Source organism: Halichoeres trimaculatus, unplaced genomic scaffold, assembly GCF_033239565.1.
Source record: "Halichoeres trimaculatus isolate MK-OKI-2021-1 unplaced genomic scaffold, fHalTri1.1 fHalTri1_scaffold_18, whole genome shotgun sequence".
Taxonomy (NCBI): Eukaryota; Metazoa; Chordata; class Actinopteri; order Labriformes; family Labridae; genus Halichoeres; species Halichoeres trimaculatus.
In genome coordinates, this window is record NW_027437196.1 from 28,534,529 (window position 1) to 28,822,886 (window position 288,358).

The 288,358-nt window shown below is 41.1% G+C and overlaps 2 protein-coding genes and 1 long non-coding RNA gene across 3 annotated transcripts; 2 read left to right on the plus strand and 1 right to left on the minus strand.

The window, feature by feature from the left end:
- Nucleotides 1-15,991: 15,991 nt before the first annotated feature.
- On the minus strand, nucleotides 15,992-25,451 carry hccsb (holocytochrome c synthase b). Its single transcript, XM_074693999.1, has 8 exons — nucleotides 25,319-25,451; nucleotides 21,405-21,519; nucleotides 21,242-21,289; nucleotides 20,973-21,106; nucleotides 20,460-20,608; nucleotides 19,994-20,113; nucleotides 19,767-19,853; nucleotides 15,992-17,725 (listed from the first exon to the last, which is right to left on the minus strand). Exons 2-8 carry the CDS (start codon nucleotides 21,511-21,513, stop codon nucleotides 17,527-17,529), a joined length of 846 nt encoding a protein of 281 aa, XP_074550100.1. The 5' UTR covers nucleotides 21,514-21,519; nucleotides 25,319-25,451; the 3' UTR covers nucleotides 15,992-17,526.
- A 28,078-nt stretch (nucleotides 25,452-53,529) lies between these two features.
- Nucleotides 53,530-56,696, plus strand: LOC141807143 (uncharacterized). The gene is made up of 3 exons (XR_012599824.1): nucleotides 53,530-53,657; nucleotides 55,939-55,985; nucleotides 56,469-56,696. It is a non-coding gene; the product is annotated as an uncharacterized LOC141807143 (long non-coding RNA).
- Nucleotides 56,697-105,295: 48,599 nt separating this feature from the next.
- On the plus strand, nucleotides 105,296-230,065 carry reck (reversion-inducing-cysteine-rich protein with kazal motifs). Its single transcript, XM_074693548.1, has 21 exons — nucleotides 105,296-105,440; nucleotides 141,405-141,463; nucleotides 148,012-148,086; nucleotides 155,089-155,125; nucleotides 158,718-158,803; nucleotides 158,920-158,967; nucleotides 161,452-161,485; nucleotides 162,151-162,348; nucleotides 164,726-164,990; nucleotides 165,237-165,410; nucleotides 175,629-175,841; nucleotides 178,379-178,515; nucleotides 180,907-181,050; nucleotides 181,144-181,332; nucleotides 196,481-196,603; nucleotides 197,605-197,776; nucleotides 198,499-198,688; nucleotides 198,834-199,044; nucleotides 199,197-199,270; nucleotides 209,032-209,187; nucleotides 228,680-230,065. Exons 1-21 carry the CDS (start codon nucleotides 105,368-105,370, stop codon nucleotides 228,902-228,904), a joined length of 2,883 nt encoding a protein of 960 aa, XP_074549649.1. The 5' UTR covers nucleotides 105,296-105,367; the 3' UTR covers nucleotides 228,905-230,065.
- Nucleotides 230,066-288,358: the final 58,293 nt, after the last annotated feature.

Genomic DNA, 288,358 nt, shown 5'->3' on the forward strand with positions numbered 1-288,358 from the left:
TGTTAGCACTCAGTCAAGTTAGCCAGAGCTAGTAGGGAGCTTTATTTATACTCAGCTCTTGGTGGGTGTACCCCTCGGTGGCGGTTGTGTGACTAACTGACATCACAGAGGAGGAGCTGCTTTATCAGATTACTCCAATAAAAAGAAAGGATCCTCGTGTCGTCCCGAAGGTCGAAATCTCGAAGCCAAATGTCAATGACCTATTTTCAGAGGCATCAAATCTCGTTGTAGGATATCAGAAAAAATACAATATCTCATTTTTTGAAAATACAGGGGGTGAAAGGTCTTGTTTTCAAATTTATTATATTATATGTAAGTATTAAATCAGGGATCAGCATAATATGTCCCCTTTAAGTTGAATTTTAACTTCCTTTATGACTATGAAAAACCCTCCTCCCAGGAAATGATGTAGAGCAGTGTCACCCAACCCTGGTCCTGGAGGACCCCCTGCCCTGCATGTTTTAGATGTTGCCCCACTCCAACACACCTGATTCAAATGAATGGCTCCTTATGAGGCTCCAGCAGAGCTTGATGACGAGCTGATCATTTGAATCAGGTGTGTTGGAGTGGGGAACATAAAAAACATGCAGGGCAGGGGGTCCTCCAGGACCAGGGTTGAGAAACACTGATGTAGAAGAGCGTGGAACAGGTGTGTGTGTGTGTGTGTGTGTGTGTGTGGGGGGGTATTAAGACAGGGGAGAGCACACTGTATCTGGACTGCTTTCTTTCTCTTGTTGTTACTTTTTGTTGACATAAACTGAAGTTTAAGTTACTGTTATCATGTATGAGTAAATTAATAAAACTGCGACAAATGGCGAGAAGCAAGTCTTTCATGAAGGAGTGCGTACAGACCACAGGTCTCCCCTGCATGATGGAAGGCAGCTGCCCATGTATACCCCGCCACACTTGTGATAAATCCTCAGCTTCATCTGATGATCAGGATAAAAGTTACTCCACAGTTAATTCAATCACTTCATATTTCATTTAACTTGCAATAGTGATTACTGACCGTTTGGTCTTATAAAGAACCATGCCCTAATATCAAAACATACAGTGAGCTGTAATGAAGTCTATTGTGAAAGGCCATGTCCTCCCACACAGGTGATTCCACTCAGCCCTCAGGTGAGACCTGTGATCAGGTGGAGATGGTAGGAGATAGTCAGCGCGACACATTAAAAGGAGAAAGGTGTAAAAGTCTAATTGGATGTTCAGAGAGGAACCAGTCAGAGTTTACACACAGCATCCTTCAGAGGATTTTAATTAGGTGTGAAGTGGAAACACCTGTAGGAGGGCTTTATGCTGACAACAGGACGGCTTGAGTTGATTCTCACCTCACCTGAAGAGTGGATGACAGGAGCTGGTTGCAGCATCAGGAAAAGCACAAAAGCAGCAAACAAACGGTTCATCCTGTGTGAGATGTGAGGAGTATGTTACAGGGAGGACAGGACAGCCTGAGAGCAAAGGTCAGGTAAATAAACGTACGCTGTGGCTGGCTGAGAAAAACTCTTTCAGTGACCAAACACACCAGGATCTGTCAGTCATCAGTGGGAAACAGCAGCAGCATTGTTCAGTGATCCTGTGAGGTCACTGTTACCACAGTGACATGATAAGTCCCAGAGCACTGATCCAGCTCAGACCAGGGTCTCCTCAGGGTTGGTTTTACTACTACAGTATGTAAGTGTAAGGATTAGTCAAACTGGCAGAAAAAGCAGCAAACACAACTTGGACATAGGCCCAATAATGTCCTCCTTACCAAGAAGACATGGAGTGACTTTGCTAAAAGTGGCTGGTTCCTGTTTCTGAATATCTGTGTCTAAAGCAGCCTCTTGGTCTGTTGTCTTTAACCCTTTAACTCTGGATCAGTCGATGCTGACTCATTTGTACATGTGCTTTTTGACAAACTGTCATTCCTGAACGGTTTGCACAATCTGTAAATTCCAACGGGTTTTAAAGGTTGAGATGTTGCTCTTTCGGTCAATATGTGGTTATTGCAGTAGACATTTACACCATGTGTGAGCAGCTGAATATTTCACCCCTCTATTTTCAGTTTGTCTCAGGATGAGGAGCAGCCATCCTCAAGTGCCTTTTGTGCTAGGAGTAGGAGAGGGGATGGGTCTTAAGTTCAGTTGCAGTGTTTTTCCTTCACTGAACCTCTGAAATCAAACTCCACTTTTGTTTCTTTCTTCATTTTGAGCTCTTATACAAAATGTAGTCAACTGGAAATAACTGCCAGATATAAAAGTTCCAATATTCCAGAAAAATGGGCCAAAACACTGACTCACATGAAATTTTCTGACCCTTTTATCATCAAAAAAGCAAAAATAAAGTTCAGGCAGGTAATTTGAGGCTTGGGTGTCAAAGGGTTAAAGACTCATTTTATCAGCTACATTCTTTATGTTTTTCACTTACTAGTTTCTATCTGAGGTGGCAGAGGGTGGGTTAGCCCAGAGGTCTTCATTTTGATAACGTTCTTTTTGCTCAGATTCACACCAACCAGCCTCTAACATTGACCACTGGCAGGTGGAGCAAGTATTGTTGGGTGCCTTTTGACAGCAGAAACTATCCCCAGGAACTAGGGACCTTTCCAAGTGCCCTGCTCATCTGGACAGCAGTTCTGAGATAGTAGATCTGCCCCCTCCATAGCCCCTGCTCAGAGGGTAGTACTTTCCAGGAAGGTCTGGGAACTTTTGGAGGTATGACCTAAAAGCTGGATGTTTCTGATTGGTAGAGTGGTCTTTGCTGGATCTTTGTTGTTGTGGACTTACTGCACTGTAGCAGTGTGGTGGTTTAGTGCAGTTACTTTTTTTCTACTTGTCTCTTTTCATGTTTGCATAACCTTCCTGGTTCTTTGGCCCACGGTGGAAACAGTCTAACTGTTTGAGAGCTATGTACTTTTTGTCCTGAATGATAAAATATCTTAAAGACTGAGCATCAGTGGAAACACAGGCAGCAACAGATCACAGGAACCATTTAGTTCTCTGTAGAGTAGTTCCTGGTACCTCTGATTGAGAAGCACCTCTTGATAACCTCTTTGCAAAATGACTCTTGAAGTCCCCTCACAGTTGGATGGTTCTCTCAGTTAGCACCTCTCTGATGAGGACACTCATTCTGACAGCCTGTACTCTGGTTCAGCTCCCTCTTTGTTTGATGACCACACTGCTGAAGACACCTCTAACCATTGAATGCCAACCCAACAATGAGTCTGAACCCTCACGTGTGAACAAGTCCCTGAAGCAGAGACCAGTCCATGAAGAAGTGTTCTCATGTTTTCTGGCAGAGACCCATGGCCTCATATTTGGAGGTGTTCATTTGTTCTCAGAGCTTCATGCCTACTTGCTAGGAGGAATCCTAAACAGACTCAATCCTTCAGTCAGATGTGTCATAAAGATCAACCCTGGGACAAAGGGGAACCTTGTAGAGGCAAACAACCACACACATAGGGATGATACGACCTGATATATTCTTGGATAGCTTTTCACCTGTTGATCTGCCAGAGCTGAATTCAACAGTCACTTCAGCCAAATCATTGACTTGTCTTTTGTAATACACTGCCTGGCCAAAAAGAAAGTTGCCACCAAAAAAAAAAGGTCACACACACTCTAATATTTGGTGATACCGCTTTTAGCTTTGACTACAGCACGCATTTGTCGTGGCATTGTTTCAATAAGCTTCTGCAATGTCACAAGATGTATTTCCATCCAGAGTTGCATTAATTTTTCTTCTTCATTGTTATGGTAGAGTCTGACCGCTGTCAGTCAGCAATCAGTGAGGCAAACTGGAAAAAAGGACTTCAATTTGCTGGGGAGCACGAGGATTCTGGACTCTGGAGCAATGGAAGAAGGTCATGTGGTCTGATGAGTCCAGATTGACCCTGTTCCAGAGTGATGGGCCATCAGGGTAAGAAGAGAGGCAGATGAAGTGATCACCCATCATGCCTAGTGCCTACTGTCCAAGCCTGTGGGGGCAGTGCTATGATCTGGGGTAGCTGCAGTTGGTCAGGTCTAGGTTCAGCAACAGCTTGTGCTCAAAGAATGAGGTCAGCTGACTACCTGGGTATACTGAATGACCAGGTTATTCCATCAATGGAGTTTTTCTTCCCTGATGGCCCAGCCATAATCCAAGATGACTATGCCAGGATTCATCGGGCTCAAACTGTGAAAGAGTTGTTCAGGGAGCATGAGACATCATTTTCACACATGGATTGGCCCCCACAGAGTCCAGACCTTAACCCCATTGAGAATCTTTGGGATGTGCTGGAGAAGGCTTTGCTCAGTGTTCAGACTCTACCATCATCAATGAAGACCTTGGTGAAAAATTAATGCAACACCAGATGGAAATAAATCTTCTGACATTGCAGAAGCTTATTGAAACAATGCCACAGTGAATGTGTGTTGTAAACAAAGCTAAAGGCGGTCCAACCAAATATTAGAGTGTGTGACCGTTTTTTCTTTTTTGGTGGTGACTTTTTTTTTGGCAGGGCATATGTATATATCGATAGATCGATAGATAGATAGATAGATAGATAGATAGATAGATAGATAGATAGATAGATAGATAGATAGATAGATAGATGGATAGATGGATAGATAGACACTTATCGGCCACTTCATTAGGTCCACCTTGCTAGTCTCGGGTTGGACCCCATTTTTCCTTCAGAATGAATTAATCCTTGGTGGCATAGATTCAACAAGGAACTGGAAACATTCCCCAGAGAGTTTGGTCCATATTGACATGATAGCATCACACAGCTGCTGTAGATTTGTCGGCTGAACATCCATGATGAGAATCTCCCGTTCCACTACATCATAAAGTAGCTCTATTGGATTGAGACCTGGGGACTGTGGAGGACATTTGAGTACAGGGAACTCATTGTCATGTTGAAGAAAGCAGTCTGAGATGATTCCAGCTTTATGACATGGAGCGTTATCCTGCTGGAAGTAGCCATCAGAAGATGGTACACTGTGCTCATAAAGGGATGGACATGGTCAGCAACAATACTCAGGTAGGCTGTGGACCCCCCCCCCAAAAAAAGTGTGTGTGTATATATATATATATATATATATATATATATATATATATATATATATATATATATATATATATATATATATATATTTAAATATATATAAAGACTCAACAAAAATATAAACGCAACACTTTTGTTTTTGCTAAACAATATTACAATTTTTCTCGAACATTGTTCACAAATCTGTCTAAATGTGTGATAGTGAGCACTTCTGCTTTGCTGAGATAATCCATCCCACCTCATAGGTGTGCCTTTTTCTACAGAACTGGCGCTCACTGGATATTTTCTCTTTTTGGGACCATTCCCTGTAAACCCTAGAGATGGTTGTGGGTTATAATCCTAGTAGATCAGCAGTTTCTGAAATACTCAGACCAGTCTGTCTGGAACCAACAACAATGCCACGTTCAAAGTCCCTTAAATCACCTTTCTTGCCCATTCTGATGCTCGCTTTGAACTGCCATGACCATGTCTTGACCATGTCTACTTGCCTAAATGCATTGAGTTGCTGGGTGTGTATGGGCCTTAAAAGTTTGAAATCGAGCTCTGCCTCTAACCCACCTTTCAACCTTCTCCTCTGTTTGTAATTAAGGTACGATTCTTTCTGCAGAGACCTTCCTGACTTCTGGTGGTTCCAGCTCAGCTCGCTCAATCAAGTCATGATTCGCTCTGTGGCATAATTTAAAGCAGCATGTCCACATCATAATATCAGAGATTAACCTGAAAGCAAATGTCGGCCTCTCCTCTTTAAGCTGTTTCAAATCAATACAGAGCTGCATCACACTTCAAGCAAGAAACATTAACATGGAATTAATATCGACGGTATCTTCCCCCGAACACAAAGACAGCTGAATGATTGCACATTCACACTGATTAGCAGATAAACACCATGCCGATCACGGCGCAGCCTCTCTGAGAAGATGGCTCCTGAAGCTGATGGAGAGATTTGTGGATGGAGCTGGGTGGTGGTGGGTAGTGGATGGCTGGTGGCAGACATGGAGCTTGAAAGGCTCTTCTTTGGTGTAGAAATGTTGGCTGCAGAGAGCAGATATGTTAAAATATCAGACTTCCACATGGAAAGCCGGAGGCTGTTTGGACATCTGCTGTGTGCTGTGCAGCTAGCCGGCCTTCCTTAAACACTTGGGAAATCAACATGCACACATTATGTCTGGCAACATAAGCATGGCTCTGGGTTGACCCACACACACACTCACACACACATAGCTGAGTATTTAAAGGAAAAATCCACCAAAAAGAGAACCCGGCCCTGTATGAGTCCTGATTGATTCTGTTTTTGTTCCCACACACGCGCTGGACAATTACTGCTGATGAGATGTCAGGTGGAGACATCATGTTGTCTCCAGCATCCACTGTAAATATCAGGTGTCCACCCCTTCTACGTTTAAAGACAGATGTCCTCCTGTGCTGACATTCAACAATCATACAGGCAGGAATCCATCAGTCAGGAGGCGCAGAGTCCTGCTTCAGCACTGACAGGAGACTTAATGGACCAGAATCCAATGCAGCCGCCAGGAGACGTGGTGTTTGACGCCTTCTCTATCCTTACAGCTCTCACTCCATCCACCTACAGGAATAACCCACAGCTAGTCAGAAATTCAGTGCAGACGGGTGTTACTGCAGGGCAACTGAGGACACTGAGAAGAATAACAGCATGAACCAGAGATCCTTGTTTTAACCTGAGGTGAGCTATGATGCTGAAAGTAGGTCTAAAAAATATTAACAGGTGGAAAATGGAGAATTAGAAGCCAGCATCTAAAACACTTGTTATCATCAGTGTTGGGCGTATTACTTTAAAAGAGTTATTAGTTATAGTTACTAGTAATTGAACTAGTAACTAAATAACTCCTTCATAAATGTAATTAGTAACTCAGAAAATAAATAATTAATTGCATTACTTTCTTTGAAAAACCTTTAATTTTTCAAAAAGAATTCAGATTGAATTAAAATATTGAATTTGAAAAGCATGAAGTGTAACTGAAAATTAATGTTTTGAAAATGAGTTCATTTTTTAATTGAACTATTTTTTTAATTGAATTTGAAAAAACACAGAATTCAATTTCAATTCACAAAAAGCAGATTCAGTTTTAAAATTCAATTTTAATTCACAAAAAGCAGATTCAGTTTCAAAATTTAATTTCAATTCACAAAAAGCAGTTTCAGTTTAAAAATTCAATTTCAATTCAGAGTGGCACGACCATTGCGTCATCTTGTGCCTGTTGGGGTGACTAATCAAGCAGATTTACGGACCCTTCTACATGTCCGCTATCTGTGCTGACATACCAGGGCTGTTGTGTTAGCTGTTGTTAGCACGCCCTGCGTTTAGTTCACAAAAACCCACTAGGGATGTAAATAACACTGAGATAGCATTTCTACAAATATAAGTTGAACAAACTATGTTTACGGCTGATTTAGAGTTACAAACATTTGTCAGAAGTGCTTATAAACTGATTATTTCAGGAGCTTGATAACTGTTTAGAACGGGGGGCAGTCATCTTCGATTGTAAACTCGGGGGTTGTGAGGGGCGTGCATGTGATTTCATTAATTTCTATACCGGCTATCCCTTTCGGGGTTGCAGGGCGGGTGCAGCTGTCACTGGGCGAGAGGCGGTAGCGGAGAGGTAGTAGAGAGCGGTACCGGTCGCCAGTCGATCGCAGGGTAACATAGTTGACAGACAACCATGTGTATCGTGTGATTTCTAACTTGCACAAGCACAAGATGACGTAACGGTCGTTTCACTCTGAATTGAAATTGAATTTTTTTAATGAATCTGCTTTTTGTGAGTTGTAATTGAATTTTTTAAATGAATCTGCTTTTTGTGAATTGTAATTGAATTTTAAAACTGAATCTGCTTTTTGTGAATTAAAATTGAATTTTTAAACGGAATCTGCTTTTTGTGAATTGAAATTTAATTCTGTGTTTTTTCAAATTCAATAAAAAAAAATAATTCAATTTAAAAAATCAATTCATTTTCAAAACATTAATTTTCAGTTACACTTCATGCTTTTCAAATTTAATATTTTAATTCAATTTCAGTTTCTGATGGCACAAATATAACCTCATACATAATGTCCACGTTTGTTCTTGCCTTTTACATCTATGATGTTAAAGTAGTGTCTGTTTACGCTCATCTTGAAAATGCCAGTTTTAACCCACAAACCGCTCCGGACTCACTCATATTAAATCTGCAGCTCCTGTCCTGTGTCTGGCTGAGTGGTCCAGGTCAGATAGACCTGCCAACTCTCCTGATTTAGGAGGGATTCTAATGCTTTTCAATCCTGTTTCTCGCTCCACTCCCAAATTACAATTTCTCCAGATTAACCCCTTGTCTTCGATAGTGTTGTTTTTGGCGACCTGTTTTAATTTTAGCTTTAGTCTAGTCTTTGTGTCAAACTATTGTTTCAGTTTTTATTAGTTTTAGTCACATTTATACTTTTAGTCAAGTCAAGTTTCAGTTGATTAAAAGTCTGAGCATTTTAATCTTATTGTGGCCAGAATTATCCATGATTATTTTAGTCTAGTTTTAGTCAATGATGAAGATTGTACTTTAATCTCATCTCTTTTGAGCAATGCAATTCTACTTAAAGGATAAGTTCACTTTATACAGCTTTTACATTGTTTGTAGAATGAAGTAGAATACAATACTCACCCAGAAGGCTTTCCTGATCCAAGCAGTGCTTCAGGAGATATTTAGATCCAAAATCGTGCAGCGGACGTCCGTATAATGGGATCCATCGGGGCATAGACAGCGCCGCTCCTGAAACTGCATTAATCGTCTAAAAACTCATGTTTTTCACCAATATTCCATCATGGTCCACTCCAGGTTAGTCCTCTGCTGCAGTCTGTGTCACTCCAGACAGCGCTGTGTGGCTGTACTGACCTCTGAACTGACGAAGACTTTGTTTACGATTGCCCATCTCGTTTTGGTTAACGAAAATGAAGACGTATATTATCAGAGTTTTCGTCTTGTAAACCACATTTAGTCCCGTTTTTATTCGTCAACAATATTACATTATATATTTAATTATAGTTTTAGTCACATTACCACCATTCACGTCCCGTCTCCTCCCGTTCCGTCACATGATAAAGGTTTGTTGACGTTGATATTTAGTCATAATTTTCATTGACTAAAGCAACACAAGTCTCCAAGTCTGGTTCTGTCATCTCTAATATTTTTTCCAAGTCAAAACAAGTCGTCTACTTGTTCCTTACATTCAAACCTCTTAAAGCATCCACCCCTCTCCCTGGAGTTGGTTTGATCCAAAGACGCTGCAGGAGATCCTCTCTGACTGCAGGTTACACAGACACACACAGGTAGCTGTGAAATATTTGTTGATGAAAAGTTGACTTAAACATCAGCTCTTTGTTAAAGACATGTCAACATGATTGTTCTCATCATTACTGTGTGTCTGACACTTTCCCCACATTTTATCTGCAGCTGCTCCCTAATTAACACATCATGCTTCACACCATGCTTCACTGTCTGAGCCTGGAGCAGTTTCCAGGTGATCAGGAGAGTGCAGGAGGTCACATGGCTGTTAGTTCCTCACAGAGAGTTATTTCAAGAAAAATAAATAAATAAATAAATGTGGAATTAAAAGCTTTTTCTAATGTGACATACTAAAGATCTTCTCACTTTCAGGACAACAAGATAAATCTTTGAGGTAAAATGCTCATTACTCTAAAGAAATAGAGCACTCATTATAGTCAATACTAAACTGAAGGCACAAAACATTTTCATCATGTGGGATGTTTCATTGTGCTGTTCCATGCCACATCATCTGTGCATAGTCTGGTAAAACACCGCCCTCCTGTGTTTGTTGCTTGTATTGCACTTTGGTCTAAGAAAAGCTTTTTCTCTGGATCTGGGGGGGTCAGTTTGGCCTCTTGCTTAAGTTGCATGCCTGATGTGTTAAGGCTCTCAAGTGGACATCCTGGGTCCCAGCCTGGAGTCTCTTTCCCACATATCACTCCACTCTTTCTCTCAGTTTCCTGCTCCATTTACTTCCCTGTCCTCTCAGAGTAAAGAAATAAAGTTTATGCACAGACGTACTGAATTTTGTTCTCAAACTTTACAGCTGAGTCAATGTTCTTTCAGTCATACTCCAGCAGGAAGGTCTGGAGCTTATTGTCAACATAGCAAACTGTCCTTGAGCGAGACACTGAAACCCAAACTGTCCCCTGTAGAAGTGCAGCCTGTGCTGTGTGTGGATGTGGTGTTAATGGACTAATGTGACACGCTGTGCCTGAAATATGTGATTACAGTTTGTGTTGATGTTGATAATTTTCTGGACATGTGACAGCTACAGCAAAACATTTGACTGTTTCCTCTTAGTTCAATGCTTCATAAGTGTGAACAATGCTCTTATTTTTTACATGTGTTCATTCAAAGTTACCCTTTATCAAGTCTATTGCTCTAAGGTTTGGTCTTGGATTTGAAAATCAAAGTTTTCTTCTAACAAAAGTAAACAATGACCGAGTCTGAAAGCATTAAAGAGAAGACAAAACCCTGAGAGGTTGTGGCTGTCTGTAATGCCACGTTATGTCCAGCAGATGATGCTAAGAGCATGGTCTCTCACAGCTTCCTGCTTTGTGTGCACATAGAGCAGTTTCAAACTTTTTTCAGCAATGTTCCCCTGTGAAATGTTTCCTTTCTTTCTTTTTCTTTTTTTCTTTCTTTCTCCAACAAGCACAAAGCAGTTTGGTTGGAAGACAGATTTAGAACACAGAGCTGTACTAATGCTGTCTGATATATGAAACATTCTTTATTAACATTATTAACATTATTGTTAACCCTGAAAATCGTGATCTGACAGGCACAAAACATTATAACTACATGAACTATAAGACTTAAAAAACAAAACAAAACCTAAAGACAGATTGAAAAGGAAAGGTGTGATGCACCTAGAAACTTAACTTTGAATAAAAAAATTGCTAAAAAAAAAAAAAAAAAAAAAGAATGAAAGAAACAAATGAAACTGCTGCTGCTCATGATGTGCTAGCTCCATGCTACTGTTGGCAAATTTCTGCCCCCAGAAAAATCCCAGCGCCCTGAGTAAATGAAACTTGTGGACAAGAATCCCATTGACCTTTTTTTTTCCCAAATACTGACTGAATTTTGTGGATTCTAGTTTTGTTTCATTTAGCACCTGTCCTCCTGTGTTTTCAGCAGCATTGCTGCTTTGCTTCAACTTTGATGCTGTAATTTATGTAGTTATCCTGGTTGAAGGAGACCCTTATCTTTTTTATATAAACTAATATTTTTCTAAGATATGTATTTTTTAATGTCTGTTTTTTCATTTAATTTCATTTTTTCATTATTATATTTAAAATGTAATTTTTTATTCATTTACCTATTTTATATTTTGGAGGGGTGTAATGGAAATGAATAACTTACTTTATATAGTATTCAGTTTATGAACTTACACTTTTATTTGATTCAAACTCTGATGGAGTAAAATGTGTTCAGGGATTTTTGCCTCGTTTCCATTTCTGAATATATATTTTTGAATGTTGGGTACCCCCTTGGAGTGCCCTTATGTACCCTTAGGGATAAGTGTACCCCCATTTGAGAACCACTAGCAGGAGAGTGTGTCACATTCAGTGTCCCTGAATATGGACTGAATCAACACAGACACACTAATAAAGATGTAAGGTACAATCATAGAAATGGCAACATTAAATATCTAACATCTGAAATATAGCTCGTCATCAAGCTCTGCTCCAGCCTGATAATGAGCTATTCATTTGAATCAGGTGTGCTGGAGTGGGGTAACATGTAAAACATGCAGGGCAGGGGTCCTCCAGGACCAGGGTTGGGAAACGCTGCCTCAGACACTTACAAAAAGGCATTTTTAATATCATCATCATCATCGGCGGTCACTCGGGGCGAGTATGACTGTCCTTTCCTTGGGGTCAAACTACTTATGGGTCCTCATGTGGGCGTACCAGCCGATTCTGGATCCACATATTTTTGTGCAGTGTGGGCAGGGGAAAGTAGTGCTGGGTTGTGGTTGTGCTGTTTTTAATATAAGATGTATATGAGCACATAACACTGATATAACAAATATGTCAAAATGCCCCTGGGGAGGCAGCAGTCCCACAATCAGCTGCCCCCTTCTGCTACATGTATCAATCAATCAATCAATCAATCAATCAATCAATCAATCAATCAATCAATCAATCAATCAATCAATCTTTATTTGTATAGCGCCAAATCATAACAAACGTTAACTCAAGACACTTTACAAAAACAATTACAGGTCAAGACCCGTAAATATTAATAACATTTTATTAGCAGAAACCCAACATCAAGACAAGATAAGGAGTCTTATCTTATCTTAATCCACCATGAGTACAGGACTTTGCAGCATTTAGCAAGTTACAATGGAGATGAACAACTTCCCTCTAACGGGCAGAAACCTCGGACAGAACCAGACTCATGTTAGACAGACATCTGAGGAGACTGTGTTGGGGTTAGAGAGACAGATAGAGAAGAGAGAGTGGGAGAGAGAAGTATGGAGAGAAAAAAGGAGGGGGGTGACAGAAAGAGAGGGATACACAAGCATACGCACACACACACACACACACACACACACACACACACACACACACACACACACACACACACACACACACACACACACACACACGTAGCAAGGAGCTTTAAAGGCTGAACCAGGTGAGCCTGGTGCCAATCAGTAAACCTCACTGTGAAAATAAGCAGGGGACAGACAGGGAAAACACAGAGACAACAGCTTGCTTAAGCATTTTAACCTTGTAATATTTGTGTTACCATAAGAACAAAGTTCCTGATTTCGTGGACTGAGAGGAGTTTGTCCCAGAGCCTGCAGCTGCTCTGATCACTGATTTTTCAAATAGAGCTGAAAGTGAGAGTGAGGAGGGAGAGTTTCGAGAAGCACAAAGTCACATTTTGTCCCTTCCATTGTTCACATCAAGGTACAGTTGCTAATGTTAAACCCTTCTGAGGTTATTTCTCAGGTTAGCTGTCAAAGACCCTTTGATTGAACCTTTGCTCAGTGCAGAAACAATGGATGGGGCAGAAAGGCTGCCTCTCCTGTCTGACTCATACGTCAGGACGCTGGGGCTTAAAACCTCCATGTGCAACTGGCTGCTCTACTTCCTGACAGGGAGACCACAGGCAGTACAGGTCGGCAGCAGCACAACCAGCACCATCACCCTGAACACGGGGAGCCTCGAGGATGTGTGCTGAGCCCCCTCTTCACCCTACTTAGTCAAGACTGCACAGTGACGCACAGCTCCAACCTCTTCATCGAGCTTTCGACTTTGGTGGGTCTCATCAGCAACGGATAAGAGACAGATTACAGAAGTGGGGTAAGGTGCCTGGACATGTGGTGCACAGACATCAATCTTTTCCTGAGTGTGGACAAAACCAAGGAGGACGTTGTGGACTTCAGGAAAACGCACACCAAGCATGCTCCTGTGCTGCAGAGGAGAGTGAGCAGCACTAAGTTCCAGGGAGTACACATCACCAAGGACCTCTCCTGGATCAGGAAAGCTCACCAGTGTCTCTACTTCCTCTTCAAGCTGAGAAGAGCCAGAGCCCCGACCCCATCATGTGCTTGGTCTACAGAGGGGCCACAGAGGGCGTCCTGAGCAGCTGCATCAACGTGTGGTTCGGAGCCTGCACCGCATCCTGTCATAGAGAGGGCAGCTGAGAAGATCACAGAAAGCCCCCTCTCCTCCCTGCAGGACATTTGCAGCACCACCTCACCCACACAGCCCTCTGATGCCACCCACCCATCACACAGCCTCTTCAGTCTGCTTCCATCAGGGAGGAGACTGTGGTGTCTGGGTGCCAGGACCAGCTGACCTAGAACAGATTCATCCACCAGGCTGTCAGGAAGCTGAACCCTCTGCCTGCTCTGCGCCCTCTACCCCTTCTGCCTTCTGCACACTCAAAGGCCCTGTTTCTGCCAAGCGGTTCAAATTAGTTTGTCTTGGTGCGGCGCGCATACTTTGGCGTTTCTCCTGGTGGCACACAGTCTTCTCTGAAACAAAACTTGATTTTTCCTTGTAACAAAGAGCCACTTGCTGATCACAAAGAAGATGAATTGCTGGATGACTTCATCGTTGCTCTTTGTTTACTGTGTCAAGTTTTTTAGTTTTTCTGGATTCATTAGTGAGGTACACTGTGTTGACGCGGCTATCATCTTGCACCCTGCTTACCAAGAGGGGGCACGGTTGGCTGAGGAAACACAAACAGGATCAGGCTTTACTAATCCAACCCATACCAAACTGAACTGATCCAGAATGGACCACTTAGTGGAAACGGAGCTAACCTCTGTGGAGTCTGACTCCTCCTCATAGGGTTGCATTAGTCACTTTAACCACCGAGCCACTTAATGCAGTGTTGTGGTTTTTATTGGCCCACTATTCCACACTGCCATCTACATAATACACTAAGTGTAAATCTTTCCTCTAGGGATGTGTGCCTTTCACATTTAAAACAAAATTGATACTGATGCCCAGGACCTGTCAACCAGCATCGATAATTTGATCGACAATTTTTGGTACTTTTGTGTTGTTGTGGTAAGAAATATAGATTTGAAAGTTTATAAAATGTCCTAGGATTTCAATTTAACATATAAACCTGCAATGCTGTGTTCGTGTCCAGTGTGGAAAATCGCCTACTCTTCCTCTCTCTCACAGTCACAATAATGCGTTGAGGTACCTAAAAATGGTACCGTTTGATTTTACGTGAATCTGTACTTGGCACTACAGACAAAAGTCTGTCATTACATAAAGATACCCATCTCTACTTACCTTTCATGTGCCTCAGTATTTTAACTTTTTTTGTGTTGCACATCATTTATTTGCACCAATGCCTCTTTTTTCCTTTGATATTTTTACATTTTTTAAATTAGGTGCTATGCATGCTAGGCGCTGCCCAAGTAGCTGCCTGTTGCAGCAGCTCTCTCTTCTTTGTCCGTTTCTTGTATTTTTTTTCGTCTCTTTTTTGTCATCTTTGTATTTGGAGTGGATCATTACTTTGTATGGTTCATTGTTGGTCATGGACACCAAACTTTTTGTGGCTTCAGTGATATTTTTACTACTTTTCTCCTGTGTTTGTCTGGAGATCCTACATGTAACCATGGCTGCATTGTTTACATGTGAAATTAGCTGTTAGCAGCCTGTAGCATGTCAATGCTAACTAGTGTAGGGCTTGATGATTTCCCTCGAGCTGAGGAGGAGGAGGTGAGGACGACGTGCTGGTTCTCAGGTGTGAGCTGGGAGGTGATGACGTGGACCTGTCCTTCCATCCATCGTTGTTGGGAACGTGGGATCTATCTCTGGTGGGATGGACCAGCTAGCTGTGCTAGCCCAGCGGCAGAGGGGCTGCTGGAGGGCAGAGTGGCATCGTGCTGTTCACGGACGTGGCTGACGGAGCGAACATCAGACGCCAGCGCCACATTGGAGGAGCTTCGCCTGCTGTGAGCAGACAGGATCCAGGAGACAGAGACTGAACAGACTGCTGGGGAGGCTCAGTCCTGGACCCTGTGGAGGTGGAGACTGGCTGGGCTGGAGAGTGGTGGACGGGCTGTCATCATCTATTTTCTTGTGGACCTTTTTGCACTTTCTATACACTTTCTTACTTTTGTTTTCTTAAATGCTGCTGTGACTCCTGAATTTCCCCTCGGGGATAAATAAAGTATTTTCTATTCTATTCTATTCTAAACCCTTAATTTTATATTGGTTACTTTTTTATACTTAATGTTTACTGTTTCACCGAGCTCCCTTTAGCATCAAAGTTTCAATCCTCTGTGTAGGACTTGATAACAACCTGTGAGCTAAACTAAACTCAAGGCATCATTCTTAAATCACACAACAAAAAACATAAACCTCAGAGACAAAGGCAAATATTCAGAAGCAGAAGAAAACCAGCTTTATTGACAGTTGACCATCAGAGCCAGTTCTATCATTTCAGATACCAGAACATTTGATCTGGGAAAAAAAGCATCAAGTTTCTGCACACAGAGATCTACACTCATTCTTTAAACAATAAATAAAAAACTGGGTACGAGTCAAAAATGGAGAGCAGAGCAGAGAGCCAGATCTGAGACGGAAGAAGCTGAAGATGAATATCAATGAAGATATAAACCACAGCACACCTGATACAAACCGTTTTCCCTTTAAACCACACACCAGACAGACACAACAGTATCAGAGGTACCCAGTGAGAGCGTCCTACAGAATGAAACTGACAGTCACCCTTCAATTACACCTGCACACAAACTCCTCACATCCCCAAACGGAGAGACGGCTCCCTAACTACAGGGAGAAACAAGTGTGACAAGTTTAACATCACGACTCATATCTGTCCCTGTCCTATAAAAAAATAGAACTATTTCCTCTGGAGGTTGGTTCAAGTCTACACAAGACCAGCACTCCTGCAGCCTCCTTAACAACCATCATCACACTACTGCAAACTTCACTGAGCTCAGGAACAGATGATAGGATGGATCTGAGGAGAATCTCTGAGGTCAGACTGAAAAAGAAGCTGGACAAGTGAAGGTCACTCAGTCAGTCAGCGAACTCAACTCAAACTGCCACTGGAGCAATCCCCAGCTCTCTGAACTCGCCTCAGTCTAAAACCGCAGCTCAGCCACTGAGAACATTTTTGGACCATCAACAAAAACACTGAAGTTATCTGTAAGGGTGCATTTTCTATCCTCATGCTGTTTACAAAGAGAGAGCATTAGCTGCACGTGGTTTTCTGACATTAACAGTTTCACTTGTTTGTGCATGTGATGGAATTTAAAACTCTGCTCTTGATGAATTACAGGTGGATTTACAGCTGCTACAGGTCATTTATGTTTTCAGAAGCAACAATATTTAACAGTATGGTAGCTTAACATTTGGGGAAACATTTTTAAATATCTACTTTCAGCAATTTCCCTGAACATACAGTTTTGTAATTACATGAACTCAACATGAGGATGCTAAACAAAGGGGATGCTGTCTTTCAGTACCAATTAGAAAAAGACCCTAACACTGCTCAAGCTTTCATTACACGTCAATCACATTTTGTCTCCTGGGAAAAAAAAAAACGAGGTTAGCCAAGGGATGTTTCAGTGAGGTCATCTTTGACTGGCTCCATCATGGCCCCACTGATCTTGTTTTCATAACTTTTATGGTTATTTTTGTTTGACAGAATGTTCCTTTAATTCATATTCCTTGTGAAGTGTGAGCAGAGTGGGGACAAACGTCTCAGAGGCAGTCAGAGTCAAATGTGACCTGTTTCTCAAACACGTTCCAATGATATAATGTGATTAGAGGATGACTCCTCTTATAGCCTGACATACAGAGGTTCTGTTAAAGGTAACAAAGTCTTTTTCTTCATGGGTCTTCTCTGAAGTTTCTCTTCACACCTCAGCACAGAGAGAGCTGAAAGTAGGAGTGAGTTTCACCGTCCTTTGTGTAACCTTAAGTATTAAGTTCTCTAGGAGGTCCAGCGCCACCAGGCCACCTTCATACGGTCCCAGACGGCCTCTATAGAGTCAAAAGCAGGGCGTACATCCAGGATGGAGAACTGGTACGTGTCTTTGTTGATTTCACCGTCGTAGTAATCGATGACATAGCGCACCTCCTTCCCACAGCGGTCGACAATCCAGTCGTGGCGGTCGAAAGGCAGCTCATAGCTAAGACCAGAAGAAGTGAGATTTTAGAGAATTTAAAGTGGAAATAGACCAGAGAAAGAAGCAGCACACAAATAACAAACTTGACAAATCTAAGACACAAGAGCCATCCATCAGGGCAGCAGAACACCAAGACATGAGCTGTGCACCTCCATCTTTAAACTCTACTCCTCACTGTGCCTAACCACTGAAAAACACTTCTCAGTGCAGCTTCAGATCCACTGTGACATTAAGATTAGAGGTGACAGCACGTTTTATTGTAGAAGGAGGAAAAAAAAAGTGGACTTTTAGAGGATACCAGCTTTGCTTCATCAAGTCGCGTCCAGATGAAATGGTTTTTTTTTTAAAAAAAAGACTATTCTTCAGATATTTCTACTGCTTCGCTGCAAAAAACTGAAATATTTTCAAGTGTTTTTGTTTGATTTAAAAAAAAAATTGTCTTGTTAAACTCAAATTGTAAATGGTAAATGGACCAGTACTTATATAGCGCTTTTCTAGTCTCTCAGACCACTCAAAGCACTTTACACTGCTGGTCTAATTCACCCATCCACACCACATTCACACAGTGATTGTGGAGGTTTTCTATTGGAAACCATCAGTTTTATCTACCACATTCACACCCATCCACACACCACTGGCCAACAGTGGGAGCAATTCTCTTCCACTAAGCCATAGCCGCCGCAACTGGTCAGTCCAGAAAAAACGTCTTGTTTCAATTTATTTGATGACAAAAATTAGGTCTGAATTGCTTGAAACAAGTGAAAAAAAATCTGCCAAGGAACAAGAAAAATTTGCTCAAAACTTCAATAATGTCTTATACAAGTTACTTTTTTCTTGTCTCATTGGCAGATTCTTTTTCCTACTTGTTACACGCAATTCAGACCTCATTTTGTCTCTAAATATCTTGAAAAAAGACACTTTTCTGGTCTGGTCAGGTGACTGTGGCTCAGGTTAACTCTAAAAAACATTTTACTGAAATAAGTCCAAAACACTTAATAAGGTTTCACCTTTTCCCGTTTTCAGACTTCTTATGTCTTAAGGCAGGTACACAGCTCAGTGCAATGGGGCTGATTTCTGTCCCAATCTTCTCTTTACAATCAAAGCCAGCAAAGGCCCGATTGTTGGATGTTTCCAAATGTCATCATGTGTGATTTTTCTGTGGTGTGTGGTGTGTTAAGAGTGATTTTGTTTGGTCAGAGACGTTTTAAAGGCATCCAATTGAGAGATCATAGATAATGAACATGATTTATATTTGCAACTAAAAGTCCTGTAGTGTGTGGAGCGCTCTGAGAGGAGCAGAGCAGGTAAAGCACAACACGTGTAGTAGAGCTAAGCCAATCAAGACGTGAGCTGACTCAGCTGACTGACCAAAGAGGAAGTAAGAAATCCATCTGTAATACTTGTGATGACTTTATTCACCTCCAACTCGCACCGTTACGCATACAGCCCATGTCCCCATTTCTCTCAACTTTTTCCAATAATCGTTTTTCTTCACTTTATGTTTCTTTTTACATTTAAGAGGCCTTAAACAACCATCATTGCTCCCGTTCATCTATCAATGTTTGTTTACACTGAAGTCACATTTTACTAGACCAAATTTGAAATACTGAGCGTGAAGAAGCTGATACTCGGTTAGATGAATCGGTAGGTGTGTGGTTTGCTCAGGAGTGCACATCACACACTATAATATCAGAGGACAGAGATCTGTGTGATCTGTCTTTTGTTATCATCAAGTGTGTGCTCCCTAAATCTGTGAAGGTTTGAAGAATCCTGTGATGAGTGTCAGCCTTTAGTAAAGCATGCTTTAAACTTTAGGTTGAGAACTTTCAGATGGAAGCTTGAACTCGTTTTAGAGAAGGTCTGTTGTAGTCCCTCATCTCCATATCTTTGGTTCATGCCACTAAATAATGAAAAGGTTGCTGATTGTTTGCATTATATTTACTGTTCTTGGTAAGAAAACAACTAAATAACACTTCATTTTTGAGTTGGGGCCCTTTTTATATTGTGTGGCAATTCAGAGTGTACACATGAAAAAGAAGCTCACCCCATCCAGTGGCGGAAGCGAGCCCTGGGTGAGAACTCTTTGGCTTTCCCACCAAACCTCTTCAAAGTGGGTCCACATGGACATTCCCTGAAAGAAAACAAGAAAACAAACTATTGTAAGTCCATCAACGCCTCGGAATAATCAGGCACAGGTTTGTTCCTGAGAATCTATGAGTGAGACTAAGAGCTGCAGCCTCTGTTTGCAGAGCAGATGCTGAGTCCACTCACTGGGCGTGCATGGCCTCCCACTTCAGGATCTCCTGCCACGCCTGCTCGTTGTTCTTGTTGTGGATGTGAATGATGTTGGTCATATCCTGAGCACCAAGATCATCCTCTCGCCAGCGCCACCTGCAGCACAAAGAAGAGCATTACACAACAGTTCCAGCTCTCCTGAAAACATGTGGGTACCATGATCTTGGACGCCTAGTCTCAGGCTCAGATTAAAGCTCTCAGTCATGGCCAACAACAACAACCAAGGTGTGAGGTTAAGGCACTGTGAAAACATTGTGAACCAATGGAGGATTGTAAACAGACCTCCAAAAGCAATATTGTGGTGACTTTACCCTGGAGGGAGGGGTCACCTTTTGTGGCTCTGGTTATGAACCACAAGAAGATAAATCGAACTCTTCTGCTTTCAGGATGTGTGTCTAGTGTTTGAGTTCATTGAGGGATGCTGCCCACTTGCTGTACTGACCCTTTCCGTAGCATGGCGTTCCAGAACATCTGCTCAGACGGGTAAACCCAGTTCTTCTCCGTGTTGTGGCGAGGTATGGTCGACTCCTCTCTGTTGAGGGACAGGCTGAAAGGCTGGTCAGGGGCTGGAGTTTGGTTAGGAGGAGGCATCTGCACGAGGAAAGAATAGGTAAAAAAAGAAAACAGTGAATGGTGAATGGTGGATGTGTGAAATTTAAAACAAAACTAAAAACCAGATTTAGAGACCGGACGACGCATCATTCATCTTATTCAGAATAGAGCATATGCAACCTACAACAGGAAAATAACGAAAACACGGATGGTCCTGGCATAATTAATACTTTCGATCTGGGAAAAGGTTTTGAACAGTAGAAATGTCACATCTGTGACTGCCTTATTGTGAATCACCAATCAGTCAAAGTGACGCTTTAGTGAAATGACTTCAGGCTTTACTGAGTGTATTTCCACCCCGTAGCTGAAGGCCCCATCCCTCTTTGCTAAAGTGATGTGTTACCATGTTTGCAGGGTCGATGTCAGAGTTCTGGCCAGCTGCAGCCTTCATTGGACACTCAACAAACTCATAGGCCCGGTCCTGGTGAGCTGGACCTGGCTCTGCCTGGTGCATTGGACACTCTGATGGAGGAGACACTGAAGGAAAGAAGAGCACCTGGGTGAGGCGTAGAGTGTAAAACACCTGGAACAAAACTGGACTAAACATTTCATTATTAAACCCAGACAGGAAACGCTCTCAGGGTGTCATTAGCATGGTTCAGTCTTTGTTACCTTTTACAGGCTGAGCCTGATGCATTGGGCACTCTGAAGGTGGAGCCACTGAGAGATGGAGATGCAGATAACAGAACGTTAACACACGTTGAAGAACTCTCTAAAGAAGGACAGGAAATCATCTGATACAGCAAAAAGATAGAAGAGCAGGTAACAGTCTCACCTTTAACAGGTTTGGCTTCTTGGTGCATGGGGCAGCCCTGAGGGGGGGCAGCCATCATGGCCTCTGCTCTGACTGTAGGAGCAGTAGGTGTGGACATGGAGGCTCCCATCTTGTCCTGTTTTGTAACAAACACACACATAAATCATGAAGTCTTCACATACACTGTTGTCCTCCATAAAAGTCAGATGTGACATTGCTTCATGTCGTGTTTGTGGATAAGAGGACGAACCACGAAGACTACAACTGTGAAATCCAATAGAGCTGAGGCTTTAACATCTGCAGGAAGATGCTGAGGATTATCTATGAGCCAGTAAGGCCAATGCTATTCTGTTTGCTGTTGTGTGCTGAGTCAGCACACTAAGACTAATGGACACACTGATCTGTGAGGCAGGTGATGTAATGAGAATGTAGATGTAGTCAGTTTCAGTTTTTCATACATACTTAACTTGCAACATAAAGGCTCAATCCCAACCACCCCCTACACACTACCCCTTCACTACCAAGTGTCATTCCAAATGAAGTCACACTCCTGGCTGTGAAGGGCACTTTAATTGAAGGGGGAGGGTATAAACATGACCAGCAGGTATGGGAGGCCTTCTTCACTTCACCGGAAAAACAGAAAACCTCATCGCCAAGCAACCAAGAACCTCCCAGTGTATGGCTGTTACGCTGAGGCACAGATTGCCAGTCGCTATATCGCTGTCCAGGGTTGATCAGAGCTGTATGTTTCCGAAATGATGCTTAGATTGACACAGAGATAACAGTGACACACGTGGATTTTTATTGGGATGGGGCAGATACCTGCTGCCATGCCTACTGTGTGTGTGAAATGAGACTCATTCTCAGTTTGGAGCCGCACCAGCTATCTAGTTTTTTTCTTCTTTACAATCATAAAATCAGAAGCCGTAACAATGACAGGAGCTATATTATACTTTTAATAATTTGAAGTAATCCCACATGTCTATCAATGCTATTACCATCTGACATTTCCAATCAAACAAAAGAATTAATACTGCAAACTATGCTCACATTTTAAGTGCCAGGGCTTTATGATCAAATCAAACGTCAGCATAGAGTAAGGATGCTTGTTTGTTTAATCTTTTTAAACCATGCTTCTTGTGAGTTTCTGTTAGTGTGATAGAGGTGTGGGGAACATATTTGACACATGTGGCCAGGGCTTGACATTAACACCTGCCAACCCGCCAAATACGGGTGAATTTCAGCAGTGGCGGGTAAAACTGCTACTCCTACTAGCTACTTTGGCGGGTTGAATTATTTAATTGTAGTTTACTGAAACGGCATCTGAAATACTAAACCCACTGCAATATGAGACTACTACACTACAACTCCAATGAGCACTACCTACACACAGTGTTTGCTTATTGGTCCATTCACAAAGTCTTTAGCTGACATAACTGCTGACATAACTGCTGACAGGCGCTCTGACTTTCATCTACAGCCCCCGGCTGACATACAGTGACAGCTCCCGGTGTTCAACGCACCTGACATGATTTAGAAATGCACTCGCTTCTTTTTTCCTCTCTTTTATAAACAGATTCCGGGATCTAAGTCACAAACTAGCGCCAAAACTCCTGTAACTTTTTAAAAGTGAGGACATTCATTGGATGGAGCTCATTTAAGCTCACACTGCACCGATCTCACCAGCAACACTCACCTAGAGCAGGGGAGGGGGAGAGGAGAGGATCGCACAGGAGAAGAGAAACTGGTCACAGATATGAGGAGCTGAAGGAACAATGTTTAAACCTCCTAATATACAAACATTTATCAAAGTTATATTTTAAATTACATGTAAAAGTTCACTCTGGAAATACTGTTAACAAACCAAATTATTCTAAATAAATACGACTTATGGTCCAGTGTGCATTAAATATGTTGTTTTCTTCTTCATGACGCATTTTTTGACTGATACAACTTCAAAAAAAATGCTTGATTATACTACAGAGTGACTTATAGTCCAGAAAGTATGATACTTACTTTATTACTGGAAAAATGACTGTTGTAAATCAATAATTAAGCAGACAGTGTTTCTAGCTAGATTTTCTGTTTAGATTTTATCTTTTCAATTAACCTTTAACCTTTACAACTTCTTTAAATGCAATAATAAACTCCTCCATTTAATACTTTGTCTCAATGGACATCATATTTTCATATTAAAGGAGCACAACCTTCCACACAACAGTTTCAAAACTAAATACCAGATGATGACCTGCAGTGTCAAACATTGATGTAGTCTTGATTTGAGTGTGTACAGAGGTCATTCACATTTAAAAAGGTTGTAAATCTAGTTCGAGTAAACTTTAGCATGTCATTGTCAGCTTTAATCATATTAAACATAATTATCCAACAACAAAATGGTGGCTAGTGAAAATACTGAGTGGCTAGTAACTCTGGATAACCACTAGCCACAGTGGCTGGTGAGCAAAAAAGGTTATGTCGAGCCCTGCATGTGGCAGTTATATTTATATGTTTTCTCCTCCATTTCGCCGTTGCACTTCCTGTCAAAGTCGTCAAAAGTGTGCATCGATGCAGGCTCGCTGTTTAAGGGCTGAGTGGTCCCCCTCCGCACGGCCCTCTGTGTGGCGAACCTCCGCAAGAACAGGCAAACGGAGGGTTAGTGTGTAGAGAGAGTGAGTAGGGGGCAGTTTGGGAATGAGCCAAAGTGTGTCAAGTTTGTCACTTAAACTACTTTGACATTAATCTAGTGTTGCGAAGAAATTATTGGGGGAAAAGACGTGGTCAGCTGGTCACAGGTCAAAGTATTGCGACACATTGCCATGTTGATATTTTTTCACACCTCTAATCTAATCACTCTCGCAGTATATTCCTATATCCATTACAGCTGTGAGGGTTTGTATGCCTGGTTCTGTTTATTGAAGCACCCTGTTTTTCTGTGAGGTGGGGAGGGGTTCACTCTGATGTTACCCAGGGCAGGTCCTTGATATGTGCAATGCTGCTATATTCATCAATGGGCGTTTTTATCTCCTGATACATCACATTCACTGAACGCAATACTGACCTTTTAGGAAATGATGTTGTGAATGAGAAAGCTCAGTACTCTACTTGATGTAACTGTACTATGTACCCATTACTACTAACAATTATTAGACCTACAGACATCCACTGCGACAGATGGGTTACTGATTTAAAACATGGATTCAATATTCACCTGTCAATAGAGAGACAATTTAAACTGATAAAGCTCTAGCTTATCAAGAATTTGGGCAAAAAAAAATCTGCTTAAAGGGGAAAAAGAATGTTCGTCAAGCAAACGTGACACCTCCCAATGACAACTTTGAGCTAAAACACTTTGGTTTAGACAAACAGATGCTGGAACACATTAAACACAATGTCTGAGTAACATAAGGAGCATAACTTTATCAAGTGTTTGATTAAGCAGTAATTAAACGTGCATCTTCAGTCAAATGGGCTTCTATGTTTAAAATGAACACCACGATGTAGTCCCACTGACTGTAGGGCTGTACGCTACGATTCTATCCTTACTTAACCTCAGGATCGATGCTAGCCTGAGAGCTGCGACACGGCTCAGCTACACCTGGCTAACTGAAACTCACCGGCTAACGGTCTGGTAACAGTACAGATCTGAAAACTCCAAACACTCTCAACATTTCTATGTAGCACTGAAAAAACGGACAGACTAAATACCCATCAGTCTGCAAACCACACTGCTAACATTCGAGCACTTTCTACTTTCATAACAAGTTAGCCGTACTACGTAGCGGCTAGGCTAACGTTAGCTGATATGTTAACTACCTCTGTTGAACTAAAGATGTCAGTCATTTAAAAGTGAAATGTGATCATTTCACAGAGTTTTCCTTGTTTTCATCTAACAGTCCTACAGTGAGATGGAGTATGTAAAGAATAAGAGCACTAACCTTTAAGAGAACTCAGCAGGGTAGTGTTTTCTATCCGGTTTCTGTTCCAATGTCAACGTGCAGGACAGACGCTTTTACCCACAAGGAGTTGCACAACTCACACGTACGTGCTCCGTGACGTCATCACGCTGTTACGTAGCGTTAGCGTTGTGCAACTCCTCCCACTTGTATAAGGACGAATGACCCCTAAACTTCGTCTGGAATGGATCACGGACCCCAGTCTTATTGAATAATGTCTCACGAGTATTTATCTCTGAGTTCTTTGAGGGTTCTTCTACTCACTATTCACACTTTGTTTTAAATATTTTGTGTATCCCTTCCCTTTTGCTGTACGGGATTGCAGCTAAAAGGTTTTGTTGTGTATTTCATACAATGACAATCAAGCTTCTATCTATAACAGTAGCACTCTTTGACTAGTATGGTGGCTGAATGTATGTCCAAATTATAGAGACTGGGTAAAATAAATAGAGAGATAAAGGCAAATAATTCAAGTTGTTTTGCAGTGTATGAATATTTACAATTATTGTGAATGAATGAGTGAATAAATTCAATGAATATTATAGCTAGAGGAAATAAGCTGTATTTAGCCTGTTTGTCCCTGTGCGTATCGTCCTGAGTGCCCCTGACCGAAGGGTGCCGAACTTAGAGTCCCATATGGGATGTGTCATTTCAATTCAGATTTATGCTCCTTTAAATAGGTATAGTATTAGAATAGATGGTTCAGGACCACAAAAACCAACCATGGAACCAGAGTTATGGTCCCAGGACTCTCTCAGGGTTGATCTGGCAAACAGGTTACAGCCCTAACACAATGTGAAACCAACCCACACCAATAAAAAAACCTGAAGTCCAAATCTCAACCTCTCTGGAAACTCATGTTGAAAACCGTAAAACTATCAGAGACAAACCAAAAAAAAGGTCATAAACACACAACTGCACTGAATTAACAAGGTTTCACAAACTGCTCCAAACAAAGACTTAAATCAGACAACCAAATACCCACAGATTGCCTTCCTGGTAATGGCGTCATGGCAACCACAAAACTAGTTTATCCAATACCAGCCTGAAATATGGGAGAACACACATGTATCCAACATATAAATCAAGCTAACTAATGATGCGAGTGCATGGACACACCACTTTATTGAAATGTGTACATTTTTATTTTTTCCACATAATAGCATCTAATTGTCATTATTGTCGACAGAATATTTTCAAATTGTGTTCAAATTCTATCAACCTGCCCCGTACTAGATTTTTCAAGCCCAAAGTGTTCAGAGATGGAAACTCTAATCTCCAAACTGGCTACACTGACTTTTGTTTGAAACCCACAGGTATAGCAAATAAAATAAAGTGTGAAAATAAGCTATGTTCTTGTTTTGGAAGTAAAAGCACTTTTTTTTATTTTTATCTGCACTCAATGCTCTGTTAGAATATTTTTCTCCATTGTGTATTAATTTATTTATGCACTTATTTATTTATGTATTTATTTTTACTTCTTTGTCATAAATTTGGGTATAAAATCATGAAAGACCCTTTTGTCACACCAACCACATCAGCTTTAAAAGTGTTGGTTTTGCAGTATCTTCATTGGACTTAATCAGCCTGCTGTTTCTTAATGGCACAAATGATATGCTAACAGCACTTTACATAATAAGCGTAAATTTGGTTTTTTAAATCAAAAATTATTTGACACCTTTGAGAAGTATGAGTAAAACATTCACTTCAACTGTCTCATTTGAATTACTCACTAAAGGCATCCTGTACTATAGTTTCTGACCACTAGATGTCACTAAGAGCACCTCATTGGTTGAACTTTTCCACAGTAGTGTGTTCACTGTGGCCCAGTGTTAGATTATACAAAGTGTTCACCATCTAATGCTTGCTTTGCACAGCTTTCACTAAGGTTATATGTGATATAAACAGACATATGCTTCAGTAATTATTTAATTTATTATTTTACTCAACTATCACTGTGTGGTAGCTTCTTTAAATGCCTGTGGCCATACCACCTTTGTCATAGAGATGCCTGCTGTCTTCATTGGACCTATAGAGCAGAGTTAGGCGCCTTTCTTTGTTCCAGTATTTAAATGTTTTTAATCCTTCAGTTATCTTTCAACAACCAATAATCTTTTACCTTGATTGACATGTTTAAGGTCAACCTCACATAATTGGAGTGAACCACATTCTGCCCATATCATATCAGGTCTAATTTAGTGACGTCACCATGTGGGTATCAATCCTTCTCTTAGCTCCAAGCTTCTGAACTCAGGCTGTAATCATACAGGGAAGTCTCATTGTCCCGGGTTTGGTTCTGTGAGGTACCTGTTGCACACAAAACCACACCAGAAAATCTTTGAGTGAAGGAATAATTTTTGTTGTTTATCATCACTAGCTGAGAAAGAACAGTAAAGTTTTAAGATGTCTTTTCAGAACTCAGGCTTACCAGCACACAGTAAACTTATCATCAGACTCCATAAGTTTACTCAGAGCTATAAAACAGCACAGTCATCCTTTACTGTTGTTTAATTTGTTTATTTTTTTTCCAGAATATCACAGATGTCAGCAGAGGCCTCTCTATGCTTAAAGCTTTCTGGTTGTAAACACCATGATTGGAAAAAGACCTAACAGCGGGACTTCACTTGGACACCAGTGGATATTGCTTTGGGTTTGGCTCTATTATTTGTTTGTGTGTGTAATTAATCTGAGTTCTCGCTGCGCCTGGAATGAGAACACAAACTCTACGAAGAGTAAAAGTCTTCCTGAAGTGTTCTGGGAGAAGTCTCGATGCTGTTTGTTCTAATCGAATTGAGTGGTCCCGCATCAAGTTGCAGGTTTTATTTTCAGGACTAATGTGTATCAGCTGTCTCAGGACTACAATGCCTTTTACCAAGCAGCAACTGAAGATCTGATAACGCATGAGATCTTTCCCTCTCCTTTAAAAGACTGAACATTCAAATCACAGTCCCCATCTCTGAAACCCCTCCAGATTGAAATTTACAAAGCTATGTGAAACTTTACACCAGTCACACTGATTAATACACCACTTTTCACACAGGGTGCTTCATGCATGTTGAGCAGTCTGGGGCGGAAGAGTTTCCTAATTTGTTCCAGAAATCCAACACATGTACGGGCCACATTCAGCGAGTCGGCGCCAAAAATGGAACTCTTATCCAATGGTGGCACTCTGACTCATGGAGGCTGTGTGTGTGTGTGTGTGTGTGTGTGTGTGTGTGTGTGTGTGTGTGTGTGTGTGTGTGTGTGTGTGTGTGTGTGTGTGTGTGTGTGTGTGTGTGTTGGTGCGACCGGATTATCGGGTCATTTTATCGGTTTACGTACCGACATTACCAGGACACCACCGGATTATGGGGACACCTCAAGTGTCCCGATAAGTCGAGCAGCGTAGACGCATTGTAGACAATGCCAGCAAGCGCCTCGTGCTTTTTCTCGACATGTCCTGACAAGTACGGAAATCTGACTTTTTTGTGTCTCACACACAAAGTCATACACACGGAAAAATTTTGGCGCCATTTGGTTTTCATACACAAAAACCGGATATTCACACACAAATTTAGCACAGTTCATTGGTTTAGCGCTTTCGTGATGTTCTGCTCAGTGATTTGCTGCTCTCGACGTCAATCTGGGAGGCTCCTGCACCGTGATTGGCTTCGCAGTCTGCTGCTGCAGAGACTCACGGAGAGCAAAGATGGCCGCGATTTAAATGGACTAAGGTAAGGGAAATGTTTGGTTTGTCTTCTACAAGTTTGAATTTAGTAAATTTACTGCTGTTTTCATGTTTTGGACATTTACTGTGCTTATTCAGTCTGTTGTATGGAGTTGACCTGCTGTGCTAACGTAGTAGCTAACGGTCTGTTCGTGCTCTCCTGCAGCCATGTGTGGAGATGTGTTCCCAAGTTAAACTTTTCAAAGCTATCAGTGAGTGAAAAAGGCTTTAAACTTAGTCTTTGAGACAGGACACATAACAGAGGTAGGCTATGGATAAAAATGAGTAAGTCTCTCTAGCTTCATTCAGTACTACCTTGCTCAAACAACAACAAAAAAACCTTCTGAACTAGCGCCCCTTTTTTGATTCATAAATCATTAAATATTCATCCCACCTACGCATAGAGGCCATGGTTAAGGTCTCAATAAGCTAAGCTTTCCGAGGATATGTGTTGTTTGTTTGTGGACCAAGGCTTCTTGAAGATAGAAGTGTTTAAAGTTGTGTCGGGTTTTGCTCCTGGTCAGATCAGCTATTAGTGCGCCGCTCACTCTCCCCATTTATTCTGTACCTCGCTCGACCAAAAAAACCGACTCTTAACCAGCGCCCCGTTTTTGATTCATAATTCATTAAATATTCATCCCACCAACGTGAGGAGGCCATGGTTAAGGTCTCAATAAGTTAAGCTTTCCGAGGATATGTGTTGTTTGTTTGTGGACCAAGGCCTCTTGAAGATAGAAGTGTTTAAAGTTGTGTCGGGTTTTGCTCCTCATCAGATCAGCTGTTAGTGCGCCGCTCTCTCTCCACATGCATTCTGCACCTCGCTCGACCTGAAAAATCCCCTCTGTACCAGCACCCAGTTTTTGGTTCATATTTCATTAATTATTAATCCCAGCAATGTGTGGAGGCCATGGTTAAGGTGTCAATAAATTAATCTTTCTGGATATAAACATTTTTAGTTGGTGAGCCAAAGCCTCATGAAGATAGAAGTGTTTAAAGTATGTTGGTTTGCTTCACGTCAGCTGAGATGGAGCAGGTGAGACATGTTCATCACTGATGATGATGATTTGGAAATAGAAATGTGTTAATGATAGGTTTTAGACTAAGGCTAAGGGAAATAATGGTTTTTGTTTTATTTCTTGATCTTTGCCTCTGTAATCGCTGTGTTTTCTTCTCTTAACTTCTAGTTTTCAGCGTTGTAATTGTTTCTTAGTGTTTCTGGTTCCCTCTGTGTCTGCACACTTCTCAGTGTCAAGTTTTTATTGTTCCCTGTTTTATTTTGTAGTCTTTGCCCCTGTGTGCCTCTGGGTTTTGCTTCCTGAGTTTGTCCTTGTGATGACCCTGATCATCCTCACCTGTGTGTCCTTTCACAGGTGTGTCTGATTGCCCCTGTGACTTCAGTCTCTGTGTTTCTCTCCCTCTTGTTGTCTGTGCACTGTAAAACCTTTGCCTCCTGTGTCACCAGCCTCCCAGTGATTTTTCATTTTCAGTTGGATTTTGTTTAAGTTTTATTTTTGCCCATTTTGGTAAATGAAATACTTTTTGTTTAATCTGCAACGTGGTCCTTTTTCCTTTTGAGTTTTCTTTTGTGCGACAGAGGTAGCTGACCCTTAAGTCACTTAACTAAATAAGTTTGTTTGAGGCAAAGCTTAACTAAGAAAAGTGTCTCCATGAAACATCAGGTCCCCTAAAGGTCACATCAGATCAGTCTACTGAGATGAGGGAGGGGGCTGAATGAAAAAACATGTAGTTTTGTGGTGGTCAAAAACTCAGGGAATAACTGACGTGTAAATGTCAATGAGGGAAGACAGGTTTTGTTTGCCTTTAAATGTTATTAGCTTTAAATACCAATAAAGTTGTAGAGAAAGGTTTATACAAGTTTTGGCCTTTGCCTATTTCTCTGTTATGCATATAAAGTAAAAATCACAGGATAGAGAGCTGCTTTTCTTGGGATGAAAGGTGTCAGGTTAGTCCACCATATTTAGTCCTGACAATGCAATTTTAGAACACTGCCTACCCTCCTGGTTTTGTGAGACTGATCTAACTTTGCTTCCATAATATTCAGTAGCTTTTATGAGTAGGGTGCGTATTACCGATGGTGCTTATATCTACCAAACTACCACTATATATTTATATGTTTTAAATATTACTGAAGGATTTATACATTCTAAACGTTTACAACCCATCATCCATTTACTAAAGTATGTCTGAAATTGAATGCTATTGTCTTGGCATAACAGCAAAGATGACTGAGAGGAGGAGCAGCAGCAGGGGATACTCCTGAACAAGATGCACCGGAACATATCATTGAGGGAAGGGATTAAGCTCTTCAAGAAGGAACATTTGTCGACAACTTTAAAGGTAAGTTTTTCACTCATTATATTGAAGTTTGTCTTTCTTTGTGTCATAGAATTGCTATTGTAGCCTGGTGTAAAAGTTAGGAATTAATAAAAGTTAGTTCTTAATAGAGTAAGATCAACTTTGGCCCTAAGATATGACATCAGTCAAAATGCGACTCTTTTCACCAAAATGTATTCTGATTCATCAGAGCAAAATATTAGAATCCATCAAAACTGATGAATTCTGTGATGATTTCATGAAGAATCCACAGGCTCTGAGGCTCAGTGGAATTTGAGGTCACTCTTAAAATTCTTAAATACATATGAGAGGGTTAGTTTCAAAGCTCCAAAGTTTCCTTCTTTCCTCCACTTGCGTGGTTTACTTGTGTCTTAGGACGCGGCCACACTGGCCCTCCAAAACGTGCTGTGCTTAAGCACGATTGCCCCCCTGCAGCGCTGATCCCCAGCTGGAGAGTACGGCTGGCAGTCACACTACCCCAATATGAACCAGACTTTAGCGGGTATCAACACGCACACAGCCCGCCTACGTCATCGTGAAGCATCTGTTTACATGAAGCGCGATCTCATCAGAGTCAGCACAATGAGACACAGAGAGCACTGCTACAACTTAAGAGACTTTTGGACTTATATTAAGTCGTTTTCTCCGGCACAACCCGCGCTCGCGGTGATTATACGTAATGGATCGCACGTGCTGTCCGCGTGCTTGTGCTCGTGCATGAAGTAAACCGTGCCGAAGCCCACCTCTTTGAAGCATGCCGAAGCACGGAAGGGAATCGTGCTTGAGCATGGCACAGTTGCAGTCACACTTGCTGTTCCAAACGTGCTTTACGGCTGAAGCGTGCTTAGGCACGGCACGATTGGCCAGTGTGACCGCGTCCTTAGTCCCTCCCACCAGAGATGCAGGAGAGAGACCCAAGGAAATGAAGAGAGGGGAGAGGAATCGTGGCGATTTGTTTTAAGAGCATTGAGACATCCTTTCCTCTGGATGTATTTCATTGATGACAGCAGCAGCTGATCACCTCTATATCATCTGTCAGTCAGCTCTAACAGCTGTTTGTGTGTCTGCACATGTGCACTGTAATAACTAATAAGACAAACAGTAACAGAGCTTTGTTTGTCCCTGTGATCTGTTTAACACGTTCCCATGGAGAAAACCTGCTCTCTGTTTATTCTGTGTGCTGTTTAGAAGCACACAGATCACTTTACCTGTAAAATGCATCATTTTTAGAGTAATTATTCAGTCTTTATCTAGATCATCATTGTTAACTCTGATCCTTATTAATATAAGCTAGTTTATTGTGTCAGTGTTTGGTATTAAACTCTTGTTACATTGATTTCATGATGGATGTGTACAGTATTTTGTGCTTTAAACTCACAAGAAACACTTTTTTTAATCCCAGCTCTATGACCTGTTACCGATCAATCCTCAGTGCCTGTTTTCAGCTCGTCTTTTCTCTCATTAAACTCTGTTGTGTTTGTGAAGTTTCATGTAGAGAAGTCTGAGCCGCTGCAGCGTCCGATCAGATAGTGATATTCCAAATGGGGGCGTGTCTGTCAGTGAAGAGACTTCAGCAAAGCCAGCTCTCCTGTTTCCTCGATCATAGCTCCTCCGGTCAGTCTTCTTCTGCCTCCCTCCTCTCTCCTCCGAGCACAATTATCACTTTGGGACAGCATTAATATGGCGACTTGGAAAGTACTCTTTGTGGCACAGAGGAGAGAGGAGACTGTAGTTTATTGCTTTGAGACACACTCACAGTGACATTTTTGGGCTGTGCTGCAAAGGTGGCTGGTTTTATTTGGCCTACTTTCTCATTGTTTTCTCTGCTGCAGCCACTGCCTCCTGTCCTTTTGCACTAGCACTTGCAATGTCTCAAAGCGATAAACTACAGTCTCTTCTCTCCTCTGTGCCACAAAGAGTACTTTCCAAGTCGCCATATTAATGCTGTCCCAAAGTGATAATTGTGCTCAGAGGAGAGAGGAGGGAGGCAGAAGGAGACTGACTGGAGGAGCTATGATCGAGGAAACAGGAGAGCTGGCTTTGCTGAAGTCTCTTCACTGAGAGACACGCCCCCATTTGGAATATCACTCTCTGATCGGACGCTGCAGCGGCTCAGACTTCTCTACATGAAACTTCACAAACACAACAGAGTTTAATGAGAGAAAAGACGAGCTGAAAACAGGCACTGAGGATTGATCGGTAACAGGTCATAGAGCTGGGATTAAAAAAAGTGTTTCTTGTGAGTTTAAAGCACAAAATACTGAACACAACCATCATGAAATCAATGTAACAAGAGTTTAATACCAAACACTGACACAATAAACTAGCCTATATTAATAAGGATCAGAGTTAACAATGATGATCTAGATAAAGACTGAATAATTACTCTAAAAATGATGCATTTTACAGGTAAAGTGATCTGTGTGCTTCTAAATAGCACACAGAATAAACAGAGAGCAGGTTTTCTCCATGGGAACGTGTTAAACAGATCACAGGAACAAACAAAGCTCTGTTACTGTTTGTCTTATTAGTTATTACAGTGCACATGTGCAGACACACAAACAGCTGTTAGAGCTGACTGACAGATGATCCAGAGGTGATCAGCTGCTGCTGTCATCAATGAAACACATCCAGAGGAAAGGATGTCTCAATGCTCTTAAAACAAATCACCACGATTCCTCTCCCCTCTCTTCATTTCCTTGCGTCTCTCTCGTGCATTTCTGGTGGGAGGGACTAAGACACAAGTAAACCACGCAAGTGGAGGAAAGAAGGAAACTTTGGAGCTTTGAAACTAACCCTCTCATATGTATTTAAGAATTTTAAGAGTGACCTCAAATTCTACTGAGCCTCAGAGCCTGTGGATTCTTCATGAAATCATCAGTATAAAAAGAATTGCACATCGCCTAATGAGATTGGGCGGCTGTGGCTCAGTTGGTATTAAGGCATGTTGTAACTGTAAGACTGCAAGTTCAATTTTAACTTCAACAGTCAAGAGTCTGTCCTGGTTAAGCAAGATACCTTACCTCAAACTGCTCTTGGCAGCTGTTCTGCCAGGTATAAATGTGAGTGAATGGAATAATCTTTGTGATGTGTAGAAATTTGTCAGCCTGTAAATTATTTTCTACCTCACTGAATCCTACTTTTTTTCCTCAATCTCAACTTAGTGATAGCATTTTGAGAGACAGTGCATTTTCCCTTTGCTATTTCAGGCACCTTGTGAAGAGCAAAGTGACCTGAAGGTCAATGAAAGTGAGCCAGCACCAAAATAGGCAAGTACTAACTCGGCTTAATATGTCAAAAATGTTATTGGCCCTTTGGGTATGTATTCTGGGCTCACTACTCCTGTCTTTCTTCTTCCCTGCTGAAATATTAGCTAAAATTTCTGCTATCAACATGGCCAGTGTCATGATATATTGTTTGTTGAATCAACGAGAATTGTTTTTGCTTCAAAAAATTTCAAATTTGGTTTTGTCATTGGCTCACACAGGAAGCCTTGGTGGGAGTGATGCTGAGATGACAGGGGTCAGTCCTGGTCCTGGGCCATTGAAGGTGGTCTATACATGGTAAGTTGCCTGTATTTTTTGAATGTCATGCTTTTACATCCAATCATAATTCAGTTCTGTTTGGTCATGACAGTATTCAGGAGTCTTCACAGTGTTGAATGTTTTTAACTACCTGATACAGCTCAGGACTGTCAGAAAGCAGAGGACAAGAACAAACTTATAGACTGTTTCCATATTTGCATACTATACCAACTGTGCATACTGATTTGGCCCAAATGCAGTGGGTAGTATGTAGGGATGGGTACCGAATTAGGTACTTTTATAGGTACCGACCAGATTTCTGTCAAAAGTACAGGGTACCGATTCATGTAAAATCAAAAGGTGCCATGTTTGGGTACCTAAATGCATCCTTGTGACTGTGAATGAGTAGAATAATAATAATAATAATAATAATACACTTTATTTACATAGAACAAGTGTTACTTAGTGCTTAGTGTTACTTAGTGCTTTACATAATAAAAATGGGCATTAAAAGAATTAAAAGAGGAAATGACAGAGAGAATAAAGAGAGAAATGTGAGGCGCAACAGAAAAGACAATAAAAAAGAATAAATAATACATTAAAGAAGGAAATAGCATCTTTAAAATAAAAGCAATAAAAGAGTAAAACAATTAAGACAACAAGAGTTAAAGGATATAAGAAGCTGCCAGTAACACTGTCGTATTGAAGCAGCAGTTCAACAATTAAAACGCGCTCAGCTAAAATCTCCAGTAAAAGCACATCTGTAAAAATGAGTTTTTAAAAGAGACTTAAACGAGGACAAAGAGTCTGCCATTCTAACCTCCTCGGGCAGGCTATTCCATAGGATGGGCGCTTTGACAGAGATGGCCCGGTCACCTCTAGTCCTCAGCCTCGACCTCGGCACGGCGAGCAGGGTCTTGGCTGAGGATCTCAAGGTACGACCGAGCACATATGGCCTGAGGAGATCAGAAATATAGTTAGGAGCAAGACCGGAGCGTGCTCTAAAAGTCAGCAATAAAATCTTGAAATCAATTCTAAAATGAATGGGGAGCCAATGGAGAGAAGCTAAAACAGGAGTTATGTGCTCTCTCTTTTTTGTTCCTGTGAGGAGTCATGCTGCTGCATTTTGGACAAGCTGCAACCTCTGCACTCTGTGCTGGTTTAAGCATGTGTACAGAGAGTTGCAGTAGTCCAAACGAGAGGAAATAAAAGCATGAATGACAACCTCAAGATTTTTTCGAGAGAAAAATGGCCTTAGTTTTGAAAGCTGCATAAAACAAGACTGTACAACTAGGTTGACATGCTGGTTCAGACTGAGGTTCTCATCAAAGATGACACCCAGGTTTCTACAGCTGGTAGTAACATTATTGGAAAGTGACCCTAGATGTTTCTTAATTCCTTCAGAACCAGGGCCAACAATCAGAACCTCCGTCTTATTGAGATTTCATTGAAGGAAATGCTGTGACATCCAGCATGTTATGTCAGAAGAGTTGGCAATTTTCCATGCTGGACGTGAACAGAGCATTGCAAGGATATATAGTGAAGAAGAAATATTTTGAATTAAAAAGAAAAAAAGTTTTATTAAACAAATTGATATTTCTTACCACACAAACACAGAAAGTACAAAAAATTGGTACTTTGAGTACCAGTACCGATTGCCAGGTACCATATCGTTTCAAATGTGAAAGAATTGAAAAGAATAGGACTTTATTTGTCATTGCAGTGCAAAGCAGAGTCCTGCACGGGTCCAATTTTCAAGATCCGCCCCACCCCGACCCGGGGACGTACAAACCCGCACCCGAACCGCAAACCTGCTCATTAGCCTGATTAGTACCGCAACCTGATCCGACCCGTTGAAACCCGACCCGCAGCCCGACTCGCAGCCCGACCCGCAGCCCGACCTGCAACTGTATTTGAAGTAATCATTTTGGGTCATATTGTCTGAAAATTGAACGGTATATCGCCATAGTTCAGATGCCAGTGAGTAAACAACGCTCCTGAATGAAGCAACTCTTCTAATAAAAGCCTGACTGTAGCTCCATCATCAAACCTCTGTGATCTTCTCACATACATCTGTAAAATCACTCGGTTTTTACGCTAAATGCTTTTAAACTTTTAATCTCTTAAAAGGACCTTTACATGTGCAATAGTAGACTTACTTTTTGTCCAGACTTAAGCAACACTCAGCAGGTACGAGCCGTGATCATGTCACAACTAGGGTTGTAATGATCCATCGATATACATCGATACATCGATTGGTTAAGCAATGATCCAATCACATCGATGGAAAGTCTAAACATCCATCATCATTGTGGTCTTTAATGTACGCCTTTATTTTGAAATCCCAACTAGACACCCGTATCCGTCTCCGTCCAACGGCGAGTTGTTCTGAAGTTTCCTCTCAAGCCTCACGCACTCAGCGTATGAGACACACATTTGAACCTTTCCACTCTCTGACACGCCAAGCCTGATATTTCTCCTGCTGTAAAATGCACTGTTTAGCGCCCACCAAGTCACACCGCTGTAGGCGAACGTGTAGCAAGACGCTGTTAGCATCACAGAGCTAAAAGAGAGCCAGACATATCAGCCAATCATAAAATAGCTTTCCTGTATCCGGGTAAGATACGGTCGACCTGACTGCAGAGGATGCAGGCTGCACACAAGACAGGAGGTCATCATCACACGACTGCAGTGAGTTATCTCATAATTTCATTTTGTAGTGCACTGAATTATGAAATTTCATAAAGTTAAAAAGTAAAACGGCGAGAGCTTAGTGTCATTCCTCCTCCACATCGACTATTACACAGTGAAACAAAGTCTGATCACACTGACATACAAACTGTGCTTATCAGGCATCACAGTAAAAAAAAAAAAAAAAGTTAAGTTAGTTAAGTTGATAGTTCTAATTTTGACCAATAGAAATATTTGGGTTTAATTAAAATCAAAGCTTCACATTTTTAGTTTGATAGAAAATGGTCAAATGTTGGAGGTCAATATTAAAGTTTATGTAATCAGTAATTTTTAATTATAGTGTTGCATCATTACTTGATATAATAAACAAACATTACAGTATAGCAGTAAGACCCATAAGGTAATTGTGGGGGCAAAAAGCACCTTACCTGAATTTAACCAGTTTTAGTTTTAAAGCATAATTAGATCATACAGATGGCTGTAATCCTCTACAAACTATCATACCCAAAGGTCAGCACATCGTTCCACATTTCAGTAATAAAACTATCAAAATTGTTTTGTATTTCTTTCTTGCCTCAGGTGAAATGTTGCTGATTGTGTTCAGTGAGGACATAATATCGTCTTAAATCGATCGAAAGCCCCTGAATAGTGTCGTATCGTATCGTGACAGACTTTGTGATATCAGCAAATATCATATCGTTGTCCTAAGAATTGATATTGTATCGTATCGTCATGAAACTGGTGATTTACACCCCTAGTCACAACCATGGATGTATTACAAGAACTGGATAGCGTGGCTATATGGTCACAGCCTTACAACAAGCTTACAACTTACGTTTTTATTTAATTGTATTTATTATTATTTTATATTGATTTTGATGTGTCAAACTAAAACCCGCGACTCGACCTGCATGTTGTATTTTCCACCCAGATCCAAACCCGGGACAAAAAAACCACTCATCGCAGGACTCTGATGCAAAGTACAACGAAACTGTAAAGGTACCTTTCCCTAGTAGTATGGAGTATACAGACAACTAAGATTTACAGGACACCAAAAATACCCAGATGGTATCCGGAGTTACCCAAAAATCCACAGTATGCACCAGACCAGTCTACTCCTGTACGGTTTGTCACAATGCAAAGCGCTGACTGGACACAGCGTTGTTGACATTTCCATCAAGGAATCTGCAAGCAGTCTACTGTAACAACTCAAATCACTCTGCTGATAAAGTTTACGTAATTACACTGATTGGTATTCAAGCAAAACACAAAATGGTTTTAAATTAAAAGGACATTCTTCTTAAGTATTTAAGGTTGAAGACTTAAATTTAAATTATAAGATACTAAAAAACTAAATCTTATAAACAATAATTTCAACACTTTAAAATCAGTGAAAACTCTAAGACTCCAAACATTTTTTTTTTAAATCTGGAAGAAATTTGTTATAAACTTTTGTCACTGGTGTTTAAAATAATAAAAAAAAACAACCAGCATCTGGGAAACGTACTACTCGTGTCTGCGATATGCAGCTCTGTGTCAGCGTTTATCTGACTAACCTGCATTAAAAGGACACCTCTTTTTAGGCTCCCCTCCCCCACACATCTTCACAAAGTAAGTTTTATGTGGATCCAGCAGCAAGCTGAGTTGTGTATCAGTTGTTCACCTGACTAACCTGCATTATAAGGACTCCACTAATAGGCTCCCCTCCCCCACACACCTTCACAAAGTAAGTTTTATGTAGTTCCAGCAGCAAGCTGAGTTGTGTATCAGTTGTTCACCTGACTAACCTGCATTATAAGGACACCTCGTTTTTAGGCTCCCCTCCCCCACATATTTTGACAAAGTAAGTTTTATGTGGATCCAGGTTGCAAGCTGAGTTGTGTGTCAGTTGTTCACCTGACTAACCTGCATTATAAGGACACCTCGTTTTTAGGCTCCCCTCCCCCACATATTTTGACAAAGTAAGTTTTATGTGGATCCAGGTTGCAAGCTGAGTTGTGTGTCAGGTGTTTATCTGACTAACTTGCATTATAAGGACACCTCTTATAGGCTTCCCTCCCCCACACACCTTCACAAAGTAAGTTTTATGTAGATTTGGCAGCAAGCCTAGTTGTGTGTCTCAGTTGTTCACCTGACTTAAGTGCATAAAAAGGACACCTCATTTTTTAGGCCCCCTTTTACACAACCCAACATCTTCACATATACCTTTTTTCTACCTAACTGGTGCTGGTGCTAGTTCTAGGCCAGTGCTTACTCAGCACTAACTCTTTGTGATTTTACAGACAAAGAACTGTCCACAGGTGCTCAAAAATTGGTGCTTAGGAAACACCAACTTTATTCTGGGCCAGAGCTAATCACTGACTATGATGGGGTCTGGGAGCTGTGGAACAATGACCAAAGATCAGTGTGAAAAACAGTCATTGTAAAAAAAGTCTGAAAGGAAGGCTGCCGGTTGAGTTTTTTTGTTTACTCATCCATTATTTGAGATGAAGGCAAAGTTAAAGCACTGATTTGTCTCCTCTTTTACAGATCAGGTCTATATCTTATTATTTTATTCAGCAAACGAAAAGGCCAAATGCTATTTATCATCCTTAAAAAGGCATGCTGCTCAATGAGTTGTCTGTTGGATCTTGGTGTTTACTTGCGTAAAGCTTGAACTGGAGGAGAAATTGAAATAATTGCATTGTCTCTTATAGATCAGGTCTATACCTCATCATTTTATTTAACAGACTTAACAGTCTGATGTTATTTATCTAATTTACATGATGGGGGTCACTTTTGCCACATGTATGTGTGTTTACATTATTCCCCATTCTCTGAATTGCACAGGTTAGAGATACGCTCTGTTTACTGACACTAACACATGTGTGTAGCACACTGTCAGAAACAAGTAATGTAAAACAAATCTCTGCCTAGTTGCAAGCTCCAAGCTCCAACTCTGTTGCCGTCTCTCGCCCTATACACCGGCAGCCAACACCAACTACCTCGCCCCAGAGCAGTTAAGTAGGCAGTGACTAACTGAAGTTTTTAAATGACATAATGGCATGGCCCTGACTTGGCTCTTTGCCCTTTGGAAAACCGTACCTATTCTTAGGAGGAACGTGATTTGAATCAACTAAGCAGAAGCACTAGCACCAGCAACCAACGTGCACTGGTGAAAAAAGGGTAAAAGTAAGTTTCGTGTTGACCAGGTAGCAAGCTGTGTTGTGTGTCAGGTGTTTATCTGACTAACCTGTATTAAAAGGACACCTCTTTTTAGGCTCCCCTCCCCCACACATCTTCACAAAGTAAGTTTTATGTGGATCCAGCAGCAAGCTGAGTTGTGTATCAGTTGTTCACCTGACTAACCTGCATTATAAGGACACCACTAATAGGCTCCCCTCCCCCACACACCTTCACAAAGTAAGTTTTATATGGATTCAGGATGCAAGCTGAGTTGTGTATCAGTTGTTCACCTGACTAACCTGCATTATAAGGACACCTCGTTTTTAGGCTCCCCTCCCCCACACACCTTCACAAAGTAAGTTTTATGTGGATCCAGGTTGCAAGCTGAGTTGTGTGTCAGGTGTTTATCTGACTAGATTGCATTATAAGGACACCTCTTATAGGCTCCCCATCCCCACACACCTTCACAAAGTAAGTTTTATGTAGATTTGGCAGCAAGCCTAGTTGTGTGTCTCAGTTGTTCACCTGACTTAAGTGCATAAAAAGGACACCTCATTTGTAGGCCCCCTTTTACACACCCAAACATCTTCACATATACCTTTTTTCTACCTAACTGGTGCTGGTGCTAGTTCTAGGCCAGTGCTTACTCAGCACTAACTCTTTGTGATTTTACAGACAAAGAACTGTCCACAGGTGCTCAAAAATTGGTGCTTAGGAAACACCAACTTTATTCTGGGCCAGAGCTAATCACTGACTATGATGGGGTCTGGGAGCTGTGGAACAATGACCAAAGATCAGTGTGAAAAACAGTCATTGTAAAAAAAGTCTGAAAGGAAGGCTGCCGGTTGAGTTTTTTTGTTTACTCATCCATTATTTGAGATGAAGGCAAAGTTAAAGCACTGATTTGTCTCCTCTTTTACAGATCAGGTCTATATCTTATTATTTTATTCAGCAAATGATAAGGCCAAATGCTATTTATCATCCTTAAAAAGGCATGCTGCTCAATGAGTTGTCTGTTGGATCTTGGTGTTTACTTGCGTAAAGCTTGAACTGGAGGAGAAATTGAAATAATTGCATTGTCTCTTATAGATCAGGTCTATACCTCATCATTTTATTTAACAGACTTAACAGTCTGATGTTATTTATCTAATTTACATGATGGGGGTCACTTTTGCCACATGTATGTGTGTTTACATTATTCCCCATTCTCTGAATTGCACAGGTTAGAGATACGCTCTGTTTACTGACACTAACACATGTGTGTAGCACACTGTCAGAAACAAGTAATGTAAAACAAATCTCTGCCTAGTTGCAAGCTCCGAGCTCCAACTCTGTTGCCGTCTCTCGCCCTATACACCGGCAGCCAACACCAACTACCTCGCCCCAGTACAGTTAAGTAGGCAGTGACAAACTGAAGTTTTTAAATGACATAATGGCATGGCCCTGACTTGGCTCTTTGCCCTTTGGAAAACCGTACCTATTCTTAGGAGGAACGTGATTTGAATCAACTAAGCAGAAGCACTAGCACCAGCAACCAACGTGCACTGGTGAAAAAAGGGTAAAAGTAAGTTTCGTGTTGACCAGGTAGCAAGCTGTGTTGTGTGTCAGGTGTTTATCTGACTAACCTGTATTAAAAGGACACCTCTTTTTAGGCTCCCCTCCCCCACACATCTTCACAAAGTAAGTTTTATGTGGATCCAGCAGCAAGCTGAGTTGTGTATCAGTTGTTCACCTGACTAACCTGCATTATAAGGACACCACTAATAGGCTCCCCTCCCCCACACACCTTCACAAAGTAAGTTTTATATGGATTCAGGATGCAAGCTGAGTTGTGTATCAGTTGTTCACCTGACTAACCTGCATTATAAGGACACCTCGTTTTTAGGCTCCCCTCCCCCACATATTTTGACAAAGTAAGTTTTATGTGGATCCAGGTTGCAAGCTGAGTTGTGTGTCAGGTGTTTATCTGACTAACTTGCATTATAAGGACACCTCTTATAGGCTCCCCATCCCCACACACCTTCACAAAGTAAGTTTTATGTAGATTTGGCAGCAAGCCTAGTTGTGTGTCTCAGTTGTTCACCTGACTTAAGTGCATAAAAAGGACACCTCATTTGTAGGCCCCCTTTTACACACCCAAACATCTTCACATATACCTTTTTTCTACCTAACTGGTGCTGGTGCTAGTTCTAGGCCAGTGCTTACTCAGCACTAACTCTTTGTGATTTTACAGACAAAGAACTGTCCACAGGTGCTCAAAAATTGGTGCTTAGGAAACACCAACTTTATTCTGGGCCAGAGCTAATCACTGACTATGATGGGGTCTGGGAGCTGTGGAACAATGACCAAAGATCAGTGTGAAAAACAGTCATTGTAAAAAAAAGTCTGAAAGGAAGGCTGCCGGTTGAGTTTTTTTGTTTACTCATCCATTATTTGAGATGAAGGCAAAGTTAAAGCACTGATTTGTCTCCTCTTTTACAGATCAGGTCTATATCTTATTATTTTATTCAGCAAACGAAAAGGCCAAATGCTATTTATCATTGTTAAAACTGGAGGAGAAATTGAATTAAATGCATTGTCTCTTATAGATCAGGTCTATACCTCATCATTTTATTTAACAGACTTAACAGTCTGATGTTATTTATCTAATTTACATGATGGGGGTCACTTTTGCCACATGTATGTGTGTTTACATTATTCCCCATTCTCTGAATTGCACAGGTTAGAGATACGCTCTGTTTACTGACACTAACACATGTGTGTAGCACACTGTCAGAAACAAGTAATGTAAAACAAATCTCTGCCTAGTTTCAAGCTCCGAGCTCCAACTCTGTTGCCGTCTCTCGCCCTATACACCGGCAGCCAACACCAACTACCTCGCCCCAGAGCAGTTAAGTAGGCAGTGACTAACTGAAGTTTTTAAATGACATAATGGCATGGCCCTGACTTGGCTCTTTGCCCTTTGGAAAACCGTACCTATTCTTAGGAGGAACGTGATTTGAATCAACTAAGCAGAAGCACTAGCACCAGCAACCAACGTGCACTGGTGAAAAAAGGGTAAAAGTAAGTTTCGTGTTGACCAGGTAGCAAGCTGTGTTGTGTGTCAGGTGTTTATCTGACTAACCTGTATTAAAAGGACACCTCTTTTTAGGCTCCCCTCCCCCACACATCTTCACAAAGTAAGTTTTATGTGGATCCAGCAGCAAGCTGAGTTGTGTATCAGTTGTTCACCTGACTAACCTGCATTATAAGGACACCACTAATAGGCTCCCCTCCCCCACACACCTTCACAAAGTAAGTTTTATATGGATTCAGGATGCAAGCTGAGTTGTGTATCAGTTGTTCACCTGACTAACCTGCATTATAAGGACACCTCGTTTTTAGGCTCCCCTCCCCCACATATTTTGACAAAGTAAGTTTTATGTGGATCCAGGTTGCAAGCTGAGTTGTGTGTCAGGTGTTTATCTGACTAACTTGCATTATAAGGACACCTCTTATAGGCTCCCCATCCCCACACACCTTCACAAAGTAAGTTTTATGTAGATTTGGCAGCAAGCCTAGTTGTGTGTCTCAGTTGTTCACCTGACTTAAGTGCATAAAAAGGACACCTCATTTGTAGGCCCCCTTTTACACACCCAAACATCTTCACATATACCTTTTTTCTACCTAACTGGTGCTGGTGCTAGTTCTAGGCCAGTGCTTACTCAGCTCTAACTCTTTGTGATTTTACAGACAAAGAACTGTCCACAGGTGCTCAAAAATTGGTGCTTAGGAAACACCAACTTTATTCTGGGCCAGAGCTAATCACTGACTATGATGGGGTCTGGGAGCTGTGGAACAATGACCAAAGATCAGTGTGAAAAACAGTCATTGTAAAAAAAAGTCTGAAAGGAAGGCTGCCGGTTGAGTTTTTTTGTTTACTCATCCATTATTTGAGATGAAGGCAAAGTTAAAGCACTGATTTGTCTCCTCTTTTACAGATCAGGTCTATATCTTATTATTTTATTCAGCAAACGAAAAGGCCAAATGCTATTTATCATTGTTAAAACTGGAGGAGAAATTGAATTAAATGCATTGTCTCTTATAGATCAGGTCTATACCTCATCATTTTATTTAACAGACTTAACAGTCTGATGTTATTTATCTAATTTACATGATGGGGGTCACTTTTGCCACATGTATGTGTGTTTACATTATTCCCCATTCTCTGAATTGCACAGGTTAGAGATACGCTCTGTTTACTGACATTAACACATGTGTGTAGCACACTGTCAGAAACAAGTAATGTAAAACAAATCTCTGCCTAGTTGCAAGCTCCGAGCTCCAACTCTGTTGCCGTCTCTCGCCCTATACACCGGCAGCCAACACCAACTACCTCGCCCCAGAGCAGTTAAGTAGGCAGTGACTAACTGAAGTTTTTAAATGACATAATGGCATGGCCCTGACTTGGCTCTTTGCCCTTTGGAAAACCGTACCTATTCTTAGGAGGAACGTGATTTGAATCAACTAAGCAGAAGCACTAGCACCAGCAACCAACGTGCACTGGTGAAAAAAGGGTAAAAGTAAGTTTCATGTTGACCAGGCAGCAAGCTGAGTTGTGTGTCAGTTGTTTATCTGACTAACCTGTATTAAAAGGACACCTCTTTTTAGGCTCCCCTCCCCCACACATCTTCACAAAGTAAGTTTTATGTGGATCCAGCAGCAAGCTGAGTTGTGTATCAGTTGTTCACCTGACTAACCTGCATTATAAGGACACCACTAATAGGCTCCCCTCCCCCACACACCTTCACAAAGTAAGTTTTATATGGATTCAGGATGCAAGCTGAGTTGTGTATCAGTTGTTCACCTGACTAACCTGCATTATAAGGACACCTCGTTTTTAGGCTCCCCTCCCCCACATATTTTGACAAAGTAAGTTTTATGTGGATCCAGGTTGCAAGCTGAGTTGTGTGTCAGGTGTTTATCTGACTAACTTGCATTATAAGGACACCTCTTATAGGCTCCCCATCCCCACACACCTTCACAAAGTAAGTTTTATGTAGATTTGGCAGCAAGCCTAGTTGTGTGTCTCAGTTGTTCACCTGACTTAAGTGCATAAAAAGGACACCTCATTTGTAGGCCCCCTTTTACACACCCAAACATCTTCACATATACCTTTTTTCTACCTAACTGGTGCTGGTGCTAGTTCTAGGCCAGTGCTTACTCAGCTCTAACTCTTTGTGATTTTACAGACAAAGAACTGTCCACAGGTGCTCAAAAATTGGTGCTTAGGAAACACCAACTTTATTCTGGGCCAGAGCTAATCACTGACTATGATGGGGTCTGGGAGCTGTGGAACAATGACCAAAGATCAGTGTGAAAAACAGTCATTGTAAAAAAAAGTCTGAAAGGAAGGCTGCCGGTTGAGTTTTTTTGTTTACTCATCCATTATTTGAGATGAAGGCAAAGTTAAAGCACTGATTTGTCTCCTCTTTTACAGATCAGGTCTATATCTTATTATTTTATTCAGCAAACGAAAAGGCCAAATGCTATTTATCATTGTTAAAACTGGAGGAGAAATTGAATTAAATGCATTGTCTCTTATAGATCAGGTCTATACCTCATCATTTTATTTAACAGACTTAACAGTCTGATGTTATTTATCTAATTTACATGATGGGGGTCACTTTTGCCACATGTATGTGTGTTTACATTATTCCCCATTCTCTGAATTGCACAGGTTAGAGATACGCTCTGTTTACTGACATTAACACATGTGTGTAGCACACTGTCAGAAACAAGTAATGTAAAACAAATCTCTGCCTAGTTGCAAGCTCCGAGCTCCAACTCTGTTGCCGTCTCTCGCCCTATACACCGGCAGCCAACACCAACTACCTCGCCCCAGAGCAGTTAAGTAGGCAGTGACTAACTGAAGTTTTTAAATGACATAATGGCATGGCCCTGACTTGGCTCTTTGCCCTTTGGAAAACCGTACCTATTCTTAGGAGGAACGTGATTTGAATCAACTAAGCAGAAGCACTAGCACCAGCAACCAACGTGCACTGGTGAAAAAAGGGTAAAAGTAAGTTTCATGTTGACCAGGCAGCAAGCTGAGTTGTGTGTCAGTTGTTTATCTGACTTACCTGCATTACAAGGACACCACTAATAGGCTCCCCTCCCCCACACATCTTCACAAAGTAAGTTTTATGTAGTTCCAGCAGCAAGCTGAGTTGTGTATCAGTTGTTCACCTGACTAACCTGCATTATAAGGACACCTTGTTTTTAGGCTCCCCTCCCCCACACATCTTCACAAAGTAAGTTTTATGTAGATCTAGCAGCAAGCTGAGTTGTGTATCAGTTGTTCACCTGACTAACCTGCATTATGAGGACACCTCTTATAGGCTCCCCTCCCCCACACATCTTCACAAAGTAAGTTTTATGTAGTTCCAGCAGCAAGCTGAGTTGTGTATCAGTTGTTCACCTGACTAACCTGCATTATAAGGACACCTCGTTTTTAGGCTCCCCTCCCCCACATATTTTGACAAAGTAAGTTTTATGTGGATCCAGGTTTGCATCTGAGTTGTGTGTCAGGTGTTTATCTGACTAACTTGCATTATAAGGACACCTCTTATAGGCTCCCCTCCCCCACAAATCTTCACAAAGTAAGTTTTATATAGATCTAGCAGCAAGCTGAGATGTGTATCAGTTGTTCTCTTGACTAACCTGCATTATGAGGACACCTCTAATAGGCTCCCCTCCCCCACACATCTTCACAAAGTAAGTTTTATGTAGTTCCAGCAGCAAGCTGAGTTGTGTGTCAGTTGTTCACCTGACTTACCTGCATTATAAGGACACCACTAATAGGCTCCCCTCCCCCACACATCCTCACAAAGTAAGTTTTATGTAGTTCCAGCAGCAAGCTGAGTTGTGTATCAGTTGTTCACCTGACTAACCTGCATTATAAGGACACCTCGTTTTTAGGCTCCCCTCCCCCACATATTTTGACAAAGTAAGTTTTATGTGGATCCAGGTTTGCATCTGAGTTGTGTGTCAGGTGTTTATCTGACTAACCTGCATTATAAGGACACCTCTTTTTAGGCTCCCCTCCCCCACACATCTTCACAAAGTAAGTTTTATATAGATCTAGCAGCAAGCTGAGTTGTGTATCAGTTGTTCTCTTGACTAACCTGCATTATGAGGACACCGCTAATAGGCTCCCCTCCCCGACACATCTTCACAAAGTAAGTTTTATGTAGTTCCAGCAGCAAGCTGAGTTGTGTATCAGTTGTTCACCTGACCAACCTGCATTATAAGGACACCTCTTATAGGCTCCCCTCCCCCACACATCTTGACAAAGTAAGTTTTATGTGGATCCAGGTTTGCATCTGAGTTGTGTGTCAGGTGTTTATCTGACTAACTTGCATTATAAGGACACCTCTTATAGGCTCCCCTCCCCCACAAATCTTCACAAAGTAAGTTTTATATAGATCTAGCAGCAAGCTGAGTTGTGTATCAGTTGTTCTCTTGACTAACCTGCATTATGAGGACACCTCTAATAGGCTCCCCTCCCCCACACATCTTCACAAAGTAAGTTTTATGTAGTTCCAGCAGCAAGCTGAGTTGTGTGTCAGTTGTTCACCTGACTTACCTGCATTATAAGGACACCACTAATAGGCTCCCCTCCCCCACACATCCTCACAAAGTAAGTTTTATGTAGTTCCAGCAGCAAGCTGAGTTGTGTATCAGTTGTTCACCTGACTAACCTGCATTATAAGGACACCTCGTTTTTAGGCTCCCCTCCCCCACATATTTTGACAAAGTAAGTTTTATGTGGATCCAGGTTTGCATCTGAGTTGTGTGTCAGGTGTTTATCTGACTAACCTGCATTATAAGGACACCTCTTTTTAGGCTCCCCTCCCCCACACATCTTCACAAAGTAAGTTTTATATAGATCTAGCAGCAAGCTGAGTTGTGTATCAGTTGTTCTCTTGACTAACCTGCATTATGAGGACACCGCTAATAGGCTCCCCTCCCCGACACATCTTCACAAAGTAAGTTTTATGTAGTTCCAGCAGCAAGCTGAGTTGTGTATCAGTTGTTCACCTGACCAACCTGCATTATAAGGACACCTCTTATAGGCTCCCCTCCCCCACACATCCTCACAAAGAAGGTTTTATGTAGTTCCAGCAGCAAGCTGTGTTGTGTGTCAGGTGTTTATCTGACTAACCTGCATTATAAGGACACCTCTTTTTAGGCTCCCCTCCCCCACACATCCTCACAAAGTAGGTTTTATGTGGATCCAGGTAGCAAGCTGAGTTGTGTGTCAGTTGTTCACCTGACTAACCTGCATTATAAGGACACCACTAATAGGCTCCCCTCCCCCAAACATCTTCACAAAGTAAGTTTTATGTAGTTCCAGCAGCAAGCTGAGTTGTGTATCAGTTGTTCACCTGACCAACCTGCATTATAGGGACACCTCTTATAGGCTCCCCTCCCCCACACATCCTCACAAAGTAAGTTTTATGTAGTTCCAGCAGCAAGCTGAGTTGTGTATCAGTTGTTCACCTGACTACCCTGCATTATAAGGACACCTCGTCCTTTGGCTCCCCTCCCCCACATATTTTGACAAAGTAAGTTTTATGTGGATCCAGGTTGCAAGCGGAGTTGTGTGTCAGGTGTTTATCTGACTAACTTGCATTATAAGGACACCTCTTATAGGCTTCCATCCCCCACACACCTTCACAAAGTAAGTTTTATGTAGATTTGGCAGCAAGCCTAGTTGTGTGTCTCAGTTGTTCACCTGACTAAAGTGCATAAAAAGGACACCTCATTTGTAGGCCCCCTTTTACACACCCAAACATCTTCACATATACCTTTTTTCTACCTAACTGGTGCTGGTGCTAGTTCTAGGCCAGTGTCTTACTCAGCACTAACTCTTTGTGATTTTACAGACAAAGAACTGTCCACAGGTGCTCAAAAATTGGTGCTTAGGAAACAGTTAAGTAGGCAGTGACTAACTGAAGTTTTTAAATGACATAATGGCATGGCCCTGACTTGGCTCTTTCCCCTTTGGAAAACCGTACCTATTCTTAGGAGGAACGTGATTTGAATCAACTAAGCAGAAGCACTAGCACCAGCAACCAACGTGCACTGGTGAAAAAAGGGTAAAAGTAAGTTTCGTGTTGACCAGGTAGCAAGCTGTGTTGTGTGTCAGGTGTTTATCTGACTAACCTGCATTATAGGGACACCTCTTTTTAGGCTCCCCTCCCCCACATATCTTCACAAAGTAGGCTTTATGTTGGCCAGGCAGCAAGCTGAGTTTTGTGTCAGGTTTTCATCTGGCTAACCTGCATTATAAGGACACCTTTAGTAAGCTCCCCTCCCCCACATATTTTCACAAAGTTAGTTTTATGTTGATTAGGCATCAAGCAGGTGTTTACCTGACTTAAAATCTCACGGTACTTGGCCCTATTTACTCTTCCCCTAACATGGATTACTCAGTCTGTCCCGTTTGCAGAAAAACAGCCCCAAAGCATGAGGTTTCCACCCCCATGCTTCACAGTAGGAATGGTGTTTTTGGGCCGTTCTTATCAATCTTCTTCTCCTTAACACCACTGGTTGAGTTTTTACCAAAAAGTTATATTTTGGTTTTATCTGACCACATGATAGTCTCCCAATCCTCTTCTGGATCATCCATGTGCTCTCTGGCAAACTTCAGATGGGCCTGGACATTTACTGGCTTACACAGGGGGCATGCCTGGCTTTGCAGGATTTGAGTCCCTCTGAGCATAGTGTGGAACTGATTATAGCCTTTGTTACTTTGGTCCCAGCTCCCTGCAGGTCATTCATGAGGTCCCTCTGTGTAGTTCTGGGACTTTTTCTCTTATGATCATTTTGACCCCACGGGATGAGATCTTGTGTGGGGCCTCAGATAGAGGGAGATTATTGATGGTCTTGTGTGTCTTCCATTATCTTCCAGTCGCTCCCACAGTTGATTTATCAACACCATTGCTTGCCAATTGTAGATTCACTCTACCCAGCCTGGTGCAGGTCTACAGTGTCCTTCCCGTTGTCCTTGGACAGCTCTTTGGTCTTGGCCATAGTTGAGTTTAGAGTCTGACTGTTTGAGGCTGTGGACAGGTGTCTTTTATACAGATAACCAGTTAAAACAGGTGCCATTAATACAGGTAACAAGTGGAGGACAGAAGAGCTTCTTAAAGAAGAAGTCAGGTCTGTGAGAGGCAGAAATCTTGCTTGTTTTTGTGGGAGACCAAATATTTTTTTTCCACCATAATTTGGGTCCTCGTCCACAGGAAGAGGGCACCTTGTAGCTTGTTTACAAATAAGTGTCAGTGTATCTCTGATGAAAATTACAGACCTCTCTCATCTTATCGAGTCATCCCAAGTAGGAGAACTTGGAAAATTAGTAGCTAACTGAATACTTTTTTGCCCCCCTGTAGAAACAAACACTCATTGCAACTACCAAAGTAAGGCACTGATTACGTATCTTCTTGCTGAAGATGCTAATGGCCTTCATGTATTTTCAGCAGAAAATCAATAAATTACGACTGATGAGCCCACCAATGCCTCTGGTAATGTGTAATAAAGCCATAGATTGCTATTGCAGGCAATAATGCTTGTGTCCTTATGGAGGAGGAAGCAGATATAGGCTTTTCCCTGGCACTGGATTCACTCCTACCTCATAAGGACCCCCTTGAAAATAAGACGGTCCATCTCAAGGGGCTATCCTTCTAAATAAATAAATTCAAATTCAAATTCAAATTCAAATTCAAATTCATAGGCCGCACTTGGTTCATCCAACTTGAATCCTTCTCTTCACAGTTTTCCCTGGTTACCTCAGGTGTGCCCCAGGGCTGTGTCCTGGGCCCCTACTCTCCATCATCTGCCTCCTTTCTCTTGATAATATCTTCTGCAAATTCGGTATCCACTTCCACTGTTTTCGCGGATAACACCAAGCTTATCCAAAGCTAGCAGTTTATCTATCACCATAGACAGCTCCACAGTCTCCCCCTCTCCTCAAGTGAAAAGTCTGGGTGTCATCCTCGACAGCTCACTTTCTTTTCACTCTCATATAAATAGCGTAACCTGGTCTGCACATTTTCATCTACATACCATTAATCGTCTCTGTCCCTCTCTGACTCTTCACTCTGCTGCTGTCCTGGTCCACAGCCTTGTCACCTCCCGTATTGACTATTGCAACTCACTTCTTTTTGGTGTCCCTAATAAATCCCTCCATGAGCTTCATCTGGTCCAAAATTCCAGTGCCCGGATCATCACCAGAACACCCTCCTTTCACCACATCACCCCTGTCCTCCAGTAGCTTCACTGGCTCCCGGTTAAATTCAGAATCACCTTTAAAATCCTTCTGAATACTTTTAAGGCTATCCACAACCTGACCCCACCATACCTGTCTGAACTTATCTGCATCGCCGCCCCTTCACTCTCCCTCAGTTCTTCCTCCTCTCTCCACCTCTCTGTGCCCTCCGCCCATCTCAGCTTTGGAACTTACTCCCACCACACATCAGATTATAGACTCCCTTTCTCTATTTCAATCTAAACTTAAAACCCATCTGTTTCAAACTGCGTTCTCCACTCCCACTGAGCCATTTTAACTCCATGTCACTCCTCCTTGTCTGTTGGTTTTATTTATCTTTATGTCATAGTCTTTTTAAGTATGTTTTTAATTAGATGTTCAGTGTCCTTGAGTGTTTTGAAAGGCACTTTGAAATAAAATTCATTATTCATCATTCATTATTATTTACTTGTGTTTTTCTTTAAGTCATGTATTGTTTATATGAATCCAGTGTTAAAGTGCACCCAGTGGCTGTGGGATTACTTGTTACTTTGGGGTTAGGATGGAATCAATCATAAACATAAATAATTGGCTGGTAATTAACCAATTAATTTTCATGATTTTTAAAAAGACATTTCAAAAGTCTGTTTCTTTGTTTTTTTCTTCAGTTAAGATTTAATTCAAGAACAATTTGAACAACAACCTTTCTATGTCTAAAGAGCAAGCAGCAAGACAGCCGAAAAGCAACCGGAAGGGACACTCCAAAATCTGTCTCTCAAGTGTGTCTGCTGCTTCAAGAGGTATGTGGATGTATGACTTACCACTTAACTTCATTAAGTGTATTTGTTTTTGTTTCTAGACCAGCTAATGAAAGTGAATAATACTTTTTAAAGACATTTTCCTCCTTTTAAATTCCAACAGGAATGCAATTGAGTGACTAAAAATGAAATAGAATTCCTTTCCCCCAGGTTCATACTTTTGATTATGACAAAAAGAAATAAAGAAAAATAAATAAGTCAATTAAATATAAAAAAAATAGCATTATTACTACAACAAAAAAAGGAAGCTTGTCTCAAAGGTAAACAGTGGCATACAATTTTGAATCTTCAATTTTACTTTCAAGGATAAGATAAGTAAGAAAAGGAAAGTAATTATGAGAACAAAAACAAAAAGTGTTTCATTTCAACTAACCTGACCTTAGAGACACCCGTCTGAGACTTGCATATCTATGGGGAAATCCAACGTGTATGATGACCATGTATTCAGTCTAAAAGTTAACAGTTTGGTCCCCTCTTAATCCGATTTATTATGCAGTTTTTATTCCATTCCATCACCAGGTGTAGTGGGGAGGTTTCTGATGAATTTTTTGTTAACTTGTAGGTTGTCGAATGTACGTCTGGAGCCGTCCACTGTTATCAGTCTTGCTAGATAGTACAGGCTGTATGGGACTCCAGAGGACCATAGCTTGACCTTTACCTGATTGAAGGATGCTCACAGCTGGCCGACCTCAGGACTCATGTCGGGGAAGATGTGAACAGGGGATCTTTGTATTGGAGACACCCTTTATTCTTGGACAGGTTTTTTTGCGTGAGTCTTCGACTGCTGTCCTTTTTCATGGTAGAATATGTTTTGTCTTGTCTTATTGCCCGGGGTCAAAAAACAATCCTATACATGTATAATGGCTGGTCTAGAAAGTTACGTGTTATTTGGTAGGACAGAGCTGCCTCTACCTGCTGCTCACTCTATTTGACTGGAAGTGAAAGTTGGTTTTATTTAGGGAAAAGAAAAAGAATGGTATTGAATGAGGATGAGGTGACGAGTTCCAAAGGTATGTTTGTAACAATTTGTTTAAATACCACTCAGTCCTCCTCTGCACTGACTCCGGACATGTTTGCCTCTTTTTTCAATGGAAAGGTGGCCAACATCAGCAACCAGTTCTCTGAGCCTGACCAGCTTTGTCAGATCCAACCTGCTATCTATGGCTCACTCTGCTCTTTTGCTCATCTGAGTGAGGAGGAGGTCTTCAGACTTCTCCTAAACTCCAAACCTACAACCTGTCCTCTAGATCCTTTACCTACCAGCATCCTGCAGACCATTTTACCCATAACCAAACCTGCAGCCACACACATTAATTCCTCCTTGGAATCTGGGGTCTTCCCTGCAGCTTTTAAACAAGCTCAGGTCACCCCGCTGCTCAAGAAACCAAATTTCAACCCAGCCCAGGCTAAAAATTACAAGCCAGTCTCACTTCAGCCTTTCCTGTCAAAAATACTCCAGCAAACAGTCTATAACCAAGTCTCTGAACATCTGCTGAAAAACAACCTGATTGACTCCTATAAATCTGGCTTCAGCTGTGACCACTCCACTGAGACTGCACTCCTGTCAGTCACAGAATCATTGTGACTGGCTCGAGCTGCTGGCCAGTCCTCTATCCTACTACTGCTTGACTTGTCTGCTGCTTTTGACACAGTTAACGATCAAATCCTCCTCTCCACACTCTCTGAACTTGGCATCCTAGGACCTGTGCTGTTTTGGTTCAAGTCCTACCTCACAGACAGATCCTTCAGAGTGTCATGGAGAGGAGAATTGTCTAACTCACATGGCTTACCAACAGGGGTATCCCAGAGGTCAGTGCTTGGTCCCCTACTCTTTTCCTTATACACCACCTCACTTAGTGCAATGATTCACTCTCATGGCTTCTCTTACCACTGTTATAGCCACTCAGCTTTTCCTGTCTATTCCACCAGATGACATAACTGTCTCCGCTCAAATATCAGTATGTCTAGCTGATATCTCCACATAGATGAAGGAGCACCACCCTTAGCTAAATCTGTCCAAAACTGAGCTCATTGTCCTTCCAGCATGTCCCTCGGTTCAACCACAGATCAGTGTCCTGCTTTATTCCAATCAACTTGTGTCCACAAACTCTGCCAGAAATCAGGGTGTCATGATTGATGACCAGCTGACCTTTAAGGTTCATGTCGCCTCGATTGCTCGATTGCCCTCTGTAATATCAGGAGGATCAGACCCTACCTGACACAACAGGCCACACAGCTTCTGGTACAGGCCCATGTGATTTCACACATGGACTCCTGCAGCTCCCTTCTAGCAGGCCTCCCTGCGTGTACATTTAAACCTCTGCACGTCTGGTCTTTAACCAGCCCAAAACAGCACGTCACCCTGCTGATAATCCTTCTTCACTGGCTTCCAGTAGCAGCTTCAATAAAATTCAAAGCTCTTCTTCTGGCTTACAAAACATTGACAAGAACGGCTCCTGCCTACCTGGAGTCCCTCATCCAGGTCTACACTCCTTCTCGCCCACTACAATCTGCTTGTGAAAGACACCTTGTGCTCTCTAGCCAGACTCCCTTTCTACTCTGAGATGTCTGAAGACTCATCTGTTTAGGGAACACTTAAGCACTTAAGGTGACCCTCCCATTCTTTGTCCTCAGGGGTAGAATAAGTCAGACGGTCTCGGACCCAGCTCTTAGTGAATTTACAGCACTGATCATTGAATGTTGTTGAAGGTTGTATGATATTGCTGCAGTGATTAATTGTGGTTCTTTCACTTAATTGCAGCACCAGCAGCTAAATAACGTTTAGCACTTAATCACACTAAGGTTTTCCCTTCTGTCCAAATTCTTTCTTATGTTGTACATTGCTTTGGGCAAAAGCGTCTGCTAAATGAAACTGTAGGAGTGTATCTAGTCTACCTAAATAAGAGGTGTCTCTTCACATCTACTTTCAGAGTCAAGTTCAAGTTGCAGCTTTATTTCAGTAAAGTGTTTAGTTTTTAGAATGAATGTCCCCAAAAGTGGTTTGAAGTTTGTACTGGCTATTCTAACAGTAGCATTTCTTGCTTCTCCAGGACAAAAGAAAAGTTTGCAACCAAGACTGATGCCATCAGCTCCAAAGGTTGGAATTCATCCATTCATTCCATTAATTCTCAGATGATTAAACTGAGAAGTTCAATGTAGTTCAGTTTAGTACATATCATGTCACAGACACATTTCTGCCCTAACAGTCCTTGGTAGCCAAATAAATATGATATTTGTTTTTTCATGTGGCTTTTTCAAGAATTGCTATGGTTACTATTGAAAGCACATTACTTTGATAAGCAGAAAACTTTTTTTGCGCATCTGAGGGAAAGCAATGTTGCAGTCAGTAATGCAGTCATGTGGTACACCAAGGCCAGGAATGCACAACTGTTAAGGTTATTCCAAGTGTCATCACAATAATCTATTTTCACTCTGATTTTAATTAAACAATCACAGTGCTTGACTTTTGTAGATAACATAATTAATCTATATTTTAGTAGCTGAAATGTTATTTTAAAAAAATACATTGAACGACTATTTTCTTCAATCTTAACATATTGCATGTTCTTCTGATTGACAGAGATGAAATCCAGAAAAATGTGTGAAAAGACCATAAAGCAAGAACAAAATCAGTGCTGTGATGAAACACTTCATGACACACATTGAAAAGAGAAAGCTAGCAAGATGGAGCGCCAACAATGTAAGATTACTGAACACCCAGTTTTAGAAAACAGAAGTCTTTAATATTTGGGATTTTGTAAATAACCGGGGCCTTCAGTTAGGAGCACAAGGTTTTAAGTTTGTATGTTTTAGCAGTTGTACTTTACTATATTGTTGTACAGTTGTACGATTCTTACTGTGGACATTCCCTGCTGTTGTATACAGTTTAATACTCAGTAAAACCAGCAATTGTCACGTCTCATTTAAGGTGTATTTATTGTCATTCCAGGACAAAGATTAAAAAAGGGAAGGAAATTAGTACTGAGGGTCACATAAAAGCAGCAGAAAAAGTAATAGCAATAAAAAAAGATGTATGTAAATCTTAAATTGCCGGCATAAAAATATGAAATTTAAAATAAATAAACCTTGTTGGATGTGTGTGATGTTTTGCAGGGTTGAGCATTCTGAAAACCTCTGTGAGTAGCTGTTAGAAGGCTGGCTGTTTTGGTCCTGATGCTGCACTGCCTTTTTCCTAAGGGGAGGGCAGTCAACTGTCTATAGGCAAGGTGAGAGGGGTTCTTCAGAATACTGGCAGCTCTTCTCCTGCAAATGATATAGGATGCGGTCACACTGGCCAATCGTGCCATGCCTAAGCACGCTTCAGCCATAAAGCACGTTTGAAAAGGCCAGTGTGACCGCAACTGTGCCGTGCTCAAGCACGATTCCCTTCTGTGTTTCGGCACGTTTCGAAGAGGTGGGCTTCGGCACGGTTCACTTCATGCACGAGCACAAGCACGCGGACAGCACGTGCGATCCATTACGTATAATCACCACTAGCGCATCTCTCCACAATCATTTTAAACAAAGCGGTGGTGTTAGAGGGCTGTGTCGGGCGAAAACGACTCACCATAAGTCCAAAAGTCTCTAAAGTTGTAGCAGTGCTCTCTTTGTCTCATTGTGCTGACTCTAATGAGATCGCACTTCATGTAAACAGATGCTTCACGATGACGAAGGCAGGCTGTGCGCGTCTGTGATACCCGCTAAAGTCTGGTTCATATTGGGGTAGTGTGACCGCTGGCCGTACTGGCTGGGGAACAGCGCTGCATGGGGGCAATCGTGCTTAGGCACGTTTTGGATGGCCAGGGTGACCGCGCTCATAGATGTTTGTGGCCAATGGGAGGCACCTACTGGGGATCTTATGCTGATTTTACTTTTACTTTTGGGGAGCATTTCTCTCTACACCAGAGCACTTTCTGTGCCTTACAGTGAAGTAAAATGATGAATGATGTTCTCTGGGCATTTGTTGAAAATTCAGATGACTGAGGTACCAATGCCAGCCTGCATTCTTCTTGTACCCATGTTGATCGGTCACTTAAAAATATTTTGTCTGCAGTGTCACTCAAACTACTGGCCTAACATGACTGCAGGCAATGTGCTAAATGGAGACAGATTTATCCAGATGAACTCCTGATTTACCCTTCAAAGATGTACTTGTGGCACTAATGGTGTGGTACTTTTTGAGTAAAAGATTTGCTACATAAGACTACCATCTGAATGTTCAGTTGAACAAGTAGGATCCTCACAAACAAGGGTTTTGTCCTGGTGTGTGCATGGTTAGTGGCCTGTTAAACCAGTATGGTCCTCACAAGCAAAGGATTGTCCTGATTGTGTGTGTGTATGGTAAGTGGCCTGTTATACCAGTGAAGTCCTCATAAACAAGGGTTTTGTCCTGATTGTGTGTGTATATTTGTGTGTATGGTTAGTGCCCTGTTATACCAGTGTAGTCCTCACAAACAAGGGTTTTGTCCTGATAGTGTGTGTATATTTGTGTGTATGGTTAGTGCCCTGTTATACCAGTGAAGTCCTCACAAACCATGCCTCTGTCCTTTTTGTGTGTGTACAAGTGCATGTGTGGGTAGTGTCCAGTCAAACCAGGGTAGTTCTTACAAACCAGGGTTTTGTCCAGATTGTGTATGTGTGTGTGGTATATGTCCCGATAAACCGGGGTGTCCCTATGAGTCACCACTGTGCTAGGAAACGCCTCCTCCCGCCCCGTCCTCGTAGTCCTGTGAAATGTCAGGTGATCATAGCTTGAGATTCTTTCGCAATATTTAACTCATAAATAGACAGGAATTTTTTTCAATTTTTTTGGATCAGTGTTTTCTTTGTTGCACCTCTCTAGGACAAAGGGAAAGGTGGGTCCCCGTAAACCACCACTGGGCCGGTTTGAGAAAAGTGCCCCGATAAACCACCCTAACCTGTATGTGTGTGTCAGAGGGTTTTAGAGGTATAGCCTGTTAAATCTATTTGTGGGTGCGTATCCCATGTGTTACTTCCTCACAGCTGTGATGCTGTAGTAGTTAAAGTTTTATACTCTAATCACACACACACACACAGACACAGACACACAGACACACACACACACACACACACACACACACACACACACACACACACACACACACACACACACACACACACACACACACACACACACACACAGTGTTCCCTCTCTAATCATTTTAATGTCGTCTTGTGTTTTGCTCCATTCTCTTCTCTTTATTTAAAACTGTTTGAAACATTTTCAGGCACACACCTTTGTCTGGACCAAGGTTATAATAGTTAACTAAAACGAAACTAAAAACTAAAATTTAAAATACATTGCAGTTAACTCAAAGTAATAAAAACTAGAAAAGAAAACAAATGATCTCTTTAAAAAGGTGCTTCAAATCACTCAGGCTTCTGTTACATAAAACTATATATCCCTGAGATTATGTGGATTTAAAGGGTCAGTTCATATAAAAAAAAAAAATAAAAAATAAAATAAAAAAAACAAAGAAACAACAAAAGAGGGATCTCATGTGGCTAAACTGTCTGGTTTAATCTGTGAAGATTTTGAGAAATGGAGAAATGGTTCCCACAGTAGGTAAACTAAAACTGTATCTTGTGTTCACAAAACTAACTGAAACTAACAAAAATTAAAGACAAAATGTCCTTAGTTATAGTTTTTGACAATATTAATAGCCTTTAGGAATTAAATTAATCCGACACATTTTCCAAACCAATTTTACAACAGTTTTCGGCAGTTGTCAGTGCCGTATGGCACCATCACAGCGACGTACTGGGACGTGCTTGTTTACTGCACTGACTGGCTGTGCGCTGTGCTGCAACAAAATGTATTGGAGCAATGAATTATAGCATCTGTAATAGTTTAATTTCATGTGATTCTGACTTTATTGTTACAAAGTCCAAGTTTCTAATTATTAAAGCTCATATTATATTGTTTTATATAATTTATGTTTTTATTATTTTTATTTAATTCATGTTAACATTATTTTATATAATTTATGTTTATATTTTTATATTAAGTTTATTTTCTTGTGTTTAAGGCAGCAGCCAACAGTTCAGTGTCAGCATTGACTGAGCAGTGAGCACTATGTTGAACTGGAAAATAAGTTGTATTACAAAATATTTACTGTGACCTTGAATCTTGCACCTGGTTAGTAAGGTATGAAAAAACTGAAACTAAACTAAAACTAAACTAAAACTAAGCCTTGTTTCAAAAATTAAAACTAAATAAAAAGTTGAATGCCCGCTTCAAAACTAATCAAAACTAAACTGTAATGACAAATACAAAACTATTTTAACCTTTGTCTGGACCTGCTCATACCAGATCAGTTCACCTGTTGCACAACACTAACTATAGTTTCTGTCACTCTCATGCTAGTGTGACGCTGGATTAGAAACTCCCAAGGGGACAAACCCAACTTACACTTAACGCACAAATCAGGTTGAATCAGTGAAAATGTGAAAACTTATGCCAATTAGAAACAATCCTGGAGCTTATTTGGACTTAAACCTTGGATTTCACTTTAATTACAAACTTTTGTTCCTAAATCACTTGACAACTAGATGTTATTTTCATTTCATAAAACACCCGACAGCAGTTACCCTTTCAACTCAAGCGGCCGATCGCAGAGTGTGAGTATCAGTACCAGCACATGTTGTTTTTGATCTGTTGAAGATTCAAAATACAAGGTATCAGGCTCCAGCCTGGCTTTGATTTACTGATCCTGGCTCAGATCTACCTGAAAGATGAAAAACAAAAGGAAAAACGTTGATTGCTTAAATTCCCCCAGCATGAAATACCGGGGATAGTTTCAGTCTGGGCGGCATGCTGCCTTGCTGTCATGATGAAGCACTTTACATTACACAACAAAGTAAAATAAGGTGACTATGATAAGATCATAGGAGAATTTAACAATAAGAATTGAATTTAAAATGTATTCACTTGTGAGTCAGTTGAACACACTTGAAGGATTACAGCTACCCCATCCTTTGTCCAGTCAAATCAATGCAGACCGTACTCCATCATCTCTGCAGTCATAAAATCTTGACTAGTCTCCTACCTGGTGAAACTTTGGAGAACCCTTTTCAAACACAGTCAGAGCTCTGATGGTCCTGCACCAAATGTAGGACCATCTTTTAATGTTCATCTCCTCAGTGGATTATTAGCCTGGAAATCCTCTTATCCCACTCTGTGCTGGCTTTCCGTTTGATTGATTTCACTCTTCTAGAAGAATCTAAAACTGGTTCCTCAGTCTAGGCTTGTACTGACCTCAAAGTGAGGACTGGACTTGATGCCTTGTTGTAGCAGTCATTGGCCTTAGCTTTAATGCTGCCTTTGACTAAGGAACTATGGTCTTGGTAAACTGTTTACTGGTCTTTGCTTAAGATGTGCCTCTACTGACTCAGAACTCTTTTTTTTATCTTTTACCTTTTCTTTTAATTTTACTTTCCTTTTTGATAAGATTAAGTACAAGTCATTGGTGCCTGCTTGAAATGGGTTGCCGTTGGCTCATCTCTTGTTTGTGTAGTTAAGCTGTGGCAGTGCTGATTCATTCCTTCTTACATTTAAAGACTCGGTCACACTGGCCATCTGAACTGCACCAAAGCATGTTTCAACCATGGCCTATAAAAAAAAAAAAAAAAGGAAAATTGGACGTAATCTTCTTCGGCTCAAAGTGAGGTTGCCAAAAAAAAAAAAAACGCTCCCCCTGGTGGCTGGCTGCAGTATAGGCCAAAAACTCTGTCTCCCCATTCATTCCAGATGAGCTGAGGTCAAATTTTAAAGAATAAATACACCTCATGGAAATGTGTCTCTTGTCTTTATGCTGTGATGATGTCAAAATATCATTTGGCTGCCTTGTATTCATGTCCTCTTTTAATTGAAAAGTTTCATTTTCATTAGTTATAAGAGGTTAAAAATGAGACTTTACATCAGGTTTAACGATGATTGACAGCTGGCGTTCTTGTTTATTTTTCTCGGAAATTGTAAAAAAAAAATATATCAGGAAAAAGAGCCAAGGAGGTATAAGACCCTTGAGAAAAAAAAAAAAAGTCTCATTATTATGTTAGTCACTGCTCCACTCAGATTCTCTCTGAATTCCTCATAGCATTTACTGCACAGACTCTGGCTACACAGCAGCTTCAAAACCATCGGTAAATGGTGAAGCCATGCTGTCCACTCTATTTACAGTCTATGGTTCCGATCCTAAAGTCCAGTTTGTTTGGTCAGTGTGACCATAAGAGTGCCAGGATGGTGTACTTCTCTTCTTCAGCACGCCTCAGAGAAGTGTACCTCAGCACCGTACACCGCACACATAGACATGATCTATGGCGTATGATTGCCCCGGAGGGCAGTGTAGCACCGAAATGACTAAATATAAGCCAATAAGTCTCTAAAGTTGAAGCAGTGGTGTCTCATTGTGCTGACTGATGAGATGGATACCATCTACCATATATTCACATCTGCTGATCGTGGTGTCCTAGTTTGTGATTCCACAATATGCTTCAGTCACACAGAGCAGGGTAATAGTGTCATTGATGTCTTCATACTGAAATATGAGACACTGACATTCACACCAGGCTGATATTCTGTCAAATCAGGTATTATTTTGTTCTCGGTCTAAATGATGGATCAGGGTTTTAATATGAAGACATTATTTGAACTCTAAGCCTTCAATCTAAACCGATGAAGATCACACACCAGCTCAGAGGATCAGGTGTATTTAGAGCCGTCCTGTTGTTTGAACCCAGTCTGTAAACACAGGAGGATTAAGTTGAGGTTTAACAGTCCTCCTCAGGCCTGCATCGCAGACTTTGTTTCTTCTCGACTTTGTACTTCTGATTAATCCCAGTGCATCCACAGCTGGGACTGGAAAGATGATGAATGTGTTATTTTCAGCCCGCTGTTTTTGAGATGTTTCCTTCACTCAGCCTCTTTATCTGCTTTCCTTTTCACTCTCTACGCCTTTGATCAGGCACATGGGGGGACAAGCACGTCTGTTTCTTCTGGACAAACTCAACTGTAGCTGTTATTTATACTGTGTGTGTATGCATGTGTGTGGCGGGGGGCCATTTGTAGCAGCACAGTCGTGAAGAAATGTTATGCTTATATGAACATATTCATTCATATTCAGGAAGAATGACTAACATCTGCAGGCAATGCTTCGGGAGAGGGTATTTATGCATATCAATTTACAGCTTTCTCTCTTTTCTATCTATCTTCATATCGGATTTTCATAATTATATTTTTTTCAAAACTAATTACTCTGCTTAATATTAAGAATGTTCATTTTCTTCTGCGATATGTTTTGAACTCAGGCCACATGTCCAAATAATGTGGCACTTTTTATGACTTTCTTGTCCCTAAGTCAGAGCCAAACAGACTTTGTGCTGCTCATTTTGGAATGACGGATCCTGATAGATAACTTCTGTGTGCTCCTCTAAAGACAGGGGGAATTTAGAATAGAATAGAATAGAATAGAATAGAATAGAATAGAATAGAATAGAATAGAAAATAGTTTATTTATAGAAATTCAGGAGGAGTCACAGCAGCAATCATCATCCTCACCTCCTTCTCCTCACCTTATGGAAAACATCAGGCCTTGCACCAGTTAGCACTGACATGCTACGGGCTGCTAACAGCTGATTCCACATGTAAACAATTCAGTCATGGTAAAATGTAGGATCTCCAGACAAACACAGGAGCATAATAGTAAAAATACCACTGAAGACAAAACCAGTTTGGTGACCACAACCAACAAATGAACCATACAAAGTAATGATCCACTCCAGATACAAAAAAGACAAAAAAGAGACGAAAAATTTACAAGAATAGGACAAGAAAGAGATAGAGCTGCAAAAATGAGCCACAACACAGTGGCGCCAAGCAAAATTTGTCAATTTTCAATTCAATTTTCTGAATCCCAGTACCAGTACAGTCTATAAATTTCATCAATTAAGACAGTGTTAATGTCTATGCACACGGAGTCCATTTTTTTAAATGCATTTTTGGATCTGTAATCCAGAGAAAATGTCACAGGCACCTTGCACACTAAATCTAAACCGATGTGTTCGTTTTGTTTTATTTGCGAAAATTTGCAGTACAAGAAAAATGGAAATGGTAATTGATCCTGAGCAGTGGCTGTCAGATTTTTAAGGAATGCGCGGCGTGCACACACACAGGCACAGGCACACAGACACACTGTCACACACAAGTTTTCATTCATCATCTAAACATCACCTGAAGTGTGTAGAGAAAATATAGCAGAAAATGTGAGAATGTGGTGTGGCAAGCAGCCTACAGCATTTGAATAGTTAAACTACCCAGGAAACAAGCTTGGCGGATAGGAATAATTCAAAAAAATCGAACCTGTTCCAAAAAAAGAAATGGAGGACGAAAGTTTTTGAGCAAGTGTGCAAACATGGGATGGAAATGATTTTTTACTGTGCGTAAGTTTCAGACTGAAAAAAGCAAAGTCAATGTGCAAAAAAGCCTTTATCCACAAATATATTGTCCACTATCACTGACATGCCGATGACACACAAATCTGCCCGGACAAAACAGAACCATGGATGTCGGCCAACTTTTGAAACTTAATGAAAGCAAAACTGAAGTACTTGTTTTTGCACCAACCCCCCACCCCAAGTACAGAGACCTCACCAGTAGCAAACTGGGCACTCTGTCCAAATATGTCAACCTCAGCCAAAAACCTAGGTGTGACCTGTGCTTTGAGCCACTTGTAGAAAAGGTCATCAAGTCACCACAAAATCTGGAAAAATCCATCTCCATGTGTCTTGATCCCCTCTATTCACGCCTCACCAAGAAATCAATCCAAGGTCCACAAACTGTTCAAAATGCAGCTGCTCCGCTTTCGACAAAAGCTCCGTTTCTCCTGTTTGTGTATTTGCAGCCAGCCAGCCCTTCTTGGTAGGCAGCACATTAGCCAGATGCCATAGCAGCGTGACACAATGTGCCCTACTAATAAATCCAACGAAGAAGAAAAATGTGGTACAGTAAACAAGGCGCAACAATGGAAGACATCCAGCTTTTCATCTTTTTTGTCATACCAAGCACAACCACAGCAGGGTTATGTGTTGTTCATGGTCATTGCTGACTGAGCCTGGGATCCTCTGGCAGCGCTGTACTGACTGTTCAAGGGTCTATATTAAAGACCAAGGGTGGGGGAGCTTTCTCTGGAACAGTCTTTGGAACAACCTGCCACATGAAACCATACAATCAGTCTCTAATCAGTTTATTTTATTACTAAAAACCTTTTTTTTTTTTTTTTTCCAGAAAAGCTTTTATATAAAAATTTTATCTGAATTCATTTCTTGTTTCCTTTATGTATACTTATGGATCTTTTTTTTTTTTTGCTTGACTGCTTCTTTTGTTTGTTTTTACTGTTTGCTGTGAATCATTTTGTCACCTGTTTTGGAAAGTGTTGTATAAATACACTGTATTATTAAAATTTTATTATTATTATTTATAAAAAAATATATAGTTATAGCACATTAATGAGGCATAGGATATCAACAATAACAGCACTGAAAGTTTACAGGTGATTATAAAATTTGACCGGAGCTCACTCTCAGTGAGACACCACGTCTGTTCAGTCTCTTCCTGTCGGCAGCGGAGACATCACTGCCCCAGCCAACTACTCCAGAGAAGATGTCTGGTGCCACCACAAAGTCAAAGGAGGACTTCAGAAGATCCCCCATCTTACCACAGGCTTTTGTCGAAGTCTTTTCTGTTTGTGTTCCACAGTTTACACCAAAAACCAGAGGATGTTTTCATGTTTTTCATGTTTTTCATGTTTTCAAACATTAATCTTCTCGCGTGCTGTCTCATTTTGTTGTTTGTTTTTAATGCCAGTGACAGCCTTGCTCCTCTCTGCTTGTTAGAGATTTTAACCGTCTGGGATCATGCAAGGCCCCTGAGTTCCTCTAGTCAGCTTCTGTTAGACGTCCAGGTCCATTCTGTTTTATCTTCCTGAAAGGCTGTTAACACCTTGAGGCTGTGTTGGACCTTAGTCTATATTTTTATGTACTGTTTTATGGTCTTCCAGTTTTTATACTGTCATTCCTGACACTGCTGTTGGGCACTTTGGGTACATTTTTGGTTATTGTAAAGGGATATAGAAATAAATATTGATTGATTGATCGATTGGCCAGGTAGGATTCTGCTTCTAGTAATAACTCCTAAGCAGGAAGAAGTCCAGCTCCTTTAATATGTTTGAATATTTAACTTACATGAAAACAAAATTTAGGGATGGAGTAGAATTCAAGTAACTCCAGACTCCAGAACTTAAACTGTTTCTCTTGAAAAAAAAAAACAGGGGTTCAGCAACCAAGTATTTTTTTTTTAAGTCACATGTTATAAATTGATGACTCAGAAACCTGATCATCCAGGATAATTAATTGAAGATTCACAGAAAAAAATTAACATACCCTGCTCACAGAACTCAATTTACAGTCCAATATCCTTTGACCTCAGAAGCAGATCTATCATACTTTGATTTTTCTGTTTGTTGTTGTGTAAAATATGAGGGAAGACCACCTTTTCATTTTGACATCAGAGGAATCTGCAGAAATTACTCAAAGAAAACCTCTTCTGCAATTTTCCCTTTCAAAAAAAAAAACCCAGAAAAAAATCAAATGAGAAGAAAATTCAAAATATGAGAACAAATCAACATGCCTGCGTCCTCTCTGGGTGAAAAAGGTATTCCTCAGTCAGAAAGGACATTCATCAAAATGCCTGAAATCCTTTGCTCACATATAAAGAAACAAAAATCTACCTCAGAGGAAAAGAGAAACATATTTCCCTCGGCTCCAAAATCAATCTGCGTGCCACAAACAAAAAAAAAAACTACACACATGAGTCTGCCCCCTCATTTTTCATTCACCCGCTGCGTCGTGTTTGTGTATGTTTCTTTGTTAATGAGTAATTCTGTGTTCTTGTGGGAGAAATCTAATTACACAATTAAACATGATTTAGCCCTGGCAATAATTTGACTGAACATTCAGGCCAAAGTGAGCTCATAAGAGTCAGAAATTCACGTGGCAGAAAAAAAAAAGTGCTTCATTAGTAAAAGTAAACATGCAGGATTCATTCTGGTGTGTTTCGAGTTTACATCCACAGACTGGCTCCATTAATAAAAGAAAAAACTACACGGTCATGATTTAAGGCCCTTTGCTTTCTGGTGTCAGTGTCCCGCAGGTGGAGGAAATAACAATAATAATAATAACAGCATTAAAAACAAAGGAAGTGCAAACAGGAGTCCCCTGATGTGAGGCTCTGCAGCCATCACTCCGCTCAGCCTCAGAGGAGAAGCTGCTTCAGACAGCGACGTCTGTCAGCGTGAGTGACGGCTGAGTGACGGATGAGTGAGAGGAGAATGGCGCTGGAAGGACACCTCCTGTCACATGGGAAAAAACACAGACTGTATCTGGAGGGAGCAAAATACCAACTGTCACTGGAACAGAAATATGGACCCACAGATGTTCCTCTTTGAACCACGACAGTCAATGTTTGACACGTAGATGAACACTCACAGACAGTGGAGCCTATCCCAGCTGTCTCTGGGTGAGGGATGGGGGAACCTCACCAAGGGAATCAAACCAGGAACCTTCTCTCTATTGTAACCACTGCACAGCCATGGAGCTCTCATCCCAACATGACAAGAACAAAAATGATACGCTTACATGACGGACTGATGAACCTGTCAGCTGCAGACTTTCTCTGATCAAACTTAGTTTTTTTTTTAACCTTGGTTTAAAAAAAGGTTTTGGAAGTTTTTTTCTTGAGAGGGTTTTTAGTTTTCATCTACTTGAGAAGTAGAAATCGAAACTCTATTAAAGTGCCAATACAGCTGTAAGTGTGTCTCTGTTTTTTTAAATCTTGCATTCCTCCAGCCGACCTCCACTGAGAACAAACAAAAGAAGACAGCAGAGTAGAAAAACAGTTTGTCTAAATCAAGTCCTCTGGTTATTTCTGGGTTAGAATGGCATGGCACGGTCTCACACCACAAACTGAGTGCTGCTTCAAAATGTGTTTTTTCTCCCTCTTGTGGTTTGTATCATTCCACTTATAGCTCAAAATTACAGTTTATGTGCTGTCAGTGGAGGGCAGCCCTGAGGAACAGGGTTTGGCTCAGGAGGAGACGTACACAGCATCAGAGACACTGTAAGGTTCACCTCCACCACTTCAGCACAGTGGACACAGATATTTACAAAAACTCAGCAAAAAGTTGGTACCCACAAACCAAGATCAGTGTAGCAGACTGCTGATGCTGGTTTGATGCTAGTTTGACAAAAACAGACTGGGAGACAAAGGTAAGCAGTAAACATTCAACATTAAGAGGCTAAAGAGGAACAAAATGTTCTCAGGGGCCGGGCATCAATGTGCAAAAGTTAGTCCATGAAAATACTGACAAGGTGCTCATCTGCTAAAGCTGCCCAGTTAAACAAACAAGTTATTGCACATTTAGAAGATAGAGGGTTTCACCATCAACAGGAGTAAGGGTTTCACTAGTAATTAGAGTCTGACCACGGCTGGAAGAAAAGACTTGTTATCTCCCAGAGAGACGATAGAGAATCCCCCCAGAGGAACCCCCTCCACATCAAAAAGAAAGATAAGATTTTACAATCTCAGTGTCTCTTCCTGGGATGTTCACTGGTGTGGGAGGAGCAAGCTGTTCTTTGGAAGTCCACCATCAGCTCCTTGGTCTTCTCTGCATGAAGGTGGAGGTGATTCTTTTGGCTCCAAACTGCAACGTCCAGGATCAGTTCTGTCGTCCCCTTAGGGCAGGGATGTCAAACTCGTGCCATGGAGGGCCAAGAGGCTGCAGGTTTTCTATCCAACCAAGAACTTCACCAGCTGGTTGCACTGATTAGTCCCTGCTCTCTGCTTGAAGGTGAGGTAATCAGTGGAATCAGCTGGTGGAGTGTTTGGTTGGAAGGAAAACCTGCAGCCTCTTGGCCCTCCATGGCACGAGTTTGACATCCCTGCCTTAGGGGATAAGGCCAACAGGAGCAGAGTCCTCAGAGAACTTCTGCAGGTGGCAGCTCTCTGTTGCCTCTTTTCAACTGAACTGGTGCTGGTGCTGGTTCCAGGCCAGTTCCTGACTTAGCACTGGTTCTTTGTGTTTCCACAGACAAAGTTCTGGCTCCAGGTGCTCAAAACTGATGCTTAGCAAGCACCAACTTTTTGCTGGGCCAGAGCTAAGCACAGATTACGTCACAGGCTGGGGGCGGGGCTACAGTGACCAAGGGTTTGTGGTGAAAAACAGTCATCGATAAAAAGGAAAGCTGCTGGGTAAGTCGTCTGCTGTTGTGTTTGAGTTTCCTCATTTATGATTTGAAATGGAGGCAAAATTAAAGCACTAATGTCTTAACTTTCTATAGATCAGGTCTATTTTATTAATCAGACTAAACAGCCTGATGTTATTCATCGTTCTTAAAAAGGAAAGCTGCTGAGTGAGTTGTCTGTTGTTTTGTTGGTGTTAACTTATTTATAACTTAAACTGGAGGAGAAATTGAAACAGCAGTGCATCGTCTATCATAGATCAGGTTTGAAACTTCTTATATAACGGACTAAACACCCCTTTTATAACATCAGCTCGTCATCAAGCTCTGCTGGAGCCTGATAACGAGCCATTCATTTGAATCAGGTGTGCTGGAGTGGGGTAACATCTAAAACATGCAGGGCAGGGGTCCTCCAGGACCAGGGTTGGGAAACACTGACTTAAAAGAACTCCTCACTGAAATATAACAACTATTCTCTATCCAAGCTTGATTTTATCTACATGTTTAGATTTTGTTTACCACCCTTTGAGTTAACCCCCCTTAAAGAAATAAATTGTTAAATAAGTTAAAATATTTAAAAAGAAAAAGAAAAAAGAAAAAGAAAATTCATCAGCCGACAGACCAAAAGAACAGTCATACAACATGCTAAAGCAACTGGCAGTATGCTGAGCCTACTACAGACTGTATTCCCAAAGGATGTAAAAGGTAGTAAGCGGTGGGAAACAAAAAGAGGAAAACAGCCTACATCAATGGTTTCCACCCAGAAAAAGCATCAGTTGAACCAAAGTGCAACACCTGCTGGATAATTTGTGCCGTGCACCTGCAAAGATCTGAACAGGAGCATACTGTTGACATCACACACTGCTTCGGATGTTCACATTTTTTATGTTTTAAGTTCATTTTTTTCCCTTAATCATCATGATTTATTTCTGGCTGGATCAATCACATTTGTTCCAAATGCAAAGTGAATAAAGCATTATCTTGATCAGGCTTTTCATTCCGTTCAAAGGACCTCTTTCACAATACATGTAATTTTGCCCACAGCCCAATTTTTTGTTTATTGTGTGATATTTGTAGTACACCCAGAGACTCCCAAGAATATAGCTTTAGAAAATCCAAAAGTCATCCAGGGCCTGTACTATGACCTATTTTATGATCATTGCCATAGGTGTGAGCCAGGGTGCACACTTTACCCCAAACTTACTCAAACACAAATAATAAATCATCAAATTGGGTCAAATCACCTTCACTGAAGTCTGGTGCATCTTTTGAAATCAAATGTAAAGATAAGTATTACAAATGAAAGAAGTTATTGAATTTTAACTGGAAAAAAAGTTTTTTTTCATGATTTTTTTCAACAAATCCAATTCTTTAGAGATGTGTCTGACCAACTTACAGTTGCTGTACACCTAAAATACTTACAAATTATTTGGCCACATTTATATTCTCAATGTGGGACAAAAAAATCATCAAATTCTGAGAGCGGTAAAGTTGTTCAATGAACAGGTTGGGTTACTGTGGTAGAATCAGGATACATATCTTGTATATCAGGGAACCTTTAAAGATTTGTTCAGAATTCATCCTTTAAGTATTCTTTCTTTCAGAATTTGAATGCTAGATTCAAAACAAATATTACACATGAAATGTTATTCATTTTAAGATTGAACAGCCACAAAGGGCCTGTATATTATGCCTTTGTGATGAGATAATAATGAGCCATTGATACAAGTAAAAACCGATGCATTTTAGGATTGTTGTAATCAGATTATATATATCTACAATGACAGCAATACATAAACATTATTTCTGTCAATTTCTGTTTCTAGTACTTATATATACATGTAATCTGTTTTATAGCCTTCGTTATGCCATGGTGATGAAAATTGGTATGCAAATGAAATATGAACATTCAACATTTTCTGACACTTATGGCATGTTACCATCGATGTTTTCTTGGGTTGTTGCTGTGGCAGGTCATCCACACCATGGGTCGTCTTCAAGGGTCTCCCTACCTCTCCTGAATTCAGCGGTCCACTTTTTCACAGTTGATAAAGGTGGAGCGTCTTCCCCTAATGTAGCAACCATGTCAGTGAATGTCCTCGAGGGTTAACCCCTTTTTCTGCTGATGTTTGATATCACCACAGTGGCAAATTTTATCCATATTCACTAAATATCTCTGGTTCTACTTGTCAAAGTCCTCAAACACAACATCAGCATCAGATAATCTAAAAATGAACCATGCTGTAAGTGTCAGAAAATGTTGAACTTAATGCATGCCAAGGTTTCTTACTATGGCTTAACTCCTTCAGTAAGACTACAAACTTTTCAGCTCTCCCCCGTACATTAGCTTGAGCGCTCTTGTTTTTGCCTTCAGTCAAAGGTTCCTGTGTTTTTGTCTACATTCAGCCGACAAAACACTGGTTTTAATTTCAGCAGCAGGGAGTATATACAGAGACATTAATCTTTACCATTCACAGCGCACACATGGCACAAAGTCAGAAATCTTTCCACAGACATGTCTCCAGCTGGATCCACCCTATTTATACAGTTAGCATGTTAAATATAGCCACAAACAGAGCAGGAACTGGTGATTGTGGCCTACAAAGTGTCTTTTTATGGATGTTTTCAAAAAGAGGGTGAAGTCTCTGTGGCCAGGAGAATTAGTTTAAAGACTAATGGTTACAGCAGACATGCTGCTGATGTCATCTGTTATGATGGAGCTGAACCAGTTTGTAGCTAGGTTAAAGGCTAATCCACTCAAGGCTTTGAAGCACCTGAGTGAATAATGGACACATCCACATTTTCAATAAGACACTAAAAAAACATGTGTTACGTGTTTTAAGAAGCATCTGACACACATCATCCTCTGTGTTATGGTACAGTGGGTGTTTCTGGTGATTTATGTTGGAAGTCTTATTATCTTTATGTATAGAATATCATAAATACAGTCAAACTACCATTATATAACTCCAGCTTTTATACCACTTCTTTTTTCTGTCACCAGGAGATAAGAGCACATTTCTTCATCCTTTACTCTGTTGTGTTTTTACGACTCAGTAATCTTAGCTTCTCTATATACAGGCACAGAATCTGAAGTAAAGCCCAATAAATGAAGTGTTACAGACAAACTGGTTACCATCAAAGTGAAAGTGAGATCATCAGGGTTTGGATGTCTGAGGTCAAACACTCAGCACAAAAGGGCGAACACATTTACAGTTTCAACAAGAAGTGTGTGAACCCTGATTGACCTGGATTTCTGCAAGAGTGTGTTCTTGTCCTTATCCACGTCAAAACAAGAAACACATAGTATGTCTTCACTAATACCATACAAACAGTGATAAGTTTTCATGGTTTTATTGAACAAAGTATGTAAACACTCACAGTGCAAGGGTTAGAGTCCACTACACACCCAATTAAAATTTTAAGACCAGCTGAAAATTAAGTGAGCTGATTTGAGTCCTTTGTCAGGCGCCCGTTGTGACCTGCAGCGTTGTCATTAACCCAGTCATTCCCACACAGACCAGGGCCCTCAGTCATTAAGGAGGCCCTCTGCAACATCTCCACAGAGCCAGCCGCCGTTTGACGCCCCTGACCAACCTGAAGCTCCATTGGTCCATTGAAGGAAAAAGCCCCAGATCATGATGGCGCCCCCTCCACTGTGCCACCGTGAAAACATCTCCAGTGGGATCTTCTGGTCATGTCAGGAACGTTGAAGCCATCAGGATGTCAAGGTTCAGTTTTTTCTCCTCAGAGAATCAAACTTTCTTCACCTTTCAGTTTCTCAGTAAAATGTTTTGGGTCTACCTCTGAACGTTTTTGTCCCATAACCCTCAGGATCTTTGAAGAAATATGAAATGACTGGAGGTCATGACAGTCTGAACCTTCTGTAGATTCAACAGTGCAAATGTAGATAAAAGTAATTTTTCAACTGGTCTTAAATTTTGACCAGGTGTGAAGATGAGATGACCAAAGGTCTTGGTTAAAGCAGCCCTGCCCTACAAAAACACACACCATAGAAAAAAGACAATACATAAAAAATCATGACACTTTGGGAGGAAACACAGAGCTAATGAGATTCAGCATGGGATGGCTGGGAATTGAACCCAGGTCAACTGCTTAGAAGACATTTATGCTCCCCACTATACCACTATCACCATGCTGTTTGAAGTTTTCTTTTCTGCCTTGAACCCGCTAACAGCCAGCTTTGTATCAGACTTTCTGACAGGAAAGGTGCTCTTATTAAAGAAGCAATCACAGAGAGGGACCTGCTTTGATTCTGCCACTAGACCCCCATGTATAAGGGACATGTTAACTCAGGACCTCTGGTTGGTGGACTGGAAGCCACAAACATGTGCATAAGGTAATGTTCCAGACATTAGTTATCCCTGAAAGCAAAGGTATCCACAGTCTAATCTTCCTCTTCTTCTTCTTTCCAGGCAGAATGCTTCACACCTGGTTGGAGAACTTGCATATGCATTGTTTGTTTGTTTGTTTGTTTGTTTGTTTGTTTGTTTGTTTGTTTGTTTGTTTGTTTGTTTGTTTGTTTGTTTGTTGGGCTGCACGGTGGCGCAACGGTTAGCACTGTAGCCTCAAGGCAAGAAGGTCACCAGTTCAATTCCTAGCTTGACACGTGGGCAGTTCTGTGTGGAGTTTCCATGTTCTCCCCGTGCATGTGTGGGATCTCTCCGGGTTCTCCCGCTTCCTCCTATAGTCCAAAAACATGCTCAACAGGTCAATTGGTCAATATCAATTGTCCGTAGGTGTGAGTGTGTGCGTGAATGGTTGTCTGTCTCTGTGTCAGCCCTATGATTGACTGGTGACCAGTCCAGGGTGTACCCTGCCTCTCGCCCAATGACAGCTGGGATAGGCTCCAGCCACCCGTGACCCAGGATAAGCGGTTCAGAAAATGAATGTTTATACGTTTTTTTTTGTTACATAGAAACAACATAACACCCAGAGAAAATACAACCAAAACAGTACAATACCAAGATATTACAGTAAGAATAGGCAATGACTTCATTGAGGATCTCAGAGAAGTCCAGCTCCTTGAGATACTTAAAGAAAAGGTACCAAATCCTATGACAATTCCTCAGGGAGCCTCCCTCTAAGTGTCTGACCCTCTCAAGCTTTACAAAGTGAAGAAGATCATTTACCCACAGCACATAGACAGGAGGTGTGGTGGATTTCCACTAAAGCAATATCGAATGTTTTGCTAGAAGAGTAGGAAAAGCCCCAAAGATTGTTTCTCCTGAAGAAAGATGTACTGATTGTGGAGTTACACCAAACAGTACCATCGTAGCATTCGATTTGATGAATTTTTCAGTTACTTTTGACAGTACACTGAAAATATCCTCCCTGTAAGATTGCAAAGCTGAGCGAAATCAGAGCATATGAGCATGGCTGGCCATACATCAGTCCAACAGTACCGTTGTTACGATCGTCATGGTCTACTGTGTTGAGTTTGTGCTGCTCGATCTGCTGAATCTGACTGTCTTTAACAAAATGAGCATCGGTTGCTCCACTTCTGCTCTTATCATTCACCAATACACCAGATGATCAACCCAACTCTACTTCAGTGGAGATCTACCAAAAGCTGCTTCTGGACAAGAAAGTTATATTAGCCCCAACTACAGGCCTGGCATGCTTACTACAGCATTTTCAATCCATCAGTGTTTCTGTGTAAGCCAGCCTAAGCGTAGTGTTTTTTTTGCAGTATCTCCCCCGTAGCATCATGGAGTACAGGGGAGTGTGCTGTGGTCATTTGATACTGGTCTGAGAGGTGCACTGTGTCCCTCTGTCTTTCTGAGACAGCCGTTTCTGGAGCACCATGTTCCACTCTCCCCATAGGTGAGCTCTCAGGTACAGGGACAAGCCTCTTTGAGAGTTTTGGTGACTCCTCAAGAGATGCCTCCGTGAACATGCCCTTGTCCTCTGCACAGATCAGAGGATGCTATTGGTCACCTCTGAATTCCTCCGTCACCCTTCCTCTTTAAATTGAACCCATGCAGGCTGCAGGCTGCATGTGAAAAGCAGATGTTTAATACAGATAAGAGACATTCTTTATGATAATGGCTAGAAACAGTCTGTGTTTGATGTTTGTACCTGTGACATTCTTACCCCTCTGAAATGAAAGCACACGTTTCATCACTCAGTGTGTCTTACCCAGCGCTCACATGTTCAATGAACCAACGAGCCTCTGAAACACTTTGTGAACATGAATCAATCAGCTAACTATAGCTCCTATAATCTTCTACTCCTGTGTTCAGTTCTGTTGTGTTACATAACAGTTGACCGTTACGTGCACATCATGGCTGTAAACAGAAGAACGAAGTGGACAGCCTCTCATCCTAAACGCCGCCTCAGTCTGAATGAGCGCCATGTGGACGTACATATGTGCTGCCCACATTGCTGTTTTGGAGAGCTGCACGCACATGAAAGGAGGTATTTATTAAGGGTGCATACCACACACACACACACACACACACACACACACACACACACGCACATGCACACACACTTTAGCAGATGTGGGCCTCAGAACACTGGATCCCTCTACATGATGTTCAGAGGTTTCCTGAGTGTGATGACGCTTCAGAGCTGCTGGAGAGAGTCAAACAGAGAGACTGAGGTTCCTTCTTCTTCTTCTGATGTTTTTGTTGTCGACCTCAAATCATCTCATTAAACTTTCATTGAAGTTACTTAGACATGCAGATGTTCACAAGATAAATCTCAGAATTTTGATATATAAACTGTGTAATTGAATCCAAAATTTTGACATTTCTTTCTTAAACTTCAGGATTTAATTCCAGATAAGATAAGATAAGATAAGATAATCCTTTATTGATCCCCAGAGGGGAAATTCAAGCATTGCAGCAGTACAGGGCAAGTAAAAAGGTAGCAGCATGCATTGGGAGAAAAATAAAGTAAAATAAAATTACACATAGTATGTTTTTGGACAAAGGAAGGATGACATGAAAAAGCAAAAACAAATTGAGAGCAATCGAAAAAGCAAAAAAAAAAAAAAAAAAAAAAAAAAGCAAAAACAAATGATGTCTGGTTTTAACTAAGGTTAAAAATCTGACTTTCTTTAATTCTGACTTGGAAAAATAATCTGATATTCTTTCACATCTAGTGAGAGGGTATCATGATTTGATGACAGATTGTGAGCAGCTTCTATTTAAACTCTCAGACATGGCACCAAGTATTTGTCTTTGTTGTTTTTTGCTGCTCTGGTCTGAATGATTGGTTTCAGGCCCAGCTCCAGTCTGGATCTGGGTTTTATTGATGGTTAGTCTTGTCATCCTGATGTCAGTGCTTCCTGTTTTATTTTGGTGATACTCACATTCTGTCTCATTCCAGGTCACTTCACTACTGTCTGCTCCTCCTTACTCCTGCATGGTGAACTGAAGCCTCTCCCCCATGTGTGGGGCTTGTCGCTAATCAATCTCCTAGGTCCTTAAAGAGTCTGTGATGAGGATCTGTCTTAATAAGACTGCAGCGCCACCTTTTGGCCTGGAGTCTCAGGCACTCTGTTGTAAAGATGTGTGTTTGTTTTGGAAATGAATAGAGATCAGATTTTTTTATGAGAAATTTTCCTTTGTTCAAGACAACTTTTTACCTGACACAACACCACAAGGTAAGGTATTTATTAACAATTAGGTAGAGCTATGGTGTGAAGTGACAACAAGTAAACACTGTCAGTTTGTCAGTAGTTTAGTAACCGTCTATATTTAGCTCAGCTGGCAGCCTGGTGCCCTAACCCATGTCTGTAATATGTAACGTTAGTGAATCCTGGTTATGTCCTGCCAGTCATCTACCAATCAGAGCTAAGGTAACCTCACTCTTCATTTTATTGATAGACTCTCAAGTTTGAACAGACCACTGCAGAATAACTGCTGACTGTGAGTTGGAAGGAACATTAGTACAAACAGCTTAACCCAAGTTTTAGCCTTTAGCTTGTTTTTTTTTATCCTTTAGCTTGTGTTTTATACTTTAGTCTATGTTTAAGCCTGAAGCCCATGTCCAAGACTTTAGCCTGTTTTTAAGCCTTTAGCCTGTGTTTTAGCCTTTATCTTTTTTTTTTAGTCTTTAGCTCATGTTAAGGCGTTTAGCTCATGTTTTAGCCTTGATCTTTTGTTTTAGGTTTAGCCTGTGAGTTAGCCTTTAGCTTGTGCTCTATCACTGTCCCTTTAATCTTTCTTCTGCACTTCTGTCCTTTTTCTGTCTGACAGTTAGGCTCCAGTGTCCACCATCACTACAAAATTAATCACAGAAACTGTTTTCAGCAGAGAAAAACACAGATCTCTCTTCTCTTTGCTAAACTTCATCAGTCGGTGATGTGTTGTCATAGAGACTTCATGGTCCTGTTTGACCTGATCGGGGAGCTAAGAAGTGGCATTTAGGAGTAACCTATCTTAAAGGGAGACTTTTTCAAGACCACCTCAACTCCTCCCAGCCCCTTTAAAACTCAGTCCCTCATGTGTTCAGTGTCAGTCTCATGTCTGCTTTTCTTGTGTACGTTTCTTGGATCTTTGAGCTTTGCTTGTTTCCCTCCTGCCTTGTGTTTTCAGATACCTTTGCTGTTTTTTGTCTTCTTGGTGTTGAAGTCTGTCTGCCTGACTTTGATTCCCACCTGCCTTATGTCTGTTTGTGTTGTACTGTCACTGTAGGTTCTGGTTTTGTTTCTGTGCTCAGTCTCTCACCTGGTCCCTGACAGCTACACTGCTCCACACTGCCCCCATGACTTCTGGTGAGACTGTAACATTTGGGGCTCTAATTTTGTGGCGCAGCACAGGGGGCGCAAGCCTGGCCCACCCCGCACAGTGTTAATTTCATGCGGCGCACCACCGTGCGCTGCAAATTTGACAATTTGTTAGACCGTCTGCGCAGAGATGGGTGTGACGGCGCGCCAAGGCGAGTTGACGGTGCACCAGGGGGAGGTGTCAGCAGATTCATGTTGGTGCAGTGACAATTTCATGCCAAAAACAGTGCAGAAAGTGCGCTGAAAGCTCGCCAGCTCTAACCTGGTCTATTCTCAGCACAAAGCGGAGCGCACCCTCCGCAGCTGTAATTTGGTGACAGGCGCACATGTACGCACACATCAACAAAGCCTCAGAGGCAGGTTTCCAGAGTGTCAGGCACATTTTAATGCAGTAAACAATCACAGCAATCTCTATTGTAATGTAATGTAACTGTCTGAACCAGCATATACATTTATATCTATATTAACTGTCCCGTCACATCTGATGTCAGATTAAAGCCGTTTGTCATAATGGAAAGTTAACCTGACGGCAGCTGGAAGTTTGATGCACATCTTACAATTAAACAATAAACGTGGACTTGCTCCTGCGCTCCTCTGCGCCTGTACTGCGCCTCTCTTGGCACTGCAGGAAACTTGCAAAGTGCGCCGGTCATGCCCTGTCCGCGTGGCGAAGGCCGGTGCAGGGCAGGTGCGCCTGCGCTTGCGCCTGGTCTACCAAATTAGAGCCTTTGGTCTTAACATGTATAGAAAGTCAGATGTAGTGACTGCAGAGTAAACGCTGCCTGCATGTTTGCATGAATATGACATGAAGCACTGTCCTGTACATGCAGGTTTGAAATGGAAAATATCCCTGAAAAGTGTTTTTCTTTCAATCCCACAGATAGTATGAACAGAGCTGTCTCTGGATGCCTGCATGCTGTGAACTGAGCTCAGTTTGTTTAGTTATTTGATGAGGATGCCCCCCTTAGAGGTGTTCTGGACTGGTCCCCCTGGGGTAAAGACCCAAAGCTTGCTAGAAGGATTATATTTTACATCTGCTGTAGGGTCACTCACAGAGGCTAACAAGGCTTTTTCTATGAGAAACAGCTTATAGGTGCAAGTTAGTATCAGAAAGGTGAGCAGAAGGCTTTAATAGGAGCAAGTTGAAGCGTTCCCTGTACACTGCACAGTTTCCTCGAATCTCTGCAGAAAAAAAAGAAAAACTTTTCTGGATGCATCTAATCTCTAATCTTTTGGGCAACACAGCCTTTTTGATAGATCTCAGCTTTTGGAAAAGATGTTAAATGACTGAATAAGATAATTGGATCACATAACACAGAAACAAAAACAAGTTGAGTGGAAAAACGCAGCTGGAGCCAGATCTTATTTGCGCTTGTGTTTTTGTGTTGGATCAGTTAAATGTCAACTGACAAGGCTCACAAAGAGGGCAGGCCACACTTGTGTTTCTGCTCTCAGTTAATTTCAAATGTGGTTTGAATTTTTTCATGCCTTTCATGAGGCCTCAGTCTCTCCAGCCTGGCGTGGTTCATCCAGAAATAAAGACCAAGAGGAGGTTTTTGACTGGGCTGATTTCACACTCTGATAGGAACACTATGTTTCCTCTCTTATTTGTAAAATGTCATTAATCACACAGTGACTGTACTCATGCATCGTGTCCCTTTAATTCACTCAGATTAAGCATGAGATCACCTGCAGTGATGTCACAGCAGGTGTTAGCGTATGGAGAACACCTGCGGTGACACAGTTGATTGACGTGTTGCCAGCAGTGATGCATGCTGGGTGGTTATCAGCCTATGGAGAGCAGCTGGAGCGCCGTGCTCTGGCTTCAGCTTTGATCAGCTGTGATCAAAGCGGAATATCCTCCTTTGGTTTCTGTAGAGGGGTCTTTAAGTTATGTAAGATGGACTGAGTGTTGGAGATCCATCTGTTGAATTCAAACAATCTTAAGCAAGAGATTTTTCCCTTTGTTGTTGTTATAATTCAGTCAAAATTAAAATTTAGTTTAGCTTAGGTATAAACTAGGGACATTTGATTTCTATTTCTGTTCTATGACATCGTCATAGAAAACAATATTATTTGGGTTTTAAAAGATTGTTCAAGATGCTCTGAGAATGGCTGGCAGCCAATGAGTTAATCACATTAATTTTTATAATGTATTAATTTGCAGTGCAATTATTTGATCTAATTAACACGTTAAGGTGACAGCCCTAGTGGAAATATAAAAACCTTTGTTGATAGTTAAAACAGATTGTGTCTCTGGGTTTAAAATGCTCTTTTTGGTTATTTAAAGCAGCAGCACCAACCAAAATAAATGTTTTATTAATCTTACTTGAAAAACTATAACCCAGCAGCACTCAGCCGTTAGCTTCTTGACACTGAGCAGGGGCTGGAGTGGGACACGAGTCCCTGATGGAAAGTGTTTCTGTGCAAAGCTGAGTGGAAAGGGCGAGTAGCTTAACTGAAAAGGTTTTTTTCTACCTTAAGTCTGTGCCTCTTTGTTTCTAAAAAAAAGATCAAATCAATCACTCAAACCTCAGCAGTTATTGTCAGAAAGAGTTTTGTATGAGTGGTAGACGATTCAACCTTCAAGTTGCACTTTAGCATGTGTCCACACACTTCTGTGAGTCAAACAGATTAATGTGGTAAACTATGACAGAAGATTCCCATACAAACATGGGTAAAACAGACCATTCAAACACATGACTGACAGATAGCCTTGACTGTGAGAGCAGCCTGACCGTCCCTTTAACCCAAGCAGCAGAAGTAGATTTAGAGAAACCCCAACTGTCACTCCTATCTGTTCTCCTTCGTTTTACCTTTTTGTCTAACCTTTCCCTTGGTCCACTGTTTAAGGACCAAGGGAAAGGGGTGAAAAAAGATATCTCTCAGAAACGAGACACCACTTGATCCCTGCTACATCATCACCCCTAGATGCTTGCTGGATGTCACAGCAGAGGAACTGTTTCTTCTTTTCCAAAGCAAACACATTTTTACAAAGTGATGCTGAACTGATGTCAGATTAGGGCAACACATTCACAGCAAACAAACACCACTATGGTGTACTGCATACCATGAGTGATAAGACAGATAAGCTATGAAAAGCTGATGTTGAGCTTATGTTACAGTAGTCATAAGCTATATTGTGTATGCATCTGATACAGCAATGTTTACTGTGTGTGTGTGTGTGTGTGTGTGTGTGTGTGTGTGTGTGTGTGTGTGTGTGTGTGTGTGTGTGTGTGTGTGTGTGTGTGTGTGTGTGTGTGTGTGTGTGTGTGTGTGTGTGTGTGTTGACAATGATATCGTGGGAAATTCATCAACCAAGGGCTAAGGGGTGGACTTGGGATTGAGGCAGCTCAAAACATTAGTGGTTACAACACAGCCCCAACAAATGCATCATTTTGAATTTAACAATTCTGAAAGTTGAATTTGGAAGAGAAGGTCAACTGAAACCTTCAAAGAAGGAGAGCTGAATGAGGACAGAAAACACAAATAGCCAGTCTCACAATTCACTACCGACTAGTAATTTCTCCAGATTCCCCCCTTATTTATAAATCTGGTCCTGTCATCTCCAATATTTTTTAAGTCAAAAAAGTCATCTACTTGTGCTGAACATTCTAACCTCAAAAAGTATACACCCTTCTCTTTGGAGTTAGTTTGATCCAAAGACGCTGCAGGAGATTCTCTCTGACTGCAGGTTACACAGACACACACAGGTAGCTGTGTGATATTTGTTGATGAAAAGTTGACTTTAGCATCAGCTCTTTGTTAAAGACATGTCAACATGATTGTTCTCATCATTACTGTGTGTCCAACGCTTTAATCCACATTTTATCTGCAGCTCCTCTCTGTTCCTGGCTGAGTGGGCCAGGTCTGATACATAGTAACACTCCACATTTCACTGGCGGTAACGGTAATGGCGTTATGATGTTTGAAATAGTAATTAATTTGATTACCCATTACTAGAAAAACTAACAGTGTTAGTAACACCATTAGTTTCAATGCCGTTGTTCCCAACACTGCTGCTGATCATGGGCCTCCTCCTGATGTGTCTCACCTGAGTCGAGTGGTGTGCACTTCCTGCTGTTATTTATACCAAGGTGTTCCCTTCACTCTCTGACACGTTATCACCTTCTTGTTCCCGCATCTTTAGACCTGATCCAGTTCTTCCTTATTGACACTTTCTCTCTTCCGGGTTTGTACAGTGTGCTCTGATCCAGAAATGATCTCATCTAACTACAAACATTTTGGTAGCAGGACGTAAACCTTTCAGCTGTAAAGTCTGCTTTATTTCTAATGGGTGTGTATGTGGTCACTGGGGCCAGCCTCAAGTGGATGCTTGAGGAAGTGCAGTTTTCAGGCAATGCAAAGCAAGGCAACTTTATTTATAGGGCACAATGCATACAAGGCAATTCAGTGTTCTTCACATAAAACAACGCAGTTGATTGAACAGGTGAAGTGTTAAAACATTTGATTAAAAAGCAAATCTAAAATAAGACACACAAAAAAGGTGAATAAATATATAAAACAAAGTACAGAAAAAAGAAAAACACAAAGAAAATGAGACCAAAACAGAGCTAAAAATACAGGTTGTGGCCCTTCTTTATCATCGTCATCAGAGGTTAGTCACAAGGTCGCCAATAAGGATCTGGGGAAGCGCTACTAGCTATGAAATCAGAGAAAATGTGTTTCGGTTGAATAAAAAGATCAAATTCAGATCAATAAAGTCATCTTGTTTGACTTTCTGGAGATTAATATATCAGCGCTCAATGAATACATTTAAAATACAACCTCTGATGGTCTGTAGGGGGAGGATATCCCAAACAGCATGTCACGATGTTACCAGATGTTAGAAGAATCATACAACACGGGAGTGACACTAAGGGAGGAAAAACAAAGTGTTTTTAGAAAAACTGGTGTTTCTGATTAAAACAACTTTAAACAGGATTTTTAATAATTACATTTTAACCCTGACAGCAGCATCTCATCGTTAAATGGATTTACTGAAGCTTCTTGAAACTCGATCATGGTGATATGTCATCTGGTGACCACAGAAGACGTAAAACCAGAGTCCCAAAACCAGACCAGGAACAGGAACAGGAAGCTGGGACACATGTGAACAGACCTCAGCTCTTTCTGGGATGAAATGAGACTCAATCACAGAGTTCTGCCTCATTTATTGGCATCCTGTAACCACGGAGTAAAGAGGCCTGCTTAGGGTCTGTGGGCGGTCTTTACCTATGTTTGTGTGTGTGTGTGTGTGTGTGTGTGTATATGTGCGTGGCGTTCTGAGCCCATTTGGTTCACATATGGCCTCAAGGTGTGCTCCACCCTGACCCCCCCTGCTCTGACAAACAAGCACACACACACATCTCTCTGTGATTACTGAGGAGCCTGAGTCAAAATAGATCTCCTCTGCTTTTAATCCTGTAATTAATCAAAATAAAACTATGCTAACCAATCTGAATAGGTACAACGTGGAACAAAACATGTTTTTTAGCCTCTAATTAACACATGTAAGATTAAACGTTTTCCCAAACTCATGGTAACCAAAAGATAAAGACACCCCTTCCTCAAACACACACACACGCACACACACACACACACACACACACACACACACACACACACACACACACACGCGCACACACACACACACACACACACACACACACACACACACACACACACACATATCACCTCCAGTTTCGACAGAGAAGACTTCACACCGTGTGTAAAAAGAACATGTACAAACATTCAACTGGTGCAAATTTCAAGGTCAAAGCTCCTGAAATTTCCTTGAATCTGAATTTACGGTGTCTGACGCTCTGAAAGCGCTAGAAAAATAAGCATTACCCAAGCACTGAGATCAGAAACTTTTTGTGGGAATTAATGAGTGACTAAAAACTGTAAACATGTGTTGCACAGTGTTTTCACAGTAAGTCCTGCTTTTCTCTTGGTCTTTTGATTAACACACCTTTGAGTTTTAGTTGTATTTTAGTCATCCCAAACCTTTAGTCTTAGTCTAGTTTTAGTCGATTGAATACCAGACAATTGTATGAGTCCCTCCAGTCCAAGTCCCGAGCAAGTACCAAGTCATTTGGTGCAAGTCTCAAGTTTTTCCGTTGTGGGCAAGTCAAGTCGAGTCGAGTCATGAGGCTGTCGAGTTGACTTAATGGATATATTTCAGGTTTATATCTTGAAGAGAGAAGCCTTATTTTCCTAAAGTAAATTTAAAAAACACCATCCAGATCAGTCTGCTACTCTGCATGGATTAAACCATGTATTTTAATATTATAATGGAGAGGTGTGTATATATCATTTATCATCAGGCACAAATTTAGCTGCCTATAGAACCTGGCCACATGCATTTGTTTTGCTGGCATAGGGTCCTTTATTCATGCTCCAAAAGAATAACAGAGTGGACTTAATGCAACTATAGCTAGAGGAAAAACTTAGTGAGAGGGAATAAAGGTTTATTGTGGGAGTTATTTCCTCTGCTGACAGGTCACGACTGGATGTATGTTATGAAGAGTGATAAAGTGTTGAAGACAGGGGCTTGCTACCATGGATGGATATTATTTATGCAGTCACAGAGGCTATAGTAGCTCATACAGTGGTGAGTGAAATTGTTTGTCTTATTATTAGCAACAATGTTCAAAACACAAGCGACTGGTTTTACCTCCTTGGCTTCATGTACAGTCTTTAAATGGTAGATAAAGTTGGACATTGTTTCCTCTTTTTCTTTTATTTTAGTGTCATATATCATATAGAATAGAATAGAATAGAAAATACTTCATTTATCCCTGAGGGGAAATTCAGGAGTCACCGCAGCATTTAAGAAAACAAAAGTAAGAAAGGGCATAGAAAGTGCAAAAAGGTCCATAAGAAGTTAGATGACGACATCCCGTCCACCACTCGTCCACCACTCTCCAGCCCAGCCAGTCTCCACCTCCACAGGGTCCAGGACTGAGCCTCCCCAGCAGTCTGTTCAGTCTCTGTCTCCTGGATCCTGTCTGCTTACAGCAGGCGAAGCTCCTCCGATGTGTCGCCGGCATCCGATGTCAGCTCCATCAGCCACGTCCGTGAACAGCATGATGCCACTGGATTAGCACAGCTAGCTCGTCCATCCCCCGGAGCGAGATCCCATGTTTCCAACAACGATGGATGGAAGGACAGGTCAACGTCATCACCTCCCAGCTCACATCCGAGAACCAGCACGTTGTCCTCACCTCCTCCTCCTCAGCTCGAGGGAAATCATCAAGCCCTACAGTAGTTAGCATTGACATGCTACAGGCTGCTAACAGCTAATTTCACATGTAAACAATGCAGCCATGGTTACATGTAGGATCTCCAGACAAACACAGGAGAAAAGTAGTAAAAAATACCGCCGAAGCCACAAAAAGTTTGGTGTCCGTGACCGACAATGAACCATACAAAGTAATGATCCACTCCAAATACAAAGATGACAAAAAAGAGACGAAAAAATTACAAGAAACGGACAAAGACGAGAGAGTTGCTGCAACAGGCAGCTACTTGGGTAGCGCCTAGCAACCGTTTTTTATATATTTATATTTATATATTTATATATATATATATATATATATATACAACTACTAGTTGAGTTGAGAGATACGCACGCTTTTTGACAATTTTCTACAATTTGGGATATTTCTTCACGACAAACTTCTAAAACAAGGATTTTCTTCCGGATTTGTCATTACAAAGACCAAATACCAGTGTATAAAAGACATATTGACGGTATTTTTTAGATACATTGCCCTTTTTGATCCATCCGCACAAGACATTCTAAAGATTCACCAACTAAGCTAGTTTTATCCATTGGCATATGTAGTTTTAAGCAATAATTCAGAATTTTAAGAGTTAATTTATCAGTCCAAGTGAAAGAATCTATGATTACAAATGTATCCTTTTCGTTGCTCGGCGCTGCCCAAGTAGCTGCCTGTTGCAGCAGCTCTCTTCTTTGTCTGTTTCTTGTAATTTTTCTCATCTCTTTTTTTGTCATCTTTGTATTTGGAGTGGATCATTACTTTGTATGGTTCATTGTTGGTCATGGACACCAAACTTTTTGTGGCTTCAGTGATATTTTTACTACTTTTCTCCTGTGTTTGTCTGGAGATCCTGCATGCAACCATGGCTGCATTGTTTACATGTAAATTAGCTGTTAGCAGCCTGTAGCATGTCAATGCCAACTAGTGAGCTGGGAGGTGATGACGTGGACCTGTCCTTCCATCCATCGTTGTTGGGAACGTAGGATCTATCTCTGGTGGGATGGATGAGCTAGCTGTGCTAGCCCAGCGGCAGAGGGGCTGCCGGAGGGCAGAGTGGCATGGCGGTGTTCACGGCCGTGGCAGATGGAGCTGACATCGGACATCGGCGCCACATTGGAGGAGCTTCACCTGCTGTGAGTAGACAGGATCCAGGAGACAGAGACTGAACAGACTGCTGGGGAGGCTCAGTCCTGGACCCTGAGGAGGTGGAGACTGGCTGGGCTGGAGAGTGGTGGACGAGTGGTGGACGGGATGTCGTCATCTATTTCCTTGTGGACCTTTTTGCACTTTCTATACACTTTCTTACTTTTGTTTTCTTGGTTGCTGCTGTGACTCCTGAATTTCCCCTCGGGGATGAATAAAGTATTTTCTATTGTATTCTATTCTATTCTATTGTATTCTATTCTATTCTATTCTATTCTATTCTATTCTATTCTATTCTATTCTATTCTATATATCTTGCATTGCGCTTTCCTCCTTTTTCCATTCCTGTGGAAGTTCTTAAACACAAACTGCTCTACTATTGGAGCAGCACAACTGGCTACAGGCTCTGCGCCATTAATAGCTTACAACTGCACTGTGTTGTGTGTGCCCACTGGCTGATTGAGTGCTTGTGATCTCACTACACACCTGTCTCCAATCAATTAATCAATCAACCAATAAAAGTGTGAAACTGTAGCATGGTGAACATGCTACAAGTCACCTGACTAAGCATGTCTCAAGTCAAGTTGAGTCTCAAGTTTTCTACCCTTAAGTCAAGTCGAGTTGCAAGTCGTCAAATTTGCGACCTGAGTCCGCCTCGATTCGAGTCTCTGTGACTCGAGCCCAATTGTCAGCTGAATACCATAAGAGTTTTAGTCTTAGTCTAGTTTTAGTGAAACATGACGTAAAAAAACAAACCTTTATAAGGAAGTTCTGCAAACTGGTCTTTGTTGTCCTCCTGTGTAACTGCAGCTGCTGCTGAGGGGCTATAGACAAATAGTAATATGGAATCCTGTTGTACTATTATCAAAGAATTTAGTGTAATGTTACATACACAATTCAGTACACAATTCATAAACTTGGCTTATTGATCATGGCTCGCAGGTAATATTGTGTTTTCTCTAACATTTTGCCTTACCTGTTTCATCCTCTCCATCTGGAGTTTTTTTTTTTTATCCTGCAGCTCTTCTTAATGAAAAAGTTACCAAGTTTGGGACGTGTGGTCGTGTCAGACTGTGTTGCTTTTTGTTATTTTTGCCCTTTTAGTGCCACCCTTGCTCTTCTTACAGTCCTTATTCTTCGGTTCGTACCTGTTCGTTATGCAATCATAAAGGTTTATGTTGTCATGATCCTCTGATAAGTACTGCTGCATGTGCACAGATGTGTTGTCAAGGTAACAGGCGAATGCATATGGAAAAAAAAGAGCTGCCAGTGCAAGCAGCCCAGGGACAGCGTTAACAGCTTCTGTGATATCTTTTAACCCAGAGCCACTCAGGGCACGGTTGGCTGTGGAAAGACAAAGGATAAGGCTTTACTGATCAATGTTGGTGCTTGATGCTAGATGCTTGATGGTTTATAATTCTGTAGAGAACAAAAAAAAAAAAAGATTGTTTTTAATACGGCAAAATGGCAGCAAAAAAGTGAACCGTGTGTTTGAAATGCCATTTAAATGGTTGATATGTAAAGTGTCTCCTTTTGTCTTGCTGCCATGTTGTTCAACCTTTTTTGAGTGTACCCCTTTCGATAGTTGCTCCAGTAAGGTGTTTAATGAGGTGCATTGGGAATTACTTTTGGCTGCTGGGCTTTCGTTGGACTATTCTGTTTTATTCTTCAACCAAAAAGTTCAGATAGCACCAAGCTCACAAGGATATTCACTCTCCTAGGTTCAGATATACAACACATGGCTCCCTGGTGGGCCACAGGTGGCTCATGTTATTTCCCCTCATTCTTACTCAATGGCAGTGTATGTCATGGTCTATCTGAGCCATGTCAAACTCAGCGCCTGGAAACTGAGCAAACAGCCCCTTAGTGAAGGGGGATTTAGTGACTAACAATGGGAAACCATATGTTCCTGTTTCCCATCCATCACTGCTGACACCAAAACACCAACAGAGCCTCTTCTTCTCTCTTTCTCTGCTCTTTCCCCCTCTCTGACAGGCGAGGCGGCTCGGGGATTGACGATATGTGTGTTTGTGTATTTGTATGCCACTCTGACCGCGGAGCACGCATGAACCCAAACTGTACACGAGCAGCCAGTGTGAGCCTGACAGATGTTGTTTTTGCTCTGGGAATTCGAGGATTTCCTTTCACACCTTGACTGTAACCAAGGCCTGAATCTGTGTGTGTGAGTGTGTGTGTGTGTGTGTGTGTGTGTGCATACTGACAGGTGGTGAAGAGTCACGCAATGCTGCCTGAGGGACATACACAAAAAATATATCACTTGGCTTTTCTGCACACACACACACACACACACACACACACACACACACACACACACTCCTCTAATTGCCCTGGTACTGTTGAGCTGTGAGTGGAACCCATCATGTGGAGCGTCCCTGTCAACAGAACAAGCCTCCACATGTCAGCAGAAGGATGTCACTGAGGCGTTTGAACAGCATCACAAAAAGGACTAATGGAGGGTTTAGCTGATGGACACACCTGCAGAGGTCATATCAGTGATCCATAGCTCAGCATCTACAGTATGCTCCAAGGACTGAGTCAAACCAAAAACCCTCTGCAGGGCGCTGTGAAACCAGGAAGTTTGTGAATACTTCATGAAAATGTGGCTGAGAAACCTGCTAATCAAAACAACTAAAACATCCCAACAAACAGCATCCATAGAGGCTTACATAGTACCAGGATGAATTTATGTGTCTGATGATCACATAACCCAATGAGGACTGAGTGTATTTCTTAACTAGCTTTCTTCTCATTTGGTCAACAGCTGTAGTTTCTCCCAAAAAAGAACAGTTTATAACAAGTAACTAGTTACTTTACTTAACTTTACTTAAAAAAAAGGCTCAGTAACAGAAAGGTCAACTTTGTCATTATAGCTACTATTTTTATGACATGTAGTGGAACAATAAAACACAACAAATAGATTAAAAATATTGACAGGAACATTTATTTTGTAAACCAGAATTGCTCTCATTTGGCAGTGTAACCGTGACTAGTTTCGTTGTCGTGTGTTTCGTGGTCAGGTGCTTTAAAAGATTGGCATTGATGGATCTCGACGTGGATAAACGTTTCTGCCTTGCAGGGCAGAGTTTGCATTTTACAGCAATGTTTTTGTCGTCTGCCTTTACCTCCAAGAATTCAAAATAATGGTTGTACTCCCATCCTGCAAAGCTGGCACCGCTGCCTTCCATTGTAGATGGTTGTGAGGTACTCGTCTGCTCGCTGCTGCTCATCTTGTCCTGTTTGTTCACTGTGCAGCATGGGCCCACCCAACTCTGTTTCTGATTGGCTTACCGCCAGCAGTTCCCCTGTGTTAACCAATCATCACTTTTACTCGCTTTCTCAGCAGCAAGATTCATGTTAGTGTGAGAGCTCACTGCTCCTCGTCCATGTGATTGTGAGAGGAGGAGGAGGAACGGTGAGTGCTTTATTATAACGCAACTAACGCAACTAACACACCTATTTAATTCAAAAGAACTATAACGGCACTTCAGAATGACAAAAGTAACGCGTTACATTAGAAGTTACAGAGAAAAGTATTTTGTTAGGTAACGTAACGAAAAATTATTGTTACTTCCAAACACTGGTTACTATTGCAAAAGAACATCAAGGCATCAGCCCCTGGTAGGGTCCTCCAATGTAAACTGGTATCAGGGAAGGTCCAAACCAAGAGTGAGTCATAAGCCCCATTTCCAACAAGCGGGCCAGTATGGATCAGTACAGTTTGGTACAGGTTGGACCATTAAAGCCTGATCCTGTTTGTGTTACCACAGCCAACCCTGCCCTTCTTGATAGATAGCGAGTAAGCCAGATGCTGATAGTCGCATCAGCCATGTAACAGAATGATGCCATACCAGCTTACACAGTGTACCCTGCTAATAAATCCAACAAAGAAGAAAAAAGTGCCACAGTAAACATAAAGCATTGATGGAAGACATCCAGCATTTCGTCTTCTTTGTGATTGGCTCTTTGTTAAAAAGAACAATCAAGCTTTGTTTCAGAGAAGACTGTGTGCTGTCAGGAGAAATACAGCCACTGTCGCACAGGAAGTGACAACTCTTTCCACCAATCAAAGGACTGCAGTGTTTCTAGCTCTACCCTCTGGGGGTCGAATCAGTACGTCTGGCACCCCAACAGAAGGGAACCAAAAAGTGAGTTGGTAATTTAGGGACCTGTCTCCAGTCAAAGGAAACGCAACAAAATGCAGGCCGTACCAAGATGAACCAAAACGAACCACTTGCTAGGAACTGGGCTACAAACATAAAAAGGGCGGATAGTTGATGGAACCTTGCCCTTGGGACAGTGGATCAGAAGTCTTGCAAGTAGATCCTTGCAAGACTTCTGGCCAAGGCCTACAACCACGTCCATATCTTGTCTTGATGTGGGGTTTCTGCTAATAAAATTTTTACAACATCCAGGAGCCTAGACCTGTTAATGTTTTTTTCAAAAGTTTCTTGAGATAGCATTTGTGATTTTGTGCTACATAAATAAAGATTGATTGATTGATTGGTTGATTAATTGATTGATGTCCTTGTGGAATTTTTCTTCCAATCTTCCAATCAGATCCCCGGCTCAGCTCACATGACTGACAAGCGCCCTAGAGCTGTTAGTGTGGAGACTCAAGCCTGCCTGCTCCAATATGGCCACTACAGCTGGTGTGATTTAAAAATCTGTTTCAAAAACAGACAGGTAGCATCAAGGAGACTGCTTCAATTAATTACACAGTCTATGGTTGAGTTTTTTTAATACAGACTCTCAATAGAAGCCTCTGGGTTCATGGCTATTAAGTTATTTATTTTTTAACACTATCTTCATCTTTCATCCTCATTGTTTTTATTCAAATAATCTCAATCTGCACTGGTTTTAAACACATTAAGACTCTAAACAGTAGATTTCAGTTCTCCCTCAGATTATACCTGCCAAAATTCCAACATTCTATGAGAGCCTCCTGAGTTTTTAACCTGTTCTCCTGCTGAACTCCAGATTAGTAATTTCTACTGGTTTTCTCTCAAATTTTCATGTTAAGACTGTAACAGACTGGATAATAGGAATATTACTGTTAAATTATTGCGTGTTTTAAATACAAGGTTAAGTGGATGCATCACCAGCTATTGGCCAATGTCATTGTGTTTTCTGAAAGAGTCGTGGGAAGTAGTTCCAACCATCCATTTTCTTAGCCGTTTAACCTGTTCAGGGTCGCATTAGAGCCTATCCCAGCTGTCATTGGGCGAGAGGCGGGGTACACCCTGTACTGGTCGCCAGTCAATCACAGGGCTGACACAGAGACAGACAACCATTCACTGACAATTTAGAGTGCTATTAACCTGGTGAGCATGTTATTGGACTATGGGAGGAAGCCGGAGTACCCGGGAGAACCCACACATGCACGGGGGGAACATGCAAACTCCACACTAAAAGACCCACTGGCCACGTTATTTTGAAGTGGTTATGGCCAATGGTAACTGGTATTGAGTGGTCAAATAAACCGTTAGCATCAAAACATGGATTCAGTCTTGGGGTCTCTTTTGCAGATGCTACATAACTAATTAAAGGCTTGTTCATAAATATTGTGTAGGTTTCGTGTCTTCAGACCTGGAAATATGGCATCTACAAGCATCTAGCAAACAGACATAATGAGTGGAACCAGACCCATCTGTTTCTGAAACAGAAAATGAAGCACATCGGCTATAGCGGCAATATTGGTAGTGGCAAGGGCTTCGCCTACAGCCATAGGGCGCCGGCCGTCACGTGACCCTCAGCTGTGCCTCTTATTGGGGGAGCTCGCGATCTTAATAACCCGTACAGTGGGGGCTGGTAGTAAAATTAGCGACTCAGACAGGAGACGTTTTTTGAACCAGGCTGTAAATAGGTTTCTATAATTTCTGCTCTGAAAATGGCTTTTTTTTTTGGCTTGGTGTGTTTGTGACTTCCGCTACTTCCCGAGCCAGCCTCAAGCCAACACTCCAGAAACAGCAGATTTTAGCACTTCCCCATTGTCTCATATTCTCAGACCGGAGGTTGCTGCTTGGTCGCACTGCAGCGGAGTCGCACTGCAGCGGAGTCGCACTGCAGACCTAGCATGTATATTTGAGGCATAAGACTTAAATGAAAACAATTACAGAAAAGTGTCTTAAAAGGAATATTTTCCTGAAATTTCAGAAGCGTGACACTTTTCTTTGTGGTCTCTGTGTAAAAAGAACAGAGACGAGATCCTGAAAGTGAGAGTGGAAGTCATTGTTTGTTTTTCATTAGTGCAGCAGAACTGATGCTCGTTTCCTCTCTGCTCTTTCGTCTTTTCTTTTTAACAGTTTCCAGTTCGCCCCGGCTGATGAGGTTAGCTATGAAACTGAAGTTACTCTTTTTCAGCCAGTGAGCAGAAAAAAACAACTTATATGAGTTGTTTATGAGTTTGATGACCCTCAAAAAGTTCTCACATCAGGAAACAACGTGTGTGTATCTGTTATCTGTTGCACTGTGTGTTTGAGCGACACTTTTAATAAATGATCTTTCCCTTTTTGGCTGATTTACATAGGAGATTAATCTGTTAAGCTGTTAAGACTTCCAGAGCAGATGGTGTTGGTGTAATTAAACATGTGGTGTCCAAAAAAAAAAATCCTAGACTCAATAAAACTCTTTCAACAAATACATCATATCAGTTTCAAAGGTTTCATCTTCATTAGATCAGAAAGCTGATATCCGCTTAGCAGGACAATCAGTCCACACACACACACACACACTCACACACACACACACACACACACACACACACACACACACACACACACACACACACACACACACACACACACACACACACACACACACACACACACTTACAGCGGGCATCTGTAAAGCTGTGTAACAACTGAAATTAAGCATCTGGTTAGCGGGTATAGAGACAGAACTAATAGAAAACAACAACACTGAGTTTATCATGATGTCGAGCTGCATCTGCCCTGACAATGGAGCTCTGTGCTGGAGCTGGGAGCCAGTTGGCCAGTGAGAAACGGATGGAGCCCCAGGCCTCAGCGTTTGTTCTGAAGGTCTGACTGCGAACAAGAGCCTCTCTCTTCTGCAGACGCTTTATTCTTTCCGACTGATGCGTCTGTGCGCTACTGCTGTGGGCACATGTGTGCTGTGCTCTCCAACTGTCCGACCCTGAGTGAGAAACACAAAGCTGCTATGTATAAATACAGCGCCACATCTTGCATCAAAACGCAACGACCCAAGACCCCTGCTGCAAATGGTGAAATACACAGAGCAAAACAAATAAGCAGAGCTATTTGGGACAGAGTGGTGGCAGTGCTGGTGAAGAATCAAAGAGCGGAATTTCTCTTCAAAATCATTTTAAACTTTCGCCAAACCTGAAAAATGTGGCGGTTTGTCGTACAATGACTTGAGTACTGCAGGCTTCACTGAGCCATGTCCTCCTCCACCCAGAGCTGCAGCCATGCTGGAGTGGCAGCTTTCCATCTGAAAGGGTTCATGGGACGGAGCTTCAGGGCGAGGTCATGGACTCTGGATGGTTACAATCATACGATGACTTCAGAACTGCTCAACAGTTTGTTAAAATAAGTCTCATTTGAAAATCCAGAGTTGATGATGCGAAGGTTATAAATCAAGCATGATGGAATATTTTAATTCTGAGCTTTTGTTTTTTCAACTGCTGAATGACCAAGGCTACGATTACATGCAGTCATTAACCCTTTCATATTCAAAATATTTGCACAGCCATGAAAACACCAATAACCCTTTCTGTTTTTTAAAAACCTGAAAATCCCCCCTGGGTTCCTTCTTTTTCTAACCTGAATATTTGGTCATGTATTTGCTTGTCAGGATATCACCATCCAAAGAGCATTAATTTGTGTCCTGTGCATGTTCTGTTCACAAGGAATCTTGGTCTTTTGAGTACAGGAAGTCTGTGGCACTGCTGCTGCTGCTCCTGTTGTTGTTGTTGTTGTTGTTGTTGTTGTTGTTGTTGTTGTTGTTGTTGGCAGTAGCTCAGTCCGTAGGGACTTGGCTCAGAAATCGGAGGGTGGCTGGTTTAAGCCCAGGCGCGGACCATTATTGGAATTGGGCTGATACCTAGAGAGCTGTTGGCTTACATTCCTGAGCACTGTCGGGTGCCCTTGAGCAAGGCACCAACCCCCAATTGCTCAGATGTGTGCCGAAGGTGCAGCACCATCACTGTGACCTCTATTCAGTGCATGTTTCTGTGCAGAAGTGCTGTTTGTGCATGTGTGTGTATGTATAGCATGTTCAGAGTGTAAAAAACAGAAACTTCCCCAAGGGGATTAGTAAGGTATATCTTATCTCTTAATCTTAAATGGTGCAAATTGTGTTGTGAAGTCCTCCGTTAAGATGTTGTCCATCCATCGCTTTTTGGATCGGGATGTAAACAAAATAACCCTGTTTGCTCAGGCAAGTAAACGGGCTATTATGGATGTTTCAGAAACAGAAATAGTGACCGTAACCGGAATTCTGACTGCATGTAAACATAGCCAGTGTGTGATCATTTGAGAAATCCTATGTCACTTATATCGATAACCAGACAATCAGAAATTAAAATCAGAAACTCAATACGATTTTGGGTTTAAATTTGAAAAAGTACAGACATGAAGCCTCTTGCTCAATACAAATGAAGTGAATCTGATATCACTGACGCTGTCAGCCTGGCATCAGTGTAATCTGATGGTTCTCAAAATAAGCAGCTCAGTACTACATTTTTAAATAGTTTCCAAATAAATGCTCTATTAAACTTTAGTCATAAGTCAGCCTGATCATGTTTGTGTTTCTACAGCCAACCGTGCCCTTCTTGGTGGATGACAAGTGGGATCCAATAGCATGACAGCTCTGTGACAGAGTGATGGCATAGCAGTGCGACACAGTGTTCCCTGTTAATAAATCCAATGAAGAAGAAAATAATGACCATGGAACAATGTTTTGTGATGCCACATTCCAAACAATGTTTAATCTGGTAGTTATGTCATTTCAGATAATACATCAGAAAAGTGTGGTGTGTTATTTCAATGAAGAATAACATATATTCGATATCATCAGGACTTGGTGAATGTAAAAACAAGGTTTTACAAAGCGCTTTGACAGAAACACACACAGGAAGTACAGAGCAGAAGAGCCTGAGCAATGATTTAAACCAACATTTAAAGCATGAACACAAAAAAAAGCTAAACAATGATTCAACTCATCATCACTGGAGCACAAGCCACAGATTACCCTGTCATTACAAAAAACAAAACCTCTGAGGAGCAACAACACAGCAATAAAAAGAAATTAAACATTAAAAAGGGAAAATGGTGGGGAATATTAAACAGTAATAGAAGAATAGAAGCAATAAAAAGAGACAGAATGATTGTATGTGATAAAACTTTAAAAAATCAAAGGGATGGAAGAAATCATAAAATAAGTCAAATTAAAGGAACTGAAGACAATGAGTATAAAAATAATATTTACAGACAGTAATAATCAAAAATAAATGAAGCAAGGGCAGAGAAGAAAAGAAATGAGATTAATAAAGGATAAGAGACCAAATAAAAAGTCAAATGGTGATGGTTGACTTTACAAAGAGGGAGGTCTGTCTGTGAGGGTGAAACCATATTTCGTGGCATGAAATTTCATGAGAAATATCTAAACAAACTTCCGAGATACACAAGATTTATCAAGTACCAATAAAAAAAGGTTCAAGAACATAAAGGAGTGCGATGAAATTTGACCCTCTCACTTTCTGTAGCACCTTACAGTGTCTGACATTCTGCACAGGGGGAAGGCAGAAGATAGGAAAATACTGTCTTGTTTAGAAAAAGACTGGAAAACAAAAAGAAGACCGAATTCAGGTGTTTTTCACTGAACCAGGCAAAAGGCCCATTGAGATCAAGACCTCTTCCACACGGGTGACCGAGCCAAGAGTCACCATTGTTTGTTTCTGAAGCCCTGTTTCCACCAAGCAGTCTAGCATGGATCAATACGGTTTGGTACAGGTTGGATCAGTAAAGCCTGATCCTGTTTGAGTTTCCACAGCCAACTGTGCACTTCTTGACAGGCAACGTGTAAGCAGGGGCGTATTTAGTCGTTAGGGGGCCTAAGGCAAACCCAGTCAATGGGGCCCTCCATGTCCTTGTAACTCATCTTCCTCAGAGCTAGACTGGTCTTCCCTAGGTCCACTGTCTCTTTCCCAGAATCAAGGCATGAGACAGTGCTAATCTTGTACATGGTAACGTAACACAACTAAATGCTGTAATTTAGTTTGATTTAGAAAAAAGTGAATACATAATTTAGTCCACTTTGTCCTGGATTTGAAATCTTTTATGGTCAATTTACAGCTTATTTGTCCCACAGTGGGGAATTTACAGAGTAACAGTTACAAACAAGAAAGTATGAAGTGAGAAACATTACAAAAAGTAGATGTTGAAAAAAAATGTATTAAAGAAAAAATATGTAAATATCAAGCACAACATAAAACTGGAAAAAATCTACTGAAAGAGGCGATATTTCGAGTTACCATACTTTTTGGTACTATTATTTTAAAGTTAATGTATTTTTATTTGACCCCCTGTCCAGTGAGTTATGTTTCCAAAAAAGAGATTTTGTACAGTAATGTTTATCACCAACTCAAAAAGTTTGATTTTGAGAAAATGATCCTGTTTCCTGGGCTAGATAAAGTCCTTAAAATCCTAAAAGTCTTATATGTTTATCTCAGATCTCAGAGTAACATTGTTTTTATTTCCAACTTGGTTGAAAATAAGAAAAAAATGGGGAAAAAAAGTGTCTTTTACCACTTTCTTCCTGAATCAAATGTTCAGATGTGTTGTAACATGGAATAGCCCATTGAATAAGAAGGGAGGGGGAGCACCCAAAACCATCATTAAAGATTAAGCCTTTTGATGTATTTTGAAGCATGTGAAGTAAGATTTAGAAAAAAGAAATGCTTTCAATTGAAGAGAACTTCATAAATCAGTTTTTAAGAGATGCTTTGGGGGCCCCTGGGAATCTTGGGGCCCCAGGCAACTGCTTGTGTTTGCCTAATTGTAGCTACGCCCCTGCGTGTAAGGTGGATGCTGATAGCTGCGTCAGCTACACAGAAGCATGATGGCATAGCAGTGCCACACAGTGTACCCCATTAATAAACCCAACAAAGAAAAACAAAAATCAACACTGGAAGACATTTACCAGATCATGGCTCTTTGTTACTAACATGGCAGGGGTATGTGTTGCTCTTTGTTACCACAGTCGAACAGGAAGTGATGGTTCTTGCAGCGTTTCTGACTTCATCTTCTGGGTCGTATCAGTATGTCTGGCATCTCAACAGAAGGGTACCAAGAAGTTACAATTGTTAAACGGTAAGAGCTTTGATTCTAGACTGTGCATTTTGAGCCGAATGAATAAAGGCCCTCAGACAAAAGCTTTCAAAACTTTTACGTTGAAGAAATTATAAAAAGAACGATTGTGATCGAAATATTTGTTTTCATTCTTTCTTTGTGAAGTAAAACACTCCCACACACTGTCTCCAACTTTTACAGTCAACATGTTTTTTAAAAAAATATCATTTTACAGATTTTCAGTGGGTTTTTTGTTTTTTCCAATTCATTTTTGTATCGCATTTTATTTTGAATTGTGGATTGACTTTTTGGTTGCACCCTATACCAACATTAGAATGATTAAAAAAATACTTTCATGCTCTTTTACTCTGGGCCACATTCTAAACCACATGTGAGAGCTCAAAGGAGAATCTCTGTACCCCTCTGTACGACCTCAGTACATCTGTATGAATAAATGATCCATTCTGCTCCCCTCTGCAGCCACCGGGCCCTCTCCTGTGGCCCCTCACTATTCATGCCTGTCGACAGCATGATGTAGCCACATGGGGCCAAAGTGCTGACTCCAGCCCCTGACATCCTCCTCACTCCTGACCTTTGACCCCGTTACAAAAGAGGATGTCTCCCTGGACACAGATTTCCCTGCTGTTTGGCGGCTGTGCGGCACAAAAAGCCGCCTGGCCCTGTTGACACGGGCATTAGGGGGGACAATATGGGACAGACTGGGAGGCCCCCTGGAAAACAACACTTCCTGTCACTGGAGGGGTGTGTTGGAAAATTACCGTATCTGTCTCATGTGAATGGTAATTTTCTGTCCTCGTGATACTTTGACCTTTGACCTAAAATTAGATCACCATAAATAAAATGTTTATCAGGAAATTAATGAAAAATATGATGGGAAAAGAAATGGGTTGAAAAGATAAATATTTTTTTCAGAAGGTATAATAAGGTATAAATATTCCTTCAGCTGGCACACAGGTTTAAGGATGGGAGTTTGCTTATTACTTCACAGGTCATGACATGCGACTGAACGAACCCTCATTAGTTTTTAAGACTGTGATTGAATGTTGGGTTGAATATCAGTCAAACAGAGAAATGATGTTCATCCTTAATTTTATGAGATACGAGAATAGTCTGTCACTGAAAGTTAAACTCACACTGCTGAGTGTGAATGTTGAGTGTATCATCGTCTCTGTTTGAAGCTTTGAAACACCTTCTATGAAAGTTGGCACCTTCCACAGCCATGTTTTTAGTGAAGCACTGAACTGACAAACCAGTGACATCTGAGTGTTTGTAATTTGTGAGCTGTTGACAAAATGTGCTGATAGAGAGAAGACAAAGAGTGAGGCTGTTGTGCTTGAAAGAGGTTGGATTGATAGTCGTAGAACCTGACAAATGGAGAAATACACTTGTCATGAATCACAGAAGCTTCTTGTTCTCAGAGGACTGTCTCACAGAGGGTGTGAGCAAGGGGGACACTTCTCAAATCTTGTATTTTAAATCAGAAAGCCAGACATGATTAATTATTCAACTTTTTATGTAAGATTTTTATCAAGCAATATTTTTAAGCCACCTCTAACTCTGTTTTTTTTTTTTGTTGTTGTTGTTGCTGTTGTTCAATTACAGCTGAGAACAATCAGTCCAGGTCAGGAACATCAAAGCTTTTTTATTTTTTTTTACAGAAAAGGACCACATTTGATTTTGTGAAAATGACCACAGACCAGCAGCTTTTACTGACATATTTATTAACCATTTAAGTAACATATGAATGCTTTACTTGTTATCTACTGACAGTGGCAGATAGGTGTTAGATGATTTGCAAAGGTCACAGTGAAAGTACAGCATGAACAAAGTCAAAAAAAAAAAAAAAACTCAGTAAACCCAACAGACAGAAAATTTGTGAAGGTAAGTAAAGCACTGGTTTCTTGTTTAACTTCAGCTATGATGAATAAAGCTTCATAAAGGCCTCAACTTGTGATAACTTTCAAAGCACTTATGTTGCTGTATTTAGCAGTAATGTATATTTAGCTTTATGAATCAGGCATGCCATCGCTTCAGCATTATAGCTATATTTATCATAGCTGAAGTAAAAAAATAATAATAATAATTATAAATGTTGGAATAGCTGCTGTAACAGCTGTAAGGACTTTGAAAGTGATCTTGAAAAAGTCTCCTTTCTAGATAAATGCCTGATCATAGTGAGATTATTAGCCCCAATGTAGGTTTTTTAGAATGCTAGTTAGCAGCTACTTCGTAGCTTTTTGGTTGTGTTGAGCAGGAACAAATTGATTTATGCCACACATAAGTCTCCATGACAATACCATGCCAGTTGACGGGAGAAGAGAGAACTGTGTTTTTCTCTGCTGAAAACGATTTCTGTGATTAATTTTGCAGTGATGGTGGACACTGGAGCCTAACTGTCAGACAGAAAAAGGACAGAAGAGCAGAAGAAAAATAAACAGGAGAGAGATAGAGCACGAGCTAAAGGCTAAAAAGGCTAAACTGTTTGTGCTAATGTCCATTCCAACCCACAGTCAGCAGTTATTCTGCAGTGGTCTGTTCAAACTTTGAGTCTATCAGTGAAATGAAGAGTGAGGCTACGTTAGCTCTGATTGGTAGATGACTGGCAGGACATAACCAGGATTTACTAATGTTACACATAACAGACACGTCTTAAAGCACCAGGCTGTCAGCGCTACATGTGGACAGCTACAAAATGAACTGATAGTTAGCTTGTTGTCACGCTAGCCTGTGGATAATTCTCACCACTGGGCTGCCAGTAGTGCTACAAATAGCCAGCTACTGACTTATGGTACAAACTTACGTTTCACGTTTTTTGTCACGCTTTAAACAACAGCGCTACGTAACTGTTCTGATAAATATTATGTTTTGTAAATGTTGTATCTGGTAAAAAAAAGTTGTCTCAGACAAAGAAAATTTGTTCCAAAACAAACACACCCCTGGTTAAAACTCACATCTTTACGCCAGTGTACGCCAGTGTACGCCAAAGGTGGCAGGGCAGTCCAATTAAAACAGATCCACCACATAGCATCTTTAAGTTTTTCATGAGGTGTGTATGAAATGAAACCTCACCTGTCCCTCAGGTGTCTCTTGGTACCAGATGATCAGTGGTCAGTCAGAGACAGGGTACAACTGAAAAGCTGGGCTTCAAGTTGATGTGACCTTGTGTTAAGGGGTTCCGTGCCCCAGGATATATATATGTCAGCCAAAACACTTTTTATGTTTCTGTGATAGTTAATACAAGGATCCTCAAGCTCTTCAATTAAAATTTAAAATGTAATGCTAAACTATAATTGTTGTTGTTATCCATGAATTTAAATATACTGTTTTACAAACCAAGAAAAAGAAGTAAAACACATTATTATGTTTTGATTGTTTGATTACAGTGGTTAACTTGTGTTTCTGAACAGAACAATGTGTTCCAGTTATTGTTTGTTATTCTCAGAGAATTCTTGTGTGTTGGGTCAAATTTGGGAAATTGAATCATTACAATAGTTCAAACGGATTCAAAATGGTGAAGGTAACTCACTGAGAAAGAAAGAGTTTAAGTCAAAGCTCTTCATGGTGCTGGGAGGCTTTCTCATTTGTACGACAGGTGGTCTAATAAATGTATCAAGCACTGGGTGTGTCACATCTGTTAAATTAATCATCTTTAAAGTTCAAGGATAAAGCTGAAGGTGAAGACAGAGTGAGCAAATGATTTTATATTGTAAATTTGTGTAGTTAGCTTTGCATACCACATGACAGAGAATTATTTAATGAATGTGATGAGATATTTATATTATATTATATATGATTTATGTTATATTATTAGAGATTGAGATATGTATTTATTCTTTTTTTTTGTTTTGTTTTTGCTAGGCGCTGCCCAAGTAGCTGCCTGTTGCAGCAGCTCTCTCTTCTTTGTCTGTTTCTTGTAATTTTTGTCGTCTCTTTTTGGTCATCTTTGTATTTGGAGTGGATCATTACTTTGTATGGTTCATTGTTGGTCATGGACACCAAACTTTTTGTGACTTCAGTGATATTTTTACTAGTTTTCTCCTGTGTTTGTCTGGAGATCCTACATGTATCCATGGCTGCATTGTTTACATGTGAAATTAGCTGTTAGCAGCCTGTAGCATGTCAATGCTAACTAGTGTAAGGCTTGATGATTTCCCTCGAGGTGAGGAGGAAAAGGTGAGGACGACGTGCTGGTTCTCGGGTGTGAGCTGGGAGGTGACGACGTGGACCTGTCCTTCCATCCATCGTTGTTGGGAACGTGGGATCTATCTCCGGTGGGATGGACGAGCTAGCCGTGCTAGCCCAGCGGCAGAAGGGCTGAGTGGCATTGTGCTGTTCACGGACGTGGCTGACGGAGCTGACATCGGACGCCGGCACTACATTGGAGGAGCTTCGCCTGCTGTGAGCAGACAGGATCCAGGAGACAGAGACTGAACAGACTGCTGGGGAGGCTCAGTCCTGGACCCTGAGGAGGTGGAGACTGGCTGGGCTGGAGAGTGGTGAACGGGCTGTCCTCATCTATTTTCTTGTGGACCTTTTTGCACTTTTTATACACTTTCTTACTTTTGTTTTCTTAAATGCTGCTGTGACTCCTGAATTTCCCCTCGGGGATGAATAAAGTATTTTCTATTCTATTCTATTCTATTCTATTCTATTCTATTCTATTCTATATGTAGAGATTGGTTTTGGTGTCTTCTTTCATGAACCCTGTAAGTAATATGAGATGAAATGTGGTATTTTAGTGACACAGAACCATAACACAGAGAATTGATATAGTACAACATACTGATCCTTGATGTCTGAAAGCATTAAACTGTTCATATGATGTCTCACAGCTTATTCAGTGTAGGTCTGTGCCTGTGTGCCATGACTCCAAACAGCCTTTGTAGTCCTGCACTGATTCATGGGAAATCTCCAACACTCTTCAAAGACGAGGAATGACTCTGTCTAATAACCAGTGCCACAGGAACAAACAGTATTTTGTATGTATTACAGTGACAGACAGCAGAAATATTTACACTGATTTCATGCTTTGTCTCTCTGTCGTCTCTCTGTAGTCTCTCTGTAGTCTCTCTGTAGTGTGTGTGGGTGTCCCCTGGGTGCTCCAGTTTTCAAACATGCAGTCTGTGTGAATGGGGGACTTGACATCGACTGGTGGTGCTCATGTCTGTGTGTTAGTGGAACAGAGAGACGTGCAAAGTGCTTCAAAGCATTTCTGCCAACACGAAGCTCTCTGGTGTCTCTGAGTGAGATGAAGTGGGTATGAAACATAACTCACTGAAACAGTCGTATGGAAATCTTTTCTGGTATTAGAAAGGTAAACATCCGTCTGACTAAACAAAGAAACCGCCTGGATTTTAACTTCAGGTCACAGCTACAATCTAAACTCATCTTTTTCAATCTGGATGTGCTCTCTGTTAATGCATATTATTGTTGATGTTTTTATGAGTAAAACAAGTGAATTTTCAACACATGAGTTGCTCGAGCTGGAGAATCAAACCAACGACCACCTGCCTTACTTTATGAAGACTCTTCATTTTGTCTTTGGTAGTGCGAGACCAGTTTCCCTTTCTGAACCAGAGTCAGCTCAGACAAACTGTGCCATACCTGCCCATTATCTCTGCACCCTCCAGTGTTCATCACATGGGGTAGGCCTGTAGTCCACCTACTCCACCAGGTCAGAACCTCTCTTCATCTTGGTTTAGTTTCTGCACTCCCCTGCATTTACAATGCTGTGGGTATTGTGTTGGAGAGAAATGATGCGGTAATCCTGCCGCATATCTTTAAATCCTCAGTCATGAAGGAGGCCCCCTGCAACATCTCCACAGAGCCAGCCGCCGTCTGACGCCCCTGACCAACCTGAGTGAATACCTGACAGGAAATCACACTGATCCATATTTCAGAGCAGACTTTGTCTTTTAGGACACAGTCACACTGTTATACCGCACCGTGCTTCAGGAGCTTCAACCCTAAAGCCCAGCTTGTTTGGCCAGTGTGATCGCAACCATGCCATGCTTGCGCATGATTCACTCCTCTGCTTTGGCTACATTGGAGGGGTGAGCTTCAGCACAGTTCACTTCATGCATGGGCACAAGCATGCAGACATGACGTTTGACCCATTATGTATTTTTGTTGTGACCGCTCCTCTGGACCGTCGTTTCAAACAAAGCGGGGAGTTAAAGGGTCGTGTCTGACCAAAACAACTCAATACCAGTCAAAAAGTCTCTAAAGTTGTAGCAGTGCTCACTGTGTCTCATTGTAATGACTCTGATGAGATCATGCTTCATGTAAACGGATGCTTCACAATGACCTGGGTGGGACATGTGTGTGCCAGGTCTGGTTCATACTGGAGTAGAGTGATTGGAGTAGACTGCCGATGTACTCTCCAGCAGAACAGTGGGGTGTGTGTTGGTGGTGCTTGAGTATAGCATGGCTTGACTAGCCTTACCTACACTAAGGAGGTTATGTTTTGGGGAGAGTTTGTCTGTGAAGAACATAACTCAAAAAGTAACAAACGGATCTTGATGAAATTTTTAGGAAATGCTCAAAATGGGATTAGGAAAAAGTGATTACATTTTGGAGGTGATCTGGATCACCGTCTGGATTCAGGACTCTTTTAAGGGATTCTTTATCATTGTGAGATAGGGCCGTTTTCACCATATGTGTATATAACTCCACAATAAATGGTTAGATTGTTTTGCAGAACAAGACAAGACAAGGTCACCATAATCTCTGACAGATGTAAAAGTATGATCCAGATCCTGACAATTTTCTGGAATATGAAATATGGACTGGATCATCATCATTTTCAACACTGTCAGGTAACAAATTATGGTACAAATCTGCAACTAACACCAAATTGTGGCAGACAGTCTGCTGAAAAGGAGTATAACATTAAAGCAGGACTTAAGTTTTGGTGACAATCACAATATGCTTGGTGAAGGTCTGCACTCTCTGGGTGCTTTTCTAGTGGTTGTCTGCAAAAAAAATTACACTCTCAAGAATTTTTTGTCTCACTCATTTATTTGCTTTGCATTTTAAAACCCCATTTAGAACCTTCTTAACATCTAACAGTGTGTGCGAAATGTAAATTTATTTATTTATTTATTTTAATTGACAGGTGTGTGGTTACTGTAATTATTATCTTTTTATTTTATTTTTATTTTTTTTTTTAGAAAAAAAGCCAGAATTCTAACTTTAATCTCAAAGTTCTGACTTTTTTCTCAGAAAAAAATAGTAATAAAAACAAACAAAAATAATTGGACATACCTTTCATTTTTTTCATTGGCCTAATCCTCTTCCATATTATTTTGGAGCTTTCATGCATTAGAAAAAATGTTTTTGATGACATGAAATAACGATACAAATTTTACCATCCTCCCACATGAGTCCATCAGTGAAATTAAGTAATTCCGTACAAAACCCACTCAACATGAGGAGCAGAATTTTGGTCGCCGCATCCTTCTGCGCATGTCCTCTGAGTCCGTACGGTTAAAGTCAGAGGGAGGGAGAGAGAGAGTGTGTGTTATCAGGGGATCCATGGAGCATGTCACAGTAGAAGTGTTTTCTGTGTCTTCTTGTCCACGATGCACTTTAGGATTGCAATAAGATGCGTGTGTGTTTCCAGATAATCAGTTTCTTCCTCTCAGTAAACTTTTACTGCCAGCCGCTCCGAGCTCAGGGTGAGTACGTCCGTCTCTGATTTTCCCTTCATAACTGTAACTCTGTGAAACCTCAGCGCTGTCTGTGTCCCCCTGCATGCTTTTCTCCCTAAAAGTTATAACAGGGTGTATAGATAAAGCTTAAAAGCCACTGTGTTTGAAGGCTGCAGGTCTGGACTAACTTAGTGATTTAGTGACAGCTGGCATCCTGTGGGCACGATAGATTTCGCTCGTATGCAGTGAGAGCATCAAACCAGAGTCCGCTCAAAACTCTCACAACTTAACATTCTGTGTCATATCAGTGGATGTAAACCTTTTTGATGCTGTTTCTTTGAATACTGTTGGAATTATTCATAACCTTTGATTAATTCGGCTTACAAAACACTCAGCGATCAGCTCTGTTTTCATTTTAAACCTTTAAACTAGTTTACATCGCTAGCTACCGCCCACCGCGGAGTCTCCACAGTAAGTTTGACATGACTATATGAGGCAGGGAGAATGGCAGTTCCAAAAGTTTAATTTCAACGTCAACACACTTTTTTTGCACGCCGAATTAACGGAAAAACCCTTTACATTTGTAATAGTTTTGGTGTGAGTATTCCCAGCGTCACTGTCTGGAGACCCGTTAGCATGACGCTCTGCCCTTTCAGCGACGTGCGGGGTTAGCATCCTGTGTAGGAGAAAAAAAAAGTCTCAATGAGCGTTTGAAGTTTTTTAGAAGACGTAGTGGATAGAAAGTCCAACATTTATACTTTTTGCTTTCTTATTTTTATTCCGGAAAACTTCTAATGAGTTGGAGTAAGATATTTTTGGTTTCAGTCTGAAAATTTGCCGAGTATAAACTGGAAAAAGAGCCCATATAAAGTAAAGGGGACCGTTACCTCCACAGCAAACCTCGAGTAAAATCCACTATTTTTGTGCGTTTGGGGTTATTGTTACATTGAAACGCTCACTAAAATAAATTCAAATTATTTTTTAAAGCCGACGCCGTCCAATGTGCAATTCGGCATCACTTGTATACACTCAAAATACATTTATAAGCATAAATTATTGGGTATGAGAGGGGCTTATGAGTGTAAACAGAAGAGTTGAGCCCTTTATTAAGTCTTCACCAGCTATTCTAGGAAGGAAACAAAGGAAAGGGAACTAAAGTGCCTGTTTGGAGTGCGTTTGTGTTGCTAAATGTCGAAGCAGCATGAACGCAGATTGTAGCCCGTGTGAATGAGTGTGTTCACTCTTCAGACTCCTAATTAATTCACAGAGAGCTGTGAAGCGACTTAAGCAAACACAGAGGTGTGTGTGTGTGTGTGTGTGTGTGTGTGTGTGTGTGTGTGTGTGTGTGCTGTAGGACAACTGGTCTCTGAGTTGCTCTCACTTGTTAATTGTCTGAGTCAACATGGAGTTGGCACCTTGTACCATGTTGTTACTTTCTCCAGCCATTTGCAAAAGGTGTCTCCTGAAGACAGACCTTGAGCTTTAAGCACACTCCAGTATCGTTCTGCTCCCTGAATCGTCCTCAAACATGTGTGTAAAGGGGCTCAATGGGCAGGGTTATAAATTGGTCTAACATGCTGGTGGGTAGGTCTTTGATGTTGGGTCCACATGGGTGCAGGATGTGGATTTGCTCTGGCTAAACATCACTTTGTACAGATTTTTTTCTCCTTTTCTGACACATCTGCCAGGAACATGAAAGAAACAAAGCTCTTAGATCCTCATTTGGGGTGCACATTGTCTCCCAGAGGCCTGTGACAGTTAAAGGTCTCTGAAAATACAAAAAGGTGTGATTAAATGGCACCATGTGGCAAAGCGATCACACAGTTCGACCCACAGAAACACCAACGCGGCTCCTTCTTTAACTTCCTCCCCAACTTATTTTGCGTACAAATTCCATACATTTTTGTCCTCGGCGGAGTTTTGCTAAGTTCTCCCCTTCGTTTCTTTCATGTTGCGATTTGGCTGTGGAGGCTAGCCGTGAGAGAATGCATCTGGAACCAATTTGACTCCTCAAAGCAGAAGGGGAAGAGGAGGGGAAGGAGGGACGTGAACGGCAGCCCTTTTCTCTCCATGTCCACTGTGAGCAGGCATGGGCCTGAGCCCCGCAAACCTAATTATAGTTTGGTGAACACAAGATTAAAGTGTAGTACACACAGTTGAATTTCTTGGCCACTTTTTGGTATAAGGATTGTTGAATGGACTGTGAAAATACAGTTTTCCAACCAGCACTCTTTTTTTTGTCAAGCTAAATACATACGAAAAGAAATACACCCACTGAAATTACAAAGAGTTAGGGTCGGTGCTTTGGTTGACAACTCCTCATTACAGGCAAACGAGCCCTGTGTGGAACTGGAGGGTTTCAGGATATTCTAGTAGAACAGGGAATTTGCTTTGACTGGGGCTGCTGACCCGCTGCGTTCCCTGGAGACACTGAGTTCAAAGCACGCTGCTATCCAAGGCAGCATCGGCAGTCTCCTCATAGTTGAGGTTTACATGCTGGTAAACAGCACATGGAGCTGCAGGAACCCTGTTCAGACTGCATCGTACCCACATGGAGTTATTAGGCTCTGCAACCATCTCAATACATCTGCTGTCAGCGGTAACCAGCTCACATTGAAGGAAGCTTACTGTTGCATAGGTCTGTCACGATAATCAATAAATCAATGAACCGAACGATAAATAAAAACGTCCTCGGTAAGTTTGCCAGCCTTGATAAACTGACACGTGCATGCATGTTTGTTTTCCTCCTCTCTTTCCACCAAAAAGGCTGAATGAGAAGATGGCTCACTACGTCTATCTTTCCTAACATCGGGGTGCATAGGTTCTACAGCGGATTTAGCAGATTTATAGCAGAGTGAGCATCTGTCAAAAATGCGATATTTGGGGTGAAGACGGGGCTACTCGCCCGTACACACAGAGAGAGCTGAAGCGAGCGTCCTGAGGGGTAAGGAGGAAACACACGCTAATATGAGTGATGGCACGAAAGATACGGTTCTTAAGCCGCCTGACACAGTCCCAGTGTGGGAATATTTTGTTTTTTATCAGAATGAACAAAGTGTGAGCTCTGTGTGAAACTATGAAATATTTAAATGTTTAGCAGCCAAGCAAAGCTTGAGAATGTACATAAATTCTATTGAATTTGAAACTTTCATACCCTGTAGACTGGAAAAGCAGTAAAATTCACAGAAAATGAATCAGAGCTAACATTTCAAATTAAGTAGTAAAGAGCACAGGTTAAAAAAAGGCATAGAGCTGATTTCCTGGATTGGAACCATGGATCGACCCCTTCCCACCATATGATCCACTTTAAGGGGCTGGATCAGATGAATACCCGACACCAGGATTGGTACCAGTTAGAGGTGTGCAAAAATATTGATACGGCAATATAACGCAATACTTTTACCTCTGATAAAATATTGATATTTTAACTCTTAATATCCATATTATATTAATTATTATTGTTAAAATAAAAATCCATATTTTAGGTGAGTTGGAAGAACAAAAGGTCTTTGGCATCTCCACTGTGGTAGATGGCGCCGAAGAGCCACTCAGCTGTTTGTTGCCCATAAACTGTATAATAAATATAAACTCAAAGTATATTAGAATATATTTTATTCCTAAACTTGATGATGTGGGTTTTGATGCTGTAAACATCAATGTTTCCTCTCTATTCCAGGGCCAGTTAGTTTAAAATCCTTTGAAGTTCAATATTAGATTTTTTTATCAGTAACATTGGTTACACCAAGTGACATTTATCGGTTTCATCAACTGACCACGTCTTTCAACCAATCATTTTTTCAACATTAGTTTAATGTCACAGTACTTAAGGTGACAAACTTGATGCACTTTATATTTTTAAGTTAAGTGTCTGAATGTTTATGTGAAATACTTCATCTGACTTTCATTATTTAAAACACATTGAAATAGAAAAGTTGTTTTATATTAAATTGTTTACTGGGTAGGATATTGCAATATATCACAATATTGTGATATCGTGATATTATTGTATTGTGAGGTTGTTGCCACAACTCACCCCTAACACTGGTGTATCCATAAGCGTACCATGCTTGAGCATGATTCTCTTCTCTGTTTTAGCACGCTTTTTTTTATTTTTTATTTTTATTTTTTTCTCGGGGGGGGGGGTAGCTTCAGCACAGTACACTTCAGGCATGAGCACAAGCACACAGACATAACGTATGATCCATGATGTATGATCCATGGCGTATGATTGTTGTGACTGCTCCTCTCCACAATCATTTTAAACAAAGAGGGCTGTTAGAGGGCTGTGTCAGACCAAAACGTCTTCTAAAAGTCTGTAAAGTTGTAGCAAAGTTATCTGTGTCTCATTGTGCTGACTCTGATGAGATCGAGCTTTGTGTAAATGTTCCCTACATGGTAAAGTCTGGTTCATATTGGAGCAGTTTGACCACTGGCCATACTCTCCAGCGGGGAACGGGGGTGGGGATAACTGTGCTTGAGTGTGGCACAGTTCGAATGGCTAGTGTGACCACGCCCTCAGAGTCCATGTTACATATTTGTTATGCTGTTCAAGCAGAGCGTGGAGCTGTTGTTGTAAAACTCAGTGTTTGTCAAAACGCACAGCAACAAAGTTCTGATGAGGTCAGTAATCGATCCAGATCAGTTTAAAGTTGTGTCACGCAGAGAACAGTATTCACACCAAAAGTGCTGTCACAGTTTAAACACTGACTGCATATCGTACATTTAAACAGACAAACAGGTTTTATTTAAAAAGCAAACATCAATGTGAACTGAGCCACCACACTATAGCACCCAGCACCTCCTCCATCCTGTAGACCTTGTGTGAATCCAGGAGACATATAAGCTTCTTGAGCTGCTAAATGCTCTGAAATCTTCAACAGCTGGTTCCTAACACCGCCTGTCTGTTTTTGGTGCTTGGCAGTTGATGCTTGGTGGGTTTATGGGAGCTTTTTCTACTTCTGTTTGCTTCTGCTAACCAGGTTGACAGGAGATGACTCCTGTGATCAAATATCACTGACCATTCAAGACTTTAAGGAGATCCTCATGGTTTATGTGCTTCACTGGAAGTGTCTGTATTTCAGAGAGTAAGCTGTATGTGACAGCTCTTTCAGTTCCAGGGTGGAGTGTCTGGGCTGTGACCAAGATTTTTCACACATGTTCTGGGGGTCAAGAGTACAAAATGAGAAATCTCACAGTAAAAACTGTTTTTGACATAAGCAGAAAAATAGGTAAAAAAAATAAAGCATTGTCATGAAAGTGTTTTTTAAATGTATATTTGAATAAATTCACACAAGGTTCAATTATCGTTGACATTTTTTAATGCTAATCGTAGAGGAGGACAAATTATAATAGAGAAAAAAAACTACCACATTTTGAGAATGAAGATGTAATCTTGGTCTACGGTCTGCTTACATGCTATTTTGAAGAAGAAGATCATGGTAGCAGCTATCAAAGTAAAGAAGATAAAGCATTGACACTGAAAGAGTTCAGATTAGAGATGCACCAATCCAACTTTTCATGTCCTGATACAGACACAGATACCCAGGCTCTGGGTATCGACCAATACTGATCTGATACCAGTGTTAAATAATAAGTCGCAAGCTCTACTGTGGGATGAGACTGGTAATATTTTGAGCAAAGGACATAAAATGAGTACATATGGAATTACTCAGGTTGATATTTATTTAAACTAGAAATGTTTAACAGCAGTTTGGTTAAAACAAAACTTTAGAACCTACAGAAATGACAATTCAATAGTAAATTTTACACCTTGTAGACTAAATCATAGTTTAGCCTCAGTGTCAAGTTTGGACCAATCCTTTTCTACCGATACCTGAACCAGCTTAAGGTGCTGGATCAGGGCTGATACCCAATACCAGTATCTAGTTGGTGCATCCCCAGTTCAGATTATCTGAAACTTTCTTTAGCAACAAATTGTTCAGACTCATGATTCTGGATTGATGCTCCAGGACACTGAGTCTATTCTGAATACTAGAGGAAACGCTAAAAGACAGTATGTGTGTGCTTCAGCAAGTAAATAGGTAAGTAAATTTTATTTAGTAAAGCACTGTTCATAGAGTAAAATCACAAACTTCTCGCAGGAAATACAGTTAGAATAAAGGGTCTTTTGTGTCTTCACATGTTTATTGAACTGCAGTTTTAACACTTCCCTGTAGGTTTTAACATTTTCAGACCGGGTATAGCTGTTTGGTGAAACTTCACATTTTCTGACACATTGACAATCCGATTGATTTGTATTGATGAATCTCATCTCACGTCTCAATTCTTGTACAATCATGACATTTCTCTCAGCCTTATTTTTGAAATCTCAATAATTTATGTCTGCATTGTGACCTTGATCCTCTGTTGTTGAATCAACCTGGGAGAAGACAAAAAACAATTCAATACAACAGATCAGACAGCATTGCATTGTGGAGAATCACTCAGAGAAGGTCAGTGTAGTCAGTGTTGCATAAAATAAAGTCTAAACAAATTAGTGTTAACTTTAGGGCTGCTGCTATCGAATATTTTAGTATTCGAGTATTCTACTGAAAATCCCACCGATTAATCGAGTAATTGGATAAAATTCATTTTTGTTTAGTGAAAGAGCAGTTATTTTTCGAATGAAATTTTTTCTCTTTAAGAAATAGAATTTTCTGATACAGCATGTCAATAAGAGCACTTGCTTTGGTAGCTCCAAAATTTGTAAACACACTTTGACACATTTTTTGTGCCTTGTACATCTCATCTAATGCTGCGGACCCAAATGGCATCGGTTTTGTAGAATGACCCATTAGTCTCCAAACTCCAGAAAAGAAGCTAGATTTGTTGCTAGTTGCTATTTTGTATAAGAGGTAGCTTGAGGGGTATGAAAACTCTCTTAATATGGTCTCAGCTCTATTTGAAATACCACTCTTTGATCTTTTTTAAAATTAAACGATTCATCAAGGCGGAGAAAATTCCTTGAGTATTTTTTGTAATCGAGTACCTCGAATCATTCGAGGAATCGTTTCAGCTCTAGTTAACTTACAAATAAAAGTAGACAAATGCAAGTTTCCATTAAAGTACAGAACTGACTGTGATAAAGTAGAGTAAATGAAAGTGACAACTGCAAGTGCACATGGGAACTAAAGAGAAAAGCCCCCTCTATTCTGGACTCTGAAGCCCTCATCTAAAGACCAACACCATCAAGAGGACTTGAGAGTGCTCAGTGACTCACATTTGCATACCAGGGATGGAATTTGACTGAATTCAACCCAAAAGTTTCACCTCTGGTACTGTCAGGGCATTTTCACAACAAATAAAGTTATTTAACATACGATCAGACAGGAGATGGAAGTTTAGAGCTGGGGTGTGACCACTGAACACATTATTAGTGTCACACCTTCATCCTCTCCTGTTCTCGTCATGGTCAGAGACCAGGATCTGTCCAGGTTAGAGGCTAGAACAGTGGAGGAGCCTCATATTGTCTGAAATGTTTGCCCTATAGCTGTTTATTATTTCAGATATACGTAAGACATTCCAGCATAATGACATCCTCTGCTCATTTCCTGTGACTTTCCTTTTTTTTATTGTATTATTTAAGCTGTGTCTGGTATCTCCATATTCTCTTTAATGAATTAGTTGTTTTGGAAAGTGCTCTCCCAGCTGCACATCTGGTGGGAATGTAATTAAGTCATAAGCTGTATCTGTTAGCCTGAATGTGACTGATAGAAGGAAGAGCCCAGGAAAACCCAAAGGGAGCACAGCCTGTCTGTCTGCAAGCTGACTGTTGGTTTTATAGGAGGCTTGAAATTAAAGATAACAGGATGTAAAAAAAAAAAGAAAAAAAAATGCCTTTTTTAAAAAAAATTTGAACATCCCAAATTAAAGTGGATATTGTTTGTGCTATACTTCATTTCCCATGACATCAAAATAAATGTTGGTCAGGTTAGTAGAGGTTATGTAAAGGTTTTAGTTTAGAGGCTGTGTGATGTGTTTTAGATTCTTCAGGTGTCAGTGTGAGGTGTGACTTTTTATAAAGTCGGAGCCTTTTGGTGCAGTAATACAGTAGCTCTCTGCTGTTAGTCACTCTTAAACTTCCCTGGATTGGTTCGGATCAGGCTCTTGTTTGGGAGAAAAGAACTAATGGGAAGAGACTCTCATATGGATACTTATTACATGAGAAATGCACAGAGTTTCAGGATTGTATGAATCTTTAATCCTGGTCTTCTTCTGCATTGACCCTCTGCTGTAGGGGGGACGCAGTGATGAGTGTTTATTGTCTATGTGTCTGCATCACTCTGCTGTCCTAATCCAGAATGCCTCAAGTTAGGCCTGTCACAATAACAAATTTTACGATAATTTTCCAAAATATTAGTGCCCATAAACAATATTATTGTCAATATTATTTTGATTTCTTTCCATTTTTTCATTGATGTAATTATGATAAATGGGATAATAAAGTGAGTACACCATATCAAAAGCAAGAAACTTTAATTTCTTAAGAGTATTTAACTGTAATTAAAAGGTCAGGATCTTTTAAATAAAATAAATTAAACTAAAAATATAATAAATTTAACAAACAAGAAAAATAAAAAAATATAATGAAAATGAAATGGACTCTCTTTAAGAAAAAAATACATGTCAATGAAAATAATTAATACTAATCAATAATAAAACATAGACCCTGTCTCTAAAGAAAAAACAAAACTCCAAAAAAACAACAACAATAAAAACTATAGGCTAAATAAAAGGGAGTTTATACAGTTCCTGAATTGTTTATAACATGTACTTTTACCCAGTCAATCCGTACTGTCTGTCAAACACTTTTAACATTTCTGGCTTTTAACCGTATTGAAGGGCTGCATTTCTTTTGCAATGTAGCTGTCTTTGAGCGCCCACCATTTGGCGCTTTTATTTCTATTTACTTTGCAGACCAAAAGCCTCAGTAAGAGCGGACTGTCAAAGAACAAGGCTCTGCTGCACCTCCCCTTCTTCTTCTTCGTCGCCACTATTTTCAAACAAATGCGACATATCAGCTCGTTGGTGTTCATGAGCTCACACTTTGTTCATTCTGATAAAAAACTAAATATTCCCACACTGGGGCTGTGGCAGGCGGCTTAAGAACCGTATCTTTGGTGCCATCACTCATATTAGCGTGTGTTTCCTCCTTACCCCTCAGGACGCTCGCTTCAGCTCTCTCCGTGTGTACACGCAAGCAGCCCCGTCTTCACCCCAAAGATCGCATTTTTTACATTTTTCTGCTATAAATCCGCTAAATCCACTATAGAACCCATGCACCCCGATGTTAAGAAAGATAGACGTAGTGAGCCATCTTCTCATTCATCCTCTTTGGTGGAAAGAGAGGAGGAAATCAAACATGCATGCAGTGTCAGTTTATCGAGGCTGGCAAACTTACTGAGGACGTTTTTATTTATCATTCGGTTTATTAATTTATTGATTATCATGACAGACCTACTTTAAGTGCATTATGTTGTACTGGAGCTGATACATGTCTCCCTTTATTACAGAGTGAAAAATACAAGGAAGAATAGACACTGCACTGCTGAATTTATTTGGAGAAAAATACCCATTCTTTGCCCCAACCAGAACACCTGCTGGTAGATGGTCGTACTATATTGGAGGACTTTGTCATACTCAAACTCTTCAGTTATCAACAAATAACACCTCTGATTTTCTGAACAATCAATAAATCTGTAACTTAATGGTATTATTGGTAGTAGGGATGGTTACCTTTCACATTTGATATGATACAGTACTGATGCCCAGTACCTGGCAATTGGTATCAGTACTCAAAGGCACCTATTTTCAGTACCTTTAGGTGTTTATGTGGTAATAAATATTAGTTATTTGATTATAAAATGTCAAAGTTTTTTATATTTAATATATTTATTTCTCAATACATAAACTTGCAATGCTGTATGTATGACATGGAAAATTACCTATGCTCCAAGAGCGTCAGCTGATGAGAAAGAGGATGATTGACAGGGTTTTCTGAAACTCTGATACAGACATCAGGTTGGAGCAGGGCTAACTTGCTTGATTATTTTCAGCATCTTAATTTTTTTTTTATGGCTGTTTTTTGATTTTGTGAAATTTTGTACCTCAAAATTTCATTTCATCCATGATACATCCCTGTTAGGATGAGAGTGTACAGCAGGACTCTGTGCAGCAGTCAGCTTAAGACTGCTCATCTCTGTTCCAGTAACACTCCACAGGGTGTTCAACGTTACTCTGCGTTATAAACCAGACTCTGAGACAGAGCAGGCAGTGGTTTTTCATCGTCAGCCTTTCTCTGCATCCTCTGCTCTTTAGCCACGCTCTCTGTGACCATGTGTGTCTTATTATGTCATTACCTATTACACACACACACACACACACACACACACACACACACACACACACACACACACACACACACACACACACACACACACACGACAGAGTGGGTCAGGTCTGCATCCTCCTTTGATTCTGCTAATCAGAAATGAAACGAGTGCGTGTATGTGTGTGTGTTTGACTTTTGCTGTCTTTGGCTTTAGGCTACCTGTGACAAACCTGGTCTTGTCTGGATTGGTTTCTTCAGTACCTGACAAAAACTCATGACCATAAATTATACACACAGCAAAGAGGCCAAGATAGAAGATTTTGTTTATTGCCTCTGAGTTTCAGCATGTTAACACTGTGATTAGAGGTGGATGTGCTTTCCTTGTGAAACTAGATCAGCAGGCATAATCGACATTCAACATTACATCAGTGGTAGAGTCCAGACTGAATGATCAAAAAAAGGAATCCAGAATTTTACAGAGGGGTAAATGATGCTTTACATGTTTTAAAGATGCTGTGAAGAGGATCTGTTTTAGTTGGACTGCCTCGCCAGTTTCACACACACTTTTGTAAATTAATTTTAGCATGGTGTGTGTTTATTTTGGAATTAAATGGAGATTGAATAAAAAAAAATTCTTTGTTCAAGTAAACTTTTTACTGGATACAACGCACCAAGGTAAGGTATTTATCAGTACAGTTATGTAGCCCTACGTTTTCAAATGCGACAACCAGCAAACGTTGTAGTAGCCGGCTATATGTAGCGCTATCGGCAGCCTGGTGCTGCTCTGTAGGCTAACATAACAAGAAGCAAACACTGTCAGTTTGTATAGTTTAGCAGCTGTCTATATTTAGTGCAGCTGGCAGCTAGGGGCTCTAACATGTCTGTAATGTGTAACGGTAGTGAATCCTGGTTATGTTCTGCCAGTCATCTACCAATCAGAGCTAACATAACCTCACTCTTCATTTTATTGATAGACTCTCAAGTTTGAACAGACCACTGCAGAATAACTGCTGACTGTGGGTTGGAATGAACATTATCACAAACAGTTTAGCTCCTGTGTTAGCCTTTAGCTCGTGCTCTGTCTCTCCCCTGTTTATCTTTCTTCTGCTCTTCTGTCCTTTTTCTGTCTGACAGTTAGGCTCCAGTGTCCACCATCACTACAAAATTAATCACAGAAATCATTTTCACTAAAGAAAAACAAAGATCTCTCTTCTCACTACTAAACTTAATCAGCCAGCGTGGTGTTGTCATAGAGACTTAGATGTGCTTTATATTAATCTGGTCTTGCTCGACCTGATCAGGAAGCTAGGAAGTAGCATTTTGGGATAACCTGTAATATGAGTGTTGATAATCTCTTTCTAAAGTGTGGATTACAATGAAGAGAGACTTTTTCAAGAGCACTCTCAGACTCCTCACAGCCCCATTAAAAATCTGGAACAACATCAATGACAATTCTGATTTGGTAGATTAATTGAGATTTCATCAGCCAAAATTTGAATTAATCCTAAAGGCAAGGAAAACAAATGCAGAATACCCCCCCCCCAACAAAAAAAAAAAAAAAAAAAAAAAAAAAAGAAAAGAAAAAAGAAAAAAAGAAGCAAAACAAAACAAAACAAAACAAAACAAAACAAAACAAAACAAAAAAAACCCATTTCAGTCTAAATCACTTTAGACTAAATCTACAATGGCTTCAACCCTGTTGACATTAGACTTCTCCTAGAAGGTCAAGTTGTTGTCAGATTTCCATCCAGTATATATCCCCGATTCAGCACTGTTCCTTATACACCATGTGATAACAGCACACACATTCACACTGATATTAAAAGATCCTCTGGAGCCGGTTAAAGTCTGATTTCCTTTAAGTCTCATCAGTATATAAATAGAGCAGGACATAAACTGCCTCTGCTCCTTTCCTCAGAATCAGATCTCTCAGGCAGATGTTAGCCCGTCAGGCAGGAAATATAAGTTATGCATCAAGAGCGAGGAAATGTTCCATTCATCAGCGTCTCCCACTGAGCACCACGAGGGAGGTATGAGACACTCTCACTCAGTGAAACACCAGAGAACCACAAATTTATCTCCAAGTATCAAAGCAGAATCAGCTGTCTTACATCAAATTTTAACACCCTGAGAGAAATCTCAGGCCCTGAAATCCTGAACAAAAGAGAGGAACTGGAGTGAGTCTGCTGTGTTAGAGAAATGAAAGAACCTTTCCAAAAGTGCTGTTCCCTGTTTTCTGTCAAACATGCCCAGATGATCTCTTAATGCGTGGCTCCTCATGGCAAATCCCAATTAATCAATTCACAGGAAGTGACCTTTGACCTCCATCCACTGAACTCTCCCCCCACAGAGCTGACAGCGACTCTGAGGAATGCAGGAAGGAGCTGGAGCTCAGTGTATGTTGGGCTCCCTACATACTGACACGCTCAGTTTGAAGCTCCAATCTGAAACCATCACACCACAATGGTTTTATGATCTGTGTGCGATGAGTCGTTTCTGTAGATAGACTCTGCTCCATGAGCTGTTCGGTCTTCTTTGCATTGGCTTACTGACTAAAATACAGTTATACTCTACACTAACAGCTATGTTTTACTAAATAAGAGAGACAACCATTCAGGATGTGCTTTGGATCATTGTTGTTCTTCCTTTCAGACAGTTGCTGTTTTTATTAATATTAACAGTTACAAACCCAGGATGAGAATAACCCTCTCTGGTCCCAGGAGAGACATGTTGTGCTTTAAGGCCCTTATTAACTTCCTTTTCTTTATGTTCTTAGTAAACTGAGTCCATATCCTGTTACATCCATTTAGTGTGCCCATGCTACACACATGTGTTCCAAGCCTTTTTGCACTTAGAGATGAAAAAGATAACAGGTTGAATCTGTTAGCAATTTGCTGCCAGCTACGTAGCTACATGCGTGAATCCTCTATACGACTTATTTCAAAGAGTTAATATTACGCTTTAGTGGTAAAAATAATGAAACCTGTGATAGTTTTAATCTCAGCTAATTTAAGACACAGTGAGAAATTTACAAGTGATCTTAAAATAGTCTCATTTTCACACATTTGCCTGTTCATAATCCACGATTTAAAATGAAATTATAAACTTTGAATAAGTTATTTACCAATGTTGTTTTTCAGTATCTGTGGTTGAGTTGTATCAGGGTATCATTCGTTCATTCCGTATCCGTTTTAGAATCCAAAATCGGAAAACTTATAACGACTTGTTATTTCATTTCTCGTTTTCAAATCAAATATCGGGAAACAAATAACAGCCTATTTTTCGCTGTTTTGATTTTGTTTTGAAATTAAAAATAGAGTTTGAGAGGATGGAATTATCTATATGTTTTTGTTTTTTTTTCGTTTTTGGTTTGTATCATTTTCCATGTGTTGTGACCCAGGAGTTGTTGACTTTTTTTTCTCAGGACGGTCAGTCAGACTTTACCAGGTGATTCCATTGATGGGTGACCAAGCAGCACGATAGCTAACGTTTTACAGTTTTTATTAGTTAACGTTTTGTCAAGGACGGCGGACATGGACGTGCTTTTTAAAGAGGGGAAGCATGTCACACTTAGGAGGCATCACTAACATGACTTTTCCGCCTGAGGTTGTGTTGGATGCAGAAACGTCTGACACTCATTGCAGAGCATCTCCAAACACCCATCTCCTGCAACGTCTCCACAATGTCTGTGTTGGTCTTACCAGCTTCGAACAACTGCTTGATAACATTTGCGTATTGTTCTAGTGCGGCCATAGTGGTCTATTTATATGTCACTCACTGTATATCGCCTTCTCTCTCTCTGTGAACAAGTTTCAAGATGCGTGCGGTTATGGACTGGCCTCCCTGAGAAAAAAAAAAGTCAACAACTTCCGGGTCACACACATGGAAAATGATACAAACCAAAAACAAAAAAAAACAAAAACCCTGTGATAATTCCATTTTCCCATACTCTATTTTTAATTTCAAAACTAAATCAAAACAGCGAAAAATAGGCTGCTCTTTGTTTTCCAATTTTTGATTTGAAAACGAGAAATGAAATAACAAGTCATTATCTGTTTTTCCGATTTTGGATTCTAAATCAGATATGGAATGAACGGATGATACACTGATAGAGAGATGGATTTTTCCAAAGACCAATCATGCCTCTTTGACAACACACACACCAGCTGGACAGAAGCTGTTGTTCCACATTACAGGCACATCTCAGAGCACCTGGCTGTGCACCTGGCTAAAAAGAGAGTCAGCTCAGCTACTGGACACTACACTACCAACTGAGTTTCAACAGTTCGATTGCTGTCACCTCTAAAACAATATCTTTATATAACTGTTGGTTAGTGGGTGATGGTGCTCTTGGGAATTGATATCTTTACCTGGGAAAAAATTACAGGTTTAAGCCAAAGATGTGGACTGGGATTAGCGTCAAACAGAAAGTCTTCACAGAGCCCTTAAGGTCAAACTTGAGGCAAATAGGAGTCTGGAAAAAATCGCAAAGGCCCCAAACCAAACCAGAGTTCTTTTTTGCGACACTCTTGTATCTTGGCACTTCAAATGTAAGTGATAAACACACTGTTACCTTGAGTCCCACTGAAAGGTGTACATGAAGCCATTTTTAGAGTGGATGCATTTAGAGCCTATTTCCACTTTCTCTAACCTGAGTGCTTTTTAAGGTATAAGTGCATATTTACTGCAACATCATTCGTCATTAGCCACGTATACATGGACCCAAATATTCCGCTTGCATTCGGTTTATTTGCTGAGACAGAAAGAATTTAACCTTTGTATACACCTCATTCCGAAAGAAAAGAGCCAATCCAAATGGACATTTAATCGGTTTCACAGGAGTGGAATATTCCTTTCCCCAAACAGATTGAGGTTTCATGTATCCACTCAAATGGAAAGTGGTCAGGGTGCGTTCTTTCAGCGCATGCTCAGATATGACGTAAGACGCAACTGGAGACGTTCCTCAACTTTGAAAATGACGGCGAGCCGTCAGCACTGGAGGAGAGTTTGTTTTTGATCCAAATTTTGAAAGAAATGAACATCATCAAGACTGGATGGACGACAAACTCGCAATACAGAGTATTGCAACACGGTGATAAACAAACTGTTGTCCTCCAGCTTTGATAAATCTTGTGATGTTTACGTTTTTCTGTGCATGCCCCATTGACTATTCTGTTTGATTACAGCGGCGCATGTAGACCAGAGATTGGAATATTCCTTTCCATGTATACTATTGTTTTTGTAAAAGTCATTCCGAAAGATTCCATTCAGAAAGATGAAAACTCTTCATGTAACCGTGGCTATTGTCTCATATTCTTGGACCGGAGGTAGCGGCTTGGTACACTCATGATTTTGAGTATATGAGTGTGTTCACACTGACAGAATGGAAAAACACAGTGTACTTTGATTTCTCATCTGGTGCACCCAAAATGGTCAAAAAGTTGAATCTGGAAGCTGGACAATCTCCATATTGGCTACATAGAGGTAGGGGCGGGAACAGATCAAACAATCGCTGACAAACGCTGTGAACGGTTGTCAAATACCATCGTAGTTTCCGGTGTGTGCGAAGCGGCAGTGTTTGATACTGGACAACACTACCCTGTACGATTTAGTGCACTGTTCTCATAAGAGTAGAAATACACAGAACACTTCATGTAAATATACTGATTAAAAATACGCGATTTGGGACACAGCATAAACCCATATTTTATTCAGTCTATGATGTCTGCTAAGAGGCACAAATCACTCTGTACTCATCACAACACTGCACCTCTCCTCCAGCTTTTCAGATCACCCACTTGTCACTTCATTAGCCAAAATTTTGTGGGGAGATACAAAACAGTTGCATCAGAACGATGCAACAACAAAAATTCTTGCATTCGTAGTCTGTTTACATATAATCAATTTTAAGAGTTTAATAAAAGAAATTGCAATTTTGAGCCCTGATGAAGAGACTCATTAAAGGTCTGAAACCACAGCAAATTGAAAATATGAAAACTGATTACGGTTGGGATTGGAAGGGTTTTAAGAAATATAAAAAAAAAAAAAAAAAAAAAAAACTGACAGTAAGAATTCAACCTCATGGAGTGGTTCAAGTTTTTAGTTTTCTTAGTTTTTTTGTTTTTTTGTTTTGCACCAAAATAAAAAAAAAAAAACCTGGCATGGATACTAGATACACTATGACAAAGGAAAAAGAAAAGTTATTACAGAAATGAGAAATAAGTGCAACTCATTCAATGTTCAGCTCTGTTAAATAGAGTAACACCATTTTTCAGACTCATTTTAACATAAAACTTTTTTTTAAACACATTATGACATTTCCTGTGGGTGGCCTTCCTTTAGTCTTTACTGTTTTTCCCTGACTCCTTTTTTTCCAAGTTGATTCCTGCTGGTCTGAAACATCCTGCTTCACCATTCAGTGCATTTAAATATCAACAACTCCTATTCCTTTATATTCAACTTAAAAAAAGACCTTTCTGTCTGTAAAAGCCTGGATTCAGAGCTTTTTGAATCATGCAGGTGCCCTTTAAAAAGAGTGCCAAGCTTTACCGTGACGTCCACTCCTTTCCTGCACGCCAACATAAACATACAGGAAACTGGCAGGCAGGAAACCCAGGCTAATGTTACGTTTAAATGGAAGGGGGTGCACTGAAATTCCTCTCCTTATCGTCCCAGCAGCTGGCCTCCAGTCAGAAGTGTGGCTGCTATTTCCAGATTGTTTGTCATAGCTGAAATAGTGCTTTTTATCCCAGCTATTTGAAGTGTGGCAGACCAGTGGTTCTTATGGGTGGCATTTCAGCGGAGAAGAAAACAGAGCTGGAGAGTCTGCACGCTACCTCGTGTTACACTGCAGAACACCCGGCATGTTTAAAGTTTCATTTTAAAACTGTGTTGTTGTTATTCTCATTCTGTGTTTACGTTTAGAGTCTCATCACTTGGATTTCTGTTATATTCATCATGGAGGGACTGCTCTGTAGTTTTTACCTGTCCAGTGATACACTTTTATTATCATGAGTCCAGCAGACACAAATCAACTGTGTCATTTCACTGGAAATATATTAGGGCTCATCTGACCAGTTCGTTACTTCAGTGGAAACATATTGAAAAATATGTGCAGCAGTCTTCAGTATTCTCTTTCTTTCTTATTCACAAGCAAACAAAATTTAAGGTCCCTGTGAGGTCTTTGAAGACCAATTTACAGTTGATGTCATCAAAACGATGTGTGCATACTTTGGCAATGGAAGCAGCTCCATTAATTCAGACGAGTTATTGTTCTTTTAACACTAAATTAAAGCTGTACACAGCGTAAGAATGCTGTCAGAAATTATATTATTTATGTTTGAGAGTTAATAGTGACCATGCTAACTGGTACCTCTGAGCTGAACATGTCAGTGATTAACGGCCGAGAGTTACCAGTTAACAGGGTCACACTTTACACTGAAACACCAGTGACATCTGCGGCTGTTATTAAATGTGTCTTTTTTTATCCAACCTCAATTAACCAGGTTTAAATCATATAGATAATTTTAACTGCTAGATTTTCAAAGTAAATCAACAAGTTTTATCAGAAATAATAAAGTACAAAACCATAAAAATGATGATATTTTTGGTGCAGTTCTTAATCTGGATGTAGTTTTCTGGCTTCTTTAAGGTGATGGGAATTCCAGCTCTTTTTAGAGAGCCGCCTCCTTTGGCTTGGCTCACTTAAAAGAGCCAGCTCTTTTGGCTCCCAAGCAGCTCTTCAGTTTTTTTATTGCTTAAAGTAATCTTTTACCAACAATAATGTCAAATTGTATGCAAAATTATCTAGTGATGTAAAAAAATGCATTTTGTTCTGTTTTTTAGATTTATATACTTTATTAACTTACTCTGCAGGATGTTAAAGAAGTTAATTATAAAATTCACAAACATTGGTAAAAAAAAAAAAAAATATATATATATATAAACACACACACACACACACACACACACACACACACACACTAACACACTCACATAGGTTCATGTCTTGTCCACAGATAATGCAGTCATGAGCATTGGGTGATTTGTGTGTTTTAGGGTGTATTCACACCTGTGGCTTATTTGCTTTGTTCCGATTCAGAGGCAAAAACGATACAAATGTAACGGTTGTCACTTGGTTTGTTTGTGTTCACGGGGCAAAAGTCTCTTGAGGTTCAAAGTTGTAAACAAAAGCCACGTACGATCGATTTTTTTCTCTCATTGTCAGAAATCATACCTGGAAGACTGGGAGTTTCCTTATCTTCATTCATTAATTCATTCATTCATTCATGTCCTTACCCGCCTTCCACAGGGAACAACAGCAGCCATGAGGCATCAACAACATGTGTGGCTAGTTAGCGTTATAGCATTAATCTGTACGCTATATGACTAACATACATAGTTTTTAAGAGTGCTGATACAGTCTATGGTCCCAATTGCATTAAGGCACTTTATTTCTTTACTGCTTCACGTGAGCCCACAACCAAGCAGCAACCTCTGGTCTAGGAATATGAGACAATGCGGAAGTGCTAAAATCTGCTGTTTCTGGAGTGTTCACTTGAGGCTGGCTCGGGAAGTAGCGGAAGTCACATACACACCAAGTAAAAAAGAAAACATTTTCAAATCAGAAATTAACCTATTTACAGCCTGGTTCAAAAAGCATCTCCTGTCTGAGTCGCTAATTTTACTAACGGCTCCCACTGTTCAGGGGGTGAATTTTTTTCTAACACGGCCGTTCAGAGGATATTAAGATCGTGAGCTCCCCCAATAAGAGGCACAGCTGAGGGTCACGTGCAACAGGCGCCCTATGGCTGTAGGCGAAGCCCTTGCCACTACCAATATGGCCGTTATAGCCGATGTGCTTCATTTTCTGTTTCAGAAACAGACGGGTGACATCAGCGAGACTACGTCCATGTTTTATACAGTCTATGCCCACGCCTGATTTTCCTCAGTTCTTCAGCCTTCTCATCTTCTACTGTTATGGATGATTCTTCTACTTCTTCTTCTATTGTTTTGACTGTACGGTTGTCAACCGAGCTCATTTCTGCCCCCATCACTACAGTGTGAGCCACATTTATGAGTCAGTTGTCCCGGTTGCTGGGTTGTTAGGGTTTCCACTGCACAGGAACTGCTACAGAGCTCGAATGGAAGCAAGCCAAGACCACCTTTTTTGGCGATCTCGACACACTTGTTTTGTCCTGCATCCAAGCGCGATTGTTGCGTTCACAAATGCTCAAACGAACCAGGGTTTCTAGGACTGCTCACTGTTTTGGAACCACTGCCCCAAATGATCCAGGTGTGAATACACCCTAGGGTTTTCCCTGGGGTACTGCTGGATGTCTGTCCACTTGTTAATGTTTTCCATCCATTTACTCATTCCTCATGAATCTGTGAGTCATTTACCACCCATCAAACTGGTTTTATTCTGTAAAAAATATGTTTTTGGGTGATGAACACCCTTGTGTCATTTGACAAACCATTGTACTCTGCAGCACTTCTGTTGACAAAATGTTTACAGACAGTAAATTGGTCTAAAAGTTGAAGTGTTCCTGATGTAGTCTCACTTTTATACGCTTGATTATAACCCGCAATTGACAATGAGATGATCGGCACATCACTGTTTATTTCTAAATGCTTTTTTTTAGTATCCGTAGTTGGGTCAGATTTTCCCTGGAGAACACAAATCCACTTACTGAACAGACCTAGGTTGTTTTTTTTTTTTAATGGAATGAACCAGCTGGCAACAATTCTCAGATTAATGATCAATAATTTATACTTGTTGAATATTTTGTTGTACAGATGACACTCGGGACATGCAGTTGACTTTGAATGCAGCGGGCGCCAAACAAAGCCGCAGATGTTAGTTGGAATGTGAACGAGGAGCCTCTCAGTAATCAGTTTACTAAATCAATTAGTCTGTGGCTGACTGCTGATGTGTGCTGTAAATTAAAGCTGTTTTCAAGAATCAGCATCAGCTTAACTGGGGTGAGTTCATAATATAATCAAAAATGTTCTCACGAGGAAAACAAGGATCACATCGTAGCAAGCCAAGAGGCGGCATTATCGTTCAGGGAGCCCTCCGTGACCCTGGCTGTTTCGTGGTCGATCTGCTAGCAGTTAGATCAAAGTGATGTCGAACGCTTGGCTCAGGATGCACAGTCACATTTTTGAGGTTGAAACTTGGACCATCAGGTCTCAGAGCTGTGGAGTCGCCCTGTGAGTCAGGAATTAGTCGAAGCAGCTGATATTTGTGAGTCAGGAAAAGGTTTGATCAGCGAGCTTGGTGCTGGTAAAATTTCTGCTCACATGTGGAATCTCACGTTGAAGTCCCAGCCTGTGATTTTTCCACTCTGCAGGAACCACAGTCATGTTTTCTATCAAGGATTGAATATTCCTTCCAGTGATTCTCCTGCTTTTGACCCATAAATAGCCACCAGCTGGCTTCTCTCACCATTTTACACCACAAATACGCCACATTAATATCACCATCCACTCCAGCGAGGGGTCACATTTGGAGTTCTCATGCATGCTTGTCAATCAGCATCTGCTGGTCTCTGTCATCTGCGTCTTGGATGGAGAGTGCTTTGGATGTTGGCTTCTCTGCACACATGGTAGTGATGCAGGGAAATGTCATGCTGTCGTTTGTGGTTTGCAAATTTCACCAAAAGGTGTTGGAAAACAAAAATACTGCTAATTAAGTTAAAACGCAGACACAAAAGACACAGTTTACCCCCCCACAGTGTAGCCACATGTTCCCCCTGAGAGATCTCACACGTCCTGCTGAGTCATCACTTCTCTGTGGGAGAAAAGAGTGTTTGTGTTGGAAAGTGGTTTTCTGTCAGAGGTAAATACTTCAGGACTCCAAATCCTTCATTAAACAGTAAAAACATTGTAACACTGGCCTCTCATTTGGATACTGTTTTTTATTCTGGCACACTTCAAAGAGAATTCACTACATGAGTCTTTATTAGATCCTTTTATTGGTTTCCATTTTCCCAGGGACAGTTTATCCCTGAGTACAGACTTATGTTCAAAATGTCAACTCTTCACATGAATGAAATACCATCAAAACATAAAAACACATCATTTCAGAGACTAATCCAAACGCTAAAGAGACCACTCGACACCACGGAACAGCTCACTGCAGTACCTCTAAGGCTGTTAAGTGTAGTCAGGCTGCTTTATTCAGTCACAAAGAGGTAATTATTTAGTGAGAAATTCATTGCACTGTTCATTAGGGTGAACAAAGCATTCATTTTCTCCCTCTGCTCTCACTAACCGTCCTCATCTATGTCCACACTAGCAACAGGACTGGGTGCATGGTGTTAGTTTGAGACCATTTGTTTGTACACTGAAAAAAGAAAACAGTCAGACCAACTTAAATTACTGCTTCAATTGGTAACACCTAAATGAATTAAGTTATTGGAAATGAAGTTAATACGTTCAATCAACACAATTGATTAAGTCAAATGAACTTAAAATTTGGTAGTTCTCAAATCAACATTTTGCATCAGTCCAACTTAAGGTTTTCAGTTATTTCAACTCAATAATTTGCAAAACTTCAAGGTAAAATCTGATGAGGTGTTTTTATACTTTATTGCACTGTAAAAATGTGACAAGTTGAGCTTACTTAAAAGACAACAATTGCACTAAAAGGTTAGTATGACTAATAGTCTTAAATTGAGTTTAATTTATATCTATTTGTAAATTAACTTAGTCTATTGAATTGACTCGTTTTAAACCATGAGTGAGGAGGGAATGCAGTGGACATTAGACCCCACTGTACATTAAGATGTTAACCTGCAAAAAGCACAGGCTTTCTGTGCTCCACATGGCATGGACCTGCTGTCTGTGCCCTGTGGCATGGACTGTGAACCTTTAAGCGTGATTAATGTTTTATAATGTTTTAATAAATGAGATGTGTTGATGGGCGAAAATTATGATCAGAAATGACAAACTGGGTTTTGTCTTCACTTATATATTTAAATTACCATTACTGAGAGAGTGTTTTAATTGGAACCCTCACTGCTGTAGAGCAAGGCAGGCAAGGCATTTAAGTTGGTCCAACTACTTCTTTTTATTAGTTGTAGCAATTCAGAATTTCAAGTTGATATGATCCACAAAAATACATTGGAAACTTTAACTTAAAATATTGAGTTGGATTAATTAAAAAAATTACATTACTTCAACTGATTGAAGATTCCCTTTTTACAGTGTAGAATGTAAAGTATTCAAAAGTACATCAACGAGAACTGTGCTCTCAACCATTTTTTAAGTAAAGTAGGAAAAAATAGACCACTTTGGGTGGTGGTCTCTAAAGGCAGCTACACAGTGCAAGACTTTTAGATCTTCACTGATTTCAAAACCTTAAAAGTTTGCACATAAAGACAATAAAGACAGTTTTTAACATGATAATAGAAACAAGAAAGAGGACAGGAATCTGAGTAAATAATGCCACAAGCCTGTCTCCTTTTATAATTCCCTTTGGCTCTGGGTACAGTTAAGTCAATGTTTTCTGTCATGCTCAATGGCTGTAACATTTAGTTTGTGAAACACCTCAGTCTGCTCCTCTCACAGTCTTTGCAGGTCTTTGGCTTGGCAGTCTGACCAGGAATGGTAAACCTTAACATGTTAAATATTTACAATTTCCAGGCTGGAGGGGCTCTGACATGGTTTGGTAGTAAAATAGTCACACTGACATCCCACACACTTGAGGTTTTTTGGACAAATTAGCATGTCATCCCCCCTTATTGCTGAGTAAGGCAAATCAGTTTCTAAACTTGGCTTAAAATCGTCTGGTGTTACACCAGCTTTACGTAAAATGTATGGATTTTTTCATCTTGAGTTTATGTATCGGTGACTATAGCTGGGTTTCCATTACACTTTTTCACAAAATAAAAGCAATATTTCTGAAGTTTCGATAAAGGACAATTTCGCATTGCTGGTGTTTCCATTACGACCAGAATTGCACACAACTTGAGTAAAGTAAAACATAATGGGCTCTAATTTCATGGCCCAGCACAGGGGCGCAAGCCTGGCGCACCCTGCACAGTGTTAATTTTGTGCGGCGCACCGCCGTGTGCTGCCAATTTGACAATTTGGTAGACCGTCTGCGCAGAGATGGGTGGGACTGCGACATTTAAAGGCGAGGAGAGGCGCTCATTTGATTGGTGAAAACAGCCCTTGGCTGTGTTAAACCCACTCAAGGCTTTTCTCCTCCCTCTCTGACATTTGCGCGGAGGGAGGCATGGACGCGCACGTCTGTGCTCCTCTGCACCTTGACTGCGCCTTGACTGCATCTTGACTGCGCCTCTCTTGGCACTGCAGGAAACTTGCAAAGTGCGCTGGTCACGCCCTGTCCGTGCGGCGAAGGCCGGCGCAGGGCAGGTGCGCCTGCGCTTGCGCCTGGTCTACAAAATTAGAGCCCCATAACCTCTGGGTTACTTAGACCACTTAGTGTAGGAGCGGGTACAAAAATAATAGTAACTGCTGCCAATTCTTCTGATGTATGACTGTGATCAGCTTCTTCCTCTTTGAGGTTTCTTCTAGCAAACAACATCAGGATATATAACCCTTGACTGACCCTTTAGTCCACTTCACTATAAAACAGAGGTTATCATGGTAGAAAATATGGATTATGCCTTGAATACACCAGGTATGTCTGCAGACTGGCTGGGCTCTGTTGTGTATTTATTGCCTTAATCAACTCACACTGACTGCGTGTTCAGTCCAACAAGCTGTATAACAGACAGACAGCTGGAGTCACAGACTGAGGAGTTCCCGAGCTTCCCACTCCAATGAAAATGTGTTGGTTTGTTGTTGTTGTCAAGGTAGAAATGATTCGGTTTTGACACAGTCAGTTTTATTTTGAAAGTCTCTGGGTGAGTTGCTGCGTCACAGCTTTAGCTTGAATGGAAACCTATCTGATCCATTGCTGTAACAGAGCAGAGCTAGACCAGAGACGCATCTAAAGCTGAAACGATTCCTCGAATAATTCAAGGTACTCGATTACAAAAATTACTCGAGTAATTTTCTCCGCCTTGATGAATCGTTTAATTTTAAAAAAAGATCAAAGAGTGGTATTTCAAATAGAGCTGAAGACATATTAAGAGAGTGTTCAGACCCCTCAAGCTACCTCTTATACAAAATAGCAACTAGCAACAAGTCTAGCTTCTTTTCTGGAGTTTGGAGACTAATGGGTCATTCTACAAAACCGGTGCCATTTGGGTCCACAACATTTGATGAGATGTACAAGGCACAAAAAAATGTGTCAAAGTGTGTTTACAGATTTTGGAGCTACCAAGTGCTCTTATTGACATGCTGTATCAGAAAATTCTATTTCTTAAAGAGAAAAATTTCATTTGAAAAATAACTGCTTTTCAACTAAACAAAAATGTATTTTATCAGATTACTCGATTAATCGATGAGATTTTCAGTAGAATACTCAAATACTAAAATATTCAATACCTGCAGCCCTAGACGCATGTATTTGGGACGTTAGAGCTGTCCAAGCCCAGTTCCCCCTTCTTAGAGAGAAGAGCACAACAAGCCAAATAAAAGCTGTTTTCACAGCACAAAAAACAGCTCCTGTCTAATTAACTGATTTTTGCTCATGCTGTAGAGGGGGTGAATTTCTTTCCTTTTTTTTCCTTTCTTTCTTTTTTTTTTTTTTTTTTTTTAGCTCTGCAGCTTAGAAGATATTAAAATGTTAGTTGGCCATTGACAGGGGATCACCCTGTAGCTGTTTGTTAGAGGCTCAAAGCCCCAATTCCAGTTTTCCTGTCATCGATTCGCTTCAAAACTCTGTTTCAGAAACAGATGGCTGAAGTTACAGAGACTCTGTCCATTTATTATACAGTCTGTGGTAAAGTAAAGTAAGGAATGATGGAGCACTGACAGAAGGATGCATGTTTTCAATGTGTTCTTCATTTACATCCACACACAGTGTGAACATAAAGCAGTTTAAGTATAGGAGCTGTAAAAAGGATGAGTAATCTGTTTGACTCACTGAGCGATTAAAGAATCTGTCTCATGACGACTCTTCATTATTGGGCTCTTGCAGTCCTCACCCTCTATTTCTGTATTCAAACAGCTTTTTGTTTCGTAGGACACAAGAACTAGCACCGTACAATTTAGATGGATGAATAAAGTTCAACAATGCAGCTGAGAGGTTGACTGGGCCGTGCTTCATTCCAGAGACTGAGTGTTACAATGTAGCTGAGGGGGAGTTCTTGTTCCTGTTGTGTGTACGCCGAGGCAGAATGGGGCCAGCGCTCATTAGCAGCCAGCCAGGGGCCTCATACTGTACATGACTGAAAGGCCTGCAGCCCCCACCCCCCTCCCTCAAATTATTATGTCACCTGCCATTGTTTGAATAAGCTTTCTGTGTGTGTGTTTGAGAGAGGGAGAGTCTGTTCTCAGTTCAGTCAGGCCAGAAAGTACGCTGACCGATGAACAAAATCAGCAAAATAAGGTCAACAAAATTTGAGCTTTAGCCATGTTAGCAGCCAGAGCCCTGAGAGAGCAGGGCTGGTCTGTGAGCCAGCTCTTTGGTGATCCTCTTTATAGAAATCCTTTACAACTGTTTGAAGAGCTGCCAAGAAATGTGTTGGAGGACCACTGAGGTTATTACTGTTCATTGTAAAGGCAACAAAAATGCCAACGTTATTTAATTCAGTGCCATCAACATCAAACAACACCTGCTGAACATAATTTAGCACTTAGCAGATAAAGAGCTTAACATTTTCTCAGGATTTAGCAGCGAGGGGTAAGAAAAATGGTTTTTCATTCAGCTGACTGACACAAACAGGGCTCAGGGGGATGGTTTGCAGGCACTGCTGATTGTCTCAATGAGAACAGCTCACTTAAAAACCACGACTAATCAGGTTGTTTATGGTTGATCTTTAAGTTGTGAAGTGTTGTTTAGGTGCTGGGCATCGTGGCTGAAGCTGTTAATGGGAGATAAAGTCACCACATTTGGGCCAAAGGATGGAGAGACAGGGCGAAACACTGAGTATCCAGACTTGACTGATAACACGCATGGCTGTGTGTTATCAACAGGGCAGGGAGTATATGCTATTGTTGCGGTTTGATTCTATTACGATTTTTGGGGTGCTGATTTGATTTAGATTGCAATTCTTTGTTATTTACTATTTTTGCAATTTTTAGTTTGTTTTTTTCTAACACCAGACCATGTGAAAAAATTAAATGATGATGATTAAGTCTACAGACAGGAGCCATGTTTTCCCATAAAAAGAACATCACTTGAGTGAGAGAGAAACATTTCACCCTCTGTTGGAGGAAAGTGGTAACTTTTTTCCAATCTAGTTTATCAACAAAGACTGAAATAGAGAATTTGAATCTGATATAAAAAAACAACAACAAAAAAAAAACAAAAACACTTTTTTTAACAAAGAATCTGGAATTTGAAATTGTCAAACAAAAAATCCTGATAAATTGTGTTTCGATTTTTTTCTCCTACCAATAATTATGAAAAAAACAAAAACCAAAACAGCATTACACAACACAATACATAACATTTTCTAAGACAGAGTTGGCAACGTGGTTTTTGAGGTAAACTGGCTTACCAGAGCAAAATGAAAGTTTCTTTTAGAGGTGCACCGATCAATCGGCTGGTTACCAGTGATTGGCCCATCCTCACATATGAAACTGATCTTATATACCTCCATGAAGGTCTGACAGCCAGCTGTTGTTGCTTTTTGCTCTGAGACCGAAAACTCAGGACACTTTATTGGTTGTTTGAGTTAAAACATTAAGATTTTATTGTTTCAAAGGTATTGTTCAATGATTTTAAATAAAACACGATTGGAACATTGAAGGTATATGCTGTCAGTTATAAAAAAAAAAAAAAAAAAATCTGTATCGGCAGGTCAGGCTTTTGTGATCGGTGATTGGACAGAAAATTGTGATCAGTGCACCTCTATTTCCTTTTCTCCCCGCTAGTCTAACTTTTGAAAAAATAATTTAAAGATCACATGCTTTTATTTCTATTAGAAAATATGTTATATTTCTCATGATTTAGGATTGTTTTTATTGCAAGGAATTTGTCTAGGTCTCTTGCAATAGTTAAACAAATGATTAATCAGCTGAGTTTTTGTAGCCCTGTTCAGAATAATCATCATTGGCCTGAGTTTTGCTGAATAAACATAGATATATTCTTAAATTCTCACAAAACAGTGAGTGCCGTTAAAGTGATACTCCGGGATGGAACAAGTTGGGTCCTATCACAAGGTTTAGGGCAGAAATTACCCCTACAGCAGTGTTTTTGTGCAGCAGAAGCCCAGAGTGCTCACACCAAACACCCCCTCCCTGCTCCTCTGCCGGTTTCCTCTGCACTCAGACGGGGCCATATTTTACTTGACCAAAAACACAAATAAACGGACCCCCACCGAAAAAATCTGATATCGGTCTGCATTCATGCTTTTATTAGAGAACTTTCAGCGCGTTACTTTCACACAAAACACAGCTAAATAAGGATCTAGTTAAAGAGAATTGAAGAGTCTGATATCAGCGGGACCACAGATCTGAATAACATCCTCTCTCGTTAGCTTTAGAAGATCAGCCCCTGAAAAGTTGGTGAAGAGCCCACAAAAGGGTTTCTTAGAAGCCCTTATTTAGCGGTGTTTTTGTGTGAAAGTAATGCGCTGAAAATTCTCTAAATAAAGCGTGAATGCAGACCGATATCAGATTTTTTTTGGTGGGAGTCTGTTTATTTGTGTTTTTGGTCAAGTAAAATATGGCCCCGTCTGAGTGCAGAGGAAACCAGCAGAGGAGCAGGGAGGGGGTGTTTGGTGCGTGCGCTCTGGGCTTCTGCTGCACAAAAACACTGCTGTAGGGGTCATTTCTGCCCTAAACCTTGGGATAGGACCCAACTTGTTCCATCCTGGAGGATCACTTTAAGGTCCATTTATTCTCTAGGTTAAATACTGATCCAGATACAGGCGGAGCCTTTTGTCTGTGCTCTGTGTTCATTCTGTCTGTAGTTCTGCACGTTTCCATTAAGCTTACAGATATGGGCCAAGCAGAGCAGTACCACAAGAAACCATGGCGGGGCAGTTTTGCTGTTACTACCTGGTATGTAGCTTTAGTGAGACACAAAGAGGAAATAGTGGCAGAAAGTTTTGAAGAAAAACGTTGTTGAGAAACTTCATACATCTGGTCAACAACCTCCTACAACAGCACCTTCGTTTTTCTTTTGTGTTACAGGTACATTGGCAACATCTCCTCCACAGTCGCCATGTTTGTTTTTGTGTTTGTTTTTGTCACAAACTTTTGACTCTGGGCTGCCCCCCCCAAGTGAATGTATTGGTTAACAGCAATGCCAATGTAAAGGATGCACAGAGGCATGTGAGCAATGACAGTATCATCATTTAAAAAGGACGTGGATATTTTTATAGCTGAAGGATAAATGGGCTTTGAAATGTCAGTGGTGCAGAATGACATTTTAGCGCTTTATGTCCACAACATGAAGCTTCAATCCTCAAGGCTCCTAACACTTTAAAGCATTGCCATGAGTTTGATGCTTTTCTGCATGTTTTTGTTCTTGAAGATTCCTCTCTGTGGTAAAGTTAAACAAATACTAAATGACCAAGTGCTGTAAAGCAGTAAAATGCAACTCATGTTGTTAAGAGGCCAAAAAAACAAGTTGTTTTATTCATTATATATTTTCAGATAAATCAAGAATCAGATCAGGTCGGTAAATCAGAATCAGATTTTCTTCTGCCAAATATTGGATTCAGCGTTGACCTCAAAAATCCAAATCTGCTGTATCTGTAAACAGCAGTCAGACATAATTTAGTAGTCTTTAATCCTTAGTGTGATGGAACAAAAAAGATGGCTTCTCAAGGAGTTGTTTCAAAATGTATTTTTTCAAAAAGTATCATTCTTTGTTAAAGGTTTTCACAGATTTGAATAACACAGGATGGCTCAGTGGAACTCAAAGCCAGCAGCACCAAACCTGCACTGAAAGCAGCTCTGGCACATTTCATAAATAACTGATCAGGATATCAAAACTGAGGAATGATCCTACTCCAAACTCAATCAAAGTCCATAACGAGGCACTAAGCTAACAAAACTGATCGAAAACCTCTGAAAGTCTGCAAACATTTGATTTGGACTTCATGGAATTTTTAACATGCTGCTCTGTAAGGAGCCCATCATCATAACTAATCACATTCACACACTGATGGCAGAGCACCGGGGCAGTTCAGGGTTAAGTAACAGCATGCATTCAGACAGACACTCTGGATCGACCACATAAAGAGCGCTTTAAACTATATAAAATGCAGTCCAGGCTTCAAAACAGGTCACACTTTATCTTGATTTACTGCATCCATTGTGTGCACTCCCCACATCACACAGATACATACACACACAAACATACAAACACACAGAGCAAGTCTGCTCTTCTTTAACGCTTCAAAGACAAGCGTAACAGACTCAGTGATGAGATTCAGAAGCCCCTGTGTTAAAGACAGCAACAAAGAGACTTCTGATCTCACACACACACACACACACACACACACACACACACACACACACACACACACACACACACACACACACACACACACACACACACACACACACACACTTTACTTATGTGCTACTTCCATATAAAGACAGTGACAAGGGGGTGTTATGGTCTTCATCACACTGTGTCAGACAGCAAGCATACTCACTTCCTTTTAAGTCCCATGAAGCCTTTCAGCAATGATCGATATCGAGAGGGAATAAGAAAGGAGCTGCTGCATGTAGGAACGGGAAGGATCACCATATAAGGCCCAGAGTAGAGCATGATTTATTGCCCCATTGTCTTTTATAAACTATACAATAAAACCAACCAACCAGCTTGAAGCCCTCACTAAACCTTGGTCATCTCTGATCAGGAGAGTCATTAACTTGATTGTCTGTTTCATTTCATGAGCTCTGCAGCTTCAAACCATTGTAAACACATCACAACAGCAGGCCTTTTTCTGAGATAGACCAATACGTATTTCTCAGGGCTGATACTGATTATTAGTAGTCAAGAAGGCAGATAACCAATATTTGAGGCGTTATTCATGTGCTGTCATAGTGAAAATATTTGCATAAAAATATTGACTAATGCAAACTCAGTTGAAATGCCTTTAAGGATATGTTAATGATATTATCAAACAGCTCCCTGGCTCGGCAGCATGTCTGAAAAAGTGAAATAAAAACTTAAAAAATCAAACAAACAAAAAACAACATTATAATTTAAGGCCATTGCCATTATGCTTGAATATGATGAACATTGGCGCCAAGTATTGGCGCTGAGTATCGGCACTGAGTATCGGCGCTGAGTATCGGCGCTGAGTATCGGCGCTGAGTATCGGCGCTGAGTATCGGCTCTGAGTATCGGTGCTGAGTATCGGTGCTGAGTATCGGCGCTGAGTATCGGCGCTGAGTATCAGCATTGAGTATCGGTGCTGAGTATCGGCGCTGAGTATCGGCGCTGAGTATCAGCGCTGAGTATCGGCTCTGAGTATCGGTGCTGAGTATCGGTGCTGAGTATCGGCGCTGAGTATCGGCGCTGAGTATCGGCGCTGAGTATCGGCGCTGAGTATCGGCGCTGAGTATCGGCGCTGAGTATCAGCACAGAGTATCGGCGCTGAATAGCCCTGCTGAATATCAGTGCTGGATTTGTTTAACACTGAGCTATAGTTCCTTGGAATAGTTCATTTATTTGGATGCAAGGCTGTATGACATGTTTTTTTAATAGCACAGCCTAACCTCTGCACAGAAACCAAACAGGAAACTGGCAGAGGTCAGGCTACCAACTGCTGCAGGTTGGTTCTGTTTCTTTTTAACACACAATAAGCACACTTTGGGAAAGTCTGACCCAAACCCTTCTGTTGGTGTTAGTGTATGACGAATTAACAAAAAAAAAACCCAACAGTTTGCCATAACAAAGCTTTTCCTTTCACTTGAAAGTAACTTATACAACCCAGCTTAAAAACAAACAACCAAACAAAAAAAACGGCCCCTCTGAGAAAACAAGGGTGATGTCTATGCTGTCTCTGTTTTAAGTTACAGGCCATCGACAGATTCGAAACCAGTTAGTATTCCAGTTATGTAAAAATCAGACTATTACTGCCCACTGAGTGTTTTGGCATCTGATCATTGTGTGAGTTCAGTAGTCCTCTCTAGTGATTATTATTAAAATTCCAAACATCTTCCACCTCTTTGTAAGAATACCTGACCCCAACTCAAAGATTTGAACCGACATGAGATTGATGCTGATCATCTCGTCTTTTAAGAAAAAGAGACCGAACAATCTGATTGGATGACAGAGGCAGCAGGGATCCTGGACTGGTGTTACAGCTAACACCATCTTCTGCCTGCGACTTTGGATCTATCTTTTCATGTTTGGCTCAGCATCAACGCGTAGATGTGTCTGGTTTTTGGGTCCACTCTGGAGGAGATGGAGGCAGTTTTTGACAGCAAACTGAGCCAAGACACTTACTGGAACCCTGGGCTGGGCTGTGGTTTAGAGCCTAGTTGCTAGCCAACATCCCCTATTTGTGTGTGTGTGTGTGTGTGTGTGTGTGTGTGTGTGTGTGTGTGTGTGTGTGTGTGTGTGTGTGTGTGTGTGTGTGTGTGTTTACTACTTTGGGGTAGCTGTGAGGCACACACATATTATTTATATGGCTGCTTTAAATGTTGCACCAAACATCACGCCACAGTTTGACTCAGTCAGTGTCTCGAGGATGATGACTGCTTCCAAATCATGACTGGATGTGTTTTCACGTTCCTCTGTGAGACAGAGGAATCTACACTCTAATTTAATCCATTAAAACTACTTAAATTTGTCCCTGAAATTCATACAAATTCATACTTTTTTACCCTTTACATCATTTCCATAGTACATCATAATATCTAATTTTTGAAGAAAGATAAAGAAAGCAGTCAACGTACACAAACAATAGACCATGGACATGGTACCAGGTCTATGGTATCAGGGGCGTAAAACTATTGGCATGATATTGCTTAAGTAGCTAACCATCAGTATCAGCATATTGTTAACCTTACAGTGCAACTGCCCAAGTCAATTAAATGTAATTAGATTAATAATATTGATAACTGTCTTGAATATACATGTATAAATATACAAATATAAATTAGTCATGTTCCATTTCTTTTCTGAATAGAAATGGAACATGACAGTGGATTATTATATGCTGACGCTCATAAAGTTGTATTGATATATATATTTTTTACCTCTTACCATGAAATGGCAATGTACAGTATAAATTTCCTCAAAACTTAATGATAAATCTCATCCAAATATTTCAAAGTGAAAATTAAACCACTAGTAATCATAGACTGTATGAAACATGGACAGAGTCTCCAAAGCGTCACCTGTTTGTGTCTGAAACAGAGAAATGAAGGCAATCGGCAGACGCAGCCATATTGGATATGACAAGTTTTCTTTCGAACAGCTGCAGGGTGCCTGTCAGTTATGTAACCTGAGCTGTGATTTTGATTGGACAACCACACAATCCTAATACTTTCTAAACCGCAGACTTAGAAAAAAAATCCCACCCACCCCACACAGTGTGTGTTGAAAGAGAAATCAGTGATTTAGACCCAAGCTGTTTTCTGAACCAGGCTTATATGTTTTAATGCAGTAAAAGTCTGTTTTTTTTGGTTTGGCGGAGGTAGAAAATGTTTTATTTATTTATTTATTTATTTTTTACCTTTATGGGCGAAGGTAGTGTATACAGTGCTGAACAGATGTATTTGACCACCACCCATTGTAAGGTGTTTGCCACTGCCTTACGTTAACAGAATATATTTGACGACCAAAACACTTTTGCAGTGATGATATACTTATGTTTCTATAATAGTTAATCCAGCAGGACGTGCAATATCTTTAATTCCAATTACATAATTAATGCTAGTATAAAGTTGCTGTGAAGTAGAGAAAAACTGAAGCAATTTTACTTTTCAAAGACAAATTGCTGTGTTTACTTTTGTTCCTGAACAGTAAAAAAGTTTTGGTGCTTGATATTCCTAGGTAGTTTCTGGCTTCTCAGAGAATTCCAGTTTTCTGGCCCAGATTTGTGATTAAAAGCGTAAAATCAGCTTTAAACTCCTCACTCCTGTTCAAAATGGTGATGCCAAGAAAATCTCTGAAAAACAAAAAGTTAGAGTTGGTCAGGTGTTCCAAATAATGTGTCAAACACTCTAAATATGAAAATATCATGTTCAATTTACTGAATTTTGAAAACAACGTAGTTTTGATAAAATCTTGTTCTATATAGTCTTGTACTGCTACTTAGTGTTAAGTTTGATTTAAAGTAAGAATGGTATCAGTGCATTCATCAGCCCCTCCAGGTCTGAGCATTTTCAATAGTCCACTATTTTCCTCAACCTCACAGTATTGGCCACTCACCATGACTTTTCCACAGATGTGATCTGCACACCCCTACACATCTCAAACTAAGCCAGTAATCTGCATGAATTATGGTTTTTGACAGCGTGTTTAACAGAGGACTGTAAATTAAAAAGGATGATTACTTGATGAAAAAGTTATTGTGCAAGTCAACATCCCATGAGCTGAATAACCGTTTACATAATTAATGACTGGTCCCCTGTGAAAACAGCCGCCTGAGTTGCAGCCCTTTTTTATTTTTTACAAGTTTCATTTGGCATTTTGAAGCAGAAATGATAAAAATTTATGATAGGAGACAACCAGTACACTCAGCTGACAAATATGTTCATTGCTTTTGTTGCTCACAGATGAAATGTAGAGGCTGTTTAATAAGCCTCAAAGGACGCTGTGAACATGAAGTGTGGACAGCCTGGTTCCAGTATTCAAAGACTGTGATCAAAATCAAAATGAATGCATGCACAGTTCACTTGTTTTTGCTTGTATAACCCAATGGTTCTTAAACTGCCTCATAATAAATACTTGTTACAATGACAATAGAATTTTTTTCTATTCTATTCTATTCTATTCTATTCTATTCTATTCTATTCTATTATAATTTAGATGGTAAAAGGGTATCTCATTAATATAATAATGATTTTTGATAGGGGTGGGAGAAAAAATGTTGTATAGTAGTATCAGGTTTTTTTGTTAAACAAATTTAAATCGTGATTTTTTTGTTAAAGTGATGTTTTTTTTTTTTTTAAATCAAATTTCAATCCTTCATTTAAGTTTTAGTTTATAAGCCGGGTCTAAAAAAATAGAGTAGACAAAACCCCTAACTTAATCCTAAAAACTGACTTACATGTAGGGATGGGTACCGAATTAGGTACTTTAATAGGTACCGACTGAATTCTGTAAAAAGTACTGGGTACTGATTAACGTAAAATCAAGAAAAAAATGTTGTATAGTAGTATCAGGTTTTTTTGTTAAACAATTTTAAATCGTGATTTTTTTGTTAAAGTGATGTTTTAAAAAAAAAATCAAATTTCAATCCTTCATTTTAGCCTTAGTTTATAAGCCGGGTCTAAAAAAATATAGTCAGATCCCCCAACTAAATCCTAAAAACTGACTTACATGTAGGGATGGGTACCAAATTAGGTACTTTTATAGGTACCGACCGAATTCTGTAAAAAGTACTGGGTACTGATTCACGTTAAATCAAAAGTACCATGTTTAGGTACCTAAATGCATCCTTATGACCTTATGAGGGACTGGAAGAGTAGGTGATTTTTCCATGCTGGACGTGAACACAGCATTGCAAGGTTCTGTATTGAAGAATAATATGTTAAATAAAGAAAATATATAATTCATTATTAAACATATTATTTTCTAACCACATAAACACAAAAAAGTACCAAAAATTGGTACCCTTAAGTATAGGGATGGGTACCAATATAGGTACTTTTTTAGGTACCAACGGAGTTATGACAAAAGTACTTGGTATCGATTCATGTAGATTCAAAAGGTACCATGTTTAGGTACCAAAACGCATTCTTGTGACTGTGAGAGAGTGGAAGAGTAGGCGATTTTCCATGCTGGACATGAACACAGCATTTCAAGGATATATATTGAAGATTACATTTGTTAAGTTGTAAAAAAACATGTATTTTATTAATAAACAAATTGACATTTCTTACCACATAGACACAAAAAAGTACCAAAAATTGGTACCGGTGACTACCGGTTCTGTTTGCCAGGTACCAGGCATTGGTATAGTATTGTTTCAAATGTGAAAGGTACTCATCCGTACTCACATGTGATGTTCATTTTTTGGGGAAAATATGGTTTCAAATATAGTCCGTAGATATCATCATGATTTAACTTTTTCACTGGTCCAGTGTTCAAAAAGTGATCTAAAGATTGCAAAAATCTGCATCATTGAAGAATTTGAATTGAATCTGCACCTCATAAATCATAAAAGAATCAAATCCTGAGAAAAGCACATTATCCCAGGCCTAATTTTTGATGAGGTTCATTTTACCCAATTTCCACTTTGACATGGGACAGATGTTAATTGTTCTGTTATAGTCAGGAATATAAAATAAGCATTCACATTTCCAGAGACTGATACTTTGTATGATCATGTGGAACCATCCATGGGTTAAACTCCTTTTTTGTGACTTGTACTTTGTATGATGCTCTAAACTTCTGTATGTCACGGCTAACCAGCTCCATCTCCCTACAGATCCCTCCTGTTGCCACCATGCTGCTGAATCCTCGCCTTGTAAAGAAGCTTGTGACCAGGTATAAACACACACAAACACACACTCGAGCCAACTGCTCGGCCCATTACTGCTGGCCTATGAATAGAGGTTTTTGAAGGGGAGTGGTGTTAGGTTTTTTGTCCCGTCCTCTTTGAAGTTGGAAATAAAAGTTCTGTCTCGCCTCGTCTCGATTGGGAGCAGGTGATGCTCTCTGTCTTTCTCTTTCCCCTCTCCCACTCTTTCTGAAGCCCCCATGTCCTTCTCTGCGGTGAAAGAGGCACAAAGAAGACGTAAAAGGAGCTTTTCTCTGCGAGCAAACAGGCTCAGAGTTCAAACCGTCCTCCTGCTTTTGAAGTGGGGGAAGTGCTGAAGAGAGAGGCTGGTCAAAACTTATTGTGCTTTTATTGGTTGACGTCATCATTCAGCTATCCAAAGAGAGAAGAAAACAGACATCACATGAAAGATAAAGATTGTCAGAGAGCAGTGAAGGGAGGGACATCCCAAAAGAAGGGAAAATATGAAGAGTGGAGAGTGGTCAGGATAAAAAGATGGTGAGGAGCTGATAATGGCCCCTCAGAAGTGTAATGGCTTCAAAATAACCTTCAAAGGGTGTAGTTAGTTGAGTGTGTGGGTGGGCGGTGTAGTGTCAGGGTGTAGAGAGTGGGTGTCAGGCACACTTTGTAATCACCAGGACCATTTTAGCTCTAATGGGAGCTGCCTTGTCCTTGGATACACCCAGTAAATGAGCGGTTTTCAAAGGAACCACGGTGTGCACCACCAGTTTGAATGTATTGATTCAGAAGAAAGAGCCAAGGTTGGGTCCAGGCCCACAGCTGGGCTGGTAGACTCAACTAGGTTAGGGATAATGGATTGTAAGCTGGCTAGTTATACTAACTGGATTTCCACCAGGTTGATTTGAGACTGTGGAGCGTCTTGGCTTGTTGATGGGTGGCTAAAGGCTGGTCCATGTGGCCTCGTGAACTACAGGAGATCACACTACTCAGAGAGAAGGGGAAGGGAAGGGTGTCAGTCCAGGTGCTGACTTCAGGTTCTCCAGATCTCACTACAATCGAGCATCTGGGGGATATGCTCGGACAACAAAGTCTGACCATTAGTTCTTACCTTCCTACCTCCTGAACTCAAGGATCTACTGTTAAAGAGACGTTTAGTGTAGTCAATATTTCAGCATACTTGATACATACGTGAGGCTATTTATGTTGGCACACAGAGAGTAGGTCAGTCTGCTAGCTTGCAATCACATCCTTATAGTGGTGTTATCATGACAATCAAACCAAGCTCCAGTTGTTCTTTTCAACATAGTTGGACAAGGGTTTATGGATTAATTGTCAGAGATTAACAGAGATCAGGCGATAAGCTAACCTGACACGCCAGACAAACAGTTTCATATATCCACCACAGAAATATTTCACTTGTCCATCTGGGTAGCAGCTCTTCAGATTTGTTTTCAGAGGCGGGACCTTCAAAAAAAAATTAGCAGCTGGTGATTGGACGACCGTTCTGATTAACACACTCACCACAGACCAATCCACATCAAGCCACGGTATGACGTAGCTTATGTGTGCCGCTGCTGAGAAACAATAGACGAACAACTACAGGAACACGAGAAACAGCTGTGATAATGGTGTTAGACGACTGCTGCTGTTTTTGTAAAGTCAACCTAAGAATTAAAGGAACGCTGATAAGTACAAAAGTCTGCTGACGTCAAATCTTCTCGTCACTTACGCTGCTCCCTCAGCTCCCGCCTCTCTTCCCTGATTGGGCCGGTCAGAATTTAGCCGAGTGAAATTGTTGGTCAATGGCGCCTGGTAAGATGGATCTGCAAGATTTCAGAAACTGAAACTGCAAAGTTAGGGATAAGCACCCTTTGCTGTAAAAGTGTGGTATGTAGGACATCAATTTTGCAGCATCTTTTTGAGACCAAACACGAAAACAGCATTAGCAAAGAATGCTAAACAGAGCAATACATTCAAAACTAAGGGTGAAGTGTTTTGGAAAATAAACTTATTGCAATTTTTGGGGCTAATATTGCAGTGAGATTTAGCATGCAATTTATTGGGGGGGGTGGTTATCTTCTACATTATTCACTAAACACATCAATAAATCTTTCTAAATTATGACGAACACAGCAAAGGATAGTTACAACATATGAACAAGTCTTTCCTTTTGGCCAGGTATACATGTTATGATGAAATGAGATGAATTAATGCATGCATTGATAAGAATACCATATCTTTATTTACCTACTATAACTACAGCAGATGATCTAACGTCAAGCCTTGTAGATTTTCCTCAAATAAAATCTGAGAAGGGAATGGAGCACTACAGGACAACAGGCCTGGTGTGGACAATGATATAAAAAATAAATATGAATCCTCTCTTTTATGAATCTCACACAAAATACAATGCAGAATTGAGAATAAGACTCTCTGGCTCAACCACCGGAATATGTCAACATGTGAAGTGCACAAAGAAACACTGTTTGAACACATATCAAATGTATAAAAATCTTACTGATCTCTCATCCATAACTAAACACAAACTAAAGTGCAGAAATATAAATAAAAACATTTTTTTGGCTCAACCACTGAAATGTGTATATGTGTGGATTGCACTTTTTAAATGCACCTAAAGACTTTTTTTTTTATTCAGCCTTTGCAATTTGAAATTTCAGTGTAATACATTGCAATGTCAGGTTAAATTGGATTAATTGACCAGTTCTATTCAAAACGTTCTGTTAAAAACGAGGCAACAGGTAGAAGTTATATCATTTCTCACTGCATAGCTAGGCATGGAAAACCATTTGCTGACGGGAAATAAACCATAGGGACTTTTCTATCTACTGTCGATGATTTTATGGAAGAAGTAAGTATTGGCACATTGGCATGAGTGTATTTTAAAGTGGCAAGAGTCATGGGAAAGGTTGCCAAACACTGATCACCCAGTTCATCATGACCACCTGAGTATTCTGTGCAAGGTTTGAGGTCTTTTACCAGTGTGAAATGGCCACACCCAAAAGCCTGCCACATAAGCGTGCTGAAGGAACGTTCCCATTTACTTAAGTGTTTATTTCAAATGTGTAGAAAGTTATAAAAACGCTGTTCCCAAACCTGCAGCCTAGTCCATGTCTACAAGGACCAGTAAGACTCAGACCATCCTGTTTGTCAAACCCAGTGGCAGTTTGGGGAAAGATTGTTTTGCTGGTTGTAGGCGGGATAACTAACTGAAGTGAATGCTTTGTCATGCCATACGTGTGTCCTCTTGTGTGTAGATGTGTTAGCTCGTTACCTGTCTTATTTTCTTTTTCAGTAAAGCTTTTCCAAAATGTAGATCATTGGCTGTGAATTCTCTCTTCAAAACTTTGTTGGGATATTGCATCACAAATGATAAAATGTTTTGGCAGCACATCAGGTCCTTTCAGGCAAGGGAAACTAAGGTAACCTCTCACTGAGATTAATACTTATGTTGCTGTCAGGAACCAAAAGGTAAAATTGAAATGCACCTGGGTTAACAAATCCAAGACTGTCAGAATTTGAAGCTGCTTTTAAGTTGGACAGGGTGTCTGATTCCTGAAGCCTAGGAGGAACCAATTGATGGATCTAACAGGTGAGGGAAGAACAGGTTTAGGCATTTTAGGCCACTTCTGGTATATTCAGTTTTCTTTCCTTGATCATGGAGCTCCCCAGGGCCCCCTGCTGGGCCCCTTATAGCCCCCAGGAGGGTCTTTATCCCCAGATTTAGAACATCTTTGTACAGAATGAACAACACGTCTTCAGAGGTCACTTTAAAGAGTGCATTAAGACTTTATTCAGCTTTTGAACAGGCTGAGCCCGGACAGCCCTGTTTGCCAGTTTTCAGCGTTGGTCTCTTGTTTCATCAGTGAGACATCTTTGATTTTCTGCCAACAGATCTCAGAAAATGTCTTTGTCTGTCAGCTCAGCAGAGATGTAAAGACTTTTGAAAAAGGACTGGATAAAGTTACTGTCAATCTGCAATACATCTGCCTGAATCACAGGCTCCTACAAAGAAGCACACAGAACACATGACAGCAGACACATTAGGACACCTGCAGAGGGCCCTGTAAATGAGTCAGTATCAAACAGACAGATGTGTACAGAACAGAACACACAGTTTTTTAGCTCTTGGCTCTGTATACTCTGATAGAAGTATCCATCTCTTTAGCTCCTAAATGCTCTGCTGAGTTTGTCTGTGGACAGTCTTTCTCTCTACGGTTCAGAGAAGGTAGAGTAAAATGGGACTATTAGAGGTTTTGTACCAAAACCAGCTGCTCTGTATTACACCAAACAATACGCTGCAATCACTGTAATGTCAAATAGCTGTGGAGGAAAATAGATGATCCACAAAAACGTGGAGTCCTCTCAGCGGTCTGAGTGTGTGAGGCTGTAAATCTCACTCACTCAGTTTCATGGCTTCACACTTCAGCCAGAGACTGTTGGCAGTGTCTGCGCTCTCCCAGGCTCTCGCCCTGTATGTTCACACAACACTTGGATGGGTTATGGTGTGGTGTGCGCGTGCGTGCGTGTGCACAGGATTCACACCACAATCTTGGACTATTGACGTCTAAGTGAGCATATCTCAGAAGTGCTGGGGTCGACTCCTCTATCTTAGACTTTCCCATGGCCTAACCACGCTCCTCTCTGTCAGAAACAACATGACCCACAGGGAAAGGTGCAGCAGATTCACGTCCCAGTGTCTCCTGAATTCCAGTAAACAGAACTCCCACCTCATGGCTGCACGTCGGTGCAGTGGTTGGAGCTGCTGCCTCACAGCAAAAAGGTTCCTGGTTCGATTCCAGGCTGGGCAGGAGCTTTTCTGTGTTAAGTTCACAAAGTGCATGTTCTCCCTGTGCGTGTGTGTTCTCTCCCCAGCTTTTTCCCACAGTCCTACAGCATGCTAATCAGGTTCATGGGCATGTTTATGGACGTTTACTAGATTTAACAGTGGTCAGTAAAAATTAGTTCCCTGGCTGTTTCCAGGAGTTTGTTCTTTCTTCAATAGAGGAATTTTAATTTTTTTTTTATTAAAGAAATTTACAGAGCATCCAGAACGTTTTCACAGCACTTCACTTTTTGTTAAAGCCTCATTCCAAAGTGGAATAAATTCATTTTGCCTCACAATTCCACACAAAACACCATCATGACAACATGAAAACTGTTTTTTTTTTTTTTTTTTTTTTTTGCAAATTTGTTAAATTTGCAACATCACATGTCCATCATTGTTTACAGTCTTTGCTCAGTCCTTTGTTGATGCACCTCTGGCAGCAGTTGCAGCCTCCAGTCTGTTTGAATATAAAGCCTCCAGCTGGGCTCACCTCTCTTTGGACAGTTTGGTCCATTCCTCTCTACAGCTCCTCTCAGCTCCATCAGGTTGGATGGGGACTGTCACTGCACAGCTATTTTCAGATCTCTCCAGAGATAATGGATCAGATTCAGGTCTGGGCTCTGTCTGGGCCCTCAAGGACCTTCACAGAGTCCTCCTGAAGCCCCTATTTTGATATCTTGGCTGTGGTCTTAGGGTGTTTGTTCTGCTGGAAGACGAACTGTGGCCCCAGTCTGAGGTCAAAGGTCTCTGGATCAGGTTTTCATCCAGGATGTCTCTGTACATTGCTGCATTCATCTTTCCCTCAATCCTGACTGGTCTCCCAGTTCCTGCTGCTGAAAAACATCCCCACAGCATGATGCTGACACCACCATGCTTCACTGTAGGGATGGTATGGTCCAGGTGATGAGCGGGGCCTGGTTTCCTCCAAACATGACGCCTGGTGTTCACGCCAAAGAGTTCAATCTTTGTCTCATCAGAGCGGAGGACTTTCTTTCTCCTGGTGTGAGAGTCCTTCAGGGGCCTTTAGGCAGACTCCAGGTGGGCTGACATGAGCCTTTTACAAAGGAGTGGCTTCAGTTTGGGCTCTCTACCACACAGGCCTGATTGGTGGATTGCTGCAGAGATGGTTGTCAGAGGAAGGTTCTCCTCTCTCCACAGAGAAAGCTCTGACAGAGGGACCATCAGGTTCTCCTACCTGAATAAATCCCATTTCCTCTGATCACCCAGTTCAGACAGGTTCTGAACTTCTTCAACTTACAGATGATGGAGTCCACTGGGCTCAGTGGGATCTTTGGGACCCCTCATTCTATTTTGGAGTGAGGCTGCAACGTAATGAAATGTGGAAAAAAGGAGACACTGTGAATACTATACTAATGCACTGCAGCATTAACGTGATGAATTCTACATAATTAGTTTTAGTTGATAAAGATTTTATACAATAACAATACAGAAGAACTTCAGGGTAGGGGATTCCTGATTTGCTGACAAAATGTCTGAACAGAGCCTGAGAACATGAAAGCTGAGAATCAGAAGACGTTTCCTCAAACATCATTCATTTCTCAGAAAGAATTAAAATGAATGAATCTGATTGCACACAATGTTCTTGCTTCAAACATATTAGTAAATAGAGTCTGAATGACTCATGATTCCTCCTCCTTCTGAAGAGCATGAAGATCCTTCATTTAGGCTGTGTCTGTTAATTCACTGTTTGTTTTTCTTGTCTTGCAGCTCGCCACGATAAAGAGTGAGTCACGCCTAAAGCATCTCCTCCAGAGGTTGCCCGGTTACTGTCCAGAGTCCATGGTAAGTCCACTCCCTCTATGAAAATAACACTTGCTATATTCACATGAACAGACGACACATTTTTTAACCTGGGGCTGGAGAGATTAAATAGACCAATAGTAACTTAGAGCTGAATTTTAAAGCATTAGGATGCTCCTCCAGGACTCTCGTGTTTTTTATTAATGGATCAGATGTGGTGAGGAGGTAACTGTGCTGCTTTAGTTGTGCTGTAGTTGTTTTTACTGTAGAAAAATACATTTTCACATCAGTTACATGTAAAAGACAGAACTTGCTCCTGTTGGGCTCAGAGATCCTAGATTGGACGCATGGTAACTTTGCAATTTGCATTTTTCTATCACCAAAGCTGAGCGTCACAGTTAAAGAGAGCATCCAGAGTACTTCTCATCAGTGTGTTCTAATATATGTATCTTATTCAGTCATACACTGTAATTAACACATCTACATGTTCAGCTGATCTCCACTCTTGAAGGGGAAAACAGCTGTTTGACAGCCCCCTTTTCTAGTTAAGCTAATGAAGCTAAACTCTATGAGACCTGCCATTGAGCATCTCCTGATCCTTAAGAGACGTGTCGAGCAATTACTGTAAATTTGAGTACAATTCTCATATATGGCTAGTGAGAAACAGTGATTCAATTAATAAGTAATCAAACTTATTGAATTGCACCACCACATTCCTGCACATTGTCCGGTCAAACTGTATTGCATTGCCAGAGATGCCAGGCAGATGCCTATCCCCAAAGGGAAGAACAGTTTATCCTCAAAGATCCTCAAACAGACTTAGATACAAATATTAACAAATCCCTGAGCTCCAGAAAGCTCAGGGCTGAGCCTGATCCTCAGGGCCATGCTGCAAACTTCTATCAGAAGTTTTTTGTTAAAGTTGTTTTTCCGATGCATCACAAAAAGACTTCTCTAATCCTAAGATACAAATTCAGACTGTACCCTTCCCAGTATCTGTCACAGACTGTATGAAGAACTGAGAGAGCCACAGTCCCTCTCTCTGTGTCCTCACATGTTCTGACTCCTTCAAGCTGTCCCATCAAATTCAGGCAGAAAGCTTCAAACACAACTAAGCAAAAGTGAGGAGATTAAGCCAGTATGATGCTTCTATCTGCTGTTGTGTTGTGGTGTTGCAGTAATATCTCGACCTCTCTTGAAGGAAACTGGTTGTTGTTTACACCTGGTTAAAGCACACAACCTCACTCTCACATCATAAACCAAGTGTCCTGATCCCTCCTCTTACCACGACTAATTACAAAGCAGAGATCCTGGTTTGGTGCTTTTCTCATCTCTCTACGGGCAGCATATCAGAGCCACTACAGTAGTTAGATAAAGACTGTCTTACATTAGGCTCTCTTAGAAACAGAACCCCAGTGTAAATCAGCCGCTGATGTTTATTTGGATTTAGAGTACAAACAAGATCCACATACAAGCCCAAAAGGTGACACAGGAACATGTTATGAGTTATCGTGTGGTGCCGTAAGTTTGTAAAATTATGTCTCCACAGATTTTGTTTAAATATAAAAAATCAAAAATAATAAAGCTACATTGAAACAATATTGAACTAGCCAGTATACATTTTTAATTCTGCTGTAACATAAGCTTTTGGGACCCTATGGGTTTTGCTTGGCTTTTGCAGCCAGCCTCAAGTGGACACTAAAGGAACTGCAGTTTGTCTTTAGCTACTTCTTCCAACCATGAAGGTTGCTGCTTGGGATGTAATAAAACCTATCTAGACAATAATAAAATAATAATACACATAAAGTTACCTTAACACTTGTAGTTAAATGAGTGAGATAAAGATGATCCACACTACTGTTTTTTAACAGCAGAGGGCACCATCTGCTATTTGATTAGCTTGTGCTGTTAAAGCCCTCCTCTCTGTGGCACTATAGAGCCGACCAGACAGTGAAAATGAAGCATAAGGCTATTCTTTTCTGTCAATATGAGATTCCCATCTTGTCTTGATAACCTTATCAAGCAGACTGATTGGCCAATCTGTCAGGCTTGTTTCAGGTCAGAGGATGAACTGACCAATCAGCTTCATTTAAGAAAAAAAAACCAGACAGGACTGACTGTAAGCAGGAAGTAACGGGAATCTTGTGGACATTGTGATGGGAAGGGATTTACTTGGGTGCAGTGGTGGAAGTTTTGTTAGAGCTGGACAACATGTTGACTCATTGAAAGATCCTTAAATGAAAGTCACAGAAAAAAAAAAAGGTTGCAGAAAACTTTACAACAAGTGAGCCCAGTTTCCCTCTTCACCAGTTTGGTACAAGGTGGATCAGTAAACCCTGATCTTGCGTTTCCACAGTCCTTGGTAGGCAGTGTGCAATTTGGATGCTGATTTGCGACACAGTGTACCCCGCTAATAAATACGAAGGAAAACGTTACACTGTTAACAAAGAGCGACGATGAAGTCATCCAGCAATTCATCTTCTTTGTGACTGGCATATGACTTGCCATTATACAGCAAGGGGGGAGGCTCTTCAAGCTCCGGTTGGTCATTAGCAGCAGTCATGAAGCTGGAAACAGGGCTATAAGCATTAATGCCTTTTCAGGTGGTATCAAAAAAAGAACAGGAAAGACAAATAACTGTTGTATGAGCCAGTCTTTCTTCTAAAGCTTGAGTTAAAAGTGGTTTTATTAACACTCTTAAAAAACAGAGTGAAGAAAAGCATGTTGTGAACTGTTTCCTGTAATGAGCTGGGTGTATCCGTACATGCTCAAGAACTGATGTAAAAAGTAGTGAACGGGTATGAAGAAATGCTCTTTCATTCTGTAGACAGGGTTTATGCTCCTCTAAACCGGGACGTTATTCTTCCAGTCATGTTCTGGTTTTATTGGCCCCTGCTTCATCACAAATCATGTTTATGCTTCATGTAAAGAAACTGTTCCTCCACAGCCTGCCTCATAAATGATGCCGACGCCCGCTGACGGGAACCTCTGTTCCCCTGCCAAGAGACACGGGCTGGGGGTGTTAACAGTGACGTGTGTTTACACAAATGACTATCCTGTAAAAGCAAAAGAGCATGAAAGGGATTTCTCCCCTGCCACACTTCTTTCCCGGTGCCTCTCCACATCAGTATCTGTCTCTGTGCGCCCTTTAGTCAGAGGAGACACCCGAGTTTGTTTGTGATGATTAATCCCACAACATTTCACCACAGACCCAGCGGAAGTTTCATGGGATTCATATGTTTTCCTTGTTTTGATGCAGAGAATGTCACGTTTGTTCTGCATGACATTAGAGAAACGCCTCACAGCTTCCTCACCCTGCTTTACAGCAGAGCGGGGCGATGACTGGACAATGAGCCAGTCACTAAGTGAAAATGTTCCTCATCACATACCAGATCATAACATCTCCCCTTACTGTCAGTATAAACACTTTGTAGAAACCAGTAGATAGTGCACACGGTCAGAGGCAGTCAGTGTGTATTAGCCTTCCACTAACTGAAGTTTCCATTGCAGTCGGTGAGCACAGTTTGGCTGGACGATCAATCTGCACTGAGCAGACTGTAAAGCATCAGCTGGCCCTCACAAACTATACTAAGATGAAAACATGAAGAATATTTCAGTGATGCATACTTGTGAAATAGTGTTTTCTTAATTTATTTGAACACTTTGAACTGAGTTAATTTAACAGGCTGTGGTTCAGGTACGGAGCCAGGATTTCAGTTTTAGAAAGGCCAAACTAATGTTGTGCGGGACTTAAATCACAAAAGTTACAAGATAACTATTACTTTGAAGGTATATGAACTAATAGTACTTCTACTACTTGTATCTTTTGAAGTAATTTGGATGCTTTTTGCTCCTTTAATGTTTAATTGCATTTCATAATGTGTTAGCTGTGGGCCTAGCTGCAATTACCCTCCATGGTATTTGCCAAAGAGTATCGCTTTAACGCACCAGGGGGCTATACCGCTTCAGTTTTTATTATAAGCTGTAAGAGCAGCAACTAATTACAATTAAATAAAGACAAACAATTGCAGTCTTTCCGAAAATCATTTTTTAGTCTTACTGCTATGACATAAAGCTGAATGCTTCAAATCTGGTTTGATTGTTTTTACAGGCAGGGCATCAACATTTTCCAAACAATCCTTAAACATTTTTTGTTGTTTGTTTCGATTGATTTTTCTTTTCTTTTTTTTTTCAAAGAAAAGTTTAGGGTCCGAAAGTGGGTGGACCTGGGACCACTGGGCCCACCCATAATGCTGCCCCTGCCGTGGGTTGCCGTTCAAGGCTTTTGTGTTCATAGAAGTTCTGGTTTTGGTATAAATAAAATTAATAGCTGAAAAATTATAACTTTGGTCTGAAACAAAAGCTGCTGCAGTAGCAACTCAGAGGGTGCTTCTAAGACAAAACAAGGAAGTACCAGATGCAAACAAGGGGCGACATCTGTTTTAGAAAGATGAAGTGCTAAAAGTTGCTGTTTATGGAGGATCTGCTTGAGGCTGGCTGCAGAAAGACCAGCAGCCATGTGCACACTGATCCAATAAACAGACGTTACAGCATTAAAAAACACATTTACAGCCAGACTGGTTCAGAAAACGTCTTGGGTCTGAAACGCTTCTTTCTTTATCCCCACACTGTACGATGGGTTGATTTTTTCTAACTCGGTGGTTTAGAAGTTATCAGCATCACAACTTTCTCCAATCAGAGACACAGCTCAGGTCATGTGACCGAGCACCCTATAGCTGTTAGAAAGGAAGCTCAAAGTCCACTTCATATCCAATATGGCCCCCACCAATGATCAGCGTCATTACTTCCTAAGATTCTCAGCACAAAATGAGTTTAAGCACAAGCATCACAGTCTGACTTCAGTATTTAAAACTTAACCATGAAAACCACATCAACATATGGAAAGACCAACAAGCTCTATTTATGTCAAACAACAAATCGCACTTAGCTAATCACAGGATAGCTTTGGATGGGAAGTACTTTGAAGATGACCTTTAAAATCTTGAGTTGTGTTTGGTAATAAGGACTACCATCATAACATCAGTACAGTGCTGATTGTTCAGTGTGGTGTCGTGACAGTACGCCATGACTCACATCTGCTTGTTTGTTTCACTCCTCTCCTAGTGTCCCTCAGTGACAAGCATTCACAGATGTACATAAGAAAGTCTTCTCTACATAAAAGAAACGTTCCTCTGTCACTGACAGCTGATTATAATTGTTGGTCAAACAACAGATGAGCAAATCATGGAGAAGAGGACCAACAGTGATGCAAGCATGAGCCACATTGTTTCAGATCTAAAGTAGCAGGGGTTACATCAGCACTCCAGCCGTTTCTCACTATCTCACAGGTTTGTGGATGAGTGTCTGAACGATCTGGAGGTCTAATACAGTGTTTCTCAATCCTGGTCCTGGGGACCCCCTGCCCTGCATGTTTTTTTATGTTCCCGACTCCAACACACCTGATTCAAATGATCAGCTCGTCATCAAGCTCTGCTCCAGCCTGATAACGAGCCATTCATTTGAATCAGGTGTGTTGGAGTGGGGCAACATCTAAAACATGCAGGGCAGGGGTCCTCCAGGACCAGGGTTGGGTAACACTGTCCTAAGTGCTTGCTTCCTTACAGGAGTCAACAAATCCATGTCCATTGAAATGAAGCACCATCAAAACCAGCACAGGCTGAAAACCCTCCATGCTAACACGCTAACTGTGGTGCCGTACATAAGCTTGTCTTCTTCTTCATGGTCCCATTTTTTTTCTGAGTGGCTTTTATTGTTATGTCACTGCCCTCTATTGGTGTGGCCTAGTGTTGCATTTACATTTATTTCTTTCTCCATACGTCACTCCACTGATTTGCATATTATGTGAAAATAGTCAGTAGTTCACAGAACTGTGTAATGGAACTAGAAGTTCCTGAAACTTCTTGAAAAGGACATTTTGACAACGTCTTTTGCTATTTAGTTTGAGAACTATCAGCGTTGATCTCTGTAAATGTTTTTATTTGGGTCCTCGTCAGGGATGGGCACCTTTCACATCTGAAATGATACGGTACCGATGCCCAGTACCTGGCAACCGGTATTGGTACTCAACAATACCAATTTCTTGGTATTTTTTGTGGTTATGTGGTAAGAAATATCAATTTGTTTAATCATAAAATATAATGTTTTCAATTTAACATATTTATTCTTCAGTGTTTAACCTTGCAATGCTGTGTTCAAGTCCAGCATGGAAAATCACCTACTCCTCCACTCCCCCACAGTCACAAGCATGCATTTAGGTAACAAACATTGGTACCTTTTGATTTCTACGTGAATCGGTACTCAGCACTTGTGACAGAATTCGGTCGGTATCTATCTAAGTACCTATTTCAGTATCCATCCCTAGTCCTGGTGTTCTTGTCATGATGGTTCCGGTTGTTTGTGTAAGTTTTGTGTAAGCTGTTCTGTTTGTGACTTGGTTAAGATTTGGAGAGATGTTCAGTCCCTGAAATAGAGGGGCTTGAACTGTTGTACAGAACATTTAGGATCTTGTGTCTCTGGAATAACGGAAATCTCAGCCTGTCTCACTCAGCTGTGATGGATTCCACTTCTTTGTCACCTCAGCTCCAACCAGACTTCCTCTAATTTGAACAGTTCTGGTCCAAGTGGCTTCTCCGAGGGTTAGTGGTGAGCTGGAGTCAATCCTGAAAAGCTCTTCGTGGAAGTATGGGTGGAGCCGCAGTCCACTTCAACAGTTAATGAAACACAGAAAGGGCCTACAGCACCAAATGCTGTTATAGAGGAGCATCTGATCATTTGTAAACCCCCTGTTCTGTAACTTAAAACACTTGTTTTCTACTGAACTTTACCATTACACACACCACTGCTCTGAAAGAAAAGATGCTTTTCTGTCTGTTAAAGAATCAAAGTCTGTTAGAAATGAGCTTGTTTTGTGATTTGACCCGTACATGCATAATGTTCTCTACAGCTTATAGCTGTTATACTGAAGACAACATGAAATAGACATTTAATGCATCTGACTAACCTTTCATATCTTTTGTCTTCCAGCATGAACTTTGGCTGTGCATCAACTCAACACTCCCAGGTAAGAGACAAAGAGGCAAATACACTGTAATCATTAACAGCAGGACAATACGTGACGTGACTTTTGAAGTAATCTCATTCAAATAGAGATCATATTTTGTCAACTTTAATTATTTTTTTAAGTTGTAGAAAACTATATCATTAAACTATACTAAATCATTTTACATGGCCTCCCGGCTTTTTCAGGGGTTTTGCCGTTAGTGAAAAAAACTTTGAAGTGGCCTTTTTCAAAGCTTTTTCTCATGCTGAGCCAGGGAGTTTAAGATTATACAGTCTTTAATCTAATTTTATGCAAAACAGAGCATTTATTTGATTCTTTTTCTGGGTAACTTTACACTTTTTATTAAAAGTTTAGTAGAGGATGTTTCTTCAGGAGTTGGTGGAGACCAAACCAGAGCCAATGAAAGAGCAAATGCTTGGTCATGTTATGTTAGTTTGCACTCATGGAAACAGTATTGTCCCTTTTAAAGGCTTCAGAAGCAAAAAAGAGAAATATGATACTCAAACCATTGATGAGGCTTTAAAAACACAACAGTGAGCTGGGCACTGGACTCTGAGGGTCTGAATAGTTCAATGTAAAGTTCACAGAAAACAGCTTTGGACCCTCACTTAAAACCCTTAAAGGATTCCTGACCAAGAACCTTTCTGAGCAAGCTGAATTCAGTAAATCAAAAGGAGACTCTAACTGGCCTGACATTGACATGAAATAGACTGTGCTGATTCTGAGGAGATGGTGGCAAAGAAGCTGTAAACTGTAAGCAGAGCTGACCGGGCCAGAGAACAGGCAGTGGATCAAAGGCCTGAATCCTGCTGCCTGCGCTGGGAACAAATGTACCTGTCAGAGGCTTAATAGCCTCCAGATCGGGAGGTATCGTTCTTACCTTTCTTTATCCCCTAAACTCTGGCATCCAGACAGCCTCAGGAGTCAGTGAAGATTTAACCTGTTAGAGAGCCATCCTCCCACTCTGAGCTATCGCTGTGTCTCTGGAGTTCACTGCATTCCTGCAGCTTTAAGGGGATTTACACTGTTTGTGTAACCACTTTTCACAATGTGACAACTGCAATTAATGATTTCCTTCACCCCTCAGAACGTCTTTCCTCAGCACTTGCTAAATTTAACGGGACTTGTCTTGTTGAGGCTGAACAGATAAGGTGATAGCATTTAACGTCTTTCTGTACACCAGAGCACCAGTTTGGCATTTCCTCTTAGTGAGAGAGGTTTCTCACAGGCCAGAAGCAATGTAGGGGAGAAAAGAGGTCCAGAACAGAGTTACATGGCTGATTTCACTTCAAAGTTAATTATAAAATCATTCAAATTGTGGTAGTTTTGACACTTAATGTTAGTTTTTAAGTCATTTGAAAAAAATGTCTCTTTGGTTTTTACACACTTCAAGCATCTCATTTTAGTACTGGGTGTCCACCCATCTAAAGTGAGTCATCACCCAGTGTTTAACATCTGTATCCAAGTGACAAACCATAACAGTCCTAAACAATAGATCTCAGGGCTCTTTGAGCTCTGATCTCACATTTACTTTCCCAAATGAGCCTGACATGAAGAAGTCCAAACTCTGGCCTCGATAAATTATGTGAAGACAACATTTTTCCACTGTCATTGTTTTGTTTCTGATCAATAAAATATGATTCAAAATGACTCAGCACCATCAATCCCCATAATGACGAGAGTCACTCAGCAGGAAAAACAGATCATTTACTAACTGAAGCACCTTCATTGTTACTGTTTGACAGGGTTCGATCAAAGCCCAGCCTTTAAATTACAAAGAGCAGGTTCATTTTAAAAATACTGACCAATAATCAAATATAGTAAACAGGGATGCAATGATCCACTTTTAGTGGTTCTGATAATGACAGTGATACCTGGGCTTTGGTATCAATTGATACCAATACCGATACCAATACCAGTGTTAAATAATAACCTGCATGCCCTACTGTGGGATAAGACTGTTAAAGGGGACATATCATGCTGATTTCTGATTTAATACTTACATATAATATAACAAATTTGAAAACAAGACCTTTCACCCCCTGAATTTTCAAAAAATGAGATATTGTATTTTTTCTGATATCCTAGAACGAGATTTGATGCCTCTGAAAATAGGTCATTGCCAATTGGCTGTGAGATTTTGATCCTTTCTTTTAATTGGAGTAATCTGATAAAGCAGCTCCGCCTCTGTGATGTCAGTTAGTCACACAACCGCCACCGAGGGATACACCTACCAAGAGCCGAGTATCCCCCCTCAGATGCTGGATGAAGGGTCTCTGCTCTGCTGAGCAGCTCGGCTTTACATGGTGAATTAGCAGATAAAATACTTTAATTTTAGCAGACGTGGTAATACTTGTGAGACTGTGATATTTGCATGCTTGTTCTGACATGCACTGTGAACCTGGACCACAATAATGCTGCGGTAATAACATAGTGATGAACTGACGGTAGAGGCCATCTTTAGACTACACTTTCAGCATGATGGATAAAACAGACAGAGAAAAGTGAAGGAGCAGGATGGAGCCCTGTTATAGAAATAGTTTATTGGTGAAGTCTGCCTATATTTCCACGTATAAACTATACATGTTAAAGTACCGCTTTGACTCACCACACTGAAGCGTCCTGAGATGATCTGTGTCCAGGTGGATTTTCTTCCTCCTGAGCTGCAGAACCGTCCGGGTCTGACTAGGGGTCCAATACAAAAGGACGTATCCTACACTCTGCCATTTTATTAGTGCTATCAATGCCTTACGGTGAAGTTTTGGCAAGCAGCAAACTCGCTCGGTCTGCTCCATTCAATATGGCAATTTTGTAAATACTGCCATGCTGCAAAAACCGCCCCCTGGCTCTACCCCCTCCGCCCCTCTGATAGAACTGACCAATCAGAGCACAAAGGGCTGTGACGTTGCGAGGTTACTGGAGGTCATTCTGGAAACGGAGCGTTTTAACGAGATCTTCAGAATGGCCTAAACTGAGGATACTGAGAACGCTATTGTGGGGCAATGAAGGAACTAAATGACTTGTACTGAGGGCAGAAATGCTTTACAGGCATCCTAGTGAAAAGGAGAAACAAGCATGATATGTCCCCTTTAATGTTTTGGGTAAAAGGCAAAAAATGAGTATTTGGAATTACTGAAGTCAATATTTATTTAAACTATGAAATATTTAAATGTTTACCATCAAAACAGTGCTTCAGAAAGTTCACAAGTTCTTTTCTATTGTTAAACTTTTATTCTCTGTTGTCTGGCATTGCAGAAAAAAAAACAAAGCAAGTGCATCAGAGGCAGCATTTCGAATCAAGTAGCAAAGAGCACTGGTAAAAAAAAAAAACAAAAAAAAAAAAACAAAGAGGCATAGAGCTAATTTCCTGGATTGGCAACCTGGATCTCTTCCCACTGATACAGATCCAGCTTTGAGGGGCACTGATACACCAATATAGTGATACCACCAATCAGTATTGATGCATCCCTAGTAGTAAATGTTTTTTGTAAATGATCAGTGCCAAAATAAACCCATCTATGCAAGCTGTAGAGGCCAGCTCCATCAAAGTGGACACAGCAGTTTGATCAGTGCTTCTTTGATTTGTCTCCAGGTGTGTCCAGGAAGTCAGAAGGCTGGGTGGGGCTGGGCTGCTGCGAGCTGGCAATCACACCTGAGTGTCGCAGGGAATGCAAACAGGTAAGATCCACATCCCCTGCTCTTTTCTTTAGATTAAGTGCCCAACACTTATACTGAGCCCTCTTTTCTGAGTGTCAGTAAACTCTGTGTTGACTGTGTTTCATCTCCTCTTGCAGGCAACATCTAAAAATGACATAACAAAAGTATGCAAAAAAGTTACAGAGGTAAGTGGAAGCGTCTTAGAGGGGAACACATTCAGGAGCTGTGGTTGTTCAAACTGTTTGCATCAGCTCTTTGTGTTTTCTAAATAATTAAAGAAAATACTGAAGGATCTTATTTTTAAAAGATAAAACACACATACCTATGACGATTCTTTACTGGTGATGATATGACTGCTGCTTCACCTGTTACCTCTGTGAAATATTTTAACATACTGCCTATATTTGTAGTGGTGGTGCCCATTTCAGCATTCCTCCAACATTTTTAGATAAGCCTTAAAGGGACTGTGAGGAGTTTCTAGGTGATACTGAAAAGTCTCCTGATCATGATACACACCCTTAAATGAGATCATCAGCACCAATATAGATTATCTCTTATCTACTTCTTAGCTTCTTGATCGTCAAAGTCTCTGTGATAACACCACGCTGAATGATGAACTTTAGCAGTAAGAAGAGAGTTCTGTGTTTTTCTCTGCTGAAAATGATTTCTGTGATTAATTTTGTAGTGATGGTGGAGACTGGAGCCTAACTGTCAGACAGAAAACACATGGGCTAAACTGTTTGTGCTAATGTTGATTCCAACCCACAGCCAGCAGTTATTCTGCAGTGGTCTGTTCAAACTTGAGAGTCTATCAATAAAATGAAGAGTGAGGTTACCTTAGCTCTGCTTGGTAGTAGGGATACACCGATACCGATCCTGGTATCGGGTATCGGCGTATCAGTGCCCCTGAAAGCTGGATCGGTATCGGTGGGGAAGGGGCCGATCCATTGTGCCAATCCAGGCAAACAGCTCCATCCTTTTTTTAACATGCGCTCTTGGCTACTTGATTTTAAAATGTTACCTTTGATGCACTTTTTTTGCTGCAGTACCAGTCTACAGGGTATAAAAGTTTACATTTGAATATAATTTCTGTACATTCTGAAGCTTTGTTTTTACCAAAATAGTGCTAAACATTTGAATAGTTTCTAGTTTAAATGAATATTTACCTCAGTTTTTCCATATACTCATTTTTGCCTTTTACCCAAAACATTACCAGTCTTATCCCACAGTAGGGCATGCAGGTTATTATTTAACACTGGTATTGGATCAGTATCGGTATGGACTGATACCCAAAGCCCAGGCATCGGTATCGGAACCAGAAAAGTTGGATCAGTGCATCCCTACATACCATGCCATTACATATGACACTCAGGTTGTTTCAACGCTATTTAATAAATGTCTTGAAATTGAGAATGTTTTGTTTGTTTTATGTTTTACCATGTTGCCTACTGTATCGGTATTGATCGGGCATCGGCACAATTAAATTTTAATTGATCAGATTGGATTGGAATGTAAAAAAGTGTATCGGCCCATCTGTACTTGGTAGATGACTGGCAGGACATAACCAGGTTTCATCGACGTTACACGTTACAGACATGTCTCACAGCTACGGGCTGAGTGGGGCTAAATTTAGCCGGCTACTAAACTACGGCACTAACTGACCAAGTTTGCTTGTTGTCACGTTCCAAAGCGTAGCGCTTCCTAACTGTTGATAAATACCTTACCTGGTGGTGTTGTATCTGGTAAAAAAGTTGTCTTGAACAAAGAAAAGTTGGTTAAAAGAAGATCTGATCTCCATTCATTTCCAAAACAAACACACACCTTGTCAAGAGTCATGTCTTCACCACAGTGTGTCAGAGACTCGGGGCTAAGGATGGATACCTTTCACATTTAAAACGATACGATACCAATGCCCGGTACCTGGCAATCGGTACCAGTACTCAACGATACCAATTTTCGGTCCTTTTTTGTGTTTATGTGGTAAAAAATATCAATGTGTTAAATAATAAAATCTAAAAAAATTTCAACTTAGCATATTTATTCTTCATTATATCACCTTGCAATGCTGTGTTCATGTTCACCATGGAAAATCCCCCTCTCTTCCACTTCCTCACAGTCACAATAATGTGTTTAAGTACCTAAACATGGTACCTTTTGGTTTTACATGAATTGGTACCAGGTACTTTTGACAGAACTCGGTCAGTACCTATAAAAGTACCTCATTCGGTACCCATCCCTACTCGGGGCCAAATGGTGTCGCTGTAATCCAATTAAAACAGATCCTTCTCACAGCCTCTGTTTCACCATAAAACCCACTTCATTGAGTGTTATTAGATGTTAACTAAGCTGCACAGTTACTTCAACAATTCATTTAACTTGTCAAGGCTGATACATTTCAGCTTTTTGAAACATGTCAAAGTTCAAAATATCAAAATGTCCTGATTGATGAAACCTAACAAAAGGACCCACTTTTAGCTTTTACACTTAAAAATGAAACTCTTGAGTTTTCAAATTGAACAAGGGTGAGCTGGGTTTTTAAGAGTCCCTGCTTTAAGGTTTTATAACCAGTGAAGTGGAGTTTTTTATTTCACTTTACCCTGTGTGAAAAAGTGATTTAAAGCAGGTCAGCTGGAGTCAGCATCATCACAGCTTTCCTCTTCCTGTTTCAGACCTCTCTCTACAGCTGCATCACCAAAAATGAAAGTAAGTTCTCCCTCACACACAAACACACAACATAAACACACAACATAAACACACAACATAATCAGTGGGGGAGGACACACTGATCCTAACTTTCCCTTTAGAAAATAAATAAATAAAAGCCCTTCAGCACAACACGTTTTGGACCAATCCACTGGCTTCCTTTGATTTGGCCTCTACCCTCCATGTCTCTGTCTGGCTCTGAGCTGTGCGTGCCCTGAACACATAACATGCACAGATGGACGTACAGCAGAGCTTTGTTATTGGTCTGACAGGACAATAGGTTAAAAACTTCCTGTTGAGAGGTTTTGTTTTGCTCAGGAAATGTTGTAGAGCGGTGAAATGTGAGAGTGTGTCAGGCTGCACAAAGTGGGTTGAGTCATTGGATCGTAAAGGAATTAAAAAACTACAGTTAGGTCAGTTTATGCATCATAAGAAAGACATTAAGAGACAGTAAGCCTTCCCATGTTCAGGACTTTGAAGATTAACATCCCTGCTAAGTAACTCAAAGTATGATTCTTTTTCATGGCTGTTGTCTTTTACTTTCGCAGCATGTTTGGTTATATGATTGGAGCTCTCTTTTTCATTTCTGTGAGTGTAAAGTTGTGATAGACTCACAGTAGCTCTGATGTGTGTTGAAGATTTCATCCCTCTGCTTGTTCCTCCAGTGGGCTCCACATGCTGCAGCTATGCAGGGCGTCACACCACCTGCAGGGAGTACTGCCAGGCCATCTTCAGGACGGACTCGACCCCCACTGTGTCCCAGATCAATGCAGTCAAAGAGTACTGTCAGAGTCACAGCGCTCAGCTGCTCAGCTGTGTCAGCAACTTCACCAAGTCCTACCCCATACGCAGCCCCATAGACAGTAAGAGCATCTGTGCTTCACCTCAGAGCACCTCAGAGCACCTCACACTCCTGCACCTCTGCTTCCTCTATCCATCAACCAATCACAAGTGATCTTTTCTCATGTGACTGCTCCACATGGGCTCTGAATATTTTTAGTCATTATTTTTACAACAGTTCCCCCAACTCTCCAACGTACAAATTAAAATATCTAACTGGAGTTTTTATTTGCAGAAAACAGAATAGAAAACAAAGTGGGGCTGTTTTTTCAGACTGTGAATAATGGTCACAAAAACAAGTTCAGACTCTTTTTAAAATCCAGATAACTAATGATAAAACTCAGGAAGAGTTCAAAAATCAGCCTTAAAAGGGGAAAAAGATTTATTTTAGTACAGTTTAAAGCTCCTCAACCAATCTGTCTCTTTGCAGTCGGTTGATGTTTCTGCTTCTGTTTGACACTAAGAATCAGCAGTTTGGCCTTCATGGTGCTATTAATGAAGCAAAATTATTTGTGTGTGTGTGTGTTAATGCATCCACAAATATGTGAACTGATCCACAAATGTGTCGACAGATTTGCAAATGTGTAAAATATCAACAAATGTGTGCACAAATCCACAAATGTGTAGAATATCAACAAATGTGTGCACAAATCCACAAATGTGTAGACTGATTTGCAAATGAATACATAGGGCTCTAATTTCGTAGACCAGGCGCAATCGCAGGCGCACCTGCCCTGCGCCGGCCTTCGCCGCGCGGACAGTGTGTGTTTGGCGCACTTTGCAAGTTTCCTGCAGTGCCAAGAGAGGAGCAGTCAAGTCGCAGAGGACGAGGAGCGCAGAGGTGCGCGTCCATGCCTCCCTCCGGGCAAATGGCAGAGAGGGAGGAGAAAAGCCGTGAGTGGGTTTAACGCAGCCGAGCGCTGTTTTCACCAATCAAATGAGCCCCTCTCCTCGCCTTTAAATGCCCTGCGGCCGAGGCGCAGTGTCTGATTGGTCTGAGTGATCCCCAGCACTGCGGAAACAGTGCTGGTAGTGGAGACGGTCAGAGCCGCTGTCCCTGCAGCAGGAGAATGGACAGCAGGGTGCATCGGAGGACACGAAGCACGTCACCGTGTGGGCCAGCTCCCGGGACCCCCTGCGCTGCGCCATGAAATTAGAGCCCATAGTCTTAAATGACTAAAAAGTCTGTTTGTTTTTTTTCTTCAAAATACCTGAAAATACACACAAATCATCAATTACAACTGAGGTGGTCCTCCAAACTGGCTGTCTGTGTACACATGATTTTTGCTACTGTACTGCTGTGCAAGTGATCTGCAAATTTAAAGAGAAAATCCATCTGTAAGAGGGTTAGTTTGCCCTGAGCTCAGGCTAACAGGCGCAGGCTGCTAGGTGGAGCTGTTATTGCAGCACTGTGCCTCTGTCACTTTGCATTCCACACCCTCTTTGACTCTTCTGGATTATTTTGCAGAGGTGGACATTATAATTAATTTTTTTTCCCCCTCAAAGATAGGCAACGTTAAACCGAATTGGAAATCTCCAACTTTACTTACACCAGGCGATGAACAGTCCATCCTTTTTGCTGCACACTGGAAGGACTGAAACGCACCACAATAATCCAAAAGGGCCAAAGATGGTTACACATTTGGGATCAGTTTACGCATTTGTGGATTGACTCATGCATTAACGGATCAGTTCACATTTTTGTGGATCCATTTACCCACACACAAATAATTTTGCTCCAATAATAGCTTCATAGGCCTTGTGTTGTTTTAAGGCCAAATCAGGGTACATGAAGCATAATAAGGTGTCTAAATTTATCTGACACAAGAATACAGCTGCTTCCATGCATGTGGAGATGCTGATTCGCAGGAAAATCTGGATCTGTATTTATCTGGGATACCTCTGCCTTGTATGAAAGTATAGTTCAGCCATAAAATCCCACCAGATTGTGTTATAGCAGTCCTGTGTTGGAGAAAAGGCACATTTGCAAAATTCTATCATCTCAAAACCTATTTCATCTTTAACATATGATTCCTCTCATTGAGTAAAAACAGTAGATTGGAGCCTCCTACTGGAAATCACTGTTTACCTCAGCTCTCACAATCCAACCAGCTCTTGGAAAAGTTTAAACTTCCTGAACAGTGACATATAGAATAGTTTTTTTATGAATAAAAAGAAATGGAAACACAGTTTTAGAGAGTTTGAAATGCCACCTCCAAAAAAAAACAATCTCTAAGCTTCAGGAGTCAGGCTTTGAAAAGCTGATAAAGGACGATAGAAACATGGTGATACGTTCAGCGTGGATGTATTTTTCTGTTCAGTCTGCATTTACATGGTTTACGTCAGATGTGTAATGATCAAACACAGATCAGTCATCAACTGTCTGTCCTTCCTCTCCAGGTCTGTACTGCTGCGATCGAGCAGAGGCTACCCACTGCCAGGAGGCTTGCCGGAGGATCCTTCGCACCATGAGCACAGAGCACGAGATCATGGAGGGTCTGATTGATCAGTGTGGCTCCCAGCCTCTCCCTCAGGAGCCCATGTGGCAGTGCTTCCTGGGCAGCGCTCATCCCCCTCCCCCTCGAGAGGTGGACATCCCGCATCCAGCTAAGATGGACTGTGCCAAGCTGCACTGCTGCTCCAAGGCCAACACCTCTCTCTGCAGGTAGGGCATACTGACACCTCTCTCTGCAGGTAGGGCATACTGACACCTCTCTCTGCAGGTAGGTCATACTGACACCTCTCTCTGCAGGTAGGTCATACTGACACCTCTCTCTGCAGGTAGGGCATACTGACACCTTTCTCTGCAGGTAGGGCATGCTGGCACCTCTCTCTGCAGGTAGGACATGCTGACACCCACAGCTGGGTGTAAGCCGGTACATCATATGAACACCCTGTTCTGCTCCCACAGGGACATGTGTCAGGAGATCAGCACTAACTGGGGCAGTCAGACGTGGCATGACTTTGACCAGCTCTGCGAGTACAACCCGGTGGAGACGGAGCTCATCAACTGCCTGGCTGATGTCAGAGAACCGTGTCAACTGGGCTGCAAGGACCTCAGCTACTGCACCAACTTCAACAACAGGTCAGACTATTGCACACTCGCCAGGTTTAAAGTTAAGAGAGGTCATGTTCATAATTTTCCTCCCAGCTCCACTCCGTCAGAAGGATTTCAGACGTTAACATGTCGACGTTATCAGAAATCAGCCGTCTCTAAAACAACATAGGGGATTGAATGAGGAAAGTTTCAGTTGTACTGCTTACATTATTCACTGCCTTTCTGCAATACAGCCAAACATAAATGACATCACAACAAAGTTTCTCCACAATAAATTAAGGGAGAAGATTACTGGAGAAAGTACATTCAGTTAGACCAGGGATCTATAACCTTTAATTTCATAGGAGCCATTTTTCCTAAATATATAAAATTGTACAAGTGACGTCTGAGTTTTTATTTATTATACTTTTGCAATTGTTTTTTTAATTAAATTTTAGAAATTTGCAAAAATTTTGAAAAATTTTGAAATTGAAAGAAATGCAAAAATTAAATAAAGAGATTTAATAAATTTGCATAAATAAAAAAATAAAATCAGAGAGTGGCAGAGAATTTACAAAATTTACAAAATGTTGAAATAATACTGAAATAATAAAAAAATATGGAAAATGAAAATTTTAAAACTTTGTTAAAAAAGTATTTTTAGATAACTTTTTTGTTGCTTCATATTAATCATGTAGTAGTGAGCCCATCCACACAGAATTGAAATATGTATTTTCTTACAAATTTTTCTTCTTGTAGATTTGATTATCTGACCAGGGCTTTTTAAACTTGAGGTTAGCCACAGGTGCATGGTAGGGATGGGTACCTCTCACATTTAAAACGATACAGTACCAATGCCTGATACCTGGCAATCAGTATCAGTACTCAACGGCACTAACTAACAGTGAAAGTTTGACTGTCAGTGGCTCCTTTATCTTCACAATAGCTTCACCTTTTGCTCTCAACGACTACTTCTTCTCATTTTTCCCAAACTGCTGCTGCTCTCAGTCTTTACACAAACACTGACATCTGCACTGACAGGACTAACAGTTCTTTCAGATGTTTCACAAATCTGTTTCTCAGCTGCTTTACAAACTGACATTCATTCACACACTCCATATCTTTTTATTGTTTACTTTTCAGTGATGAATTTCATCCTGTTAGCTGCTCCCATCGATGAAGACTGTCTACACTCTTTTCTTAAAGACGATAAAGTCTGTTTGCTCCATTTACAGGTTTCATTACTTTCATTTCTCAGTCTGTGCCTGTAAACACACTCCTTGTGTGATTACAACATATCGTTGTATCTTCCTGTGTGAGTATGCATAATTTAGAGCCTGAAGGAAAGAAGGAGTCAGAGAGGGAAACAAGCGGCAGATTTATTTTGAACTCAGACTGACCCCGCTGAAATAAGAACCACAGCTTGTTTTACACACTGTCTACAGATGGGGCCAAAGGCCAAATGGAGCTGCTTCAAAGGCTGCACCGGGAAGCCACACTAACACACAGATCAAAACAAAGCACAGTATATTTGAACACACATACACCACAGCGGTCTGCAGGTCATCTGGTGAGACGCTCACAGCCACTGGATACCGCAGAGTGCTCTGAAAGGATGAGATGAGCTGCAGGGTCTCTTTAAATACAGAGTGTGTGTTGTTCACACAACGAGTGAAGCTGCTGAAAGTTAACACCCGACTTGTTGCCTCTATCACCTTTAGGCCTGAGAGATCCACAGGAGTGCTGATGTGATTCATACTGCAAAAACAAAACATCAGCCTGAGTGTTGTTCTTCCTCTCAGCTCTGTTTCATTTTCATTTTTTTTAACCTGCGATGTCTCCCTCTAACAAACATCCTGTGTCCTCCTGAGAACAATCAAAGCATTTCGGTTGTCTCTTTCTGTTTCATTATCAGTCATCATTCCTTCTGCCAGAAAACATTTAGTGCGATCAAATGACTCAAACTACATTTACTGCTTTCATTTATATCACTTAATCTCTTTTGTTGTCATATGTTTTACCCATCCACCCCTTCTTTCTCTGCAGCATTTGAATTCCAACCTGTAGCACAATCTCATCACAAGTATTTTATTTTGATGACTTTTTGCATGCACCTGATTTTTTCTAACCTCTCTGATGTTTGATGCTCAAAGTTAGATGTTGTTGATCAGAAGTTAAAAGATCTCCAACTTTACCAAGATTCTTCCTCTATACTGATTGTTCTGACTTTTACCCTGCGCTGCCAGTGAGAAAATGTGCTTGTTAAGTTCCTTGAAATGAGAAAGATGTCTTCATACAAGAAACTAAACAAGTACATTTTTCTCATCCCAATGAAGCAATTCAGACATCACTTCTGGCTCTTGTAATCTGTGTGAGGACCATTAAGTGCAGAACCCAAAGTCCCTCTGATGACACTACACTGGACGGCATATTTACAGATAAACACATTACCTCATTGCTTAGGATCCTGATAAACCTTGTTTTGATCAAAGAAAAGGACCAAATTGACCTGAATACAGGACAACCCCAGTTATAAGACAACCTCCCTCTTTTCTAGACCAATCTTCAAAAAAAGCCTGATGACCAAAATGTACTGTGTTTAAAGTTACTAGTTTTATTGAAATCCTGGGACAATTATTGAAATAATAGACACTGCTTTCATTTTTGGTTCTAAATCCAGTCACTACGATCTGTGTTTCAGATGTAATTCTGATGACAGCTCTGGTTATGGGCATGGCTTCATTGTTTTTCTCAGTAAACTCACACACCCTCCTGTCTATCTCTTGGAAACGGCTGCTTTCAGGACCACGATAAGCTTTTCTTTTATAGTTCAATGTTCAGTCATTGTACTCTGTAACTCCATGTTTTGTTGTGCCTAACACTTGTCTAACGTCTCTGCTGCATTGACCATCAGCATCTTGTAATTAGCATCATAAATCAACCACAGGTTAACTTGCCTAAGTTTTTGATCCACTTTGCTCTGGACAATCACCATGCCCCTCCATTTCTCATCTCCTGTCTCTAGCTCCTGTCAGTATGGCTGCCTACTACATACTACATACTAAGTATAAATGTAATATGTGGAAGGCACTGTTCTGTTGGGTCTGTTTTGTAGTATGCTACTCTGGTTTTCAGTTTTGGAAAGCAGAACTACAAGTGATGGATTTTTATTTATTTTTGTTATTATTTATTTATATCTGTCTTATGCCTTTAATTTACAAAACAAACTTTGGGTAGATTTTGTGAATCATATAACAGAAGAATCATCATCTTTCATTTTTAGCCTTACAAAAGCTATATTGATTAATAAAAATGAATCTTTTATTTTTACAGCTGATGGAAAAAGCACTTCAATATAATCCACATATTGTTTTAAAAAGTGAATAGTGGTTTATATGGGCTTGAATGAATTTGTAGAAGTAAGCACCTCTTTTATATCTGGAAGTGATACGATTTAGCAGTTTTTCTTTTGCATCACTTCACTTCCATCTAATGGACTGTCTAACATTAGTGTTGTTGTATTGTAGTTTTGGTGCTTACTCATTTCAGTAGATGGCGGTAATTCACCAAAACCTGCCACCTGCATAGACAAACAGTATTAGCATTGTGCATTGTGGGAAACAGTATGCCAGGTAGACTGGTCCGTTGCATACTGATAAATTTTCCTGGATCAGTAGCTCATCTGGGGATTTTTAGTCTACTGCAGATTTTGTAAGTTTTTGCACACAGATACTGAATTTCAGCCGAAAAGTAGGAACTACTAGTGTAGTAAGCAGTTTGGAAAACAGCCTGTGTCTTTGCTATGATTGACAGATCACTGCAGCCACCCTGAGGTCACTGGCTTTACAAAAGCTGGCACCCTCTGCTGTTGCTGTCGTGTAGAAAATCCTAGACAACGATCAGCATGTGTCAATGGTTAGACCCCGGTTACGAGATGAGTCCAATTTTTCACATTATTTCAACGGGAAAAACCTTGTCTTATATTCAGGTCAATATGGCAGTGTTACAAAAAGGTCTGCTCTCTATTCATTTAGTTCAGAACAATTGCACTCTTCGATAAGAGTCTTTACAAGGCAATACGAGTAGGCCATGGTGGGAAACAGTCTTTGCCCCTAAAAACAGCACTAATTCCTGCCTTTGGTGTCACTGTTATCAATGCCAAATGGTTTGTCCTCACAGAGACTTTAATGTCTTGAAAACATTTTTTCTGGCCTTGTCGGGTGAATGTGGCTCTTATTAAATCTAATACAGTCATTTTTTTTCTGTGTATTCCAATTGGAGGGGGGGAAATAACAATGGAAGTTGAAAGGGCAGACAGTTAAATGTGATCATCTGGTGATCGACTCCAGGCTATCTCCAGAATTACCATAGGGGCAGTTAAGAATCTAGCAGCCGGATGTTGTAGAATATTCCTATAAACACATAACAGACAATGGTAGCTGAAATTGTAATATTGTTCAAACACCTGACTGATCTGAAAGTATCAACCTTTTTTTTTCCTTCAAATCCTGATCCTGAAACATGCAGATGTTTGCTTTGAGCTCAACAAATCTCAGACAAAGTGAGTCCTTCCTGTCTTCATCTTTGAACTTTGATATTTAGTTTGTCCACGTTTAGCAGCAGTCACAGCAGCACGTGTCTCTGACATAGAGTCGATATATATTTTCTGAGAGCTTCAACACTGATGTTATCCCATGACTTCTGCAACACAAGACAAAGTCTTTCCTTTGAATGTTCAAAAGATCTGTCCTCTTTATTTTACTATAACATTTTCTGTGCTCCTATTTATAAGGAAGATGACTTGAACCTCTGTATGATGGTTGTGCTCTGGTCGATGGAGCACTGTGACATGATGATGACTTTGTAGATATTTCATTGGTATTATTTGAACTCCAAAGGCCGATCCTACGGAACAGCTGAAACCTCTCAAAAGTGCAGGAGTGCTATAATAACCTTGGCCACCTCTGTAATTATCATAGTCCACTCACTGACAGGTGCAAGCTTCATTCGCTTCCTTTCCTTAAATCAGTGAAGGTAAATCAGGAGCTTTGGTTGTAGCTCAAACCACCTCCTCTCTCAAAGTGAGCAGCAGCCTGACAGCCTCCTGATGCTGCTCTCTGTCTCTGAAGTTTCTCAATGTGTTGCCTAAATTACGAGTTGGTTTTACCCCCAGCTCTGTGTTGTTACCCACAAAGAAAATAATTCAGCTAACAGTGGATTCAGATCACGGTGTATGCGGTTCACGCTGTGGCATTGTGGGATTTGAAGTTCAGGAATAACAAACTGTGTGTAGGGCTCTTTGAGTTTTGTTTGATGGTCTCCAGGAGAGCCTTGTATAGATTCCTGCTCCCCTGAGGGGTTCAAACATGGAGATGTGGAGCCCGGAGCAGCACGGAAGACAAACACTGATCTGGAGGTGGTGTTTGAGGGCGAGGGAGCGTGGGGCTTATAGCTGTGAGTGTGTGAGTCAGTGTTTCTGTGGCTGTGTGGGTGTAAAGACAACAGTCCTCAACCTTATAGTTAGAAACCAAGGCCTGATCTATACATTCAACCTGGATTAAGAGTATGTAAAACCATTATCTCCTTCATTTATTTGTTCACTCATTTGTTCGGCACGTAACAAGCTGTTGGCCTTTCATGATCAAAGCCATCAGTTGTGAGTTGAATTCATTGGGAATGTGACTGAGGATGTGTTTCAGTTCAGGGGCTGTTCAGCCACAGGGTGACTCAGAGCCAGAAAGTTTCAGACCCCACTGATGAGATAAAAAAGTGAAGTAATGATGCATTTGTTCAGCACCAGTCATTCATCACGGAGTGTTGTCCTCAGTTGGATTTATAAATGCTGAATACTCAGAGGTTTGGAGATGTTTGAAATCTTTTGTCAAAGTAAAAAAAAAAAGCTTCTGACTGATCAGCTGCTGAGTGTGGCATCACGCTGTATCCCTCTGCCTCTTTCATCCAAACAAAAGCTTTTTTTTTTTAAACCATGCAAATGCAACAAAACGTTCGGATCCAAAGCTCACACAGGACATTCTGTGGGTGCCTGCACACAGGCCTGTTTCTTCAGCCCTCATGTGCATCTTCAGTAAAATGAATTGATAAAAAACAAGGCTGATTAGAGGTGAATATTGTTCAGGAGATGTGGTGATGAAGAAAACTCTGAAGCAGTTTTAAGTGCTCTGTCATTCTCTGTCATGTTGGGTGATGCCTCCTCCTCCTGTGCTTCTCTCTCTCACGGTGTTCCACAAGGGTCATATTTTGGGTCCCCTTCTGTTCTCTGTTCATACGCTTCCCATGGGGAAATCCTGGTATGGATTTCCATTGTTATGCTGATGACACCCAGCTGTATGTCCCTGAGCAGGTTTGTCTGTCTGACATCAAAACCTGGATGTACAGATTTTTTTTTACAACACAATGACTCCAAATAAAGAGTTCTCATAACTCCCTCTTTGGCTTTGGAGCAGTGCACTGCAAATACCCTCACCCCTTCTCTTGGTGCTTTATCGAGTGATGTCTGTAGGGAGGCCCGATCTTATGATGCCCAGGTAACACAGTGGTCCAATTATGTTTTGCTCAATTTCGGCTGCTTACCAAGTTAAGTCTTTTCTATGCCGACTTGAAAAGAGTTATTTATGCTTTTTTCTCCTCGAAACTTCATTTTGTAATGCCCTCTATTTAGTTATCAGCAAGCGTAACAGTCATAGAACCCTAATGATACAAAACGCTGCTGCCAGGCTTTTAACCCACACCACAAGTGATGAGCACATCACACCTCCTCCTCGCTGCCCTCCACTGGTTACCTGTGAGTTGAGAGTTGCTTACATGATGACAGTTTTAGGATGGAATGTAAAAGTATTAATGCATTTTGGCCTTTTGTTTACACAGAAACAGGGTTTTAGCCTACTCAAAACAGGAACTTTTGAAAGTGGAATTTTTCTGAAAAGCCGCAGCCACTGTTGCCGTGTTAACAGCAAGCTGGAGGTCTCAGTGAAAACACAGACGTCAGGCTCCATTTTGTGCATTTCACTTTCACTGTGGCACCTTAAATTGCCATGCACAAACTGAACAACAACAACGGTAACAATGGTGGAGAACCGTGTTATGCTTGTGCTGCTGAATCTGCAGACTGCCTTTCAACACAATGTGCATCTGTTGCTCAACTTCTTTACTTCTGTTTTCTTCATTAGCAGCCAGCTAGACTTCTTCTGGTCTGTGGAGGGGTGTGTCTCCACATTTCTATTGCTGACTACAGGCCTGGTATGCATACTACAGCATTTTAAGTCCCTTAGCGTAAACACAGATTTTTCCACTATGTTGTTTGCATTTTAGGTGAAACGTTGTGTAGACAGGACCCTAAAACTGCTTTCCAGATTTTACTGCTTGTTTTTAAAGCCCTCAGTGGTCAGGCTCCTGTGACCTTCTTACTCCTTATCAGCTTTACCTTTGTTTCAGATCCTCCAGCAGGGCCATACTAGTGGTTTTTAAATCCAGACTGGTCACAAAAAGGGACCGAACTGAAGCTTTGCCAGAGGATCTCAGGCAAACACAGGATCATCTTTTTAATTTCTTCTTTAAACCATCTCTTATTCTAATCTAAACCATCTTTATATATATATATATATATATATATATATATATATATATATATATATATATATATATATATATATATATATATATATATATATATTCGGGTTGTGACTTTAACGCGTTAATTATTACACCACACATTAACGCGTTATAAAAATCAACGCAAAATTAACTCATTGGCTGCCAGACATTTTCAGAGCATCTTGAATGATCTTTTAAGACCCAAATAATAATGTTTTCTATGACTATGTAAACACCAAAGTTACTTAAGAAGAGTGGACTTTCTTCTTTTATGTCTCTTTTCCTCTTTTTGGTCCAAAAAAATAGAAATATAAAACTTTTTTGATCGTGTTCATCTCGTGCGCTCCATCCTTTGATCCTCTCCATGATCTCCGTCGTCTTTTTTCACGATGGCGCCGCTCTTTCTCTCTGAACTACCGTGACACATCTTCGTGTCAGCGTGAGCTGCCTGAACTTTCAACACTTGCAGCTTCTCTCTGTGTCTCTGTCATCTCACATTTCTCCTCATATCCATGCTGAGCTCTCGTCCAAAGAGCGCACTGCTCTCACCCACCCACTAGTTTACGAGCAGGATTTTGATTGACAAGCTCCACCAGACCCCGCCTCCCTCCGCTGAAAAATATAATTTACTTCTATAGACGCAGTAAACAGTAATCGAATGTCAATGGCAGGGAACACGGACATTTTAATTAATATTGACCAGTTGAAAAAAAAAAAGGATTTACAAATCTTCCCTTTTTCGTGAATTCATTTAATTAGTCATGCACTATGATTTTGTAATGCCCTACGGTTCAAATTCTTTATGTGGGGATCTTATGCAGATATAAGATTAAAATGTGATTAATTAGATCAATTAATAACAAATCCTGTAAATCATTTGAATATTTTTTAATCCCCTGACAGCACTATTTACCACATAACAGCTGATGTATGTACTTGAAAGCAGTGTCCACAAAAAAAAAATCTTCTAACCAAAATAAACAAGATTTTGTGGTTTAAACTTGTGTATGAGAATATTCAATGATTTAGTCTTCTACCAAAATCTGTTTAGCTTAAAAAGTGTTGCTTCTTATGTTGAATATTGATGTGATTAAAATGCGATTAATTACGATCAATTGATTACAAATGGCACGATTAATTTGATTTTTTTTTTTAATCAAGTCCCACCATTAATATATATATATATATATATATATATATATATATATATATATATATATATATATATATATATATATATATATATATATATATATTTATATATTTATATATTTATATAAATATATATATATATATATATATAATATTTATTATATATATATATATATATATATATATATATATATATATATATATATATATATATATATATATATATATATATATATATATATATATATATATTATATACATACACTTAAACATTTGTAAGAATGCAAAAATACATAAAAGCAATCTATTTTTAGATGATTAATTCAGGCAGTGAGGGGTTAACTTTGTTAGTATTATTCTAAAGCACCTTGTAACTTTGTTTTGATTGGTGCTATACAAGCTGGACTGATTTGGATTGGATTAAGTTAGTTGTCAGGTCTCCAGTGGTCTGAACAGGATAATGTGAACATAAAGTCAGAGGCAGACACTGTGGATCACTAGAATTATAATCTTTCATAAAGCACAAAAAGAGTTTTATAAAGTTTTAATATGACTGTGTAAGTCAGTTTGTAACTCACTGAATGTGGTGATTGATTCTGTCATACCTTTAAAAGTGATACATGAAAAAGAGGTGATTTAATGAGCTTTTTACTTGATTTCTCTGCATTAGCTGGAAAAAAAAACACTGAGTTATAAGTAACTAATCTGCTCCATGCAGCTGTGAATGGGCTCATTCTGTTGCTGCCTTTTGGCTCTTGAGTTAAAAGTGCATTTTTGTCTGGGGACTGTCTCATTAAAGCAGTTTATTTAAGTCGTAGGATTTGTTGTTTTCTGTGTTAATACTTAGTTTACTCTTGTTGAAGAGAAATCCAAATGTAAAAAACAGCTTTGTGCCAGAACAGACTTCATCCTCAGACCTCTGTTTTCAAGCCTCAGCCTCTACATTGACCCAAACAATAACCCCCCACAGACTGACTCTCTTCCATGGCGTCCACATTGTCAACTTCACAGGAAAACCTGACAAATTTCTCATTAGAAGCTTCAAAACAAGTCTAAAGAAGAACGACGAAGGATGAGAGAGCTGTGGTAGTTTGCTCCCAACATGAATCAGCTGACGACCACATTTTGAGTCAAGGGTTTAACACACACACATGCATGTTTCCTGGTAAATAAACAGAATCTCTGCTCATCACATGGCACCACACCCAAACTTCTGCCTCGTCCTCTCTCTTCAAACCACCAATTAGCTGACTCACTAGAGACTGAACCCACCAATCAGACATCAAAGGCACTTCCTGGTGCAGAGGAAGGAGAAAACACTCCTCATGTTACCCAGAGGGACTCTGTAAGGCCTGAGGAGTAGACAGCTTCAAGGCCACAGCTGCACACGGAGCATGTGCTGCAATCAGTCGGTTACTCGAGCTGTTGTTGATTTTCTGTTTTACTCCAAGGTGCAGACAAACCTTTATCCCCCTTTGTTTCCATCCATCTCTCTGTCTGCAGGCCCACAGAGCTGTTCCGCAGCTGTAATGTCCAGTCTGACCAGGGCGCCATGAGCGACATCAAGCTGTGGTCGAATGGGACGATTAAGATGCCGTTCATGAACATCCCGGTGCTGGACATCAGGAAGTGTCTGCCGGACATGTGGAAGGCTGTGGCCTGTTCTTTGCAGATTAAACCCTGCCACAGCAAGTCCAGAGGGAGTGTCATATGCAAGTAAGTCTGCCGGGTTTCAAGTAACACACTACGAACATGCACTGACCTACACACCATCAGGACAAGTCATTTCTTAAGCTTCTGGGAGGAACTTTTTGTTTTTAGTCCTGCTCATCCTGCTGTTCTATTTAAAAGTATCCCTCGCACACCTGATCAAAATACTAAGATCAGTTCAAAAATTGCGCAAATTTACACTTCGCTCTGTTGGATCTTAAAAAAGTTTTAATAAATGTCTCAAAATGAGAGTGAGACAAAAAGTCCCTCTCCATCCATCCCCAAATGTTGTCAGAGTGATTTAGATCAGGGGAACATCAGGATGGTCCAAAGAGTGAGCTGATTCCTCTGGAAGAAGTCCTTTGTCAGGCGCCCATTGTGACCTGCAGCGTTGTCCTGTTGAAAAACCCAGTCATTCCCACACAGACCAGGGCCCTCAGTCATGAAGGAGGCCCCCTGCAACATCTCCACAGAGCCAGCCGCCGTTTGACGCCCTGACCAACCTGAAGCCCCATTGGTCCATTGAAGGAAAAAGCCCCAGAACATGATGGCGCCCCCTCCACTGTGCCGCTGTGAAAACATCTCCAGTGGGATCTCCTGGTCATGTCAGTAACGTTGAAGCCATCAGGACGTCAAGGTTCAGTTTTTTCTCCTCAGAGAATCAAACTTTCTTCACCTTTCAGTGTCCCATGTTTGCTCCTCTCTGAAAAAGTCCAAACGGTGAGTTTGTGGCGTTGAAGGAGACGAGGTCTTTGAAGATGTGTTTTCTTCTTAAAGCTCTTCTCTCTCAGATGGCGTCTGATGGTTATTGGGCTGCAGTCGGCTCCAGTAACGGCCTTAATCTGGGTCCAGGAACAGACAGCCAATCAGATCCTCCGGCTCAGCTCTGGTGAAATGGTTTTGGGTCTACCTCTGGACTTTTTGATCCATAACCCTCAGGATCTTTGAAGAAATCCAAAATGGCTGTCTAACTGTGTCCAACCTCAGCAGAGATGGCGTGTTGTGAGAGGCCTTGCTGATGTGGCTCAATAATCCGACCACATTCACAGAGTGTGTCATGACAGAGAAAAAAACCTGACAGAAAATCACACTGATCCACATTTTAGAGCAGATTTAGTTTTAATGTTTTACTTTAATTCTTGTTTTCGATAAACTGCTTACTCATTTTTTTTGTCTCATTCCCATTTCTTCTTATTACATTTTAAACCTCTTCTTAGAACCTTGTTAAGATCAAGCAGAGCAAAATGTAAATTTGTGCATTTTTTCCACTGGTCCAAAGATTTTAATCAGTTGTGTTTTTACTTGGTCTGAATCTGATCCTCCAGCAGTTTCTCAGACGTTCAGATTTCATAAACAGTTTACCAACCAGCTTAAAAAAAAACCTCTCAGGAGATTTAAAAAATAAAACATCAAAGAGTCTCTGTAAATAGATTCTTGGAGTGGAAGTTTTATCTTTTCCTTTTCACTCTGACAAGTCAACATTTCTTCGGCTGAGGTGCTCTGATGTTGTCATGTCTCAAGTGAGTGAGATTTCCTGTCCACGATAAGCCTCCGTCCAAACTGGACTGACTTCCTGAGCTGAGACAGGATGATGTTATGAGAGCTGGCTCTGGTCTGTGATTTTTATCCTGTCCTGAGGGTGTTGTGGGTAATTTCAAACCCCAAACTAGTAATAACTGAAGGTGCAATTAGACTCTGTGTTTTTCAGGTGACCTCACTCATCCACCTGTAATTTAAATCCTATCCCTGCTCGCATCAAATCCCAGATTTGTTTCATGTAAAGCATCATTTCTACATCTTTATTTCTTGGCTAAATGTAATTTTTTACACAAATGAGAATATTAGATTTTTTTTTTCTAATAGGGCAGAGAAGGTAGACAAGATACAAAGTGATATAAAGGCTTGATGTAAGGAAAACATTTGAAATAAAAAACAAATTAACGTCCAAGTACATGATAGAAAAATGAATATTTCATGCCAGTGAGTTTGGATTCAAAGGAATTTTTCCGGTTTTGTACATGAAAGAAACTTTTAATCGTTCCTCTTTTATTTATTGGGGTTTCATTTTAATGGGCATGTTTGTTTATTTTACTTTATTTACGTCAATAAATAGATCATTGTCTCTCATCAGCGACTGCTTCGAGTAAAAGTGTGTATGAGTGATAAGAGGAGACATTCAAGGTCAGGATGTGATGGACAGGTGGAGGTCGTGCCCTCCCTCAGGATCTGCTATGTCATGTTAAACACAGAGAGTGTGTGTGTGCGTGTGTGTGTGTCTGACTGTCTGTGTGTTCATGGCTGTAACTCTTGTTCAGCAGTTTGTCAGGCTTAACCTTCCTCTGAGCTTTTAATCTCCCTCTTGTCTTGAGTGACATTACACACTGACACGCCGTCCACATCCAGCTTCAGGCGCAGTGTGTCGTAAGAGCCTCTCCCCCCCGCTCACAGCCCTCTTCACCTTGAAGTTACACAACCGCCTGATGCTGATTTCTTCTTTTACATTTATTTGAAGCAGTGTTTGAGGATCTCTTATCTGTCCTCAGGTCAGATTGTGTGGACATCCTGACCCAGTGTGGGGACAGGAAACGTTTCCATGAAGGCCAAACTCCTGAGAGGATCTGCGAGCTGCTGTCACCCATTGATGACCCTGAACGCTGCATTCCTCTCCACAGATACCTCAGTGAGTCACAGCCAGCAGGGCGAATTCACCAGGGACAGAGAGTGCTGCTTGGTATCTAGAGAAGCTGTGGTCCAGATTTAAGATATTCAAAAGTTACAGTACCACAACAAATCCCTTTTTATTATCAGTTTGTATCCTTCAAAAGTCAATGCAGTGGGATCAGCGGGTAAATACACCTGTGGCCACCAGGGGGCAGAGACAGACAAAAGCTCAAAGACAAGCTACCAAAAAAAACAGTTGTGGTTGAAATGTTGGTTTATAGTCAGTGGACACAGTGTTATGAGCATCTGATCAGAGATATGATTAAGTTTCACTAAACTCTGGACAAATCCTGGTCTTTTTATTGGCCTGGGACTCGGACTTGCAGCAGCTGTTGACGTTGACAATTTTGAAAAAAAATGGTTATGAAGCTAAAAGAGGCTGAAAGCAGAGTTAGAAAGAGGATGTCCTTCGAGTGGAATAAGAGTTTTTCGTGATAGATTAATATCATGCAGGTTATTTTATAATGAAGTTGAAGTTTTTTTTGTTTCATATTTGTTCCTCTAAAATATTGTTTTTTAAACTGGGGTCCCAGGACCCCCAGGGGTCTGCAAACCATAGCTTGTGGGTCCGCAAATTAATTTGAACACAATTTTGAAAGTGTGCTGCATTCTGAAAAAAGCTTATCAACAAAGTGTGATCTCTTGCACCCATAAAATCAGCTATTTTTTCAGGAACTCCCCAGTTTAGTTTTGTACCATGAGATCAACTCTGATTTGATCAGGACATGTAGGGATGGGTACCTACATTTGAAACGATACGGTACCGAGGCCCGGTACCTGGCAATCGGTACTGGTACTCAACGGTACCAAGTTTCGGTACTTTTTAGTGTTTATGTGGCAAAAAATATCAATTTGTTGAATAATGAAAAATTCTATTTAACAAATTTATTCTTCAGTATATACAGTAACCTTGCAATGCTGTGTTTATGTCCAGTATGGAAAATCACCTGCTCTTCCACTCCCTCACAGTCACAAGGATGCATTTAGGTACCCTAACATGGTACCTTTTGGTTTTACATGAATCGATACCTGGTACTTTTGACAGAATTCGGTCGGTACCTATAAACGTACCTAATTCGGTACCCATCCCTAAGTACATGTCTATCCCTTCAAAGTGCACAACCGTAGTAAAGAAAAACAAAAAACAAACACCTCAGAGCCAGCGTTTTGTCAAAGTTTACAAGGTGAATTACATGGAGAGTATGAATGTACCCTAATTCTACTGTTGCAAAGTACATGACAGTTCATTATTAAATTGTATTCATACTATGTTAATCAGGGTTATGCTAATAACAAGGTCTTTGGAAAAACCTTGAAAAGGCCTATGGTCCATAAAAGTTTGAGAGCCCCTGCTCTAAAAGTTAAATAAGTGTTTTTATCTGAGCAGCACTCAACTCTTCTCCTGGCCTGTTTCTCTTCTTTGCTCAGAAACTTCTGTTGGAGTAATTATCAAGTGATTTTTAGTTGGGCTAGCAGCATAACTTCAACTCTTTGCTCAGGATTTCAATGTCCTAACAGCTCTTAAACGGTTTCTCACATAATCTTTTACAGACATTTCTTAAGCATAAGGATCCTGAGCAGTTTCTGTTACTGTCATTTTTCTCTACAAAGTGAAGTCCTGCACCTCAGGACAACCATAGGCCGATGTACCTCAGTTATGTCTTCATGCAGTCGAACAGAAGTTAAAAGCTTTAAATCATTAGAAAAATATTGTTTTTTTCTGATTATATCCTTTTAAAAATGACAAAAAAATAAAATAGTGTGCACAGTGGTGGCACAGCATTCAGAGAATCTACAAATGTTGGTGTTGGTGATTGTTTCTACCCACTGTGGACTATTTTTTTTCTGCAATATGAAGTCGTACACCTCTGTGGGGTCAGGACAACCAGGACTAAAGCCAGATTTAACACAACAGTGTCTCCTGAGCAGTATGATATAATTAAACTGTAGTAATTGATACATCATTAGTACAATCTATTTACTCTTTATATATTTTATGCCTGCAAGACAACGCCAAGAAGCAAAATTTTTTAAAGTGATGTGGAAAAAATTCTTCCGTCTTCTGCAGTCTATTCAGACATGTTGCTAAAACCCCTTGAGATTTTTTCAAATGATTTGAAAATGTCTGTCATTTAAAAGCATTGAGATCCTATCGGCAGGTTTAGGATCCTGAGGGTTAACTTTTTTTTTTTTTCAAATATCTCAGCATCTGTTTGTTCTTCACACCCCTTTAGGAAGAGTTTCATGACTGTATCTAAATGTATTAAGTTTTCATAACGCCATGATCATGACCTTAGAGCCTGTCCACCCCTCACCTGTACCCTAACTCCGTCTCACACACCTCCCCCAGCTCCCAGCTCTCTCGGCAACAACATCATTGAGGAGGTCATCCATCCATGCAACCCCAACCCCTGCCCCAGCAACCACCTATGTCAGGTCAACAGGAAGGGATGCCTGGATGAGTTCAACTGTCAGCCGTACCTCTGTGTGCCAGGTACGACCTCCTGCTGTGCTGGGTTTCTCTTTCACTCTTACCTGTTAAAGATTCTGAAGCCGGTCTGAGAGTCTGCATGTTTCTGCTCTTCAGGCTGCAAACTGGGCGAGGCCTCAGAGTTCCTGGTGCAGCAGGATGCTCGTATTCAGGTTCCCACTCGCAATGGTCCTGCTGGGTGCTATGAGGTCTGTAGCTGTGGTCCGAGTGGGCGTCTGGAGAACTGCGTGGAGATGCCCTGCATTGACACCTACAAACCCTGCGTCGTGGGGGGACAGAGGAAAGGTGAGACCTGTTCTGTTCTCTCGGCTCGTCCAGAGTCTCATTAAAACTCTACTTCTGTGAAAGAACGACCAATCAATGGGGGAATTCTGTGTTCAACGTTTGATGGAGGTGACAGTGATAGAAAGGTTTTGGCACCCTCAGTGATCTGACATCTCCGGCTGACACTCATGGCATAAGTCGTTTGTCATAACTTCCTGTGGAGCTGAGAATTAAATCTGGACAAGAATGATTTATTTTCTGCTGCTCAATTAGAGTTCTACCCCACTGCTCTCTTAATGCCTCTTAATGCCATGTTGTTCCCATTAAAAGTTAGATCAGTGGAAGAGGGGGGGGGTCCTTTTTGTCTGTACAAAACTTGTCTTCAACACCAGAAACTTCTCTCTTTACAAACTGCAGTCAGTGTTTGTCTCTTTAAGCACGTTAACTGAGCCTCCGTGTCTTAATTTAAATGATGTAGATGAAAGTAATGTAACGGATTACTGATCAGCTGTGATATAACTGGTATAAGGTGTAGTAACAGGAACAGAGCGATATCTTGTGGTCAGATCCTCTTTGGTGAAGCAATGGCGGCCTACAAGGACAAGAAGCTCCTGTGATGCTTTTCTCAAGTTTATACCATGAAAAACTTTCAGTAGTACAGGCTCTTGTGTGCACAAACTCTCACTCTTCCTCCCAATCGGTGCATTCCATGAAGCCAATCTTTTCAGACTGACCTCCGTCTAAGCCGCGCCCCCTTCACTCACTCAGACAAATGTTGAACATTCAGTGACAGGAGCTATGGCAGGTGTCACAGTCGGAGACATTTCACTGGATGCTGTTGATGATTGTTGGAGAGACAAATATCACAGATCATCTTTCAGTCACCAGAAGTCTCTAAAGTCCACGTTGGAGGGAAATATGAATCATTTTATTGTTGAGAAGGTCGATAAAAAGCTTCAGTTACAGACTAAATTTTCAGCTCCCATAGCAAACCTGATAAACAGCATCTGGTTAGCATTAGCATCTCAGACAACAAGACAGAGGATCAGCATTGTTCAGGACAAAATATAACCTCCTTTTTACCATCTTTACCAAGAGTGAGTCTCTGTTAGTTTGGAGCTACAGGATTTACACTGAATCATTCAGCACAGCGTTTGACAACCTTTGTTATCTCAGCTATTACAGATAAGCTAATGAAGCTAAGCTCCAGAAGCTAACGTTAGTTTAACTAGAGCCCTTTGGACAACAGCTAACAATGATGAACGATCACCACAGAACAAAAACTAGAACAAAACAGGCCAATGAACTCCCAACAAACAAAGAGACATGATGAACAACACAGCTAGGAGCTAATGTTAGGCTAACTTTGGCTAATGTTAGAGAAGATCGCAAGGGGTTCGTCAGACTGCAGTGGTGGTTCTAGTGTTAAAGACAACTTTATATTTCTTCAGCAAAGTCACAATCTGCTGCCTCAGATACCATGTCAGCTGACCTGAGAGCAGATGGAGACATCCTTCTTCATTTGAATCAATCAGAGTTCATGTTGTGGTCTGCTGCTCAACTTTATCCAAAGAAAACACTTTTCATTTTTCAGATGTGTCTCAGGAAAGGGTTAAAATCTCACCCTGTCACCCGGACTCTCAGGAAACCCTGTGTCAGAGTTACATGTTCCCTTTGAACACCCTTATGGTGCGGCCACACCAAACGCTAACTCGCAAATTTATTTGCGGGAATCGCCTGTCACGCGCCGCGTGAATGCCTGAGTCTCACCGCTGGACTATTTTGACAAGCTGAGGGGCGAACGCCCTTTAGCGCGGCACTGGGCATGCAGAGTAGAGCCCGTTCATTTAAAATCGGAAAGCCCAAAAGAGCATATGAAAAACAATGAGCTGTGGTTTCAAAAGCATGACAGGAGAGTGTGTTAAAACTTTGGAGATCACAATCAATGCCTGCTGCCTCTCCCTGGTAATTCACTGGCCCTGCCTGGCTGTTCCACTGAGAAATACACAGTCGGACTCAGTGATAGCCCGTGCAGGCAAATCCAGCTGGAAGCGAATGTTTACAGACCTTACATTCAAAACCCGTCTCCCCAGTAACTTTCACCCAGCCTGCTCCTTTTTTTCCAGTCTCTGTAGAGTTCACACGTTGTATTGTATTACTCTGGATGATGACACACCGCACAGATTGTTTTCTCCTCCATCTTCTGGCGGAGTTGGAGCCGGAGCAGGTGGAAGTCCCCCCCAACGTCATCAAATCAATGACGTCGTGGGGAAATGTCATCGCTGATTGGTGGCCACGGCAAGCCTTCTCGCAAATTTACGTCAAAAGTTCAGTATTTTCAACTCGAGCAAATTTGCGTCTGCCGCCCAAACGCACGAACGCTCCAAACGTACAAACACGCAAACGCACCTCGCCAAACGCGCCGGCCAAGGCGAATCGGCGTCTAAAAGCGTCTTTGCATTGACTTTATATGTAATCGTGCCGCAAATTTGCGTTAGGTGTGGCCGTACCATTAGACCATTTTTAAACTTTTTAAACCAACCTCCTGCATTTTAATAGACGTACAGGCAGAGAATGTCTGAGTGTATAGGAAGGCTATACACACTGTGGTTGGCTCATTGCGTTTGTGGGCGGGACTTAGCAGTAGGTCAATTCTACCTCCAGTTCCTATGGTACTGTGAGCTGGGCAGAAACATGGGGGAGAATTCGTTTTAACGTGTTAATTTTGGGGTCATTAGTCCTACAAGTTTTGCCCATATAAGGGCGTGGCTGACTCGACTGACTGACAGGTGGAAGCCCTGTAGCAGTCTTCAGTCTTTTTCCCTCATCCTAACTGCAACAAAGTTTAGGTTGAGTTAAATTTCTTGATATGCTGATGACAGCCTTTAGATCTTTGCTTTAGAAACAAATGAGTGAGGTCATTGAGATTACATCCATGTATCCTGAACTCATGAGTTATATCACCTGTGTACCTTTAGCTGAGGTTTTCCCTGCTTTCTAAGTTCTTGCTTGTGTTGTGCATCTCTTTGGACAAAAGGGTCTGCTTAATGAAACTGTAGAATTATAGAATCCTACTTCTATGTGCTCCTCTGAACTCTGGATGAGGGCGGGTGGAGATTGTAAATTGTTGGAATAAACTCAGCTCCTCACAGTATCTAGGGATGAGTATTTCTATCCTCGGTTAAATGTGACAAAAGCATCCATTTCTGAAAGCTCCTGTGACACTTTCATGGAGACAGACGTCTCTGCTGCTCTGCACACATCAGCTTTTGGATGCTTTATGACTTCCCATCAGGTTTGTTTTTGTTTTCACGTTCAATCACCATGATTTATGGTCACACACTGAAGATGCGGGGAATGTGTGCTGAATATTTCTGTTGAATTACCCCGGGGCACTTGCCAATACCTGAAGCCCTCACACGCGGGAACCCATTACATATTTCACCTTTTCCATCTCCACCTGCTCCGGTGCATTTTTAGAAACACAGCACAGCGCCTCCAACCCATCAAGGTGAGAGCATCAGAAGAATTATTCCTGATACATGCAGGGATATACATCTATTAAACTATTAGGATTTTAGTGTTTGTTGGCCAGAGACTAAGACAGGCCAGGATCATCTTGTTGTCACTTTGAGTTCAGAAATCTCCCCACTTTAGCTCTAGCATAACTGTTCACTTTATTGTATGATATTGTTTTCTCCTTGTGAAGACAAACACACTTCTCTCCCTTTGACTCCGTGCTTCACCCCCTCCACCTGAGTTTTTATGGCTCCTCTCTCCGTCTGCTTTTATGTTTGTTTTCGCCCGCACATCTGAGGAGGCGTGAGCTGCTCTCCTGTTATTAAAGACAGATGTTTTCCCTGAATTGGACTCCTGCTGTTTTATTTCTGTGGAGCCAAACTCCAGAGAAAAGTCTGTCAATTTAAACTCCTGATGTCTCTCAGCAGAGAAGGACACATTCAGTTCAGCAGGTGCACGTTTCACCAAAATGTTCATGGTCGATTTGTTCTTGGCAGTGGGAGATAAAAGATGAGTGCACACTCGCAAAGAGGAATGATAAATGCTTTGTCATTTTCCACTTCTTCTAATAAGCCCTTCTGAATTTGAGTGCTCTGCAGTCATCCTGTTGACCTTTAACGGCAAAGACAGGAGCAGAGTTTTACCTGAAGTGCTTTCAGGCTGTGTGCAGCGTTTTTTACCCAATCACTCTCATCAAAAAGCACCTTAATCAGTCAGCAGAGCTCGTCCTTGTTGACTGAAGAGCTGCCTGGAGGAGGTGCCTACTGACCTCAAATCAATCTGAATATGTATAAATCTTATATTAATCTTTATGCTGGAGGGCTGAAGGCATGAGGATGTAGCACAGGGTGTACAGCCGAGTGTGTTTGTTGAGTTTTGTTGCTTTTTTCTGTCAGGTTTCTGCTCCCAGCTGTCACTCAGACATGAAGAGAGCAGATAAAGACGATCAAGAGAGAGCTGCTCATTTAATGGTAATTATGACGATTTAGGGACTCAGGGCGAAAGATGCAGCTGATTAGCAAACATCATTTAGATATCACCATCAATTACAGTAATTTCCAGGCTGAAAACCGCTACTTTGAACCCTGCAGCTTATGCAGTGATGCAGCTAATTTGTGGATTTTTTACGGCCACCAGGGGCATTCTTCAGGTTGTACTCATTAAGCAACAATTATCTCTCGTGATCTCTGAAGGACAGAGACTAACAGAGTGTCTGTGGTGAGGAGGAGAAAAAGGTGGGGCCAAAGCGCAGTCAGAGCACACGGTCACACCACAGTTCAACATACACAGCCTTGAGGAGTTTATTTCAGAGCTACAAAAAATTTCATTTTCATGTGGGGTCCTTTGTTTTAAACCAATATAAATTTTTGGACATTGTTATTTAAGTTGTGCCAGTTTAGGGTTTATCTTTATCCTGCAGAATACATATAGGGCTGATTAAAATAACAGAATGATTGTAGACCCAGGATCACCCTTTAATTAATTTTTACATTTAAAGGGGACATATCATGCTTGTTTCTCCTTTTCACTCTGCCAGACTAGGATGCCTGTAAAGCATTTCTGCCCTCAGTACAAGTCATTTAGTTCCTTCATTGCCCCACAATAGCGTTCTCAATATCCTCAGTTTAGGCCATTCTGAAGATCTCGTTGAAACACTCTGTTTCCAGAATGACCTCCAGTAACCTCGCAACGTCACAGCCCTTTGTGCTCTGATTGGTCAGTTCTATCTGAGGGGTGGAGGGGGTAGAGCCAGGGGGCGGTTTTTGCAGCATGGCAGTATTTACAAAATCGCCACATTGAATGGAGCAGACGGAGCGAGTTAACTGTTTCCCAAAACTTCACCGTAAGGCATTGATAGCACTAATAAAATGGCAGAGTGTAGGATACGTCCTTTTGTATTGGACCCTGAGTCAGACCCGGACGGTTCTGCAGCTCAGGAGGAAGAAAATCCACCTGGACACAGATCATCTCAGGACGCTTCAGTGTGGTGAGTCAAAGGGGTACTGTAACATGTATAGTTTATACGTGGAAATATAGGCAGACTTCACCAATAAACTATTTCTATAACAGGGCTCCATCCTGCTCCTTCACTTTTCTCTGTCTGTTTTATCCATCATGCTGAAAGTGTAGTCTAAAGATCACCTCTACCGTCAGTTCCTCACTATGTTATTCCTGCAGCATTATTGTGGTCCAGGTTCACAGTGCATGTCGGAACAAGCATGCAAATATCACAGTCTCACAAGTATTACCACGTCCGCTAAAACTACAGTGTTTTAACTGCTAATTCACCATGTAAAGCCGAGCTGCTCAGCAGAGCAGAGTCCCTGCATCCAGCACTCAGTCAGTCAGCTCTTGGTGGGTGTATCCCTCGGTGGCAGTTGTGTGACTAACTGACATCACAGAGGAGGAGCTGCTTTATCAGATTACTCCAATAAAAAGAAAGGATCCTCATGTTGTCACAAAGGTCGAAATCTCACGGCCAAATGGCAATGACCTATTTTCAGAGGCATCAAGTCTCGTTCTAGGATATCAGGAAAAAATACAATATCTCTTTTTTTTTTTAATTCAGGGGGTGAAAGGTCTTGTTTTCAAATTTATCATATTATATGTAAGTATTAAATCAGGGATCAGCATGATATGTCCCCCTTAAGGCAAAATTAACAGGCTCTGACAGCCATAATCCAGCCCCCGTATTTTAAGATAATTTCCTCTACAGCTGTGGACTTGGTCAGAGAGAGCAAACAGAAAGAAACCTGAAAGAAATCCTCCTGAATTGCTGTCACCAACATCTTTCTGCCACAATTCTCCTGGGGTTTTTTCTGGCGTCTGCACAGGCATGTGTTCATATTATTTCAGTGATAGAAAAAAGGAGCCAGATATTAGCCTATCCTTAGATTTTGGGGACAAATTGCAACGTTGCGAACATCGAGCTGACCCATTTCTGTATAAATATCTCATTTTACATTGTGTGGCTTATAGTGAAATGCAGCCTGTATCTGTGCATTTTTTTTCTTTCTAAATCTAGTTGGTGTGGTTTATATTCAGGTGCACCAATAGTCCAGAAATTACGGTACTTAAATCTTGAGGATTTGGTGTTTAGATTACGGCACTTCCATAGACTGTATATGGACGTAGTCTCCGTGACGTCACCCAACTTTTCCTGAAATAGATTTCATGTCAGTCACATGAGCTGAGCTGTGCCTCTGATTGGGCAAACTCAAGGTCTTAATATCCTCGAAACTACTAAGTTAGAAAAATATGTCCTCCCGTACAGTGTGTGCTGATAATGAATTAGCAATTGAAATGGGAGAAGTTTTTTGAACCAGGCTGTAAATTTGTTTCTGCAGTGAAAACAGCTTTATTTTGGCTTTATGTGATTTCAGGTGCTTCCAGAGCCAGCCTTAAGCAGACACTTGAGAAACAGCAGATTTTAGCACTTCAGCATTGTCTCATATTTTTAGACCAGAGGTTGTTGCTTGGGCATTTCACACACATTAAAAAAATCATTACAAAGCCAGAAAAAAAAGAAAAAAAAACATTTAACCAATCAGTAAAAAACAAAGTTTAATTTATATTTTAAGGAGGAAATAAAAGTTCAAGCAAAGAAAAAGTAAACGGCAAAAAGTAAAAGTTATATTTTGTAGATATGCAAATCAAAATGCAGTGTTGTGTGAAAGAAACAGATTTTAAAAAATGTGTTAAAATAATCTCATTAAAGGCAGCTGTGAACCACAGAGCAGGATTTAAAAACCTGATACTTTGAGCTAAAATATAAACTGTCTCTCTGTGACTGGTTCCTGCTCTGGGGGAACAAAGCAGACTGGTCCCAGAGGACCTGAGCTGTCTAGAGCCATGATTCTCAAGGGGTGGGTTAGACCTGAGGGGGAAAAATGTAGAGGAAAATCGACCGTGGTTTTATATTGAAGGCCGAGTGATGTGCATTCACATTCCCTTGCAGCAGGTGGCGATAATGCCCTGTGCTAAAACTGACACCGTACAATTCACAGTGTAGAAGAAGACCTGAGTTTGTTTTAATGACCTAATTGATCATGGCCAAACCAAAGTATGACACAGACTGCATGAGATGTGGATGTCTTTACGAAACCAGATTATTAAATGTCTGCACATGACAGCAAGAAGGTCTGCACGGTGGCCCAATGGTTAGCGCTGCAGCCTCACAGCAAGGTCACCAGTTTGATTCCCAGTTCCACTGGTGGGCCTCTCTGTGTGGAGTTTGCATGTTCTCCCTGAATGGTTGTCTGTTTCTATGTGTCGGCCCTGTGATTGACTGGCGACCAGTCCAGTGTGTACCCAGCCTCTTGCACTAAGACAGCTGGGATAGACTCCTGCCATCTGTGACCCAGGATAAGTGGTAAAGATGATGGATCGGTGTATGATGAATCCATCAAAACTGGTTAACTGGGATTTTCTTCACCACCTCAGGTTCAAACTGCATCATGTTTTCATTAAATTAATGAGTTTAATTTTACAAAAATCTCAATTTAGGTTGCTTCCTGTTGTTAGAGGGTGTGATCCTCAGTCTTTGTCTATAACTACTAGCAAGTGGCTGCATGACAACTGAGACAACATGTGACCAGCATCTCAGGGCTGTTATAATGATTGGTTTGTTCTCTGTAATCCTGGTGCTGATTGGTTACATGGTCTGGACTTGCACGTCCCTGTGTGGTACATACACAGCTGGAGTCAGGGTGAACTTGGTTTAGTATTTCCTGTAACTGATGGAAACTGAGCCTGTTTGAAAACATCTTCACGATTTTGTCTAAATATCAACATTTAACATTTTGTGTCTCACATCTTTAACGTACACAAACAGGGAATGATGTGGTTGGCCTGGGAGTTATTTCCCTGGAAAACATCTGTTGATCCATCTGCTCAGTAATGTCGGGCCAGATCTCCTCCCCGCTGCCTGGTGTCTCACATTAGAGAGGTTTTGTGAAGTCCCCACGCCCAGCTGTGTTCCACCTGAGCTCAGAGCACAGTCCACCTGCTTTTAGTGTTTACAGCACCTCCATAAGCATCAACGCTGCTGAACTGTTCCATATGTTTTCATCTCATAACCACAAATTAAAACAGGTTGTATAGGGGAGGTATATAAGAAACTAACACAAAATAGTCCATAAATGTTCCAGCCCATGTGGGATATGCAGTGAACACCATTTACAGTGAAAATATGAAAAGTATTAAAGCTCATGCTTCAATCATGGTCTGTATGCCTGTTTTGTTGAAGGCTGTTAGAGGTTAAAGAAAAGTATTTGAGCTCAACATTGTTAACATTGTAAATTGTTAAAAGTCCACTGATAAAAAGTAAAAAAAAGAAGTTATTTAAATCCTTGGCTGATCACCACAATCTAAATCCATCCCTCAGTGTATCAAACACTTATAAAAGACAGATTCGGTCTGGACCTGAGTTCTGGTGAAGTCTCTTCTGAAGCAGGGCACCCATAGGTGACCAGTTTCACTGTAACCAAACAACTCTGATAACCTACACTATGATCCTCTACACCTGTGGTTCTCAACTGGTCTGGCTCCAGGACCCAGCATGACCCCCATCGACAAACTATAACTCAAATCAAAGAACATTTTCAACTTGTAAAAAGATGGAGAAGTTTGAACCTGAGATAGTTCAGAATATCACAGGATGCCAACACAAGACTCTGTTTTCAGGATAACAAACAAATTCAAATCTGAAAGCACACTGAGGTTTTTATCTCCTTTGTCCTTAGTGTAAAAAAAAAAAAAATAAAAAAAAAAAATCTCATTTAGTCAGTGTTGGTGTTTCACCTTCATCAGTTAGAACCATAGACTGTAAAAGATATGGATGTCACCTGTTTAGATATGACTCGGGCTTTGAGCTTCAGTCACTGCTGAGCTGTGTCTCTGATTAGACAATCAGACAACCCCAATATCTTAACGGCTGAGCTAGAAAAAAATTCCCTCCTATGTACGGTGTGTGCCGATAGAGAAATTAGCATGTCAGACCCAAGCTGTTTATGAACCAGGTGTAAATGCATTTTTAATGCAGTAAAAGTTTGTTTTTTAGTCTTGGTGTGTACGTGGTTTCTGGTTTTTCTGCAGCCAGACTCAAGAGAATTCTTCACGAACTGCGACTTTTAGCACTTCCACATAGGCTTCATTTTTTTTTACCTGGATGTTGCCCCTTGGTTGGTTGGAACATAGGCTATTTTCGAATTCGCATACTATACTAGCAGTGCCTACTGATTCGACCAAAATGTAGTATGCAGTATGCAGTATGCGAACAAATGTCAGAGTTGTAGTATCAGAAAAACACCCGGATGACGTACTGAATCGGGAAAAATCCACAGTATGCATCGGACCAGTCTGCTTCGCATACTGTTACCCACAATGCAACGCGCCTGGTCCCATATCAGAAGTGAAAATGGCAGAGGGCGGAGCAACAACAACCGGAGTAGCAGAGGAATATAAATGTAAGAGCCATTTCTTTTTTATCTTTAAATCCTCATCATCTCCACCACTGAAAGTTAATATAAAATGCTCTCTCTGGCAATATATTTGCAGATAAGTTACTCGTGGTTTGTTTATTTTGTACATTTTCAAAAAAGTTTTTTTGGGTAAAAAAAGTCAGCCGTAGCCAACTTCCGTTTTCTTCGAACTGAAGACCAGCGTAGCATACTACAAAAATTAAACCAACTGAACATTCATACTACATACTGCTTATGAAAGTAGTATGTAGTAGGCAGTGCCTACTACATACAACTTTAATAAGCAGTATGAAGTAGGCGAATTCGAAAACAGCCATACTCTGTAGATCTTCTTCTACACTGTTAAAAGCCATGTGTAAAGTAGCTTCACAGGACATTATCGCCACCTGCTGTTAAGGAGTGTGAATAAACAGCACTCCACTGCGTCAAAATCCCCCTTCAACACCAAAGCACAGGATATTTTTCTGGACTCTTCTTAGCCCAGGCAAAGTCACATGACCAACCAATCAATAATTAATTCAATCAGACCTTATTAATGAACCACCTTTCATACACAGGAGTGGGAACACAAAGTGCTAGACAAAAAGAAAACAACAAGTTAATTATAATAATAATAATAATAATAATAATAATAATAATAATAATGAATGCATGTATGCACACATCAACATACAACCCTCTATCCACAACACATTAGCCCACACTAGTGCACAAGGAGAACACAACATAACTAAGATTTTTGCAGATGAACTGAGGAATTGTGAAAACTCTATCTGGAGATACTGAAGTTAAAGTAAAATGTTAAAACCTAACGCAAGAAAGTAAAACGACCAAACTAAAGAAAGAAATAAGAAAAGAAAATAATAAAAGTCTATAGCAGTAAAGGAGAAAGTGATGTAAAACTTAAACCCAAAAGTGCAGAATTAAAAAGCTGACAGAAGCAGTGAAGTGAAGAAGATAAACTAAGTTAAAACAGATCAAAAGATAAATAAATAAATATTTAACTCTAAAAGATTGAGATTATATTACTTTAACCAGAATATGTTCAGAACTTATGTAGATAAATAGATAAATAAGTAAAAAGTAAAAGCCAGACTTAAAAGGTAAGTTTTAAGTTTTCTTCTACATCACGAGCTGGAGAGGATGTTCATCAGTGATTCTACCTGTACCAGTTAACAGATCCCTGAAGCAGCAGAAACAATCCTGAGGATGGCCCGATGGTTTCAGGAAGAGGTATAAAATGTTGTTCAAAATAGAACAACATCGTAATGATATCATTGACTGGGAAGTAGTTTTATCATCTGTCTTATCTGTTCCAAACTGACACACTGTGGCTGTGAAACCTTCAGATGACAGTCCTGTCCTGTGTTTTTAAAGTTGACCCAGAATAACATCTTAAACTACCTGTTACTGAGACTTACACAATCTACCAAGAAGGTGTGTAATGGGTTGTAGATTGTGATTAATATACATAGACAAATGGCATATGCTAATTAATTACTCCTCACTCAGAGGCTGGTCCTCTATAAAAGTGGTTCCAGTTGTTGAGCTCTAAGAAAACGATCTGTGTCACATAAAAACAAATGGCTCCTCAGAGAGAGGCTGTGCACAGAGGGAGACAGAGAGAGGGACAATAAGATAGAGATGAGGAGAGAGACAGGAGTAGAGGAGGTAATACCTCAACCATGGTTTTTAGTAGAGCCAACAGGAGTTGGTTTTTGACATATCTGGAGATGCTGAGAACCAGTGCTGTAAAGAACACAAACAGTTTGTGTGATTCTCACTGAGCAGGAAGGAAGGCCAAAAGCCCTCAGCCCTTCATTCTGACAGTCATGTTGCCTGATCATTCATTTTTGACCATGTTGCTGTTGGGGTCTGCAGTCTGTTCTTGGAAACAGAGAGGATCAGCATGAACACAAAGAGCACTGTTTGCTTCCTTTCTTGGCAAACTTTGCACAATTTGTCTAGAGGACACTGTGCAGTTTGTAAAAAGTGAACTTTTCCTTGTCTTTGGGCAGAATTAGTTTAAAGGTTGTCTCCTCTGAGTGCAAACATTCCCCAGGCTGATCCTGAATGTTAAACAGAGGAAGTTCTAAGGTGATATAAAATAAATTCAGCCTGCGGGGCAGAGATGGTAACGATACATCTCTGCTCTCAAGGAGGAACTTGTTAATTAATCACCACTTTGACATCAGTAACACTTGCTTGGTCATACTAACAATGATGTAGTACATGTTTATAGGATGTGTGCGTTGTTAGGGCTTTGATCTAAGCTTTTTCTCTTTCTTTCATCAGCTAATGCTGTTTCTGTCTTTAAAACATACTGTTGCATTAGGTTTATTTCACTTCACCTCAGGCTAGAGAAATCATGCTTCCTGTGTGTGGTTGAGTTGTTTAGTCTTAAAAATCACAGACATCAGTGTCAGCTCAGGTCTCAGCAGTGACTGGGCAGAGCAGGAGAGTCTGTTTCAGCAGCAGCAGCAGGCTCAGAGCTGACTTTATTATCAGTCAGTATGAGAGCTGCCCTGCCCTGTGCTCACTGACCTCCTCCTCCCCTCAGCTTTCCCTCCCTCCACTGCTACTCAAAGGTGGAGGTCACTGAGACCACATTCATTTTTTAAGCTCACAATCTTTCCTTCTTTTTCCCCTTGTGTTGTCCTGAACAATCATGAGCTAAAAATAAAGTCTCTGGGGTTCTTGTAGCAGCACTGTAGCTGTGGCTCAATCATAAAAACACATAAAGACGCTTTAATCTTCTTTTCGTTCCATTAAAGCTCTGAGAAGCGGTTTTTAGTGGTGAATAAAACTGGACTAAATGAGATGTGAGGCCTCTGTGTGACCCACATAAACAAACCAGACCATCCATTGAAGACAGGCTGTTTCTACAGAGTTGTTTTTAATCCTTGAAAACGCTGGAGTAGAGTAGGTGTCACACGCAGAATTTGACAGTACATTAAACCTTTTTTTTTTATTTTTCCCACTAGTAAAGATTGTCAGTGAGTAATACAGTATTGCTTTATATCAAGGTCCTGTAATAAGCATTAAGAAGACCTTTGTAAGTGCTTATAAGATGCTCATTCACATTATTATTTGCTTATAAGACTATATAACTGCTTAATAAGTGTTTGATAAGGTCATTATAAGGGTTAGGCGTGAGGCCCCACAGGTTAGGTTTAGGCATGGGGCCCTGAATGGTTAGGTTTTGGGGAAGGGCTGGGGTAGGGCTCATGAGAGACAAAAGCAGAAGACAAAACACAAAGAGGGTTAGGGTTAGGTTCCATATAGCTTATAGATTAAGTTGTCTTGTATTAACGTTTACAATGACCTTATTAAACACTTATTAAGCAGTTATATAGTCTTATAAACAAATAATGTTAATAAGCATCTTATAAGTACTTACAAAGGTCTTATTAATGCTTATTACAGGACCTTAATATAAAGCGTTGCCAGTAATACATCTCACTCTTTAAATGCAGCACTGTGATGAAAAAAATAAAAATGCTGTATGAACAAAACAAAAAAAAAAGAGAAGTAGACAGGAGAGTCCTCACTGTGGCTTTAAAGCCTCAAGCTTCATTAGTATCTTAATCAAGCAGCCTTTGACTTTTAACATTTTAACATTTAGAGTATAGATCTAGAGATATAGATATAGACAGTAGAGACATACACTATATTACCAAAGTATTTGCTCACCCATCCAAATGATCAGAATCAGGTGTCCTAATCACTTGACCTGGCGACAGGTGTATAAAATCAAGCACCTAGGCATGCAGACTGTCTTTACAAACACTCGTAAAAGAATGGGCCGCTCTCAGGAGTTTAGTGAATTCCAGTGTGGAACTGTCAAAGGATGCCACCAGTCATAAAGTTTCCTTGCTCCTAAATATTTCACAGTCAACTATCCGCTTTATTATAAGAAAATGAAAGAGTTTGGGAACAACAGCAACTCAGCCACAAAGTGGTAGGTCATGTAAACTGATGGAGAGAGGTCAGCAGATGCTGAGGCGCACAGTGCAAAGAGGTCCCAGACTTTCTGCACAGTCAATTGCAACAGAGCTCCAAACTTCATGTGGCCTTCAGATTAGCCCAAGTACAGTACGCAGAGAGCTTCATGGAATGGGTTTCCATGGCCGAGCAGCTGCTTTCAAGCCATAAATCACCAACTGCAATGCAAAGCATCGGGTGCAGTGGTGTAAAGCACGCCGCCACTGGACTCTAGAGTAGTGGAGACGCGTTCTCTGGAGTGATGAATCATGTTTTCCATCTGGCAATCTGATGGACGAGTCTGGGTTTGGAGGTTGACATTTTGGACTGCATTGTGCCAAGTGTGAAATTTGGTGGAGGAGGAATTGTGGTGTGGGGTTGTTTCTCAGGAGCTGGGCTTGGCCCCTTAGTTCCAGTGAAAGGATCTTTGAATGCCTCAGGATAGCAAAACATTTTGGACAATTCCATGCTCCCAGCATTGTGGGAACAGTCAGGAGCAGGCCCCTTCCTGATCCAACATGACTGTGCACCAGTGCACAAAGTAAGGTTCATGAAGACATGAATGACAGAGTCTGGTGTGGATGGACTTGACTGGCCTGCACAGAGTCCTGACCTGAACCTGACAGAACACCTTTGGGATGAATTAGAGCGGAGACTGAGAGCCAGGCCTTCTCCACCAACATCAGTGTGTGACCTCACCAATGTGCTTATGGAAGAACAGTCAAAAATTCCTATAAACACACTCCTCAACCTTGTGGACAGCCTCCCCTGAAGAGTTGAAGCTGTAACAGCTGTAAAAGGTGGACCGACATCATTTTGAACCCTATGGGTTAGGAATGGGATGGCTCTTAAGTTTATATGCGAGTCAAGGCAGGAGAGCAAATACTTTTGGTTATATAGTGTAGCATGAGCACAGTGGAGAGATCGTCCAAAAACACTTAATGTCATACAGTATACCTGGAAATCAAGAATGAAAATAAAATCAAGCAGTCACAAAGTTTTCATGAATGTATGAAGCTTGATGAATGTTTGGTCATGAGTGAAAATCTATCTTCAGCTCTTCTTTTAATAATATTTCATGATATACAGAGTATATAATTATATGGTTGTATTACTGTATCATAAAATTGTTTATTAATTCTTCTGTGGTCTCTCTGTGTACATGTTTTCTATCTTACCTTTAGCCCACGGGACCTCATTCATGGTGGACTGCCACACCTGTTCCTGCTTCGCTGGTGACACCATCTGCTCCACACGAGAGTGTCTAAGCTACGACAGCTCTGATGAAGACCGCCGACACTTTACCGGTCAGTTTGTGTTTGTTTTAGGGGTGTAACGGTTCATGTATCCGTGCCAAACCGCTCCACCGTTCGGTTCAGTACAGTGCTGTATTCGAACAGTACAATAAGTTTAGCCGTTACACATGGCTCTTTAATATTTACGTGAGTACTCGTCTATGATTGGCTGAGCAGGGAAGGCGTTTTAATATTCATGAGGGAAGTGGTCTGTGATTCGTGCTTTGCGTTTATGTGCATATCATGTGGACGTGACGTCTCACGGTGAGCCAATCAGAAGATGAATATCAAAGAGCTTCTGTAGCCACAGGAGCTTGTGTCTGAATCGTGCATCATGGCTGCTGATAACCACCAACTGTAGCTTGAAGAGCCTCCCCCCTCACTGTATAATGGCAAGTTTTTGGTTTAATAAACATGCTAAACAAGCAAATGGTTTTGCGTTGTTCCGTACTGTACCGAAAATGTACTGAACCGGGACCCTAAAACCAAGGTACGTACCAAACCGTGATTCTTGTGTACCGTTACACCCCTAGTTTGTTTCTTTCATTGATATATATATATATATATATATATATATATATATATATATATATATATATATATATATATATATATATATATATATATATATATAAATATATATATATATATATATATATATATATATATATATATATATATATATATATATATATATATATCACACAAAATGTTCAAATGTTTGTGTCTTATTTTGGTCAAAATGTTTTATAAGACTCCATGTGAGCCTCACTCACCAGGAAAATGACATTTTTCTGGACTTGTCAGATGAGTGATGCTTTCGGTTTAAGTCAATTTTTTTATTTTTCCTACAGTGAGACACAATTTATCTTACTTTCCATCTTTGCAGTGTACACATATCTCTGAGAAGTTAACTTCTCCCCTGTCATTTCATCTGTCATGAACTCTCTGTATGCCTGATGTCATGCAGACTCTCCTCCCTCATTAAAGTTGTTGTCCCGCTGGTCTACCAGGTCTTCCCTGTAGCTGCCCGGACCGTTTTGTCCCTGTTTGTGCCTCTAACGGACGGACGTACCCCAGTGCTTGTGTGGCTCGCTGCATGGGCTTCAAAGACCATCAGTTTATGTTTGGAGTGTGCCGCCTCAGCAACCCCTGCGCCAGCAAACCCTGCCAGAGGAACCAGAGGTGGGTCCAGCTGTCTCTATGTGACTAAGTGACTGAGTGACTGACTCACTTACTGACTGGTTGACGGGGTGTCATCAGAGCTGACCACCTGACTGTCCTCATTCTGCAATTATCATCAGGACTCACTCATGAGCTCTGATCTGCAGCTGTTTCTGAGGCTTCAGTGTCTTGTGTTTAGTGTCTACAGATAAATGTTTAAACTGAAGTCTTTCATGTTTCCATTTTTCCAGTAAGAGTTTATTTTTTCCAGGACGTAAAGTGCTCTGGAAGACACTACACCCCCTCCCACACACACACACACACACACACACACACACACACACACACACACACACACACACACACACACACACACACACACACACACACACACACACACACCGCACACACATTTACCACTTCATGATGATGTCTGCTGTCATAAACTTTTATCAACTTCTTTTTTTCCTGGCTCTCTGTTCAAAGACTGAACACAATTATGAGGAGAGGTGTGTGTGCAGACTTTGTGGTTGCTATGGTGATAGTGCAGGCTTGCCTTGTTTGTTTTGAGCCAATAAATTTGCTCTTTTCCTGCACGTTTAACTGAAATATTCAGGGTCTTAGTGTGATGTGAAAAGTGCACAGAGAAAAACCTGTTTTGTTGAATATTTGTCATGAGTTTCAAATAAGCAAAAAGAAGTCTAGATGTGTTAATGTCTGTGTGTGTGTGTGTGTGTCTATAGGTGCCTTCCAAAGTACCGTGTGTGTCTGAGTGACTCATCAGACTGCCCGCAGTACGAATGTGTGGGTCGTCCTGGATCCTGTGATAGGAACAGCATCGAGCCGGCCTGTGACACCGACGGCCTGGTCCATCCCAACCTGTGCCAGCTGCAGCAGGCGGGGAAAGTCCTGGCCTACATGGGCCACTGCCAGGTGGGTCACACATGACTGCAGGAGGCAGCCAGGGGCATGGGCTGATGCCTTTGGTTTTCCTCGAAGCTCAGAGTGTCCCAGCTGTCAGCCTGAGCTGGATGCAGAGAAGAGGGCACTTCATAACCACTGTGTGTCTCACTCTCAGGACTCCTGTAAGAAGCCTCAGCAGGTTTGCGGCCACAACGGTGAGACCTACAGCACAGTGTGTGACGCCTTCTCTGACCGCATGGCTGTGGATTACGAGGGCCCCTGCCACGCCGTGGGCGCCGTGTCTGACATGGCGTCTGACTCTGCGTGCAGTGGGATCCCCTGCCCGCCTCTGTCCACTCCTGGCTGCCAACCTGTCACTCCACCCGGTGAGCGCTCCACTGGAAGAAAACACACTTTAAAGCATGTTTGAAGAGGACTGATGGGTACTGCAGGAGCATCCAGGGCCTGCTCTGAAATAAAGAATAGAAATAACAATAGAAATAATAGAAATAATCCATGACCTCTGACCTCTCTGCAGGCGCCTGTTGTCCAATATGTGCCAGTATGCTGCAGATCCTGTGGAACAAAGAGCAGATGAACACCTTCTCCAAGGTATGTTTCTGATAGTTCTGTGTCTGGAGACCTCTGCTCTCTTGACTTTGAAACAGGAATAAATGTTTAACATGTTGCTTAAGATAAAATTTCAAACTGTTAATCTGTGTAACCTTGGTGGATTGATATAATCTCACAGAGCAGTCAAAGAATCACAATGTTTGGACTAAAGATCAAACTGAGGTTTCACTGTCTTCACAATGAAGGCGGTGCAGGTGGTATGAGGTGTAATTACAGGTGTTGGCCACTTGGGAGAGCTATAAATCCAAACTGTCCCTACTGCAGCAACATGCTTATCTAACCCAAAGAACAAAGTGCAGTGAGTCCTGGAATACAATTCCACATCTAAACTTTTACCACCTCTTTTCCTTTTCCTCCTCACAAAACCTTAATCCTTTATGGACTCGGGTCTTCTTCCAGTTTCATGTGCTTCGGGAGCCTCCAAAGCAGACACCATGTTCGCAGCACCACGGCTGTTCTGCTGTCAGTACAGGATCCTTCAACCTTTCACAGATTTAGAGACCACAATTGATGATAGTTAAAGACAGATCGCACCAAATCACCCACACACACTAACCCATCCTTCAGCAGAGTATCAGCATCGTCGTCTCATTTTTCACATTTGTGTACTAAAACATAGCTTTAGTGTAAATAATCATTGTGGACAAGCAGAAAGAAGCAATGATAGTTGTTTTCACTGTGGATGCACGATATTGGATTTTTTTTCTAGATATGCCAATATTTAACAACTCATTCAGCTGATATTGATATTTTTTCTGTGCACATAATTGCAGAGATCGTCAACTGTCTTCTGTATTGGAAGTAGCATCATGGCGCATACTCTTATCACATTTGGAGGGTTCCCGCAGAGTCTTAAAAGGCATTGAATTCATAATTCTAAAAATAAGGCCTGAATTAGCATTAAAAAGTCTTAAATCCAAATTTCAAAAGTCTTAAAAATTTGAACACATTGGTAAGATTTATGTTAGTTTGAAGTAAAAAAAAAAATAATGAAGTAACATTTATCAATTTTTCTAAATAATTTCCTGATTTACTCTCATGGCAACATCGCATAATCACAATAGCAGAACTAACAAAACAGTGATGTGGTTGCACCAGGAACTTTTAAAGCAGATGCATGTCTTGGTTCTACCTAGGGTGCCTGGAGAGAGAAAAAAAAATGAGGAAAAATTGGCAAAAAAAATCCAAAAGTGGCTTAGGGAAATTGATTATGGCAGCAAAATTGAGAATTGAATTTGAAATTAAATTTCAAAAACCATGTAAAAAATCCAAAAAGGGTTGTGACAGCGGCCAAAAAAGATGAATGGGGGCAAAGTAGGCTTAAAGTTGTAAAAATTGGGTTAAAAAAAGGTAAAAAGTGATGTTTTATGTAAAATAAACATTGGGTTAAAATTGCCTCTAACCCAGGTAATTCATGTGGTGTTTTTGTTTGTTAGTTTTGTTTGTTTCAATTGTGGTTTATTGTCAACTTGTTTTTAAATTTGATTTCCAACGTCATTGAAAAAGTCTTAAAAAGTCTTAAATTTAACTTGCCTTGAGCTGAAGGACCCCTGATTTGTTATGTAATATTCTTTTCTTGAGCAAAATAGAAAAACATATATACTTGTAACTGTATATTTATTTATGACGATTGATTTCAAACAAAAAATACCAAACAATAAGTCCTACTTCAAATCTGAATGATGCTCCTTCTGAGAATATCATAACATTACACACAACCAAGGCAAATTTATGCCATTCTCATAATTGAGTCAGGAAACATAACCTCTGTTCACAGGAAACATGTGAGAAGTGCAGCTGTTCAGTTATTAAGCCCAAATTGATAAAATGGTTTACTTCGGTAAATGGTACATGTGGCTAAAGAGGGCTACATGTACCTTACAGACTGCTGCTAAACTTAAAGTTTAACTTAAAACAGGAGCCAAAAATGTGACTGCTCAATCTGAACTGTGTAAACAAAATTATAAAAAGTTACAGAAAAAAATGTATCATTGTATCAGTGGAATTTGGAGTGTTGGCAGATATCCGATATTTTATCCTAAGCCAAAAAAACACACAATAAGGAGAAATGATTACAGAATCACAGAATGTGGAGGTGAGTAAAACTCTCTCAAGTATTACAGAAAGCGTGGAGAGCAGGGCTTCCTTCCTTTCTCACGTCCTTACCTGCCAAGCAGCCGAGTCAGTTTGCGTCATGCTCCTGTACACGTGACATTACACGCCCAGCTCCTTTCTGAGTGCCTCACAAACTACAGGATTTCTAGTCGCAAATATTCAACATGTTCATGATTTACCATATCTCCTTCTGAAGCCTTCAGAGCAGACCAGACTGGACAAAATCACTCTGAACACCACAGGAAAATCCCACACCATGTTGTTTGCAAACACCAGACGATCGGGCCTTTGCTGGCGTTCTAAAAATCAGCCCCATTATCCTGTAGAGTGTACCGGCCTTAAGGCTGAGCGCAGTCACCCTGCAGAGGGAGATCATTTCAGCTGATTGTATTTGTGAATTATATTCCCCTCCAGTCACGACCCAGAGTTTGGAAAGGGCTGGAACATAAAATGACCGGTTAATTGAAAGCTTTGCCTTCAGGCTCAGCCTCACCCCCTCTATGCCAGCATTATGACTGCTGCTGCTGCTTCACCGACCAATCCATCAATCTCATGATCCATTTTACCTCATACCTTCATGAACAAGACCGGAGAGACTCACCCCCCACCAGGACGGAGCGACTCTCTGTTTTTGGCAGGGTATGAAAGCCTGAGTGGTGCAGGCCCTCAGCGCTGACACTTTGAAAATTGCTCCTCTAACTGCACGAGGTGAACACCAACAGATCCACACCCTCCACAGGAAGCAGAGATGAAACATAGAGATCCAGTAAATAGACGCCCTCCTTCCTGTTTCTGCTGCACTTCGTGATCCAGTCGACAGGACATTTTAGGACTTCAGCTTTGTTCGTTTCTCAGTGAGTTTTGGAAACCACACAGGAGAGTTACAGACTCCTCTGAGGATTTACAGCCAATTACTTTGTTGTGTTTTGTGGAACACCAGGTGCCAAGTTTGAGTCAAAAGTAGGCTCCTCCTCTGTGGCTCAGTGCCAGCAGCAGCACACACCCACAGCCTCTGACCATGACTACATGAACACACTCACTAGCCCAGCAACCACCTGTAGCATTGCACCTCTACCGCATGGGAGACTCCAGAGCCATGTACCTGACTTGCCATGTTAGCACAAGCTAATCACAGGTATTTGACACATACCTGGTTAGCAGAAAGCTAACTAGTTTCGGTCTGTGTTCCCAAGCTGCTCTCCAAGTTCCTGAGAGTGAGTGAAAGTCGAGCTTCACCCTCGTATAGGAAGAGAATTTATCTGTTTGGCATTTCATTTCCCTTCAGTTGTTTATTTCTTCCACTATCATAGCCACTACAATTAGCTTCTTCCATTCGTTGTCAGCGACGCACAAAGTCACTTGCACACTGGGTACGCTGCGAGTGGCTGATGTAACCACGTCTACTCTCTTCCCAGAAACATCCCAATATAACTAGGGCTGCAGCTATCGAATATTTTAATATTCGGATATTCTACTGAAAATCCCATCGATTAATCGATTAATCGATTAATCGAGTAATCGGATAAAATACATTTTTGTTTAGTTAAAGAGCAGTTATTTTTCAAATGAAAATTGTTCTCTTTAAGAAATAGAATTTTCTGGTACAGCATGTCAATAAGAGCACTTGCTTTGGTAGCTCCAAAATTTGTAAACACACTTTGACACATTTTTTGTGCCTTGTACATCTCATCAATTGTTGCGGAGCCAAATGGCACCCGTTTCGTAGAATGACCCATTAGTCTCCAAACTCCAGAAAAGAAGCTAGACTTTTTGCTTGTTGCTATTTTGTATAAGAGGTAGCTTGAGGGGTATGAAAACTCTCTTAATATGGCCTCAGCTCTATTTGAAATACCACTCTTTGATCTTTTTTAAAATTAAACGATTCTTCGAGGCGGAGAAAATTACTCGAGTATTTTTTGTAATCGAGTACCTCCAATCATTCGAGGAATTGTTTCAGCTCTAGATACAACCAAAACATTAATAACCAGGCAAAGGAAGGGGTTGAGGCAGACAAAGACACTGACACATATGTGTAGAGGCCCAGAGGAGACAATTTTAGTTTTTAGTAAAATCCTGCAGACTCAACCTTTAAGAACTCTAATGACATTTGTTTTGCTTTAAAAAAAACACCTGACTAAAATGTTCACATGTGATTATCGGACATTCATAATCCATGATAATTTTCTCACTGTGTGTCCGATCTTTACAAATACAATGCATTCCTCTGACAGGCTCACTCTGAGGCGCTGTGCTAGCTCAGTCACTTCCCTGTTTGCTGTGGGCACAAGTTCTTAGAGCCACTACATATGTTTTTCATCTCCTTTTCATCAATGATTTGATGAAACCAAAACCAGACACTGTTTATTATTTATTACAATTTTTATTCATTTTTTGCTGCTATTAATTGCTCTGTCTTGTTGGTTGTTTTTCCTGCTCCATGCTACGTCCACTGTCGTAGCTGCTCAGGTTAGCTTCTTCAACTTGCTACCATCAACACACAAAGTCACTCCCGCACTGGGCACTCTATGATTGGTTGAGGAAGCCAAGTCTACTCTTGCCCAGAAACATCCTAACACAATCAAAACATCAGCATACAGGCAGAGGAAGGGGTTGAGGCAGACACAGACACTGACACACTGGATAGAGTGGATGGAGTGTAGTGCACAGGGATTTGGACAGTTGTACAGCCCTTTACACACCCAGACCACTCACTGTTTTATATTGTCATGTGACATTGGAGAAAGACAACACACTGATACTTCTACACTTGTTCAAGGTCTGTCCTTGGGTACAGTTTAAGAAAACATTCGCTTTGATCAAGAATTCTTTTTATGCTGCTCCCTGAATATCAGAGGGAAATATTCCACCTTCTCTTCACTCCAGCAGGAACAAGCTGCTTCCCTTTGTTGTGTGTGTCAGTGAACAGCTCCTCCATAAGTACATCCCTTAAGGAAAAAGCTGGCCTCCCCTCATTAAACAACAATCACAGGTGCTCACTTCCTCCCACCTTTGGCTACAGCTTTCTTCTCACACTCCACCCCCGAGCCTCCTGGATGTGTGCCCGGCCTGTTGAGCAGCAGGAAAGCCTGAAGCCTGCTGATGCCTAAACGCTGACATGTTAGCAGCTAATAAGTCCCTCAGGCATCTCATTCTGATCAGCTTAATCATACAACAACAAAGCCCGCGCTGGCTGTTAGTCAAGCCGTCTGAAATCCCCCTGCACAGCCACATCACAGTGAGACTCAGCATTAAGCCTGTTAATACCAAACACAAGCAGAGCTGATTTGATCTGCAGCTGCTGAGATACATGAGAATATGAGTGTAAGTCCACTTAAGCTGCAGCTCGGCCTGCTGAGAGGCCTCCTGCGCTGTTCGTGCTGTAACAGGCTGCTTTTATAACACCAGCGCCCTCACACACATTACGTTTATTCATTTTATTAGCGTTAGAATATGTGATCAGGGCTCTTCTCTGAGAAATGTTTGCCCCTTAATTGAAGCTCAAACATCAAAGCATGGTCCCGGGAGATAATGACACTATCAGAGCAAGGAGAAAGCCAGGAGTGTCTCTAGTGTGCACAGTCTGATCAGCATCCTCCTGTGATGTAACTTGAGTCAGCAGAAGTTTAGACTTTATAACTACATGTTAGGAAATGAGGGGATTTGAGGTCAGGCTTTGTTCCTGCTAAGTCCCTTCTTACTGTTCTGTGATTGGCTGGTACCTCTCTGTCCTAATGAGCTTAGACAGCCAAGAAGACAAAGAGTTATGCAGTCTATTCCTTATGATACCAACCATCCCAGGTGAGCTTTTTTGTCGAACAAGATGAAGTCAAAATCTATTTTCAAACATTTGACAATACTAGGTAAGAAAGACCAGAGCACAACATTTTTTAAGTTATCATGTGACTCACCGGAGCTGCTCAAGTCCAAGGCCTTAAAGTGATACTCCGGGATGGAACAAGTTGGGTCCTGTCACAAGGTTTAGGGCAGAAATTACCCCTACAGCAGTGTTTTTGTGCAGCAGAAGCCCAGAGTGCTCGCACCAAGCACCCCCTCCCTGCTCCTCTGCCGGTTTCCTCTGCACTCAGACGAGGCCATATTTTACTTGACCAAAAACACAAATAAACGGACTCCCACCGAAAAAATCTGATATTATTCTGCATTCACGCTTTATTTAGAGAATTTTCAGCGCGTTACTTTCACACAAAAACACAGCTAAATAAGGCTCTAGTTCTCATCGTGTTGTAAAACGGCGCTACCTCCACTGCAGAGCCACAGCTGGCTACGAGACGCTCGCCGCTTAGTGCATCAGTCTGCGCGTGGCGTGCCAGATATAAACAAACGCAGGTAGTCTGCCAGGACTAGAGCCTAATTTAGCAGTGTTTTTGTGTGAAAGTAACGCGCTGAAAATTCTCTAAATAAAGCGTCAATGCAGACCGATATCAGATTTTTTTGGTGGGAGTCCGTTTATTTGTGTTTTTGGTCAAGTAAAATATGGCTCCGTCTGAGTGCAGAGGAAACCAGCAGAGGAGCAGGGAGGGGGTGTTTGGTGCGAGCGCTCTGGGCTTCTGCTGCACAAAAACACTGCTGTAGGGGTAATTTCTGCCCTAAACCTTGTGATAGGACCCAACTTGTTCCATCCTGGATTATCACTTTAAAGGGAACAACTGCCTGATTTTCATGTAGGTGGCTTTGAGGTCTAACAGCTGAAATACACCAGATGTATGTCCAGTCTCTCTTCAGTCCGTCACGGCACCGTCACTGATCAGATAGGTTTCCATTCAAGTCAATCTGTCAATTCGCACTGGATCCGCTCTGTTGTGGTCAAGTTGCTCTGTTGGTCCAGCAGGTTGCAGCTGATACGCGACAATCCTGTTTCTTCCAGAAATGTGAGGCATAAATTCACTGTGGAAGATTGAGCTGTATAGGACTTTTAAAATAAAACAAACTGTGTCAAAATCAATTTTAGTCGTAGCTTGACTATGACAAAACTTAGACATAATGAGTGGAGCCAGACCAGGAGTCAACAGGTTTGAGGTTTCACAGCCCAACATGAATGAAGAGAGACTTATCAATGGAGTGGGTAGAGCAGGAACTCCTCAGTCTATACAGCTTGTTGGACTGAAGACACAGCCGGTGTGAGTTGACAAACGCAGTCAATGCGCAACGGAGCAGAGCTGGACTGCTAACTCGTTCATATGAAGAGTAGGTTGGGCCCCCATGAGGTTTTCCCTTGAGTGGATAGCCCAAGTTTGAGTCCAGCCTGTGACCTGTTTCCCACATGTCATTCTTGCCTAGCCCCCTTTTCTGCTCTATACACGGTCCTCTCCTCTCTGATTAAAGAAATGAAAGGCCAAAAAATGACTTGAAAAAAGAGAAGAAATAGGCTACAAAAACATTTTTAAAGAAATGGTTGTGAATGAGAACAAGAAAGCCACCCAGCATCAAGGAGTGTTTGAATTTGCACTGTTTCTTTATCAGTGAGTTTTCTGTGTGCCACCATATCGAACAGGAAAGAGTTCAGATTTTATGTTTTTATTCACAAATCTGAGCCAGAAAACTGCAATTCACTGAGAAGTCAACCAAGAATAACAAACAGTGAAACGCATTTTCTGTTCAGAAATGAAAGAAAATAACTGTAATTTAACAACAAGAAAAATAATAATCATGATGTGCTTTACTTTTCCTCTACTCTTGTTGTAAAACAGTTCATTTGACACTTGGATCACAACAACTATAATTATGTTTAAGCATTAAAGATTTCATTTTGGGTAAAGAGCCAACACATCTAGGTGGATTTACCATCACAGAAACATGAAGGGTTATGGTAGTCCACCATGTGCTGGGTGGTAGTCTAATGAATTTGTTAAGCTGTGTAGATTTGGGTCGATCAAGGCTGTTTTATGTATTCAGACAGACAGGCAGACTTTGATTTTGAAAAGTTCACATTGGTTCCAGTTTCCATGAGTCTTGGTTACGTCCCTGTGTTTTAAGTTTCTGTGTTATAGGTTTCATTTACACTGTCGTGCTTGTGGGTATCCTCTGGAAATCCCACAAAGGGCTCAAAAAGATCCCTCACCCAGTTTATGATTTGACAATGGGGCAGTCCTAAGCCTCACAGACTTAGCATTAACACGCCTCAAAGTCAGTGAGTGTGGACATTGAGACAGAGCCAATGAGCTGAGTAAGAACAGAAAATCCCAGCTAAGCTGGAATAAACTAAACAAGCAAAGTGACAACAAAGAAAGCCAGTGTCTGGCTACAGTGTGACAGTGTGACACAAGGGGAGACGCACACTTCAGTTCATGGGGAAATGGGGCCCAGGTGGACACAATGAGAGGCTGTGATCACAATAACCAGGGCAGGAAGTGACTTGACCTGAAATGAGAGGAGAGACGTGACAACAAGACCAAAGTAAAAAGTGCAAACTTAATGTAAAAAACAGACGCAACAACTTTCACATCAATCCAGGGTCACGTTAGCCTCTCAGTGTGCAGCTTCCATACAGTGTCACAGCTTGGCAGAAGCTTTAGGGAAACACTCTGTGGTAGGTGACTGGAACCATCGTGGTTTCTAACCCAGCTAACTCCTAGAGGGAGAGACTTTACAGGGTTTAACACATTGTTTCACCTAAAAATGCAAAAACACAGAGAAAAGAATCTGCATTTGCACGGAAACGCTGAGGGATTGAAAATGGTGTATTAAGCATGCCAGGCCTGTAGGTGGCGCTATAACTGTCTTGTCCTGGAGCAGCTGTAGGTAGATCCCCACTGAAGTAGAGTCGGGCCGATCATCTGGTGTGTTGGTGAATGCCTGGTGCAGAAGTGAAGCAACAGATGCTCATTTTACGGTACTGGTGGACTGTTGTTTGCGCATGTGCAAAGTGGAGCATGGAATCGGTGTTTCCACTGAAAAATCCAGCTTACTGTTTGCACAGCAACGGTGGCTGCAGCGTTTCAGAAAAAAAAAAAACGTCCTGTCAATGGTCCCTCGATAAAATGCCTCATACTGGACACAAGCCAAAGCCTGAAGTTTCTAATCTGAGTTTTAGACTTTTGATTAAATCTGAAAAGTCACATTTCTATTCTTCTTTGTGTGCGTTGTGGAGTAATTCTTCTGAAATGATTTTTTTTTTTAAATCTGTTTTTTCATTCCTGTACTTCTAGAAAAAGTTGTAGAGAGTCTTCTGTCATGGAAAGCTTCTTTCAGACTTTCTTTTGAAATAATTGGATTTCTTCTTCAACATGACTTTTTCTATGAATTTTTTTTTTTTTTTAAAGGCTAGTCTTTTTTTTAAAGACCTAGTATTCAGACATTGTTCACTGCACTGACATTGGTGAAATCATTTTTTTTATATCAAAGGTAATAGATGTGAGACTGTTAAAAACTTTTCTGAGTTGAGTGAGGTATTAGTCCTCTCGTGGAGGAGTTAAGCCAGAAATCGCTGACTCCTGAGAGTAACTAGTTAAGAGGTTGCTCCCAGGTGAGAATTTACTCTGCCCTTCATTAGAGAAGTGTTTTTTATCAGCTTTTGTTTGAATAAGATGACGTGGAATGATTTAGACATGAAAACTTTGGTTCAACATTGACGTTGGTTTTTCTGTTTGATGTTTGACCCCTTGGTGCAGCTGAACAGGAACCAGCCAGTGACGGTGCACGACGTCCTGCAGATCCTACGGCTTCACGTCTCAGTGCCGCAGTGCGACGTCTTTGGATATCTGAGCATTGACCACGAGCTGGTCGTCCTCATCGCTCCAGTGGACCATCAGCCCACAGCGCTGCAGGTAAAACACACAGGACACAGAACATTACAAAGCTTATTTCACCTGATGATAATGATTGACATCAGTCATCTGCTGAGAAAAGACCGTCAGGGTTCAAACATGACGGCTCTTTAAGAAGCTGCAACAGGGCAATTATTTTTGTTTGATATTAGTTATGGTTTAAAAAAATGATTTTTGTCCAAAAGCTGATGTTCAGTTTCAGATATACAGCATCATTCCCACATCTCCTCTCAGGTTTGACTAAAGCATGCACGGCGGATCATAAAGAAAAAACTGTAAACTTGGACTTGTTTGTGGTGTAGATCTAGTTTTACTGCTTGTTCGTGAGTTTCATACATTATTGCATTTCGTGAGTGGGATACAGATCTGGTCCAAAATTTAATTAGCTCCTCCTTGGCAGGACTTTCCCTGTCCACCAAGAGTTTGTGAATATTCTGCCTGTAGTTTTTTTCCCTGTAATCCTGCTGACAGACTCACAAACAGCACAGGGCCCTTTGGGGGGCTCTGTCCTAAGCACTGGAGTGAAGATGGATCCGTTAATCCAAAGAGTCTGTTTTCTGTTTATGAGGAATTCAAATATCCGATTTCAGAGTGATGAGCTGAAACCCATGGTGCTTCATTTCATCCTTTTCATTGAGGGGGTTAGATTGAGTTTTGAGCTAAAATCAACAAACAGCATGTTTTTCAGTTCTGAGTGCACATACAAATTATTCCACATTTGCAGGGACCCATTGTGAAGGCTTGATAAACAACGTTTTTTAGGAAGAAACACTCCACAGACAGGGTGGACTCAGGAAGTAGACAGAGATAGACCAACGCGTTGCTGGAGCCTGTTTATTCAGGGTTTTGTGACATTAAAAGCTCTGTGACAACTTTATAAGTGATTTTGAAATAGTCTCACTTTAATTTGTTTTTCTGTTCGTTATCCATGATTTCAAATGAGATTATCAGGAACTAAAAAGTAGTTTTTGGAAGTGCTATTTCTCTGTATCCACAGGCGGGTTGAACATGAGTCCATTTACTGCAACATACGGCGAAAGTCTCTTTAATGACTCCACTCACGACAAAGTTCAGCAGTTTGAAGGAAGAAGTAAAATCTGTGTTTTTCTCTGCTGAAAACAATTTCTGTGATTAATGATGTGATGGTGGACACTGGAGCCTAACTGTCAGACAGAAAAAAGGACAGAAGAGCAGAAGAAAGATAAACAGGAGAGAGATAGAGCACAAGCTAAAGGCTAAAACAGGAGCTAATGTTTGGTTATGGAGCAGCCTGTTTGGCTGCAGTGTTAGCAGGACTGCAAATAATCAGTCCAATAACTAATTACACCATGAAGTAATGCAGGTGCAGATTGTGTCATAATTTGTGGAAACCTTCTGGAAAACCCCATCAGACAAACTCAAATTCAAATTGTTCATGCCTATTACAGATAATCAGTAATAAACCTGGTGAGTGGTAACTGTGACTGAGAGAAGATCAGGAGAAACACGTTTTAAAATGTACATTTTGTAAAAAGAATTTAAATTTAAATCAATCAATCAGATAAACACAGAGAAAGGGAACATTTGGATAAAGATCTTGAACAGAGTTAATGTGTGTGGTGTTAAACAGAAGAAAAGCTCAAAAATAAAATCAGTAATATGAAGGCTGCTTTGAGGAACAAGCACCACAGCAATGCTTCAGTAACTCTGTGAATAACTCTACAAGCAGCTGTTTGATGGATTCCAACATTTCACCACACACAAGAAGAACCCAGATGAATAAAAGTGAAGAGCAAAGCAAACTTACAAAACTGACTGCAGTGAGCCTCTTCGGTTTGAAACTTTGATTGTCTCCCTTATCTCATCTGTTTACTGAAAAATGTCACATATCCTAAATCTAAATTTGCTGTATGGCTCCACACCCTCATACTTTTACAAAGGATCAGTTGGATCCCTAAATATCAACTGTCTATTACGTGTCTGTCTAAAACTATCAATTTTCACATGTTTGGTCTGAAATGGTAACACATAAAGATGTCTGCCTTTAAACAGCCAAACAGGAGCAGCAATCCTGCCATTAGCGCCTGTGATGGGGGGGGGTCTACCGCCATTAAATTTAACGCTCTGTTGGGGCATTAATCTGAATCACGCATACTGTGCTTTTTTTATTTTCACCATCAGTGTAAAGGTCTGTTTTCATCTCTCATGGCTGGGGATGCATACGGGCCCTGCTCTCCAAAACAAATGCGCGCTTTGGGGAGAATCACATCTTTGTAACAGTGGCTCATGGTGCTCATGGGAAATGGTGTCTTTACAATCCAATCTGGTTTCAGATTGTCCTCACAGCACCTTTCAGAGGAATCTTTAGCAGGGGTCTGCAACTTTTGACTCTGGAGCCTTGTGTGGCTCTTTGACTCCTATGCAGTGTCTCTCTGTAGCTTTGAAAAAAATATTGATTTTTTAAATTATTTTTCTTGAGGACACTAAAAAGCTATGATTTAACATTTTTTAACTGAATAAGCGTCTCATCTTGTAATTGACCAGCTTAATATAAACGCCTGATTTGTGGCAAAAAAATAGCAAAACAACAAAAAATGATGAGTTGAGTGACATCATCAATAAATCTTAAGACATCTACAATTTCTTGAATTCAAAAAAAGTCTTGTTTAGATAATTAATCAATATAACCTGTATATAAATTAAGTTTTAAACCCTGAAACAACTTAAATCCAGGTGAGATGAGGCAAATAGTTCCTTTGATTGTAACGGTTACAGACCCTAATTTAGAGAAACACTTTCTTTTATTTAATTCCAAATAAATCCAAACTCTTCAGAGAGCTCTCATTACTCTGACATCAGGAGAGAAACTGTGGTGTGTTTATTCTAGTTGACCCTCTCCGAAAAAAACTGTAGTTCTTTAAGGATGAAGACTACCTTTCCCATGAGCACCGTACCACACAGCTGTAAAGATGTGGCTCTTGCCTGTGTATGCTCATCAAAAGGCACAGATCTTTATTTTAACACAGCTTCTCTCTGTTCAAAAGTGATGAAGTGATGTGATGATAAACTTTATGAACTCTCTGTAAATCCCTGTCAGTTAGTGAGCTCCAGCAGTTGGCTGGGTGTGCTGATTTAAGGCCACCCATCACTGCCCCGCTGTGGTGATGTGAGCCTCAGGGTCTGAGTGATGTAAACATGCAGACAATGAGAATCTCTTATTCTGAAGGAGCAGAAGCAACTATGTTCAAACATTTTTTCTCTTTTACCCAGCCAAGCACTGCATGTAGAGTTTCTCCCCTGGACACAACACCACAGCAGAGATTGTAGATGTTTCTGCTAATCCTGCTGCAGGATCAGCCATAAGGTGCAAAACAAAGTGGGAAATAAGAAAGCTACCCCAAAGAGAAAAAGAATGCTTGCCAACTTTCTCCTCACTGTCAAACTTTATAATACCTGAGTGATGAAACCCATTCAGCCTGTCTCACAGAAAACCTCCAACTAGATGTAATTAATTACAATTTTTTTAAACCAATCAGGTTTTACGATGGAGGTAAAAGGAACAAGGCATCAGTTTGAGTGACACTGTTTCAGAATCAGTTTAAACGACTTCACGGTCATTTCTCCACGTGTCCCTAATCCCAATCCCTCCATGATGTCTAATCTGACTAAAAGATGAGTTTAAGTAGCTACTGTACAACTGTAACTGTCATATATCACCAATTAACTTCATGTCACCAGATGCTTTTCTCAGCACTGACAGCTTACAACCATCACCTCTGCTGTATTAATAACACTGGTGATGAATGTAATATTTACGTGAAGGTGTTCCAGCTCCGATCTCTCTTCAGATTTACAGCAGGCCTCCCCGTGTGATCTGATAAACAAATCATTACCATAAATATACATTATAATCACAGCAGAAGTTAATTTTCCTAGCTGCACGGTGTCTGCGGTACAACAGACGCTCTTTCATCTTCTCCTTTCTCTTTACACATGCACACAAACATATACGCTGAGACGCCAGCAGCTCGCAGGCGCAGCCGTGTTTAGCTCTGCTAATTACACCGGCTCACTCCTTCTGGACATAAATATTCATGCCTACAGTGATTACAGGGGTAAAGTGAGGGGGAGGACGCATCTGTCTTGCTCTATGTCTCTCTTCACTGTGCCGACTTCATTGGATTCCTTTGTTTGTGCAGTTGTTCATTACAAATAATTTCACCAAGTGAAGCATATATTTTATTTATTGAATGCACAAGTTGTTTTATTAAACAAGCATGACAATGTACATTAAATGGATGTTTGTACCGTTATTGTTCTGACACAGTCACAATTATTGTCACTATCTGTACCTGTGGTTTATAACAAGGGGTGACAGTAGTTTAAATTCTTGATGGTACCATTACCAAAGCCTTCATCTCCCTCTCACTCCATTCATTTTTAAATAAAGTCAAAACCTGTAGCCACCTGTAGGCCTGAAGACTAGGCAGGAATTAAAATCACTCATTAATATGGTAATCTATTTGTTTTCATTTAAACACCAGTAATCATCCAGAGTGCAAGTCTCTTCTTTTCTCTTTTTTCTTTTTTTTTATTGTGCAACAGTACAAAACAGTGACAGTGATAGACAGAAGAGTTGTAAAGTGCTGAAGGCAGTGATGATTGTGGCTATAATGTAAAACATAATGACAAAGATTACTTAAAAAGGGAGCAAAAAGGTGAGTAGATAACGAGATAAGTTAACAATAAAAGTAATGACAGAATTTATGTAATGCTATAGGTGATAATATTATTTGTAGTGACATTGATTATTGCATATTATTATTATTAGCAGTAGCAATATTAGAAATAATAGCAGTAATGATGGGTAATAATCAGATGGTGTAAGAATATTACAAGAATACAGAATACAAGTCTCTGAGAACAGATGATGAGGTCACCAGCAAAAAGTCAAAGTGGAACCAGTTGTGGAAAAAGTCCTAGTGTATTAAATTAAACGCACCCATTCAATCCCCATGGCAACCTCTGTGTAGACTCGCATGTGCACTCAAGTACTGCTGAGTGAAACCTCCACTCGTTGGCTCATGAACAGTGTCTTTTCCAAGATGTTCTGTTTCACAAAATTGATCAAAATTAAACAAACCACAGCCGATAACTGTCCCACTGGTTTTATTTGGGACATTTTGCAACAAACCTAAAGACATTAAATGTGTGGTACAAGTTACCAAGGCTGGGAGCAGAGGAGATCACTGGGCTGTCCCTGAGGTGACGGGGAGAGAACCAGGGCAAAAGCCTTAAAGTGATACTCCAGGATGGAACAAGTTGGGTCCTATCACAAGGTTTAGGGCAGAAATGACCCCTACAGCAGTGATTTTGTGCAGCAGAAGCCCAGAGCGCTCGCACCAAACACCCCCTCCCTGCTCCTCTGCAGGTTTCCTCTGCACTCAGACGGGGCCATATTTTACTTGACCAAAAACACAAATAAACTGACTCCCACCGAAAAATCTGATATGGGTCTGCATTCATGCTTTATTTAGAAAATTTTCAGCACGTTACTTTCACACAAAAACACAGCTGAATAAGGCTCTAGTTCTCATCGTGTCGTAAAACGGCGCTACCTTCGCTGCAGAGCCACAGCTGGCTTCGAGGCGCTCGCCGCTTAGTGTATCAGTCTGCATGCAGGTAGTCTGCCGGGACAAAGAGACACGATGAGAACTAGAGCCTTATTTAGCGGTGTTTTTGTGTGAAAGTAACGCGCTGAAAATTCTCTAAATAAAGCGTGAATGCAGACCCATATCAGATTTTTTCGGTGGGAGTCTGTTTATTTGTGTTTTTGGTCAAGTAAAATATGGCCCCGTCTGAGTGCAGAGGAAACCAGCAGAGGAGCAGGGAGGGGGTGTTTGGTGTGAGCGCTCTGGGCTTCTGCTGCACAAAAACACTGCTGTAGGAGTCATTTCTGCCCTAAACCTTGTGATAGGACCCAACTTGTTCCATCCCGGAGCATCACTTTAAAGAAGAGGTAGGAGCCTGGCTAAGGCTCAGAGAACAACACACCAGGATTTCAAGATAAAACAGGAATTGAACACATAACATATAGCACAAGATATTACACCCGCAGGTCACAGCTGATATGCAACCTTCCTATTTTCAGAGGATGCCGTGACTGTTACCCATCTATTCAAGATTGAGTAGGACCTTTGCCTTTCAAAATAGACCAAACTGTGTCAAAACCAGATGGTATTTAGCTTTAATACAACAACAAAGCAACATAATGAGCAGAGCCAGACCAGGAGTCACCAGGTTTGAGGTTTTACAGCCCAACATGAATGAAGAGAGACTGATCACTGGAGTTTGAAGAGCAGGAACTCCTCAGTCTGTGCCTCCCGCTGTCTGTCAGTCATACAGCTGACATCATCCAGTCTTAACAGTCAGCACAGAATGGAGACAAAGCTGGTGTATTTGAGACGTCACAGTGCTGAAACTGACATTTCTTGCCTTCTCATGCTAATTAAAATGTTTTTATCACTAATATGATTGTATTTGTTATTAACAACAAAAACAGAAACAGCTTTCAGAAACCGTATGAACACTACCTCTCAGTTTTATCAAATTACAACCAGAGTCTGAACGAGGAACAAAACTTTCATTTTTGATTAGTAAGACAAGATTAACATCACATGGACAGTTGGATTTCTTATTAAGGATTATTGAATGTATTTGTAAAGCATGACTTCCCTTATGCAGTCAACCTTTTCTCTGCACTTGCATGAGAAGAATCTCAATGAGCACTAAAGTTGTCTCATAAATGATGCTGTCTGATTTAAAGCGACTTGATTGTTTTTGTGCGTAGGGTTGATCGTGTATTAATGAATTCATTAATATGCTCTTTAGATTGCAGAGGTGGACGTGCATTCATCCCTCTCTTTTTTCCTCTTCAGTGTGTGTGCAGCAGGGTTAGGGCTGAAACAGACAGAGGTGCCCGTTCAGACAAAAGACCATCATGTATAATTGCATCAGAATTATATAATGAAGCTATTTTGGTACGGCAGGATGTTTAGAATCTGCCTGCATAGACTAAACATCCTTCAGCTGCCTCTGAATGATGACGCAGTTAAGCCCCGGTGGCCAATGCCACAAAAACAGCATTTGTTTACCACCAGAGATACGATACATTTCAGGATTATTCTCTTTCTGTGGATAGTTATCAGTTTTAAGCCTTGTTTTTACAAGCCACCAGTGACCTGTACCTGAACACAGATCAGACTGTGACCTTGTTTTATGTCAGCTCCTCATCTCACCCCACATCACAGGCCTCAGAGATCAGCTCTCTTAATTCAATTTAGTTGCAAAAGACTCCTGATCTTAACTTTCTTTTGTGCCCTCAAGTCATGACAGAAGATCACGTCAGGTTAGCATAATGGAAGAAGGTCTATGTGTGTCACATTAAGTGGGTTAAGAACAATGATAATACAGTCTGCTCCATCTGCAGCTGAGGCCTCTCCAGGCTGGTGTTAAACTGCTGCTGGAAGTGGTCTGATCTAATCTTAGATCAGAATCAGTTCATGCCCAAAAGCATTAAACATGCTCCAGACAAAAGCCAGACTAATACTGAGTGAGGAAAGGGTGGAGACAAGACAGTTTATCATTAAACAGAGCGATGGTTGTGAAGACCTTATCATAATGAAAATCATGAATGAATCCTAACATGAGGGCTGTTTTTTAGCCCTTAGGGCCTTTTCACTGGATGTTTCTTACATCTCTGGATGAGTTTGAATTGTTAAACGTATCCAGCCTCTCCAATTCTTCTGATTCTCATCTTTTAAGTTTGGTTCCTGAAACTTAATCAAGGCCAGATTTCTCAGCCATCTGAATCTGCTCATCCCAATTTTACAGTTTTTAGCAGGACTTTCCTCCCAGTTTTATTCTTAATTGCCCACTTTTTAGTAGCACAACCTGTACTCCTCTCAGAAGCACAAACAGCATCTGTTGACAGCGGAGGCAGCAGCAGGTCCAGCAGTCGTGACATCCTTGTAAATTGTGAATCAGTCCATGAGAAGAAATGAATCCCTGCCGGAGCGTCAGAGTCTCCAGTCTGTGCAGGTATGACGTTTCCATTCTCTTAGTTTCCTGTGTCTTTTTTTAGCTCAAGGTCCTTCTGTCCTGTTGCACAAAGGAAGGAACAGTGTGATCTTAAAGCAGCAGTATTTATAAGAAGAAAAAAGGAATAGATAAACTTTATAAAGTGAAGGAAATGAAATGAAGAGACCGGTCACACCAGATCTGTGTGTTTGGGAAATGATGAAATGCTTTTTACTGATTGAAACCAGATTTGACCTCAGTCCTGTAAACTTATTCACCCTCCTCTTTACAGAAGGTCAGCTCGCACAGGTAAATGGACACTTTCACATAAAGTTTATAATAATAATAATGATAAAAATCAAAGCAAGCAGCGATAAGTGGGCCCTCACCTCCGGGCGTGTGTCATTTGTCATGGCCACCACACGTGCAGTAAGATCTGCCTCAGTGAAAAACAATGTGTGTATGATGAGGTCTGGCCCCTACAGCAAGCATTCATGGGTAGTTTTAAATCAGGAGTATGCAGCAGTACTGCTTCTGACCACTAGGCCTGGTCGTGACTTTGATATAATGTGGATGAGTGATCATTTAAGAAAGCCCAGAATTAAAAGCATGTTTCAAGCTGTTTATAGGAGCAAATGCCACTTGTTTACAATTAGGGATGTTCGATACCACTTTTTGTGCAGACAGATACGAGCACGAGTAGTCCCTCTTGATTACTCATGGATACCAAGTACCAATACTACTAGTACTTTTGATATATAAAATCGCAATTAACAGTGACAGATCATTTTGATCAAAGACAGCACAGTTACTCTGCCATTAAGTCCAAATAACACACAAACAACTCTCTGAGTTTTGATTTTTTTTTATTAATATTAAAAATAATAATAATAATAGTATTAAAATTGCACATTAAAACTGACAACTGCCAGAGTTTAAGTATTTTTTAAAGTAAACTAAAGTGCAAAATAAAACAGTTTAACTGTTATCTCTCCCTGGTTCATCCATGTTGTCTGAACAGGACCTGACGCACATTTGCTGTGGTGTTTGCAGCAACAAGTGGCAAGGAGGACTTAGTCGGCGTTAGAGTATCTGTTGCTGGTATCTGCAGCCTTCATAAGTACCGATATCTTGAAAAAAGGCTGGTATCGGTACTCACTCATCCCTATTTCCAATAGGTGGCACTATTCCTATCACTGAAATGAATGTGTGTAAGAATCCAGAGGGGGACTTTGATCAGGTGTGTTAAATTTAGTACAGATTGGACAATACACGTGAAACCACCTACCATGCATTTCCAGAGGATGGAGCTATTGCAGTACCAGAAAATTGGTACCGAAGAGGATTAGGGGTATTTTTGATGGAGAAAATAATTTGGGGCAGGTCAAGATTAAAGTCTAAATGTCGAGATCAAAGTCAAAATTATAAGAATAATTTTGAATAACAATTTTGAGATTGAAGTCGAAAGTTCAAGATTTAAGTCAAATTTAAGGATTAAATAAAGTTGAATTGACAAGAAAAAGTCAAAATAACCTACCCTGATATTTACCAGTAGTAGGTAGTAGTTCACCAGTCATCTCCTCAACAGCCACAGACACAACTTACACAATCAGCTGCTGGTACTGGAGCCTAAACAACAGTCTTCAGGATCCATGTGTTTCAATGATTGAATTTTCCGTTCAGCAAATGATATAAGAAACATAGAATGAATGGCTATTTGATTTTCATATTTAAAAAAAAAAAAAGAAAATTGAAATTCGCGCTTACGCACAGCCAAGCACTTAAGCGTGCAAAGGAGAAATCCAGTGGAAATACATGCAGGCTGTTTTGAATGCTTCAAGATCTGATTTTCACTGAAATTCATGTCATGCTGGAAAGACAATCAAAGCAAACACAGCGGTTTTAATCCTGAAGGTGGCTTGATACATTAAGAAAGTCAAATCATGCACTGAGTAACATGAAAGAAAATGTTGTCAAACAGTTGCCATAGACTATGGGGCACAGTGATTTATTGTTTAGTTGTTGTAATATGATTAGTCATTTGTTGTCCAACTACTGCAGTAACATGCCAAGATAGCACGTCCGCATTTCGACGTTACTCTTGACCTTGTAACGAACCAACCCTTATCGGGTCGGCGTTAAACACACAAGGGGAAAACTTTCAGGAAAATGATCCCCACAAAAAAGGCACATCTCCACGAAACAAACAAAAGAGGTAAAAAAATGAAATAAACTCGGAGCAACGTTTAGAACAAACAAAAATTTCTCTTTAATCCAGCCCAACTTAAGTGTCGCCTGCGCACCCGGCGCGTAATAGAAATCAAACTCGAATAGTTATTTAAGAAAACCCCCAAACACAGTCTGTCCTGTCGGTAAATAAAACAAAAAATCCCTTTCAACGAAAATTAGTCCGATTGTCCTTTTTCACACCCTCTTAAAATGTCTTTTAAACAATTTGTGTGTCCGTTTTCCGATCAAAATCCGTCACGAAATAAAAAATAATCCACACGGGAAAAAAACAAAAAAAACACCCCAAAAAAACGTGATCGATCAACAACCCAAAATCACTGGTATACCAGGTAAAAATACAAAAAATAAACGTTGTCAGGCTCACCCCCCTGGAAGGAACTTAACTTCTCCCAGCCGGGTCCGTGCTCCTCCTGGTCCTGGGAAGCGATAATCCACCAGATTTCTTTTGGGCTGTAGAGGCTCGCGCAATGTAAGCACCTCTGGGAGACTTATTATGAGATTAGTACCCCTTTTCCCCCAGGTTTGTTACTTTTCGTGGGTTTTCCGGCCCTTTCCACCGGCACGCCAGTTTCCTTGTCTTTCTTCTCTTTCGAACGCCTCTCCGCCCTTCCCTGACGCCACGTCCTCCCTTTATAATTTCCTCCTTTCTATTCTTTTCTTTTTCGATCAAAAAACCCAATCAGGACAGAAACAGGTACCCCGTCTTATCATACTTTTTTTTTTCTTACAGGGATTTATTTTCATTTTACTGCATTCCTTTCATTCATTTCATTCATCACAACAAAATTTTCCTTATTTAATCAAACTTTCTTTTTTCTTTCTGTTGACACTGTCACAACCTTCCCAAAATTATTTTTTTCTTTATCAAAACTGGCCCTAATCCACTTCTGTAGGAGGTGGACCTTGATGTCGTGTGTAAAATCTGAAGCAGATTATTGTACAAAAGAGTTCCTGTTTCATGGTGAGACATCAGAGTTTGATGTGGAGCAATAGACACACCCTTCAACTAGAGGACATGAGCTGATCAGTGCGGCTTTATGAACGCCCGAAAGACATTATAAAGTTTAAGTAAAAACAATATGTTAAAAGGGGGGGGATAACTTCCTGTTAACAGTAGGGGGTGTTAAAACTTCCTGTTTGGATCTCACCATGTTGATTGGAGACTTTTTTGTAGGTCTTGGTATAATAAGCCTGCAGCTCAAAGTTGCGGAAGGGGCTGAGTTTTTCCTCACCTAGGGGGCACACTGGGTTATGTATCAGTATGAAATCAATGGATTCCAATTTTTTTTCTATTACTGAATTTTGGGCAATGTTTGGTGAGTTCTGCATTCTGCACCCACCTTCTGGGTTCAAGCAGCAGAAAAAAATCATAACAATCTACAAGGTTTCAAGAGGGCCTTTGCTGCACCTTGGGCTCAGGCCCTAATGAATATAAATCAGATCTATACAGTGCTTTTAAAGGAACTCAGAGACGCTTTACAAGAGACAAGAAAACAAAAATAGATAGAAGTTTCTGATAAACACAGGTCTTAAGCTTCAACCAAGTGCAAACCACCAAATTCTGTAATTTTTTAAAAGCAGAATATTCATACAGCTCCTATACGCACAGTGTTTTCTGCCTTGTTGCTCTGAGTCTTATCAGTGGAAATGTACCCTCTCTGAATGAATCATCTGTTTAAGTCACTGAACTGAATATGAAGGGGCATCATTTTCCATGAAATCAAAATCAATCTGGTGATGGATCCTTAGAGGAAACTGGAGATCTTAGCTCTGCTTTAGAGAGTGAACTCCTCTGGTGTTGGCAGGATGAGCAGGGAGGGAGTGATACAGGACAGAAGTCATCAGCAGGTCTCAAACACAGAGAGACTCAGTCTACCATTAGCCTCTGTAGCCCTGAAGCCTTTCACAAGCTGGATGTTTAATTTTCTTTAATTCTCACATTATTGAATTAAAGTATTGACACATATCAATACATCACTGGATGGGTCCAGTTTATTTCCCAGCATCCACCTGTGCCAAGTCTTCACTAATTTCTTGACAACTGCTTTAGCCTGTGTGACATGTTGGTTTATTGTTAGTCAGCCAAGGACAGCCCGTCCATTCAGATCGTTTCAATGAGCTGCTGCTGCTGCTCAAGGCTCTGCTCAGGTATAATCAGTGGTAATTAATTAACCATGACAGCCCTCAGATCAGGAACATCAGTCTGTCTCAACTGTTCAGAAAATCTGTTCCTGGATGATGAACTGTTGTGCCACTTGTAGCATTTATTATGCTTTGAGACTCATGTATCCATTCATCAGATTTAGCCCACGTCATATTTAAGACAGCTTCATCACAGGGAGCAGTCTGAAAAACTTATTTTGAATGTCACTGCACGGGTCATATCCTCAGAGCATGTCAGCAGTAATGATTTCTACGGTTAAGTTTTTTAAAGTATTAAGTCTCAGTCTTTTGGACAGAAATGTGCTTCAGTTTTAGTTGCATTTGAGTCATTTCTGTGTGTGATACTTTTAGCCCTGATGAAATCTCAAAAGGTTTTAGTCTAGTTTTAGTCAAAAAAAAAGAAAGTATGAGTCTTTCAACAAATTAATTTAGGTCCATAAACAAGGTTGGAACATTGATGTTTTTATACTGTAAGATCACTGATAAGACTGGTTAATAGTTTGATAATATACTGTAGTTTATGTTGAAGTAGTAGTAGTAGTGGTAACAGCTGGAAGTTTGATGCACATCTTACAAATAAACAAGCCAATTAAACAGCCTTAACATTGGATACTGAGTATATATCTGGCTTCTCTCATTTCATTTAATTCAAAGAAAAGAGGGAGAGAAAAGACGAAGTGAAAAGAGACAAAATACATGTGTGTCACTCAGGATTTACCTGTGATTTCCCATATTTCTCTGTTTTAGTCTTTATTTTTAACGTGATCTAAAAAGATGGAGTACATTATTGTGAGGAGGATGAGGCGGAGACACTGGGAGAGTATACAGTATATCACCAAAGGCTCTGCTACTTGGCGATGACAAACCAGGAGTGCAGGTGGATCAAAAGTATTCTGAATGGATAAGCCAGCTGTGTAACTGCCTCTTCATTTTTTACTCCTATTAATGACAAAGGAACAGATTACATCTGTCCCGGGAGCTGGCCCACACGGTGACGCGCTTCGTGTCCTCCGATGCGCCCCGCTGTCCATTCTCCTGCTGCGGGGACAGCAGCTCTGACCGTCTCCGCTACCGGGTCTTTCCAGCACACTGTTTCCGCAGTGCTGGGGATCACTCAGACCAATCAAATGCTGCGCCTCGGCCGCAGGGCATATAAAGGCGAGGAGAGGCGCTCATTTGATTGATGAAGACAGCGTTCGGCTGTGTTAAACCCACTCACGGCTTTTCTCCTCCCTCTCTGTCATTTGCGTGGAGGGAGGCATGTACGCGGAGCCCTGCGCCTCTCTGCGCCTTCAGTGCGGCTCTCTTGGCACTGCAGGAAACTTGCAAAGTGCACCGGTCACGCCCTGTGCGCACGGCGAAGGCCGGCACAGGGCAGGTGCGCCTGCGCTTGCGCCTGGTCTACGAAATTAGAACCTCAATGTCAAAACATTCAAAGGCAAATGAAAGAAGATGAAAAGTTACGTGCAGGCTTGTGGCTGACTTTTATAACCACAGCAAGGTTCCAAATAACTTAAAATGTTGCTATAACCACTTCAAGACACTAGATTGCCTACTTGAGTCAATAATATACTACACAACTGTGCATTTATATTACATGACGTGCAATTTTTACTTATTTCTGTATATTTATGGCCAGGGATACCTAGATCCAGTGACAAATTATATTTTTATTAACTTGTAAACTCAATTTAATAGTAAATGTTGACCCAGAAAACCTATAAAGCTACTTCAGAGAAAATCCACAGGAGTAAATGATAAGGGAATCAATAAAGAGTTGGAACGATATGCAAAATCAATAAGGGCATTGGTATCAATAAAATCTTATTAGTGCTCACCCCTGTATTATATCTGCACACATAATATTACCCATTTCTAACTATTGTTTGCACAGTATCTAAATCTACAATCTCCACTCAATTTAGCATCAGTAAGAATGCAAAAACACACAAAAACATTAATTGTAAAATCTAAAATATTTGATACCTGCAGCCCTATCCAATTTATTTCAATAGCATTGCTATCTGTCAGCAAAAAGATGAGAGGTTAAGTCCGGCCACTGTTTTTTGCTTTTGCGGGCAGCCAGCCAATGTATCAACGATGGCAGCTCCAAACAAAAGAGTCACATGACTGAAACCCATGTTTAGCATCCACTACTCTCATTTGAGTGTTTGGTGAATAGGTGAGGTTGTATTTGAGCGATAAAAGACTCCTTATTCACGCCTTTTAAGACGTGTTCTGACAGCTTTGGGATAAGAGTTTTCAGGTATTGTTTAACAAACATCATTAAGAGTTTCCATCAGGCCACTGGAAATAAAAAAGCCTTCTGCTCCTTCAGTCAGGTTTGTTCCCTCAGATGTTTCCAGGTAAATTTGCTTCATCAGTCAGGTAATGAAACATTTTTGGAGAACAGGCACACAGAGGGAGTGTTCTGCAAACTGATTTTCACACACATTTGCATCCACTGGTTTGCAGCCCTGCATGCAGACTGAATATCGAAGTCATTCAACGAGGCTGAAATGACTTTTAGTCCCAAGGTTTTCCTTTTGTTTTCCTTCTAAGAGGAGAGCAAAACATTCATACATTTCTATCCAGCTGACATATAAAGACAATTATCATACTTGATTGAAACTCTGATCAGTGTTTACTGTAGCCCACACACTTCTCTAATTAAAAAAAGTCTCCTCAAAATTCAGATTTTTGAAACTCAAAAAAAAGAGTGTGAGCAGAACGAATCCCTCAAAGGAGCAACTGAAAGAAACAGACGAAAAAAAAGCACAATGTAAACACCAATCCTGGTGGCTAAGGGTTTCATTTCTGCTCGACTTTTAGTTTAGCTGTTACCAGGCAACAGCGCTTGTTTGGGAAGTAAAGTCATTTTCATCCCCAGGTTGACAAAAGCAGTGCCAAAACAAAGTTTCTACATTCTCATCACATTGGAGCGCTGTACTGTGAAATTTAAACAAAGACCTGCTCCTAGTTAGTCAGAAAATACACATTTGTTCTTTTGAATTCATCGGGTCTGGAGGGAGCAGACAGACGAAGAGGGAAACTGTGCATGAAAAAGCAAACCCCGTCACATCAACACTGATGTTACAGACTGTAGTTTCACTGGGACGTGCTGCATATGCTCTGTTCTACAGTCACACTCTCTGTCTCCACTTGATACCCTGACAGTCTGTGGTGAGGACAACTTGCTACAGGAGTGGCAGTGGACACTTTTAGTCTGAGGATGCACTGGACAAATCACTTTTAAATTACTTATTATTTCAAATCTCACAGTTAATAATGACTCAATCCCTCCAGTTTTTATTTCTCAGTCTGTTCCCTCTCAGTCTTGATTAGTGTTTATTAAAAACAGGAATGATTGAAGCCCAAGGAAGCCTAATTGGATAACAACACATTCTACTTTTATAGATCTATATTTGGGTCCATATCTACATTGGGTCTTAACTTTAAGTATAAACCAAGACCAGCACACCTGCATGATTCCTGACTAGGACTGACCTTAACTTTCTTTCCTCTCCTCCATTTGACATTGGTTGTATAATAAACAACATTTAAGAGGATAAATGGGGACAAAGTCTGTTTATGTTCATTAAACAGAAAGATTAAAGGTTTAATGTGGCCTTGAATGTCTTCAGGGAGAAGTCTTCTTAAACCTAAACCACACAGTGCCAGGCTGGAAAAATAAACACATTACTTATATAGTTTCTATCAGAGTGAGTTTTAAGGGTTTTGACACTAGAGCTGAGATAGAGAGGTGGTTGAAGTCAAATTCTGTTAATCAATAAAATCTGTGCTTGCTGAAGAGAAACCCAAGGGTCAAGGTTTCCAGTGCAGAGGTGTCCAAACATTTTTTTACAGAGGACCACATTTGAGGCCCAGCAGCTCCGACTGGCATGTTTATAAACAGTAAAAGTGACATGAATGCTCCATTTAACTATTCTGAACTATTTAATCACCATTTCCTAACTTTAATCTGGTCTTGTTTCCTCTGATGAATCCGTTCATTTAGAAACATCAGCTGGAGAGTTGTTAAGTTTCTGCAGAATGTACAGAGCTTTAGCTTTAGACTAGCAGACTATGAAGAGTCCAGATGGAGCTTAGTGAGACCTTACAGATAGACACTGATGACTCCTTGCTGCAGCAGTGAGACACCCCCACACCACACACATCCACACCCACAGGAAGGACAAGGCAAGGGCGGGAAGGGAGAGGAACCACTGTTGTGACACTATCAGGAACTTTTCAGTTTTAGCATTCAACATGTCGGATTAAAGCCGTTTGTCATAATGGAAAGTTAACCTGACGGCAGCTGGAAGTTTGATGCACATCTTACAGTTAAACAATAAACAGCCTTAACATCTGATACTGAGTATATCTGGTTCTCTCATTTCATTAATTCAAAGAAAAGAGGGAGAGAAAAGACGAAGAAAAGAGAGACAAAATAAATGTTTGTCACTCAGGATTTACCCGTGATTTCCCATATTTCTCTGTTTTAGTCTTTATTTTTAACCTGATCTAAAAAGATGGAGTACATTATTGTAAGGAGGATGAGGTGGAGACACTGGGAGAGTATACAGTATATCACCAAAGGCTCTGCTATTTGTCGATGACAAACCAGGAGTGCAGGTGGATCAAAAGTTTTCTGAATGGATAAGCCAGCTGTGTAACTGTCTCTTCATTTTTTACTCCTATTAATGACAAAGGAACAGATTAAATCTGTCTTGGGAGCTGGCCCACACGGTGACACGCTTCGTGTCCTCCGATGCGCCCCGCTGTCCATTCTCCTGCTGCAGGAGCAGCAGCTCTGACCGTCTCCACTACCAGCACTGTTTCCGCGGTGCTGGAGATCACTCAGACCAATCAGACGCTGCGCCTCGGCCGCAGGGCATTTAAAGGCGAGGAGAGGTGCTCATTTGATTGGTGAAAACAGCGCTTGGCTGTGTTAAACCCACTCACGGCTTTTCTCCTCCCTCTTTGCCATTTGTGCGGAGGGAGGCGTGGAAGCGCTCCCCTGCGCCTCTCTGCGCCTTCAGTGTGCCTCTCTTGGCACTGCTGGAAACTTGCAAAGTGCGCCGGCGCAGGGCAGGTGCGCCTGCGCTTGCGCATGGTCTACAAAATTAGAGCCCATAGTGTTTAAACTGTGGAGGTGAAAGTTCCTTGTATATCCATTTTAGGTTAAGACCCTGTGATGAGTCATGACAGCAGTATTTGTATATGTCTGCAGGAGATAGCTTTAATCTTAATAACACATTTTCTATTTTAAACTCTGTCTGAAAGCAGACTTTTTTGATGCTTTCAGACCAGTTTTGCATCATAAGTCGGGGGATACAATGTAGCTGCAGTTGCACCTCTTCACAGATTTCTAATCCAGTCTGAGGTTAGATGGAGACAGTGGCGAGCACCATCATGAGGCTTCACATCAACCCTTCAGGATGCATTGGGAGATGTCTGTGGGCTGACTGTGATATTGATTCTAGAAAGCATGATCAGAAACTGAATTAATTTGCTCTGAAACTGCATTCAGCCCACTTGGAGGTTTGACTCTTTATTCCTCACATTAGGTTTTAAACTTAAAACCATAGCCCCAATAGCTACAGTAATGTCAGGGCTTCCATTACGTTGTTTTTCTATGTGATTTATCATGAAGATAGATCTGAATAAGTTAAACCCTGGTTGTTCAGCCTCTGGTCTTTAGACGTCATGGAAACAATGCTATCTTAGCTCGCTCTGCTCAGGTGAAGAGCACAGCCACAGACTGTGAGGAAGTTTTGTAGACGTGAAGAGGATTTTTGTGAATCTGTGTTCGATCATCTTCCTCAAGGACATAGATGACGTAACGGTCATCCCACATTGAACTGAAGTTGAGTTTCGTATTTTTGAATTCGAGGAATAAGGAGAGTTTAATTTTGAAGTAGGGGAAAAAACAATTTCAAAACTATCTCTTCAGATCGTGCTTTCAAATTCTCTCTCTCTCTTTCCTCTGCTGCTCTACCCAGTCATGCATGCTTTATTTTAATAATCATATGTTTTTATATAGATCTGTCCTGTGCTAACAGTACCTTAGTATACCTTGTGTCTTACTTGCATGGCCTTGTGTTTTGTGTTTTTCTCTTGTTTCTTTATATGCTTTGCATGATTTGGAAACCTACCTTATGCAGCTCCCGCTCTTTATCATATATGTGGTTATTTACCCTTATGTATTATATTTTTTTTATTTTATTTCTCTCTCTCTCTCTCCCTCTCTGTCTCTCTCTTCTTCTCTCTCAGATCCTAGTACTGTTTAACTTTAGGGTGTGATTTTTTATTTATTTATTTATTTATTTTTTAAATAACTAACTCTGCATTCTTTTATTCTGCTCTGTTTTATTTCATCTTGTGCTTTTTAGGTTGACCATTTTAACATATGGCCGGGGACTACAGATGAAAATTAGCCTTTTGGCTAACTCTGGCATATTTACTGTAAATGTCTATTAATATGCATTGTCCCTGTAAATCAAATAAATTAAATTAAATTCAGTGTAATATTTCAAATTTAGCTTTTAGTCGGCACCAGTCTCAGTCCAAAGATGTTACCCCACGCCTGTCTGCAGGGTTAGTGAAAGAGGAAGACATCACTTTTCTGCTCCATGCAAAGAACACTGCTGAAAGCTATCTGAGCATGAAAGAGCCCGTATTTTGTTTGATTTAGTTTTTTATTTGTTAAGTGTCTTGAACAGCCAACACCTGACTTATTGAACTCCTGTTTAGATCATTATCAGTCATGGGAACTTCATTTAACCACTTTCTTTAGGTCTCACTTGCTCAAAAGCCAAACAACACACAGGTGACACAGACTGCCTGACTTTTACATCAGTCTCATAGAAATATGTGCATACATGATAAAGTTAGACGGTATTGATTGATAAGACGTGGTTTGTGTTGGAGGTATAGAAAGGTGCTCCTGACTTCAGTGCTGCTGACTCAGACGTGGACCTTGGGAATCTCACTGTGGAGTGTGTTCTTGTGTTTTCAGATTGAAGCCTGCAGCAAAGAGGCTGAGAAGATCGATTCCCTCATCAACTATGCCAGCCCCACTCTGGTCTCCCACGTCCCCCTCTCAGCCTTCCTCACATCCGAGATCAGAACCTCCTCCATCCGCTCCTCCGCCAGTGCTCAGCCTTCCCGTCTTCCCCCCAGCCTGTGCCTCCTCCTGGGCCTCCTCTCCGCTGCAGCAGCCCCTCTCCTCCACCAGCTCTGAGTACTCTGCCCCCCCCAGACCGGACCCCCTCCTCATAAACTCTTGAATGTTCCAAAGATTGCCCCCCTCTTTTTCACAGGATGACGGGGTGTCAGGAGGTGAGTGTGTGGCGGAGCGGGAATCAACGGCGGCATTTCTCGACAATCATTCCTATCGACTTACCTGCGTGTCAAACAATCAAGAAGGTGGAAAAGCTATTAATGTGGAAAGCTTTTTAAAGAGCAGTATTATTCAGCGGACGAGTTACGCACTGGGTTTCCTTCCAGTGAAGTGAAGTGTGTGTGTGTCTGTGAGTGTGTGTGTAGGTGTGTGTGTGTGACCTTTAAGAAGCGTTTGACTTCATACCAGCAGTGTTTATCCATTAGCTCCAGCAGAACGCTCTCTTCTGAAAGCTGTTGAGTGGGAATGTAAATTTCATGACTCACTCTGTCTTATTTAGAGGCTTTGTGTGTGTGTGTGTTTGTGTGTGTGTGCGCGCTTTTGTGTGTTTGTGCCTTTGTGTGTGTCTGATTGAGTTACACAGGCAGACAAGGACAAAACATCCCAGTCTGGCAGCACATCTGTCTAACAGATGACCCAAAATTCCCTCAGACACACACAGTTTCACACACTCTCATGCAGAGGTCGGTGTCACAGCAGCCAGACTCCTGAGCTCAGTGTCGATCGTACAGAGATAGAGTCTGACGGAGACACTTTCTCAGCCTCCACAAACAGGACGTACAGTCTGAGGCGCAGAGCATTGTGTGTGTGTGTGTGTGTATACATGTGAGGTGTTCCTGGACCTAGTGTTGAACCTCTAACCTCAGCAGTATTAGCTCAGACACTGAGCCAGCTCAGATGAACCTAATCCAGCCTCCAAAGTCGGTGTAACCACAGTACTGACCAAACAAAGTGCCAAGAATCAATCAGAAGTGTTCATTTAAAGGGAGTGGAGATGTGCTGTGGGGCTGCAGAGAGCTGATCGAGGAGTTCAACTCACCTTCACCTGAAATCATTCTCCCAAACACCTGCTGACACTTCAATCTGATGTGGTGTCCATAGAAAATCATCCATATGTTAAAGAAGAGCAGCTCGTACATCAGAACAAGATGATTTATGGACACAAAGCATCATAGACAGTTATCACTTGCAGTCTGTGACCCTGGGGTCTTCACAAAACTCTCCTTGGTGTTTAAAGTGATATCCCAGGATGGAACAAGTTGGGTCGTATCACAAGGTTTAGGGCAGAAATTACCCCTACAGCAGTGATTTTGTGCAGCAGAAGCCCAGGGCGCTCTCACCAAACACCCCCTCTCTGCTCCTCTGCAGGTTTCCTCTGCACTCAGACGGGGCCATATTTTACTTGACCAAAAACACAAATAAACAGACTCTCACTGAAAAAATCTGACATTGGTCTGCATTCACGCTCATCGTGTCTCTTCATCCTGGCAGACTACCTGCGTTTGTTTAAATCTGGCACACCGCCCACACGGACTGATACACTAAGCAGCGAGCGCCTCGTAGCCAGCTGTGGCTCTGCAGCGGAGGTGGCGCCGTTTTACAACACGATGAGAACTAGAGCCTTATTTAGCGGTGTTTTTGTGTGAAAGTAACGCGCTGAAAATTCTCTACATAAAGCGTGAATGCAGACCGATATCAGATTTTTTCGGTAAGAGTCCGTCTATTTGTGCTTTTGGTCTAGTAAAATATGTCCCCGTCTGAGTGCAGAGGAAACCAGCAGAGGAGCAGGGAGGGGGTGTTTGGTGTGAGTGCTCTGGGCTTCTGCTGCACAAAAACACTGCTGTAGGGGTAATTTCTGCCCTAAACCTTGTGATAGGACCCAACTTGTTCCATCCTGGAGTATCACTTTAAGGCCTCCAGCCGGCCTCAGATCATCAGACTTTTCATGAATGCAACCTGACATTCAGTCCCTTTTTTCCCTTTCCAGTTAAACCGTCTTCTTAACTCTACGAGCTGCTCTCATAGTGTCATGAAACAAACCAGAGCGAATAGCTGTCTGTGAGGGAGAGACGCGTTAAAGGTTAATGACTGAATGTTCAGGAGCGCAGCTGACAGCACAGCTATTAGTTTTGATTCCAGCTGTATCGCACTGTCTAAAAGCTCCAGATATAAAAAGTTAGAGGGCTTAGCAGAACTGCTCTTTAAGATGAAAGAATGTTAGCTGATAAAGCTGCAGAGACCCAGATTTACAGACTTTTATTTGGACATTTGTATTTGATTCATGTGACTCCATATGCTGTTGATTTGACAGAAAAATACACTATTCATTGAAGACCATGCCCCTGTCTTACATTGCATACGCTCTGCTATAGATGTCTGGAGGCAACACCAATCCAGTTTGAAAAAAATGAAGCCTGTGTGGAAGTGCTAAAAGTCACAGTCCACTTGAGTCTGGCTGCAGAAAAACTAGAAACCACCATCACTAACTTCACTATCAGCTCACACTGAACGGGGGTGAAGTTTCTTTCTAACAAAGCAGTTCAGAGGATTTAATGAGCACGGTTTATCCAATCAGCAGTGCAGCTCACCTGACTGACAGCTCTGGTGCCCTGTAGCTGTTAGTGAGGAAGCTCAAAGCCCGCCTCCTGAGTCAGCAATTCCAATATGGCTCCTGCTGACGATTGGCTTCATTACTTTGTTCAGTATCAGACAGTTGACATCACTGAGACTGCGTCCATATGTTATACAGTTTACAGCCCAATTTCCACCAAGTGATCCAGTTTGGTTTGTCTCAGTACATCACAATTTTTTTGGCGTTTCCTTTGACTAAAATCAGGACAGGTCCCTAAAATACAAACCTGTACCGTCCCATTATTGGATGCAAGATGTACCGATCCGACCCCAGAAGGTGGAGCTAAAAACACTACAGTCCATTGATTGGTCAAAAGAATCATCACTTCTTGTGCGACAGCGGTTATTTCTCCTGGCGGCACACAGCCTTCTCTGAAACAAAGCTTTATTCATTTTGTAACAAAGAGCCATATGCACGTTCAGTCATTAAAAAAACAGGACCATCAGTCATAACATACTGTTATGGAGCGTCCCATTTGGCTGCTGCATCAGCCACTTGCACAATGAGAGCAAGGAAGGTCCAGAACATCAGATGTCAAGGGAGTCTCCTAGAAAACCCAAAACCAACAAATCTGAATTGTGCATGTGTACTACCCTTAACAAGCAAAAAAAAAGAGAAACATCTCCTTAATCTAAATGTGCTGTTTATCCCAGCCCCGTCATACTTTTCCAAAGGATTCATTTGATCCTTACATATCTGTTCTCTTTGCATATTTGGTCTTAGACAGTACTGCTTGAGCGTGATGTCCGCCCTCTTTCAAAAAGCCTAACAAGTGCAGTAATCCTGCTGTTAGCCCCTGTGATGTTAGGGTCTAGCTTCATTAAATCTAAAGCTCTGTTGGGGCATTGACCTGGCTCATGCATACATGCATACAGGCCCAGGTCCCAGCAACAGTTTGCTGTTAAGAGCTGACCACAAACTGCATCAAACCTGTTTCTTATCTCATATCACCCAGTGATGTTTAGAGAAAGCTCCCAAGCCAAACAAAGAGTCGCCATGTTTGACTCTTGCTGCCTAGCAAACAGCAGTCGGTCCTCCTAGCTACAACTCAGATCAAACTCAGAAGTGTGAGTGACTCTCCAACCTCAGCAAGAGCTGATGGGTACTGGAAAAGCCCCCCCTCTGTGTCATGTGTACAGTTAGTAACGTCATACAGATGTTTGATCCAGGTGTGAATCAGGTCTTTGCAGCTTCTAAAGCCAGCCTCAAGTGGACACTTGTGGAACTGCAGTTTCCTTCTCTTTCTAACACGCGAGTGTGTCACTCAGTAATGGCAGAGTATTGTGATGGAGTACTGACCTCTAACTGTCTGCAGACATGAACACCACCTCATCTAAAGTGTTCCCAGGATGTTTCCAGGTGAATGATCATCTCTGAGTCAAACGTTAACTCCTCCAGCCCCTCCCCCTGAAGCTCTGACAGCGTTAAAAGGGATGCTTCCTGTCTGTACATATGAACTAGAAGCCATTTAATAACAAAACGACAATCACTACGTCACTGCCTTCACCCACTGTGGGTGGAGGGTGTATGCCTTGCTTAAAGTGTCTTATATGAAGTAATAATGAAAATGCAATAACTTTATATTTGTTAAGAAGTGTCTCTATATTTGATATGTATCTGATGAGATGATGATCACCTATGTGCCATGTTTTTATACATAGAACAGGTAGCTGTTATTCTTTATTGCATGATGACAATTATGAAGTGTTTTTACTCAGAATGTATTATAGTGTGTGTGTGTGTGTGTGTGTGTGTGTGTGTGTGTGTGTGTGTGTGTGTGTGTGTGTGTGTGTGTGTGTGTGTGTGTGTGTCTCTCTGCCTGTACAGCACGATGTGTCTCCGTCTCTAACAGTATTACTGTGCTAGGCAGCTCTGTAGCAGGGAACCCTCATCACGGCTCCTCCATCTATTACTATGTGTATTATTATGATTATTATGGTTATTATAATTATTATTATTAAGAATATGGATGTTGTGATGTTTTTGTTCAGTGGAGCCAGCATATGTGTGGTTACTTTACTAGATGTTGTGTTTCTCTTGGTTTCTGTCTCATAAGAAGAGTTCAAACTGCTCCTGGAGAATGATTTCTCAGTAATTTGTGTCAAACCACCTTTTTATTCAGCGAGAGGTGAGAAGATCATCCAGTTTGTTTTCACTCCAGCTCCTCACTAAGACTTGAAACTAAAACCTGATCTTCAGTTTCATGAAAAGATGCTCATTTGTTAAATTGTTAAAACTCTAGGTCTAATTTTTGATACTCTTAGCTTTTCAAAGACAGCCCTGTTTATTGGCTTTCTGCCTCAGAGTATGTGGATCTTGGTGCCCCTCTGGCGTCAGTCTTCCCATCTTCCAAAAACAAAACCACATCAGATAAGACCTTTAAAAATTACTTTTATGAATTTGTGACAAAGTTGAGGTTTGTTGTGTGCAAACACCAGAATTGCTTGGCTAGCTTAAACAACTTTTTTTTTTTCATTCAAAACCAATCAAAGTTTGTTATTTTACTTCAATAAGATCAACTTCCACCAGTCAGTCATGACATTATGACCACCCGCCTTACAGCTGAAATACACCAGATCCGTCTGCAGTCCATCTCTGCTCCGCCACAGCACTGGATCAGATAGGTTTCCATCCAAGTGAATCTGTCAACTTGTTCTGTTGTGGTCTGGCTGCATGGCTGCTCCATCATATCACAGGTAAAACAAAACATTTTTTTTTGCCAGATGCCAGAGCTGACACATCAATTCATCATAGGGAAGATTGAGCTGAACAGGAAGTTGTGTACCTACCTACAGGGGCGTATTTAGTCATTTGGGGGCCCAAGGCAAACCCAGTCAATGGGGCCCTCCATGTCCTTGTAACTCATCTTCCTCAGAGCTAGACTTGCCTTCCCTGGGTCCACTGTCTCTTTCTGAGAATCAAGGCATGAGACAGTGCTAATCTAGTACATGGTAACTTAACACAACTAAAAGCATTTCCTCAAGTTCTGTACTTTAGTTTGATTTTGAAAAAAGTGAATACATAATTTAGTCCACTTTGTCCTGGATTTGAAATCTTTTATGGTCAATTGACAGCTTATTTGTCCCACAGTGGGGAATTTACAGAGTAACAGTAACAAACAAGAAAGTATGAAGTGAAAAACATTACAATAGGTAAATATTGAAAAAATAATTTAGTAAAGAAAAAATATGTAAATATCAAGCACAACATAAAACTGGAAAGAGGTGATATTTACAGTTACCATACTTTTTGGTACTATTAATTTAAAGTTAATGTATTTTTATTTGACCCCCTGTCCAGTGAGTTATTTATCCAAAAAAGAGATTTTGTACAATAATGTTTATCACCAACTCAAAAAGTTTGATTTTGAGAAAATGATCCTGTTTCCTGGGCTAGATAAAGTCCTTAAAATCCTAAAAGTCTTATATGTTTATCTCGGATCTCAGAGCAACATTGTCTTTATTTCCGACTTGGTTGAAAATAAGAAAAAAATGAGAAAAAAAGTGTTTATTAGCACTTTCTTCCTGAATCAAATTTTCAGATGAGTTGTAACATGGAATAGCCCATTGAATAAGAAGGGAGGGGGAGTACCCAAAACCATCATTAAAGATTAAGCCTTTTGATGTATTTTGAAGCATGTGAAGTAAGATTTAGAAAAAAGAAATGCTTTCAATTGAAGAGAACTTCATAAATCAGTTTTTAAGAGATGCTTTGGGGGCCCTGGAAATCTTGGGGCCCCAGGCAACTGCCTGTGTTTGCCTAATTGTAGCTTCGGCCCTGCCTACCTAAAAACAGCCAGAGACTTCCAAATAAAACAAACTGTGTCAAAATCTTGACTACAACGACTAACGGACATGAGTGGAGCCAGACCAGGAGTCAACAGGTTTGAGGTTTCACAGCCCAACATGAATGAAGAGAGACTTATCAATGGAGTGGGAAGAGCAGGAACTCCTCAGTCTGTGACTCCAGCTGTCTGTCAGACACATTGCTTGTTTGACTGAGCATCAGCTGGTGGGAGTTGACAAATGCAGTCAAGAAGCAACGGATCAGAGCCCGACTGCAGACCTATTTGGTGTATTTGAGGTGTTACGCCACGAATACACCAAATGCGTTTCCAGTCTGGCTCCTCTGTGTTGCATGTTGATTGGGTGCTCTCTCATCCACCAACTCACACACAGGATCTCCAGACAGCCAGAGCTATAGATGGAGGCGTTCCCTGGATTCTATACCCAATGATAATCCTCTCCTCCTTCATCATTATGTCGGTCTGTTGTTTGTCTGTTGATAGTAAAGATAAATACGACCTGGTTTTGACACTATTTGTTTTATTCTGAAAGTCACTGAGTGTTTTAGTTGGTTTCTGTGCGCTACTTCCTGTCACAGCTCTAACAACAGAAAGCCTTGCATAAAATCACCTTCTTAAAATAAATTCCCAAGTCATTTTTTGTCTAAATCTCAGGCGATCTTAGAGTTAAGTGATTATTTATTGGAGACGATGATATCTAAGGCGTCTGGCAACTTGCCATTGCTGGGATGCAGCCAAAAAAAGAAGGGGATGCTTCTGCCGTATTTTGGCGGTCATACTGTTTAGACCCTTTCATCTTCAGGTTAATGCCGAACTGCCCTGAGCTGTTGAAACACTGACTCCTCTAGACCAGTAGATTTCAAATAGGGGTCAGGAGACATTCATAGGGGGGTTGAGAAACACCTTCCAAAATCAAAATTTATCATCAAACACTTATCCATTTCGGACAAATATCAAGAACTGACCGCTCTGCAGCTCTGCAGTCCTGTATATCACAAACCTTTCTATCAGAGCATCTACCAATTAGACTCTTGGCTCTGCATGTTCATCAGTCATTGCCTCCCCTCCTTAGACCACTTCAGGGAGTTACCAGCCACTGCAGACCAGGACCGCCCACAGGAGCTCACCTCTCAGTGGGGGTAATGTCATGGCTGATCTGTGGATGTGAATAATTAATGCTCCTAATGTGTTGAAGTGCATGAACACACTTCTTTGGTTGGTCAAAACAAAGAGCATCCAGACATGACCCTGGAGGGGCTCCAACAGAAAGTGGGACACTTTCCAAAGCGTGGTGTTAGTGGAGCTGGAGGGTGAGGACGGGGTGTCAGGGTAAATAACTGGTTTGGCCGTCCTTTAGAAGCCAAAAAGAACCATTTTTTAAACATGAAGCTCATTCCTCCTCTCTGTCCTGATACTAAAAATAAGGTGTTGAGAAGAGTACGCTGACCAATCAGCTGTCCTCAATGCGTCCCCTCAGGCAGACCGCTGAATCTGGCGTGGACCCACCTGAGCTGGTTTCCTTTAGTCAGAAAAGAAGTCTTGTCACTCACGCTGTGTTTTCCAGCCGTCTGTGTCGGCGCTCTTGCCAAATTGTGGATGATTTGTATGCTCATTGAGTGTTGTCCTCTCCTTTTATCATCACTGTGTCTGACTCTGCAGAAGTGCCGGGAATTTAAAAAAGAAAGAATTGAACAGGATGCATATTTTATGAAATATAAAAGAAGCAATACCACAACCCACAATGTGTGTTTTTCTTTTTTTCTCTCTGCGTGGTTCATCAAACACAGAGCTCAGCTCACTGTTCGCTCCTGGAATCTAAATACAGCAAACATCTCTTCAGCTCTGAATGAGGGATTGACTTTTTAATCAGACTCATTGTTGGAGCTTCTGATTCAACAACAAACAACATTCGGCGCATGAATGACTTACTAATACACTGCTCTTTCAGGCAAAGCTGGAGGGGGCACACAAAGCTACTCTGACGTGTGGTTTCTATAAAGACCTGTGTGCTTAACGCGGGGGTGTTTTCAAATGGAAGAGGTGTGCATTAATATTTCATCCATGGAGACAGAGACGCTACAGGGGAGTTTAAGCCACTCTCCTTCACATGTCTGTCTCTCAGATGATCATGAAGTCATCCTGGTGTAAATCAAACATCTGTTTCACATAATTTGAGTCTAGGGATGGAATAGAAAACCAGTTCCTGTTTGGAAACAATAAGAAATGTTTCAGTCCATCTATATCATTAGCCTTTGTGCTTAATGGTTCTCTTATCAATTCTTTACATTATGCCGGAGCTGCTGGACCTTACGTGGTCTGTCGCAGCTTGAGAAGCTAAACTGTTAAAACAGTTTCCTAAGAAAACTTTGATTCAGTTTGAAGTTTTACTGAAGAAATGAACACACAAAGAAATGAGCATTACTTTCTCACAGGAGATTCCTATTCATTACATTCAGCATGGTATAAATCCCCTTATTTACCGAACACCATATGAAAAAATAGCGTTAGCTTGATGCTAACGTACACAGGAAGTTGCATTCATATGCTAACAGATAGCATACATTGGTATAACTTTGGCCTAAGAACAGAATTTCAACTTTCATCACATATCACACAACATATCCCAGTTACTCTCTGTAAACAATACTGAAAACTCCAAATGTCAGAATACTCACAGGCAAATGAATATATATATATATATATATATATATATATATATATATATATATATATATATATATATATATATATATATATATATTTATTTATTTTTTTTTTTTTTTTTTTTTTTTTTAAACAGTACATTGTCACATGATGCAAGATATACTTATTTCTGTATATTTACACTCAGAGATATCCAGATCCAGTTAGCAATTACATTTTTTTCACCTATAAATTAAATTTGGTTTTCAATATTGACCCAGAAAACCTGTAAAGCTACTTTTTGTACCGGTAAAATTTACAGAGCTTGATAAGGGAATCAATAAAGAATTTGCCTGATACGCAAAATTGCTAAGGGCATTGGTATCAACAAAATCTTATCAATAGTTATTCTTATTCAACTCATTAGTTAAGTTAAATGACAGAAATGATTCAAACTTCAATCAAAGAGGTAATATTTGACTTTACAGCATTTTGCTCCTTACAGGGGACATATCATGCTTGTTTCTCCTTTTCACTATGCCAGACTAGGATGCCTGTAAAGCATTTCTGCCCTCAGTACAAGTCATTTAGTTCCTTCATTGCCCCACAATAGCGTTCTCAATATCCTCAGTTTAGTCCATTCTGGAGATCTCGTTGAAGCTCTCCATTTCCAGAATGACCTCCAGTAACCTCGCAATGTCCCAGCCTTTTGTGCTCTGACTGGTCAGTTCTATCAGAGGGGCAGAGGGGGTAGAGTCAGGGGGCAGTTTTTGCAGCATGGCAGTATTTACAAAATCGCCACATTGAATGGAGCAGACCGAGCGAGTTTGCTGTTCGGCAAAACTTCACCATAAGGCATTGATAGCACTAATAAAATGGCAGAGTGTAGGATACGTCCTTTTGTATTGGACCCAGAGTCAGACCCGGACGGTTCTGCAGCTCAGGAGGAAGAAAATCCACCTGGACACAGATCATCCCAGGACGCTTCAGTGTGGTGAGTCAAAGCGGTACTGTAACATGTATAGTTTATACGGTTATACTCAGCTCTTGGTGGGTGTATCCCTTGGTGGCGGTTGTGTGACTAACGGACATCACAGAGGAGGAGCTGCTTTATCAGATTACTCCAATAAAAAGAAAGGATCCTCGTGTTGTCCCGACATTTGAAATCTTGCGGCCAACTGGCAATGATCTATTTTCAGAGGCATCAAATCTCGTTCTCGGATATCAGAAAAAATACAATATCTCATTTTTTGAAAATTCACGTTTTCAAATTTATTTTATTACATGTAAGTATTGAATCAGGGATCGGCATAATATGTCCCCTTTAACTGTACCAAACCGTCCCTAACAGTACTGAACCGAACTGAACTGCTTAGAGTAAACACGGCTTTTGAGACACTGGATAGCCTACTTGATTCAATAATATATTTTAAAGCAGTACATCGTCACATGACGCAAGTTATACTTATTTCTATATATTTACACCCAGAGATATCCAGATCCAGTGACCAGTTACATTTTTTCACTTATAAACTCATTTTAGTTTTCAATATTGACCCAAAAAACCTGTAAAGCTACTTTTTGTACTGAGAAAACTCCCAGAGCTTGATAAGGGAATCAATAAAGAATTTAACTGGCATTGGTATCAACAAAATCTTATCAATAGCTACAAAAATGATTCAAACGTCAATCACAGAGGTAATCTTTGACTTTACAGCATTTTGCTCTCTAAATACACCCAGATGTTCATTATTTCACCCTGATCTGTACCCGTCACTCCCTCTGTCCTCCAGGAACAGCTTGGTCACAGGTATCTGCACAAGGACTCTCCACCACATGGACAGCAGCACCTGGAATCAAACCCCCAACCTCCCAACTGAGAGTCCACTGACACATGAAGTAACTCAAGGACCCAGGTGCACGACTCAGAAGTTGCTCTTTATTCAGGTGAAGAGTGCAAAGAGAAAATCACAGAACAGTCCTGTCAAAAGATGAAAAGAACCAAAGAAAAATAAATTCTGGGAAAAACTAGAAGTAACGACAGAAAATCTCAGTAACAGCTGTCAAAGAAATTTTGGCAAAAGAACTCTTTATGGGTGGCTTGAATGGAAAATGTGACCTTAGAAAACACACTTGACAGAAAGATGCTCGGGGCAAACAGAGACACACACTGTCTTTACACAAAGTTTGTGAGGAAACAATGGGAGGTTAGTCACAAAAGCAGGAGGTGAAGTTTTCTGAAAGTGCAAAAATAAAACAGGACAAAGACAAGACTGGACTAAAAAACTGCCAATGTAACAAAAATAATGAGACATGTCTTCAAAAACCTGGACCCAGACTTTGTGTCAAAGACCCACAGCATTAAACTCTGCGCACAGGAAGCAGCTGCTAAACCACTGAGTGTATCAGACATGACTGTAGACTCATGATGTCTGCTGGTCCCTGAAGAGCCTTTATGAAGACCATAGATGCAGTCTCAGCCAATTTGGAGGCTCCTGCATCTACCCCCCACCCCTGCATAAGTCAGTGCAGTCAGTCTTGACAGTCTGGACACGCCCCTGCTTGTCAGCACCTTCCTCGTTACGGGTATGTTATGTTACGTTCTTCTAGACAGATGGATTTATGCTGAACAAAGGGTTCAGTTGGTGAAATAGAGCGAGTTAAAGGGAAAGACAGGACTCAACTTTTCCCCAGGTAAAAGTCAAACTTCTCAAATATTTATGACCATGGATCACTCGTCAGCATCCCGTCTCCCTCACTGCAGTCAATATTCACAAACAGTTAGTCATTGTGTCACAAAATACCTGCAGACATGTCAGTGGTTACGCTTACGGGCACGTGATGTCAGTTGACATGCCGTGGTTAGCAAACCAGCTCATTTGTGCATTATCGCCAGCAACTAGGCTGAAGTGTGAAGCAGAAGTTTGTCACCAACAAAAAATATTTTATAATGATACAAAAAGGCAAATTTACTGGTTACACATATGAGAGTAGCTGAAAAATGTACTTGCACTGTCTCAATGTTTAAAGGGGACATATCATGCTGATCCCTGATTTAATACTTACATATAATATAATACATTTGAAAACAAGACCTTTCACCCCCTGAATTTTCAAAAAATGAGATATTGTATTTTTTCTGATATCCTAGAACGAGATTTGATGCCTCTGAAAATAGGTCATTGCCATTTGGCCGTGAGATTTCCACCTTGACGACACAAGGATCCTTTCTTTTTATTGGAGTAATCTGATAAAGCAGCTCCTCCTCTGTGATGTCAGTTAGTCACACAACCGCCACCAAGGGAAACACCCACCAAGAGCTGACTGACTGAGTGCTGGATGCAGGGACTCTGCTCTGCTGAGCAGCTCAGCTTTACATGGTGAATTAGCAGTTAAAACACTGTAGTTTTAGCAGACGTGGTAATACTTGTGAGACTGTGATATTTGCATGCTTGTTCTGACATGCACTGTGAACCTGGACCACAATAATGCTGTGGTAATAACATAGTGAGGAACTGACGGTAGAGGCGATCTTTAGACTACACTTTCAGCATGATGGATAAAACAGACAGAGAAAAGTGAAGGAGCAGGATGGAGCCCTGTTATAGAAATAGTTTATTGGTGAAGTCTGCCTATATTTCCACGTATAAACTATACATGTTACAGTACCGCTTTGACTCACCACACTGAAGCAGCCTGAGATGGTCTGTGTCCAGGTGGATTTTCTTCCTCCTGAGCTGCAGAACCGTCCGGGTCTGACTCGGGGTCCAATACAAAAGGACGTATCCTACACTCTGCCATTTTATTAGTGCTATCAATGCCTTACGGTGAAATTTTGGCAAACAGCAAACTCGCTCGGTCTGCCCCATCCAGTATGGCGATTTTGTAAATACTGCCATGCTGCAAAAACCGCCCCCTGGCTCTACCCCCTCCACCCCTCTGATAGAACTGACCAATCAGAGCACAAAAGGCTGGGACATTGCGAGGTTACTGGAGGTCATTCTGGAAACGGAGCGTTTCAACGAGATCTTCAGAATGGCCTAAAATGAGGATATTGAGAACGCTATTGTGGGTCAATGAAGGAACTAAATGACTTGTACTGAGGGCAGAAATGCTTTACAGGCATCCTAGTCTGGCATAGTGAAAAGGAGAAACGAGCATGATATGTCCACTTTAAGGACAAAATGAGACCATTCAAGGACAGTAATTGATCCAGATGCTACTGTGAAGAGATTTTTTTTATAAAAACAATAATTATTGGGACAAAATATTAAGAGGGCATTTTAAGGGGTCTCAAATAGCCTCGTATGGGGCCTAGGGCTCCAGGCAAATGCCCAGTTCACTGTGGAGTTTTCTCCTGGAGGCCAAGGGAAGCCATGCTTCCTCTCTTTTTTCAGACTGTTGCTGTGATTTAATGAAAATACTCCTTTTCACAGTTTCAATAATTCTCCTGTGTTTTGTCCTTGTTGTATCTTCCTTATTTCTCTCCTCTACTTATTGAGCATTTTACCATGTGTAAATTAGCACCCTCCTAAATGTTATTTGGGGAATGAGTGATGAAAATACGATATTGCACGCTGTTGTCCACAAGGAGGCCAAGCCGAGTTGGCGTCCCTTGGTGAAAAAAAAACAAGAATGATTTACCAATCAGATGAGGCTGTGGTCATGACACTGCTCACCTGTGATTGGCCAAGACTGTGTCAAGGGAAGCCTCAAATCAATCAAATCACATTATCGTCATCATCAAGCCTCTGAATGAAATCAGGGAGATTAGCATGTTAGCAGTGTGCATGAAGTGGCTGGTTGTGTATTTGAGTGGGCGGTTGAGTAAATTAATAAGATATCAAAGCTAAGTCAAGAGGACAATGTATGTGTGTGAATGAGTGAGTGAGGGTCGGAGAGTGAAAGGGTGTGTGTCAGTGTTCAAAGTGTCAGTTACGTAACAAGCGTGTGTAAGTAAAATAAGGGCTCTGTGGGCGCTCTAACAGGTCATTCCATTAGATGAAATAGTGATATACAAACTGCAACACAGTTTTTTTTGTACCCCACTCCCTAAAAAACATACAGATTTGAGGCTTTGTCTCACTCGGCTTCCTCAAAAAAAGAATCCCCACGCCACTGCTAGTTTGCCTTATATACTGCTCAAAACAATAAAGGGAACACTTAAACAACGCAGTGTAATTCCAAGTCAGTCACACTACTGTGAAATCAAATTGTCCACTTAGGAAGCAACACTGATTGAGAATCAATTTCACATGTTGTTGTGCAAATGGAATAGACAACAGGTGAAAATTACAGGCAATTAGCCAAACACCCCCAATAAAGGAGTGGTTCTGCAGGTGGAGACCACAGACCACTTCTCAGTTCCTGAGCTTTCTGGATGATGTTTTGGTCACTTTTGAATGCTGGTGGTGCTTTCACTCTAGTGGTAGCATGAGATGAAGTCTACAACACACACAAGTGGCTCAGGTAGAGCAGCTCATCCAGGATGGCACATCAATGCGATCTGTGGCAAGGAGACCTAGAGGAGGCTGTAGGAGGGCAACGACACAGCAGCAGGACCACTACCTCTTCCTTTGTGCAAGGAGGAACAGAAGGAGCACTGCCCTGTGCTCTTTACAGATAAAAGCAGGATCACACTAAGCACATGTGACAGACGTGACAGAGTCTGGAGACACCGTGGAGAACATCCTCCAGCATGACCGCTTTGACAGTGGGTCAGTAATGGTGTAGGGTGGCATTTCTTTGGGGGGCGCCCAGCCCTACATGTGCTCTCCAGAGGTATCCTGACTGCCATTAGGTACCGAGATGAGATCCTCAGACCCCTTGTGAGACCATATGCTGGTGCGGTTGGCCCTGGGTTCCTCCTAATGCAAGACAATGCTAGAGTTCATGTGGTTGGAGTGTGTCAGCAGTTCCTGAAAGATGAAGGCGTTGATGCTATGGACCGGCCCTCCTGGTCCCCAGACCTGAATCCAACTGAGCACATCTGGGACATCATGTCTCGCTCCACCCACCAACGCCACTTTGCACCACAGACTGTCCAGGAGTTGGTGGATGCTTTAGTCCAGGTCTAGGAGGAGATCCCTCAGGAGACCATCAGCCACCTCATCAGGAGCACGCCCTGTCGTTGTAGGGAGGTCATACAGACAGGTGGAGGCCACACACACTACTGAGCCTCAGTTTGACTTGTTTTAAGGACATTACATCAAAGTTGGATCAGCCTATAGTGTGTTTTTCCACTTGAACTTTGAGTGTGGCTCCAAATTCAGACCTCCATGGGTTAACAAATTTGATTTCTGTTGATAATTTTTGTGTGATTTTGTTGTCAGCACACTCAATTATAAAAAGAACAAAGTATTTAATAAGAATATTTTATTCATTCAGATCTAGCATGTGTTATTTTTAGAGTTCCCTTTATTTTTTGAGCCGCATAGTTTGACCAGCCTCTGCTTTGATAATTGTTTGAAAAGTTGTGATGTAAACTCACGTACTTGCAGGACTTCAAAAACCTGCCACTCGTGCCTAGTACCTCAGCACACCATCAAAGTGTGTCCATGTCTCAGCAGATCAGGGTTGCTTCAAACTGGACCAGCTGAGAAGTCGCACCATGTCAGAGGTGAGGCGTTGGGGCCAAATTTGGCCCAAGATTCCTGTAAATCTGTCCCAAAACTTTCATTTGACAATGTGTTGATGATGTCACTGAAATTAATCCCGTGCTAAATGATGTGAACATCAAGATTTTCTGTCAGGGTCACGAACCAAACCAAAGTCTATCTGTTAGGTCTCACTAAACTCCATCTTGACTCTTCATAGTCTGCTGGTCTAAAGCCACAGCTCTGTACTTCAAACAGAAACTCAACAACTCTGACATCTTTAAATGAACGGATTCAGCAGGATGTGAAAATGTGTGAAAATGTAAGAGTTCAAAAAACACATCATAAGAAACAAGACCAGATTAAAGTTAGGAAATGGAGCAGAAAAGACAAAATTGTTGCATGAAAATAGTTCGAAATGAGGAAATCAGGAATATATTGAGTTGAAAATGTTGTTTGGGGTCAAAACAGTCTGACTCTGAAATCCAAGCCTGATTCTGCCATTAAAACATCCTGACATTTTTCTCCACATCGCCCCCTAATGGAGAGCATGTTCCTTGGTTAGAAGCAGAGTTGGCTGATGTTTAGGCAGCATTTAATACTGCAGAAAACTGACCACTGATCATCTGAGATCAGAGACACCTGAGGGATAGGTAAGCTTTGATTTCATCAGCCTGTGATGATGGAACAAGGAGTTTTGTGCACAACAGGAGACTGATTTTACAGACATTAGTCATTTTCACAAAGTCAACTGCAGCCCTCCCTGTTTCAGAAAGCTTGGATGCTCCTGGTTTACACATTATGGATTGCTGTGTTCACCCTAGTTGGTGTGATTTTGTTTTTATTTATGATCTCTTTCAGGGCTTTCTCCTTCTAAATGTTTGCTAAGTGGCTGGTGTCATCCAACCAGACAACACTGCTGCTTTAGTTTAATTTTTACCAAGTTACCTCGAAGATAATGATCAGCCTGTTGCCGCGGTGATTTATCGTTTTGTTTTCCTTAAATACAGCTGAGGAGAATAATGGCACAGAAAGCTGATGCTGACACGGTGATGATTCACGCTGAACTCAGACCTCTAATCTGTGACATCCTCATCACAAAATGAAAAATGAAAATAGGAATTAGAGAGTACATAGCGTTCAGCTGACAGAGGGTGAAGATCAGTAATTATATGTTGAAGCGCTCCAGGAAACTAAGGCTCATCTGCTGGAGCTCATTATGGAGATACTTTGTGACATTTAAAGTGTGGACCAGTTCAGAGAGGAGCAGAGAGTTTCTGTAGACACCGTGTTAACCGATTTAAACAACAGATCACCACCAACGGGGAGTTAGCCACTGTCAGACAAACACCTCTGTAAGAACATAGTGACTCCTGTTACCACGAGCGGAAACAAATGGAAACTAAAGTAGATCAAATGGTGAATGTGTAAATATAACTCACAGGATGTATGATCACAGTTGTAGCACCGGTCTCTCAGCTGTGAGCACGCTGACATTTGAAGCTGCCAACTTCCTGCTCTGAACGGTGCAGATGGTTGTGATCACACCTGCAGCTTGTTCTCTCTGCTCTGTAGTAGAAACTAACTCAAAGCTCATTCGGCGGCACTTTAAGAACCTGGCAGCACTGTTGAGATTGAAGTGACAGGAAGTTTCACACCAGCTGAGTTCACACCCTGGCTCCTGAGTGGGTCCAGATATATACGTGAGATGTGTCACATGTTGCAGACAAAGCCCTGATGGGAAAACCGTTTCTTTTCAGTGAACTGAATCATTGGAATCAGTTCAGTAAAGTGATTCATTCAGAATATTCATTCACCCAAGTGCTCTCTGCATCTCTGCCTGTGAATCAGAATTGAATAAGTTCAAACACAGCTGATCAATTAGTTCAACTCCAGAAGGTTTTGAGAATGGCCGGTGGCAAATAATATGCCAATGAGCTGAGAATTCATTGGACTAAAGCTACAGTTTGAAAACTGTACGCTGCTGAAACAATCATTTCCCCGACCGTTCTGTTTGTTATGTTCAGTGCACGGCTCATTCACTGACTGACTGACTGAGAGGAGCAAAGAGATGTGGAGGCAGAGCTGCTGTTCAGTACATTCACTCACTGAACGACAGTCAGTGAGTGATTTGTGTGGAAGCTCACATTCAGTATGTTCACTGAAGGACTGACTAGCTCAGCTTGGACGTATGAGACTCCGAGTCCCCAGCCTCAGTCACACACAAACACCATTGATTGTCAAACCAGTCAGCTGAGTAAGATTAAGTAATGTATATAAGCTGCGTGCAAAATGACAGCAGTTATAAAAAGCACGTACATTTTTAGGATATGTCAATGTTGAATTAAATATTTGTTGCTTCCTTAGTTTTGGAGACATAAGAGGGAGATGAAGAGGTGGGCTTGAGCGACACAGGCTTGGTGACACTTAGGCTATGTTCACACTGCAATCAAATGTGACCTGATCCTGATTTTTTGGCTCAATTGTGACCTGATCCTGAATTTTTGGCTCAAATGTGACCTGATCCTGATTTTTTGGCTCAATTGTGACCTGATCCTGATTTTTTGGCTGAAATGTGACCTGATTCTGATTTTTTGGCTCAAATGTGACCTGATTCTGATTTTTTGGCTCAAATGTGACCTGATTCTGATTTTTTGGCTCAAATGTGACCTGATTCTGATTTTTTGGCTCAAATGTGACCTGATCCTGATTTTTTGGCTCAAATGTGACCTGTATCTGATTTTTTGGCTCAAATGTGACCTGTATCTGATTTGTTTCTGACAGTGTGAACAACACAAGTCGCATTGAATCTGACCTTTTCCAATCAGATTCAGGCCGCTTTCAAATGTGGTACTAAATCAGATACATATCCGATTTTCTTGAATGCGACCGCGGTCTGAACAGCCAGGTCGCATTTAATGCAACTTTGACGTCATTCTACAGCAGCAGTTTACCTCAGGGCAAATGTTTTCAAAGTCACTTCATGGACAGAACATAGTTAGAGGTTAACATAGAAGTGATTATTAAGAAGTGTATGCTTTTTTTAAAATAAAGAGTTTTAGTTATTTATCCAGCTACAAGCTTGATTAAACAATGCATAAAAGGACGAGTGATGAGAAAAAGTGAGAGAGCGCTGGGTTATCGACTGGCGTCTCGATTACAAACACAATAAAGTATAAAGGTGAATGAATCGTGTTTGTATTATGATATCTAACAAATTTAGTTTTATTAACTTAGCCGTGATTAGCCAACTTTTTGAATGGATTAATCAGGCTAAAATAACAGTTTACAGGGCGCAAAGACACTGATGATCCACTGCTGTCCATCTCATCCGTGGGTATTTGCACGCTGCTGTACTTTCCTATGAGACAGCGTCAGTCAGAGATCCGTCTGCTCCTGTCTGATCTGCCCCCAGACAAACTACGAAACATCAGAACAGATGACAAAACTAAGTTTTTGCCTCTTTGTTCACCTGTTCAGCGCACTACAGCTCTGAGATGGAGCAGGGTAAGCAGGAGAGACCCCGGTGCGGGAGAGAGCGTCCGCCTTTAGGTTTATAAGAAATAAAATACAGTCATAATTACTTTAATAAGAGCTCACTCAAGGTGAGCTGTTGTAACATCAGGTTTTGCGTTATGGAAACAAACTTTCCAGCACTGTGAAGCACAGTTTTGCTCTGTGTTTGTTGCTCCTCTTCACACCGTGCTGTGCGTGATGTCGTTAATGTTAAACTGAGTATGCGTGTCACTTCTGAAGCGTGAGCTGTTCACATCACAGTCTGCAGGCAGGTCACATTACAGGTGCTATCTGAACAGCTAAACACAAAAATCAGATTCAAGAGTCAAGAGAAAGAAACACAACTCGAGAGAGAGGAGAGCGCTAAGGAAGTTGACAATTGAATGAATCTTCTCAGTGAGTGATTCGGTTCCGTTCTTTCACCCAGATGATTCATTCATTTTGAACAATTTATTCTCATAAGTCACATCACTATCCTGTAATAATGAGTCAAGACTCAAGCAGAGATAACACAGGACTGTAATGATGCAAGCAGTGCAGATTATCCACTCACCTGAGGGAGTCAGAGGGATCAAATCCATCGTCTCACAGAAACCTAAAACAAAAGTCTCTTTTTGTAAATCTTATAGTTGTTCTCAAACCAGATTCTTTGTTACTACACTTAAATGAAGTACAAAGAAAACAATATGTTTGTACTAAAGCAGAGCACTGATTTCTACCCTTAACTCACTTAGAGTTGTCTCAAATCAATCACTGCTGCTTGACTTGACTTTCAGAAGCACCATCCATGGTTTGATCTGTTCCCCTTCCACAAACCAGCCAAGCAGCAGCAGTCTCATCAAGCCCCTCATTGTTTCGCTCAGAGACACTGCTTGTCAATGGTCCTTGAAGGCACCATCAATGGTCGAGTTAAATAATACAGTGAAAGAAACACAATTAACACGACTTAAAATGCCCACGCACACTCACTACCACCTGTTATTCACACAGGATAAAAGTCAGAGAGCACAAGCCTCCTTTGCTTCGTCACGTGACGCCATGTTGAAAAAAGAGCGTTTTAAACAATGACTGACTTAATCTACTGTCATTCACAGATCATTCATATGATATGAGTTAATTTACAAAAAAAAGTAACCTTCAATATGCTCTTTAATAGTCTAAATGATTAAACTGATATTGTTCTAAAAAAATTAAGATGTGTTGATTATTTACTCCAAACAGCAGGAATAAAGTCATGTGATGTCAGAGCATAAGAGAAATCCCTGAATCCTGATATTCATGATGATGATGATGATGATGATGATGATGATGATGATGATGATGAAGATGTTGGAGCTTCAGAGATGTTTCTTTGTTCCTTAAACACACACACACATCCCCCCTGTGGAGTAGCAAAGTGTGATATTTGATGACCTGAGGTCCGGTGCTAGGGTCATACCTGCTGATTATTCAGGTGTTTTATTAGAACATGTGCTGTGTACACACATGCTCTGTCCCGCTGACAGCATGTTGACCTGGGGGCAGCATGTGAAAACCCAAAAGTCGGACCAGCTGACCTGTGAATGGAGCAGGCTTTAACCTAACTGCCCTGTGGTATGAACTCTAAGTACTGGAGTGAGTCAGCGCTGGAGCACAGCAGGTTGGTGCCCCGAGTGTTTGCTGCAGCCATGGTGATGACAGCACTCATATGCATAAAGCTTGTGGTTTCATGCTCCTCACTGCCTCTCTGTAGTCTCTGTGTTATCTGCCTAGTTTGTGCAACAACAGGAACATGGAGTCTTAGTGTGCAGTGTCTCTTTTCATTGTGAACCAAAGGGTTCTCCATCCCCCTAGCTGGGCCCATGACATCTTAACAGCCCTGCTGAACGCCCCTCTGTAAAGCATACAGGAGAAATACTTCAGTTGTAACCCAAAGTTCATGGTCAGAACTGGAAACATTCAAACCTGGATCAACTTAAACCTTTTAGGACACAGCTGGACTGGGACAAAGAATTGTCCCCTGCATGTTTTTGCTCAGACCGGCCCCCAATCAGTTCAATGTCACCCTCCAAAGAGGAGGAGTTAGTGCTTTGGTCTAGTGGACTAGTTAACTCACCCACTCCTGGCTGACTTGCTGGTGATCGAAGGTGGCTGAACAAAGAGGGACCTTAACTGGATCCTGAGATGAAGCATAACCAGTGTGTAAGAAAGCTCAAGGGTCCCACAGGAAGACTCAGGTGTTTGGGTCTGACCACAGCCTGTTCAGTGTCACAGACAGTACAAATGAAAACTTCTTCAGCAGGGCTTCAAAATCCATCTGTAAGACAGAGTAGACATGATAAATGATTGTTATCCAGACATGTCAGAGTTCAAAACTGTAAACTTGTTAAAAAGATGTCTAATCTGGGTTAGGGAAAATTAAATTTTCTGGAAATGAATTCATCACAGGCTTTAGAAATACCACATTAGACATGTTTCCATTTATGTCTGCTTACAACAAACTGAAATGTTTAATATTTATACATGAATATGACCAGGTAAATGCACTTAATATAAATTCCCTTTAATTCCCGTTAATTGCCTAAAATTTCCATGCAAAGATTCCAACTCTGGGAATTCCCAGAATTTAGCAACCCTGATTTGAAGCATTGCGTATCACATGTCAAGGCTTTATGGAGGGCGCCGCATTCACACCTCAAATACACCAGATATGTTGACTGTGTTCATCATCTCTCACTGGCTGAGTGTTCAGTCCATCAAGCTGTATGACTGACAGACAGCTGGAATCACAGACTGAGGAGTTCCTGCTCTTCCCTCTCCATTGATGAGTCTCTCTTATCAATGTAAAACCTCAAACCTGTTGACTCCTGGGCTGGCTCTGCGCATTATGTTTGTTTGTTTTCACAGTCAAGTCAAAATAAGTCAAATACCAACTGATTTTGACACTGTTTGTTTGATTTTAAAGTCTCTGGGTGTTTTTAGGTAGTTTCTGGTCAAAACTTCCTGTCCCGCTCGATCTTCCCTACACTGAATTTATGCGTCACAGATCTACAACCGGCAAAAACAGGATGGCTGCGTATTACATTACAACACAACGGACCAGCCACGAAGACATACTGCAACAGAATGGATCCAGTGTAAGTTGACACATTTGGCTCTAATTTCGTAGACCAGGCGCAAGTGCACTGATTACAGCTGCGGAGGGTGCACTCCGCTTTGCGCAGAGAACAGACCAGGTTGGAGCTGGCGAGCTTTCAGCGCACTTTCTGCACTTTTTTGGCACAAAATTGTCATTGCGCCAACATGAATCTGCTGACGGCTCCCCCTGGTGCGCCGTCAACTCCCCCCTGGTGCACGGTGGTGCGCTGCATGAAATTAACACTGCGCAGGGTGTGCCAGGCTTGCGCCCCCTGCACTGTACCACGAAATTAGAGCCCATTGACTTGAATGTAAACCTATCCGATGCCGTGTCGGAGTGGAGACACATCTGGTGTATTTCAGCTGATTCAGGTGGATCTAAAACTCTCAGGCAGCCTGAGAGCTGTGAGAACATTCTGGGCTGAGTTTATTTCAATTAGACAAAAGCAGCCTGTGAGTCTGTGTCTGGAGGGAGGGTCTGTTCTCTGAAACAAACTCTGCTGAGCTTGTTACCTGAGGAATACCTGAGGAATACCTGCAGTATCCATCAGGACTACTGACAGAGCCAACACTTGGTGTGTACAGACTGTGGGCCATGTGGCCGCTGAGGGCTGAGAACACACAGATGATGCAAACTGTAAGCGTGAATATGAGCGAAAAGCCCATTTAGACCGAGGCCAGACCTGTGTGTTTGTGTGTGTTAAAATGATTTTGAATATTTTAATTTTCTTTCTTTTTCTCACTTTTCTCAGACTATATATGCTCTTTGTCTTCCTCCTTGTGTTTGCTTCATGTCATGTTTCTGTTGATGCTCTTAATGTGATTGCTGTTGGTTTTAAAGCTCTTTGAAGTGCTCAACCTATGAATGGAGTTTTATAAACATGATAAACATTTACAGCAGATGCAAAATATAATCAGACCCAGGGTTTAATGCTGTGATTGCTGTGACTGCTGGGGTTTCATGATGCCTACAGATTAATATAACCTACACTGGCCCATCATCCAACGCTACGATCCACACACCTAACACTCTTCATCGTTCTTCATCACTCCTCTGTGTCCAAAGCTTTCTAGGCTCTCTTCCATTCAACCAACTCACCTGACTTTCAGAGTAATTTTACAGCTTTCACTTGTTGAAGGATCCTAAGGTGAATAAACTGTTTCACGTGAGACCCTGGAGACATAAATGGATTTTACGAAGCATTCAAAAAACTCTGTGAAAATGTAGACTCTGTGAGCAGAGGTCTGTTTTAAGGTTTGGATCTTGTGTCTTATTGTTTGTTGTTTATTCTCTTTATGTAGTTTCAGGTGCTTCTAATCAAACTTTAATTTCTTTCTTTTGCTTTTCCTCCACTCAGCTTTTCCCTGCATATAACCCTGGCCAGCATCTCCTGGTTACATCACATGAGGGGAGGAGTCAGATGCTGGCAGCACAATATCAGTGTTGTTGTGGCCAATCAAAAATCATACACACACTGCATATACAGTGGGGGAAATAAGTATTGAATGCGTCAACTTTTTTCTTATCGCATTTATTTCCAAAGATGTAATTCAAACAAAATTTCTCCCAGACATTGGTATTAACTCAAATAATCCACACATGAAAAGAAATCTCAACGTTCAGGTCCATAAATAATGATTATGGTGAAGTAAGTACGATAACACTGGAAAAAAGTATTGAACACGCTAACTGAGACTCCTCGAATACTTAGTGGAGAAGCTTTTGTTTGCAATGACAGCTTCCAGAAGCTTCTTGTATGTTTGAACTAATGGCCCACACTGCTCAGGTGTGATTTTGGCCCATTCCTCTGCACAGATTGTCTTTAAATCTGGAATATTCTTTGGTGCCCTCTGGTGAACCCTTTCTTTAGTTCTTTCCACAAATGTTCGGTTGGATTAAAGTCAGGTGATTGACTAGGCCATTCTAACAGATTCATTTTCTGTTTTGGAACCATTTGAGAGTCAACTTTGCCGTGTGCTTTGGATCGTTGTCCTGATGGAAGGTCCAGCCACGTCTCATCTTCATCATCCTGGTGGATGGCAGCAGATTCATATCAAGAATTTATCCATACATGGCTCCATTCATTGCTCCGTCATTTATATGAAGTTTGCCAATACCATGAGATGAGAAACAAGCCCATGCCATGATGCTTCCACCTCCAAACTTCACGGTTGGTATTGTGTTTTTTGGATGATGTGCAGTGCCATTTCTCCTCCAAACATGATATGTAGTATGACAGCCGAAAAGTTCAATTTTGGTCTCATCTGACCAGACAACATTCTCCCAATTTTCTACAGGCTTGTCAAGATGCTGTTTAGCAAACTTTAAACCAGCTTCAACATGCCTTTTCTTGAGGAATGGAGTCTTGCAGGCTGAGCGTCCATAGAGGCCATGGCGGTGGAGTGCATAGCTTATTGTTTTCTCTGTAACAATTGTACCTGCTGCCTCCAAGTCTTTCTGGAGCACTTTCAGGGTGGTCTTTGGCTCATTGAGTACTCTTCTGACTATCTTTCTGACTCCCTGGTCAGAAATCTTGCAAGGAGCTCTGGTGCGTGGCCTGTTGATGGTAAGGTGGTGCTTCTTCCACTTGCAAAGTATCCACAAGTATCCACTTCCACTTGTCAGTATCTAGCAGTTGTGTTAAAAATAACAACTTAACTGTGACTTATTTAAAGTATTTTATGCTTTGAAAGACATATTTACTGCGTTTCTGAAAAAGTTGCTAAAATTGCCAAATTTATCAGATATGACACAAGTTATATCATGAAATAAAGGGTTGATAAACATCCCAGTTCAAAAAAAAAATAAAATTTTGTGGCTTTGTTTTTATGGGTCATGCTTTATAGGGCTAACAAATACAACTGTCTTTTTTTTTTCTTCTCTTTATTGTGATTCAAAGTCTCTAACAATGGATTAAACTAACTCTTAATTCCTGTTCTGCTCATTAAAAGTCCATGCACAGCAAATTAAGACATTTTATTTTAAACACATTAAATAGGTCAAAATGTATTTCCTGAAAACATGAAAAAGTCTAGGCTCACAAACTGTTTTAAAATTTCTGTGTTCAGGATTTAATGGGCGGGTCAGAAATCAGAAATCGCATTACGTAACAGAGCCTTCATTTGCATAATTCTGCCACTGCTGCTGGTGTGGTATAAATACGTTCAGGTTTTCCACTCGCTCTCGAGTATCCGAAAGCATTTGTTACTCCTTGACTGTGAGGAACGAGGCTGAGCATTATCAGTATCTGATTCACAGTCAGATTCTGGCTCTGATGGCTCAAAGAGGTAGGGCTGGGTCTGACCAATGAGGCTGCTGGTGCTAGCTTCCATTGCTACTGTAGGTTTCATTTTTGTACAGTACACGGAGGCAGCTCCCCTCCCCCGTATGAGCGTGGCTCCAGTACCTTGAAGTGACAGCAGAGAGGAGTACTTGTTTTTCCATGATTTTGAGACTTTAATTTATATACTTGGATTTTTTTCAAAGTTTCAAATTTAGCTCATTGGTCAATGACACATGTGTCAGCTGTCTGACAAACTCATAACACAACCTCACATGGTCTGAATGAATCTGGAAGCTGATCTTAAATTGTCATTTTGCTGTTTGCTGGGTACAGAAATCTCTTTGTGGTCCAGCAGTGAGAAATGTGTTCAGTGATGTTCTCTCTCTCAGTTTCTCATCCTGCTGAAGCAATCATAACAACTACAAACAACACAATTACCTTATTAGTTTTGAAGAGCAGCAGTTTATTGTTAACAAGGGGCTCTAAATGATCGCGCCTGCATGTTTGTCCCCGTTTAAACTGTGATGTAAATAAAATTGGTCAAAGCCTTTAGTGGATGATTGTCAGAGAGCGGTGAAGCGTGGTCTCAGATCTTCCCTCTGTGTGTTTGGTTGTTTTCTGACTCCACATGAGAAAGCTTGCTCTGTTAGAGCTTAAATACTTACCATCTAAAAAGACCTAAATGTTGGGGTGTGCTGTTTTATTGTAAATCAGTTTGTGCAGAGAAAGATTGAGGATGTTTTCTATTCAATAACACGTCGTTCATCCAGACTTTGTAAACTCATTTATTTTATCCACCTCTGTGTCAAAGCAGCGTGTGCTGATAAGTGATTTGACTTGCGTAGGCAGCAGATTGTCTGAGTTAAATAGTGAGATGATCAGTTTAAACACCAGCAGGCTGTGCCAGAAAGACAGGATTAAGGTTTGGATACGTATCCATTAGAATAAAAAGGATAGACTCTGAAACTGTTTCCTTTTCTTTAACAGCTGAGCACAAACCTGTCATTAATCCCAGCGAGGAGTGAAGTTTGCTGGAGTTGTTTTTGTTACTATGGTTGCCTCGATGCAATCTAATCCCTGAAAGTGAGTCACAGAGAAGGGGACAGCTCTTTCATACCATCAGTCAGCAGCGTTAGTGTTGGTGTAGTCAGGAATCCAAAAGAGCTCAGTGATAAACCCGTTCATATCGTGGGTCAGGCTTCTCCTCAGTTTGAATATCAGAGGGTTTATGACTTCAGATCTTATCATCACTGATTTTACTCCCTGCAGGCATCAGAGTCCTCAAACAAACTTAAAGTGGAGCCGTCTCATACATCAGCTTTAATCATTATAAAGCAGAGGCAACAGAGACGTATGGTTATATAATAATCTGCTTCAAAAACGCTGAAGTACATTAAGAAAGCAGAGAGAACACACCAAGAGGATAAATATAATATATATATTTAAAAAAATACAGCCTTACATACTAAAAATAGGTGGGTTAAAAATAAACCAGTTTGAGCTGTTGGACCCAACCACTGGGTCATTATAGCACAAGCCCAGCAGTAGTTAACTTGACCCGGCAAAAGAGGTTGGTCCATTTTATCCCAACAGAAAATCTAAATATTTTACCCAAATGCTGGGTCAAATTAAATACAATGCTGGGTTCAATTAAAATTGTAGTCAATGGTCTGGGGGAAAAAAGTGGAGAGGTTGTTGATAAAACAAATTTAGACCCACCTCTCCCTTCATATCCCACCCCTGGCTCCACGCCCGAAAGATGATGGACGTGCATCGTCATGGAAACGACTGTAGAAACTGCGTACCTGACCAACATGGCCGAGGCCGGACCAGTGAAAGCTTGAGGGTCAGTTCGCTGTAATACGTGAAGCCGTATTTATTTCTTTGAAAGTAGTAGTAGTGTGACAAGTTTTAGTAGTATTGTAGCAAAATATATTATAATATTTAGATATGTAAATATTTTCCGATCAAAGACGTGCTACGCTCCTCAATTGAAAGGCCCAGGTTGTTGAGCTTGTCTTTGAAAGAAACTCGACCCACAGATGTGTGATGGAGTGGGAGGACACTGTCCTCAGGAGATTTAGCTGTAACACTCGCCAGCTCCAGCTGTTTTAAAGGTATTTCTGTCTTTAGCTCGCTACTATTATTTGGGTTTTGTGGTTCTCTGATTGTTGAATGGTGTTTGATGTTCACTCTAATCTTGGTGCGCTAAAGGTGCATGGTTGTGTGCGCACTGGAGGGAGAGAAAGAGAGGGAGGCACGTGGCTTTCGTCGTGGTACAGTGCTTTGTGTATGTGAATTAGAACTTGACACAATGGTTATGAATCCAGTAATAAACAAGAATTTGTCCCCCTGCACCTGTCATAGTGCCTTGCTGTTTAATTTTGTCTGACGCCGACTGGGTTAGCACACTGCTAAGCAGCAAAGCTAAGGTAACCCTGACTTGTCAGACAACAGTAGCCACAACTCGACTGCCATAATTGATCACATCACAACAACAGTTCATTTTGACAGATTAGACAATAAGATGAATGGCCAGACGGCTGTTACTGTGATGTGAAGCCCCACAAAGCTAATCTTGCTAACCTGTCCAGCAGAAAGACGGCGGCATACGCATCCGTTTTCAGCTCTGTTAAATCGTTCCCTCCATCGTCAGAAAGTCACACCAATGTTGATCCGGGTCTTCCCTCTATTATGGTCAGAGATCTTCTTTTCATTTTATGCTCTTCTGTGTGTTTTTCTTTTGAGCTGTTTTCGGCCATTGCTACTGTTGGTATCGCACTACTTTCTTACACTGACAGTGCACGCTACCCAACATGCCCCCCCTGTCTGATCTGTGCATGAGTATGATCCGCCCCCTGGGTGTGTGAGGTGTGTGGGGGTGTACCCTGTTTTGGTGGCTCGGTCCGAGCCTCAGTATTTACCTGCTGGAATTCAGAGCCAAGGCCGTGTATTGAAACCAGACTTTTTTTTAACATGCTGTCAGTGATGATGTCTTGTGGATGGAGAAGATAAATACAGTGATTTTGACAAATAGTGCAGATTAGACGATCGCTGACTACACCTTTAATTACAATTCGTGGTTGTTTCAAAGACATATATATCCAATACTGGCATAAAAAAGCATGGTTCAATTTAGCTTCATTTTGATATATTTCAAATAGCAGTGAAGGTGTGACAGCCAGTCCATGCTGCAGAATGCAAACAACCAATCCGTGTAAAAGTGTTCGAACACTTAATCCATAGCTCCAGTGGCAGATATAGCCTGAGCTTCACGCACACACTGCTGTGACGTACATCAGGGTCTCATATCCACTGCGTTCCCCTCACTTATGGTCACAAAACGCCATCACAACGAAGATGACTCAGAATCAATGTCTTAGAATCTAAAGGAGCAGTTATTCTAGTGTAAAGGCAGTCATTTGAAGTTTGGTTATGAAGTAATTTGTAATATTTAAACCCTTTGATGCCTGTTGTCACAGATTTGCAACAAACCCTGTCAGATCTTGATGCAGCTGAAATGACCTTTGTATCTCATCATTATTACCTATTGATTCATATGCTACACAGACCAGAGATCCTATCAGATCCACTATGTTACAATATATTGATCAGGAGATGAACTCCTCATGTCTATATGTGTATAATACATAACTTAGTATTAACTATTATGTGCAATATACTCAAATTTACAATCTCAACTTAACTTATCAAAAACTCATAAAAACAATCTATTTTTATAATTGGTGATTAATTCAGGGAGTAAGGGGTTAGATGAAAAGGTGCTGATTTGCCTGACTCAAAAAATGGAGCTTGGGTCGGAATGGTGGAGCACGTCTGAGTTGCACAAAAATAACACAAAACCCAATTAAAAAAAACCATCATGGGTTAAACATGTTATAACCCAGTCATTTTTTTAGTGTGTATCAGTAAAAAACTGAACCTAAACTGATGTTAAAGATACACTTATTAAATCTGAACATTTCTTCCACCAAAATCAAATAGTATCCCATGAGTGTTTTATATGACATCTGTCAGTTTTAGGGGTTGCAGTAGCTGATCACTGATTTTGGATTTTTTCTGATCCATGTGTTGATTTGGCACAGTGACCCGTCCTGATACAATCTTCAGCACTTAGTTCAGGATCAATGAGGCCGCTGAATTGTGACCCCCCAGTGGCTGGGTAGGAGTGTGGTATCCAGCATCCAAACTTTTTTTTTTCTAATTTATTACCTTTAATAGTTTCAAATCAGTTTTACACCAGGGTTTATTTTTTTATTTATTTTTTCATTTCTTAGATACTGCCTGTGTAAATACTTACTACCCAAACACTGACTATGCAGGCTAGGGGCACAGTCACATTGGCCATCTGAACCGTGCCCAGGCATGCTTCAACCCTGATGTCCAATTTGTTTGGCCAGTGTGATCACAAGTGTGCCGTGCTCAGACAGTTCACTTCTCTGCTTCAGCATGGTACACTTTATGCACATGCACAAGCACACATACTCAGCGAGGGCAACTCATGACATATGATCGCTGCAGTCACTCCTCTCCACAATCAGTTTAAACAATAATGTGGTGTTAGAGGGCTGTGTCGGACCAAAACGTCGTAGCAGAAGCCAAAAAGTGATTGAAGTTATAGAAATGTTCTCCATGTTTTCTATAGTGTGCCACGCTACTTGTAAACAGATGCTTCATGATGACATAAGCAGACCATGAGTGTGCCCTGAGTTTGGTTCATATTGGAGTAGTGTGACCACAGGCCGTACAGGAACAGAGAAGGGGCAAACGTGCTTGAGTACAGCATGGTTCAGATGGCCAGTGTGGTCATGCCCTCAGTGACCACTGACTAATTTAAATGATCAAACATTTGTTTTTGATGTTACAGGATTATTGTGTTTTGTGTATTTCATTTTTGATACATTTTTTAGCCTTTCGTCTTTTCTTTTTTTTTTTGACAGGACAGCTTAAAATAGAGAGTGAATGTCCCTGATCAAATCATGCTGAGACAGCAGCCTGTTTACATGAGGCTCCTCACCCACCATGTGAGCTAAACAGATGCTCAAAGTCTGGGTGCTTGATGACCTTTTTTTCCTACCTGTGAGTAAGAAAGGAACCAGCCCAGGACAGAAAGAAGAGTTGAGGTGTCAGAAATCACTGAGCTTTCATTTCTAAAGCTTCGGAATCAATCGATAGACTCTCTGGACTGAGTTACCTCAATTTACAGAACTCAAGGTTTCAGATTATTGCAGCAAAGTCCAGTTTGGAGCTGCACACACAGAGCCAGCTTTTTGTACAATAACATCTTTGAAAACTATGAAATCGATAGTGTGACTTTCAGCTGGTTTGAAAGAAACAAAGGCTGAATGGAGGAACACCTGCTCCTTCTGGCCTGGTGCTGAGGTGGGTACAGGTGAGACAAGATCTGTCTGTGAAGGTCCAGAATTGGCAGATTCAGTTTGTCTCTGACATCAATGCTGTCTGTCTACACGGCAGATTTCAGTCCTTTTTACACTCTTTGAAATTATTAACAGGGCCAGCAACAGGTCTTTTGGTCCTGTGTCAAAACCAGAGCCATGGTAGTCTTTGAACAGAAAGACCTCCATCAGAAAAACCATGACAATCAAATGGCTAAGTGAGCATTTTTACCTGGATCTCTTGGTTCTAAGAAGTCTTAGTCCAATGAAAACTCAGTGAAGGTGGAATGAATCTCTGTGAGACTCTTAAAACCACTGTTTTTTTTGTTTTTACTTTAAAGTCCTTCAGATAACACGTCCAGCAAAAGTTTCAACTCTGTGTGAGTTGTGTGGTCCTCTGTGTCTTTTAATTTATTTAATCTTATTTATTATTTGAATTCATGCTTTTATTTTATGTTTTATTTATTTTATGGAGCTGGCAGAGCTTTGTGTATCTGCCTTTATTTTGTTGCTTTTGTACAGCACTTTGGAGACGTTGGTCTGTTTTTAAAATGTACAATATAAATAAAGTGGATTGGATTGGATTGAAATAAGGCGTCCCCCAGGGGTCTATGTTGGGTCCTCTGCTCTTTACCCTCTTGGACAGATCCTTCTTGATCAAAGCCTGTTTTAATGAATACTGCAAGCACGACCTAGCAGTTCCAGCTCTGACTGACCCTTGTGGGTTTAACCCACTCCATCCTTATCATTTAGCTTAGGGATGTTCAAAAACTGAAGACCTGATACTACAGCTCTGGCCCTAAACAATGATGGCTGAACAATGAATACAATAAATTCAATTAAAACTGTGGCAGGCATGCTTCTCACTCAAAAAAAGCATCATTTATTAAATGAGTACACAGAATAAAACACTAAATACACTACCCATACCTGACACAGGACTTTAAGTTTAGTTAGCATAATTTACTTTATATTTGCTTTACATGCTCACCATTAAAGTAACCATTTCTAAGCAAGAAGCCAATCTACCAACAGTTTGTAAAAACATCAATATCAATTTAAATAAATAAAAATAACAAAAGATATTCTCTTCTCCTTCAGAGAAACCATACAAAAGAAAACACACACACAGATGAACAATGGGAGCTGTTAATGGTTTACTTTTATCAGGCAGCAGGTGAGCAATGTGTCCCTGAAGCTGGTGCGCTGGATTCAAGAGAAAAGAGTGAATATGAGAATACATTGACTAAATTTCTGCCTAGTATTGATACAGTGGCATATTGCATTCCCTCAAAAAAACAAATCCCAGTTTTAAGAAATGACTACCTCATAGCTTCCTATCTTTACAAGCTACTATCTCATAAAAACAGGATTCATATTGCCATAAATGTGCACACATATTTGAGCAAGCTCCTTTAAACAGGGTAACAGGGTCACATTTCACACTGGAACACCAGCGACTGCTGATATTCAAACTCCAGTTTTCACTTTGTCTATTTAATGCAAAGGTTGTTTTCAGGTTGAGGTTCTGGTTGTTTTAACATCTGTCAAATTGTTGTTTAGGTAATAAATGCATTTTTGGTGATTTCACTCATACACAACTTGACCAGCCATTAAATATTTTCAGTTATTCCTGTTTTTGTGATAGCTATCTTGTAAAACTGATATTTTTTATTTTTAACTATTAAGTAAATGCAATACCCTACCGTAGTTAAATAAAGTATTTCTGATTCTGATTCTGATTCTAAAGTGTCTTCGATAAAGAGTCGTGGTTGTGGCTGACTGTTGCAGCAGCTCTCTCTTTGTCTATTTCCTGTAAAAAAATTTTGTCTCTTTTTCATAATCTTTGTATTTGGAGTGGATCATTACTTTGTATGGTTCATTGTTGGTCATGGACACCAAACTTTTTGTGGCTTCAGTGATATTTTTACTACTTTTTTTTGCCTGTGTTTGTCTGGAGATCCTACATGTAACCATGGTTGCATTGTTTACATGTGAACTCAGTTTTTAGCAGCCTGTAGCATGTCAATGCTAACTGGTGCAAGGCCTGATGTTTCCCCACGAGGTGAGGAGAAGGAAGTGAGGATGACCTGCTGGTTCTCAGGTGTGAGCTAAGATGACGACATGGACCTGTCCGTCCATCCGTCATTATTGGGAATGTAAGATTTATCTCCAATAAGATGGACGAGCTAGCCGTGCTAACCCAGCAACACAGGGAATACCAGAGGGCAGAGTAGCATCATGCTATTCACAGACATGGCTAACAGAGCAAACACCAGACACCAACGCTACATTGGAGGAGCTTCACCTGCTGTGAGCAGACAGGATCCAGGAGACAGAGACTGAACAGACTGCTGGGGAGGCTCAGTCCTGGACCCTGTGGAGGTGGAGACTGGCTGACTGGACAATGATGGACAAGCTGTCAGCATTTATTTTCTTATGGACCTTTTTATGCTGTGACTCCTCCTGAATTTCCTCTTGGGAATAAAGAAAGTATTTTCTATTCTATTCTATTCTTTTCTATTCTATAACTGGGTTGGGCCCAAAATAGGTGGCCAAGGCTCAGTGATGTGGCCTGTGTGGTCTGACCCAACAGAAGAGCTCCTGGACCTTAAGCCTCTTAAAAGGCTCTGCATGCTGGCTCTGCTTGAAAAGATGAAAATCTCTTGGTGAATCACCCACCGTAGCAGTCATGTTGCTACACTGACCTCTGGAGCCATGAGGAACTTGTGAGCATCAGAACTGGACCAAGGAGCCGTGGAATTTGATGTGCTGGGTCGACAGGTCTGATCCATGTGGGCTCTGTCTCTTCACATCCAGGACTTGAAGGAGCTAATGCTGATATCTGGGCCATTTGAACTGAGAGTTCACTAAGTCACAGGGGGGCAGGGCTGCTCGTGACGGGCTCAGGAGTGGCCTTGATGGTGGCCTCGGTTGTTGCTCAGCTACAGTAACAATCTGCTGCTCTATCTCTCACTGTACGTAGGCAGACATAGGCAGTGTGCGTCACCTTTATCAGTTTATCAGGGAGGAATCAGAAAACACTGATCAGCAGAGCCATGTTTACTCAGTCTTTCCCCTACAGCCTAAGCAGCTCTGTCGTCTTACCCTCAAACTTCTCCTCAGACTGCAGAGGAATCAGTTTTTCATGTCAGTGCTGTGTGTTAGGGCTCTCAGTGTGCGTCCTGTTTCAGCGCTGTGGTGAGTTGTGTGATTGAATGAAATGTTTTCAGACCAACATCAGTTTTAACAAGCTTCAGACACATCATTCCTTTGTGTTTCCTCCAGCCCTAGTCACCTTTTTCTCCACCTTACCTTTCCTTTATCCTTTTCTTCTTTGCTGAAAGAGATTCTCAGACCAGGTCTATCTAAGACTCCTGGTAACCTTTGATCAAAGACACACAGGTCTGACCCTGACAAAGGCTTTCTGTGGTTGGTTTCTAATGACAGCAGCCTCTGACATGTTCTCTTCATTCCTCTGATTAAGTCTGCAGGTGAAACTTCTGTCCCCGTATGAACCTCACCAAAGATTTTTATCACAATTTTGAAGCAGGAAAAGTTATTTTAACTCTTTTTCAATGTGAGGCAGTTTTATTTAAAACAATCATTTAAAGTCAAATTTTCTAAATGGTTGAATAATATTTTTGGAAACACTTAAGTAAAAAAAATAAAATAAAAAAACTTAAGTGTTCTGGCAAAATAAATCAAACTGATTGATTCTACTTGACTGGTTATAAAGAAAGGCTGAGCCCTGAGCAACAGTCCAGATGAGCCCACGAGACAAGAGAGGTTAGGGACTCCATAAAGATCTATGGTCAGTTAATTTAGCTTGGCATTTCAAACGGGTGACATGGATAACAGGGTTTTCAGTTATAGCTAAACAAACCTTTCAAGTCATCTGACAGGTTGGCATTAAGGAAAAGAAAAGTAAAAGTAGCTTTAGCTAGCCTTAGCTGAACTGGTGAGAAATAACCTGACTACCTAAGCTGAATGATGTCACTATATTTACATTTACTAATGTTTACCTCTGAGCCTTCTCCACGATCCCTGACGACACTCACAGTCTGATCTACAACAGCTCAGTGCCTGGACTGCCTCCATAAACTTTCACTGCTATGCAGATGACACTCAGCTTTACCTGTCTTAGGCTGGACTAATGTAACTCTCTTTTATCCGGCTGTCCTAATAAGTCTATTAGGACTCTTCTGCTGGTTCAGAACGCTGCAGCTCAGGAACTGACTTGGACTGGGAGGCGAGAATACATCTCTCCAGTGTTAGTGTCTTTACACTGGTTACCTATAAAATCTAGAATAGAGTTAAAAATTGTTCTTCTGACTTACAAAGAGCTTGATGGCACCAGGCCATTCTATTTTAAAGAGTTAATTGTTCTGTATTATCCGTCTAGGTCATTGTGTTCTCAACATGCAGGTCTGCTTGTTGTTCCTAGGGTCTCTAAAAGTAGTATGGGAGGTTGAGCCTTTATTTATCAGGCTCCTCTTCTTTGGAATCACCTACTTGATGAGGTCCAGTCTGAACCTTAAAGAGTAGACTTCAAACTTTCCTTTTTGATAAAGCTTACAGTTAGAGCTGGATCAGGTCTGAACCAGATCTTAGTTAGGCTGCTATAGGTCTAGACTGCTAGGGGGAAACTGACACACAGGGCTCCTGTTTCCTTCTCTATCTGTCAATCTAATTTCTAGTCTTAATGTCCTATAGTCACTGACCATACACCTTATACATCTTTTCTTTTCTTTCAGAGAATGTCTGTCCAATGTGATTCTGGTTCTGCTAGCCTCTTAAAAAAAATTTTTTCAGCTTGCAACCTAACTACTAAGCCATACCAGTGCGTGTGTGTCAATAGAGGTCTCAGTTATAAGTATGGGGCATTGGTGTATGTGCATCCTCGCTCAGTCTTGGCCACTACAGTAAATATAAAATTTAGTAAGATCATGTTCATTTTTTCATCATCAGCCTTTGGGTTCAGATTTTTATCACTAAGAGTCTAAAAAAGTGGATACTGCACAGCATAATTTTGATCTATTGAGGGAACTGTTCTGGTTTTAGCTCAGTCCAGAACCTGTGACCCAGGAGTCAGAAAATTACAACACAATGAGAACTAACAAATAGTTATTTATAGATGAAGGAGCAAAGTGAGGACACAAGGCAACAATATTTATCATTAGAGAGGTTTTTCTTTTGATGACCTGTACATTTTTATACCAATAAAAATAATGCACAAAACACAAGTACCAACCAAAAGTGATATTTAATGGTGTCTTTCTAAAACCAGGCACTGCCATAAAAAGGTGACCTTATGGTCGAACTTGTGTGTGTTTGTGGTAAAAGGTATCATCTCTTAAAAATAGCCTGACACACATTATTTAAAGCAGTGGATCAGTTTTTCAGTCCTGTATAGACCCATACAGTCCCTGCCTTTATGATCACAAGACATTTCCAAGGCCTCCCAGCCTCACATAAACAACTCCCACACACAGACGAGTCAGTGGCTGTCACTTTAGCTTCTGCAAGACGCCTCATGGCTGAGGCAACCATGTGAAATTTAACTGACAGAATAATGTCCAAACATATTTCCATCCTCAGTCCAACCAGCTTGGGATGCTCCGTGTGTAAAAAAGCATCCAAGCCTCCATTTGTGAGTCCAAATGGTGAGGTTTAGTGGCATCTAAAGAAATACAGCATGCAGCAAATATCAGGTCCTGTTTGCTGGGTTCATGAGGGGAATAAAAACCTAGTTCTGATGTTTTCATAGAGTCATTTTGCTGTTTACTCTCCTGCATTAAAAGGCACAGGGTTGCTTTAAAATCTTTCCATTATTTCATGATGAAACTTTCTGATTAGAGTGGTCTTCCCCATGTTGATAGCGCCTTCATTGGCCGCACAGAAACATGGGTCATTCTCCAGTTTCTTGTCCCACTACGGGTTGACTCTGAGCTTATTGTCCCAGTCCTTCTGTCAGATTCAGAGGGAAAAGAGGACAGAGCTGAGGATGAGGTGTGCATCCATTACTGTCTAATCTGCAGGTCCAACATTCAGCTACCTTTAATTGGATTGTGGAGCTGGATGATCATTATCCTGTTTCCAGATGGACTGTTAATTTGTTACAGGCGTGTGTATTTATCACTGACAATGGGACCCCCGCCCTCTGGTCCTCAAACAAGTGCTCCAAGTCTATCCTAGACAGTTTCAGACCTTTTTTATACTGTGGAGGAATAAAGTCACAGGTCTTAGGTCAGTGTTACCCAACCCTGGTCCTGGAGGACCCCTGCCCTGCATGTTTTAGATGTTACCCGACTCCGACACACCTGATTCAAATGATCAGCTCGTCATCAAGCTCTGCTCCAGCCTGATAAGGAGCCGTTCATTTGAATCAGGTGTGTTGGAGTGGGGTAACATCTAAAACATGCAGGGCAGGGGTCCTCCAGGACCAGGGTTGGGAAACACTGTCTTAGGTCTTCTTATCTTTTCTTTATCTCAGAGGCCAGCCCACCGAGCCTGATACACACATCCCCAAAATACATACACACTGTAAGCCCTGTGTTTGGTCCGCTGGATCAATCCCAGATTGTCCATCATCAGCTGTACTTTCCACCTCCAATGCCTTCTTTCTGTGCTGCCATTAAATAATTACTGTGTGACCAACGTCAAAATCTTTCAACCACATTCACCATAAAACCAGGGTTGGGTGATATGATGTTTTGTTCAGGTCACGATATATTATGGCCTTATCACGATACACAATATATATCTAAATATGTTGCCTTAGCCTTGAGCTCATGCTTTGGTGCATACAGTCCAAAAAGAATGAAAGTTCTAGATATGTATTTATATATTTTTTTCTGTATGTAACTGGAGTTTCCCACAAAAAATTACAGCAGTGCATCCCTGTTTGGTTTTTTGTTTGTTTGTTGTTGTTGTTTTGTTTTTTAGAGACAAACCCCAAAAATAAAACAGTCAGTTTTGGGTTTCACCTTGTCCTTCCCCACTACCCCTCTCACGTCAGCTAGCTGCTCAGCTACCGAGGCATCATGGAGCCAGAGAAGACTGTAACCAGGAAGCTGTTACTGTTACCCTCCACAGGGAAGGGCAGAAAACAAAAAAGTTTTGAGGAAAAGGCTGAAGCAAGGAAGAATTATGAGCGATACAGGTGCCAACAGAGACTGAATATTGGAGAAATGTACGACCTGTGGAAAAAGCTGCAGAGGGGCTAGGGACTGAAGACTGACGCAGAGACAGCTGAGTTTCTGTTGAACAGGTAATGACTTTGTTTACCACAGTGGGAGATGTCAGCTGAATAACTCTGGTTAGTCTGAGCCTGTACTGGCTAATGACTGAACACTGCTGGTCAGAACGGGTCGGCTCTGTCAATAGATTTTAGCATAAGTTAGCCACACATCTTTAGCATTGTAAACTGAGCTGGTGAAGAAACAATGCCAGACCTGCTTCACCGGCTAATTCATGGTTTTGATCGCACCGCTCCAATTGAAAAAGCTACCACTGTGTTACAAGGAGGATGACTGTCTTGTTTGTTACATTTTCTGCCGGCCAGCTTCTTGCTGTGTCGGAGGGAGCGTGTTGTTAGGAGGCAAAGAAGGGCCATACGAGCTGGGGGGCGGGATCTAGGAACACAGAGGGGAGGGGTGAGTGAGGCTGCGCTTTTCAAATGTGTCTCATCAGCCAAACTGGGTTTCAGATCGTAGACCATAGCTTTAAGCCAAAAAGAGATTAGCCTCTCAAAAGAAATATAAAAAAAATGTCACCTGGCTCCACTCAGATTCTCTGAGAGTCCCTCATAGTTCCACTGGTTGCACAGTGGCAGTCAGTGGGTATCATAAGGTGAGCAGACCCTGACTGTCATGCTCTTACACTTGTGATCATAACTCTGAGTCATTGTTTCAGATTTGGCGTCTTCTCTTTTCCTTTGTTGTCAGAGTCATGTGCCAGGAGGAGTCAGCTGACCTGTGGTGGCTGTATAACATTTATATCAAACAGACTCTAAGGGAGCAGACTGCGTTTGTGTTTCGTCAGACTGTGGGTCTTTGTTTAAATCAGCTGGCCTTGAATCACGCTACAAACATTCATCGACCACTTTCACTGACCTGTGTACGCTGAACCAGAGGCTCTCTGTTTATTCTGTTTTCCATTAGAGGGTAACAAAGTCAATGACTGAACTCTCTGTGACGGTCCCTCTCCTCCCTCAATGAGCCGCCTCATTACTCACATCATCTTCAAAGTTTCACTCCATGACCACAGAGCTGCTCTTCCTCCTCCTCTCCCTCCATCACCTGTGATTTCTGCCTGTCCTTCCTCCTGCAGCTACACCTGAGCTCGCTCTCCGAGCAGGGCGAGGTGACGGTCCGCCCCTCTGTGGGAGTTAATGGGACCAGGATCCCCATCTGTCCCAACTGGAGCTATTTATGAACGCTGGACGCCATCTGTTGCCAACACACCTTTCATCATCATCATCATCATCATCATCATCATCATCATCATTACAGAGAGACAAGAGGGAGGAAGGAGGGACAAAAGTGTCAGACAGAGGAGAGAAGGTAGGAAATGGTTTCTGGGAAATGGTGCAACAGAGTGTGACTTGAGGAAAGTGAAACAGTCATCTCTGCTGTCTCTGGGTTGGTTCGACTTGTAAAGTAATAAAGCTCATTTCCATTTTTTCCATTTCATTTCAGGAACAGTGTGAGCAGTGACGACACGCCTGGTCCTGGCATGAATAACTTAGTTACCTCTGCTTCCTCTTACCTTTCTGAAATGGTTATTATGCTTCTACTCAAAAGAGTTCTGAACTGTGGAACTTCTAGTAAACAAGAGGAAATCCAAGTTAATGTGAATTTGCAATTTCCTGTGGTCATGTGTTCACTGAAGATGATTTCTCCATCAGGTACCATCAGTGTTAGGGGGAAGGCAGGAACAGCTAAATAACTCAGACAAACCTGGGAAATATTTCCTCTTTTCAAAGAAAACATTCATTTGTTTTTCAGAGACCAACTTTTCTCAACAGGCATGTGTCAAAACTTTGTTTCCAAAACTCTGTGGCCCTGATTCATACATGGACTGCGCAGCTTTTCGCAGAGAGACAGAGAGTTAGATGCTCCACAAACTGCTCCGCCAGGCAAACATCCTCTCTGTGAGTCTGTGTTGTTTTCACCCATTTAGGTTTAGATGACTTTGTGCGTTCATTTGGAGCAGAACAGGAAAAAAAACAATTTGCTGACACTGACTCGAACCACCACAAACAATTTTCTGCTGAATTTGTGATAACTGCTGTCTGCGAGTTGTTCCACCTGAACTTTTCATCAACATCTACATATAAAGACTGTGGTTATAACTTTGACATCACTGTTGTTAGAATAATCAGGGACTGGATCATAGTGGGGCAGTCTGAGGGGCACCCTTTGGCGAATGAGCCCAACAGAGTATTTTATCTGATTGGGCTGCTTTTTGTTAGCTGGCTCCAGGACGTGAGTGTGTTTAAAATGGTATGAGCTTTTCTCTCCGTACAGCTCGTCATGTGTGGGTTGAAACGTACAGGAAGCCTGTTACTGTTTCTCCTGTTCATCCTTTCTGTTTTTACTCTCTGATATTTTCTTCTGGATGTTTTTCCTCTCTGGACGTTTGTTTGGAGTGAGCTGTTGACTGTTTCACTGTTTTCTCTGTGGAATCGCAGACGTTTGCCAGCACTCTGTTGCTGCTGTTGATGCTGAGCCAAACATCAGGAGTTTCCTGCAGCACTCTGGATATTCAGGACTAGATACGCTTTTATTGACACCAGGGCTCTCATCAATCCAATTCTTTATTGATTCCCTTATTAGTTCCTCTTGTGAATTTTCTCTGTACCAAAAGTAGCTTTACAGGTTTTCTTTGTCAACAACATTAAATTGATTTTATATGTGAATAAATATGTAATTGGTCTTCAGATCTGGATATCTCTGGGCATGGATTTACAGAAATAATTACAAATTGCATGTGATGTAACCGTGCATTGTGCTGTAATATATTGTTGACTCATGTAGGCCATCTAGTGTCTAAAAGTGGTTATATCAATATTCTAAGTTGTTTGGAACCTTGCTGCAGTTATGATGCCGGCCATGAGTCTGCACTTACCTTTTCTTCCATTTGCATGGGAGTTTTTTGGCATTTGTAGTTTTCAGTATTTTTTCCACAAAGAGTAGCTATGATATGTGTCTGTGATGAAAGAGGAAATTCTATTTGAAGCCGAGGTTATACCGCCATTTGCTAACCTCTACCATGATTCCTTGCTAGGCGCCACCCAAGTAGCAGCCTGTTGCAGCAGCTCTCTCTTCTTTGTCCGTTTCTTGTAATCTTTTTCGTCATCTTTGTATTTGGAGTGGATCATCACTTTGTATGGTTCATTGTTGGTCATGGACACCAAACTTTTTGTGGCTTCAGCAATATTTCTACTACTTTTCTCCTGTGTTTGTCTGGATATCCATGGCTGCATTTTTTACATGTGAAATTAGCTGTTAGCAGCCTGTAGCATGTCAATGCTAACTAGTGTAAGGCTTGATGATTTCCCTCAAGGTGAGGAGGAGGAGGTGAGGACGACGTGCTGGTTCTCGGGTGTGAGCTGGGAGGTGACGACGTGGACCTGTCCTTCCATCCATCGTTGTTGGGAACGTGGGATCTATCTCCGGTGGGATGGACGAGCTAGCCGTGCTAACCCAGCGGCAGAGGCGCTGCCGGAGGGCAGAGTGGCATCGTGCTGTTCCCGGACGTGGCAGACGGAGCTGACATCGGACGCCGGGGCCACATTGGAGGAGCTTCACCTGCTGTGGGCAGTGTAGCGTGAATCGGTGTCAAAGAATGACTAGTTAATTATTAACAGCAGAATGCCAGCATTCCACCGGAGCGAAAGTATAACTTTCAAAAGACATTTAAACTTACAATATGCAAGTTTAAATTTAAGTCGGGGCACCACCCGGTTTAGAGAAAACAGGGAAACTTTAGAAAGGTTTACTGTAAGAATTTGTGAGTTAATAATTCATAGAATTATCAATTATCATGTCTCAATATCAAAAGGCCGCTACATCAAACGTGAATTCTTTTGAACGGTGTACAGAGGCCGTTAATTTCAACCACACAAAGACAGAAAGCAATTTCTTTATATATGAAAAGTTTATTTACTAACTAAAAGGAGGAAAATGTGCATGAATAAATGAACAGGTGAAAGATATAAAAGGATAAATGCAATGAGGAATAGAAAGTGAAACTGATCATAAAAACCGGAATAAATGAAATAAAAATGACATAAACCAACCCACATAAATCTAACTAACCCACCCAAGATCTCTGGGGCATTGACCACGATATACCAGTGAATGCAAGATTGTCTTACACAAGTTCTGAGGCCGATGGTGAGAGTGGAGGGGGCGCCAGAGGTGGCTGGGTCCCGCTGCAGATGTCTGCGGATGTCCGTTGAGGGGTGATGGAGAGGCTGGAGGTCTACTGCAGGTCATCTGAGCGTCACGGAGGTGATGTCCGATGAGTTGAGTCCATGGAGTCTATTCTCACAGCGGCAGTAGCGGCTGGAACAACGGCGATGATGCCGGGCTTCGGGTTGAAACTTTGGCAGAGTTCCAAAGTTGAATCACCGCAGGGAAAGCAGTGAGCAGCGCTCGTCTCCTGACGTCAGCGCATGAGGGGGAATCCCCGTCGATCAGCTGGGTGTCTCAGGGAGAGACCCAGGCACCAATAGATGACTGGATGCAGTCGGGCTGAGGTGACTTGCGTCTCAGCCTGTAGAGTCTGGAGCCGGTGATGAGCTTAGAGTTGGCATGTGCGTTGCCAGTTGAGGAGTAGAAGGAGAAGAGCCTTCTGAAAGAAGTAAGAGGAAAGAGAAGAGCCTTCGTGTAGAAGGGTGAAGAGAAAAGAGCAAGAGCCTAGCCTCCTGGAAGGAGGGTAGAAGAAAGAGCCTTCGTGTAGAAGGGTGAAGAGAAAAGAGCAAGAGCCTAGCCTCCTGGAAGGAGGGTAGAAGAAAGAGCCTAGTTCTTGTCCTGGTGTGGAGTTTTACTCAGCTTTTCCCGCCGAGTCAGTGAGGTCACTTTAGGCTGACGCCCCTTCACATCTCATCTTTCTGCACGTGGATCAGATTGTCCCAGAGATCACTAACTAACTATAACTTTGAGCTGTAAAGAGATTCCTACATGTAATAGTCAAAATCACATTTCTTATGATTTAAGCTTCACATCAAGACTAAACATGATAGGTTTTCTTCTTTAAGAACCCAATAAAATAAAAATCAAGATGTTACAATGGAAAGACAGCAGTTTTCACACACACATTATCAATGATTCTCATTACACAGTACATGTTTGCAAAGGTGAAGATGTACATGTAAGTCTTGGTGTAAAAACATCATTTTTGTGTTGTTCTCAACTGTGTGAATCAAAGAGTCTTTGTCTTTGAGGAGAAGGTGGGGAGCAGATCTTCTCCTGGCATTCCTTCTCTCCTGTTCCCAGAGAGAAAGGTCAAGGGTCACAAGATACTAGGTGGAGGCTGAGAGGTCTCTCCAGCCTCTCCCTAGAGGAGGATGTCTGTACAGTTTCACATGTCCGCCAGGTGTCAACGAAAAGTCTTCGAATTTACACCGATGTCTTAATGTTTTATAGTCTTGCAAACATCAGAGGAAGGGATGAGGCAGGCTTGGGGAGAAAACCACTTTAGCGCAGAGGCCTGTTTTTTTCCAAACTTGCTTTATTACCTCTCCTTCCTTGGGGGGGTTAAAGTTGGAGACTAGGTCAGAGCTGCGAAACCAGGTCCCAGCCTGACTTACGTTACAGTCCCCCCTTTTGGCGATCTGGGTCATCTTCCTGGAATGAGACAGGACGGCAAACCAAGGCGTGGCAGCTGGCAGGTTGAGCAGGTTAACCAGGTGACAACAACATTGCATGTACCAGTATACATGGTCAATGTACCCCTCTAACCCATTACCTATGCCTGGATTGAAAAGTTTCTGAGACTGACAGTGGTTTGCTAACAGAGACTTAAAAGTGTTGTCCTAACTCAAAAACAAAGAGAGAGGAAAGGAAGAGAGTGAGACATTAAAAATTATAATCTAACTTGAATAAAGAAGATCATATATATGTACATGTTCAAAGAAAGCGTTGGAGTACCGATGAGTACTAAAACTACTAATCTACATCTATACAGTGTATAGTGTAGTGTGAGAGTAGAGTCAGCTTGAACAGACTAAAGAGAACTTGGAAGGAACAGGGCTTTGGTAAAGATGCTCAGAGATAGAGAAAGGAGAGATCCTACCAATCTATGGAGGAGCCAGTTTCTTGCAGCGCATTACCCATGAGCAGGGAACTATTTGAGTGTGTACAAAGTCAGTTTGTACTACTGAAAAAGAAAAAAAAAAAACACAGCTTGCCTGGTCTGGTTTAAGGCAACACTATGGATGTTAAGGACTCAAAAAAAAAGTACCTTTGAGAATTTCACGTGTAATTTGAAAATTGGCAACCCATCTCTGCACGTTGTGTGATCATAGGAAACTATGCTTGAAGTTCCTCTATTTGTTTTAATCCTGTATAAACTGACTGCATTAACAGTACAGGTTCCCTGGCTAACAAGGGAACCAAGCTGTAGAGTTTTTCTGAACTTTCTTTGGTCACAGAGTTACAGCGGTCAAGCACCAGGTTAGAGTCAGCAGCATCATCATTCCCTAACAATGAAATGGGAAGATAACATTAACTACTGATTTCCATGGTCTTCTTTAGGTCCAGTACATTAAAGCTGTTGCTTGCTGGGTGATCACAAAACAGGCATTAGATTAAAGTTTAAAATTTTTTGCATTTGGAATAGAGAAGAAAACAAAATCGTTATACATTGTCAGTCCTATCTAAATTTGTGTTGATTAAAGTCACTAGTAATGTCGAGCATCACAGTATGGATCTTTATTGAAAAACCCACCCCCCTTTGTCATTTTTGTTTTTTTGAACCTGACTCTAGTGAGTGACCTGTTGGTCCTCACTGAGTCCTGGAGGGCTGTGGTGTGCCTTAATTTCATGATGTCCTGCACAAGGTAAGTCATGGGCCTGCATTAGTCTGACCCCCCTTTGGCTACGAGGAATCACGAGCCGAGGTGAAGTGTTGTCCTCGGAGACAGAAATGTGATGGCCCTTGATGGGAGAACAGTTGTGCGTGACAGACATGAAATGGTTGAAGTTAGAACAAGGAGAAACAGGCACACAATGTAAGGAACACGAAAGAGTAGCACGAGAGGCGTCAGCTGCTTGGGCAGAGGATGCCAAATGTGACACTTGAAGGACTGATGGGGAGGGTTGGGTGGGAAAAACTGAGTCCTGAAAATGAGTTTTGGGGGAGTTTTCAGGTTCAAAAGGTCCTGACCCCCCTTTCCCCAACCAAGGGTGTGGTTGTGAACCACAAGTGATCTTCAGAAGCTGTGGTGACGAAATGTTCTGGTCGACAGTGTAACACTGAACCACTGCCTGCTGTGGCATTGAGAGTGGCAGGGGTCGACGCACTTGTGCCCATATTTTGAGCTGCCTGTAGTCAATCAGTGGCATGAAGCGTGCAAGCAGGTCCTGACCAATGAGAAGTGGGACAGAGTCCACTGGAGACACGTAGACAGGATGGACCAGTTTCATAGGTCCGATTGTCCAGTGTAAGAGAGTCACTGCATTTAAGTGTGTGTCTGACAAAGAGAAAGCTTGGACGTTCATGGAGCAGCGTTGTAGTCGAAGGGTTCGGCCTTTTTCCTGCGTCAAGTTCTGAAGTTCTTCGAACAAGGAGGCAGATATGACTGTGATATCAGCTGCGGTATCAACAAGTGCTTCGTGAACCATCACTCGCTCAAGGGTAGTGGTCAAGTAGAACTTATGTGCCACACCCTTTTCAGTGAGTTCACCTAGGAGCTGTTGAAATGGCTGCTTGTTGGGTGAACGTGTGGAACCTGTTGGGTTCCTGTGGACCACTGGAACAGCGCTGTCAGGTACCTCGGAGGAGCTGTCAAGCTGGGTTGAGTTCTGATCCTCCCCCCTTAGCTCAGACGGCTGGTGTCGAGGTTTACCTGAGGGTGCTATGTAGCCTACTGGTTGTTGGCGTAGAATGGTTTGATAGTCAGGGTGGTCAGCTTTGGAAGCCCTGCTTCCACCCCGACCTAGTCGTAAAGACTGATCTGGCTTTTTGTCCATTGTTAGTTTTCGGAGTGCATCAAGGATCTCTTCTGTCAAGACAATGTTGTTCTCTGGGGAGCTACACAACTTGGTCGTTGGTTTCTGTTGCTTCCCTTGTGGAAAAGATTTTTGATAATCTTTTTCAAAGTTGTTTGTTTTTGAGCGAAAGTTTGTCTTCGCCTTGGGTACTCGGTCGCTACGGCGAAGAGTAGAGTTATAATCCCACCGAGGTTGTGTTTTGTCACGAGAGCGATTTGGCGAGTTTTGGGGAGAACCACTTGGTGATGGACGGGTTCTGTGGTTTGTAGGGGTAGCATATCCCCTAGAATTGTGTTGCGGTTTGGCTGGCAACCGATGACCTGAACCTGGACCGCTTTGATGGCCTCTTTCAAGCTTTGAAATTGGGCCAGCACGGGTCACATTAAAGACGGCAGGTTCTGTGGTTTTGGAGGACGATGCTTTCTGCTTAGCAAAGCCCTTGGAAGCTAGCTCACGTAGCTGTGCACTGCTCAGCGTGCGAGGACAGGCTGAAACACCCAAGTGGTAACTGGTATTCGGGTGGAGATTTTCCACAAAGAGTGTCTTGAAGTGTTGTTCTTCTTCCATGCCGGGTTCGTTTCGATACCCGAAGTATGCTTTGCGCAAACGGCAATAATACACTTGAGGTGGTTCATTCCGGGCCTGTTTGATGTTCAAGGCGGCTGATAAACCAGTGTGAGCATTGAGGTCATCGAATTCACGAGACAAAGCTTGACACAGTGCTTGGTAATCATCTAGGACACGAGCGGGTTGTCGCTCGATCCAGTTGCTTACCTCTCGACTGGCTGTCAGTTTGATGAGATAAATCTTATCCTCTGTAGTCGCATGTGGGAACCTTTTCAGGTGAAAGTTGATATCTCTGAGGTATGCAGATGTGTCATGGGTACCGTTAGGTATTGGTTCATACCTCGGAATGTTGCGAGCAATCTTATCCAGTTCCTGTAGGGACAATCCTGGTTGTCCACTAGGAGGAGGGAAAGATGCAGTTCCCTGTGGACTGGCATAAGAAAGGGGTACAGCTACCTGTGGGGAAGCTGAAAGAAGGGATGCTGTTGTTTGTGGGACAGCATAAGGATGAGGTGTATCTGCCTGAGAAGGAGCATAAAGCGAAGGTACAGCTGTTTGTTGAGCCACATGAGGAAAGGTAGTATAAGGAAGGGATGCACCTGTTTGTGGAGGCGCATAAGAGGAGGTTGCAGCTGTTACTTGAGCTTTGCCCAAGGTGGGCTCAGGACCAACCACTGGGGGTGTCTTAAATAGTCCTTGTGGGCTCACTTGCAGAAGATTCTGGTCAGGACTGTACGAACCAAGAGACTCAAAGGTGTTATCAAGATATTTCTTGTTGAGCTGTCGAGCTCGTTGAAGTTCCTGCTTGGTGTCGGCCAACTCATCCTGTTGCTCCTTATGGCGCTGCTGGAGGTGATGACATTCCTCCTTAAGTATCGTTAGTCGACTTTCTAAGTCGTAGGCTCGCTCTCTCTCAAAAGAGCGCTCCTTTTTCAACTCATCTATTCTGTTAGTGAGTTTCTGAGTGTTGTCTGATGCTTGCCGTAGAAACTGTTGGGCTCTTTGGTAGTCAGCGTTGACTTTGAGCCATTGATCCCCAGGGGGTGGATCGGCGACTGCATTCAGCTCTTCTTTGAGCTCCACAAGTTCGGTTGTGGCTCTGTGCAGTTCTCTTCCCTGTTCGAGGGAAGCTTGTTTACTTGAAGCAAGAGCTTGGGTTAGCTCTTCATTTTTGGCTTTTAAGACTGCAAAATTGTCACGAAGCGACATGTCTTTTGGATCAGGTTCTGCTGTCAGCTCAGCTACCTGTGCTTGTGTTTGGAGTAATTCCAGTGACACATCAGCAAGACGCACTTCTGCATTTTTCTGCCGGGTCACGGCATCAACACAACAAGCCTCAACTGCTTTTAAACGAGACTCGGTGTTACTTAGTTGTGTTTTCAGACTGGTTAGCTCACGGCTAGTCTGTGCCACCAAATTTAAAAACATACCACCTAACATTTCAGTTAGGGATTTATTTTTTAGAGTTTTGCTCTCAGCTTCACTCATAAGTTCTGCTATGTTGTTAAGTTTTTCAAGTTTAGCATTTCTGACTGTGTCTGCGAATCCTGGAATCAGATCTTTAGTCTTGTAGTTTACAAATTGTTCCAAGGTTTTCAAGTTTCCTAGAATTTTAGCCATTTTTAGATTAAGTCCTGTAGTGGTTTAATAACTAGAAATTGATGATTTTGTTCAAAGAATAGCTTTTAAGGCTATCTATTAATTCAGAATAACAATTTCTAGAACAACTAGATGTAGTGTGCAAGTTGACTTCATGAACGATTTCAGGTTCAGCTGTGGAAATTGCACAAAACAACGATCATAAAAAGGAAATGAAAAAACTTTTAATTGTCTGTAACGAACTAGAATCTGTGGGAGTACAGATTTTGTTGTAAATTGTTGATTGTGTAGAATTATTTAAAACTGATGTAATTAAATAATTGTTTACACAAATAAAGCTTATTTTGATTAATAAATCAAGCACAGTGACTACTGTTAATTGCTCTGCAAAAGATTTAAAGTATACAAAGTTAAAGACCAAGTAGCCTTTTAAAGTTTGTGTACAATTGACTGAGAAATTGATTAAATAAAACAATAAGTTGACACCAATAAAGTTTATTTAATTAATTTATCGACAAAGTGATTGTTGTTAATTGTTTGCAAAGGACTTAGAATCCTAATGAGTAAAGTGATAAGTTAAGTTGAATTTTGAAGTTTGTGTACCAATAATTGTGAAATTGATTAAATAAAATAATTTCTTTACACCAGTAAAGTTTATTTAATTAATCAATCTAACACAATAAATATTGTTGATTGTTTGAAAAGGATCAAGAACAAGTAGGTTGTACCTTAAAGTCTTCACCCAATTAAAAAGCTGAAAAGCTTATTAAAATGTATATATTGGTTACACAAGACAATTCCTGCTTTAACGAATTGATCTGGATCTGTACTTTGGACTTAAAATAAAACCAAAGACAAGTTATCTTAATTAAAGAAAATCAAAGATTGTTTATGATTGTCCTATTTAATCAAGACCATGTCTTATCAAATGAAAATCCTGAAAGTGGATAAAATAACAAAGGCTTAGGGCAGAGTTGTTTGCTTAATCGAGAGAAAAAGTCAATAAAGAAAAACAAAAGTGCAATTATAATTCACCACTGTTTCTAAATTTAGATTGATAAAGTTATTTAATAACTTAAAAGTTACCACAATTTAATTAAACAACTCTAAGGTGATTTAATTACAATGGTGATTCAGTTACTCTGATTTAGCACCACAGAATTTAGAATATTTGCTTAGAACAGTATCATGTATTGGTCACAAGAGGGCGCAATTGGCTTTAAAGTGCTAGTATAGTTTAAAGATGATAGCTCTATCCATTAAAATGATTTAAAGCAACAAAAATAGTGTTACTTGGCAGTAACTCTTAAACACAGGAAGCAAAACGGCAGAAAACAAGCACAGCTTGGTATAAGAGTAGGTTTGGTTCACTTTAGCAGCAAGCAACAGCAATTAGAACTGTAGCAAAAGCAAAACCAGTAAAATTAAGAAGCATTAGCTTTGGCTAGCGGTTACTGCTAGTTAGCTTAGCAATGCTACTGCTGACTCAGTCAAAGGAGGGGGAGCTATGACGCATGTAACTCCGGACTGGCCTCCGAAAGTTCACGCCCACAATTCAAAATGGCGATCCTGGCGATCTCCAAGAATCAAGCGCCGGGTGAAATAAGCTTTAACTCAGCCTGTCATAGACTCTACAGCTTAACACCACAAACTCCACACCTAACGGTTGTGGATCTGAGAGAACGAGTTTGTACAACACACCCAACACAAAAGTACAGTGACTGGTTTTCACTCCTTTCTAACGCAGTTTAAACGTGCGCAGAGAATAATTCTCCAGCCGCGTTGTTACGGCTCGTTAAAACACTGATTAGCTACGTCAATATTTTAACACGGAGATTGAGTGGACGCCCAGACGCTTCAGATATTCGTGACAACGCTGGGGCCGACTCTAGGCCTATTTAATTAAATAAATGCAAATGCAAATCCAAGATTTGACAACATGCAGAGACAGTGATCACTTTAAAAAGTTCTACAAAGAGAAACAAAAATCACAGACCAGTAACTTCGGCCCAGTATCAACTGGGACCCTTAATAATTTCAAAAACTTAACTCAACAGTGTTTAAATCAAGTTTCATACCGCGGGCTCAAGCGGTATCGGATACTATGGCAACTGACGCACACACACACAACTCAGCGCAGCGGCTGCAGGAAAGGACTCGGACAGGAGAAGAAGTTTGTGTGGAAGGAATTAAAGAAATTACAGCCTTTTTTTACGTAATTAACAGCTTGTTTCGTTGCCTCGCGCGGGGCACCAAAATACTGTAGCGTGAATCGGTGTCAAAGAATGACTAGTTAATTATTAACAGCAGAATGCCAGCATTCCACCGGAGCGAAAGTATAACTTTCAAAAGACATTTAAACTTACAATATGCGAGTTTAAATTTAAGTCGGGGCACCACCCGGTTTAGAGAAAACAGGGAAACTTTAGAAAGGTTTACTGTAAGAATTTGTGAGTTAATAATTCATAGAATTATCAATTATCATGTCTCAATATCAAAAGGCCGCTACATCAAACGTGAATTCTTTTGAACGGTGTACAGAGGCCGTTAATTTCAACCACACAAAGACAGAAAGCAATTTCTTTATATATGAAAAGTTTATTTACTAACTAAAAGGAGGAAAATGTGCATGAATAAATGAACAGGTGAAAGATATAAAAGGATAAATGCAATGAGGAATAGAAAGTGAAACTGATCATAAAAACCGGAATAAATGAAATAAAAATGACATAAACCAACCCACATAAATCTAACTAACCCACCCAAGATCTCTGGGGCATTGACCACGATATACCAGTGAATGCAAGATTGTCTTACACAAGTTCTGAGGCCGATGGTGAGAGTGGAGGGGGCGCCAGAGGTGGCTGGGTCCCGCTGCAGATGTCTGCGGATGTCCGTTGAGGGGTGATGGAGAGGCTGGAGGTCTACTGCAGGTCATCTGAGCGTCACGGAGGTGATGTCCGATGAGTTGAGTCCATGGAGTCTATTCTCACAGCGGCAGTAGCGGCTGGAACAACGGCGATGATGCCGGGCTTCGGGTTGAAACTTTGGCAGAGTTCCAAAGTTGAATCACCGCAGGGAAAGCAGTGAGCAGCGCTCGTCTCCTGACGTCAGCGCATGAGGGGGAATCCCCGTCGATCAGCTGGGTGTCTCAGGGAGAGACCCAGGCACCAATAGATGACTGGATGCAGTCGGGCTGAGGTGACTTGCGTCTCAGCCTGTAGAGTCTGGAGCCGGTGATGAGCTTAGAGTTGGCATGTGCGTTGCCAGTTGAGGAGTAGAAGGAGAAGAGCCTTCTGAAAGAAGTAAGAGGAAAGAGAAGAGCCTTCGTGTAGAAGGGTGAAGAGAAAAGAGCAAGAGCCTAGCCTCCTGGAAGGAGGGTAGAAGAAAGAGCCTTCGTGTAGAAGGGTGAAGAGAAAAGAGCAAGAGCCTAGCCTCCTGGAAGGAGGGTAGAAGAAAGAGCCTAGTTCTTGTCCTGGTGTGGAGTTTTACTCAGCTTTTCCCGCCGAGTCAGTGAGGTCACTTTAGGCTGACGCCCCTTCACATCTCATCTTTCTGCACGTGGATCAGATTGTCCCAGAGATCACTAACTAACTATAACTTTGAGCTGTAAAGAGATTCCTACATGTAATAGTCAAAATCACATTTCTTATGATTTAAGCTTCACATCAAGACTAAACATGATAGGTTTTCTTCTTTAAGAACCCAATAAAATAAAAATCAAGATGTTACAATGGAAAGACAGCAGTTTTCACACACACATTATCAATGATTCTCATTACACAGTACATGTTTGCAAAGGTGAAGATGTACATGTAAGTCTTGGTGTAAAAACATCATTTTTGTGTTGTTCTCAACTGTGTGAATCAAAGAGTCTTTGTCTTTGAGGAGAAGGTGGGGAGCAGATCTTCTCCTGGCATTCCTTCTCTCCTGTTCCCAGAGAGAAAGGTCAAGGGTCACAAGATACTAGGTGGAGGCTGAGAGGTCTCTCCAGCCTCTCCCTAGAGGAGGATGTCTGTACAGTTTCACATGTCCGCCAGGTGTCAACGAAAAGTCTTCGAATTTACACCGATGTCTTAATGTTTTATAGTCTTGCAAACATCAGAGGAAGGGATGAGGCAGACTTGGGGAGAAAACCACTTTAGCGCAGAGGCCTGTTTTTTTCCAAACTTGCTTTATTACCTCTCCTTCCTTGGGGGGGTTAAAGTTGGAGACTAGGTCAGAGCTGCGAAACCAGGTCCCAGCCTGACTTACGTTACAGCAGACAGGATCCAGGAGACAGAGACTGAACAGACTGCTGAAGAAGCTCAGTCCTGGACCCTGTGGAGGTGGAGGCTGGCTGGGCTGGAGAGTGGTGGACGGGCTGTCATCATCTATTTTCTTGTGGACCTTTTTGCACTTTCTATACACTTTCTTACTTTTGTTTTCTTGAATGCTGCTGTGACTCCGGAATTTCCCCTCGGGATAAATAAAGTGTTTTCTATTCTATTCTATTCTATTCTATTCTATTCTATTCTATTCTATATCAATGCAATGTCTCATATATTAGTTAGAAGGGCTGGGTATTGATAAGAACCTCAAAATTTAAGTCAATTTTGATTTGTTAGGTTGCAGTTTGATTGGATATTGATTTAAATGCATCAGTTTTCCATTTTCAAACCCATGTAAACAGATTTGGTCTGTCACCTGTTTGAGCATTAAAACAACCCAAACGCCAGTCTGCTTTGTCTGCCATTTTGTTGTTGTTTGGTCTCTTGCAGCCCTTGTCAATACCCCCCTCCAGCCCCCTTTCCCCCCACTTGCCATCGATTCAGGGGATTCCTCTGAATTCAGAGGAATCCCCTGAATTCAGAGGATTCTTCTGAATCGATATTGAATTAGGTGAATAAATATTGTGATGCATTGATTCATCAATATTTTGACCCACCCCTATACGATAGCAAGTTGAATGTATTGAATAGGAAATCTGACTGCCAGCTGATTGTGTCAGTGATTGTCAGCTGACAAGTCACCAGCTAACAGGGTCACATTTTACACGTGCAGCCATATCTGTTTACAAACAGTACATTGGTCTATAGCCGACTACTAGTGTTGGGAAATACAGTGTTATAAATAACAGTGTTATGGAGCCCACAATGGCTTAGTGGTCTAGGTAATGGTCCATGAGGTCTGCCTTCAAGTGGGTGGCCTAGGTTTTAAGTTCACCCTGTTGCCTCTGTCCTACATGTCACTCCCCATAAATGAAAAATTAAATAATTAAATAAATAAATAATGGTGTTAAGCTGTTACAGTTTTTCACTGATGTGTAATCGAGTTAATTACTATTTCAAACTTTACAATGCTGTTTTGGTTGTGAAATGTGGCACATTACCACACACAGATACTGTATCTAACATTTGTTCTCCCACCTGGCTCGTTCAGCCAGCTGGGAGAAAAAAATCTGTAAATAAAATGTTATTTTCCTGATCGTCCTTCTTTGGTGAGCAGAGGGACACATAAGTAGCCATGATTGGCTAAAGGTAGGGTACAATTTCATGGTGAGCCAATCAGAGCCAGAGTTCAGGTACAGGTATAGGTGTGTTGCTGTTACAAATCTCAACGTGCTGCAAACAGCCACACAAGAGAAATTAAAATGCTACAACTGCGAGTCTGGGGCAGTCTGTTCTGAGTTCACACTGACGTCTTTAATGTCACTGACTTTAAAGGTAAGAACATACATATTTCACAACATATTTCACAACTCTGGAACATACATCATGTTCCAGAGTAAAGTGTCTGTGTCCACTGTGAGTAACTCCACTCTCATGAAACATCTTTCAACGGCTCACGCCACTTCTGAGCTAGTGGGCAAAAGCACTAACACCATGAGTGATGCCAGCGCTTCAAAAAGTAATGTAATAATGACTTTTCCTGGTAACTAATTACATTTATGGAGGAGTAATTCAATTGGTAATTTTATAATGTTTTGGGAAAAGTAACGAGTTACTATAACTTAATACTTTTTTCAAGTTGACTTGAGGCTGTAGCTGCTAAAGGATCATCAACAAATTATGAATTTTGAGGAAAAAAACAGCAGGAATGACAAAAGAGAAAGTGTTTGAGGTTTATTTCAAATGTCAAACAAAATCTCTTTTACTCAAATTCAGTCCTCAGTGTGTATGTGCAGGCTGAGTGTGAAATCATTCACACTCAGCAATCACTCACATTTCACACTCATGTCGTTTTCCTTTCTGACTATGAATGTTTTCTCTCTTAATGAAAAATCCCATCCTGCAGGTTTCCTCTACCCAAACTCAGAGTGAAAACAGACAGAGCACCTTTCTACCTCCAGCTGATGAAGAGTGTGTGCTCAGTGAAGCCCAAACACTTCATGTGAGCAGAGAGGCATCAAATATTTATAAATCAGCAACAAGGGAGCCTGGGATTTAATTGATCTCATCTATAAACACACTTTGAGCTCTTTCACATGAGGCTCATGAAACCACATCAGGAAATAAAGCCATGAAACACCAGCATGGAGAGAAGACCAACAAACAAACCACCTCATGAGTTTGTTTTTCATCCTCCATGAGTGTTCAGATTAGCAAAGTGGTTTTTGCATCAACCAAAGGCTTAAAGCTCATCTCAGCTTCTCTCAGTTTAACTTTAATTTGTGTTTTTTCCACACGGGCACGTGATCCTATATAAGGGGACTCAGGAAAGTTGTCCTTCACAGTTTATCATCTGACTTCTTACAACAGTCAGAAGAGGTGCCATGAACAGAGTAACTGTTTCATGATCCAGCCTGTCAACTCAAACAACTCCAGCCTTAAAAAAACGATGAAATAAAGAGATGTGGTTTGGTCATGTCTGTATTCCCTGCACATACTTTTTAGAAGTTCATCAACAAACCTCAGACTTGGTCATTTCACTATGTTAATCAGAAATCCCTTGAATTTACCTGACGTCTTGTTTAGAATTAATCTTTGGTTATAAAACAGCAAAATTGTGTGAATTGTAAAATCTCTGAATGAAAAGACTATTCAAGTCATTTTCTTATTGAGTTCTTGTGAGAACTTAACAACTGGTTAAAAAAACAGTCTGAAAACAGCACTGTGCTCTTTTTGTGACTTTTTAAAATAAAAACAACCATTAATAACGATGTGGATTATTTCTCTGGTTCTTTCTAAAGCCTGAGGCAGCTGCTGGGGTCAAGGTAACAAAAAGTATTTTTGGCAAAATATTCTTCATTTATCTATTTTTTTATTTTCACAGAAAATACTCTTAAGTGAACCATGGCACCAACCAAAATGCCTCTGTGGTATAGAGTTTCTGCAGCTTCATTTAGCGGATGCTTATGTCCAAAGCGACGTGCAACACAAGCAAGAATTTAGACAGTAGGAAAACCGGTAGCACTTTAGATTACAGCCCGCGTCTTACAGCGTAGTTTCCCGTCTCTTACAGTGTAGTTTCATCAACTGTAGGGGTAACTCTCACACATGTACCTTGACATTTTGCGGTACCTATCGGGTAGTTACGCTCTCGTCTTACAGTGTAGTTTCCCGTCTCTTACAGTGTAGTTTCCTCAACTGTAGGGGTAACTCTCACACATGTACCTTGACATTTTGCGGTACCTATCGGGTAGTTATGCTCGCGTCTTACAGTGTAAGTCCCGGAGTCTTACAGTGTAGTTTCCCGTGTCTTACCATGAACTTATCAAAACAGTGTAATTTTCCTGGACATATGCTCCAACTATGCAAACCTTGATGTATCACTTCCTCATCAGCATGGATAAAGATTATGTAGACCAATGATAAAGTTAAAAGCTGTAATGTATTGATGAGTATGGGTTTCACATAATAATGATATTCAGACGTATAAAATATCTTTATTTTTTTATACACACAGAGACCCCACATTATAATTCTCCTTTTAAGTTACTGATCCACTAAGATCACACTTGTCTTTGCTTACTGGCTAACTATCCAGTATTTTCTGTTATAAATTGCCTCTGTTCTTCGTTGATGTGTTGTAAGCATTTTGTATATAATTTTATTCAGGCAACTTGGAGGGCAGACCGGGGTCCTTAGGATTTTGCGTATTTGCGTTCATGCCTTTATGCGGGCAGCCTGGGGTCCTCAAAGTTGTATATCCCGAACGGAGATTCCGCGATTGTTTAAAAGCATCTTCAAAACATCTTATAAGTTATCAGTGATGCATTCTTGAGGAAGTAAGTACTTTAATAGCTTACACGTTATCTTTAAGGAGTGTTCAGAGGGGAATAAACATTTAGTTTGTTTGTTTATGTGGCAGGAATTTTGGCTCTTATTTCCCTTACGTTGCACTGCTAATGCTAAATAGCTAGTGGGCGCATCATTAACGTCTGGTAGACACTGTCTTTGATTCACCTTCTGTTATTTATTGTTTCAGATACCATACACTGCCAGCCCTGTTGAGATGCACTACTGATAAGTGGCTGTTGGACGTTGATGTCACACACATTTATTCATCCTCTTCGTTCATTCAATCTCCATGCATCCGGCCGTTGCTGTAATGCTGTTTCTTAAAGGATACATAAAAGACTGAACTGTGGACTGTGTATCTGCCTTTACTCTCTGACCGGAGTATCTGTGTGGATAAAGTGTCCAAGCATTATTCATCATAGAAACACAGATGTCAGTAGCTTCAACAGTTCCACTACAACAACCCAGCACTTTACCTGTAACTACTGATCAACACCTGGAACTGGACTAGATTATAAAATGCACACTAGTAGAGGGTAGTTACACAGTAAGTAAAGCCAACAAGTGTGCACTTTATAATCCAGCCCGGTTCCAGTTGTTGACCAGTAGTTACAGGTAAAGTTGTGGGTAGTTACACAGTAAGTAAAGCCAACAAGTGTGCACTTTAAAATCCAGCCCGGTTCCAGTTGTTGACCAGTAGATACAGGTAAAGTAGTGGGTAGTTACACAGTAAGTAAAGCCAACAAGTGTGCACTTTAAAATCCAGCCCGGTTCCAGTTGTTGACCAGTAGTTACAGGTAAAGTAGTGGGTAGTTACACAGTAAGTAAAGCCAACAAGTGTGCACTTTAAAATCCAGCCCGGTTCCAGTTGTTGACCAGTAGTTACAGGTAAAGTAGTGGGTAGTTACACAGTAAGTAAAGCCAACAAGTGTGCACTTTAAAATCCAGCCCGGTTCCAGTTGTTGACCAGTAGTTACAGTAAAGTAGTGGGTAGTTACACAGTAAGTAAAGCCAACAAGTGTGCACTTTAAAATCCAGCCCGGTTCCAGTTGTTGACCAGTAGTTACAGGTAAAGTAGTGGGTAGTTACACAGTAAGTAATGCCAACAAGTGTGCACTTTAAAATCCAGCCCGGTTCCAGTTGTTGACCAGTAGTTACAGGTAAAGTAGTGGGTTGTCGCAGTGGAAGTACTGGACAGTTAGACAGTAAGCAGAGGCAAGTGTTAACTTAATGGCCGGGTTACTTAAAAGGTGAATTACTATGTGGGGTCTCTGTGTGTTTAAAAAAATAAAGTTTTTTTTTTTTACATCTGCAAGTCTTATCTTTATTGTGTGAAACACATACTCATCAATACATTACAGTGTTTAGGTTCATCATTGGTCTACTTTATTCACCATACTGATTGTTAAGAGGAAGTGGCACATTAACAGCAAAAGCATATGCCCAGGAAAATAACACTGTTTTGACAAGTTCATGGTAAGACACGGGAAACTACACTGTAAGACGAGAGCGTAACTACCCCATAGATACCGCAAAATGTCATGGTACATGTGTAAGAGTTACCCCTACAGTTGAGGAAACTACACTGTAAGAGACGGGAAACTACACTGTAAGACGAGAGCGTAACTACCCGATAGGTACCGCAAAATGTCAAGGTACATGTGTGAGAGTTACCCCTACAGTTGACGAAACTACACTGTAAGAGACGGGAAACTACACTGTAAGACGCGGGCTGTAATCTAAAGTGCTACCGGAAAACCTTAGTTGGTGCAACAAAGTGCTACAAGTTATTCAGCCAAGTTATTTATTTATTTATTTATTTTCAAATAATGTTGAATAATCTAGCCAACAAAGTAAGGATTAAACAACGAGGAAGCGTGCATTAGACCGTTCTAAGGCACGACGGGGAGTGGGAACACCACGACGCGCAGCGGAGTGGTGTTACTCCGCGCACGCAGAGGGACAGAGGTGAAACTGTTGCTGTATCAGCCAATAATGGCATGATCTCACACCCATCACTGATAAAACAACAGTTTGCTACTATATGAAAATGGCGTGATTATGTGTTATTTTTAAAGGCATTATTGAACTGGCTCGAGTGGGCCAGTGGAGCGCGCAGTCAGCTGACCCGGAGCCTTTCAGTTTCACTTGTTTGGTCTCTGGGGCTCTTTCTAATTGTCTGTTGTCATCCTCAGTGAGAATGAATGTTGTAATCATCCAGATAAATATCAGACATGTTTGAAAATTATCGGGGCGGCTCCGACGAGTCTGTGAGACGATCGTGGGGCTAAAGATTCATCTGTCAACCACTCACACTAGAAGATAATCTTGCCCGAACGTCGGGGCTGATTTTAGCCCCCGACCAGATTTCTTCCCCGATTGTCGGGAGGACCGAATCTGGGTTAAATCGGGCGAGAATCCTGTACTGTGAGCCAGGCTTTATAGAGACGGGGCCCAGTAGGAGCGCAGGCTGCCCTCACATGCGTTGAAATGTGTGTGACGCGTTGCTATGGTAACGCGCACAGCGGAGTGATACAACGGTGATTTAACTTGCCGAACTAACTTTTTAACTGGCGTGCATTAGACCAATCTAAGGCACGCCAGTTGATATTGGAATTCTCACTGACCATGGTATAACCACAGTTAATTGCTACAACCCAATTAGTTCTGAAAATTGACTAAGAGCTGGGTCTGAGACCTTCTGACTCATTTGACCCCTGAGGACAAAGAGGAGAAGGCTCAGATTAAGGCCTAAGTGTTCCCTGAACAGATGAGTCTTCAGACATCTCTTGAAGTAGAAAGAGACTCTGTGGATCATATAGAGTTTGGTAATTCATTTCACCATTTGGGAACAACAGAGCAGAAGGGTCTGGCTAGAGATTTGGAGCC

Bases quoted from the DNA above. Each gene is read 5' to 3' on its own strand.
- hccsb (XM_074693999.1), bottom strand. From the start codon at position 21,513: ATGGGAGCCTCCATGTCCACACCTACTGCTCCTACAGTCAGAGCAGAG. The intron at 19,854-19,993 runs GTGAGTGGACTC...GTTTTCTTTCAG, and splicing joins TGGGAGGCCATGCACGCCCA to GGAATGTCCATGTGGACCCA. The intron at 17,726-19,766 runs GTGAGCTTCTTT...TTCTGGTCTTAG, and splicing joins CGCTTCCGCCACTGGATGGG to CTATGAGCTGCCTTTCGACC.
- reck (XM_074693548.1), top strand. From the start codon at position 105,368: ATGCGTGTGTGTTTCCAGATAATCAGTTTCTTCCTCTCAGTAAACTTT. The intron at 158,804-158,919 runs GTAAGATCCACA...CTCCTCTTGCAG, and splicing joins GTCGCAGGGAATGCAAACAG to GCAACATCTAAAAATGACAT. The intron at 158,968-161,451 runs GTAAGTGGAAGC...TTCCTGTTTCAG, and splicing joins TATGCAAAAAAGTTACAGAG to ACCTCTCTCTACAGCTGCAT.